The 288,358-nt window shown below is 42.2% G+C and overlaps 6 protein-coding genes across 10 annotated transcripts in view; 3 read left to right on the top strand and 3 right to left on the bottom strand.

Moving 5' to 3' along the window:
- Positions 1-46,882: 46,882 nt before the first annotated feature.
- LOC310879218 (mediator of RNA polymerase II transcription subunit 13-like) lies at positions 46,883-188,425 on the bottom strand. Of its 4 annotated transcripts, none has more exons than XM_083793718.1 (31): positions 186,887-188,425; positions 163,843-164,080; positions 114,471-114,555; positions 102,584-102,667; positions 80,297-80,442; positions 79,203-79,421; positions 76,420-76,587; positions 73,492-73,651; positions 73,256-73,360; positions 71,185-71,841; positions 70,210-70,423; positions 69,482-69,560; positions 67,970-68,091; positions 67,387-67,483; positions 66,620-66,843; positions 66,265-66,443; positions 65,161-66,086; positions 64,274-64,453; positions 62,357-62,586; positions 61,587-61,785; positions 61,121-61,409; positions 60,151-60,406; positions 58,959-59,147; positions 57,718-57,947; positions 57,074-57,216; positions 56,242-56,400; positions 55,749-55,913; positions 53,502-53,665; positions 51,733-51,897; positions 48,972-49,087; positions 46,883-48,792 (listed from the first exon to the last, which is right to left on the bottom strand). In XM_083793718.1, the coding sequence occupies exons 1-31, from the start codon at positions 186,956-186,958 to the stop codon at positions 48,660-48,662; spliced, it is 6,393 nt and encodes a 2,130-aa protein (XP_083649844.1). In that variant the 5' UTR covers positions 186,959-188,425; the 3' UTR covers positions 46,883-48,659. The 4 variants fall into 4 exon arrangements, with proteins under 4 accessions (XP_083649844.1, XP_083649845.1, XP_083649846.1 ...); XM_083793719.1 differs by having other exon boundaries at positions 66,620-66,840; XM_083793720.1 differs by lacking the exons at positions 114,471-114,555; positions 186,887-188,425 and having other exon boundaries at positions 163,843-163,930.
- An 18,959-nt stretch (positions 188,426-207,384) lies between these two features.
- mtfp1 (mitochondrial fission process 1) lies at positions 207,385-221,621 on the bottom strand. 2 transcript variants are annotated; one of them, XM_083792949.1, is made up of 5 exons: positions 221,483-221,621; positions 218,412-218,539; positions 216,325-216,557; positions 210,897-210,983; positions 207,385-209,733 (listed from the first exon to the last, which is right to left on the bottom strand). In XM_083792949.1, the coding sequence occupies exons 1-4, from the start codon at positions 221,550-221,552 to the stop codon at positions 210,917-210,919; spliced, it is 498 nt and encodes a 165-aa protein (XP_083649075.1). In that variant the 5' UTR covers positions 221,553-221,621; the 3' UTR covers positions 207,385-209,733; positions 210,897-210,916. The 2 variants fall into 2 exon arrangements, with proteins under 2 accessions (XP_083649075.1, XP_083649074.1); XM_083792948.1 differs by having other exon boundaries at positions 207,385-210,983.
- A 6,435-nt stretch (positions 221,622-228,056) lies between these two features.
- lman2la (lectin, mannose-binding 2-like a) lies at positions 228,057-234,096 on the top strand. The gene is made up of 9 exons (XM_083794313.1): positions 228,057-228,243; positions 228,955-229,073; positions 230,142-230,259; positions 230,345-230,427; positions 230,861-230,893; positions 231,940-232,101; positions 232,387-232,501; positions 233,463-233,585; positions 233,927-234,096. The coding sequence occupies exons 1-9, from the start codon at positions 228,120-228,122 to the stop codon at positions 234,070-234,072; spliced, it is 1,023 nt and encodes a 340-aa protein (XP_083650439.1). The 5' UTR covers positions 228,057-228,119; the 3' UTR covers positions 234,073-234,096.
- A 3,411-nt stretch (positions 234,097-237,507) lies between these two features.
- Positions 237,508-248,719, bottom strand: wbp1 (WW domain binding protein 1). Its single transcript, XM_083793668.1, has 4 exons — positions 248,456-248,719; positions 247,071-247,173; positions 245,570-245,737; positions 237,508-244,768 (listed from the first exon to the last, which is right to left on the bottom strand). The coding sequence occupies exons 1-4, from the start codon at positions 248,516-248,518 to the stop codon at positions 244,239-244,241; spliced, it is 864 nt and encodes a 287-aa protein (XP_083649794.1). The 5' UTR covers positions 248,519-248,719; the 3' UTR covers positions 237,508-244,238.
- Positions 248,720-251,743: 3,024 nt separating this feature from the next.
- On the top strand, positions 251,744-256,577 carry LOC310879453 (ADP-ribosylation factor-like protein 3). Its single transcript, XM_083794161.1, has 6 exons — positions 251,744-251,754; positions 253,659-253,799; positions 254,754-254,870; positions 255,005-255,055; positions 255,388-255,573; positions 256,381-256,577. The coding sequence occupies exons 2-6, from the start codon at positions 253,671-253,673 to the stop codon at positions 256,426-256,428; spliced, it is 531 nt and encodes a 176-aa protein (XP_083650287.1). The 5' UTR covers positions 251,744-251,754; positions 253,659-253,670; the 3' UTR covers positions 256,429-256,577.
- Positions 256,578-280,471: 23,894 nt separating this feature from the next.
- Positions 280,472-288,358, top strand: part of pax8 (paired box 8) — a gene marked incomplete at both ends in the record, with an annotated part of 10,494 nt that continues 2,607 nt past the window's right edge. Inside the window, 9 exons of the mRNA XM_083793054.1 lie at positions 280,472-280,541; positions 281,472-281,637; positions 282,292-282,489; positions 282,780-282,856; positions 283,003-283,128; positions 284,334-284,512; positions 285,363-285,483; positions 286,270-286,500; positions 286,957-287,055. Of these exons, the coding sequence (XP_083649180.1) occupies positions 280,472-280,541; positions 281,472-281,637; positions 282,292-282,489; positions 282,780-282,856; positions 283,003-283,128; positions 284,334-284,512; positions 285,363-285,483; positions 286,270-286,500; positions 286,957-287,055 (1,267 nt within the window). The remainder of the gene's footprint in view (positions 280,542-281,471; positions 281,638-282,291; positions 282,490-282,779; positions 282,857-283,002; positions 283,129-284,333; positions 284,513-285,362; positions 285,484-286,269; positions 286,501-286,956; positions 287,056-288,358) is intronic.

Genomic DNA, 288,358 nt, shown 5'->3' with positions numbered 1-288,358 from the left:
AGGAAATTAATCCCAATGCATTTTTCCCATAGACATTTCACAAAGTATTTAAAGACCTTTTAAGCGTCGTACGAAGCCAACTCGAGTCGTGACAAATCATGACAACAATATTTTGGACTAAACAAATAATTACAAAGAAGAAAAACAAAGTGTACCTGCCGTTTTTTTCTTTTTAATTCTTTGTTTGGCCCGAAAACATTGTGTTGTCATGATTTGTCACAACAAGAGTTGGCTTTGTCCGCGGCGTAAACGTCTTTAAATAAATACTTTCTGAAAAGTCTGAGGGAAATGAACGGGATTTATTTTCCTGGTCTCTCGAGGGGGCGGGAATGTGACGCTCTATAGTATGCGCTCTATAGTATGCCGTGGTGCAACCCAACGGAGTTGCAGCACTTACTTCACACGGGTGATTTTCATGATTTTGGAGGATTTGAAAAGATGAATCACGAAAAAAGGGCATACTATAGTCCATGGTTTCAGACTGCATGACGTTTTTCATGATTTTGCAGGATTTGAGAACAAGATGAAAATAATGGACCTGTAAATTACAACAAAACAAAAGGCACTGGTGTGGTACTCCTGGTTTACCAGAACGGGGTTCAAGTCCCTGCAGTGCTCTGCTCAATTTGTTGTATTTACATGGTTTATTAAAATGTTCTGCTCATTGTGGCCTTTTCATAGATGATAACCCCAAGGTTCTCTACTGTGTTTGTACGCCCTACAGTTAGGTTCCCAAGTCTATTCATTCCATATGATTTCTGTTCACTAGACCCAGAACAAAATGAGAACGTCTTTTAGTTTGAGAAATTTCACACGTATATTTCTTCTGCAAAAATTGGTGATGAAGTGATGTTTTATGAGCAACACAAAACTGACTCATCATAGTTGGTTTGGGAACTTTATAAATTTAGAGATACTTGAATGTGTTCTTATATTATCACTTTACCCAAATACAGCTCAATGTGTTCTTATCTTATCACCACTTTACCCAAATACAGCTATAGTCCATGGTCTCGGAGGGCATACTATCATGCATGTCGTTTTTCCAGATTTCGGAGGATTTGAAAAAGCGAAAATCACGGAAAAGCGAAAGGCTATAGTCCATGGTCTCGGAGAGCATACTATAGTCTTATGAAGGTCATCTATACTAGTCAAGGTCATTGATACTGGTGAAGGTCATTTACCAGTCTTATGAAGGTCATTTATACTGCTCAAGGTCATTGAGTGGCGCGCTATAGTGAGCGATTCTTCATGGTTGAGGATTTGAAAAAAAGGTGAAAATGGCCCATCGTCTTTTTTTCAAATCCTCAAAAATGATGAAAAACGATATGGGCTATAGCCCATGGTCCAAAATGATGAAAAACGAGGATAAAAAAAAGGACGAAAATCACGACAATGGGCAAAACTTGAAAACTTGAAAAAGTCGAAATTCACTCCGAGACCATGGGCTTTAGCCCATCGTCTCGGAGTGATTTTCGTCTTTTTTTCAAATGATGAAAAACGGCATGCTATAGTATGCCGTACAATAAAAAAACGAGGATATATATATATTTTTTTAATTCAAAAACCGATGGGCTATATCCCATCGTTTTTTTCATTTTTTCATTTTTTTCAAATCCTCAAAAATGATGAAAAACAGCGTGCTATAGTATGCCGTACGATATGGGCTATAGCCCATGATGAAAAACGAGGATTTTTTTTTCAAAAATTCAAAAAACGATGGGCTATAACCCATCATTTTTTTCATTTTTTTCAAATCATAAAAAATGATGAAAAACGGTGTGCTATAGTATGCCTTACGATATGGCCTATAGCCCATGGTCCAAAATGATGAAAAACGAGGATAAAAAATATATATCAAATTTTCAAAAAACGATGGGCTATAACCCATCGTTTTTTTCATTTTTTCAAATCCTCAAAAATGATGAAAAACGGCGTGCTATAGTATGCCGTACGATATGGGCCACGATATGGTCAAAAATGATGAAAAACGAGGATTTTCTTTTAAAAAATTCAAAAAACGATGGGCTATAACCCATCGTTTTTTTCATTTTTTTCAAATCCTCAAAAATGATGAAAAACGGCATGCTATAGTATGCCGTACAATATGGGCTATAGCGCATGGTAAAAAAATATGAAAAACGAGGATAAAAAATAATAATCAAAAATTCAAAAAACGATGGGCACAGCACACATCGTTTTTTTTTCATTTTTTCATTTTTTTCAAATCCTCAAAAATTATGAAAAACGGCGTGTTATAGTTTGCCGTAAGATATGGGCTATAGCCCATGGTCCAAAATGATGAAAAACAAGGATACTTTTTTTCTTTTTTTTTTTCAAAAAACGATGGGCTATAACGAAACGCTTTTTAAATTTCTTAATTTTTTTCAAATCCTCAAAAATGATGAGAAACGGCGTGCTATAGTAGGCTATGTTGTACGATATGGGCTATAGCCCATGATCCAAAATGATGAAATACGAGGATAATCTTTTTTTTCAAATATTCAAAAAACGCTGGGCTATAACCCATCGTTTTTTTCATTTTTTCATTTCTTTCAAATCCTCAAAGCTAAGTGGCCCAGTGGATAAATCACAAGATATCTGTAGAGTTCCTTGTAGAATTGTGCTAGTTCAAACCCAACACACTCAGTAGGAAGGTGCTGGTTTTTGACCTGCCATTCATTCTGATTGACAGATTCCTTGGCCAATCAGATCGGTCCGCCTTCAGCCAATCCTAGGGCTCCTTACATTGTCTCCTCCAATCAAACCCGGACCACTTCCTTGTTTACAACTGGATCAAATACTCTCACCTGTTTTAGATTTATAGTGATTCTTCAACTTAATTTTCTTAATTTTCACAGTTTTGGACGTTTTATTAATATAATTGATCATTCTAGATCACTGCTAGATCCGTAACAATCTTCTCTTATGGGGTTCGGGTTAGGGTTAGGGTTAGGTTCAGGTTCAGGTTCCACGGGTTAATAAAGTGTAAATGTGGGGGTCCTTGACAAGAAAAGGTTTATGAACCACTGTTGCAGAGGGACTATAGAATAGATAGATGTTGATAGTATAGAAGTAAGTTAGTTACTTTGACAGTGTACAAATGGAACCGGTTTTCAGCAGGTCAAATGAGGTACAGAAAACCGTATGACTCCCAGGCTGATCTCACTGGGGGAAAACTGTATGAGTTTATTTGTTTAAGAACTAACAATCAAATGAAAAATATATATTCTGGATGTGACACTTACAAGCTGAATTAGCGCAGTTGGTAGAGCATTAGATGGAAGATCTAAAGGTCCCTGGTTCAATCCAGGCTTTCGGCAGTTGAAATGAGGTACAGAAAATCCTATGACTCTTTGGCTGATCTCACTGGGTGAAAAACTTTATGAGTTGTTTTGTTTAAGAAGTAACAAGTAACAGTCAATGTAAAAATAAATACTGGATGTGATACTTGCAAGCCGTAATAGCTCAGTTGGGAGAGCGTTAGACTGTAGATCTGAAGGTTCCTGGTTCAAACCTGAGATTCGGCAGTTGAAATGAGGTTCAGACAACCGTATGACTCTCACTGGGGGATGAACTGTATGAGTGTATGTTTAAGAACTAACAATACATTGAAAAATACATTCTGGATGTGTCACTTACAAGCAAACAAACAAAAAAGCAGTGTGAATTGTCTGGAACCAGTGGCTCGGTGTGTTAGAACGCTGCCACATGACCCGACTCATATCTTTACCTTCAAGACCGATTTCAGAAGAAGAAAACAAACAAAAAAGCTGTGTAGTAGTATCCAGCAGTTAGCTCAGTCTGATGAGAGGCTGTACTTGGGAGCCACAGGTCCAGGGTTCAAATCCCACATTAGTCATAACTGTGACACTTTGCTTTGCACACTGATTTCCAGAAGGACAACTTTAAAGCAGCCCAGAAATTCACCATGATTGTGTGCCTCAGTGGCCCAGCGCATAAGTCAAATGATATCCGTTGTATACCTAGTAGAAGTGTGCCGGTTCTAACCAGACTCATATCTTTACCGTAAAGACCGATTTCAGAAGAAGAAAACAAACAAAAAAGCTTTGTAGTAGTATCCAGCAGTTAGCTCAGTCTGATGAGAGGCTGTCCTTGGGAGCCACAGGTCCAGGGTTCAAATCCCACATTAGTCATAACTTTGACACTTTGCTTTGCACACTGATTTCCAGAAGGACAACTTTAAAGCAGCCCAGAAATTCACCATGATTGTGTGCCTCAGTGGCCCAGCGGATAAGTCAAATGATATCCGTGGTATACCTAGTAGAAGTGTGCTGGTTCAAACACGACTCATATCTTTAACTTCAAGACCGATTTCAGAAGAAGAAAACAAACAAAAATGCTTTGTAGTAGTATCCAGCAATTAGCTCAGTCTGATGAGAGGCTGTCCTTGGGAGCCACAGGTCCAAGGTTCAAATCCCACATTAGTCATAACTGTGATGCTTTGCTTTGCACACTGATTTCTAGAAGGACAACTTTAAAGAAGCCCAGAAATTCACCATGATTGTGTGCCTCAGTGGCCCAGCGGATTAGTCAAATGATATCCGTAGTATACCTAGTAGAAGTGTGCCGGTTCAAACCCGACATACTCCTAGTAGGCGGTGATGGTTCAAATCACTCACATTCCATTCCATGTTCAAGTCCTGTTCCTCCTACAGCTCAATGCTGCAGTAATTTGAACTTTTCAAGGCTTGAATAAAAAATAAAAACTCAAAAGCACCAGGAGACATCTGCTGAATGCCCCAAGGTGCCTTGTGGGGCGGCAGTGGCTCAGGGGTAGAGTGCCTGGATGGTTAACCGTAAGGTTGCCAGTTCAAACCCGGGCTCCCCCAGAGTTACTGTCAAAGTGTCCTTGAGCAAGACACTGAACCCCTAATTGCTCCCGATGTGCTAGTTGGTGCCTTGCATGGTTTCCGCTGCCATCGGTGTATGAATGGGTGAATGTAATGCACAATCTCTGTAAAGCACCTTGGATAAAGGCGCGTAGCGCCTTTATCCAAGGTGCTTTACAGAGATTGTGCATGCACCATTTACCATCTATGTTAAATTGGACATTTTCATGGTAAAAGGTTAGCTGGACAGGGTTCTTTCAGACATAAGCCCCAACCATTACATCTCAGGAAACAGGGGGAGAGAGCACCGTCTCCCGATGGTCCTCCAGCACCTTGATGTCATGACATGGGACTTGAACCTGCCAACTGTCTGTAGCAGAGGCAACGGGTCAAGCGCTCCACACCATTGAGCCAAGGCACCTTTGGGCAATCAGTAGATGTCTCCTGGTGCTTTTGAGTTTTTATTTTTTATTCAAGCCTTGAAAAGTTCAAATTACTGCAGCATTGAGCTGTAGGAGGAACAGGACTTGAACATGGAATGTCTGTACTGAAAGCCTGATGATTAGACCACTGCACCATCAGTCAGACACTCTCAGGCAAAGTCTCCTGGTAATTTTGAAGTGATCTTTTGTGCGTTAGCCTTCAGTAAAGTTTAAATAACACAGACTCATATTAATCAGATGTTTCTTAGCGCTGTTGTTGAGGTCTTCTTTTGTATGATAGTGTAACAGCCGGGAATCGAACCCTGGTCTCCCACGTGGAAAGCCAACATCTTAACCACTACGACAATTAGAGTTTTGAGGTAGGCAGGCTGAGGCTGTGAGCCACTGCTAGAATAGCAGTAAATGAAGCTCAATAACTAGCATTACACTTTAGGAAGTGTGGGATTTGAACAACTCTCTGTGCTGAATAGCCCCTACTACACCATCACTCAGTAACATCTGCCTCTTTGTACTGTTGAAGCGATCATTTGTATGTTAGCCTTCAGATAGTAAAGTTGAAAGAATCAAGAGTTGAACATAGACTCACGTTCATCAGAGTGTAACACCCAGTAATCGAACACAGGTCCCCTGCACTGAAGGCCAACATCTTAACCACTAAGCCAAAGCAACTGCCTATGGCTGAGCCATAGGCAGTTGCTTTTTTCATTTTTTCATTTTTTTCAAATCCTCAAAAATGATGAAAAACGGCGTGCTATAGTATGCCGTACGATATGGGCTATAGCCCATTGTCCAAAATGATAAAAAACGAGGATACATTTTTTTTATCAAAAATTAAAAAAACGATGGGCTATAACCCATCGTTTTTTCATTTTTTCACTTTTTTTCAAATCCTCAAAAATGATGAAAAACGCCGTGCTATAGTATGCCGTACGATGTGGGCTATAGCCCATGGTCCAAAATGATGAAAAACGAGGATAAAAAAAAGAATTCAAAAATTCAAAAAACGATGGGCTATAACCCATCGTTTTTTGAATTTTTTCATTTTTTTCAAATCCTCAAAAATGATGAAAAACGGCGTGCTATCGTATGATCGTATGGGCTATAGCCCATGGTCCAAAATGATGACGTTCTCTCTACCGCAACATACTTAAAAGTATAGCGGTGTATGAGAATGGGTGTTGCGGAGGATGAGAAACATTAACATTGTGCTATAGGAGCAATGGGACTTGAACATAGAATGTCCGTACAGAGAGACTGATCATTAGACCATTGCACCATCAGTCAGACACACAGTGAACATCTCCTGGTAATTGTGTGTGTTAGCCCTCAGTTGGTAAAGTTGAAACACTCCAGCATTATAAAGCTATAGGAGAACAGGGATTTGAACATTTAGAGATGTATTAACTGAAGGCTCACAGCCTCAGCCTGATAACCTCAAAAGTCTCATATCTCCCCTGAGCCATAGGCAGTTGCTTTGGCTTAGTGGTTAAGATGTTGGCCTTCAGTGCAGGGGACCTGTGTTCGATTCCTGGGTGTTACACTCTGATGAACGTGAGTCTATGTTCAACTCTTGATTCTTTCAACTTTACTATCTGAAGGCTAACATACAAAAGATCGCTTCAACAGTACAAAGAGGCAGATGTTACTGAGTGATGTTGTAGTAGGGGCTATTCAGCACAGAGAGTTCATGTTCAAATCCCACTCTTCCTAAAGTTTAATGCTAGTTATTGAGCTTCATTTACTGCTATTCTAGCAGTGGCTCACAGCCTCAGCCTGACTACCTCAAAACTCTAATTGTCGTAGTGGTTAAGATGTTGGCTTTCCACGTGGGAGACCAGGGTTCGATTCCCGGCTATTACACTATCATACAAAAGAAGACCTCAACAACAGCGCTAAGAAACATCTGATTAATATGAGTCTGTGTTATTTAAACTTTACTGAAGGCTAACGCACAAAAGATCACTTCAAAATTACCAGGAGACTTTGCCTGAGAGTGTCTGACTGATGGTGCAGTGGTCTAATCATCAGGCTTTCAGTACAGACATTCCATGTTCAAGTCCTGTTCCTCCTACAGCTCAATGCTGCAGTAATTTGAACTTTTCAAGGCTTGAATAAAAAATAAAAACTCAAAAGCACCAGGAGACATCTGCTGAATGCCCCAAGGTGCCTTGTGGGGCGGCAGTGGCTCAGGGGTAGAGTGCCTGGATGGTAACCGTAAGGTTGCCAGTTCAAACCCGGGCTCCCCCAGAGTTACTGTCAAAGTGTCCTTGAGCAAGACACTGAACCCCTAATTGCTCCCGATGTGCTAGTTGGTGCCTTGCATGGTTTCCGCTGCCATCGGTGTATGAATGGGTGAATGTAATGCACAATCTCTGTAAAGCACCTTGGATAAAGGCGCGTAGCGCCTTTATCCAAGGTGCTTTACAGAGATTGTGCATGCACCATTTACCATTTATGTTAAATTGGACATTTTCATGGTAAAAGGTTAGCTGGACAGGGTTCTTTCAGACATAAGCCCCAACCATTACATCTCAGGAAACAGGGGGAGAGAGCACCATCTCCCGATGGTCCTCCAGCACCTTGATGTCATGACATGGGACTTGAACCTGCCAACTGTCTGTAGCAGAGGCAACGGGTCAAGCGCTCCACACCATTGAGCCAAGGCACCTTTGGGCAATCAGTAGATGTCTCCTGGTGCTTTTGAGTTTTTCTTTTTTATTCAAGCCTTGAAAAGTTCAAATTACTGCAGCATTGAGCTGTAGGAGGAACAGGACTTGAACATGGAATGTCTGTACTGAAAGCCTGATGATTAGACCACTGCACCATCAGTCAGACACTCTCAGGCAAAGTCTCCTGGTAATTTTGAAGTGATCTTTTGTGCGTTAGCCTTCAGTAAAGTTTAAATAACACAGACTCATATTAATCAGATGTTTCTTAGCGCTGTTGTTGAGGTCTTCTTTTGTATGATAGTGTAACAGCCGGGAATCGAACCCTGGTCTCCCACGTGGAAAGCCAACATCTTAACCACTACGACAATTAGAGTTTTGAGGTAGGCAGGCTGAGGCTGTGAGCCACTGCTAGAATAGCAGTAAATGAAGCTCAATAACTAGCATTACACTTTAGGAAGTGTGGGATTTGAACAACTCTCTGTGCTGAATAGCCCCTACTACACCATCACTCAGTAACATCTGCCTCTTTGTACTGTTGAAGCGATCATTTGTATGTTAGCCTTCAGATAGTAAAGTTGAAAGAATCAAGAGTTGAACATAGACTCACGTTCATCAGAGTGTAACACCCAGTAATCGAACACAGGTCCCCTGCACTGAAGGCCAACATCTTAACCACTAAGCCAAAGCAACTGCCTATGGCTGAGCCATAGGCAGTTGCTTTTTTCATTTTTTCATTTTTTTCAAATCCTCAAAAATGATGAAAAACGGCGTGCTATAGTATGCCGTACGATATGGGCTATAGCCCATTGTCCAAAATGATAAAAAACGAGGATACATTTTTTTTATCAAAAATTAAAAAAACGATGGGCTATAACCCATCGTTTTTTCATTTTTTCACTTTTTTTCAAATCCTCAAAAATGATGAAAAACGCCGTGCTATAGTATGCCGTACGATGTGGGCTATAGCCCATGGTCCAAAATGATGAAAAACGAGGATAAAAAAATTAATTCAAAAATTCAAAAAACGATGGGCTATAACCCATCGTTTTTTGAATTTTTTCATTTTTTTCAAATCCTCAAAAATGATGAAAAACGGCGTGCTATCGTATGATCGTATGGGCTATAGCCCATGGTCCAAAATGATGACGTTCTCTCTACCGCAACATACTTAAAAGTATAGCGGTGTATGAGAATGGGTGTTGCGGAGGATGAGAAACATTAACATTGTGCTATAGGAGCAATGGGACTTGAACATAGAATGTCCGTACAGAGAGACTGATCATTAGACCATTGCACCATCAGTCAGACACACAGTGAACATCTCCTGGTAATTGTGTGTGTTAGCCCTCAGTTGGTAAAGTTGAAACACTCCAGCATTATAAAGCTATAGGAGAACAGGGATTTGAACATTTAGAGATGTATTAACTGAAGGCTCACAGCCTCAGCCTGATAACCTCAAAAGTCTCATATCTCCCCTGAGCCATAGGCAGTTGCTTTGGCTTAGTGGTTAAGATGTTGGCCTTCAGTGCAGGGGACCTGTGTTCGATTCCTGGGTGTTACACTCTGATGAACGTGAGTCTATGTTCAACTCTTGATTCTTTCAACTTTACTATCTGAAGGCTAACATACAAAAGATCGCTTCAACAGTACAAAGAGGCAGATGTTACTGAGTGATGTTGTAGTAGGGGCTATTCAGCACAGAGAGTTCATGTTCAAATCCCACTCTTCCTAAAGTTTAATGCTAGTTATTGAGCTTCATTTACTGCTATTCTAGCAGTGGCTCACAGCCTCAGCCTGACTACCTCAAAACTCTAATTGTCGTAGTGGTTAAGATGTTGGCTTTCCACGTGGGAGACCAGGGTTCGATTCCCGGCTATTACACTATCATACAAAAGAAGACCTCAACAACAGCGCTAAGAAACATCTGATTAATATGAGTCTGTGTTATTTAAACTTTACTGAAGGCTAACGCACAAAAGATCACTTCAAAATTACCAGGAGACTTTGCCTGAGAGTGTCTGACTGATGGTGCAGTGGTCTAATCATCAGGCTTTCAGTACAGACATTCCATGTTCAAGTCCTGTTCCTCCTACAGCTCAATGCTGCAGTAATTTGAACTTTTCAAGGCTTGAATAAAAAATAAAAACTCAAAAGCACCAGGAGACATCTGCTGAATGCCCCAAGGTGCCTTGTGGGGCGGCAGTGGCTCAGGGGTAGAGTGCCTGGATGGTAACCGTAAGGTTGCCAGTTCAAACCCGGGCTCCCCCAGAGTTACTGTCAAAGTGTCCTTGAGCAAGACACTGAACCCCTAATTGCTCCCGATGTGCTAGTTGGTGCCTTGCATGGTTTCCGCTGCCATCGGTGTATGAATGGGTGAATGTAATGCACAATCTCTGTAAAGCACCTTGGATAAAGGCGCGTAGCGCCTTTATCCAAGGTGCTTTACAGAGATTGTGCATGCACCATTTACCATTTATGTTAAATTGGACATTTTCATGGTAAAAGGTTAGCTGGACAGGGTTCTTTCAGACATAAGCCCCAACCATTACATCTCAGGAAACAGGGGGAGAGAGCACCATCTCCCGATGGTCCTCCAGCACCTTGATGTCATGACATGGGACTTGAACCTGCCAACTGTCTGTAGCAGAGGCAACGGGTCAAGCGCTCCACACCATTGAGCCAAGGCACCTTTGGGCAATCAGTAGATGTCTCCTGGTGCTTTTGAGTTTTTCTTTTTTATTCAAGCCTTGAAAAGTTCAAATTACTGCAGCATTGAGCTGTAGGAGGAACAGGACTTGAACATGGAATGTCTGTACTGAAAGCCTGATGATTAGACCACTGCACCATCAGTCAGACACTCTCAGGCAAAGTCTCCTGGTAATTTTGAAGTGATCTTTTGTGCGTTAGCCTTCAGTAAAGTTTAAATAACACAGACTCATATTAATCAGATGTTTCTTAGCGCTGTTGTTGAGGTCTTCTTTTGTATGATAGTGTAACAGCCGGGAATCGAACCCTGGTCTCCCACGTGGAAAGCCAACATCTTAACCACTACGACAATTAGAGTTTTGAGGTAGGCAGGCTGAGGCTGTGAGCCACTGCTAGAATAGCAGTAAATGAAGCTCAATAACTAGCATTACACTTTAGGAAGTGTGGGATTTGAACAACTCTCTGTGCTGAATAGCCCCTACTACACCATCACTCAGTAACATCTGCCTCTTTGTACTGTTGAAGCGATCATTTGTATGTTAGCCTTCAGATAGTAAAGTTGAAAGAATCAAGAGTTGAACATAGACTCACGTTCATCAGAGTGTAACACCCAGTAATCGAACACAGGTCCCCTGCACTGAAGGCCAACATCTTAACCACTAAGCCAAAGCAACTGCCTATGGCTGAGCCATAGGCAGTTGCTTTTTTCATTTTTTCATTTTTTTCAAATCCTCAAAAATGATGAAAAACGGCGTGCTATAGTATGCCGTACGATATGGGCTATAGCCCATTGTCCAAAATGATAAAAAACGAGGATACATTTTTTTTATCAAAAATTAAAAAAACGATGGGCTATAACCCATAGTTTTTTTCATTTTTTCACTTTTTTTCAAATCCTCAAAAATGATGAAAAACGCCGTGCTATAGTATGCCGTACGATGTGGGCTATAGCCCATGGTCCAAAATGATGAAAAACGAGGATAAAAAAATTAATTCAAAAATTCAAAAAACGATGGGCTATAACCCATCGTTTTTTGAATTTTTTCATTTTTTTCAAATCCTCAAAAATGATGAAAAACGGCGTGCTATCGTATGATCGTATGGGCTATAGCCCATGGTCCAAAATGATGACGTTCTCTCTACCGCAACATACTTAAAAGTATAGCGGTGTATGAGAATGGGTGTTGCGGAGGATGAGAAACATTAACATTGTGCTATAGGAGCAATGGGACTTGAACATAGAATGTCCGTACAGAGAGACTGATCATTAGACCATTGCACCATCAGTCAGACACACAGTGAACATCTCCTGGTAATTGTGTGTGTTAGCCCTCAGTTGGTAAAGTTGAAACACTCCAGCATTATAAAGCTATAGGAGAACAGGGATTTGAACATTTAGAGATGTATTAACTGAAGGCTCACAGCCTCAGCCTGATAACCTCAAAAGTCTCATATCTCCCCTGAGCCATAGGCAGTTGCTTTGGCTTAGTGGTTAAGATGTTGGCCTTCAGTGCAGGGGACCTGTGTTCGATTCCTGGGTGTTACACTCTGATGAACGTGAGTCTATGTTCAACTCTTGATTCTTTCAACTTTACTATCTGAAGGCTAACATACAAAAGATCGCTTCAACAGTACAAAGAGGCAGATGTTACTGAGTGATGTTGTAGTAGGGGCTATTCAGCACAGAGAGTTCATGTTCAAATCCCACTCTTCCTAAAGTTTAATGCTAGTTATTGAGCTTCATTTACTGCTATTCTAGCAGTGGCTCACAGCCTCAGCCTGACTACCTCAAAACTCTAATTGTCGTAGTGGTTAAGATGTTGGCTTTCCACGTGGGAGACCAGGGTTCGATTCCCGGCTATTACACTATCATACAAAAGAAGACCTCAACAACAGCGCTAAGAAACATCTGATTAATATGAGTCTGTGTTATTTAAACTTTACTGAAGGCTAACGCACAAAAGATCACTTCAAAATTACCAGGAGACTTTGCCTGAGAGTGTCTGACTGATGGTGCAGTGGTCTAATCATCAGGCTTTCAGTACAGACATTCCATGTTCAAGTCCTGTTCCTCCTACAGCTCAATGCTGCAGTAATTTGAACTTTTCAAGGCTTGAATAAAAAATAAAAACTCAAAAGCACCAGGAGACATCTGCTGAATGCCCCAAGGTGCCTTGTGGGGCGGCAGTGGCTCAGGGGTAGAGTGCCTGGATGGTAACCGTAAGGTTGCCAGTTCAAACCCGGGCTCCCCCAGAGTTACTGTCAAAGTGTCCTTGAGCAAGACACTGAACCCCTAATTGCTCCCGATGTGCTAGTTGGTGCCTTGCATGGTTTCCGCTGCCATCGGTGTATGAATGGGTGAATGTAATGCACAATCTCTGTAAAGCACCTTGGATAAAGGCGCGTAGCGCCTTTATCCAAGGTGCTTTACAGAGATTGTGCATGCACCATTTACCATTTATGTTAAATTGGACATTTTCATGGTAAAAGGTTAGCTGGACAGGGTTCTTTCAGACATAAGCCCCAACCATTACATCTCAGGAAACAGGGGGAGAGAGCACCGTCTCCCGATGGTCCTCCAGCACCTTGATGTCATGACATGGGACTTGAACCTGCCAACTGTCTGTAGCAGAGGCAACGGGTCAAGCGCTCCACACCATTGAGCCAAGGCACCTTTGGGCAATCAGTAGATGTCTCCTGGTGCTTTTGAGTTTTTATTTTTTATTCAAGCCTTGAAAAGTTCAAATTACTGCAGCATTGAGCTGTAGGAGGAACAGGACTTGAACATGGAATGTCTGTACTGAAAGCCTGATGATTAGACCACTGCACCATCAGTCAGACACTCTCAGGCAAAGTCTCCTGGTAATTTTGAAGTGATCTTTTGTGCGTTAGCCTTCAGTAAAGTTTAAATAACACAGACTCATATTAATCAGATGTTTCTTAGCGCTGTTGTTGAGGTCTTCTTTTGTATGATAGTGTAACAGCCGGGAATCGAACCCTGGTCTCCCACGTGGAAAGCCAACATCTTAACCACTACGACAATTAGAGTTTTGAGGTAGGAAGGCTGAGGCTGTGAGCCACTGCTAGAATAGCAGTAAATGAAGCTCAATAGCTAGCATTACACTTTAGGAAGTGTGGGATTTGAACAACTCTCTGTGCTGAATTGTACTGTTGAAGCGATCATTTGTATGTTAGCCTTCAGATAGTAAAGTTGAAAGAATCAAGAGTTGAACATAGACTCACGTTCATCAGAGTGTAACACCCAGTAATCGAACACAGGTCCCCTGCACTGAAGGCCAACATCTTAACCACTAAGCCAAAGCAACTGCCTATGGCTGAGCCATAGGCAGTTGCTTTTTTCATTTTTTCATTTTTTTCAAATCCTCAAAAATGATGAAAAACGGCGTGCTATAGTATACCGTACGATATGGGCTATAGCCCATGGTCCAAAATGATGAAAAACGAGGATAAAAAAAAGAATTCAAAAATTCAAAAAACGATGGGCTATAACCCATCGATTTTTTCATTTTTTCCAAATCCTCAAAAATGATGAAAAACGGCGTGCTATCGTATGATCGTATGGGCTATAGCCCATGGTCCAAAATGATGACGTTCTCTCTACCGCAACATACTTAAAAGTATAGCGGTGTATGAGAATGGGTGTTGCGGAGGATGAGAAACATTAACATTGTGCTATAGGAGCAATGGGACTTGAACATAGAATGTCCGTACAGAGAGACTGATCATTAGACCATTGCACCATCAGTCAGACACACAGTGAACATCTCCTGGTAATTGTGTGTGTTAGCCCTCAGTTGGTAAAGTTGAAACACTCCAGCATTATAAAGCTATAGGAGAACAGGGATTTGAACATTTAGAGATGTATTAACTGAAGGCTCACAGCCTCAGCCTGATAACCTCAAAAGTCTCATATCTCCCCTGAGCCATAGGCAGTTGCTTTGGCTTAGTGGTTAAGATGTTGGCCTTCAGTGCAGGGGACCTGTGTTCGATTCCTGGGTGTTACACTCTGATGAACGTGAGTCTATGTTCAACTCTTGATTCTTTCAACTTTACTATCTGAAGGCTAACATACAAAAGATCGCTTCAACAGTACAAAGAGGCAGATGTTACTGAGTGATGTTGTAGTAGGGGCTATTCAGCACAGAGAGTTCATGTTCAAATCCCACTCTTCCTAAAGTTTAATGCTAGTTATTGAGCTTCATTTACTGCTATTCTAGCAGTGGCTCACAGCCTCAGCCTGACTACCTCAAAACTCTAATTGTCGTAGTGGTTAAGATGTTGGCTTTCCACGTGGGAGACCAGGGTTCGATTCCCGGCTATTACACTATCATACAAAAGAAGACCTCAACAACAGCGCTAAGAAACATCTGATTAATATGAGTCTGTGTTATTTAAACTTTACTGAAGGCTAACGCACAAAAGATCACTTCAAAATTACCAGGAGACTTTGCCTGAGAGTGTCTGACTGATGGTGCAGTGGTCTAATCATCAGGCTTTCAGTACAGACATTCCATGTTCAAGTCCTGTTCCTCCTACAGCTCAATGCTGCAGTAATTTGAACTTTTCAAGGCTTGAATAAAAAATAAAAACTCAAAAGCACCAGGAGACATCTGCTGAATGCCCCAAGGTGCCTTGTGGGGCGGCAGTGGCTCAGGGGTAGAGTGCCTGGATGGTAACCGTAAGGTTGCCAGTTCAAACCCGGGCTCCCCCAGAGTTACTGTCAAAGTGTCCTTGAGCAAGACACTGAACCCCTAATTGCTCCCGATGTGCTAGTTGGTGCCTTGCATGGTTTCCGCTGCCATCGGTGTATGAATGGGTGAATGTAATGCACAATCTCTGTAAAGCACCTTGGATAAAGGCGCGTAGCGCCTTTATCCAAGGTGCTTTACAGAGATTGTGCATGCACCATTTACCATTTATGTTAAATTGGACATTTTCATGGTAAAAGGTTAGCTGGACAGGGTTCTTTCAGACATAAGCCCCAACCATTACATCTCAGGAAACAGGGGGAGAGAGCACCATCTCCCGATGGTCCTCCAGCACCTTGATGTCATGACATGGGACTTGAACCTGCCAACTGTCTGTAGCAGAGGCAACGGGTCAAGCGCTCCACACCATTGAGCCAAGGCACCTTTGGGCAATCAGTAGATGTCTCCTGGTGCTTTTGAGTTTTTCTTTTTTATTCAAGCCTTGAAAAGTTCAAATTACTGCAGCATTGAGCTGTAGGAGGAACAGGACTTGAACATGGAATGTCTGTACTGAAAGCCTGATGATTAGACCACTGCACCATCAGTCAGACACTCTCAGGCAAAGTCTCCTGGTAATTTTGAAGTGATCTTTTGTGCGTTAGCCTTCAGTAAAGTTTAAATAACACAGACTCATATTAATCAGATGTTTCTTAGCGCTGTTGTTGAGGTCTTCTTTTGTATGATAGTGTAACAGCCGGGAATCGAACCCTGGTCTCCCACGTGGAAAGCCAACATCTTAACCACTACGACAATTAGAGTTTTGAGGTAGGCAGGCTGAGGCTGTGAGCCACTGCTAGAATAGCAGTAAATGAAGCTCAATAACTAGCATTACACTTTAGGAAGTGTGGGATTTGAACAACTCTCTGTGCTGAATAGCCCCTACTACACCATCACTCAGTAACATCTGCCTCTTTGTACTGTTGAAGCGATCATTTGTATGTTAGCCTTCAGATAGTAAAGTTGAAAGAATCAAGAGTTGAACATAGACTCACGTTCATCAGAGTGTAACACCCAGTAATCGAACACAGGTCCCCTGCACTGAAGGCCAACATCTTAACCACTAAGCCAAAGCAACTGCCTATGGCTGAGCCATAGGCAGTTGCTTTTTTCATTTTTTCATTTTTTTCAAATCCTCAAAAATGATGAAAAACGGCGTGCTATAGTATGCCGTACGATATGGGCTATAGCCCATTGTCCAAAATGATAAAAAACGAGGATACATTTTTTTTATCAAAAATTAAAAAAACGATGGGCTATAACCCATCGTTTTTTTCATTTTTTCACTTTTTTTCAAATCCTCAAAAATGATGAAAAACGCCGTGCTATAGTATGCCGTACGATGTGGGCTATAGCCCATGGTCCAAAATGATGAAAAACGAGGATAAAAAAAAGAATTCAAAAATTCAAAAAACGATGGGCTATAACCCATCGTTTTTTGAATTTTTTCATTTTTTTCAAATCCTCAAAAATGATGAAAAACGGCGTGCTATCGTATGATCGTATGGGCTATAGCCCATGGTCCAAAATGATGACGTTCTCTCTACCGCAACATACTTAAAAGTATAGCGGTGTATGAGAATGGGTGTTGCGGAGGATGAGAAACATTAACATTGTGCTATAGGAGCAATGGGACTTGAACATAGAATGTCCGTACAGAGAGACTGATCATTAGACCATTGCACCATCAGTCAGACACACAGTGAACATCTCCTGGTAATTGTGTGTGTTAGCCCTCAGTTGGTAAAGTTGAAACACTCCAGCATTATAAAGCTATAGGAGAACAGGGATTTGAACATTTAGAGATGTATTAACTGAAGGCTCACAGCCTCAGCCTGATAACCTCAAAAGTCTCATATCTCCCCTGAGCCATAGGCAGTTGCTTTGGCTTAGTGGTTAAGATGTTGGCCTTCAGTGCAGGGGACCTGTGTTCGATTCCTGGGTGTTACACTCTGATGAACGTGAGTCTATGTTCAACTCTTGATTCTTTCAACTTTACTATCTGAAGGCTAACATACAAAAGATCGCTTCAACAGTACAAAGAGGCAGATGTTACTGAGTGATGTTGTAGTAGGGGCTATTCAGCACAGAGAGTTCATGTTCAAATCCCACTCTTCCTAAAGTTTAATGCTAGTTATTGAGCTTCATTTACTGCTATTCTAGCAGTGGCTCACAGCCTCAGCCTGACTACCTCAAAACTCTAATTGTCGTAGTGGTTAAGATGTTGGCTTTCCACGTGGGAGACCAGGGTTCGATTCCCGGCTATTACACTATCATACAAAAGAAGACCTCAACAACAGCGCTAAGAAACATCTGATTAATATGAGTCTGTGTTATTTAAACTTTACTGAAGGCTAACGCACAAAAGATCACTTCAAAATTACCAGGAGACTTTGCCTGAGAGTGTCTGACTGATGGTGCAGTGGTCTAATCATCAGGCTTTCAGTACAGACATTCCATGTTCAAGTCCTGTTCCTCCTACAGCTCAATGCTGCAGTAATTTGAACTTTTCAAGGCTTGAATAAAAAATAAAAACTCAAAAGCACCAGGAGACATCTGCTGAATGCCCCAAGGTGCCTTGTGGGGCGGCAGTGGCTCAGGGGTAGAGTGCCTGGATGGTAACCGTAAGGTTGCCAGTTCAAACCCGGGCTCCCCCAGAGTTACTGTCAAAGTGTCCTTGAGCAAGACACTGAACCCCTAATTGCTCCCGATGTGCTAGTTGGTGCCTTGCATGGTTTCCGCTGCCATCAGTGTATGAATGGGTGAATGTAATGCACAATCTCTGTAAAGCACCTTGGATAAAGGCGCGTAGCGCCTTTATCCAAGGTGCTTTACAGAGATTGTGCATGCACCATTTACCATTTATGTTAAATTGGACATTTTCATGGTAAAAGGTTAGCTGGACAGGGTTCTTTCAGACATAAGCCCCAACCATTACATCTCAGGAAACAGGGGGAGAGAGCACCGTCTCCCGATGGTCCTCCAGCACCTTGATGTCATGACATGGGACTTGAACCTGCCAACTGTCTGTAGCAGAGGCAACGGGTCAAGCGCTCCACACCATTGAGCCAAGGCACCTTTGGGCAATCAGTAGATGTCTCCTGGTGCTTTTGAGTTTTTATTTTTTATTCAAGCCTTGAAAAGTTCAAATTACTGCAGCATTGAGCTGTAGGAGGAACAGGACTTGAACATGGAATGTCTGTACTGAAAGCCTGATGATTAGACCACTGCACCATCAGTCAGACACTCTCAGGCAAAGTCTCCTGGTAATTTTGAAGTGATCTTTTGTGCGTTAGCCTTCAGTAAAGTTTAAATAACACAGACTCATATTAATCAGATGTTTCTTAGCACTGTTGTTGAGGTCTTCTTTTGTATGATAGTGTAACAGCCGGGAATCGAACCCTGGTCTCCCACGTGGAAAGCCAACATCTTAACCACTACGACAATTAGAGTTTTGAGGTAGGCAGGCTGAGGCTGTGAGCCACTGCTAGAATAGCAGTAAATGAAGCTCAATAACTAGCATTACACTTTAGGAAGTGTGGGATTTGAACAACTCTCTGTGCTGAATAGCCCCTACTACACCATCACTCAGTAACATCTGCCTCTTTGTACTGTTGAAGCGATCATTTGTATGTTAGCCTTCAGATAGTAAAGTTGAAAGAATCAAGAGTTGAACATAGACTCACGTTCATCAGAGTGTAACACCCAGTAATCGAACACAGGTCCCCTGCACTGAAGGCCAACATCTTAACCACTAAGCCAAAGCAACTGCCTATGGCTGAGCCATAGGCAGTTGCTTTTTTCATTTTTTCATTTTTTTCAAATCCTCAAAAATGATGAAAAACGGCGTGCTATAGTATGCCGTACGATATGGGCTATAGCCCATTGTCCAAAATGATAAAAAACGAGGATACATTTTTTTTATCAAGAATTAAAAAAACGATGGGCTATAACCCATCGTTTTTTTCATTTTTTCACTTTTTTCAAATCCTCAAAAATGATGAAAAACGCCGTGCTATAGTATGCCGTACGATGTGGGCTATAGCCCATGGTCCAAAATGATGAAAAACGAGGATAAAAATAATAATTCAAAAATTCAAAAAACGATGGGCTATAACCCATCGTTTTTTTCATTTTTTCATTTTTTTCAAATCCTCAAAAATGATGAAAAACGGCGTGCTATCGTATGATCGTATGGGCTATAGCCCATGGTCCAAAATGATGACGTTCTCTCTACCGCAACATACTTAAAAGTATAGCGGTGTATGAGAATGGGTGTTGCGGAGGATGAGAAACATTAACATTGTGCTATAGGAGCAATGGGACTTGAACATAGAATGTCCGTACAGAGAGACTGATCATTAGACCATTGCACCATCAGTCAGACACACAGTGAACATCTCCTGGTAATTGTGTGTGTTAGCCCTCAGTTGGTAAAGTTGAAACACTCCAGCATTATAAAGCTATAGGAGAACAGGGATTTGAACATTTAGAGATGTATTAACTGAAGGCTCACAGCCTCAGCCTGATAACCTCAAAAGTCTCATATCTCCCCTGAGCCATAGGCAGTTGCTTTGGCTTAGTGGTTAAGATGTTGGCCTTCAGTGCAGGGGACCTGTGTTCGATTCCTGGGTGTTACACTCTGATGAACGTGAGTCTATGTTCAACTCTTGATTCTTTCAACTTTACTATCTGAAGGCTAACATACAAAAGATCGCTTCAACAGTACAAAGAGGCAGATGTTACTGAGTGATGTTGTAGTATGGGCTATTCAGCACAGAGAGTTCATGTTCAAATCCCACTCTTCCTAAAGTTTAATGCTAGTTATTGAGCTTCATTTACTGCTATTCTAGCAGTGGCTCACAGCCTCAGCCTGACTACCTCAAAACTCTAATTGTCGTAGTGGTTAAGATGTTGGCTTTCCACGTGGGAGACCAGGGTTCGATTCCCGGCTATTACACTATCATACAAAAGAAGACCTCAACAACAGCGCTAAGAAACATCTGATTAATATGAGTCTGTGTTATTTAAACTTTACTGAAGGCTAACGCACAAAAGATCACTTCAAAATTACCAGGAGACTTTGCCTGAGAGTGTCTGACTGATGGTGCAGTGGTCTAATCATCAGGCTTTCAGTACAGACATTCCATGTTCAAGTCCTGTTCCTCCTACAGCTCAATGCTGCAGTAATTTGAACTTTTCAAGGCTTGAATAAAAAATTATAACTCAAAAGCACCAGGAGACATCTGCTGAATGCCCCAAGGTGCCTTGTGGGGCGGCAGTGGCTCAGGGGTAGAGTGCCTGGATGGTAACCGTAAGGTTGCCAGTTCAAACCCGGGCTCCCCCAGAGTTACTGTCAAAGTGTCCTTGAGCAAGACACTGAACCCCTAATTGCTCCCGATGTGCTAGTTGGTGCCTTGCATGGTTTCCGCTGCCATCGGTGTATGAATGGGTGAATGTAATGCACAATCTCTGTAAAGCACCTTGGATAAAGGCGCGTAGCGCCTTTATCCAAGGTGCTTTACAGAGATTGTGCATGCACCATTTACCATTTATGTTAAATTGGACATTTTCATGGTAAAAGGTTAGCTGGACAGGGTTCTTTCAGACATAAGCCCCAACCATTACATCTCAGGAAACAGGGGGAGAGAGCACCGTCTCCCGATGGTCCTCCAGCACCTTGATGTCATGACATGGGACTTGAACCTGCCAACTGTCTGTAGCAGAGGCAACGGGTCAAGCGCTCCACACCATTGAGCCAAGGCACCTTTGGGCAATCAGTAGATGTCTCCTGGTGCTTTTGAGTTTTTATTTTTTATTCAAGCCTTGAAAAGTTCAAATTACTGCAGCATTGAGCTGTAGGAGGAACAGGACTTGAACATGGAATGTCTGTACTGAAAGCCTGATGATTAGACCACTGCACCATCAGTCAGACACTCTCAGGCAAAGTCTCCTGGTAATTTTGAAGTGATCTTTTGTGCGTTAGCCTTCAGTAAAGTTTAAATAACACAGACTCACATTAATCAGATGTTTCTTAGCGCTGTTGTTGAGGTCTTCTTTTGTATGATAGTGTAACAGCCGGGAATCGAACCCTGGTCTCCCACGTGGAAAGCCAACATCTTAACCACTACGACAATTAGAGTTTTGAGGTAGGCAGGCTGAGGCTGTGAGCCACTGCTAGAATAGCAGTAAATGAAGCTCAATAACTAGAATTACACTTTAGGAAGTGTGGGATTTGAACAACTCTCTGTGCTGAATAGCCCCTACTACACCATCACTCAGTAACATCTGCCTCTTTGTACTGTTGAAGCGATCATTTGTATGTTAGCCTTCAGATAGTAAAGTTGAAAGAATCAAGAGTTGAACATAGACTCATGTTCATCAGAGTGTAACACCCAGTAATCGAACACAGGTCCCCTGCACTGAAGGCCAACATCTTAACCACTAAGCCAAAGCAACTGCCTATGGCTGAGCCATAGGCAGTTGCTTTTTTCATTTTTTCATTTTTTTCAAATCCTCAAAAATGATGAAAAACGGCGTGCTATAGTATGCCGTACGATATGGGCTATAGCCCATTGTCCAAAATGATAAAAAACGAGGATACATTTTTTTTATCAAAAATTAAAAAAACGATGGGCTATAACCCATCGTTTTTTTCATTTTTTCACTTTTTTCAAATCCTCAAAAATGATGAAAAACGCCGTGCTATAGTATGCCGTACGATGTGGGCTATAGCCCATGGTCCAAAATGATGAAAAACGAGGATAAAAAAATTAATTCAAAAATTCAAAAAACGATGGGCTATAACCCATCGTTTTTTTTCATTTTTTCATTTTTTTCAAATCCTCAAAAATGATGAAAAACGGCGTGCTATCGTATGATCGTATGGGCTATAGCCCATGGTCCAAAATGATGACGTTCTCTCTACCGCAACATACTTAAAAGTATAGCGGTGTATGAGAATGGGTGTTGCGGAGGATGAGAAACATTAACATTGTGCTATAGGAGCAATGGGACTTGAACATAGAATGTCCGTACAGAGAGACTGATCATTAGACCATTGCACCATCAGTCAGACACACAGTGAACATCTCCTGGTAATTGTGTGTGTTAGCCCTCAGTTGGTAAAGTTGAAACACTCCAGCATTATAAAGCTATAGGAGAACAGGGATTTGAACATTTAGAGATGTATTAACTGAAGGCTCACAGCCTCAGCCTGATAACCTCAAAAGTCTCATATCTCCCCTGAGCCATAGGCAGTTGCTTTGGCTTAGTGGTTAAGATGTTGGCCTTCAGTGCAGGGGACCTGTGTTCGATTCCTGGGTGTTACACTCTGATGAACGTGAGTCTATGTTCAACTCTTGATTCTTTCAACTTTACTATCTGAAGGCTAACATACAAAAGATCGCTTCAACAGTACAAAGAGGCAGATGTTACTGAGTGATGTTGTAGTAGGGGCTATTCAGCACAGAGAGTTCATGTTCAAATCCCACTCTTCCTAAAGTTTAATGCTAGTTATTGAGCTTCATTTACTGCTATTCTAGCAGTGGCTCACAGCCTCAGCCTGACTACCTCAAAACTCTAATTGTCGTAGTGGTTAAGATGTTGGCTTTCCACGTGGGAGACCAGGGTTCGATTCCCGGCTATTACACTATCATACAAAAGAAGACCTCAACAACAGCGCTAAGAAACATCTGATTAATATGAGTCTGTGTTATTTAAACTTTACTGAAGGCTAACGCACAAAAGATCACTTCAAAATTACCAGGAGACTTTGCCTGAGAGTGTCTGACTGATGGTGCAGTGGTCTAATCATCAGGCTTTCAGTACAGACATTCCATGTTCAAGTCCTGTTCCTCCTACAGCTCAATGCTGCAGTAATTTGAACTTTTCAAGGCTTGAATGAAAAATAAAAACTCAAAAGCACCAGGAGACATCTGCTGAATGCCCCAAGGTGCCTTGTGGGGCGGCAGTGGCTCAGGGGTAGAGTGCCTGGATGGTAACCGTAAGGTTGCCAGTTCAAACCCGGGCTCCCCCAGAGTTACTGTCAAAGTGTCCTTGAGCAAGACACTGAACCCCTAATTGCTCCCGATGTGCTAGTTGGTGCCTTGCATGGTTTCCGCTGCCATCGGTGTATGAATGGGTGAATGTAATGCACAATCTCTGTAAAGCACCTTGGATAAAGGCGCTACGCGCCTTTATCCAAGGTGCTTTACAGAGATTGTGCATGCACCATTCACCATTTATGTTAAATTGGACATTTTCATGGTAAAAGGTTAGCTGGACAGGGTTCTTTCAGACATAAGCCCCAACCATTACATCTCAGGAAACAGGGGGAGAGAGCACCGTCTCCCGATGGTCCTCCAGCACCTTGATGTCATGACATGGGACTTGAACCTGCCAACTGTCTGTAGCAGAGGCAACGGGTCAAGCACTCCACACCATTGAGCCAAGGCACCTTTGGGCAATCAGTAGATGTCTCCTGGTGCTTTTGAGTTTTTATTTTTTATTCAAGCCTTGAAAAGTTCAAATTACTGCAGCATTGAGCTGTAGGAGGAACAGGACTTGAACATGGAATGTCTGTACTGAAAGCCTGATGATTAGACCACTGCACCATCAGTCAGACACTCTCAGGCAAAGTCTCCTGGTAATTTTGAAGTGATCTTTTGTGCGTTAGCCTTCAGTAAAGTTTAAATAACACAGACTCATATTAATCAGATGTTTCTTAGCACTGTTGTTGAGGTCTTCTTTTGTATGATAGTGTAACAGCCGGGAATCGAACCCTGGTCTCCCACGTGGAAAGCCAACATCTTAACCACTACGACAATTAGAGTTTTGAGGTAGGCAGGCTGAGGCTGTGAGCCACTGCTAGAATAGCAGTAAATGAAGCTCAATAACTAGCATTACACTTTAGGAAGTGTGGGATTTGAACAACTCTCTGTGCTGAATAGCCCCTACTACACCATCACTCAGTAACATCTGCCTCTTTGTACTGTTGAAGCGATCATTTGTATGTTAGCCTTCAGATAGTAAAGTTGAAAGAATCAAGAGTTGAACATAGACTCACGTTCATCAGAGTGTAACACCCAGTAATCGAACACAGGTCCCCTGCACTGAAGGCCAACATCTTAACCACTAAGCCAAAGCAACTGCCTATGGCTGAGCCATAGGCAGTTGCTTTTTTCATTTTTTCATTTTTTTCAAATCCTCAAAAATGATGAAAAACGGCGTGCTATAGTATGCCGTACGATATGGGCTATAGCCCATTGTCCAAAATGATAAAAAACGAGGATAATTTTTTTTTATCAAGAATTAAAAAAACGATGGGCTATAACCCATCGTTTTTTTCATTTTTTCACTTTTTTCAAATCCTCAAAAATGATGAAAAACGCCGTGCTATAGTATGCCGTACGATGTGGGCTATAGCCCATGGTCCAAAATGATGAAAAACGAGGATAAAAATAATAATTCAAAAATTCAAAAAACGATGGGCTATAACCCATCGTTTTTTTCATTTTTTCATTTTTTTCAAATCCTCAAAAATGATGAAAAACGGCGTGCTATCGTATGATCGTATGGGCTATAGCCCATGGTCCAAAATGATGACGTTCTCTCTACCGCAACATACTTAAAAGTATAGCGGTGTATGAGAATGGGTGTTGCGGAGGATGAGAAACATTAACATTGTGCTATAGGAGCAATGGGACTTGAACATAGAATGTCCGTACAGAGAGACTGATCATTAGACCATTGCACCATCAGTCAGACACACAGTGAACATCTCCTGGTAATTGTGTGTGTTAGCCCTCAGTTGGTAAAGTTGAAACACTCCAGCATTATAAAGCTATAGGAGAACAGGGATTTGAACATTTAGAGATGTATTAACTGAAGGCTCACAGCCTCAGCCTGATAACCTCAAAAGTCTCATATCTCCCCTGAGCCATAGGCAGTTGCTTTGGCTTAGTGGTTAAGATGTTGGCCTTCAGTGCAGGGGACCTGTGTTCGATTCCTGGGTGTTACACTCTGATGAACGTGAGTCTATGTTCAACTCTTGATTCTTTCAACTTTACTATCTGAAGGCTAACATACAAAAGATCGCTTCAACAGTACAAAGAGGCAGATGTTACTGAGTGATGTTGTAGTAGGGGCTATTCAGCACAGAGAGTTCATGTTCAAATCCCACTCTTCCTAAAGTTTAATGCTAGTTATTGAGCTTCATTTACTGCTATTCTAGCAGTGGCTCACAGCCTCAGCCTGACTACCTCAAAACTCTAATTGTCGTAGTGGTTAAGATGTTGGCTTTCCACGTGGGAGACCAGGGTTCGATTCCCGGCTATTACACTATCATACAAAAGAAGACCTCAACAACAGCGCTAAGAAACATCTGATTAATATGAGTCTGTGTTATTTAAACTTTACTGAAGGCTAACGCACAAAAGATCACTTCAAAATTACCAGGAGACTTTGCCTGAGAGTGTCTGACTGATGGTGCAGTGGTCTAATCATCAGGCTTTCAGTACAGACATTCCATGTTCAAGTCCTGTTCCTCCTACAGCTCAATGCTGCAGTAATTTGAACTTTTCAAGGCTTGAATAAAAAATAAAAACTCAAAAGCACCAGGAGACATCTGCTGAATGCCCCAAGGTGCCTTGTGGGGCGGCAGTGGCTCAGGGGTAGAGTGCCTGGATGGAAACCGTAAGGTTGCCAGTTCAAACCCGGGCTCCCCCAGAGTTACTGTCAAAGTGTCCTTGAGCAAGACACTGAACCCCTAATTGCTCCCGATGTGCTAGTTGGTGCCTTGCATGGTTTCCACTGCCATCGGTGTATGAATGGGTGAATGTAATGCACAATCTCTGTAAAGCACCTTGGATAAAGGCGCGTAGCGCCTTTATCCAAGGTGCTTTACAGAGATTGTGCATGCACCATTCACCATTTATGTTAAATTGGACATTTTCATGGTAAAAGGTTAGCTGGACAGGGTTCTTTCAGACATAAGCCCCAACCATTACATCTCAGGAAACAGGGGGAGAGAGCACCGTCTCCCGATGGTCCTCCAGCACCTTGATGTCATGACATGGGACTTGAACCTGCCAACTGTCTGTAGCAGAGGCAACGGGTCAAGCACTCCACACCATTGAGCCAAGGCACCTTTGGGCAATCAGTAGATGTCTCCTGGTGCTTTTGAGTTTTTATTTTTTATTCAAGCCTTGAAAAGTTCAAATTACTGCAGCATTGAGCTGTAGGAGGAACAGGACTTGAACATGGAATGTCTGTACTGAAAGCCTGATGATTAGACCACTGCACCATCAGTCAGACACTCTCAGGCAAAGTCTCCTGGTAATTTTGAAGTGATCTTTTGTGCGTTAGCCTTCAGTAAAGTTTAAATAACACAGACTCATATTAATCAGATGTTTCTTAGCACTGTTGTTGAGGTCTTCTTTTGTATGATAGTGTAACAGCCGGGAATCGAACCCTGGTCTCCCACGTGGAAAGCCAACATCTTAACCACTACGACAATTAGAGTTTTGAGGTAGGCAGGCTGAGGCTGTGAGCCACTGCTAGAATAGCAGTAAATGAAGCTCAATAACTAGCATTACACTTTAGGAAGTGTGGGATTTGAACAACTCTCTGTGCTGAATAGCCCCTACTACACCATCACTCAGTAACATCTGCCTCTTTGTACTGTTGAAGCGATCATTTGTATGTTAGCCTTCAGATAGTAAAGTTGAAAGAATCAAGAGTTGAACATAGACTCACGTTCATCAGAGTGTAACACCCAGTAATCGAACACAGGTCCCCTGCACTGAAGGCCAACATCTTAACCACTAAGCCAAAGCAACTGCCTATGGCTGAGCCATAGGCAGTTGCTTTTTTCATTTTTTCATTTTTTTCAAATCCTCAAAAATGATGAAAAACGGCGTGCTATAGTATGCCGTACGATATGGGCTATAGCCCATTGTCCAAAATGATAAAAAACGAGGATACATTTTTTTTATCAAGAATTAAAAAAACGATGGGCTATAACCCATCGTTTTTTTCATTTTTTCACTTTTTTTCAAATCCTCAAAAATGATGAAAAACGCCGTGCTATAGTATGCCGTACGATGTGGGCTATAGCCCATGGTCCAAAATGATGAAAAACGAGGATAAAAATAATAATTCAAAAATTCAAAAAACGATGGGCTATAACCCATCGTTTTTTTCATTTTTTCATTTTTTTCAAATCCTCAAAAATGATGAAAAACGGCGTGCTATCATATGATCGTATGGGCTATAGCCCATGGTCCAAAATGATGACGTTCTCTCTACCGCAACATACTTAAAAGTATAGCGGTGTATGAGAATGGGTGTTGCGGAGGATGAGAAACATTAACATTGTGCTATAGGAGCAATGGGACTTGAACATAGAATGTCCGTACAGAGAGACTGATCATTAGACCATTGCACCATCAGTCAGACACACAGTGAACATCTCCTGGTAATTGTGTGTGTTAGCCCTCAGTTGGTAAAGTTGAAACACTCCAGCATTATAAAGCTATAGGAGAACAGGGATTTGAACATTTAGAGATGTATTAACTGAAGGCTCACAGCCTCAGCCTGATAACCTCAAAAGTCTCATATCTCCCCTGAGCCATAGGCAGTTGCTTTGGCTTAGTGGTTAAGATGTTGGCCTTCAGTGCAGGGGACCTGTGTTCGATTCCTGGGTGTTACACTCTGATGAACGTGAGTCTATGTTCAACTCTTGATTCTTTCAACTTTACTATCTGAAGGCTAACATACAAAAGATCGCTTCAACAGTACAAAGAGGCAGATGTTACTGAGTGATGTTGTAGTAGGGGCTATTCAGCACAGAGAGTTCATGTTCAAATCCCACTCTTCCTAAAGTTTAATGCTAGTTATTGAGCTTCATTTACTGCTATTCTAGCAGTGGCTCACAGCCTCAGCCTGACTACCTCAAAACTCTAATTGTCGTAGTGGTTAAGATGTTGGCTTTCCACGTGGGAGACCAGGGTTCGATTCCCGGCTATTACACTATCATACAAAAGAAGACCTCAACAACAGCGCTAAGAAACATCTGATTAATATGAGTCTGTGTTATTTAAACTTTACTGAAGGCTAACGCACAAAAGATCACTTCAAAATTACCAGGAGACTTTGCCTGAGAGTGTCTGACTGATGGTGCAGTGGTCTAATCATCAGGCTTTCAGTACAGACATTCCATGTTCAAGTCCTGTTCCTCCTACAGCTCAATGCTGCAGTAATTTGAACTTTTCAAGGCTTGAATAAAAAATAAAAACTCAAAAGCACCAGGAGACATCTGCTGAATGCCCCAAGGTGCCTTGTGGGGCGGCAGTGGCTCAGGGGTAGAGTGCCTGGATGGTAACCGTAAGGTTGCCAGTTCAAACCCGGGCTCCCCCAGAGTTACTGTCAAAGTGTCCTTGAGCAAGACACTGAACCCCTAATTGCTCCCAATGTGCTAGTTGGTGCCTTGCATGGTTTCCGCTGCCATCGGTGTATGAATGGGTGAATGTAATGCACAATCTCTGTAAAGCACCTTGGATAAAGGCGCGTAGCGCCTTTATCCAAGGTGCTTTACAGAGATTGTGCATGCACCATTTACCATTTATGTTAAATTGGACATTTTCATGGTAAAAGGTTAGCTGGACAGGGTTCTTTCAGACATAAGCCCCAACCATTACATCTCAGGAAACAGGGGGAGAGAGCACCATCTCCCGATGGTCCTCCAGCACCTTGATGTCATGACATGGGACTTGAACCTGCCAACTGTCTGTAGCAGAGGCAACGGGTCAAGCGCTCCACACCATTGAGCCAAGGCACCTTTGGGCAATCAGTAGATGTCTCCTGGTGCTTTTGAGTTTTTATTTTTTATTCAAGCCTTGAAAAGTTCAAATTACTGCAGCATTGAGCTGTAGGAGGAACAGGACTTGAACATGGAATGTCTGTACTGAAAGCCTGATGATTAGACCACTGCACCATCAGTCAGACACTCTCAGGCAAAGTCTCCTGGTAATTTTGAAGTGATCTTTTGTGCGTTAGCCTTCAGTAAAGTTTAAATAACACAGACTCATATTAATCAGATGTTTCTTAGCGCTGTTGTTGAGGTCTTCTTTTGTATGATAGTGTAACAGCCGGGAATCGAACCCTGGTCTCCCACGTGGAAAGCCAACATCTTAACCACTACGACAATTAGAGTTTTGAGGTAGGCAGGCTGAGGCTGTGAGCCACTGCTAGAATAGCAGTAAATGAAGCTCAATAACTAGCATTACACTTTAGGAAGTGTGGGATTTGAACAACTCTCTGTGCTGAATAGCCCCTACTACACCATCACTCAGTAACATCTGCCTCTTTGTACTGTTGAAGCGATTATTTGTATGTTAGCCTTCAGATAGTAAAGTTGAAAGAATCAAGAGTTGAACATAGACTCACGTTCATCAGAGTGTAACACCCAGTAATCGAACACAGGTCCCCTGCACTGAAGGCCAACATCTTAACCACTAAGCCAAAGCAACTGCCTATGGCTGAGCCATAGGCAGTTGCTTTTTTCATTTTTTCATTTTTTTCAAATCCTCAAAAATGATGAAAAACGCCGTGCTATAGTATGCCGTACGATGTGGGCTATAGCCCATGGTCCAAAATGATGAAAAACGAGGATAAAAAAAATAATTCAAAAATTCAAAAAACGATGGGCTATAACCCATCGTTTTTTTCATTTTTTCATTTTTTTCAAATCCTCAAAAATGATGAAAAACGGCATGCTATCGTATGATCGTATGGGCTATAGCCCATGGTCCAAAATGATGACGTTCTCTCTACCGCAACATACTTAAAAGTATAGCGGTGTATGAGAATGGGTGTTGCGGAGGATGAGAAACATTAACATTGTGCTATAGGAGCAATGGGACTTGAACATAGAATGTCCGTACAGAGAGACTGATCATTAGACCATTGCACCATCAGTCAGACACACAGTGAACATCTCCTGGTAATTGTGTGTGTTAGCCCTCAGTTGGTAAAGTTGAAACACTCCAGCATTATAAAGCTATAGGAGAACAGGGATTTGAACATTTAGAGATGTATTAACTGAAGGCTCACAGCCTCAGCCTGATAACCTCAAAAGTCTCATATCTCCCCTGAGCCATAGGCAGTTGCTTTGGCTTAGTGGTTAAGATGTTGGCCTTCAGTGCAGGGGACCTGTGTTCGATTCCTGGGTGTTACACTCTGATGAACGTGAGTCTATGTTCAACTCTTGATTCTTTCAACTTTACTATCTGAAGGCTAACATACAAAAGATCGCTTCAACAGTACAAAGAGGCAGATGTTACTGAGTGATGTTGTAGTAGGGGCTATTCAGCACAGAGAGTTCATGTTCAAATCCCACTCTTCCTAAAGTTTAATGCTAGTTATTGAGCTTCATTTACTGCTATTCTAGCAGTGGCTCACAGCCTCAGCCTGACTACCTCAAAACTCTAATTGTCGTAGTGGTTAAGATGTTGGCTTTCCACGTGGGAGACCAGGGTTCGATTCCCGGCTATTACACTATCATACAAAAGAAGACCTCAACAACAGCGCTAAGAAACATCTGATTAATATGAGTCTGTGTTATTTAAACTTTACTGAAGGCTAACGCACAAAAGATCACTTCAAAATTACCAGGAGACTTTGCCTGAGAGTGTCTGACTGATGGTGCAGTGGTCTAATCATCAGGCTTTCAGTACAGACATTCCATGTTCAAGTCCTGTTCCTCCTACAGCTCAATGCTGCAGTAATTTGAACTTTTCAAGGCTTGAATAAAAAATAAAAACTCAAAAGCACCAGGAGACATCTGCTGAATGCCCCAAGGTGCCTTGTGGGGCGGCAGTGGCTCAGGGGTAGAGTGCCTGGATGGAAACCGTAAGGTTGCCAGTTCAAACCCGGGCTCCCCCAGAGTTACTGTCAAAGTGTCCTTGAGCAAGACACTGAACCCCTAATTGCTCCCGATGTGCTAGTTGGTGCCTTGCATGGTTTCCACTGCCATCGGTGTATGAATGGGTGAATGTAATGCACAATCTCTGTAAAGCACCTTGGATAAAGGCGCGTAGCGCCTTTATCCAAGGTGCTTTACAGAGATTGTGCATTCACCATTTATGTTAAATTGGACATTTTCATGGTAAAAGGTTAGCTGGACAGGGTTCTTTCAGACATAAGCCCCAACCATTACATCTCAGGAAACAGGGGGAGAGAGCACCGTCTCCCGATGGTCCTCCAGCACCTTGATGTCATGACATGGGACTTGAACCTGCCAACTGTCTGTAGCAGAGGCAACGGGTCAAGCACTCCACACCATTGAGCCAAGGCACCTTTGGGCAATCAGTAGATGTCTCCTGGTGCTTTTGAGTTTTTATTTTTTATTCAAGCCTTGAAAAGTTCAAATTACTGCAGCATTGAGCTGTAGGAGGAACAGGACTTGAACATGGAATGTCTGTACTGAAAGCCTGATGATTAGACCACTGCACCATCAGTCAGACACTCTCAGGCAAAGTCTCCTGGTAATTTTGAAGTGATCTTTTGTGCGTTAGCCTTCAGTAAAGTTTAAATAACACAGACTCATATTAATCAGATGTTTCTTAGCACTGTTGTTGAGGTCTTCTTTTGTATGATAGTGTAACAGCCGGGAATCGAACCCTGGTCTCCCACGTGGAAAGCCAACATCTTAACCACTACGACAATTAGAGTTTTGAGGTAGGCAGGCTGAGGCTGTGAGCCACTGCTAGAATAGCAGTAAATGAAGCTCAATAACTAGCATTACACTTTAGGAAGTGTGGGATTTGAACAACTCTCTGTGCTGAATAGCCCCTACTACACCATCACTCAGTAACATCTGCCTCTTTGTACTGTTGAAGCGATCATTTGTATGTTAGCCTTCAGATAGTAAAGTTGAAAGAATCAAGAGTTGAACATAGACTCACGTTCATCAGAGTGTAACACCCAGTAATCGAACACAGGTCCCCTGCACTGAAGGCCAACATCTTAACCACTAAGCCAAAGCAACTGCCTATGGCTGAGCCATAGGCAGTTGCTTTTTTCATTTTTTCATTTTTTTCAAATCCTCAAAAATGATGAAAAACGGCGTGCTATAGTATGCCGTACGATATGGGCTATAGCCCATTGTCCAAAATGATAAAAAACGAGGATACATTTTTTTTATCAAGAATAAAAAAAACGATGGGCTATAACCCATCGTTTTTTTCATTTTTTCACTTTTTTTCAAATCCTCAAAAATGATGAAAAACGCCGTGCTATAGTATGCCGTACGATGTGGGCTATAGCCCATGGTCCAAAATGATGAAAAACGAGGATAAAAATAATAATTCAAAAATTCAAAAAACGATGGGCTATAACCCATCGTTTTTTTCATTTTTTCATTTTTTTCAAATCCTCAAAAATGATGAAAAACGGCGTGCTATAGTATGCCGTACGATATGGGCTATAGCCCATTGTCCAAAATGATAAAAAACGAGGATACATTTTTTTTATCAAGAATTAAAAAAACGATGGGCTATAACCCATCGTTTTTTTCATTTTTTCACTTTTTTTCAAATCCTCAAAAATGATGAAAAACGCCGTGCTATAGTATGCCGTACGATGTGGGCTATAGCCCATGGTCCAAAATGATGAAAAACGAGGATAAAAATAATAATTCAAAAATTCAAAAAACGATGGGCTATAACCCATCGTTTTTTTCATTTTTTCATTTTTTTCAAATCCTCAAAAATGATGAAAAACGGCGTGCTATCGTATGATCGTATGGGCTATAGCCCATGGTCCAAAATGATGACGTTCTCTCTACCGCAACATACTTAAAAGTATAGCGGTGTATGAGAATGGGTGTTGCGGAGGATGAGAAACATTAACATTGTGCTATAGGAGCAATGGGACTTGAACATAGAATGTCCGTACAGAGAGACTGATCATTAGACCATTGCACCATCAGTCAGACACACAGTGAACATCTCCTGGTAATTGTGTGTGTTAGCCCTCAGTTGGTAAAGTTGAAACACTCCAGCATTATAAAGCTATAGGAGAACAGGGATTTGAACATTTAGAGATGTATTAACTGAAGGCTCACAGCCTCAGCCTGATAACCTCAAAAGTCTCATATCTCCCCTGAGCCATAGGCAGTTGCTTTGGCTTAGTGGTTAAGATGTTGGCCTTCAGTGCAGGGGACCTGTGTTCGATTCCTGGGTGTTACACTCTGATGAACGTGAGTCTATGTTCAACTCTTGATTCTTTCAACTTTACTATCTGAAGGCTAACATACAAAAGATCGCTTCAACAGTACAAAGAGGCAGATGTTACTGAGTGATGTTGTAGTAGGGGCTATTCAGCACAGAGAGTTCATGTTCAAATCCCACTCTTCCTAAAGTTTAATGCTAGTTATTGAGCTTCATTTACTGCTATTCTAGCAGTGGCTCACAGCCTCAGCCTGACTACCTCAAAACTCTAATTGTCGTAGTGGTTAAGATGTTGGCTTTCCACGTGGGAGACCAGGGTTCGATTCCCGGCTATTACACTATCATACAAAAGAAGACCTCAACAACAGCGCTAAGAAACATCTGATTAATATGAGTCTGTGTTATTTAAACTTTACTGAAGGCTAACGCACAAAAGATCACTTCAAAATTACCAGGAGACTTTGCCTGAGAGTGTCTGACTGATGGTGCAGTGGTCTAATCATCAGGCTTTCAGTACAGACATTCCATGTTCAAGTCCTGTTCCTCCTACAGCTCAATGCTGCAGTAATTTGAACTTTTCAAGGCTTGAATAAAAAATAAAAACTCAAAAGCACCAGGAGACATCTGCTGAATGCCCCAAGGTGCCTTGTGGGGCGGCAGTGGCTCAGGGGTAGAGTGCCTGGATGGTAACCGTAAGGTTGCCAGTTCAAACCCGGGCTCCCCCAGAGTTACTGTCAAAGTGTCCTTGAGCAAGACACTGAACCCCTAATTGCTCCCAATGTGCTAGTTGGTGCCTTGCATGGTTTCCGCTGCCATCGGTGTATGAATGGGTGAATGTAATGCACAATCTCTGTAAAGCACCTTGGATAAAGGCGCGTAGCGCCTTTATCCAAGGTGCTTTACAGAGATTGTGCATGCACCATTTACCATTTATGTTAAATTGGACATTTTCATGGTAAAAGGTTAGCTGGACAGGGTTCTTTCAGACATAAGCCCCAACCATTACATCTCAGGAAACAGGGGGAGAGAGCACCATCTCCCGATGGTCCTCCAGCACCTTGATGTCATGACATGGGACTTGAACCTGCCAACTGTCTGTAGCAGAGGCAACGGGTCAAGCGCTCCACACCATTGAGCCAAGGCACCTTTGGGCAATCAGTAGATGTCTCCTGGTGCTTTTGAGTTTTTATTTTTTATTCAAGCCTTGAAAAGTTCAAATTACTGCAGCATTGAGCTGTAGGAGGAACAGGACTTGAACATGGAATGTCTGTACTGAAAGCCTGATGATTAGACCACTGCACCATCAGTCAGACACTCTCAGGCAAAGTCTCCTGGTAATTTTGAAGTGATCTTTTGTGCGTTAGCCTTCAGTAAAGTTTAAATAACACAGACTCATATTAATCAGATGTTTCTTAGCGCTGTTGTTGAGGTCTTCTTTTGTATGATAGTGTAACAGCCGGGAATCGAACCCTGGTCTCCCACGTGGAAAGCCAACATCTTAACCACTACGACAATTAGAGTTTTGAGGTAGGCAGGCTGAGGCTGTGAGCCACTGCTAGAATAGCAGTAAATGAAGCTCAATAACTAGCATTACACTTTAGGAAGTGTGGGATTTGAACAACTCTCTGTGCTGAATAGCCCCTACTACACCATCACTCAGTAACATCTGCCTCTTTGTACTGTTGAAGCGATCATTTGTATGTTAGCCTTCAGATAGTAAAGTTGAAAGAATCAAGAGTTGAACATAGACTCACGTTCATCAGAGTGTAACACCCAGTAATCGAACACAGGTCCCCTGCACTGAAGGCCAACATCTTAACCACTAAGCCAAAGCAACTGCCTATGGCTGAGCCATAGGCAGTTGCTTTTTTCATTTTTTCATTTTTTTCAAATCCTCAAAAATGATGAAAAACGGCGTGCTATAGTATGCCGTACGATATGGGCTATAGCCCATTGTCCAAAATGATAAAAAACGAGGATACATTTTTTTTATCAAAAATTAAAAAAACGATGGGCTATAACCCATCGTTTTTTTCATTTTTTCACTTTTTTTCAAATCCTCAAAAATGATGAAAAACGCCGTGCTATAGTATGCCGTACGATGTGGGCTATAGCCCATGGTCCAAAATGATGAAAAACGAGGATAAAAAAAATAATTCAAAAATTCAAAAAACGATGGGCTATAACCCATCGTTTTTTTCATTTTTTCATTTTTTTCAAATCCTCAAAAATGATGAAAAACGGCGTGCTATCGTATGATCGTATGGGCTATAGCCCATGGTCCAAAATGATGACGTTCTCTCTACCGCAACATACTTAAAAGTATAGCGGTGTATGAGAATGGGTGTTGCGGAGGATGAGAAACATTAACATTGTGCTATAGGAGCAATGGGACTTGAACATAGAATGTCCGTACAGAGAGACTGATCATTAGACCATTGCACCATCAGTCAGACACACAGTGAACATCTCCTGGTAATTGTGTGTGTTAGCCCTCAGTTGGTAAAGTTGAAACACTCCAGCATTATAAAGCTATAGGAGAACAGGGATTTGAACATTTAGAGATGTATTAACTGAAGGCTCACAGCCTCAGCCTGATAACCTCAAAAGTCTCATATCTCCCCTGAGCCATAGGCAGTTGCTTTGGCTTAGTGGTTAAGATGTTGGCCTTCAGTGCAGGGGACCTGTGTTCGATTCCTGGGTGTTACACTCTGATGAACGTGAGTCTATGTTCAACTCTTGATTCTTTCAACTTTACTATCTGAAGGCTAACATACAAAAGATCGCTTCAACAGTACAAAGAGGCAGATGTTACTGAGTGATGTTGTAGTAGGGGCTATTCAGCACAGAGAGTTCATGTTCAAATCCCACTCTTCCTAAAGTTTAATGCTAGTTATTGAGCTTCATTTACTGCTATTCTAGCAGTGGCTCACAGCCTCAGCCTGACTACCTCAAAACTCTAATTGTCGTAGTGGTTAAGATGTTGGCTTTCCACGTGGGAGACCAGGGTTCGATTCCCGGCTATTACACTATCATACAAAAGAAGACCTCAACAACAGCGCTAAGAAACATCTGATTAATATGAGTCTGTGTTATTTAAACTTTACTGAAGGCTAACGCACAAAAGATCACTTCAAAATTACCAGGAGACTTTGCCTGAGAGTGTCTGACTGATGGTGCAGTGGTCTAATCATCAGGCTTTCAGTACAGACATTCCATGTTCAAGTCCTGTTCCTCCTACAGCTCAATGCTGCAGTAATTTGAACTTTTCAAGGCTTGAATAAAAAATAAAAACTCAAAAGCACCAGGAGACATCTGCTGAATGCCCCAAGGTGCCTTGTGGGGCGGCAGTGGCTCAGGGGTAGAGTGCCTGGATGGAAACCGTAAGGTTGCCAGTTCAAACCCGGGCTCCCCCAGAGTTACTGTCAAAGTGTCCTTGAGCAAGACACTGAACCCCTAATTGCTCCCGATGTGCTAGTTGGTGCCTTGCATGGTTTCCACTGCCATCGGTGTATGAATGGGTGAATGTAATGCACAATCTCTGTAAAGCACCTTGGATAAAGGCGCGTAGCGCCTTTATCCAAGGTGCTTTACAGAGATTGTGCATGCACCATTCACCATTTATGTTAAATTGGACATTTTCATGGTAAAAGGTTAGCTGGACAGGGTTCTTTCAGACATAAGCCCCAACCATTACATCTCAGGAAACAGGGGGAGAGAGCAAAGTGTCACAGTTATGACTAATGTGGGATTTGAACCCTGGACCTGTGGCTCCCAAGTACAGCCTCTCATCAGACTGAGCTAACTGCTGGATACTACTACACAGCTTTTTTGTTTGTTTTCTTCTTCTGAAATCGGTCTTGAAGTTAAAGATATGAGTCAGGTTTGAACCAGCACACTTCTACTAGGTATACCACGGATATCATTTGACTTATCCGCTGGGCCACTGAGGCACACAATCATAGTGAATTTCTGGGCTGCTTTAAAGTTGTCCTTCTGGAAATCAGTGTGCAAAGCAAAGTGTCACAGTTATGACTAATGTGGGATTTGAACCCTGGACCTGTGGCTCCCAAGTACAGCCTCTCATCAGACTGAGCTAACTGCTGGATACTACTACACAGCTTTTTTGTTTGTTTTCTTCTTCTGAAATCGGTCTTGAAGGTAAATATATGAGTCGGGTTTGAACCGGCACACTTCTACTAGGTATACTACGGATATCATTTGACTTATCCGCTAGGCCACTGAGGCACACAATCATGGTGAATTTCTGGGCTTCTTTAAAGTTGTCCTTCTAGAAATCAGTGTGCAAAGCAAAGCGTCACAGTTATGACTAATGTGGGATTTGAACCCTGGACCTGTGGGTCCCAAGGACAGCCTCTCATCAGACTGAGCTAACTGCTGGATACTACTACAAAGCTTTTTTGTTTGTTTTCTTCTTCTGAAATCGGTCTTGAAGTTAAAGATATGAGTCGGGTTTGAACCAGCACACTTCTACTAGGTATACCACGGATATCATTTGACTTATCCGCTGGGCCACTGAGGCACACAATCATAGTGAATTTCTGGGCTGCTTTAAAGTTGTCCTTCTGGAAATCAGTGTGCAAAGCAAAGTGTCACAGTTATGACTAATGTGGGATTTGAACCCTGGACCTGTGGCTCCCAAGTACAGCCTCTCATCAGACTGAGCTAACTGCTGGATACTACTCCACAGCTTTTTTGTTTGTTTTCTTCTTCTGAAATCGGTCTTTAAGGTAAAGATATGAGTCGGGTTTGAACCGGCACACTTCTACTAGGTATACTACGGATATCATTTTACTTATCCGCTAGGCCACTGAGGCACACAATCATGGTGAATTTCTGGGCTTCTTTAAAGTTGTCCATCTAGAAATCAGTGTGCAAAGCAATGCGTCACAGTTATGACTAATGTGGGATTTGAACCCTGGACCTGTGGCTCCCAAGGACAGCCTCTCATCAGACTGAGCTAACTGCTGGATACTACTACAAAGCTTTTTTGTTTGTTTTCTTCTTCTGAAATCGGTCTTGAAGTTAAAGATATGAGTCGGGTTTGAACCAGCACACTTCTACTAGGTATACCACGGATATCATTTGACTTATCCGCTGGGCCACTGAGGCACACAAGCATGGTGATTTTCTGGGCTGCTTTAAAGTTGTCCTTCTGGAAATCAGTGTGCAAAGCAAAGTGTCACAGTTATGACTAATGTGGGATTTGAACACTGGACCTGTGGCTCCCAAGTACAGCCTCTCATCAGACTGAGCTAACTGCTGGATACTACTAGACAGCTTTTTTGTTTGTTTTCTTCTTCTGAAATCGGTCTTGAAGGTAAAGATATGAGTCAGGTCATGTGGCAGCGTTCTAACACACTGAGCCACTGGTTCCAGACAATTCACACTGCTTTTTTGTTTGTTTGCTTGTAAGTGACACATCCAGAATGTATTTTTCAATGTATTGTTAGTTCTTAAACATAAACTACAGTTCATCCCCCAGTAAGATCAGCTTGAGAGTCATACGGTTGTCTGAACCTCATTTCAACTGCCGAATCTCAGGTTTGAACCAGGAACCTTCAGATCTACAGTCTAACGCTCTCCCAACTGAGCTATTACGGCTTGCAAGTATCACATCCAGTATTTATTTTTACATTGACTGTTACTTGTTACTTCTTAAACAAAACAACTCATAAAGTTTTTCACCCAGTGAGATCAGCCTAAGAGTCATAGGATTTTCTGTACCTCATTTCAACTGCCAAAAGCCTGGATTGAACCAGGGACCTTTAGATCTTCCATCTAATGCTCTACCAACTGCGCTAATTCAGCTTGTAAGTGTCACATCCAGAATATATATTTTTCATTTGATTGTTAGTTCTTAAACAAATAAACTCATACAGTTTTCCCCCAGTGAGATCAGCCTGGGAGTCATACGGTTTTCTGTACCTCATTTGACCTGCTGAAAACCGGTTCCATTTGTACACTGTCAAAGTAACTAACTTAATATATCAACATCTATCTATTCTATAGTCCCTCTGCAACAGTGGTTCATAAACCTTTTCTTGTCAAGGACCCCCACATTTACACTTTATTAACCCGTGGAACCTGAACCTGAACCTAACCCTAACCCTAACCCGAACCCCATAAGAGAAGATTGTTACGGATCTAGCAGTGATCTAGAATGATCAATTATATTAATAAAATGTACAAAACTGTGAAAATTAAGAAAATTAAGTTGAAGAATCACTATAAATCTAAAACAGGTCAGAGTATTTGATCCAGTTGTAAACAAGGAAGTGGTCCGGGGTTTGATTGGAGGAGACAATGTAAGGAGCCCTAGGATTGGCTGAAGGCAGACCGATCTGATTGGCCAAGGAATCTGTCAATCAGAATGATTGGCAGGTCAAAAACCAGCACCTTCCTACTGAGTGTGTTGGCTAGCACAATTCTACAAGGAACTCTACAGATATCTTGTGATTTATCCACTGGGCCACTTTCACCTAGAAACTCCATTCACACTTTTTATTATTCAGCTTACTGTGGAGACACATGCTGGAACGTTTTACTTTGAAATGTTTTGTAGTTTCTGAGTTAAACGCCCAATGCATTCTCTATGGCAATAGCACAAACCTTTGCATGCTACTAGTCCTACATACTTAAACCTACCAACCCCATTCTAGCCTACTTAGGTTCATCTTACGGCGGACATGTTTGCCTGAAAAGGAATCTTTGAAAGGTGTCATAGTTTTAGAAATATAGTGCTTTCAAATTTGAGACTTTTAACATGGGGCTCAATGGCAGATTTTGGCACGTCAAAAAATCACTTTCACCTAGAAACTCCATTCACACTTTTTATTATTCAGCTTACTGTGGAGACACATGCTGGAACGTTTTACTTTGAAATGTTTTGTAGTTTCTGAGTTATTTAACTTAAACGCCCAATGCATTCTCTATGGCAATAGCACAAACTTTGGCATGCTACTAGTCCTACATACTTAAACCTACCAACCCCATTCTAGCCTACTTAGGTTCATCTTACGGTGGACATGTTTGCCTGAAAAGGAATCTTTGAAAGGTGTCATAGTTTTACAAATATAGTGCTTTCAAATTTGAGACTTTTAACATGGGGCTCAATGGCAGATTTTGGCACGTCAAAAAATCACTTTCACCTAGAAACTCCATTCACACTTTTTATTATTCAGCTTACTGTGGAGACACATGCTGGAACGTTTTACTTTGAAATCTTTTGTAGTTTCTGAGTTATTTAACTTAAACGCCCAATGCATTCTCTATGGCAATAGCACAAACTTTGGCATGCTACTAGTCCTACATACTTAAACCTACCAACCCCATTCTAGCCTATTTAGGTTCATCTTACGGTGGACATGTTTGCCTGAAAAGGAATCTTTGAAAGGTGTCATAGTTTTAGAAATATAGTGCTTTCAAATTTGAGACTTTTAACATGGGGCTCAATGGCAGATTTTGGCACGTCAAAAAATCACTTTCACCTAGAAACTCCATTCACACTTTTTATTATTCAGCTTACTGTGGAGACACATGCTGGAACTTTTTACTTTGAAATGTTTTGTAGTTTCTGAGTTATTTAACTTAAACGCCCAATGCATTCTCTATGGCAATAGCACAAACTTTGGCATGCTACTAGTCCTACATACTTAAACCTACCAACCCCATTCTAGCCTACTTAGGTTCATCTTACTGTGGACATGTTGACATCACAATGTTGATCCCACTAAGTATTCTATGGATATTATCTGATTTATCCACCGGGCCACTTAACGGCACACAGTGCTACCTACTCTAGGTGATGTTCAGCACCATCCCACTAAGTATTCTATGAATATTATCTGATTTATCCAACGGGCCACTTAATGGCACACAGTCATACCTACTCTAGGTGATGGTGATTTGAACCAGCACCATTCTATGTCGGGTTTGAACCTGCAGACTAGGTATACTATGGATATTATCTGATTTATCCACCAGGGCTCTTAACTGCACACACTCCTACCTACTCAGCATCCTACTAGGAGTATGTGGCCGGCATACTTCTACTAGGATATGGATATGGACAGTGTCGGTGATCTATGGATATCAATTATCCACTGTCTGTGATTTGAGTTTGTCGGGGTTTGAACCGGCACGCTTCTATTAGGTATACTACGGATATCATTTGACTTACCCGTTGGGCCACTGAGTCACACAATCATGGGGAATTTCTGTGCTGCTTTAAAGTTGTCCTTCTGAAAGTCAGTGTGCAAAGCAAAGTGTCACAGAGCCACATGACTAATGTGGGATTTGAACCCTGGACCTGTGGATCAGGATCACTGTGATCACTGTGGCAGCATTCGGCGGCGGTGGCTCAGGGGTAGAGTGCCTGGATGGTAACCGTAAGGTTGCCAGTTCGAACCCGGGCTCCCCCAGAGTTACTGTCGAAGTGTCCTTGAGCAAGACACTGAACCCCTAATTGCTCCCGATGTGCTAGTTGGTCCCTTGCATGGTTTCCGCTGCCATCGGTGTATGAATGTGTGTGTGAATGGGTGAATGTAATGCACAATCTCTGTAAAGCGCCTTGGATAAAGGCGCTATATAAATGCACCATTTATTTACCATTTAATTATAAAAGCAGGAATACCTCATTCTGAGGTATTCTCTAACATTTTGTCATTTAGGTTGAAAGTGGTTAAAGGCCATCTATATGTCTTAATTCCCAGATGGCCCCTTTGGTGTGGCACCACTGCTCACGAATCCAGCTTTAGCACCTGTCATCTTAAACCACACCAAGCCAAAAGCAAGATCTCCAAAAGCCCCAAACCCTAAACCCTGATTATTGGATCAAGGTCCCTTTGGTCTCCAGCCATGGTAGATGATGATGACCCTGACCTCTGCCACCCACATACCCAGCAGAGTCTCTCTGACCCTGAGCTGACCCAGGCTGAAGTCTCAGGAATCAAGACCTACCACATTGCCCGACCAGTGGTGAGGCCCCATCCAACACCTCACGCACAACCCCCCCCCCTCTCTCTCTCTCTCTCTCTTTCTTTCTCTCTCTCTCTCTCTCTCTCTCTCTCTCACACAGAGTGCAGTGAGAGGCTACAACCCCCAGCTGCCTGCACTTCAGAGAGAGGGGGCATGTCAAAACAGCACATGGCTCTGCCCTGCAAACGTAACGCCTGGAAGTGGAGCGCTCTAAAGCGCCATCTGGAGTGACAGCATGGCTGCAGTCTGGCTCCAAACACACCTCTGTTCTCCCTGGGTTCTTCTTTGTGGATAAGAGTGTTGTGTACAGTCAAAAGTCATGCTAGCTCCAAAGAAAAGGCAGTGCTGAGGCAGCTATTCCAACCAGTAGGTGTGTCTTTCAGTGTTTTGTTAGATCACTGGTCTATAACAGAAATCACATTTTGAAATTCTGACATTCTTTATGATTAAGGGAATTGCCTTTCACCTCATCATTGTCGCTAACAAGGTTATAAATCTGAAATTCTGCAAATGTTCATACAATTTGAAAAGGAAATAGAAGTATCTACAGTATATTTATTTTCTGTTTCAGTCCAGGTTGTGGCTCACAGTTTGGCTCACAGTTTTCCTACTATACTTCTCCAATAATTGCTTCTTTTTAAAGGGCAGAGGGATAGCATTAAGTCAGCCACTTAGCCCTCATTAGATGGCTTTGTTGAGCAACCTTGTCCTCTCTTGTGGCCAAATGCTTGCAGAAAGGAGAGATAAAATGGCATTGACTGCTAATTGTGTTTGCGCTAACAGACACTTTGTCAAACCAGACCATTGGCTTCTTTGTCCAGTCTGGGGCCATTTGGCTGCAGCAGTGTACTGGGCAAGCCAGATAGCAGGTGAATGGCCATGCTCGTAATAGGCCATCTGTGGAGAATGCACGGCAGTCAATTAAGAGTCCACTTCCTCCAGTTGCAACGGCCATTAGACAATGCCACCACAAGTGACTCTTCAGAGGTTGTCTTTTCAATGACCAGTAGCTTTCACTTCATTCACTTCCTCCAGCAACCCAATGCCTCAAAGATTGACTTTTTGTTTAGATTTGTTGTCCGCTAGCCTTTTCTCTGGATGGTTCCATTTAAATTCAGATTTTTCTGAAGTAGGTGCTTTTATTTGACCCTGATGCTCAAATGGACATCGTCAGTTTCCCCATGTTCTCACACTTTGACCTTCCTGAAACTGTAGCACAATCATTTTAGGCCACATTTCTTGTGCACTCGTGTCACTGCTTCCCTCATAAACAGAGTGCAACCCTTACCATCTCTCAGCTCAGCAGGAAATCCTTTAGAATGGCATACACACTCAATGTGTGCACCTTGAAAACAGCTGCTCCCTTCAAATTAATATTCTATTTAATTCACCCAGTATGCATGCGACACACAAGCACACACACGCACCGCGCGCGCACACACACACACACACACACACACACACACACACACACACACACACACACACACACACACACACGTGGAGCACCCTCTCATTGAATATTTGTACAAAGTGTCACAATCAGCGGCTTGTCCTGTTAATCAAATATCTGAGGCGCTGCTGTGCCCCGAAGCTTCCAGAAGTCTTCATCTTATCAACGCATGACCTCTTAAGGATGTGACTCATATCCTACACAAGATTATTTTGATATGGCACACAATTGTCTTTCATAAACAATGGCTTACTGCCAGTAATTTAACACTGCGTGTCATCGGTTCTGCAAGAGTATAAGATAAGGTGAGAGGACAGGCCAAGTGTTAAACTCACCTAAAATAACTTAAACACTCTGTGTGAGCTAACTCTGTATCCACCTTCATAATGTATTGGCATGGTATATGCATTGTGAAAACAGGCTAGCATATGGAACAGTAGAGATGCAGGCTTGGAGATAGTTTGATACCATCTGTCATGTTTATATTCTGCTTCAGTGACTTATAGGCGGTAAACATCACTCCTGTTTATATATCTAGATATTGTTCCATCTCTAACTATTCATTCATTGTATTTCTGCAGACAGCCTTTACTGATGACTATCTAAGACAAGTCCCATGCAAAGCCTACAGTAGATTGCTGTAGGCACTAATACTCACTTGAATAAGGATAAAATCAGAAATTCCCCTTTAGAAGTTCATGCCACTATAATCTAAACTAAACAGGCCTCAGTTATCTGACATTTTAATTTGTCTTTCATGATGTAAACCTGATGTAAACAGATTAGACTCAGAATGCCACACCATATATCTGTCATTGTATGTACTTTATTAGGTGGTGTCACTACTAATTTACTGACCATGATCATTCGTCGCAGTCCCGCCCCCTGCGAGGGCAGATCTTTCCATAGACGTTTCAAAATGTATTTATTTAAAGACCTTTAAGCCTCGGACAAAGCCAACAGCCGAGTTGACAAATCATGACAATAAAATAAAATAAAAATGTGGGGCCGAACAAATTAGAAACAAGAAAAACACGTTTTTTTCTTTCTAATTATTTGTTCGGCCCAATATATTACAATATTTTGTTTATTGTCGTGATACTTTTGTCAACTCGGCTGTTGGCTTTGTCCAAGGCTTAAAGGTCTTTAAATAAATACTTTTTGAAACGTCTATGAGAAAATTGAATGGGAAATTCTCTTCTGGTGCCCTTGTCGTTCTGAAAGGGGGCGGAACTGCGACACTCCATACTGGCCATGATTCTGACCCGATACTGACCACGATACTTACGTGATACTTACATGATACCGACCGACCATGAAACTAACATGATACTGATCATGATGCTGACATGAATCATGATACTAATCATAATACTGACCTAATACTGACCATGATACTAACATGTTACGTGATACTGACCATGATACTGCCTGTACAGTAAGTCTGTTTGTGATCAAACAAACCCCTAAATGCATATTCTGATAGTAATCGTTGATATAATGTAATTTAGATGTTCAATAACAGAGGCCTCCTTACCTCTCTGTCTCTTTAGTAAAGAGAAAATAAATGTTCCTTAAAAGGACTCCTCCTCCTTCCTTGTCTCAGTCATGCTCTGTGTTCAGGTCATCCACCTCCCCAACACCACCCAGGCGGCAGGCACCACCAGGTTGGCCTCATCTCCTGAAGAGCCCCCTGCCTTTAACAGGCAAGAATCTGAACACAGTTAGAAATTAAGTGTAGCCTCGGGCGTGAGGACACTCACAATGCAACGCACTGTGAGCTTGTAGATCGGCTATTTTCAAATGGCCAAAATGTATATAGGGTTGAAGTGGTTTAAAATCGCCAAAGTAAATAGTAACTAAAGTTTTTAAATAATTGTAGTGAAGTAAAAGTAAAAGTTTTGGCTCCGAGATGTAGTAGAAGTAGAAGTAAAAGTACTGGAAATTGGAAATGCTCAAGTAAAGTACAAATACCTCAAAATTGTACTTAAGTACATTACTTAAGTATATATATATATGTATATATATTGTTTTACATTTCTGTAAAATCTTTACATTTTTAGGTCTTTACAGCAAGTAGCCTACTTCAGCACATTAATATTTGACCAGGTGTACAGTATTTATACTGGCTGAGTACTTTGTCCACCACTGGTCTTATGTATGTTCTGTTACATTTTGTCTTTTGTGAGTATTGTCTGTTACAGTTCAGAACAAAGATTGCATTTAGATGAACATGCTGATGTGTTTACTATGGCATGGAGGAGTCCTACCGTACTGGATATGTCACACGCTTAATTTATGCTATTGTACGATGGTGCCGGAATGAGCAGATCTGCAAGCTCACGACGCATTTCGGACACACGCGTTGCGAGCTTGTAGATCTGCTATTTCTGTCGCAAGATACCGTCGTTAAGACTTTAGTCTAAATTGGTCTTCAGATTCCAATATGGACAACAGATGTTGGAAGCTAATGATGTCACTCACAGCTCTGCGCGATGACAGCCTCACTGTGGTAACAAGCTTATCACCCTCCTTTGAATCATTGAATTACTGTAGTACAAACCGCACAGTCACACACCATAACCCAATTTCATTTGTGAGGCTGATGGTTGTAGCAGGCACACACAGCCAGATAACATATAGTATTGCATATTTATATAAAAGATCTTGAAGCAGAAAATATGAATGTAAAGGGACAAAGGCACCAGGACAAAGGCCTATAGGAAGAACCAATTTACCAAAAGAAAAGTAATTGTAGCTTTACCTGTAGAAAAGAGATCACTGAAGACATGATCATTTTGACAAGTTTTAATAATTTACTAAAAAAAACAAGTGTAAAAGTCACAGATTTCTAAGTTGAATCTGTTCGATATTTAAACTGATGGCAGATGTAACTTTTTTTTCTTTTTTCTTTTTTTTGCAAACTCACCTTTCGCCTGTATGAGTACTATGTACTTGGCAATTTACCTCTGTGGTAATTTGAGTGAAACTTTGTATACTGTATATTTTAAAAAACCAACAGCAAAAATACTTTTGTAGGAATCACTTGAAAGTAAACCGAACAGCATGAAATGTACAGCTTTAAGAAATTCCAAAAAACACAGCTGAAAAGTGTATATACAAACATGCTACCAATTGTACAAATAGCAGACTGCGTAGTGAAGGTCAAGAAACAGGCTTGTCTGATGGTTGGCTTGACATCATTTGGGAAGGCCAATGAAATAAAGCATGTTTCTTAATTATGCAACAACTTTGCAATATTCAAATATTATAGTAATCTATTGCCTATTTCAAGTTTATTTGGCAGGATGAGAAACATTGTATAAATATATGTCTCCTGCATCAATAGGTTTATTAACTTAAACTCATTAAATAAAAAGCTAAGATACCATTTTCAGTACTCATAGAAAATAATAAACAAAACAAAAATATGTAGAACTAAAATAATGTAAAACAATGTCTGGAAAAAAAGGTTTTATATTGTGTTCACTTTTTAAGAGATGGTTTTATCCGTCACCATCTCCTATATCTGCCGCTTGAAAGAGGTAATATATATTTATTTACATTTATATGACATGATATACTTTATATAAATATGGCATCTTCACAATTTCCTTAAAATGACAATTCAATGTATTTCTTATCCCATGAGAATTGCTAGTAAATTGGGAGAAAAAAACCTTTCCAATTTTCTTTCTTTTTCTTTTTAAATATTAAAAAATAAGTCTCAATTCTTTGCAAATGCAAGTCTTACATTATAAACATTTATGCATGAACTGGTCAAATATTCATTGCGTTTATATCTACAACAATACAATTGTCACTTTGGAAAGTGAGTAAAAAGTGCCATAATTAACTGCTCTCCCTTTGGATGAAATCATGACCTTTGCCTATATCCGGAGCAAAGGTTATAATCTCAGTACTAAACTGCAAGTCCTTAAAACCTCAGTTTTTTTACAAACATAAACAAACATCATTGATGTAACAAAGCAATATGTTGCTGCAGTCAAGTCATTTTGCTGGTTGTGCAGTATATTGACTAAAGGGGTCTTAGACACACGTCTCTTTTCACAGGTGAAGGTGAGAATAATCCTCTACGAGACCCTTTAAAATGTCATCCAAGCAGGCTTAAATGCCCTTAATAAGTGCCTCCGTGTGGATGATGATATTTTAAAGTAACGCTATATCAGACAAAAGTGATATGTCATTATAAACGGCATACTAAAATAGCTCCAACTGTACAATGTTGCAGAAAGGACGTGTTTAGAAGATACAAATTGCACTGGGTGTGGCCGTTCTTCTGGCTGATTAAGTTTTAAAACATCATCTTGTACATAGGCATATTACTCCCCCTGACGTTGGTTGGAAAGCCTAACCCATAGGCCCTGTCCCGTCTTTGGCCACTAATATTCCAAATCCACTCTCGACAACAAAGGGGTCTCTGCCGCTCTCTGGTGCCCAGAAAAAGGAAGTGTAGGCACACCGTAGATGGTTAGCAGTCAATTACACAAGGTTGCCATTAGCCCCCATGTATAGCTACAGCATATTCAGGATGGCATTGTACATCTGCGTAAGCACAGCCAAGTGGACGGGCAGGCAGGACCTACGGTCTTGTGTAGCAGGGGTACATGTCAGCCAGGAGAGGGCGTTGTACTGCTCCAACACATATCTGTGGGTTGGAATAGCGTGAAAACAAAAAAAAAGATAAAGAAACACAGCACTAATAAAAGTAAATATCTCTGTCAACTCTCTTCTGTTAAAGTAGGGATGCCAGGTTCAAAGCGGTTAAAGAGAAAGATGGGAACATTGTGACGTTACATAATTAACAGTAACAGCATGTGTCCTGACCTGAGTACATCAGAGGTGGTTTTGGAGTCCAGAGGATGAGGATGTGGGGTTCTCTTGTTCTTTTCTGTCAGCATCTCCTCTGACTGGGTAATGGAGATATGGTGGTGAAGTGAGGCCTGGAGAGAGGAAACGGCAGCAGTAAATGTACTGTACAATCTAGACACTGGCTCAGAAGGTTCAAGAACCTGAAGGTTCCTGGTGCGATGCTCGAGTCCTCCTGGCTCCTCCTGTGTCCTTGGGCAAATAAACTGAAACCCTGAATGCTCCTGATGAACAGCTTTGTATGGTTGCCTCCACTGTTGCCATTGGTGCGTGAAATGGGTCAATTTGACAGTTTCAACTGTCAATGTTATTGGAGGAGGCATGTGGTTTTCACATGCCTGGCATGGCAATATCTGGTCAGCTGTTTACAGTTACACCATTTGGAAGTGGTGGGTTCACAGCAATAATTGAAGATACAAATCATGTTTTGTTTTTTGTTTTTATGTTTGTTTTGTCGGCTAGCTAGCTGGCTGAGTAACAGATGTTATTCTGATAGTTTATAGTTTGTCATTACAAAGGGGATGTTCACAAAGGTTGGAACTTTCAGGGCAGCTGTGTTACTGTTTACAGCCTGAGATGTCTACATACTGTGCCGACTCAAGTTGGCAACTTGACACCTGTGTAATAAATCAAGCAGCAGAGCAACTGGGGGGTACTACTTTTTGATCATTAAGGACACTGTGACTAGAACTGAAAGAACAGTGCTTTTTTTGCTCACATTCACTGATGTTCAACCTGCTGGAGCCTGTGGTTATTTGAAAACTGCATTAAAACTGAGACTACTGATTTCATCATCTTACTATTTTATTCTATAGTATGAGGCTTTTCTTTCTTTCCCTTTCTTCTTTTTTGTTTTCCATAAAAGAAAGAAATGTATACCATATCATAATGTTTGTATAGCAATTTATAACCGGTTCTCAAAAAAAAAAACGTCATCTCATAGGACATACCATGGTGCGTGCTTTCCCTCTCAAAATGCCCGGATGGCACTGTTCTTTTTTACACTCAAAATGACAACGTTGCTCACCTAAATTAGCAGATCTACAGTACAAGCTCACAATGCATTGCAATTCGACATGTCATGAGCTTGTAGATCAGTTACATCAGGACAAAGCATAAACAGAGATGGATGAAACTGAGACACCACAACCTGTCCTGGAGTCATGTCCAGTATCTGTGTCATGTGGCTGCTCTGGCCCTTAGGAGACCAGCGGCTGTCCTGAGTCATTAATCCAAATGGGGGAAGTGACCATACATGAGCACAGATTGTGGCCCATTCTTTCGCTCCATGCTCATTGCTCACAGAAGTAAAGATTGGACCGATTCTTGAATCTTCACAAGCCACCTGTGCTCCGAACATTCTGACGCTAAAATGGGTTTTCTCAGACAGACCTGACAACAAACAATGCCTATGCGACATTCACATGGGGTCCAGAAGTGTATACCATTTCGTACCACTGGCATCTGGCAAGGCTTGGAATCTTTAGTAAAGTATGAATCAGGCTTCACTTTCCCTTACGCATGCAGTATTTTCCAGTGGTGTACTGTAAAGTAACTAAGTACATTTACTCAAGTACTGTACGTAACACATGAATTGCTTCCGACTGAATATTCCGTCATTTAAAATCCAACAGTTGTCTGCTTCTGACGGAATACTCCATAAATTAATGTTATTTATCGATAATGAAACGGTTACACTGAAAATCAACATTCAACACTGACCCGGTTGCTATAGGCAACGCCTTCGTCACCCCCAGCACCAGGATTTTTACGCACGGCCTCATTACATAGAGCTCCAGTCAAAGTAGAATCTTCTTTGCCTCGTATCTTTGAAACTACGAGCGCTGTCCGTGGTTTTGGTCATCCATCCGATGTTCGGTGTGATTTGTGATTTTTTTATCGCATGGCTCCGGACATATTACTGTTTCTGGCAAAAGATAAACAGTGTGAGCTACTGCTGACACAAGCCGCTTCTTACAATGGTGGTCTGCGAGCGAGTGACCCAGATGTGATCATGTGAAATCCTGGTAATCTGCCCTGTTCTGCGTGGCAGAATCTAACTGGCCTCTGGCGCCACCCTGTGGCAGTCAATTTAGAAGATTTTCTTTTATTTCAAAATGTCAGTACTTGTACTTCTACTCCCCTACTGCACTAACCTCGGTACCCAGGCTTTCATTTTCATTCGGCTCAAAAATGAATTCCTGAGGAAACGCAATGGAAACTTTGGCATATGAAGCCCACTTCCTTGTATTTCGCTAACCAATAACAGTGCAGAGGGGCATCGCTCCAAATTTGTTGACGTTTGTGTTCTCTGCTGTTTTCTACCTGGGAGGGGGGCAGGTGCTCAGATCAGTGAACCAATAGGATCCACAATTACACAATGAATTGATAACTTTAGTTACTAGTTACTTTGTAGATTGTGATTATTATTACAAAACAAACATACATTAACCACTTCAGCCCTAAATGCATTTCAGCCATTTGAAAATAGCCAATCTACAAGCTCACAATGCGAGTGAACTTGTACATCTGCTATTTTCAAAAGATTTTTATACATTTGAAAACTTGTGAAATGGGACATTCTGCACAATCAATACTTTAAGTACATTTTGATACCAATACTTTTACTCATGTAGAATTCTGAAAATGAGTATTTCTACATTGCCGTATTGATATTATGACATTTGAGTACTTTCTCCACCACAGGTATTTCCCATACCTTGAGGAAAAGTGGACACTGGCTCTGTGCCTGTGGGCAGGAGGCCCAGAACCAGTGAGGTAGTCCCTCTGCCTGTGCTGTGGAGACATAATAGCCCAACGCCAGCGGCTGCTGCTTGAGTTCCTCTGGTGGATTGTCCCGGGACAGCAAGCGCTCACCCTGGCTCTGGATACACAGGGGGAACGAAAGGGTAGCATTTTTTTATTAGCACCTTATTTCATAATGCCATCCGTAGTCATTTTCAATAGCAGGCGGCAATAGTCCAGTTAGGAGAATGTGTTCCATAACATTTGATTACTAGAGATTATTAATATTATTATATGCTTTTTTTTCTTTAGCTAATCCTTTTGATGTAGAGCAATTTATAATGTCTGAACAGGCAAAGATTCTGTGCTTTGAATAGCCTGAGGGTCAGAGCCCTGAACAAGGTCAAACGGCCAGGTCAAACACCTTCCGTCTGTAAACACCCCTTTTTGCTGACAACAGAGCACACAGTCTTTATTGTTATATATATTCAGATTATCCTGTTTGCTAAAGTATTCTCCCATAATATTCTGTAGTCTGTACACTCTCCATTGCTACTCAAGGTTGTATCTTTACTTGTCAGCTTTTTAAGCATTTGGTGTTCTGACCATGAGGAAACGAATGCCTACTTATATAACTTCCACACCTGGATTGATTGGATGTCAGTGCCTCACCCTGACTGAGCCTTTTGACACCTGTAATATGCCCATATTATCTCTTGTTGTTATCACAGACACAATCTGAAGTGAAGTGCATGTCACACGAACATTCCGCTGCTGCTTGCACTGTGACAAATAAACTCTTTGAATCTCAGTGAGCCTAGTAGTGCAGTGGCGTGCACAGACATTTAGAGGGGCAGGTGCTCAAGTGAAAAAAAGGGCACCTTGTGCAGCGCATTTTGGGGCGGGATCCCATTTTGGTGCTTTAGCTATTGAAAAATAGCAGATCTACAAGCTCATAGCGCGCCACCGAGTGGCGCGCTACGAGCTTGTAGGTCTGCTATTTTTTTATTATTATCGAAGAACCACTGACATAGAAACATAGCTTTAGATTGTGGGGGCCTAAATAATATAGTAGAAGCGTTTTTTTTTATCAAGATTGGATCAATGTCACTGCATGGTCCACACACTACAAATTAAGGAAAAAAAAGAAAACGTTTTATTTATTTTTTAAGAGCAAAATTGCCAAAAGGGCAGGGGTGCTCTAGCACCCCCTAGTGTCTATCTGTGCACGCCACTGTAGTAGTGGCTCCCAACTTACTGTACAGCCAAGTCACATGACCTACTTTTGACACAATGAGGCTTGGGGAATGCTACGCATTGTGCTATTTTGAGTGATAAGCTTGTGGGCATGTCAAATTTTCTCTTTGCTCTAAATTTTCATTTGCTACACAGCATGAAACTGTAGGCTGATTTCTCTCCAATGCAGTGGTTCCTAAACTTTTCAGGTTGAAACCCAAAAGAGAGATTAGAAGATTATAGCGGGACCGGGACCCAAACTAGTGAAAATAGCCGATCAACAAATTAGTTTGTAGATCTGCTATTTTCACTGCTATTTTCACTACTTTCACTAGTAGAGTTTGTTTGTTTTAACATTTATTTATTTGAAAAACTTAAATTATATATTTAAAAAGTAAGAAAATAAATTGGGATTTTTACTCGGGGTGTGACATGTAAAAATGTGTCTGTGACCCACACATGGGTCCCGAGTACCCACTGTTTGGGAAACAGTGCCCAGGGACTCACCCTGGTGTTCTGGAAGTTGGATCCCATCCCCATGCCAGAGGGCGAGCCGGGGGAGGGGACAGGGGAAGTGTTGGGCGAGGGATGGAGGTTCCCTGTGATCAACATCATGTCATGTCCAATGTCGTTCTCCAGTTCATCAGGGAAAGGCAGATCAAACATGTCGTCTGAAAGACAAAAGTGGTTAGAGTTATTCAAGAAGTTCTGGATGTCGTCAACACAGTTCCCCATAATTCAATGTTCAGAAAGGTGGGTTCAGAGTTCAGTCCCTTCAAAGACCATCAGTTCAAATTGCATATAAAGAACAAGGGTTACCTACAGCTACTGTAACTTGAATCAATTCAAATCCCCAGCCTGGGAGATAGCAGGTCAAAATGAAAATGGAATTTACCATTGCAGTTAAAAGTAATACTTTTGGAATGTGATTATTTCCGTTGAGTCAAGTTGATTCTCAAGATGAGCAAGATACATTGAAACATTAATTTGCCAGACTCAAACTCTGATTCTCCATTCTATTTCATCCATCCATCCATCTTCAACCGCTTATCCGTAGTCGGGTCGCGGGGGCAACAGCTCCACCAGAGTGCTCCAGACTTCCCTAACCAGAGCAACATTAGTGACTTCCTCCTGGGGGATTCCGAGACGTTCCAAGGCCAGTGAGTCGATGTGTGACATGTGACTGAACTTCTCACCCTATCTCTAAGGGAGATAGCCAGCCACCCGTCGAAGAAAACTCATTTCGGCCGCTTATATTCTTGTAAATATATGTGCCTCCATTCCTCTCACCACATAAACAAGTAAAATTCCATCTGACCAAAATACATTTCTACTCCCGCCTTCACCTTCACAGCACGCTATGCAAATAACTGGGGTCAATGCCCACATGAAGCACCAAGGGGAAAAACACAAACATATTGGAATCTGTCATGGATCCCACCATCACACTAAACCACCACACTAACCCTGCTGGTTTAGTTTAAGCAAAAGACCCACTGAGAAAGTATAGCATTACCACAACCACACTGGAACTCGCCATTTATAGTCCATAGAAGTACTTCTCCTCACAATTTTGCAGCCATAGTGAAACAGCTGAAAAGTATCCTTTTCATCCTTACTCAACGACACTGAGAATGAGTTTGATTACTCAGTGTAATTTCGATAATAAATAAAACTTGAATGAATGAATCCTGTAGTGTAGTGTATTCACCTACAGTACAGTACAGATCTGTAGTTGTTTTATACACTAATCACTGAGTCCGCTCATCTCTTCACACTGAGAATTCCAGAGCTTTGGTTAAATCTATCAAAAGTAAAGCAACCAACAATCTGTTATAAACATAAAAAAACGACCCATGCAACAAAACTGTTGGTAGAGAAAGCAGAAGACTTCTACACGTCCAACTCTGGGAAGAATCGATCCGAAGATGTGTGCACTTGAAAGCCAGGGTCTCTTCAGTTTCTCTCAGACAAGACACCCACACTTTGCCCATTACACACAATACTCAAAAATGTTCCAGTGACTGGTTTCTTTTCCATTTGTCCGATACCTGATACTAAGACTTTTGCAGATCGACAAGACAAGACGTCTTCATGGAAGATGGAAAGTTGTCTACCAACCATCACATAAATAAACTGAATTCAATCTGACCACTTATCTTCTAAACAACTACAGTACAGTATGATCAGAGACAGCAGTGCCCCCCCCCCCCATAAATTTATAATAGCCAATTATTTTTACGCCTTATTTCTCTCATTTCAGTGCCAATTAACCGTCATGGCAATCCGATGTGTTGCCACTGATATTGTCCCCTACAGAGCGTTGCAGTCCCGCCCCCTACCAGGGCCCAGGAAATGATTCTCCGTTCATTTTCCTCATAGACTTTTCAAAAAGTATTTATTTAAAGACATTTTAAGCGTCGTACAAAGCCAACTCTTGTCGTGACAAATCATGACAACAAAATAATTAGAAAGAAGAAAGAAACGGCAGGTTACAACACTTTTTTTGTAGTTATTTGTTTGGTCCAAAATATTGTATTTATTGTCATGATTTGTCACAACTCCAGTTGGCTTTGTCCGCGGCGTCCCCAGCAACACCCCCCAGGTGTCGTCGAGGGCATTCCAGGAGTTCCCCAGCAAAGGAACAGTTTAATATTTTATATTTCAGCAATTCGAACAATATCCCATCTACACCTCGCAGACATGAACATGTGTGAGAGAACCAACAGGCTACCGAATGATTATGATTCTTACCAGCGTTGTCCTCTGTGGGGTAGGAACTGGCAGCCAGTTGAGTGGTGGCAGAGGTTGGGAAGACCAGGATGTGAGTACACGATGCGTCCTGGGGTGTGTTCAGTTGGGACGTCTGCAGGTTGAGAGCTGTGCTGCGACCAAACACTGATCCCATGGTCACTGCATCTGGATTCACCAAGGAATTGTATCAAAAATAAATTCAATAACATAACTTAGGTAATTTCACCACCACTATCAACCTAGTGCCTCTATTTTGGGCATGTCATTGTAGGTGAAACGTTTCAGAAATCTTTAAAAAATATATTTTCTTTTATCAAGCTTATTATGCAATGCATTGTAACTTAAGCATGTAGCAATTATTGCTGCACAACAACGCATGAAGAAATAGGGCTTATACGTGTTCTATAGTTCCAGTACCTTTGCATTTATACATGATGTATGCTATGAATATGAAATTATGATCATCTATTATGAACACCAGCAGTGTACTGACCAGGCATGACCACAAAGGAGCCCTGCGGCTCCATGGCCACCAGGCAGGCACTGAGGATGGACGGAGTGTCCGCAGACGAGATCCCACACATGCGACACGTGTCCCTCAGCTGACGGCTGATGGACAGGAGCGAATGCTCCCCGAGGAGGGAGCTCCAGTCTGGCAGAGAGAGAGGGAGAGAGAAAGATAGACAAGGTCAGATCAATGCAGTGAAACTGTACTCTTACAGATCCTAGATCTAGTGGTGCTGAAAGCCTGAAACTATGGTTGAAACACTGAAAAATAGAAAGAAAGGTAAGCAGTGAGCAACACTATAGGCTGTGCAATAACAAATGTTTGTCTTTCTCTTAATTATTCCGGAGAAGGGTAACAGGCGCCTGATTCATACTTAGTTGCTCACCGGTTTGTCACAGCAACAACAGATTTGCTTGACCACAAATGGCAATAATCTAATTTAGAAATCATGTTGTTTAGACATGTTGCTAGATTTGGTGTTTACCTGGTATCCTAGTTACTTTGTAGCACTACATTGTTTTCTTTGCCCTCTGTTTACTTTAGCATTTAACTCGTGGTTTGTTGACTAGGCTTCATTGCATTTACTCTGATCTTACAACTTGTAAGTCTCCTCTGGACGAGAGAGTCTGATAAATGCCTGAATTGTAGTAAATGTAACTTTACAACAGAAGACCCAAGGTTATTCAGACAGTTTTATAAATGATGGCCCATTAGGGAAACACAAGTCTAGTTAACAATAATTGTTTCACCTACTTAATCCTAATAAACTCCAAAGTCTATGAAGCACAATGCTGGTTTTCAACTGACAGTCCCTCACCTTTCAATTCACCATGTCCCAACCTTCCCAGTCGACCAATTACAATCCTCCAGGGCAGTGATGTCATTTGGATGATCCCCACACACCATTCCCATAACTTCTGTAGGCCCATCTTCCTGGCGGACACCTTGGGCCGCCGTGCTCTGATGACAAGTGCAAATAAACATTGAAATGAGATACATGGTAATGCAAATGCAATGCAAATTAATGGAAGGATCCTTGTCCCAATCAAATACACCCATGTTGTGAACTTGTGACAGATGTCATGTATGTTTGAGGGGCCCCTCCTATGTCAGCTATGAGGGTTTGTGCAAACACAAACATTGAATGCCATTGACGTATGGCCAGTTTTGAGTGTTTGTGCAAACACACACATTGTGTAAACACAAACATTGAAGACAAAAGTGAGGATGCAAATTGTGATTGGCCGGAATGAGATGATGTATGATGACGTATGATGATAAGAGCGACCCTCAGTTCACACAGGTGTGATTCTTTTAATTCATATTATTTTTGGATAAATAAAAAAAAACGTCTATTTTCCTAGACTAAACTGTTCAAGAGGAGAGCGGTGTACACAAACGACATGTTACAGACCATTATTATGATGCAGCATGGACGAGCAGCACGGATAAGTAGCCTACCTGTTGGGTACGTCAATGTTGATAACACTGGTCTCCAAGAGCTCCCCCTGCTGGTCAGTGCAGGACACCAGGATCCATCGCTGGTCCAGAGACAGACAGTAGCCCACAAACAACACGTTGTACTTGGGTGGAATCTCTGGCCACACCTCTCCTGCTTCTGGCTGCTTTAGGTTGGGACGGGTGGGGCCCAGGATGAACGGCGGACAGTACAGCTGCAGGGGACTGGGATGCTGAAAGGAAAGGAGAGACGGGTGCATGTGTTTGGTTCCGACGCGCTAACAGTCCTACTACAGTCATGAGCCCGACACCCTACCCAAAACCCAACCCTAAGCCTAACCTCACAGGAAGCCACATGTCGGGAGCCATGGGTTAGTTTTAACCCGCCACGGGTTAGTTTTAACCCACCACAGGTTAGTTTTAACCCATTCTGACCTGAGATCAGATTCATACGAGGTTTCCGCCGGACACACACTGGCCTGATTAACCCATTCTGACCTGAGATCAGATTCAAAAAAAAATGTCAGTCGTTCTTCGATTTTTCAAAAATAGCAGACCTACAAGCTCGTATCGCGCCACTCGGTGGCGCGATATGAGCTTGTAGACCTGCTATTTTAAAATAGCTAAAGCATAACATGATGCCGACACCAAAATGGGTGCCTGGGTTAACCCAGCCTCGGGTTAGTTCTGTAACCGACAACGCATGTCGGGAGCGACAGTGTTGTCGGACGTAATGCCTGTGAGACTGTTAGTAGCAGAGAGATAATGCGTATGCATGTGTATTGTGTATCTTTGTCTTTAAAGCTGCATGCAATATCCCTATGTTTCATTGTCTATCCGTGATTCAAACTTGGGTCTCCTGCATAGGAGACTACATTTCTACTACACTGTCAACAAGAAGTCCCCACTTGTCCTAGCCTCGCGGCTCTCATAGCCAGCCTTCAATCTGCCTTTGCATTTGCAATGCATATTGCCCCAGGCAGATTAAGTCTGGTGTTGGTCGTGAGACTACGCTTTTCCAGGAGTAATATTGCGCCTATGAGTTTGAGATAGTACTACTTGTCAACCAGTAAGTGTCCTACCTGACACCAGGGTCTACATTTCTCAATGAAAAGACTAAATAAATTAAAGTGAGTTCCGGATTGTAGCTTTAAATGCGCATAGGCACAAGCTCTCTACACTAAAGATACTTTATTCCTGGTTTAGTATACATTCAGCCAAACATTAATTTACTGGCTCTTTACCTCTGGACCCTTAAGCACCGAGTTGACAGAGGACACAGGCCCAAAGCCTGTCAGAGACTTGATGTTTGTCTGTGTGGACAGAAGGCGTCTGCACTGGGAATAGCAGGAGAAGGCCAGGGACCGAAGGTGCTGCAGGTACAGATGACTCTCTCCACTGGCTGGCTGGAGCAGGTAGTGACACGGTACCACCTGGGGACGGTAAAGAGGAAAGAATGGATCTAGACTAGAGAGAATGTTTATCATTTTTAACCCATTTGACCTCAAAAAATGTCTTCTACATCCTGACAGTTTTCTGAAAAAGCCATGTTTCTATGTCAGTCGTTCTTCGATTTTTCAAAAAATAGCAGACCTACAAGCTCATAGCGCGCCACTCGGTGGCGCGCTATGAGCTTGTAGACCTGCTATTTTTCAATAGCTAAAGCATAACATGATGGTAACACCAAAAGGGGTTCAGACAGTAGGTGCTAAAAGATGATAGCACTACAATCAAGTCATGATTGTCAAGTTATAGTACTAGTATGAATCCCAACCATGTCATATTTTCATTTTGAACATACTCAGTCAAATAAAATGTGTGACATAATGGTGCAATTTGGGGGGTTAAGAGGGGGGGGGGGGTAATGCAAAACTGAAATCTTTGCTTCTGGGGGACGCTGGAACAAAATACTGAAATACATATCATTGTGGGGGTCCTAGACATGGAAAAAGTTCAACAACTGATATAGCAACTTAAGTTTTTTCCGAAGACATTGATAGAATCGACCTCAGGTCTTAATGGGTTCAAATAATTAATTAAACATAATATCGGCTTTCACAATTTGTAAATGGTGTATTTGCCAGGAAATATTCAACGCTTACGTTTAAAATATGTAAATGATTTACGTATCACAGAGCAGTTGCTTTAACCCATTCTGAACGGGAACCCATTTTGGTGTTAGCATCATGTTATGCTTTAGCTATTGAAAAATTGCAGATCTACAAGCTCATAGCGCGCCACCGAGTGGCGCGCTACGAGCTTGCAGGTCTGCTATTTTTGAAAAATCGAAGAACGACTGATTTAAAAAAAAAAAATCTGATCTCAGGTCAGAATGGGTTAATCAGACCAGTGTGTGTGTCCAGCGGAAACCTCGTATGAATCTGATCTCAGGTCAGAATGGGTAAAAATGCGGCGCATACATAGAACTCTTCTCACCTGCAGGACCAGGGCTGGTCTCATGCTCTCAGGCAGTGTCTGCAGCATCTCTGTGTAGCAGCGCAGCAGACCCAGGAGCCAAATGCTTCCTGTCTCCACCTCCTCCCCGTCGTCCTCCTCGCCTCCGCCATCTGCTCCGTCAGAGCAGAGGAACGGGTCTACTATGTAGATAACGATGGCTGGTATGAGAGTATGGCTGTCCACTGAGTCAGCCAGCGTGGGGACGCCAATGCCAACTCTGGCTTGCTCTGCCATGCTGCATATAGGAGATAACAACATAAACACAAATCAATCATTGACGTGACACAAGGGATAACGCTGTACAGTAAGTACTAAATAACAACAGTAACAACAACAATAATAATAATAATAATAATGATAATAATGTATTCCACATTCCTATGTGTTTGGGATATTTTGCAAATACTGTGCATTTGAAAATACATGAAATTTGTCCTCTGCATTTACCCATCCTAACTATTAGAAGAAGTTTATTTACATGAAGTATTTTGACATTTATTTATGGCTGGTTGAAGAGTGAACGGCCCACACAGCATCAGGGCCTTCCTTTCAACAGCACGTACGATTTCCCCTCCAACGGGTAATGCAAACCACGCCCCCATTATTGTGATTTTCAGGGTCACACAACAAAGGCAGTCATGCCGACAGCGATAGGCCTGGAGACTCGTGAGGTGCAACCCCAGCAAGCCGTCAGACAGGCAGCGAGGACCCTCGCAGAGTTAGGCTAGCTAACATAAGAGGGCTAGCCACTGTATACAGCGTACTGTAAACAGACTGGCTACAACCACACGCACATGCCTTCTAGGCTTCTACCCAGGCAAAGAACAGTGTAGCCAATATAAACAATCGGTGTGTGTGCTTTGCACATTTTGTCAGAGGGAATAGCATACATGTGTGTCAACATGTTAGTTTAGCAATGGACAATGTTCCTGGAGTTGATGTGACTTACAGTTCAAGGTCTTCTGCTGGTGTAGTGGCACTAGGAGGCCCTTTAGACTCATTGGTCCCTCCTTGGGCGGTATCTCCTGGCTGCCCCGAGGCAGCTCCAGTTGGGGTTGGAGTGTTTCCTGAGGTGTGGGCCCCCGGAGCCACCTCTCCATCAGGGCCCCCGAGGCTAGGGGCCCCCGGGAGCTGGCCAGAAGACGCAGGCTGGGTCGACGACGCGGAGGCTGGCGGAGGCTGTGGCTTGGGGGGCAACAATAGACTGTTGTCCAGATGCAGGGCTGACAACTGGGGAGCTGTGATCATAACAAAAAAAGGAACCATTTTTCAATTTATAGGACAGAATAAAACACAAGATAATAGAATAGTATAAAATAACCCTTGCACTGTAGCGTGCAGATCATTAAAAATGTACCAAATGAACATTTTTAAACTAATTTCCATAACCCCAGATTCCAGATCGAGCGTCTCACCTAGCTGCTGCCTGCAGGTGTAAGCATAGAGCTTGAGTTTGTTGAGGTTGTCTGTGTGCTGCTGTCCGGCCCAGGGTCCAGTGAACCACTGGTCCACATGCTGCTCCTCTAGCGAGTCTGCTTCCACCACCTCGCCCACGTGGACCAGCCCGTCTCTGGACACCTTAGCCAGAGGACGGTGCTTCCCCAGGTGACACGTCTGCAAGTGGCAAAAAAACACAAACAAACACAAGCCAGAGTTCATGTATTTCTTCTGTATAACATCTGAGACATTTGAGTCATCAGAGGAAAATGTATTTGCAATTTTTGGTGGCATAATGTGAACACTAATGGTCAAAATGTGTCAAATTTATTTTAATCCATTTAGGCCTGACGTCGAAATTTATAAAATGTCTTCTAAATCCTGACCGTTTTCTGTCAGGATTTGCACCACATTTTCACGATTTTTCAAAAATAGCAGACCTACAAGCTCGTAGCGCGCCACTCGGTGGTGCGCTATGAGCTTGTAGATCTGCTATTTTTCAATAGCTAAAGCATAACATAATGTTTAAAACACCAAAAGGGGTTCCCGTACAGAATGGGTTAATCTAAATTTGGTTCAATTTGTACCCACTCAGAATTGAATAAACACTGAGGATTTTACTATGTAGATTGGAGTCCCAGAGATTGAAAAAATGGGTGTGAAGTGGTGGTCCGTGGCATATCCAAGTAATGTAGGTGTCCTTGAAATGAAAAAGTTTGAGAATCATAAAATAAATGAGGCATAATACCTCATAGACGGCACTTAGTTCCTGGAAGAATGCCTTGGCCCCAGCCAGCAGAGAGGGGCAGTTGGGACAGAGCACCAGGTAGGCCACATCCCTCTGGCCACCATAAGGCTCCAGCAGCAGCTTCTCCCAGAAGGGCAACGCAAAGGGGGACAGAGCCATGAAGTCTCGCTCACGGTCATAACCCAGCAACAGTGGAGGGATGGGAAGGGGCTCTGGAGACTCCTCCGAACCTTGAAGAAAGAGAGGTGAGAAATAGGACATGGTTAGTGGGCCGCAGTCTAATAAGATGGGCCACTTTAATATCAAGCAACCACCAGTGTCATTTTATAGTGGATCAAATATATTTTCTTGCATGCATACATAGTGCTGCTTTAATATCAGTGCAGGTGGCCAGGCAGACTCCAAGTATTCGATTTGATATAATTTATTGTCTCCACCAGGCCGAAGGCATGTGGGGAGAGTATGTTTTGCACTCCGTCCGTCCGTGTGTCCGTCCGTGTGTGTGTGTGTCCGTCCGTTAGTAGCTAATCTCGGCCACCGTTAACCCGGTCGATGCCAAATTTTGCACACACACTCCCTGGATGCCAACGATGAACCTCTGCCCCAAACTTTCCAGAACGGCCTGTTATAGCGCCACAAGGAGGCCGCTTTGTGCAAAACAACTTTTTGCACAGTACACCTACAGATTTTGTCCAAACATCACGCAAATTGGTACACAGTCTCTCTACAGCCATTCAACGAAACCGGTCTTTCAGATTTCTCAGACTCCATCCTGATTGGTTAAGATTGGCTTCCAAAGTTCACAGGAGTGCTCAGTTTCAAACAAAATGCTGCAAATCATGAACACATCGCGTGATTTCCTTTAAATTGTGCACCCACATTCCCACTAGGCCCAGGACGAAATGCCACATGAACAATTTCAACTCAGCCTCAAGGTGGCGCTATAACTGGCCGAAAAGTGTTTTTACCTCTAACTGCACGAATCTGTGGATCACTTTGTATGCCAACTCCCTAGAGGCCAAGGAAAAACCTTTGTCTGGAATTTTTCACATCTGCTCTTTATAGCGCCACCAGGAGGCCCACATATGTAAAACACATTTTCTATTATTACTCCTTCAGATTTTATCCAAATTTCACGCAAATCGGTACACATGATCTCCATAGTCATGTGATCAACACAGGTTTGTTTGATTTCTCATATTCCATCCTGATTGGCCACGATTGGCTCCTACAGTTTTCAGGAGTAGCAAATGGCCACAACTCGGCAGCGTCCGATTGCGATGAAACTGTGCACGCATATTCCCACTAGGCTGAGGAAGAATCCTGGTGGAGACCTGTGCCGATTGGCACTTTATCTAGTTATCTTATCTTATTTATCCTTATCTTGCTACTGGTCTCGTCTAGCCAGACGATCACAGATGTCTGCCTACTCATAAGTCCAGGGAAATCTAAATTTATTGACGTGATATTGTTATTTTCAACATTTCAGAGTGTTTTCCACCCAACTTTAGTCCATTCGTTAAAATTGGATGTCACCAGACAAAATATAATTTGGTAGAGATCTCTGATCCTCTGGCTACATACTTATCTTGTGTCTCTCTCTGTGATAGGAGAAGGATATCAAATGGAACACAACCACCCTAAAGACTAATCATAGTGTATACTCCTGCACTATACCTGCATCGAGTGACCTTGGTACATAGAATTTGATCTATTGAAGATTCTGACCTTCAAATGTACAACATTTTTGTTTTGATTGTACTGCTGTATTGTTGTATTGTTCTTTCTGCTTTGGCAATGTAAACGTATGTTTTCTCATGCCAATAAAGCCCTTTGAATTGAATTGAATTGTCTCTCTCTATCTAGTTACAGTAGATCTTAAGGCCGTTAAGTGAACCGGTGAGGGATATGACTCACCATACGAGCCTCTCCCTGCCATCTTGTGGAACTGCTGCCATGTGAGTGGTCCTTGCACGTGTTGGATGTTGTCCCATGTCCTTCCTGTTCTCTTCTTTTGAATGGCGTCCTGCAGGAACGGCTGCAGCGAAAGCAGCATGCGCACCACATCCTGCGACGACAGCATGCTCATGTCCATCACTGCAGAGGGGAACACAAACGCACACGCACACACACACACACACACGCGCACGCACGCACGCATGCACGCACGCACGCACACGCACACACACACACACACACACACACACACACACACACACACACACACACACACACACACACACACACACACACACACACACACACACACACACACACACACACGGACAAAGCACACATCAATACACAATTTTGACGTCACACAACAGGCCATAACTAACAAAAAGACATGACATTATTTTTAAAACCCCAATCAATAAAAAAGAAATACTGGAATATCAAGAATGTTAAGTTAAATTTGATCATAAGAAAACATGCTCTTTCATTGTAAAGATTTGTATTGAAGTGAGTGATTACAAATGCCAGATCTATACTCTACTTCTACTCACTAACACTATCACAATCTCAATGGAATGTTTAATTCAATGTCATATAGATAAATAAATCCCACCTTCCCACCTTCCAAAGCATGCTTTGATTTTCTTATCTGGCACGTGAATTTAGTATTTCTATACCCAAGTCTAGTATCTGAAGACATTGTCATGTGCCAATAATAGCAGATCTATAAGCTCACAACACATCGCAGTGCGCCACATTCTGAGCTTTTAGATCTGCTATTATTCGACGCACGACGCCGTCGCACAGCAGCGGAGTGAAACATTTGGCACGAATCACACGCTCCTTACCATTCGTGTGGGGCCAGGAGTGAAGCGCAGTGCTCCTCACAACGGCTGGATCCACCTTCCCTCCGGCAGGGTTATCCACATACTGAAGGCCCTGCTCCAGAGCATTATAACACTCCACACAGGCGTCGCTCCCGTCGGCCCACTGCTTGTCGGCCATCCAGCTCTGGAGCAGCGCGCCCTTGTGGCCGCGGCAGGAACACGGCGGGGGGAGGTGAAGCGACGCCAAGGACGAGATGGGCTGGGAGCACTGCTCCTGGAGGAGGACCATGACCGACGGCGGGATGGGGGGTCCGTCCTGTGGCCGCTTGGCCTTCGGGTCGCCCATGGGGGGGTCCCGCTGGCACAGGGCCAGCCTCCTCTCGGCCGCCCTGCCCACCTCGGAGCCCCGTCCGAAGATGTCCAGCTCGTCCTCCAGGAAGAGCCCCGTGCCGTGGGCCAGCCGCCGGTTGACGATGGCGCTGAAGCCGCACATGCACCGGTACTGATCCTCACAGGTGGAGTCCGGGATGTAAACGCCGACGTCTGCCCCTTTGACGTTCATGTTGCAGGCACAGATGCAGCAGCTGTCAAAGTTGCGGTCCTTGAAGACGTTGAGAACGGAGTCGGAGAGGAGGAGGGCCGCGTACAGGCTGTGGGCCTCCGGGAGCGGGGGTCCCGGCCGGGCTAGGGGGTCCACTGAGCTAAGAGGCAGGCTGGTGGAAGGGGTCGAGGCCGGAGAGCTTAGTTCAGTACCGTCCTGCTTCACCGAGCCCTGCCCAGAGCCCGCTGTGTTCATACCCCGTGGAGTGCGAGGGGTGCGCGGGGTTGGCACGGAGAAACGAGGGGTGGCGGGAGATGGGAGGATGCCACCCGTGGTGCCCACTGACGCAGTGTTGGCGCTCATCTGGGCATATTCCTGGTCCAGGGTGTTGACACTGGGGACATTACTGTAGGATAGATGCATACAGACCCACAAAAAAGGACACACAAGAAATGATAGTCAGACAGCAAAAAGCTTCATTAAAAGCTTCATACAAAGCAAGTAGTTTTCGAATAATTTTTCATGAAACACCCTGCGTTTCTGGGTCGGTCACAAAGGAGCAGCAAATACAACAAGTGACTCACGTGTAACCATCCCTGATGAAGGGCGCTTGCTGGAGGTGCATGACTGAGGTGTAGTGCTCCATTTTGGGTAGGAGGGACCAAGAAGGACGGTAGTAACACTGCTCTGGGATCTTGAGTGGTGGCAGACACTGGCTAGGCAGATTGCACAGTGGGGCAAACATGGAGGAACCCATTTGTGGCTGGAGAAAGGGCACAACATAGAGAATTGAGAATTAAGTAAATAAGTAAGTAAGCAAGGAAGTAACTGACTATACATTATTAGTGTACAAGAGTAAGTTGGTACAGGTATCAGATGTAACACTGTGGTTGAATCATTGATAATACTAGAGCATGTAAAATGTCACATCCACCTCACCTTTGTGTCTTCAGGTTTAGGGCTGGCCAGAGATTCCTCCATCTCCATCCTGTGTTCAGTGAAGTGGGTGTAAGCCATTAAGTGCCCCAGCTGGTGCTCGGACACACCTGGGGGCGCAGGGGGCTCCTGGCTGGGGATGTCCCGGTACGTCATGATGGGCGAGAAGGCTGGGTGCTGCTCCAGCGACGGAGGGGTTGGGAACATGCGCTGGAGGTCTGCTACTGCTGAAAGGAGAGAGAGGTGGAGAGACACAGGAAGAAAGACAGATTAGGGGTGGGGAGCATAGAGTATATATATCTATAGAGAAGACACCCGAGTTCTCCTCCCATCCACTTGCATTGAGTTGCTCAAAAGCGCATGAGGCGGATTCACTCCTCCTTCCGGGTAGGAACAGAGTGCATTCTGGGACGGATTGCAATGGTGAGTGGCCCCAAACACATGAACGCGCTGCCGTTGAACGCGCACGAGCGTCGTCCGTCGTGAACGTGTACAATGATAGTCAACGGACAGCGCGTTCATGTGTTTGGGGCCAGGCTGCAATACCTTCATTGGGCCACTATGTCCATTTCACCTCAGGGTTTCCTCTGGGTGCCTTCTCTATAAATATATATACTCTAAGGTGGGGAGACATAACTTGTAGTGGTTGTTCCAAGTTCCACAGATACTGCACTGGACGTAGATTACCATCACGACGATCACTTATGATCAAATATTTTAATACCTGCTCAATGTGGTTACACTGTGCTTATTAGTCGACGTGAACTCACTTGAAGGATAAGGTACTGCCACTCTCCCCTCTTTCCCAAGCGGACGGTCGTCTGTTGACACTGGAATCTTGGTAGAGTGCTGGTTGGGGTAGGTGGTCTGCATGAGAATCCAATTCAATCATCATTATTTAAGGACAGAATGCATTCCTGGGATGTTTAGAAAATAATACTTGGGAATAGCATTATCAAATGAGATAAGAGCTTTCCATGAAAATATTCTATATAATTAACCCATTCTGACCGGGCATCCATTTTGGTGTCAGCATCATGTCATGCTTTAGCCATTTAAAAATAGCAGATCTACAAGCTCATATCGCGCCACCGAGTGGCGCGATACGAGCTTGTAGGTCTGCTATTTTTGAAAAATCGAAGAGCGACTGACATTTTTTAGAATCTGATCTCAGGTCAGAATGGGTTCATCAGACCAGTGTGTGTCCAGTGGAAAACCTCGTATGAATCTGATCTCAGGTCAGAATGGGTTAAGCTCTTAATGTGTGCATACAGTACAGTATAATATGTACCGTGTGATTATCTACATATGAGACCAGAGTTGGGATCACATGCAACTATGTTGTTGTCTCACCCCTAATTCCTCTTCATCCTCATCAAAGATGTTATCCAGGTCAGAGATGTTGACCACCAGGTCTCTCTCTCTGGTCAGAGAAGGGTTGGCTTTGGTTGCTCCTTCATCTTGAGCTGCTTCATCTACAACACAGGTAGAAACAATGTTTTTAGAACACTGATGAAAGCATATACTGCACTATACTCATTAGCGCTAGAACACTAAACTTTTGTCAAACCATACTAAACCAAACCCCTGTATAATTTACCCATATGTAATATATTCCATAAAGAATATTTCTCATCGAAATATAATATTGAAGTACAGCAATCTATGGCAACTTGAGGAACTCTTCTTTAATATTTCATCATGACATTTCACAAAAGAACAGGGGCCCTATCATAGAGGGGCAAAATGGGTGAGAAATGTGGGTGTTATTTATATATTCCTAAAAGAAATTGAGCAGGGAACTTCTCCGTTGATCCACCCATTCCTGGAACATGTGAGAATAGTCCAGTGAGAAAGAATTCCCAATGTGAGTGTATGGGATTTTTCTCTATCACTCTATCACTAAACGCGGGTGAAATTCACCCTAACACTAGAACAAAACACGGATGTGGGCAGGGAAATAAACCTACCTTCTATGACTGAGCATCATGAAGGTACTAAAAGACACAGGCACCCACCTCAGACATCAGAAACATGATGATGTCACTGAGCATCATGAAGGTACTAAAAGACCCAGGCACCCACCTCAGACATCAGAAACATTATGAAAATTACTAAAAATACAACTGTCCGGGTGAAAATCACCCGGGTTTAGTGTTCTAAGGTTAACCCATTTAGGCCTGATGTCGAAATAAATAAAAAGTCTTCTGAAAGAATATATATTCAAAGATTTGTGCCACATTTTCACGATTTTTCAAAAATAGCAGACCTACAAGCTCGTAGCGCGCCACTCGGTGGCGCGCTACGAGCTTGTAGGTCTGCTATTTTTGACTACAAGAGCTAAAAGCTCTACAAGAGCTACAGAGCTACAAGCTATAGAGCTACAAGCTTGTAGTGCGCCACTCGGTGGCGCGCTATGAGCCAACCGATCTAGAACTAAGAGATGAGATGAAAGACGACTCATCCCTGCAGAGTTTGGTATTTTGCAGTGTGTGATTTGTCGGGAGGGATGGAGGGGCAGTTCCGGCAGGCCATTCGGCTGATTTGATTATTAACTAGAAAGGAGAGCTCTGCGCTGCCCTTATCTCTGCTAAGCAGGGCAGCCTATACCCAGAGGCCTGTGTAAGTCGCAGGTTGCAGCCATCATTCAGGACCCTAGAAGGCTGCAGAGGAAATAGTGTTTCTACAACATGTTGAGCCCTCCCCACACACACACACACACACACAGTCACACACACAGTCACACACACACACACACACACACACACACACACACACACACACACACACACACACACACACACACACACACACACTACCCTGGGTAATGGACATGATGACATTCCTTGACATTCCATGCCTAACCTATTTTGGGTGCCGAGCTGAAAATGGACATGGCATCTTTCCCATCAGTCAGTGCACCATTGCTGGTTATGTCTTCTCCCTGATGGATTAGAAGAAAAGAACACGTTTAGTTACATATTTCACAATGTTTACAAAACAACACCTGTAAAGAAAGGCCAGGATCAAGGTTACATCTCAATATCTTGATGGAAGCATGAGCTACATGGCACTTTACAATTTAGGAATTTAGTAGGCGCTCTTATCCAGTGATTTACAAGTGTGCCACTACTCAACAAACAATAAGGTACTAAATACTACGTAAGTAGTGTAAAGAAAACTAATGTATTTAGTGCTTCTAAAAAGCATCACACCAAGCATCGGTCTAAACAGCATGTTATCTTAAATAAGATTCTTAGCATTTGTGTCCAAGCTAAAAACAAATAAGTAATAATAATAATCTAAACACATGGACAAGTAATCGAAATCGATCTGAAGAGTATAACTTTTCATTTGTACTCCATCTATCAAAGCCGGCAACAAGAGTTTGAGGTGCAGTGGAGAGGTGAGTTTTCAGACTGTGGTGGAAAATAGGGAGTGAGTCTGCAGTTATAACTGCAAGGGGGAGGTCATGTCACAGCTTGGGAGCCTGGCAGGAGAAGATTCTAGGGCCAGGGTGTCAAGAAATCATGACCCAATAAAGACATTGAAATTGAAAGAGATCATAGCAAATACGTCATTGAATGTATTACCTTGTTCTTCTTGCTAGGGTCTCGCCCCAGGACCTTGAGCCTCTTGGATGTGGAGAATGTGTATTCGATATCTCCCTCCTTGAAGTCATAGGGGTCATCCCCGGGCTCTCGCAACCCCTCCACCCCTGGCTGCTGGAGAAGGCCCAGGGTATGGATGTGGTCCCTAATCCTCTCCTCTGAGAGCTTCAATCGCTTCTGTGTCTGCATGTATAGTCTGTAGGAGAGGAAAATGCACACGTACAGTAATTAGTGTGACGCAGAAGCAGGTTGTCTATAAGCTAAGGCAGCGGTTCTCAAGGACAAATATAATATAATATTTAGAACTCTATTCTAAGCACATGAAAATGAGTGCTCTAGTTGACGAATGATTTAATAGCCAGTACGATATATCCCCATCCATTGCATATTATTGTGCTTTTCATAGTGCATTGTTCATTTGTATCATATATATTCTGTCTTTGTTCTGGCTGCTTGATGCTATGTGAATAATTGTTAGAATTTCATTGTGAAGCGCTTTGTAACATTGGTTTAGAAAAGTGCTAGTGTACTGTATACTGTATAAACAATGCATTACTTATGTTGCCCTTGTTATCTTTATCTACGTGTAATATAAAGAGACTAAATATATCCTCTAAACACTCTTTTTTACTCCTTTACTAACTGGATCTATGAATTATCTAATATCCTCGTGCAATACCATCCCATTTATCATACTCATAATTATAGTTCCTAGTGTGTTTCTCAGTAAAGAAGAATTTCATGCTTTAAATGTCAGAAAACTGTAGAATATTATGTTTACTTGTTAGTAAGTTAATAGATAATAAAATAGATAATATTTACTCAAGGATAAGAACATAAAATAAAAATCTGCCACGTCCACACATCTACATTTAGTCCCCTGGGCCCTTCCTCCAAAGGACAAATCCCAAGGTTTTGAGAAACATCTCCCTGCCCGATGTCTCTACGCTTCCTCACCTTTTTAGTGCAGCTCCCTCAGTGCCTATCTCCATCTTTACTTCCCCTAATCTATCAATTGGAAGTTCTCCGGGCCTGAAGTCAGCCTTATCAGTCCTCGGGGTCCTGAAACCTCTCCACCACCTGGTCCCGCTATCCCTCGGACCCAGTGCAGCTGAGTAAAGTGCAGTCTCACTGGGCATCAACCCCAGTCCAGAAACTGCATCTGGACACTGGGGCATTTCCACATGGGGATCCAAGACGTCTGGGTCCTGCATCCGGGGATGTGGGCTGAGTGTGGGGGGAAGCGGGGAGACAGGGGAGTGGAGGAGGGACTCTGGAGCTTTCCTGTCTGCTGACAGGGGTTTGGGGTACTTGCAGTTGGGCATGGCGTGTAGAGACTCCAAGGGTGCTTCCAGAGCCCCAAGACCGCCAAGTCCTCCGGAGGATTCATGTTCCATGCATGGCTCCTGGGTGATGCAAAGGCGGTGGTGGAAAGGAGTCATGGCGGGCCTCTTAGACTGTTTATCGGACTTTTCCGACTTGTCACTGGTCTTGTGCTTTGGCAAGGAGGGAGGATATATGGAGACTCCGGAAGATTGACTGGCACTGGAGCCATTTGGAGTGTTGACAGAGGAAGAGGTGGTGGTGGTTGGGTTCTGCTTCTGCTGTTTTAACCTGCAATTACAACCAAGCAAAAAACAACAATACATTATGTACCGCAGCAGAGTCTGATCGAGTCTCTTTCAAGGTCATGTGCAAGTTGTCTTACTCGTGATAAATTATTTAATGTCGCACACAAGCAAAACAGTCTGCGTGTTTTGCGAGTCAGCATTTTTTCCCCCGCCTCGTAACAAAACATTAACTGCTAAAATGCACCTCTTGCTTCAATATCCATAGTAACAAGTGTCTCTGAATGTCTGTTTAATGTGTTAAAGACTAAAGTAAAAAACAACAAGGCTGTCCTTGAATTGTAACGCGTTCACATTATAAATTAACTCTTCTCTCATGGTACACGTTTATGAATGCTGTTTTTGTGTTTAGATTTTTATTATATTATGTTATGTGTCCAATTTTGAACCAGATTTTCTTTTTCCTTTTACCTTGTTGCTGTGGTCTGGATTAAGGGAAGCCTGTTTGTAAACTTGTAAGATGTATACATTGTGAGTAATTCTCAATGATCACACAAATATTGTTAATTGGTTGGAATGTGAAATAAAAATGTCAGCATGTAAGATTACACATTTTCAGAAATATGCTAATTTCAACTTGGAAATATTCTGCATGTCGTCTCGACTAACTGTCGGCAGCAGGGTTATAATTTAACCCATTTTGGGCAGGAACCCCTTTTGGTGTTAGCATTATGTTATGCTTTAGCTATTTTTGAAAAATGGAAGAACCACTGACATAGAAACATAGATTTTTCAGAAAACTGTCAGGATGTAGAAGACATTTTTAGAATCTGATCTCAGGTCAAAATGGGTTAAATTAATTTTCTCAAAAGTGTGACATGGTTAGCAGCATGTCTATCCACGTGTTAAACCACTGCTTCTCAACATCAGGTACGGGAACCTCCACCGGTCCAAATTAACCCTTACGGGTCTGTAACTCTTGAGTGTGTACACATTTGTACACTCTCAGGGTTAAATGAAAACAGAGGATTTCACAGTAGATTTTGGTCCCAGAGATTAACCCATTTTGGTGTTTCAAGCATTATGTTATACTTTAGCTATTGAAAAATAGCAGATCTACAAGCTCATAGCGCGGCACTCGGTGCTGCGCTATGAACTTGTAGGTCTGCTATTTTTGAAAAATCGTAAAAATGTGTCGCAAATCTTGAATGTTTTTAACTCGGGTCTAAATGGGTTAAAAACCAAAAACATTTAACACCGGAGTTATTCTTGAAACGGAAAGTGTTGACGATCGCTGTGCTAAACGTCTGGGGGCGTACAGTGGGAACACTACTCAACCTGGAGCAGCTGCAGGGGGCTCTTGTCACTGTGCTAAACGTCTGGGGGCGTACAGTGGGAACACTACTCAACCTGGAGCAGTGCTAAACGTCTGGGGGCGTACAGTGGGAACACTACTCAACCTGGAGCAGCTGCAGGGGGCTCTTGTTCCTGGGTCGCTGAAGTCCCACGTGGTCACGCCGTCGGGGACATCCTTCTTAGGCGTCACGCTGCTGGGCTGGCTCCATCTGGGAGAGCGAGAGCAGGCACGACCGGGGTGTTAATCATGTCACTGCACATTAACAGCAATAATGTCGTCCATTCATAAGTGCAAAAGATGTAATACAAACGAGCCTGAATGATTTATACGTGATCTTACTTGTGTTGAGGCTGGCTTAGATAACTCTGCCTCCAGGCTTGATGGATCAGCTGATTAGTCAGTTTCTTCTCAGAATGCTTTGGGCTGAGGTTGGGGACGGCCATGCTGTTGTCGTGTGTGGTGGGGACACTGGAGGCAGAGGTTACAAAGCCACTGTCCGCTGAAATGACGAGAGGATGCAGTAGATGACGTCAGTAGACAATAGGTTTTCTGCCTGAATCTACATCCTAAATAAAATATTGGCACTTGAGCTATCAGCGTGAGATTTTTCTTTTTTTTAATTATTATTATTATTAATTTATTTTTACATGTGAGGTGTTGTGAGCTTGTAGATCAGCTTTTTTCATTACTTTTGTGTGACACTCTTGCATGATAAAGTCGGACATTCATTTACGAAAGAAAAACTGTAAGTATATGAATTATGGAGATACAAGGTTTCTGCCCGACAGCAATGATATACAGTTAAATCACTTTCAACCTGGCTTCTCTATTTTGGGAAAATAGCAGATCGCAACAGCTTGTATTCAGCTTACTCCAAATTATGGCGTAAGCAGTTACATTTAGCTTGCCTTGTTTTTTTTTAATATTTTTCGGAAACTGAAATATTTAGTGGACAATATGTTTCTGTGTACAATACATACATTAATTTTGGATATATGCAAACAGCATTGCAACTTCTGGTAAAAAAGGCAGCAAGCAGCGTACGCTTGTTTAGATCTGCTGCGTTTTCCTTACTTGATTTGTTGGCAGTTTGTGTCAGTAGTCTTAATTGGTTTCAAGTTAATTTAGGGAGCTTAATTAATGTTGATCAAGTAACTAGGAGGTTTGCTAAACAGTTTCGCTGCGCTGTAAACCCCAATCATTCATCAAGGCCTACTTTCTCAGCGGAATGTTTTTACATTCCAAATTATAGTGCCTTTGTTCAAGATCTCATAACAGTCTTTGCAATCATGTGCACAATAACTGTAATTGTGCCATAAATACATTGTTGAACAAATATAGTGACTTGAATGTGAAGTCTGTCCTATTTTAATTATATTGTAAATGATGCAATGCCACTACCACTATGGCCTGATTGTATGTGTGTGCGTGTGTGCGTGCGTGCTGTGATGTTTCTATGTCAGTCGTTCTTCCATTTTTTTTTCCAAGGGGTTCCCGCCCAAAATGGGTTAAAGTAAATGTGCTCAGGATGGTCTAATTTCAAGTCTTTTACTCATTTTCTTATCAATGTTATATTCTTCAATATATTGGATTATTGAAGAACTTCTCAATAAGGAGGAGAGAAAATTAAGAGTTGAACGTTAATATAGATCAAGAGGAATTTGAGGAAGTCATGGAATTCAAATTTCTGGGTGTCATTCTTGACTCTCAACTCAAATATTACAAACACATCAGAAAGTTGAGCAAGACTCTAAAAACAAACCTGAACTGCTTTAGACTAACCAGACAATATATACCACTGCACACAGCCCGATTGTTTATGCATGCCATGATTTTTCCCCCATATCTCCTACTGTATTACTGTCTGGGGCCAGGCCTCACAGTCAGTCATCAAACATCACATCACTTTATAAACAAGCACTGGAAATAATGGATCAAAAACAATGAAATGGCATTTCATAATACTTACATAATACAACATTCTTAGTTTTGACAGTTTTATTAATATATCTTTCATTAATTAAGGTAATTGTCTCCACCAGGCCGAAGGCATGTGGGGAGAGTATGTTTTGCACTCCGTCCGTCCGTCCGTCCGTCCGTGTGTGTGTGTGTGTGTCCGTGTGTGTGTCCGTCCGTGACGAGCTAATCTCGGCCACCGTTAACCCGGTCGATGCCAAATTTTGCACACACACTCCCTGGATGCCAACGATGAACCTCTGCCCCAAACTTTCCAGAACGGCCTGTTATAGCGCCACCAGGAGGCCGCTTTGTGCAAAACAGGTTTTTGCACAGCACACCTACAGATTTTGTCCAAACATCACGCAAATTGGTACACAGTCTCTCTAGAGCCATTCAACCAAACCGGTCTTTCAGATTTCTCACACTCCATCCTGATTGGTTAAGATTGGCTTCCAAAGTTCACAGGAGTGCTCAGTTTCAAACAAAATGCTGCAAATCATGAACACATCGCGTGATTTCCGTGAAATTGTGCACCCACATTCCCACTAGGCCGAGGACAAAATGCCACATGAACAATTTCAACTCAGCCTCAAGGTGGCGCTATAACTGGCCAAAAAGTGTTTTTACCTCTAACTGCACGGATCTGTGGATAACCTGGTGGAGACCTGTGCCCAGAAGGGCACTTTTTCTAGTTTTCAAATGTGTTCATGATCTTGCCCCAGCGGTACTCTGTCCTCCGATAAAAGGACCAGATAGACCAACTAGTAGGATCACAAGGGGATCACTATGCGAACACTAATACAGTATGTTAGGCACATTTTAAAACTGTTTTGTACTTAGATTAGATGTATTAACCCATTTTGGGGGGGCACCCGTTTTGGTGTTTTAAACATTATGTTATAATTTAGCTATTGAAAAATAGCAGATCTACAAGCTCATAGCGCGCCACCGAGTGGCGCGCTACGAGCTTGTAGGTCTGCTATTTATGAAAAATCGTGAAAATGTGCCTAAAATTTTGAATATATTTTTTCAGAACAAACGTTTTTAACTCAAATCTTTGCTTCTGGGGAGGGTCCCTGGAACAACATACTTTCAGATGGGGGTCGGTGGCCAATTACAGATCATTTTTGGGGTCCTTGACATGAAATATTGAGTGATATAGGCCTAGAAACATAGGTATTTCAGAAGACATTTTTTTCAGGCCTGAATGGGTTAAAAGAATCAGGAAAAAAATCAGGAAAAAGGGGTACTTGAAGCCAAAAAGGTGTTGAGAACCTCTGATGTAGGCTACAGCATGTGAGTTGGTACCTGAGCAGGGTTGTTCAGGCGAGGTGGGGGGGGTGAGGGGCACACCGCAGTGGTGCAGTGAGTCTCTACTGAGGCCCTGAGAAGCAGCCGCTGGTGGAGGCTGCTGTACAGGGAGGTCCGCCTGGGCGATCAGCACAAAGGCTGCTGGGTAGGTCATCCTCACACCGCCTGGAAAGGTGGAGAAAGTTCCGTTTTACCAGTCAATTGTAAATGTAATGCAGTATTAATTAATTAATATCATTCAGTCACAGAGTAATATCCTCAGTGTAATTTATAATTAACCAATTCCGACCTGAGATCAGATTCTAAAAATGTCTGTTTGAAAGTGACTTTTTCCTGAAAAAGCTATGTTTCTATGTCAGTGGTTCTTCGATTTTTCAAAAATAGCAGACCTACAAGCTCGTAGCGCGCCACTCGGTGGCGCGCTATGAGCTTGTAGATCTGCTATTTTTCAATAGCTAAAGCATAACGTAATACTAACACCAAAACGGGTTCCCGCCCAAAATGGGTTAAGGGTCCATTTGGTTACATTTGTACAATGTTAACAGTAACACAGAGGACTTTGCAGCCGTGTTGATTTTTAGGACTAATACTAAGACAAAAAAAAAAGTTTGTCGGCTACCTTTTTTCACTGACTAAAACTAAATGAAAACTAAGCTATGACGACTAAAACTAAGACATATATATATAGATATTGACAACTTCGTCAACTAATAAAAACTAGGCTAAAATGTTAGGAAGGGACTAGTGGACAAGAGGTCCAGTATAAATACAAGTCGTAGACAAGTCATTTTACTTGGTTGTGTTGTGAGCTTGTAGATCTGCTATAAAATATTTTTTGGTCGACTAAATCAACTGTAGATTTAAGATTAAAATCTTATGATATTTAGTCGACTAAAACTAGACTAACACTAAAACATTCCAGATAAAATATGACTAAAACTAAATTAAGTTTTATTCCAAAGACTATGACTAAACTAAAATCAAAATCAAAATCAACGCTGCTTCACAGTGCACTCCTTTTTTCCCTGAGCTGTAAAAGAACATAACCTCCTGGTACGTTCGCTATAATGGCCCGACCTTTTATCCACGGATATGCTCACACGCTTATCAGCTCGTTATTCAGATAAAACACCCTCTCAAACGCCTCCTCACACACTCGCCCGCTATCGTTCCACGCGCCTCAGGCTACAGTACATACAGTAGGGGGATGTAGGCTTTCTTCTCAAGGTGTAAAAGGCACTGCTACTATTAGGCTTTGATTTCAATCAGGTCAATACCGTCAAAATCAATGCGCCGGGGTCAGACAGTCGATGGGATCTGATTACACAGAGCTGTGTATATCTCTCCCGTGGGCCTCACCTCTCCGTATCCTCTGCTCCCGTCTTCTCTACTGCTCTCCTTTCCCTCTGATCCACTCATCCCCTCCTTTACCCCCCCCCCCCTCCTCCCCGAGAGGCGTCAAAGGCCTCTGAAGAACACTGCAGCTGAAGCACACTTCAATAGCATCGCGTTCACAATTACCTGGTTCTCAGACTGCCTGAGAGCCTACAATGCAGACTGAGGGCTAAATCAATGCAGAGTTGTTTTTCTTGCGGTTTTCTCTCCCCGGTGTAGAATCACCAGAATCTAATGTGTTCTCTGGGTGTTCTTAAGCTGGAAGGACTTTCAGCGTGCTTTTATTGGGTACTGAGGCGGGAGAAGAGAATGACAGTGTGGAAGGCTTGCTGAGCTGAAACGCGTTGGCCACGTTTTTGCAGTGTCGCTCTGTATGAGGCTAGCCGTCCGTAAGAGGATTGGTCTGTCTGTGTGATTGTCTGGGTGATACTCTTGCAAACTTCTGGATCAATCAGCACCTCATTTTGTATGCTACCATTAAGTTAACTTTATACCTCAAAATGTATGTTTTCTGTATATTGTTTTAACTTTTATTGTATAGTGGAAGTCAATGGGGTTTGAAAACGTTGACCAAATTTGGAGTCATACTGTGCATATGTTACAGATGAGTCTGATGCCATAGACAGACGACTGACACTACTAGATGTTACAGATGAGTCTGATGCCATAGACAGACGACTGACACTACTAGATGTTACAGATGAGTCTGATGCCATAGACAGACGACTGACACTACTAGATGTTACAGATGAGTCTGATGCCATAGACAGACGACTGACACTACTAGATGTTACAGATGAGTCTGATGCCATAGACAGACGACTGACACTACTAGATGTTACAGATGAGTCTGATGCCATAGACAGACGACTGACATTACTAGCCGACACATGCAGTCTGAGATCCACATCAGATCAGTTCCCATGTGGATCTCGAAATCTACATGATTTGATTTTCCATAATTAATCTTTAACTATTAAGCCATGCTGGAATAAAGGCTTTAAAAAAATGTCACAGTGCATCTTGGATCCTTAATTAAGTTCTTCTGAAGTACTTTGCAATTGTTTTTTTCTGCAAAAGAGTCACTTCAATTCATCTAATGCTTATTAACATGAAGTAGTTTTTGGTCTAATTGTGTAATGTCGTCATGAATAACCATGTGGAGATTAATATTTCCTTGAAGGCGTTGAAGCTGCAGCTTATCTTGAAGTGTTAGCATTCATTGATGCAGGAAAATGGCTTAGAATACCAGCACACAGTAATGTCCTCTGAGTGTGTGCAAAATGTATAAATTGACTTCACTGTGCAAAAGCAGATTTATGCAATACAAAAACAGATATTCTTCCTGTTGCAACGTCAAGAAGCACGTTCCAGTTTTTCCATACCTACAATGACCTCCACCGCCACGTGACAGTGAGGGTCGTAGGCCTGCCCACCATCTGCTTTCTCCTTCTCCTTCTCCTTCTCCACATTTCCCTCTTTCTGGCAAAGCACCATGGGATAAAAGTAACTCCACTCCTCCATCAGCTTCCGAACCGCCGGGTCGCTCATCTTATAAGCCTGACCTGTCAGAGTGCCACTGAGACCGTAGGGACTCAGGATCACTGCGGGGACAGATGGACCACATGGACGAGACGGGGAACAGAAGGGACAGACAAACAGATTCAGAGATTACAGTGTACAGTATATCACAGATTGTAAGGGCTGTTCACACCAAGAACTACAACAGTAACTATTAATACACTACATAGTTCGGAAGGCACAGTCTATAACGACAACGACGTGGTGAACGATATCGCTGGGGTCACTTTCAGAGCAATTCCATGAACGACAGCGAATCAAAATCATCATGTTTGCTCACATCATTATGATTATCTTTATGGTTATGATTCTTGATGTGGACAGGAGGCCACTAGGATAGATTAAGCTAAAGCTGAAATCCAGGAATTGTCCCAGTTAGGACATAAAAGGTACGGAATGCAGCTTACACATTTGAACCCCCAGCATGCCTATTCTGGGATGGAACATTCGCCAAAAATAGCCAATCTGCGAGCTTGTGAGCTTGTAGATCGGCTATTTTTGGTGAAGAAATCTGGTGCGGACGGAGGAAAGCGTATAGTCAAAGTACAGTTGTGTGGTGTTTCTGCTTTCTCACCTGGTACTGGTGTAGTGGAGGTCTGTGCTGTCTCACCTGGTACTGGTGTAGTGGAGGTCTGTGCTGTCTCACCTGGTACTGGTGTAGTGGAGGTCTGTGCTGTCTCACCTTGAACTGGTGTAGTGGAGGTCTGTGCTGTCTCACCTTGTACTGGTGTAGTGGAGGTCTGTGCTGTCTCACCTTGTACTGGTGTAGCGGAGGTCTGTGCTGTCTCACCTGGTACTGGTGTAGTGGAGGTCTGTGCTGTCTCACCTTGTACTGGTGTAGTGGAGGTCTGTGCTGTCTCACCTGGTACTGGTGTAGTGGAGGTCTGTGCTGTCTCACCTTGTACTGGTGTAGTGGATGTCTGTGCAAGGCTGATGTGGTCCTCGGTGATGTGATAGGCTGGCTGGTGTTGGACGATCTCTACGCTGGTACACACATTGCTCTCCCCGTGGAGGAAGAAGGTGAAAGCACATGACAGATGCTCACTGTGGAGACGAGAAAGAACAATGAGTTAATTACCCGTCCACCCAGTATAGGAAGTTATTGTGGAGGTTTTGTGTACTGTATATATATAGGAGCCAGGACAGTGATTCTCAATCTTTTTCATACTTGATAAAATGTTTATCACCAATGTACAGTATGCTGCAAATATTTTAACTCAGATAGTGTATGGAATCAAATGGACATGGACGTAGTAAGGCTGGTTCAATTTATACAGAGTTACAGACACGTTAAGTGTCCACTTGGTTCCTAACTATCAACGATTTAGCCCCCTCAAGGACCCCTGGGGATCCCTCCTGGACCCCACATTCAGAACCAGTGTTATAGGCTATACACTGTCACTGTACTGTAATAAAGTCAGTAAGCGATCCTGTAGAGAGAATGTGGCCTGACACTTTATGAAGCTGCAAATGTACCGCCGTCAAAATATCCCAGCATATACCTGTAACTACATTATGTATTAAATGTTTACCGTTACGAGATTCAGAGCATGCACGCTGCATTGATCGTTTGGCTGTAGAAATAGAATATGTATTCAACAGAACACATGCACGATGTGCCTGCAAAGTGCAACTGCTACTGTAAATGAGTCTCTAAATGTGCATTAAGGTCTCCTCATATAGCAGAGAGAATTAACTCAGGGTCATTCTTACTAAAAAGTCTTCCTTCATAAGCTTTACTTACATTGATCATTTTAGTCATTTTCCACATACTATAGCCCCCGTATTGCAGGTATAAATCCTCATTTGGACTTGAATGATCACGGTGGCATCATGTTTAGATACTGTAAACATCATACTCTTTATCACAAGTCCGAGACATAGCTCACCATGCACTCCTTATCACATAGGGGTAATCACAGGGCCATTATTGCAATCTATACATCGCTCGGTGGGCTGGACGCCATTAACTAGCCAGATTGCTTCATTGATGTACATTTTTAATCTATAAAGCCTCTTACTGCCGTGGTTTATGTATAACAGGCTGACAATAAAGTCAGCAGGTACTGTAATCTCTGTGTGATTTCCCCGCTGTCTGTGTAATATCCTCTCCTTGCCCTGAGGAAACGGAGCTTGTGTTTGAGCCATAATGGATCATCAAATTCAATACAGTGACCAATTCCACCAGCCACACATGGGCAGAATTAAACACAGCACCGGGGGGAGGGAGGGGAATAAATGAGATCATCCTGCAGGGCGACACTGACCACCGCGGCCAGCAGATGGCACTGATGGCACTGAGGTATGGGAGGAGGGGGATTTCTCTGTTTAAACAAAACATAAACATTCTTGAGAAAAAACACCACAGCAGGGTGTTCCAGGGGTCTTACACTCAACAAGTATATCAACACGCATGTATAGTGACGGAAGAAGTACTCATATTTATATATCTATACTATATATCTATACCACAATGTAGACATACACTGTAAAAGTCTGGTATTCAAAATGTACTTGAGTAAAAGTACAAAAGTACAATAGTTGTAGTGGAGTAAAAGTGCAATATTTGTGTCTGAGTGGAGTAGAAGTAATGGGAAATACTCCAGTAAAGTAACAATACCTCAAAATTGTACTTAAGTACAGTACTATGTACTACCACCGCACACATATACAGTACATATGCTTACACACAAAGTACAGCAACACATACACTCACACAAGTGTACACAGGCACGTAACGCACATACGCACATGAGCACACGCACACACATTTCAAGCAAAGTACTGTAGCTTTCACTGACCTACTCTTATAACTCTACTCCGTCATTTCAATAATTCACATTTCTACAGCACAAAAAAAAAGGTTTTCAGTGTCTTTCCCGTCCAACCCCGTCCTTGCTATACGTCATAAGGCCATATGAAGTTATATATAGCTCCTAGGGGTGCCTTTGGGGAAGATACGATAAGATAGGTCTTTATAGGATAGTTACTATTGTACAGAATAGTTGAAAGTACGACCCAGGCTACCCCACACACACACACACACACACACACACACACACACACACACACACACACACACACACACACACACACAGAGTTCCGCCATGGTCAAATGAAAAGCAAACTTTGTTTGCTGACGCTGTAGTGGCCTGCTCATAGTGCATCACTTCTACCTGAAGCTATTTGTACTAAGTTAATGGACGGGAGTTCAAGGTGCTTCAAACAGAAGAGCGTAATTACAGTGTTTTATTTTCCATGACTATAAGGTCTCTTCAAAACAGAATCTCTAGATTTAGTCAAAATAAACATCCACATCATGCCATATAAAGTGCTGGCTGGCTGGCTGGCTGGCTGGCTGGCTGGCTGGCTGCCTGCCTGCCTGCCTGCCTGCGTGCCTCTTCTTCCTCTCTGAGTGTGTGCCGTTGCTATGTTTTGGAGTGAGATGACTATCCAGTAGCACGCTGGCTGATTCTATTCATATTTCAGCAGTGTGGAGGACGTGAGCTGAAAGTGTAGTGCGCTGATGAGGCACCGCACATTGAAAAGAAACTAGCTTTGACTGCGATACTTATATTAACCACTTAAGTCCTAGTAAAGTAACACTTAGTTAGCCCAGGTCAACTTGGTCTTTGGTCTCTTTTTCCCCCTCTACACCAAATATATATATATATTTTTAAAGATTTCGTCTTTATTTATTATTTATTTATTTATAGGATAGTAGTCTGACAGAAAATGGGGAGAGAGATGGGGAGCGACACGCAGCTAAGGTCGTTGGGATCGGGATTCGAACCAGGTGCCTGGAACACTATACGTCAGTGGCCCAGGCCTATCTCTTGACCAGAATGTTCTGCAAATGCCTCAAACACCCCCCAAACACCCTCCCAAGTAGGGACGTTCGGGACGAGTCGGGTTCAAGTGATTAACTATTATTCTGAGCAGTTCAATGATGACAACACTGTCAACTGGGATAGCTTAGAATTAGATTGTGGAAGCTTCCGAAAGGTTATAATCTTTAACTAAGCCAATTAGTCTAAATATGACTATGTAATAATCAGCCCACTGGGTCCATTACATTGGTACAACTCTGGTTAAGGGCAATTACTTGTGAGTGGAGCCTGAGCAACAGCGTCATACTGTAGGGCAATGATACAATACAGCTGGAAGATTGATGTTCCCTGTCCTTTTACAAAGGGCATTTTCCTGCACAGTAAGCGGGTGTGAGTGTGTGGACACACTGGGCTCCCTGCATCCTTGCGGACATCTGTGCAGTCTCTGTGCACGTGTGTGTGTGTGTGTGTGTACATGTGTACATGTGTGCGTGCGTGCGTGCATGCATGCGTGCGTGCGTGCGTGCAAATGCAAACATGTGTGTATGTTTTTTGTGTGCATTCATGAGTGCATGCATGCGTGCAGGTGTACAATGTGCGTGTGTGTGTGTGTGTGTGTGTGTGTGTGTGTGTGTGTGTGTGTGTGTGTGTGTGTGTGTTCACGCGCGTGCACGCTGTGTGTGCTGGTCTGTATGAGTGGAAGTATTAATAAATGAAGAGGAGTGATGGTTGAGACTAGCCCCAGGGCTGACAGTACTAGAGAGAGAGGGAGATAGAGAGAGAGAGAGAGAGAGAGAGAGAGAGAGAGAGAGAGAGAGAGAGAGAGAGAGAGAGAGAGAGAGAGAGTGAGAGAGGGAGAGAGGTTGGAGGAGGAGGGAGGAGAGAGAGGGAGAGAAGAGGAGGAAGATGTGGGGATAGATAGAGGAGGAGAGAGAGAGGGGGTGGGTGAGGGGTGGGAGTGGAGAAGGGGCAATGGAGATAAGGGAGAGACAAAGAGAGAGGATGGGAGAAAGAAAGAGAAGGTGTGAAGGCAAGGTAGGAAGTAGAATCTATATCTACAGACAGACAGACAGACAGACTCACTCTTATTAAGAGAAAGATATTGAGAAAGACAAGCAGGGAAGAGAAGAGGAGAGATACAGTATAATGACGTACAGCGAGGTACATGAAGGTATATTTACAATTTAGACGCTATATCTAATATAAGACGCTCTTAATCCACATAATTATAGAAATAGTTAGATCCTGCGCGGCCAGGACTTAACACCCAGAGCGCACAGGACGGAGTTCTCCGCCCTATCAATTAGTAACGCCCAGCGCTCAAGACAGAGATTGATCAAAAGGACGGAGATTATTAGGCTGGGAGCGTATGTTGCACAACATTCGATGTGGCGCGACAGTGGGACGTCATCGAAAATGTTCCCCCCCCTGTTTAGCCGACGAGATGGAAAATCTTAAAACGTGAATAACTCTTGATCTAAAATCATTCCGTCCAATTCTAAGAAAATATTATGTGTCAGACGGCCCACCGCGGTCCGGTCGCTATAGTCGCGATAGAATTAATCATACCTCCTCCCGTTGTTGTCGATTGCCTCAAGAGTGTTTTGTCTACATCTAGCTACTTCAGCCACATCCGGGATAACATCCGGTCTGTCGCTAAATGTGCTCCGCTGCTATAAATGGCTGGGCGCTATGATTTAATGGATTAAATAACCCTGGGTGTTCGGGGTGTTAACTGGGAACAAGTATAGAGGGTATGCGCATGCATAAAGTGAATGGCAAATCGAGTGGCAAAGTGAGAGGCAAAGTGAGTTTAACATTGTTTAACGTTGTTTAATGCAATCAGATAGGACCTTTCTGTTTAGATGTAGGCCTATATGGGCTGTCAAGGCCAGAAAGCATTTTTTGTCCACTCGGTATAGTCAGTAGGCGTTCCCGCATAACTTCCAGGTTTGATGTTGTCACACACATATACCCTCTAGTGAGATACAATGAGGTACATTGAGGCATAGTGAGGTACATTGAGGCATAGTGAGATAAATTGAGGCATAGTGAGGTACATTGAGGCATAGTGAGGTACATTGAGGCATAGTGAGGTGCAGGGAGGCATAGTGAGTTATATTGAGGCATAGTGAGTTATATTGAGGCATAGTGAGTTACATTGAGGCATAGTGAGTTATATTGAGGCATAGTGAGGTGCAGGGAGGCATAGTGAGGTGCAGGGAGGCATAGTGAGGTACATTGAGGCATAGTGAGATACAATGAGCTACATTGAGGCATAGTGAGATGCAGGGAGGTACATTGAGGCATAGTGAGGTACATTGAGGCATAGTGAGGTATATTGAGGCATAGTGAGGTACATTGAGGCATAGTGAGGTACATTGAGGCATAGTGAGGTGCAGGGAGGCATAGTGAGTTACATTGAGGCATAGTGAGGTACATTGAGGCATAGTGAGGTACATTGAGGCATAGTGAGGTACATTGAGGCATAGTGAGGTACATTGAGGCATAGTGAGGTACATTGAGGCATAGTGAGGTACATTGAGGCATAGTGAGGTACATTGAGGCATAGTGAGGTGCAGGGAGGCATAGTGAGGTGCAGGGAGGCATAGTGCGGTACATTGAGGCATAGTGAGGTACATTGAGGCATAGTGAGATACAATGAGGTACATTGAGGCATAGTGAGATGCAGGGAGGTACATTGAGGCATAGTGAGTTACATTGAGGCATAGTGAGTTACATTGAGGCATAGTGAGGTACATTGAGGCATAGTGAGGTGCAGGGAGGCATAGTGAGGTGCAGGGAGGCATAGTGCGGTACATTGAGGCATAGTGAGGTACATTGAGGCATAGTGAGATACAATGAGGTACATTGAGGCATAGTGAGATGCAGGGAGGTACATTGAGGCATAGTGAGTTACATTGAGGCATAGTGAGGTGCAGGGAGGCATAGTGAGGTGCAGGGAGGCATAGTGAGGTGCAGGGAGGCATAGTGAGGTGCAGGGGGGCATAGTGAGGTGCAGGGAGGCATAGTGAGGTACATTGAGGCATAGTGAGGTGCAGGGAGGCATAGTGAGTTACATTGAGGCATAGTGAGGTACATTGAGGCATAGTGAGTTACATTGAGGCATAGTGAGGTGCAGGGAGGCATAGTGAGTTACATTGAGGCATAGTGAGGTGCAGGGAGGCATAGTGAGGTGCAGGGAGGCATAGTGAGTTACATTGAGGCATAGTGAGTTACATTGAGGCATAGTGAGGTGCAGGGAGGCATAGTGAGTTACATTGAGGCATAGTGAGGTGCAGGGAGGCATAGTGAGGTGCAGGGGGGCATAGTGAGGTGCAGGGAGGCATAGTGAGGTGCAGGGAGGCATAGTGAGTTACATTGAGGCATAGTGAGGTGCAGGGAGGCATAGTGAGTTACATTGAGGCATAGTGAGGTGCAGGGAGGCATAGTGAGGTGCAGGGAGGCATAGTGAGTTACATTGAGGCATAGTGAGGTGCAGGGAGGCATAGTGAGTTACATTGAGGCATAGTGAGGTGCAGGGAGGCATAGTGAGGTGCAGGGGGGCATAGTGAGGTACATTGAGGCATAGTGAGGTGCAGGGAGGCATAGTGAGGTGCAGGGAGGCATAGTGAGTTACATTGAGGCATAGTGAGTTACATTGAGGCATAGTGAGGTGCAGGGAGGCATAGTGAGGTGCAGGGAGGCATAGTGAGTTACATTGAGGCATAGTGAGTTACATTGAGGCATAGTGAGGTGCAGGGGGGCATAGTGAGGTGCAGGGAGGCATAGTGAGGTGCAGGGAGGCATATTGAGTTACATTGAGGCATAGTGAGGTGCAGGGAGGCATAGTGAGTTACATTGAGGCATAGTGAGGTGCAGGGAGGCATAGTGAGGTGCAGGGAGGCATAGTGAGTTACAGGGAGGCATAGTGAGGTGCAGGGAGGCATAGTGAGTTACAGGGAGGCATAGTGAGGTGCAGGGAGGCATAGTGAGTTACAGGGAGGCATAGTGAGGTGCAGGGAGGCATAGTGAGGTACATTGAGGCATAGTGAGGTACATTGAGGCATAGTGAGGTGCAGGGAGGCATAGTGAGGTGCAGGGAGGCATAGTGAGGTGCAGGGAGGCATAGTGAGGTGCAGGGAGGCATAGTGAGTTACAGGGAGGCATAGTGAGGTACATTGAGGCATAGTGAGGTGCAGGGAGGCATAGTGAGTTACATTGAGGCATAGTGAGGTGCAGGGAGGCATAGTGAGGTACATTGAGGCATAGTGAGTTACATTGAGGCATAGTGAGGTACATTGAGGCATAGTGAGGTGCAGGGAGGCATAGTGAGTTACATTGAGGCATAGTGAGGTGCAGGGAGGCATAGTGAGGTGCAGGGAGGCATAGTGAGTTACATTGAGGCATAGTGAGGTGCAGGGAGGCATAGTGAGGTGCAGGGAGGCATAGTGAGGTGCAGGGAGGCATAGTGAGGTACATTGAGGCATAGTGAGGTGCAGGGAGGCATAGTGAGGTGCAGGGAGGCATAGTGAGGTGCAGGGAGGCATAGTGAGGTACATTGAGGCATAGTGAGGTGCAGGGAGGCATAGTGAGGTGCAGGGAGGCATAGTGAGGTGCAGGGAGGCATAGTGAGGTGCAGGGAGGCATAGTGAGGTGCAGGGAGGCATAGTGAGGTACATTGAGGCATAGTGAGGTACATTGAGGCATAGTGAGATACATTGAGGCATAGTGAGTTACATTGAGGCATAGTGAGGTGCAGGGAGGCATAGTGAGGTACATTGAGGCATAGTGAGTTACATTGAGGCATAGTGAGGTACATTGAGGCATAGTGAGGTACATTGAGGCATAGTGAGTTACATTGAGGCATAGTGAGGTGCAGGGAGGCATAGTGAGGTGCAGGGAGGCATAGTGAGGTGCAGGGAGGCATAGTGAGGTGCAGGGAGGCATAGTGAGGTGCAGGGAGGCATAGTGAGTTACATTGAGGCATAGTGAGGTGCAGGGGGGCATAGTGAGGTGCAGGGAGGCATAGTGAGGTGCAGGGAGGCATAGTGAGGTACATTGAGGCATAGTGAGGTGCAGGGAGGCATAGTGAGGTGCAGGGAGGCATAGTGAGGTGCAATGAGGTAGAGGGAGGTTGCATGAAAACAAAATGATAGAATGGTGGAAGGGTGAATAATTCAGCATTACACACCCTGTGTTGAGATCACAGCCATCCTTAATGGATGACTACTGAAAGCAATTATTGCTTTTATGGTGATATCAATCAAGGGATGTGGGACTGGAGAGTGCCCCATGCACTGACACTCCATACACTGTCCAACCTGTGTGTGTGTGTGTGTGTGTGTGTGTGTGTGTGTGTGTGTGTGTGTGTGTGTGTGTGTGTGTGTGCGTGTGTGCGTCCGTGCGTGCGTGCATGCGTGCGTGTGCGTGCGTGCGTGCGTGCGCCGAGTCACAAGAGTCAGACTGTGGGTGCTCATAGTTTGAGTGTGCAAAGACATATGCTCACACGTACCTTTCCATTATACACAGGCATCAAGCGTATGTACTACTGCATGCTTGAACGGCATCAGAATAAACAGTTGCCTGGTGCATGAGATTCACTGATGTTTAAGACATGACAACATGTGTTACCACGTGTCATTCACGCCCCGCTGCTATGCTCTCAGGCAGCCAGTGGTGACTAGTCGGTCACTGGGGGGGTCTAGATAATATAGTCTGACATGCATAAGGGTCTACGTGCATGCACGCACGCACACACAAACACACCTTCGCTACATAATTATATTCATGCACACTTATCAACACACCAACATAATAAATATCATCATGCTCCCATGTCTAATGTAATGGAAAATAGAAAAGAAAGGTGAAAATGGAGCCATGCACGGGTTCTCTTTAGATATTGTAGCGTGAGAAAAGCCCAGAGACACGTGACAGAACAAAACGGACCGAGAAAACTGACAAACGGAACAAACAATGTGACAAATGGAACGAGAAGAAATGTAATTTCTTACAGACACCTCATGGTTCTGCTAATGCTTAGATTCCATTAGCCACAACCACATGCATACTAAACAGATATGATAGGGTTCTCTCCGTGCTAGCAGGAGAAGCTGAAACGCAGGAATCTGTGAGATGATCCTCCGGCTAATCTCTTCCATGCAGCACATGTCTCCCCTATAGTGAATTATCGTAATCCGTCTGGCTGTGTGATAATGATGCTTACTAAACAATTTGGAGGCCTGTCCCTCCTAAGGAGTACTACATGTACATTAAATGCACCAGCACACGCTCAGAAAGACACTATACAACAAACAAAAAACAATAGAAATAAGTGTCATAGTAGTGTCAATGTTTAACACAGAAATAGGCACAGTATACTATAGACTGACACCTATTGCACTCCTCAAATATTTTCACACACATACAGGAATATAAACAGATGTTACGTACATGCTCGCGCGCACGCACGCACGCACGCACGCACGCACGCACACACGCACACACACACACACACACACACACACACACACACACACACACACACACACACACACACACACACACACACACACACACACACACACACACACACACACACACACACACACACACACACACACACACACACACACACACACACACACACACACACACACACACACACACACACACACCCTATTAACACAGGGATAAGGAGAATGCAGTCAGCTTTGATGTATTATTCATTGGCCCCCAGTGGGTGGCCTTAGCCAGTATTGCTATCACAATGTTAGCCCTCAAACACTCCGGCAGCTATTTATATGGATTCACAATGAGTAGCTGCCACGCTCAAGGACACACTGTCGTTACTCTCTTCACAGGGATTAAGAAGCATAGAAGAATAACGCTGTCTATTCCAATTCTGCTTTTTGGATTTATTGTTAAATTACTGAAAAAATTACAATCCCCAGAAATGCAGTCAATGGAACCCGTGGGCCTTACAAACTCTGCCGAATGGAAAAGAATGAGCCATTGACTAGATACGTCAACATGAGAAGCCGATGACTTTTCCCTTTTTCATTTTTTAGCTATAATTGCTCCAAAAGAACAAGTCTGGTGTGCTGTTACCGAGATGTATCACCTGCATTCTATTGATCCATGTCTCTCTCTTTTCTCTCTTACTGACATGGCATTGAAAATCGAAAGGATTATGTACCTTTAAATATGTGTCCCTTTGCTTTTTGTTGGCCAGTAAATGGTCTTGTTAACCACATGGACCCCGGTCAATGAAGTATATAGGGTTTTAGTTAGCCTTAAACCTTGTAAACTAAGCGGTTAAACCTTGTAAACTAAGCGGTTAAAGAGGACCCGATGCTCATGCAGAATATCCCTTTACATTGCATTAATATCCCTAATATATCTACGACGGGGGACGCGTTCATGAGCTAAAACCATTTGAATGGTGGCATTTCTGAGCCATACAAATTTGGACTTGATAAAGCTCAAGTGCTTTATCACTTGAGCAATGCATTCTGTACGATCATGAATGATATGCACACAGAAAATGCTGGAAAATCCTTTCGAATGAGAATGAATCAGATTCCAGATTCCAGAACGTTCTGGGGAAACCTTGCTGCACTGTCAGACGCTCGTAAGCAAGAGCAAAAAGCGTGACAATACATCATAAAAAAGTAGTTATCATGAATCACACGTAAGCTAAGAACGTAACAGTGGAATATCTATATAATGAAACTATGCATATATACTTTATAGTGATATAAATGCTATAAGTCTAAGTCTGCATAAAATGCTACATAAGTATCTGTAAGACACACACACACACACACACACACACACACACACACACACACAGGTACGTGCACATTACCAGCTCCCTTCTGCTCTAACAAAGCTCACTCCTGAAATACTGACTCAATTACTGTGTGCCTTTAGTGCTGTCAGCCAGCCAGTCAAGCATTAATTTCATCAGCCTGTCAGCAACAGTCTTAACTGTCAGTCAGTATAAACTCGCAACAGGCAGTTAGTCGAGTTGGTCGGACAATCCTGCAATCAGTCACCCAGTCACTAAGCCAGGAAGACATTCAGTCAGCCTGTTAATTAGACACGTTTATACAGTGAGACAGTCACCACATCAGCTTAGTCATTAAAACTAAAAACATCCTCTAATTGATATCGTCTCCTTCCTTCCTTGATCATGAAATAAAAAGCATATGTCATGCAACATACATCCTCCATGATCAAAAGGATATCGAATGTATAGAATGTATAGAGTTCACGATGTGAACAAGTCTTTGAGTGAATGCGTGGGTGTACCTGCCACTCAAAGTGTGTGTGTGCGACTGTGCATGCGTGCGTTTTAACAAAATGTATCACATCAGGAAAGGGCACACATACATTATGCGACAAGTGGCCGGAAGTTCATCCACTCCCATAATATGGGGTGAAAACGGAAAGACTGTCCCGATGCGGCAAGCTGACGGAGCTGGTGAACTATCACCCGGGTGTGATAGGCACTAACCAATGGGATGACAGATACAGCATGAATAAAATAAAATAAAATAAAATAAAATAAAATAAAATAAAATAAAATAAAATAAAATAAAATAAAATAAAATAAAATAAAATAAAATAAAATAAAATAAAATAAAATAAAATAAAATAAAATAAAATAAAATAAAATAAAATAAAATAAAATATTTTTGAGCTGTGCACACCGCTCCAATGACTGGCCACGTGTGTCCCTATGTGTCTATGTCCCTAATATGTATGTCTGTTTGGTGTATGAACAGTACCACTAGGGTGACCTAGTCATACTGCATGACTATAACTTTTATTAATACTACCACTACAGAATATGCTCTAGTCTATTACTGTATAATCAACATGAAAAGCCTAGCTGGACCATATTGTGTAAAATGCTGAATTTGCGTGCGTGCGTGCGTGCGTGTCTACACACACACACAGTGACAGTATATATACATTGTAATCCTTATGTAGCTTGTCATGACCTTAAATTGTGGCCTGACATGCAATGTTCCGTTGACTAGGTCAGTGACTGCTAATATTTCAATGTTGTTGTTATCTCTGCAGCCATACTGTAGTTTGTAGTAGGAGGTTAAAGGAGAGGAGATATATCTATGAAATAGCATAACATACTATTCATAATTCACATTCTTCTGTGCATAGACAGAATCTGATTATGCACATAATTTGTACAGCGCATCTGGAAAATAAATATACAAACAAACACAGTATATATACAATACTGCTCACTCAATAAAACTAAAAAGACAAAAAATTGCTTGTCATTTAGGGAGGAGAGCTCATATAAAACTTGGCCTCAGTATCTGATCAATGTAGTCAGTGCAAATGAATGGGGGGAGGTAAGTGTACCTATAGAAATATGCCCAATGTATTACATTGAGCTGACTGAGGTTTAAGTCATGCATATATTGTAGTTGCAGAGGAAGATAGACTCCAATGGAATTATTCAGCTCTCTTTGGTAATACTTAATTTACTACCCCCTCCTACCGCTCTCCCTCTCTCCCTCTCCCTCCCTCTCTCTCCTTCTCCCTCCCTCTCTCTCCCTCTCCCTCCTTCTCCCTCCCTCTCTCTCCCTCTCCCTCTCCCTCCCTCTCTCTCTCTCTCTCTCTGCCCCCCTTTGGTGTCTGATGCAATCCGTTACCAACCCAGAGTGTTTCTCTCTTTCAGACACAAAGACACAGGCAGCGTGGCGCTTCAGAGAGGAGGATAGGAGGGGAGGAGAGGAGGGGAAGAGGTGGGTATCTCTTCTCCTAGATGTGCCAATCCTCCCCATGCCCAAGAGGCACAGAGCAGAGATAAACACCAGAGAAGTCTGACAAAGGCGCACGAGCCGGCATGGGTATGGGGGCACGCACGCGCACACGTGCACACACACACACACACACACACACACACACACACACACACACTCTGCAGTGCCCCCTATTGGACTAAAAGGCATGGGAATAGCACTGATTGGGTAGCGAAACAGAGAAGACAAAGGAAACGGCTGAAGCTGAAGGTCTCAGCTCACGTCTCACTGAGTGGAGTCCTGCGGTGTGGCATGAACACGCTGCCATCCTCTGGCCTCTGAGGACTGACCCTGTCACTCGCGCACCGCGGTCATCACACGGGCTCATGTGAAGACACTGTGTGGCGTTATGTGGTCATCACACGGGCTCATGTGAAGACACTGTGTGGTGTTATGTGGTCATCACACGGGCTCATGTGAAGACACTGTGTGGTGTTATGTGGTCATCACACGGGCTCATGTGAAGACACTGTGTGGCGTTATGTGGTCATCACACGGGCTCATGTGAAGACACTGTGTGGCGTTATGTGGTCATCACACGGGCTCATGTGAAGACACTGTGTGGCGTTATGTGGTCATCACACGGGCTCATGTGAAGACACTGTGTGGCGTTATGTGGCGCGAGCTGTGCTGCGTCGTGTTGTGCCGGTGTGCAGTGTGGTTAGTGCTGGCGTGTGTGTTGTTGGCGACAAGGAGAGAGAGAGAGCGAGAGAGAGAGAGAGAGAGAGCGCTTGCATGCTCTCATGCATCTGTGATGTGAAGAATTTTTATGTGTGTGGGAAGCTCATCATTTACATAAATTATGCTGTTCAACTGGCCCAGGTGTCCAAAAAGTGGATGTACAGTAGGCTAATAGAATATATACATGTATATATGTACAGCTACGGTATATAAAATGTAATAGGAATGTCTCTCCTTTTCCCTCCCATTCCAACCCCTTGAGCTGTGTGCTCAATAATTCACACGGAGAAGGAGTCTGGGGCAGAACAGCAGGGGGTCTACGAGCTGATGATGTTACTCAGACAAAGCTGTCAAACTCGAGCGGAATCAGGGACAATACAAACGGGTTGGAGACCCCCTTACACACACACACAGACTCTGTTGCTCATACAAAGACCCCCTTACACACACACACACACACACACACACACACACACACACACACACACACACACACACACACACACACACACACACACACACACACACACACACACACACACACACACACACACACTGACAAACAGAGACCCCTTTACATACACACAGACCAATTTACACACACACACAGACAGACATAGATCACTTTACACATACAGTACAGAGACCCCCTGGCGCACACATGATTTCAGACAATGTTTTTATGTGCGCGGGTCACTCACTTGCAAACCCCCAAGTTTGAACCTGGATAAGTCATGGGTCCTCTGGGAAACCCCTCTGTGTAAACCCACAACAGTTTGGATGACATATCGTGCACAAGCGTGTGTGCAAAAACTGCATGCCCAAACAAACGTTAAATGTATCGCCGCACATCACAGGTTTACAGGTTCAAAAACATGCATGAAATTCTTCCTACAAGCTCCCGTCGTCTGCCGTTTTAAGAAAGCGTATAGAGAAAGACAAACAGGGGGGAAAAAACAGTGCAGAGAGTAAGAATGACCTGTCACCTGAATTTCTTAAAGATGGAATGCCGTGATTTCCCTCCCCTAAAACATGTTTATCAGGTACTATGATTATACTAACTAGGAGAATAAATGTTAAAATTATGTTTTTATGTGGCCACATCCACCAGTTCATTAAAGGTGTAGGGAAACGGAAATGGTGGGCATTTTTATTTTGAAGTTTCAGACCGTTTCAGCTCGAAACACCGCTCTGAAGTTTCTGAACCAATCAGAGCGTCGCATCCCTTCAGGCGGTGGGACGGTATAGCTATGCATGGATTGTTTGTTTACAAGTCAGATAGTCGGCCAGCTGTACCAGTTTACTGTTACGTGGCTTATTTCTAGCCTATAATGTTTTCAGATACACATTTTAGCGTGATGATTAAGTTGAAACCGAGTAATAAGACTGTCTGGATGGTATCTTGAATGGGAATAAAAACGGAGGATTTCTGTAATCAGTAGCAGCTGTGCTGGACAGTGTTGGAAGGATGCGCAGATAATGGGGAATTAAACGGGTGAGCTTCATTTTTATTGGCTTTTATCAATGTGTATCTCTACACGTCATCACGCAGCACGTTTTAGTTTGGCATCCATTGTTCGGTATGATATGATGACCACGGATATGGTCTAAAAGTGTGCCTTTAAGTATGCCTGGTTTTCAGGTGGGTGGTGATGCACCTGAACTGAAAGCCGCACCCACAGCTGTTGTTGTATGATAATATACAGGGGGAGGGGTTAGGGCTAACATGGTGTATTTCGATTGGGCCTTTTGACTCAAAAGGCTTTCAGCTTTCAGGAAGAAACCAAAAATACACAGGGAAGACATATTTCAATATTCTAACCACATTAGAGCTGGGATACCCGACCAAAACCGGACCCGACGGGTCGGGCTATAGGGTCGGGGCTCATTACCATAATTAGTGGTCGGGATTCGGTTCGGGCCAGCCATGCTGTGATATATAGAAAATAAAGTGTAAATATGATTATGAATGAAAACGATCCGAAGTCTGTCTCTCTGTGTTTCCTGGTTAACCAGGACACGTGGTGCAGCGTGACAACGCACTGCAGGCAGCAGCACCGCTTGTTGTTGCCCATGTGAACCTCAGTCCCTACGATAATTCTCTAGGTCAGGAGTTACAAAATGAGCTTGGGACTGAGGTTACATATGGGGCGCAGCTGGAAGAACCACTGAAGAGAGAAGGACGGCGTTAGCCTAGGTTGAACTCACCCACGATGGATGTGATCATCTTCCTCCATGACAACATGTAAACCGCAAATGGTTGGATTAATATAAATAGTTTGATTTATTAGCTGTTAAACAGTGAACAGTTGAGTATGAGTAAATAACTCGATCCGTGCCCATGGACCATGGCAAATTAGGCTACCAATAATCGCCTGCCGCTGGCGCTGATTGTTTGATTGAATAGCACTTTAACAGTTTGCAACTTTGCACGAACAGTCCCAAAGTAGCCTACAGCTGCCCGCTGCCCCGCTCCACGCTGTGTGGATTAAATATTGCCAATGCAGAATTGCTGATGTCAAATCAATCATCAATGCTGGTAAGACTGCACAAGTGTTTTTGTGTGTGTGTGTGTGTGTGTGTGTGTGTGTGTGTGTGTGTGTGTGTGTGTGTGTGTGTGTGTGTGTGTGTGTGTGTGTGTGTTTGTTTGCTGTGAGCTTGTGCGGTGCGCTGTGTTATACTGTCAGCGTAGTAGTAGGCTGTAGATATAAAATGGTCCCATTTCATGGTAATTTACAAGACACAACAGTGTGGTATCTAAACGTAACAGTCAGGCAAGGCAAGCTGTACATTATAACAATAACATGCTTGCTGTCAGTGCCTTCCTCAAAGAAAAATGAAGGGGGGGGGGGGGGATTGGGGGAAGCATCGGTGTATATAATATATTAATAATTAAGGTCGGGCTCGTTTCGGTGTCGGGCCCGGGTCGAGCTGTATATAAAGTGGGTCCGATCCCAGCTCTAAACCACATCTGGGGGTCTATGAGGAGTAGGACGAAGGCTCCTACTCCTGGTGGGGGCTCCTCACTGGCTCCACACACGACAGCAGTGACAACACAGGAATGTGTGTGGGGAGGAATTAATTTGCATAATGACTAAATTGGGGAGAAAAAGGGGTAAAAAAAATAATTGGCTAATTACTAATTAGCATTGCTGTGTATGCTGAGGAACATAACATCAACATAATATCACTGAGCCTCTCCTCTGCAACAACATTGATGTAGATTTGGGGCATGCTCTCTGGCCTCCTATAGTCCACGATCAGGTCTTGTTGATGTTGAGAGCGAGGTTGCTGTGATGACAACAATTGGTCAAAGTCTGATCTGACCTCGTCCCTGCAGTCTCGCCGTCACTGACATCCCGGTCCACCACTGTCGTGCCACTCAGTATACTAGGAGTAGGGTAGAGAGAGGACTCAGTATACTAGGAGTAGGGTAGAGAGAGGACTCAGTATACTAGGAGTAGGGTAGAGAGAGGACTCAGTATACTAGGAGTAGGGTAGAGAGAGGACTCAGTATACTAGGAGTAGGGTAGAGAGAGGACTCAGCACACAGTATACTAGGAGTAGGGTAGAGAGAGGATTCAGTATACTAGATGTAGGGTAGAGAGAGGACTCAGCACACAGTATACTAGGAGTAGGGTAGAGAGAGGATTCAGTATACTAGATGTAGGGTAGAGAGAGGACTCAGCACACAGTATACTAGGAGTAGGGTAGAGAGAGGATTCAGTATACTAGATGTAGGGTAGAGAGAGGACTCAGCACACAGTATACTAGGAGTAGGGTAGAGAGACGACTCAGCACGCAGACCTGATGTAATGTTGACCATGCTCACGATTTGACGGTGGCTCAGTCCGGTGGAAGTCCAGTATCCAGTTGCACTTGGTCGGGTCAAGCCTATTACAGTATAGTCTCTGAGCTGTGTGCGGCGCTTGGAGGGAACTATTGTGTTGAATGTTGAGCTGTAGTCCACACAGCATTCGTACACATCCATCCCCCTCATAAAGGTGAAAGAGGGGTCTGTGAAGACCCATGGTTAATACACGCACGCACGGTACTTTGTACAGAGTCGCGGTACAAAGGCACAAATTAAATCCGAAATGTGGATAGCAGAAAATCCACCAAGGACAGTGATTGTGGAATCCGATTTATGGAGGTTTGAAAATCCTCCTTTCAACTGGTTTGCACTGAGATTATATTTGCAATCCCATAGTTGGAACGGTGGGGCGTTGCTATAGGAACCGGACAAGATGTTAAAAGCTTCCGTAGGCCTCAACCATTATATAGACGGAGTATACGTTGGGTTGGGGTATGTATATATACAGACCTGGGATATGACGCCACCTAGCGTCGACGTCTGTATATATACGTAAGTAGCATGTGTGAAACTAGAGGTTTTTCACGATTCTGAATCCATTCCGAGCATTAGTTTTGCACGAAAATCACTTCTTGGCCTAAAAACGTCCATAGCTGTCATCACAAATGTGATGAGGTCAGCACATTTGGGCACATTTGGTTAAGTGGCTATGGCCGAATTTAGTGCAAAACTAATGCTTGGAATGGATTCAGAATCCTGAAAAAACCCTAGTTTGACATCTCACATGCTACTTAAAGTATGAACGTATGAAATGTTGCCTTATATTGGTTGTCTATGGTGTGGTATACAAAAATGGCCATAACTATTTTTCGCGATGTTTCCGGCAGAGCAGACCTCTCATTCTGTGGACCTTAATGACCAAATGAATAGAAAAAACACAAATAAAAAGTATATGTGATGACATCACAGGTTAATCTCTATTCCTTGAGCTTTTGGGCCTGTGGCTCCCCGGCTATTATAGTTCCAAGGGAAGTCAAAGAGGGTCAACCCCTCTGTCTTAACAGGAAGACAAGGGAGAGGTCTCATCGTGTCAGATAGACTATTTTTGACAAAGGTTGAAAGAAAGAAAGAAAGAAAGAAAGAAAGAAAGAAAGAAAGAAAGAAAGAAAGAAAGAAAGAAAGAAAGAAAGAAAGACCCACACCTCCCTGTCTGTCTGTGTGTGTCTGTCTGGAGCTAATTTTGCAAATCACTTGAGCAATGCATGACTGCCAGCTTTCTTGTGCAAGCTGCCAATAATAGACCAATATAGCGCAGCGATAGTACAGGTAGGCATGGTAGGCAGGAGGTATACATGCATTCAGCCTCACCTCCACATTCACATTTGCTAACAAGTTAATTCATACACACACCCATGACAGCCAGACGGTCTCTCAACATTCAACAAGCTAAAACAAACACCCTCAATCTAATGGTTCATTCAGGAAGTCTTTTTAAGCAGAACACTGTTCACTTCATGTTCAGCATTGGTCACAGCTCTGTTCCTGCAGCTGTCTGTGTTCAAACTCCTTCCTAGTCCCCAGCCAGCCTCCTCCTCTGTATGATTCTGTGGATTGTATGATGTTATATCTTTGTATCTTAATTTATGCCTTTGAAGGGCTCAATATTTAAATGTTTACGTTTCTGTGGGTTGTATGTTAATCTGTGTATGAACTTATGCCCTTGACGCGTTTGATATTAATGCAATAACGCTGTATCTTTTGCACTGCTTCTGGGGGGTTTGTGATCTCAGATTCTGTGTCATGCTTGCACAGACAATCTGTATCACAGGAGCAGAGTCACACCGCCAAACTGAATGCACTAGCATTGCAATAAATGGTTAAAATGGTCCATCCTGAGTGTCTAAGTGTCTAAAAGTGTCTAACTGAAATAATCATATCTACATGATACTTTTACTCGTGGAAAAGGAAGAGGTTGACTCTGGTTGAGGAAGGAGAAAACTGACCAGACGGAAGAGCAGACAGACTTTCGCTTTAACGTAGTTGTGGATAAGTTATTTTTCATTCTTTCTTTTTTTCCCCCGATATTATTTTAGTCGTCCGAAAGACAGACTTTTGAGGATAGCAAATCCAGTATATATAGTCACAGACAGAAATAGCACACACACACACACACACACACACACACACACACACACACACACACACACACACACACACACCTACACGCATTCACCTATACGTTTGATATTGGTACCACTTCAAATAGAGCACAACATTTTAGTCAAGTATAGTAAAGTTTAGTAGTTTTGGAGCCAAACTCATCCTCAATACACTTCCTATGTGCGACACAGTCATACACTCTCAGTCAGTTCCCTACAAATGTCTGCGGACAGAAATTGAACAGCATAACATGATATTACTAAGGCACGCAGATAAGTAAGTTAAGTAGCTTATATTGATTCATACAGATATCGCTACACAGCAAAATCCAAAGTGATTATTTAACTCTGAGGATGTAACATTTTCAGTGTTAAATTAACACTGTGTATGTTACATTCCTCATGATTTGCCTTCATGGTTCAATTCAGATAAAATCTCCAGACAGAGATTACAAAACTGTAACTAAATGGTTTTAATGTGGTCTGATAACAGTTGTCTGATATTAACTGTATTAAAAAAAATCCTTGAATTATTTATTTGTGGTTTCTCTCGCTAATTGGTTCCCTTGAAGCTGTCAGTCTGTATTTTCACTGTTTAATTAATGCTGTGTCAGCGTGAGACATGAACCATCAAATAAAATACTGTGAGACCATAGACATAGACAGAATGTATCTAGAACTGACATTCCTATAGGGTGCAAGAGTTAATCGAACTAATCAATTTAATAAATTATGAAAACCAACCGGTAAATTTAATCAAATAATTGACAAACAATTGATCCAATTATGTCATCCAAGTAATTTGTCATTCTAAGTTGAAAAATTATCATTTTTATTTGATTGATATTATATAAATAATAATAATAATTAGAAGAAAGTGTTTATTGGATATTTAATTAATTTAAAAAGTAATCAATAGAATAATGTATGTGATGATGTTCGTAAGTTGCAGCCCTAATTATATTCATAGGAACACTTCATCAGTGTCAAACACGGAAGTGGAAGCTATCAATCTATCTATAGGTACTTCTGGAGGACTTTTTGACTGGGATATCAGTCCAACATTCAGATGTCCTGAATCTCTGCTCATTAGGATAATCCCAGTCTCCCAGAACCTTTTGATCATTGGCCCTATTGACAGCCAATGAGATGCTGCAATTCATTTCCATGCTCTGGGCGTGGAGGAACACAAATCAATAGATAGGTCACCAGTCACCACATTTGGCAGCAATTGGCACAACACTCGTGTGCCATTCACACCTAAAGTCTGCTAAAAAGGGCCCGATCAACAACCAAATTGTTACATGCTTTGTGTTCACACAATCTTGCATTAAACAACCAAAATGTGTATACAAATGACACGCGGCCATACAGGCCATTCAGAACATTTCTAGGGAAAATCACACCATTGCCACAGAGACAACAAAGGAGCAACAGCAGCTTCAATTTAAAACAGTTATGAAAACAGTGGAAACAGTAGGAGCATCTCAATTAGCCCTTCACTAAGTCCCTCCCCAACCCATCCTTGTCCAATAGGCACGTTAGCAGCGAAGAAAGCTTAACCTGCATAGCAACCGTTGCTAAACTATTTGGATTGGCATGGGACAATCGCCTTTTGGGGTGGGATTTAGTGAAGGACTCATTAGGCCTACATGTGTTCATCACGGCTGCTTACACAAAATAATATAGCCATAAACTCACACACACACAGTTCAAGATTTTGCTTATGACTAGCATCGAAGGCCAAATCAATCAACTACATCTCATGGAATGTTAAAGGTCTCGCTCTCAACAGCCCAGATAAGCATCGGAAAAGGCTTCATGCATTTAATAAGAACCAGGTTATCCCGCCCGGTCTAATGGCATTACTTCACTGGAGATGCTTTCACTATTATATGCATAGAAACAAGTGTCATCAGGTCTCCCAGCAAGGTAGGTGGCTGTGAGCACAGAAGTAGGTACAGTACTTACATTATATGATATGACCTATACCTACAGTACGGTACACCTCTATGTCTATGAGAACCGCGATGGCTAGCAACAAGTTGAGCTGCTGCCATCGTGTCCATACTCTGCCTAGCCTGTCACAATCACCTTTTTCATACAGCCTGACACACACGCACACGCACACGCACACACACACACACACACACACACACACACACACACACACACACACACACACACACACACACACACACACACACACACACACACACACACACACACACAGCGCTGTGAGACCTTCACTCAGCTCTATAGTCTCACACTTCACCACCATTCACTGCCTTGACTTTCAATAGTTGTCATGCTTGGCCAGTCTGGCAGCTCCGCACATGCTCACGTGCACGCACACACACGCGCGCGCGCCAGCGGGAGTCATGTCACTCGCAGCCAGAGGTGTCATCGGCATATCCAGGAGAGAAGATGAAGCTGACAACACATGGAAGCCTTTCTCACACACACACACGCACACGCGCACACACACACACACACACACACACACACACACGCACACGCACACGCACACACACACACACACACACACGCACACACACACACACACACACGCACACACAGAATCCTTTCTGCCAAATGTATACATATCCTTATAGACAAACACAAACAGCCTGCACGGATAAGAGAAGAACAATGCCTTCACATTCTGCACAACTTTATTCATTATAGAAGAATAACACTGGAGATGAGCATGACTGTGTTATTAATATTTATGTGTGTGCGTGTGCGTGTGCGTGTGCGTGTGCGTGTGTGTGTGTGTGTGTGTGTGTGTGTGTGTGTGTGTGTGTGTGTGCGTGCGTGCGTGCGTGCGTGCATGGTGGACAGGGTACTACTACTTACGTGGTGCGCAGGGACTTTTCTTCCAGCTCGTGAGGTTTGAAGAACCATTTCCCGATTCTTACAAAGTCCTTATCCATCAGACACCTGAGAAAAGTGTACAGAAAACAGAGAATGAAGACCACAAGGAATGTTGTTCCCAGCACACCATGCGTATCGAAGGCTTTTAATTCTCTTGTTAGGTGGAGCCAATCAAATAACAATATACAAATAAATAAGCTGTATAATATAGAGCACCGAAGTCTGACGTCAATATCGGTAGAGGGCACAAGTCCACGGGTTCATGTACTTTATATTTGCATTGTAATCCCCATAGGAGGATTTTAGATCGCCTCACATAAGAACTGTGTTTGAAAGATAAACATGCAATCCCGGCCGTTTCACTCATATGGATATGAAGAATCAACTGGGGTGTTCACATAAGCCTGAGTAGACGATAAAATGGCCAACGGTTAAAAAAGAAGAAGAAAGAAAAACGCATGGCTCAATGCCTTGGAGGCAAAGCATTTTTTTCTAGTTAGATGGAGGATAACGTGGGGTCAAAGGGTTGTATTTAGTCTCTGTATTAGTCATGGATGTGTTTAGGTCACGACATAATTTAGAACAATCAGAGCATCGTCTCCCATTCCCCTTAAGAGCCAGGTGTACCTGCTCCTGGTGCATTGTTATTTCGGCAGGTTGGAGGAGACGCAGGCGGATTTCTGCTGAGGAAACGGATCTGCAGTCAAGAGACTTGCACGAACTGAAAGCGTGCGACCATCTACGTGAGCAACATTAATAATGTGTCTGAAGATGTCAGGAGATCTGGGGGGGGGGGGGGGGGGGGGTTGGAGATAAAAGCCTCCAACTCACAGAAAACCTTAAGCAGAAAGGAGAGGTGGACCACATAACCTATGAAGTGCTGTGAACTTGTTGATCTGCAATTTATGAATAGAAATCTAAAATGACACATACGCTTTCCCGGTTTTGATGGATTCAAGTAGTATGACAGGTGCTCTGTGCGATGGAACCCCAAATGTCATAAGAACTGTATGTTGAGCACTGCAGAAACACAAAATTTAAATGTATTTATTTTTTAACCCTGTACAGTAGTGGCAAACCACTAACTACACTTTAGAAACAAGACCCAAAACAACACAATCACCAATATTTACAAGCGACTTACAGGAAAAACAAGCCCAAAGTCGCTTATAATAATAAGCAGACTTCTCCTCTGCTTGGCCAGGCTCAGCAGACAAGACAACCTCCAGTATATAGTCTCGACATTTTTGGTGCAACTTCCTCACCCAAGATGCTCCTCATGCTATAAAAGCAGTTATTCGCCAAATGCCAGGCAGCCTTGCCTTCCATTTCCCATGGCCACTGCTCTCATTCAACATTAATAACACAACAGCCAGCTTGTCTTTTCCTGTCTGGGAGTAGACATTACATCCAACCAGCCTCTCACAGACCTACAACAATCCCGTAATAACATTAAATAAATAATGTTCCAAATAGATTTGATGAACAACAAAACACAATGTGTCTGTGCGTGCGTGCGTGCGTGCATGCTTGTGTGATTCATTTCATTTATTTAATATGTTGTTCTGAAATAAGGTCAAACGTTATCACATGAATCATGTGAAATTGCAAGCCAGGTATCTGGTTCCTCAGCCATGCTGTACTCATTTAATGTCCCAAGGCATGCAAAACAGCCACAGCAGCAATATTCACTGGCCAGTGAGCCCTCTAGATACAGTGAATGATGCCCGGCATCATTGTCCTTACAGCCTGCTTTAGATACAGTGAATGATGCCTGGCATCATTGTCCTTACAGCCTGCTTGAGAAACTCCTATCAGGTGAAGATTATAATGCTGCTTTTTTTCTTCCCCCAAATCTGCTTGTTGTGGCGTCGGTAGCTGTAAATATCTGTGTCACGTTCCCCCCCTTACTAAAATCACACCGCTGACTCCAGAGAAAAGATGCCAAAGTAATTTTGTCCTGTCCATCCCATAGACTGTAAAAAATATGGACAAAGCGTTCCCCGCGACTTTATGGTCATTTATTTTATAAATGGGACCATAATCTTCCAAAAAGAATATTATGACATTAGAAATGAGACTTTAAACTAGTGACTGGAAGCAGAAAGTATTCATGACCATGTTTATTAAGGTAATACAGTCTAGGTGAACTTGGGCCCAAATACATGGACTTCTATGGGGCTATGGGTTTTTTTGGGTCCAGTGACAGCGCCACAACAGGCCATTATATGAACTTTCAGGAGTTTCAGGCTTCACAAAATATCTGTCTGTCTGACTGCCCCCCTGGTCCATCCTCACTGCTCTAGTGAATTATAAGACATTTGTCATCTCTCAACCAACCGTCCGCCAAGGATATTCTATAAATAAACACTGTACCACTTACTGGAGTAGCACTCTCACACCTTGTGCATCATCCCACATCGTTACTGGGGTCTATATTGGAAAGCACCAGTTAACGATGTGATGTCCCCCATTTCACGACATAATGCTGACCTGCTCACCAGCTCCGTAAGTTCCTCCTTAGATGATACTACAGTATTTATTTGTCCTCTGAACCCAGCTCCCTCATCTCCATGCTGCACACGATAGGCTACTCACCAGCCTCCTACACTTTACACCAACTAGAAAGTTGTGCTCAGTAGAGTGAAAATCACTGCCATTGCTCTAACTAACTCCATCCATCTTTCTGTCTGCCTGTCTGGGGCATATAGGTTGACATTGTTTTGGAGTTCGAAACGTCATAGTATTGAGGGGCAAGGACTGTCATTACATCGTTGTTGGGGTGTAAACAGAGTGACAAATATTTGAACGGTAATCCCATTGAACAGTATAGTGTGGCATGTTGCCATCACTATAGGACAAACATGGGGTTACAACATTATACCCGAATACACTGCAATAATGTGTCCCAGCTCTTATCTGAGTATCCCACGCATAATAGTGGACTGATTTGTCTCAGCTTGGACTGAGTTCGAGTGTGTGTGTGTGTGTGTGTGTGTGTGTGTGTGTGTGTGTGTGCGTGTGTGTGTGTGTGTGAGTGCGTACGTGCCTGTGTTTGGGGGGGGGGGGGGGGGGGGTACACATACTGTACATTGAGGTGTAAGTGTGAAATGAAGGAGAGATTGAATTTTTAACGTTCCAGTGTTGAGAGTTATAAGGGAAGCAAGCTTCAAGGTAATAGGAAGGTTAATTCAGTCTGCCCCCTATGATGATCATTGATGCTTAACTTAATCGAGAACAAATATGTGCTGCTTCATTTAACAGATGGGCTTTGCTATGACTCAGAAAGGAGTGCTGCTTGAGCCACCGATTCAGAAGTCAAGATTATAATTTAATTTAGAGCTATAGGCAGTTAGTAGATGTTTTTTTTTTCTTCTAAGGTAAGGCAATTTAAGGCCTTTAGTACCTTTACACACTGGGGCTTGACAAATAAATGAAATGCTCACCGGCGAATATTTCGCATCCAAATGATTCAAAATAGTTGATGCCTAATTCATACAGGTTGCCTTTATTTATTCACAGTGCAGAATCCCAAATGACACACCACCATATATGGCCATCAGTCCGTCACACCATATATGAAGATAACGACACTGACCTCATCAAACCCTGGATAGCCATACATGGAGAAGACTGGATCATCACCTAGATCTGCATATATGGAGCCGGCCAGCAACTCTACATCTGACCTCAAACCTCAAACAATTAGATCTCCATATATGGAGCTGACCTGTTCTGACATTCCATATGTTGATGGTTCCCCACCCGTCCTTCCTCTTCGATGTCTCCCTTTTGACTGATATCTGTCCATTCAAACTCTAGACAGTCCCGACCCCAAAGTTATTAGTGTAGCCACGCCCGGCAGCCGGCGAGTCAACAGGCCCGAAAATGAAGGCCCGGCCCTAGCTGGGCCCACATCAAACCTTGTACACTCAAGTCACAGGTGCCAAAGCGCCAGCGCTCGCCCAGCAGTCTGCCGTCACCCAGGCGGATGCGTGCACAAGGGCGAGGTCGCTTCTCACCTTCAGGGCGTCTTACTGGTAATGTATGTCCTGTGTACGTATGACACAAACAACTCAGGTAGACCTAAGCTGCAAATTATCCAAAATCCTAGTAATTCATTTGACTGCTCATGTGCGGAGTTATAGAATAGAAGAAAAAAAAGTTCAATAAAATATTTATTGCATGCAGTGAAATAAAACTAATTGTGAGAAATAAATCTGAATTCTATTATGTTTTGTTTTGCAATAAATTGATTCTAGAGTAATTTCTTTCCGTAATGACTTCACTTACGACGGAAGTGGAACCGCGGCGATCTTCCTACCTACCAAGTAGTTAACTTGGCAAGAAAGGTTAACTTGGATATCTAAAAATTCCTGAAGCATCCTTCTAATTCTTCCATAACACAACAACTATAGGCTTACAAGAGCCGCCAGAGCCCAGCTACCAGCAGCACCTGTCGGAAACAAAAACGACAACGAGCATCGCTGCTACAGGGCCCCCAGCAGTGCAGCCACCGCCGGCAGAACAACCACCGTGCCCGGGCAGTTCGGACCCAACAACCCCGGGGCAAGGGAAGTTTTCTGCCATGAAAACAATTCAAAATTTGCTGCGGTCGACAAATGGGAGATACAAGGTTTTCCTCGCTTGCCATTCTGGACATTGAAGATGATACAACAGCAAAGCTGTCACCTGAGAAGATTGTGGAAATAATGGACGCAAAAAAGGCGTTTTCCTCAGCTGTAGCCTACTGTACTGTAACGTGTGTGCGGCTGCGACTGCAAGCTCTGTGCTTGTGCGCTGAGTGCATCATTTGGAACAGTGGCATGTGCTACAGTCGTGTGTGCTGCTCAGCTGAGTGCACTCACGTGTTTATTAGTTGAAAAAACAAATATTTTATGTATGACAGATAGTGCCTGCCTCTCTGACTGTAGCTGTTTTGAGAAGCTGTATTATAGTATATAATAATGAGAGATAATAATCAGAGTCTTGCACAGTAATTTGTATTTTATTAATAAACAAAGTCTAGTGGAACAGCAATACTACTTGTGGTCTTTCTTTTCCATAGTATTTTTTAGTTTCTGTCTTTCTGGTACACTTGAAAATCAAAAAAGAACACAGAAGCAACGAGGCTGCTGCATTTAAACATCGGCTAAATGATTGACTAGTACACTTCACCTTGAGAGAATAAGGTACTTGAAAAACAAAGAGAGACAATTTGATAAGGTTTGGCTGCCCCTCGTCCTTAATGGACAGGATACCACTGATGTGGTTGACTGTAGGCTATATCATCATTTCAGATGTTGTTTTCCATGACTATTTCATCATCTTACTATTTTATTCTATGCGGTGTCACTGAGGGTGGGAGGGATTGAGGGTTAATCTTTTTGTTTGTTTTTTCTTTCATTTCTTCTTTTAGTTTTTCATAAAAAGGGAAAAAAATGTATACTGTACCAATTATATAATTATTTATAACCTGTTCTTAATGAAAACTTTTGACAAAATTTGACAAAACAAAAAAATCTAAAATAATAATGGTAGCTGTAGTGAACCCATTTTGACCTGAGATCAGATATCTAAAAATGTCTTCTATGTCTTCGATTTTTCTAAAATAGCAGACCTACAAGTTCATAGTGCGCCACTCGGTGGCGTGCTATGAGCTTGTAGATCTGCTATTTTTCAATAGCAAAAGCATAACATAATGCTAACACCAAAAGGGATTCCCGCCCAAAATGGGTTAACAGAGCAGGGAAGCCGGTGGCCACATAACAAACACCACATCACATCACCGAGCAGTGCACCCGCTGACTACTAAGAGTATCAGCTACTAAGAGCACTCATGTATGGGCTACTGTATGGGCAGTCGCCACTCCTCACGGTCAAGCATGACTAGCAGCACACACCTCCGCTGCAGGGGCTCCAAGCAACCACCGTCCCCTGCCGTCATGCCTCGAAAGCAGAATGCCAGCTAGAGGAGGTGCCATGCTATACCCTGCTAATATGGAGATGGACTTTTCAGAAAACAAACCTCGTTCAAGTTCAGATGGTGGCTCAACTTAACGGTTGGTCAAACAGTGAGTGGATATTAACGAACCTCCGCCCAGAGGAATGGATGAGCTGCGCTCAGTGCGCTGCTCTCACGGCTATACTTTGGAAGAAGTTATTTGGCCGGCCTCCACTCCTGGATGAAGCCAGAGAACAACCGTCTGCCAGGATGAGGGGAGTCAAAGAGAGCTTGGGGACTTACGCCGCTGACCCACGCTTACGCTGTATCTCGCATTCTTGTGCCCCATCCAAGAGGAGTTGGCCCTGCATGCTTTTATGCATGGACGCCGGCCTGAGCGTCTCAGAGAGCATCATGTGCATCTGTTCGACACTCTGCAATGCAGAATGGACCATGCCCATACTAGTGCATGTACCGCCAACCGGGCGTCAGCGTGAGAGTGGGATTTAGTGGGAGCTCTAAAACATCGTCCACGCTTGTGTCAAGTTATAGATTGTGTGTGTGTGTGTGTGTGTGTGTGTGTGTGTGTGTGTCTGTGTGCGTGTGCGTACTGTACGTGCGTGTGTTGGTAGCATCTGATGTGCGTTCCTCGCAGCACGACCAATCAAACAGATAAATTCAAACGATCTCTCCGGGGGATCTCTCTAGAAACAGTCAGAAAGTGTATGCACGCACGCACGCACGCACACGCACACGCACACGCACACACACACACACACACACACACACACACACACACACACACACACACACACACACACACACACACACACACTTTGTTTCCTATGAAGTTTGTATTCATAGTGTCATAGAAAATTTTTGGATGGTTGCCCAAAGTTGCCATTGGGGAAACTCTGCACTGAACGCTATGGCGCAAATGCAACGATGATGTGTAATAGCTCTTATTTAGGTTCCGTAGAATCCATTTCTGTCTGATGTTGTTATATTTTTTTTTTTTTCATGTCAATCTCACCTGGCAAGAAGGTGAATTAATCCTTTTGTCGTTTCGTGAACCTAGAAATGTTCTTTACTGTGAGGTTTTTTCAACTATCAAACCGTTACAAAACGCCATGTAACCAAGCCGGTGTGCTGGAACCAGCACAGTACTATAATGTAATCGTGCATCCCGGTCAGATGCATATTATATATATTATATCATTCCTCAGCTGCATCGTAAAACTGATACTAGGATCCGCACTCATGTGGTTGTACACTGTAGCACAGCGGGCTGACAGGCAACTTCAATGATAAGTCTTGAGTGAGGGCCTTTCAGGGTGTATCTCTTGAAGTTGTTTCTGCCAACTGGCCCAAAGACAGTTTTACAGAGAGAGCAGTAAACTACCTGGCCACTGCTCATCTCCATCCTACTGGCTGACACGGTCGCTAGACAACTTCATTCTTCCTATACTTCTCACACGCCAGTTTGAATGTGCAGAGAAAGAAGGTGACATTAAACTTGTCACCTTCTTTCTCATGGAGCACATGATGAAGTACCGCTACCTTGCGGGCCATGTGCACTACAGTGCACTCGATATCTCTAACCCGGTACCTGCCGAGTGAGGATGCATGTGCTCCATGCCATAGAGGCTAAGCCAGATCTTGTCTCTCGATCGGCACCATGATGATTTCTGGAACACTGCCTCTGCTAGTCTGCTCACCAGTTTGGGGAGCAGACTGCCATAAAGATCAGGTAAGACACTTTCATGGGCATTGAAACACTGTAACGCACATAAAACAGTAGAGCAGAGGATGTGTGTCACTGTACACTGAATTGCAGTTTGCGCCGTCACTGAATCATAACTGTTTTACTCTGATAGGCTGCTTTCTGCTGTACATTTTCCAGGGTAGATTATCTAGCCATGCCGCAGACCTCCCAACAGCGGTTCAGTAGAACACTGACAATTATGCTAATATTCCTTATGATACCATTGAAAATTGCATATTATACAGTAATATTAACTTAGGGGTGGGGCGATTCACTTACCTCCGATTCGATACGATACGATATTGATACCTACAGTAGGGTGCCGATTCGATTTATATTGCGATTCGATTCGATATTGCGATTTATTGCGAGTTACTTTGCTTTTTTTATACTACATTTGAAAACAATTATAAACAATATAAACCATGAAAAGTTGAATCATACACTTCAAGATAATGTCAGTCTTACTGTCATAAAAAAAGAAGAAAAAATATCAAGACAAAACTAACCTAAAATAAAATAAAATAAATCACGATTCGAACTTCTTTAATCCTGGTCTCTAGACTGCTTTTCAGGGAAACTGGAGTACATCTGTCAGAACTTTGGATAAATGGAGAGGTCAGCAACGAGTCACATAATAAATAACCAACGGAAAATGATTTACAAGCATCGTGATACTGAGATTTTGGAGATGAGGGGAAAAGATGTGCTCCCAAACAACATACATGAAGTAGATGCTAATTTAATGCAGCAAACAACAAAAAACAAGTAAAATGAGAGCCGAGTTTGTTTCAAAAGTAAAAGAACTAACTGGGGTTATGAATCAAGATATTGATAGGTGAGAGCACAGGCTAATCTACCTGATCATTTATGTAATTATGATATAAACCAGTAAGACGCCTGAGGGCGAGAAGGCACTGGCCATATGGAGCGTGTCTTGAGTGTACTGGGTGCGATGAGGTCAGATCAATATATGGAATATCAGAACAGGTCAGCTCCATATATGGAGATCTAAGGGTGGCAACGGGGGCAGTGTCTTGAATGTACAGGGTTTGATGACGGCCCAGGTAGGGCCGGGCCTTAATCTCCTCGCCTGTTGAGAACTTTATTTGTGCTGTCGGGCACGACTGCACAAATAACTTTGGGGCAGGCCCGTCTAGAGTTTAAATGGACAGGTCGAAGAGGAAGGATGGATGGGGAAGGATCATGTCAATAGAAGGGTTAATATCCCTGATGATGTCATGGTGATGTCACGAGACCTAGGCACAATACATGGGGGGCTTTACGCATGTATGGAGATGATGATGTCATAGTGATGTCAGATCATGTCACGAGACCAGGGCACAATATGGGGGCTTTCCCCATGTATGGGAATTTTAATATCATCCTTGATGATGTCATAGTGATGCCACGAGACCTGGGCACAATATTGTGAGTAACGATTGTCAGTGACAGACGTGACAAAAACGCAAGGTTTCATAGTAATCTGCGACCTTATAGAGACCCCCCACCACCACCACCACCAACAACAACCCCGCCATTGCTTTGTACTTTTGAAATATCTGAACAATTATATGTGTATGCATATTAACTTTGTCAATGAGCTTGACTTGCATGATGTACAGTAGGAGCTGTTCAGACAGCACTGTGTGTAGTGTGTAGGTGGCTCAGCAGCCATGCTGTCCATGGTTCTGAAACATAGCGGAGGACACAGACAGACAGACAGACAGACAGACAGACAGACAGACAGACAGACAGACAGACAGACAGACAGACAGACAGACAGACAGACAGACAGACAGACAGACAGACGTATCATCCATAGCATGGATACTAAAGCCCCTCAAAGCTGGAGCTGATTTTGGATTGTGTATTAATTGTGAATGAAAGATATAGTTGTGCGTGTTCGCCACTCGGGTGGTCATTTAGCCAAACAACACAAAGTAATGCTCTACAAAAACACAGTAACTTTAGATGACAAGTAACACTTGGGACTATGCTGCACTGCATATTCCCAGGCGTTACTTACTTGTCATCTAGGCTTAACATTGTCATCTAAAGGCTTAACATTGTCAAAAGGAGATGATCTGAAAACTGTGACAGAGCAGAGTTGGCCGATATTACTGAAGTGTAACTGATGGGTTCAAATAACTACAAAATACAAAATATGCTACTGGCTGTCCGTCTAAATGTATTTTGGTCTCCTGATTTACTGGGTTTACTAAAGGTTTAAGATTATTTTTAAAGGTAATAGCCTTCATGCTTTTACACTGATGATGGTGGTCCTTTATCCTGGTTGATTTTAACTGACACATGGATACAGAAGAATATCGATCAGTAACTATGGACTAAATGTAGATATTATTCAGTACCACTACCTGCAAGCATGAACAGTGTGGGTGCGGCCTCCAGTCATTACATTCTGTATTAATGAACAATAAAACACATTGAAGTCAACACTCAATGGAAATTGTATTCATTAAGTCAACCGTCTGACATTAGGAAAAAGAAACACAATGGCTCTGCTATCGTATAAACAGTGTGAAATTATCCGTTACACTATACAACTGTGATATACATTCTTAAGATGTTCTAGCAGCCCAGCCACTCCAACCGGAGTGAGTGGTTTCAACTAGTGGCACCGAATTTCATAGGCCAGTAGTTTAGGTGAAACAACACAGTCTCCGGTAGGTTTGTCTCTATGGCAGGACCGTGTACACATGTCATCAGGTCATTACAGGCGACGAACGCTAGATAAAACCAAACAAACAAACAGCAGCAGCAGCATTACAATGGCTTAGCCTAATCCTACACAAATACAAAACTGTACAGCATAAACTTAAAGGAGAATTCCATGCTAGAATGCTTTCTTATCTTTCTTACCTTTCTTTGTAGTTGTTACGTCCCCACCAAAGAGGTCCAGGTGTTTTTTGTGCAAAAACTCCTTATTGGCTATTTTCCCTACCATAAGCCCTCAATGAATTGCATTGCATTGAATGGAAATTGAATGGGGCTATGGGGTGTTATGCTAATTTGCTTATTTCTATCAAAATAAGTAGTAAAGTGTGCCGCTTGGGATATTATTTACATTATGAAGAGAGGATATATACAAAGAAATTATAATTTTGAGCGATGGAAATAAGCGAATTAGCACAACACCCCATAGCCCCATTCAATTCAATGCAATTCATTTAGGGCTTATGGTAGGGGAAATAGCCAATAAGGAGCTTTTGCACAAAATAACACCTGGACCTCTTTGGTGGGGACGTAACAACTACAAATAAAGGTAAGAAAGCCTTTTAGTATGGAATTCTCCTTTAACTTTTACAATGTGTTTGGGTATCAAGTTACCATCCATCCAACTCTGTTCTAACATCTTCAAGGTGAGATACAGTAGGTTTATGGCACTTATCCCCAACTTAATTGTAATTATGAATTGAACTGATATCCATAGTTGATTGGCAAATCTTTATACAACAGTAAAGGGAAATAGTTATTGTATATCTCTGCTGTCGGGAAAAAACCAACTCAAAAATGTTCATTTTTCAGTAAATGGAAAATCTTTTTTTTTTCAGGAAATTAAGAAAACAAAGCAATACTGCCTCATCAAAGTTGGTGTTGTGACTTTATATATTGTCAATTACTACGTGATGGAGTTAGTCGCTTTAGCAGACAGTTTGAGGGTCCAATGGAGTTAAGAGGTTTTGTCCCAAGTGCTTTTTACTACTTTACATTGGTTAAATATTATATATAACACACAGCCGTAAATGCTGTTCAATTCATGCAAAAAAGAAAACAAAAGAAAAATCTAAAATTGAGTTAGGAGGTTTCCTCCCGACAGCAACGATAAGTATTTCATGTATGGTGATATATTCAAATGATTAAGAACAATGGAAATGTGTATGCCGATATTTCTTTGTTTTCTGAGAAACGTCAAATATTTATTCAAATATTACCAAACAAATATGTTGCTATATACTGTACATAGCAACAACTACCCCTGAAGGGGTTCCTGTCTTGAAAGGTAAAAACCCCAACAGGGGTTCCCGTCCTAAATGGGTTCAAATCAATTTTGCTGCATTTACACAGTAAAATGCTGTGTTTTAATATACTACAGTGTAATGCGGAGTTACATTGTGTTATAATTATTTATCTTTTACCTTTCCAGCAAGTTGTGGATGGCCTTGAAGAGGAGGGTCCTGCATTCATAAGACAGCCCACATTCCCAAAGTCCCTCCTCAGCCACTGGAACACAGAGAGAGAAATAAAACAAAATCAATATTACAATGTACATGATGCAGGTTGAGATTTGATTAATTATCCGCCTCCACTGTTGTTGCAATCAATGTACGTATAGCAACAGAGTCCGACAGCAATTACTTCACACAGAAAACAAGTTTTGGCATGCATGCCAGCCAGCTTTCAGATGATACACAACCCATGGTTTTGGCACATTGACTGTACCTACTGTACCTACAGCAGTCCTTTACAACTTTTTCATGTTGAGAGGAGCACACCAATGGGCAAGTCAAAATCTCAAGGCACAGCTGTTGTCAGAGGAAAAAGAGTTGATCTTCAAGCTCACAACGCATCCCATCATCGTGATGCGTAGTGAGCTTATACGTAGATTGGCTACATTAACATTAGCAAAATTAAAAACAAAAGAGGGATGCCAGATTCTACGATATAGGAGTTGCCTCTGTATTGGAAAATTAGATCAAAGTGCTGATATATTCAATTCAAGGATAATTCAAGGTTGATAATTCAACTGAAATTATTACAACCTTTTGTATATATTGCAATATTTGTCAAAAACTCTCAAGACACACCTGTGTCTCTGGACACACCTGGACAGCACACCACTGTGTCTCAAGACACACCTGGACACACCTGGAGAGCACACCAGTGTGTCTCAAAGACACACCTGGACAGCACACCAGTGTGTCTCAAAGACACACCTGGACACAGCTGGACAGCACACCACTGTGTCTCAAGACACACCTGGACACACCTGGATAGCACACCAGTGTGTCTCAAAGACACAGCTGGACAGCACACCAGTGTGTCTCAAAGACGCACCTGGACAGCACACCAGTGTGTCTCAAAGACACACCTGGACAGCACACCAGTGTGTCTCAAAGACGCACCTGGACAGCACACCAGTGTGTCTCAAAGACACAGCTGGACAGCACACCAGTGTGTCTCAAAGACGCACCTGGACAGCACACCAGTGTGTCTCAAAGACGCACCTGGACAGCACACCAGTGTGTCTCAAAGACACACCTGGACAGCACACCAGTGTGTCTCAAAGACACACCTGGACAGCACACCAGTGTGTCTCAAAGACACACCTGGACAGCACACCAGTGTGTCTCAAAGACACACCTGGACAGCACACCAGTGTGTCTCAAAGACGCACCTGGACAGCACACCAGTGTGTCTCAAAGACACACCTGGACAGCACACCAGTGTGTCTCAAAGACACACCTGGACAGCACACCAGTGTGTCTCAAAGACGCACCTGGACAGCACACCAGTGTGTCTCAAAGACGCACCTGGACAGCACACCAGTGTGTCTCAAAGACGCACCTGGACAGCACACCACTGTGTCTCAAAGACACCGTTTGGGAACCACTGATCTATAGTATACATAAAGGAACACTTCACCTATTTTCAAGCTATTGTAATAGATGAATGGTCCTCACTAATATTTACTATTGTTTCTGTTGGTACTGTGTCTCTATGCTGCATGTCACTATGACTCAGACATAACCATAAACAAACCTGATATGCTCGTACATAGACGTGCGTGTGTGTTTGCGTGCGTGCGTACAGTGGGTGCACTGTACAGCTGTCAGGTTAGCTGCAGCAACAGCCCAGTCAAATCCCATGCAGCTGTCAACCTCAGTTAGCTAACTTAGAGAGAGAGAGAGAGAGAGAGAGAGAGAGAGAGAGAGAGAGAGAGAGAGAGAGAGAGAGAGGGGAGAGGGGTCAGATTGACAGTGCTTAGTCCCAGTTTCTGACATGTCAGCAGCCACTTTAAATATGACCTACTGTATGTGGTGTGTGTGTGTGTGTGTGTGTGTGTGTGTGTGTGTGTGTGTGTGTGTGTGTGTGTGTGTGTGTGTGTGTGTGTGTGTGTGTGTGAGTGACACACACACACACACACACACAGCCTGGTTTAACAGTGTTGCTCTTTGTTGGCTGCCATACCTGCGGGGTTGTTGGTAGAAGTGGAAGGATTGTGGGTGGGTGTTGTGTTTGCTTATAGGGTGGAGGCAAGCACAACAAGCATCACCCATATACACAGAGAAAGAAGGAAGGAGAGAGAGAGAGAGAGAGAGAGAGAGAGAGAGGTAGTGACAAATTGCCTGGGGGATGGGTGGCATTGGACCGGTAGAGGTTAATCTCTCCTCCTCCTCCTCTCATTCCCCTGTTTCTTCCCCCCCTTTTTTTGGGGGGGGGGGGGAGATTTTTTTTCTCTTTCTTTGTTCATTCCTCCCTCCTGTTTTGTTTATGTTTTTTTTTTTTTCACACCACCAGAGTGAATGAGATTTCCTTACTCGCCAGAATTCCCCTGTAGCCATGGCAACGCTGGCGGTGAGAACATGGCGCCCCAGTATTCAATTTCCCCGCTGCTCCTTCCCTCCCTCTCCCTCTCTCCCGCCTCTCCACCCTCACCCTTCTTCCTCTGTTCTTTTTTACTTCCAACACCCTCAGCCCCTCTCGCTGCCCCTCCCTCTCTCCCTCTCTTACTCCTGCTTCAGGGCTCAGACAGGAAGCTAGTTCTAGCCAGCAATTCTACACACACACACACACACACACACACACACAGAGAGAGAGAGAGAGAGAGAGAGAGAGAGAGAGAGAGAGAGAGAGAGAGAATGAGATAAGGAGAGAGAAACAGGGAGATGGGGAGAGAGAAATGAGACAGGGGAGAGGGTGCGCGTGAGGGGTGGCGAGAGTGAGAGAGAGAGGGAGAGAGAGCAGGAGAGGACACCACGAGCAGAATGCCAAGTCTCTAGCAAATCCAGCTCATTAGCTCTCTCTTGCTCACTGTCTGTGTCTTCCACTCTTCCTCCCTAATCCCCTTTTTCTACTCTGCCAATTCACTATTTATCTTTATTTACTCCCCCCCTATCCTCCACAACAACTACCTTCATGACCTTTCTTGCCCCCAAATTGAGTCACCTTGCCAGTGGCTAAGTAAGGGCTTGTTTACTGCATTTGTTGAACTGATTTTCCAAACCGAAAATAATTTCTCAGTTGACGATGGAGTATATATTACCCTAAATGTCAAATTCACACCAACAGCTTTAAACATGTAAAGCATCCACGTCATGTCACCCTTGTGCGTACGGCGAGACCATTGGTTCTCAACCAGTGGGTCGGAACCCAGATGACAATGAAGAGATGATTTATGGACTTAAAAAATAAAGAAATAAATAAGTCTATTACTGTATAGCAACTATATAGCAACAGACTATACTATAAAAACTGGGCAAACTTTGGCCAAATTGTCAAATAATATAAGAAAGACAAAGAAATTGTAGAACTGTAGAACTCAGTCAATAAAGAATTGATCAAATGCCTCAACTTGATTGAATGTCTCAATTCCATGTGCTTGGGCGGGGGTCCCCAGTACAAATATGATTATTTTGGGGGGGGGTCACGGCCAGAAAAGGTTGAGAAGCACTGGCCTAGACCACGTCTAGTTCAGACCAAAGCGAGCTTCTGTGTTTGGTTGCCGCTTTATCTCACCACAAACCTCAGCGAAACAGTTGAACTTCAACTTTCCCAGATCATATGATTTATTTTTTTTACTCTACACACCAAATATCTTCGTACAACAATATTGCCGATTCCCTTGCGACGCGTAGATTTTAGGTCAAACGTTTGACACCAGAATGGGAACGCTAGGGTTCATGTGGTTAATACTGGCCATGGTGAAAACTCTGTGCGAAGGGCCCACACCTCCTACCCTTCCTCTGACCCTGCTGGTACTTCCAGCCAAAAGCCACAACTGGCCCCTTCATCCCGAGGGAAAACACATTAAGAAAACAAAACCGATAGCATCAAGTCGTCCCGCTACCAAATGTTCCTCCGTTTACTCAGGTTCTCAATTTCATTTCCTCCATGAGACTATGCAGCTCCTGCGAGAGCAGGTATCAAGTGATAAGCTTTGAGATTTTGCAACTCTCGACAGCAGAAATGGCGATTATTTATTTAGCCATCTACTGGCCCCCAAACATAAAAATCAAAGAAAACACACACACACACACACACACGAAACACATTAGGCTATTGTTTAGATTGTAGTCACTGAGGAATGATATCACTGCACCTTATCAAGACGAGGTGTGACAATTCCCTCTTGACACACACACACACACACACACACACACACACAGACACAGACACAGAGACACACACACACAGACACACACACACACACACACACACACACACACACACACACACACACACACACACACACACACACACACACACACACACACACACACACAATCTGATAAATTGAACTAAGTCTGTACTGTAACTACACTGTTAGTAATTGAACTGCACATGAATGGAGTGCATCATTCTCACTCTGAAGTTATGTCTTTTACAGTTATGTCTTATAATTACATTAAAAGTAAATATTTTTGTCATAATCACTGTAACGTAATAATAATAGCCTAATTGTTAGCTATAAAATGCACAAAATCTTAGCATCTCTCCATCTCGCAAAAACAATTAGGCTTTTTAATTATATAGATGAATTGTGAGAAACTGCTCTGTGTGTGTGTGTGTGTGTGTGTGTGTGTGTGTGTGTGTGTGTGTGTGTGTGTGTGTGTGTGTGTGTGTGTGTGTGTGTGTGTGTGTGTGTGTGTGTGTGTGTGTGTGCGCGCGCACGTGCGTGTGTGCAAAGCGTGTGAAGTGTAGGTGTCGGTGAGTTTATATGTGTGACTGTGTACATTGCGGTGGCAAACAGAAAACACATGTTTATTTCATACAATATTGTGTCCCGCCCCTCCCTACCCACAATGCTGCCACCCCAGTCCCCAAACACAAACAGGCTGTGATGGAATTGGGTCGCTGTGCTACTACACAGTGCAATACTGACTTCATTAAAATGTGACGTAAAAACCCACCTGGAAATGTTTCTTTGTTTCGTTTTATTTTGTATTTCTTTAAAAAAATTCACTCAAGAGTTAAATAAGAGTCATGATTTTACGAATGTATGTAATCTCCTGTTTATCCTTTGGTCTTTCCTTACACACCATTGTCCTTCTTTGTCTGTCTGTCTGTCTGTCTGTCCCCTCCTCCCTCTCTCTCTGCCCCCCCCCTGTCATTTTTCACTGTCCAGTGATATTGGCCAGGCACCACTAGAGGGAGTGTCCACTCACCACTATTACAATGTTGACACCTTAAGATATTGATCAGAGAGAGAGACGGGAGGTGAGGGGGGGGGGGGGGGATGGGATGGGATAGGGTTAGAGGAACAGAGGTGCACTTCTTCTTATTGCCCCCCCTCCCCTCTCTCTCTCTCTCTCTCATTTGTGGTGGATCAATAACAGCAGGTTTGGTCTCTGCCAGTGTCCCTGCAATGTGGAGGTGATGAGATTCTGTCCCTCTCTCTGTGTGTCCATTGAATCCCGCCACTTTATTAATGACCACCTCAGTCACACGCGCCTGTGCGTGCGTGCGTGCGTGCGTACGTGCGTGCGTGCGTGCGTGCGTGCGTGCTCTCACACGTGTGCAATGTGCATGCATTCTGGGTACAATACTTTAGATTATGAGAACGCGAATCAAGACAATGACAATAAAGGGGTGACAGAAAGTCAAATGAAGAAGATCAGGAGAAAGAGTGTGTCTGAGAGTGAGAGAGAGTATAAGAGAGAGAGAGATGCTGATATATTCTGGGTAGGTGTGTCAGTGTGAGACCCCTTATTCACTAATGGGCCGACAACGCCATTAGAGCAGATTACCAGGGGGGCTAATGGACCAGCACACTGTGTGTATGGATGTGTGTAGTTCGTGTGTGTGTGTGTGTGTGTGTGTGTGTGTGCGTGTGTGCGTGCGTACGTGCGTGCGTGCGTGCGTGCGTGCGTGCGTGCGTGCGTGCGTGCGTGCGTGCGTGCGTGCGTGCTCATTGTCCCACATTGGGACAATGAGCACCAGGTGTGTAATGATCTCCCTTCACAGCAGCACATGAGCAAAACCTATGCTTTGCAAATGACTGCACAACTAAAGGTGCATGACTGCAAATGTACCAGTAGAATGTATTATGCACGCTTACAGTACGGGATCATTGTTGGATCATTACAGCAAGTCAAGTAATAAAGAATAAATAAATAAACAAACAAATAAATACAATTATTTTGATCATGCATTCAGTTACATTCATTTGAGCAGATAAACACTCATGTTTATCTGTCTTCATCTTCATCTATTGTTGAATGAACAACTTTTATTTTGCCTTGTATGTGTAAATGAACACCATTAAGTTAAACACAATTCATGTTTAACTTAACACTTAATACTGAATACATGATTTGATATTGATTCATTATGCGCCCAGAAAATGCATAAATTGCATCATTTGATTGCCGATTATGAATACATTATTAATAATAAGTAACAAATTGTTTACAAATTATTTCTAAATACACCCATTACAAACAAATCTCATCAATCTTTTCAAGCACCAGAAACCTCTGGGCATTTAATTTGGAGACAGATGCACAGACCTCTATACTATTGGACATTTGTATGAATTAAGCATTAGAACTTTAACTTTACCACGCACTGTATCAGGTGGATACCGAGATGGAATACTACCGTTTTATTCAAGGAGCATCTGTGTGTGCTGTGCGTGTGCGTGCGTTCGTGTGTGTGTGCGTGCGTTCCTTGCCCCCTGATGACCATGCCTGTGTTAGCTGAGGTTGTAAAAATATGATGGAGCTTTGTAATAGATGTCAGCTTGGTCTCTAGGATTATAAAAGGATTCGAACCTTTTAACCCCACTGCTGTGAAGATCGTTGTGCAGTTGTCTGAGCGTCAGCGTGTGTGTGTGTGTGTGTGTGTTGTATATTATGTTAGCACATACATACAGTGTGTCCTACAGTAACAGAGCTGTAGTAGAGCTCTTGTTTATACACATGGTTCCGTTTGTAATCCACTTGTTTTCTTAACCACTTAAAGGGCAAGAGCACTTTGGCAGAGATTTGGGTTGTGTAGTTACATACCTTGCCATGATGTAACTCCAAATGTGGACAAGAAATCAAAAATAATTGCTCCAGTGATTAGAAATTGATAATTCAAAATATGCTCCTCGCCTGGTCTGAATCCACGGATCCAGATCTTCAAATAGTAAAATCAACAGGAGATTAACATTTATATATATATATATAAAAAATAAAAAATAAAAACAGTATGAGTTTTGGTGAATGATGTTCTAATCTATATTGTCTGAATCAACTTTGTTTGTGTTTGTTTACTCACTAAAAGAGTGGCTTTGAGAGCTGTTTCAGCGTGCAAGTCAATGAGGAGCATGGATTTATCAAACATCAGTCTACAGTAAAACCCAAAAGGCAATCTGGGAACCCATCTGCAAAAGCTGCTGAGTTCATGCATTAGGCCTAATGCATGAATTCAGCAACTCAACTTGACCAAAGTACTCACATGTACTCATATGTTATTTAAGTAAAAGCATCAATATTACCATGTATAAATACTGTTACAAGTAAAAAGTGTAAAAATGTAATTAAAAAAAGAATAATACTTGAGTACAAAGTATTGTCATTAAAATGTACTTAAAGTACCAAATTTAAAAGTATTCATTATGCAGAATGTCTCATTTCAAGTTTTCAAATGTATGAAAATATCTACAAGATCGGCTATTTTCAAATGGCAGAAATGTATATTTCTGAAGTGGTTAATGCACATTTTGTAATAATAACAAAGTAACTAGTAAATAAAGTTATCAGATAAATACAGTACAGTATAGTGGAGTAGAAGTACAATATTTGGATCCGAGATGTAGTGGAGTAGAAGTAAAAGTAGGCCTATCGGAAATAGGAAATACTCAATATTCCCACTGGCAATAAAAATGCATGACCAGGGGGGGGGGGGGGGGGGGGATATCAAAAACAGAAGCATGGATCTCCCCCCGCCCCATATTCCCCCAGTAAAACGGCCCGTTTAGTCACGAAGGGCCATATGTCGTCCCCCAATTCTGCCGGGGCAAAATCCAACACTTGGCTTTTTAATTTGCCTGCAGGAATTAACAAAGGATTTTACATCCACTGAACCCTTTCCCCCGGCGTACTGAGTAAAGACACCGTCTTGATGTCCTTATCTTTTAATTCTCTCGTTCCCAAATCTCCCCTCAGCTGTGCAACAGACTTAAATGGTAACTGCACTGCATTTTGTACAGTGAGTCTAGTCTTCTGGCCACTCACCACAAAGCACTTCACAATGTATGCCTCGCATTCACACCGTACATTTACACACTGGCAAATACAAGCCCAAAAGAAGTGACTAGGTCGCATGATCACACCCAATAATATGAGTTAAGCTTTCTGACTACACTAATCTTGTATGGGGCTCCCTGGCACAAAATATTTTCAGATGGATTCTGTGGAAATACAGATTAATTCCTTGACATGAAAACATTTGAGAATCACTGGTTTAAACAACATTAGGAAGCAAGCCCAAATAAGCAACTCTTTAGAAACCAGGCCAAACGAAACGCATCCCGCAAACACCAATATTTACGAGCGACATTACAGAAAAAACAAGCCCAAAGTCTCTACTTGGCAACACTGCACTGAAGCCCTCACTGTCAGTGTCTTGCATGGATTACACACATAATGACATCATCAATACAGAACATATAACTGTTTGACTGTCTACCCTTACCTCAGTATCGACTGGGAAGCATTAAGCGAAGTAAGACCTATTGCAATTGTGAAATAGCAAAGGAAAATAGATGCCGAAAGAACAACAGAAGGCTTGCATGACAGAAAGAGGTTCTTTCAGAGCCAAGCTGCCTATAAGAAGGTCTCTCTCCGTGTGTATGTGTGACGTGTGTATCATAAACGTCCAAAATCCAGTGTGTGTGTGTGTGTGTGTGTGTGTCCATCCGTGTGTCCGTGTCTTTACTGCTGTGTAAAATATCCAGGTTTCATGAAAATGTAGCAGTGTCCTGCCCACATTTCCGACGACGTCCTGCCAACCATGTCATTCAGCCAACTAATACGAAGGTCAATGAGTTGTTTTATGGCAGTCAGCGGTGAAGTGGGCATGAAATGAGCTGGATGAAGAAAGAGGATGCACTCAATTGAAGAATAATCATATTCTTTAAATATTTGTTTTATGGATAAGCCCACTGTGATGCTGCATCTAGGAGGTTGGCATTCTATGATATGTTGTTTTCTCTTGTGTTTTATCCACACATACTAGTTCTCTAATGCAGTGTTTCCCAAATATCCCATTCTGACCTGAGATCAGATTCATACGAGGTTTCCACTGGACACACACTGGTCTGATTAAACCCATTCTGACCTGAGATCAGATTAAAAAAATGTCAGTCGTTCTTCGATTTTTCAAAAATAGCAGACCTACAAGCTCGTATCGCGCCACTCGGTGGCGCGATATGAGCTTGTAGATCTGCTATTTTTCAATAGATAAAGCATAACATGATGCTAACACCAAAATGGGTGCCCGGTCAGAATGGGATATAGGATAAGATTTTTCGATAGGTTTGCGAGAAAATATTGTTATATTCTTTCTTTTTTTTCACCAAAAAACACATGTGCAGGTTGGTGCCTTGCATGGTTTCCTCCGCCATCGGTGTATGAATGTGTGACCATGTTAATGGGTTGAGCACAAACTATGTATAGTGCTTTGGATAAAAGCGCTATATAATTTACCATTTACACATTGTGAGCGCGTGTAGATCACCATTTCCACTATTTTGGAAAAAGCTTTAACTTAAAGAACGTTTTTTTCCATTTTCAACCTATCTTCATAATTATAATTGGTCCTCACTAATGCTCATTTATTTATAATTGGTACCATATTTGTCGACCCCGTCTGTGTCTCAGAGGAGGCTGTGGACAGTTCAGACACCTGCCCAAGAGTGACAAAATCGATGCTGGGGAGTCAAAGCTAATAGGAAATGCAGACTTTCTAGTTCTGGAAAGTTAGCATGCTATAATGCAATTTCTCGCGTTAATAAAAATGTTTGTGTGTGTTTGGGGAAAAAAGAAACCCTGCCTAATGATGATTTCACTGGTAGGCGGTTTTCTGAAGTGTCCTCAACCGAGTGGATCGAGTGTGAAAGAAATAGTCTGATTTTATCATGAGCAGTTATTCATTCCTAGTGTATTTTTTGCAAGTTTGTGTCCCAGGGAGACACCACATTTTTCTTTTGGGTCTCAAGCTGAAATGGTTTGGTAAGCCCTGGTCTAATGAATCAAGACCAACTCTCTCTACCCAATTACAAATTCCATGGGATATTCAGCCCACCTGGGATAAGTGACATGAATTATTATTTAAGACACCACAGATGGGCTGTCATACTCCAGGCGACAAATGGCCTGAGAGCACAGAGCAATGCAGTATTTGCAGCAAAATAGTGAGATGTTAATGCTTTCATCTGTTTGATGATGAACGAGAGATTGTCAAAGGGCACCTCTAAAAACAATTACTGCTGGAGCAGTGATTACGTTTGCTTAAGAGGAAACGTCTTCTAAATACCATTGTTCTGAAGTGAGATCAATAATAGGGTGGCAAAACATACCCTCTATCACACAGTGTTTGGTGCCATTACCTCCTGTGTACTGCAGAGTATAAACAATCCCATGGGCTATAAGCAATAGCGCGTCTTCTCCAAGGCGTGGCTCTTGGAGTTCCTCATCATAAAGCCCTGCATAGGCTTACTCTATAAGTCTATAATGTGTCCTTATTGGTGGGGAACTGTATTGGACCAGGCCCAATAACTTCACCACTGAATTACTGCACAGCCAACTCTTTATAGCAGTGGTTCCCAAAGTGGAGCCCAGGGATCTCTAGGAGTCCTTGAGGGAGTTCCAGGGGGTCCCCAGCTAAATGACAGTTTGGAACCAAATGGACCCTTATGGGTCCATTTGGTTCCATTTGTACACTCTCAGAGTTAAATTAACATTGATTATTAAATGGGGGTCCGTAGCCTGTTGCATATCAAACTGGGGGTGAAAATGGTTGAGAATCACTGCTAGGGTCGTAATAATCTTCTCTTATGGGGGTCCCTGCCATACCTTTTCAAAGGGGGGGTTCGCAGGCTAATTAGTGTCAATTTGGGGGTCCTTGACGTGAAGAAGTTTGGGAACCACTGCTTTATAGTATTATAACTATGCCACATAGCAGACATACATTATGTACAGTATGTCAGCTAACTAGCTTTTCAGTGACCTCACTGACCTGCATGGGAAGGTTTAAGTAATAAAGTTAAACATGCTACACCAGCACATGCTGTTCTTCACCAGAACATGCTGTCCTTTCTCTTTTATGCACCCCCACTCTCTCTCCCCCTTATACATGTTCTCATGTAACCCACTCCCCACACAACACACAGGAAAAAGAACTGCTACTGCCATCATTAAAGCCTGATTTAATGTGTCATGCACCTAACATAGCAGATCTACACAACCTGCTGCGTGCTTGCAGATCCGCTAATTTCGGTGTGTGACCCCTGCACACAAGAAAGTATAACTCAAGCTTAGATGTTAATGGCTTGTCCCCCAGTTGCAGCAGAGTTTGTTTTCTCAAAAGTCCTCAGGTGCAGTACTTTCTGTTTTGTGACCCACTGTCTTTGCCTGGCTCTCTGGGTTTTTCTCTTACCGTCCAGACCATAGCACAGCAAGCTCTTCTCTACAGCGCAGGAAAAGCTTTCACGAGGCTCTCTTAGCACCTCAGCTTCTGTGATAACCATCGATATAGAACAGCAGGCCAGTGTTGTTTTTGTCGACTAAAACTAAGACGAAAAATGTTCGTCGACTACCTTTTTTCACTGACGAAAACTAAATGGAAACTAAATGAAAACTAAGCTACGACGACTAAAACTAAGACTAAATATATCGACAATTTCGTCATGAAATAAAAACGAGACTAAAATCTTATAAAGGGACTAGTGGACAAGAGATCCAGTATAAGTCATTTTACACATGGTTGCATGCTGAAAATAGCCGATCTACAAGCTCACAACGCGTCGTCGCTTCAACGCGTTGTGAGCTTGTAGATCGGCTATTTTCAGCAAGTATAAAATCTGCCATAAGATGGCATCAAGGCCTGCCAAAACACATTTTAGTCGACTAAATCACCTGTAGATTTAAATCGACTAAAATTAAAAAACTAAATGACATTTAGTCGACTAAAACTAGACTAAGAGTAATACATTCCAGGTGACAAAAATGCGACTAAAACTAAGTGAAAACTATTCAAGAGACTATGACTAAAACTAAAATAGAAATTTGCTGCCAAAAACAACACTGCAGCAGGCCCAGGCCCAAAAAATAGCACCGCCTCCTTCCCTGGCTCTGTTTCTCTCAGTAGAAGTTAGACAGCAAATCTGATGTGATTGTCAGGGGGGCTTTGTTCGAAACAAGAATACCCCCCCCCCCCCAAGGATATACTGTACTGTTGTACATTCGCTTAAATGTACAGCAGTACAAACGGAGTGCAAAACATACTCTCTCCCCATGCCTTCGGCCTGGTGGAGACAACAATAAAAAAAAGATGCTCACAATGCGGAGCCGCTATTTTGACCAGTGGTCTGATGTGTTCATCCACCCATTGACAGTAAACTTGACACTACCACTGACCACGTTTCTAAAGCTGGTTTGTGAAGAAGGCAAGAGGCCATTGGATTCCATTGAATTGCCGCGGGACTTGCTTGAGATGGGTAATCCAACACTACCAATATTATTTTTAAGACCCTGAAGTGATGTTGCATTTTAATGTGTGGAAGAATAATTTGGGTCTATTTAAAAATGGTAACTTTGGTAACTACATGAGTGAGTCGGCAGTGGCATGTACTGATTTCAGTCTGCTCCTTTAAACATTTGGACTATGTTTCCGTTCCAATGAAAACAGCAGGTTTTAAGAACACTTGGTGGTGATGGCTAACTGTTGAATTTAGTTTTCAGTTTTGCAGCGCAGACAACATCTTTTGAATGCGACGACCTAAAAACAACATCATCCATCTCCTAACTCGCTCTATCAGCTCATCTAATGATGGCAATAATACATAAAGGAAAGTAGACATGCTCCCTTTCCTTCAAAAGAAAAAAAACAACAGCAAGTTTGCCAAATAGGTGATGTCAGGGGAAGAGAGATGGGGAGAGTAAAGATGGAGAAAGCGGGTGGTGGGGCAGGGGGGGGTACTCTTTGGATCCATAGGCAGGAGCCTTCACAGAACAAAGAAATCCCAGTACCCTCCCATTGTTGGAGAAATGTAAATACTCTCTCTCTCGCACATACACACACACACACACATATCATTATACGTATATAATGACATACATATGCAAACATATTCACATACAAACACACAACACAGTGCATATGTCTGCAAGCAGCGTATACATACTGCATGTACACAGAGAGATGAAGGGCAGGCATAGAGAGAGCCAGTGAGATGGACAGAAGCATTAACGGCAGTGACAGCGAGGAGGGGGGGGGGGGGGGGGGGGTGGAGTGGGGGAAATCTGGAGTCAATTAGAAGAATGAGTCGGAGCACTTGCATACTTCTGGGGGTGAGTCAGGCAGAGGAGGGAACCAGTGAGAGAGAGAGAGAGTGTGTGTGTGTGTGTGTGTGTGTGTGTGTGTGTGTGTGTGTGTGTGTGTGTGTGTGTGTGTGTGTGTGTGTGTGTGTGTGTGTGTGTGTGTGTGTGTGTGCACAAAGCCATGAGTATGTACTTGCGTCACACGCAAATGGATGAATATGGCTGCAAGCCTACACACATGTGCAAACGCATGGGGGGATCGATCAATCCAGGCTCGTCTGTCTGTCTGTATTCTATCAACCATCTCTCCCATGTTTTTATATGTGTTTAGCATCACTTTGGTCCAAGGGGAATCATGTTGCAGCTAGTCCATCCACACCCCTTCTGAGCTGGGGTCAAAGCAGAGGGTAAGAAGGGGGCGGCTGGCACCCTTCCAGGCCGTGTCAACACAACAAGGCCCCGGTGCGGTGGCCCTGATGGCCGCTTTTAACTTCTGACATTCCCACACAGCAGAATCCGGGGTGTTAAAGTAATTCAACTTTGAAAGTGTAATAAAAAGGACCAGTGGTGGTACTCAACCCCAGTACTTGAGTCAAAGTATGCTGGGGAGTACTCCTGGTCAGATATTACTCAACTAATGTACAAGTGAAGGATGTTCTGTCAAATGTGTACTTGAGTTAAAGTATGCAGAAGAAAGAAATATGACATGACTTTGCCATTTCACAATCCACTGCATTTTCATCAAAACCTATAGATTTCAACTATACTGACCAATAAAGTTAAATCTGGAGTGTTAAGTCAAAGTGTAAACAAAATCAGACCTGTCTGATAACATAGGGACATACATACATAAGGATGGACATACGTAGGGAGGGACGGACATTTATGTTCCATGGAGTGGCCGCACCACTCAAAAAAGTGTTACAGTACATGTTTAAGTCAGCCATCAGGGCCAGCACTAGTGCCCTATGTTACTACAGTATGTGTAAAACATAAGTTTAAAATTAAATAGGCAGCATCTGATTTATTGTTCCAAAACTTTGTACGTACAAGGAGGACATCTCTCACCAGATAAGAGAACTCAGCTCCCCTCATGCTGTTTAGGCATTCAAATATATTGAATTATGTTTTACCCTTGACGGATAGCCGTGATATTTGCCAGCTAGGTAATCGATCAAATGACAACATACTGTACATCATGCTGGGTATCAGGACAACATCCATATTTGCCAGTGTGACATAATGAGGCATCTATGTCATGACTTGCAGAGCTATCAGTTCTGCCCATGACGCTATTCTATAAAGCGTTTTTATGGCATGGCTCTGAAGCGTTCTGTCTACAACACCGTTTCCCAAACAGTGGGTCGCGGGTAAATATCCTTTTGTTTTCGTTTCCCACATTAAAATGGGAGCTCGGGGAGATGCCACAAGCTAAACAGTTTGGGAACCACTAATGTACAATTTATAATTTAGGCATTTAGCAGAGTTACAGTAAGCAAGATAAACACGAGGTAATACATCAAATGCATAGAAATATTTATCTTTATTTAAACGGTATATAATATCCTTATTGCGGCACACACTGCCGCTGAAACACTCATCCATGCCTTCATCACATCCAGACTCGACTACTGCAATAGCCTCCTGTTTGGCGTCACGACCAAGGTTCTCAAAAAACGACAGTATGTTTAAAACTCTGCCACCCGCCTGTTCACCATGCAGAATCCGATCCAGGGACCACATCACATCACCCCTGTCCTCCGTGAACTCCACTGGCTCCCTGTCAAGTACAGAATTAACTTCAAAATACTCACCATCACATACAAAGCCCTCTGCAATCTGCCCCCCCCCCCCCCCCCCCCCCCCGCTACCTCTCTGAACTCATCGAACGCCACTCGCTCCCTCAGGTCAAGCACTGCCAACCAACTGGAACCCCACAAGTCGAACAAGCGAACCTGGGGTGACAGGGCCTTCACAGTGGCCGCCCCCTCACTGTGGAACTCACTTCCACCTCACATCAGAGCTGTCCCCACCTTCGAAATGTTCAAAAGCACACTCAAAACCCACCCTTTCAGACTTGCCTTCCCTACATAATGCCCCCCCTCTTCTTGTTAGTCTACCTTAGTTTCTAGGTTTTAGCCTTTTTAACTGTTTTAACCTAGTTTATTTTTCTAATATAACCGCTTTATTATTTTGTTCTGTAAAGCGACTTTGAGTACCTTGAAAAGCGCTATATAAATTGTATGTAGTTCAATGTAACCATACAGCAGACACTTTTACATAATTTTATGATCAGAGCCTATATATAAAATAAATGTGAAAAAGGAGGTACTTTCTTCAGTTTCTTGGCCTATTGGCAGTGTACAAGAAATGTGGTGCTGATTGGTCCGGCTTGCAAGATTAGTCCCTGGAGAAACACACAAACAAACAGACCCCCCTTGCAGAGCCACTTCACACACAGCTACAGCTGATATGTCTGTGCAATTCTCTGAGGAGTCACACACTCCACATGTGAGGAGGGATCAGTTTCACAAGCACAGCTGTACTGCAAACACACACACACTCACACTCACACTCACACACACACACGTGCAGCAAAGGCAAAAAAATGGTGTGTGTAGGCCTCTAGTATCCAGGAGTGTAAAATGATCCTAGTTTGGGGACATGGGGAGAACATGCAAACTCCACACAGAAAGGCCCTTTCGCCAACCCCACCTAGGGTATGGGCGCTGATGACACGGAGGAGAGAACACACATCCAGTGCCAACAGCGTCCCCGGCGGGAATCGAACCAGGGACCTTCTAGCTGTGAGGCAACAGCCGGAAAAATTAAAATAAATAATATAATCTCCAGAGCCATGTAAAACCTACATGTTAATGTCTATATGCAAGATTGATACTATTGTAAATATTACATCCACCTAAGTGCTGTACAACGAGCATACTCAAGAGAACCTTGCGTATATATTTAATACGAGTATACTCGTATACTATTATACTACTTTGTTGCAGCACAGCTATATACAGTTAAGTATTTCACGCAGGCATATTTGAAAATGTCAGATGTATGTATGTGTACAAAAACTATATAAAAGAGCAGATGGAAAATAAGTGAAGCCAAGGAAGCCAACAAATGCACACTATAGTGGAAGTTCATAAGGTAGTCTAGTGGTTCAGAATATCCCATTTTTCAATAGCGTTGACCTCTGTGTTAAGCCATAGACACTCTAACAGCTCATTAGAAATGAATGGGTCTTGAGAGGTGGGAGGCAGCGAGACTTAGTGGGATTCCACACACAGGCCTCCCGAGAGAGAGAGAGAGAGAGAGAGAGAGAGAGAGAGAGAGAGAGAGAGAGAGAGAGAGAGAGAGAAAACATATTGAGAAAAGCCTGATATATTGTCATATGACGTGTTGCGCGTCGAAAATAGCTGATCTTCAAGTTCACGTCGCGTCATCATGACACACATTTCCAATGGATGGTCTGACCGACCAGGACAAAGACAAGAACAGGAAGAGACAGAGATGAACACCAGAAAGAGAGAGCAAGAGATAAGAGTGAAAAGAGAACATAATAACAGACAGAGCGACTACACATATAAGCCCTGGAGTAAGTAAAGAGAGATGGAGAGAGAGATATCCTCTCGGGTCAGCCACGACTAGCTCTGCTCTCTTTCAGTCATTCCAATGCCATGGATGTCCAGTGGTGCTGCTGGCCCATAGACTGCTCTCACACACCCACCACATATTATTGGCATTTTTGTCTCCATCAGGCCGAAAGCATGGGGAGTGTGCAAAACAATTTTTTTGGACAGTACACCTACAGACTTTGTCCAAACATCACGCAAATTGGTACACAGTCTCTCTAGAGCCATTCAACAAAACGGGTCATCCAGATCTTTTCAGACTCCATCCTGATTGGCTAATATTGGCTTCCAAAGTTCTCAAGAGTGCTCAGTTTCAAACAAAATGCCGCAAATCATGCACAAATCGTGTGATTTCCGTGAAATTGTGCACGCACATTCCCACTAGGCCGAGGAAGAAATGCCACTGGAATATTTTCAACTCAGCCTCATGGTGGCGCTATAACTGGCCGAAAAGTGTTTTTACCTCTAACTGCACGGATCTGTGTAAAACGTTATATGCACCTCCCTAGAGGCCAAGGACAAACCTTTGCCTGGAATTTTTCACATCTGCCCTTTATAGCGCCACCAGGAGGCTGACATATTATGTAAAACACATTTTCTAATATTACTTTATCCAAATTTCACACAAATCGGTACACATGCTCTCCATAGTCATGTGATCAAGACAGGTTTGTTTGATTTCTCATAATCCATCCTGATTGGCTATACAATTGGCTTCTAAAGTTTTCAGGAATAGCCCGCTTTGTACCCGTTTTGTACAAATTGCCACAACTCCTCAACGCAGTGTCCGATTGCGGTGAAACTGTGCATGCATATTCTCACTAGGCTGAGGAAGAAATGCCACTTGACAGTTTTCAAATCAGCATCATGGTGGCGCTACAACAGGCCAAGTCGCGACACACACACACACACACACACACACACACACACACACGCACACACAACATGTTTATAATCTTAAACATTTTGCCACACATCACACACACTCCTGTCCTCCTGGTGGAGACCTGTGCCCAGAAGGGCACTTTTTCTAGTTTAGTCTGCTTACCCTGAAGTACATTCCAACTCATATCAGCTAGAATACATCATGATCTATGCCAGATGTTTGGGTCCAATGTCCAATTTTGTCACCATCGATTACCAATGTTTGGACTGATATATCGTCAAAAGGTTTAAAAATCCATTCAAATCCATTCCAAACACTTAACTTAGAAGGAAACAAATAAATACAAATACATGTTTTGATAGATGTTTGTTAATGAAGTATGAAAGTTCAATATGTAACACTTTTTAAACGCTATTTTAAATTAACAACAAAACAACTTTTCAAAACCTATTCAAAACATTTCAGAAAATAGCATAACCATCAATGATTCCTACGGTACCTTAATTTCAGACTTGAGGCTGGTATCCAGCATTAACAATTAGCTAGATGTCAAATAAATATGTTATGCAAATCAACGGAGTTAGATTTTTTTTACTTCGCCACAAATCCAGTTAACAGACACACACACACGTGCAGCAAAGGCAAAATAGTGTGTGTGTGTGTGTGTGTGTGTGTGTGTGTGTGTGTGTGTGTGTGTGTGTGTGTGTGTGTGTGTGTGTGTGTGTGTGTGTGTGTGTGTGTGTGTGTGTGTGTGTGTGTGTGTGTGTGTGTGTGTGTGTGTGTGTGTGTGTGTGTGTGTGTGTGTGTGTGTGTGTGTGGGTGTGTGTGTGTGTGTGTGTGTCTCTAGTATCCAGGAGTGTAAAATTATCCTAATTACTTTATTTATCCACAAACAATTGTACTGCATATGAAGGAATAGCTGGCTATTGTGGAAACATTGATCGGGCGGATATTGCAACAAAATCACCATTTCTATGCTGGTGATAAAAGCGCCAGGGGAAAAAAATCAATTGAGCTGTTGTATTCACTTTATACAGCCTAGGAGGTCTAGCAAGCTGGAAATATCAACGGCAGCCAGTGCATTCTCATAAAGGGGCTTGTAAGAAACAAGCAAGTTCTCCCTTACACGTCAATAATCCAAAATATCAGTAATCGGTGGTTCTCCAAAATCAGGATTGGCACCGCCCCATCGTCAGGCTCTAGCCCATTCTGAACGGGCACCCATTTTGGTGTTAGCATCGTGTTGTGCTTTAGCTATTGAAAAATAGCAGATCTACAAGCTCATATCGCGCCACCGAGTGGCGCGATACGAGCTTGTAGGTCTGCTATTTTTGAAAAATCGAAGAACGACTGACATTTTTAGAATCTGATCTCAGGTCAGAATGGGTTCGTCAGACCAGTGTGTGTCCAGTGGAAACCTCGTATGAATCTGATCTCAGGTCAGAATGGGCTAGAGACTCTGTGACACAGAAATGTAGCGTTTTATATTGAGATCTACACTAGCTAGAAATGCTTAGTATGTTCTTACTGGAGCTCATTATTAGACATGTCACAGCCATGTGACTTGAGGTGCCGCCGAGTTTCACTTCATTGTTTATTGGACTCTCAGACCTGACATGACCTGACTCAGTGTCATGACATGCCACTGTTCCAATCAGTGATGTAAATACGTTGTCAATGTAATGGGTCCTCCCAGGACCCAGGGGTGGTCTTTTAGATGGGTCCCAGGGACATCTTATGAGTCCATATACTTCAACAATGTTACAAGAGTACAGTGCTGAGTACAGTATATTCCAGGGCTCCCAGAGGGTGACGTGATTGCATCCTTTCTCAATTTAGGATGCAGGCTATTTGCATCATGCAACATTAAAATAATTATAATAATAATAAAACCTTGAATGGCGAGAACAAGCCCATTCCACTTTGTCAATTCAAATTAAACATGAAAACACGCAGCACGAAACCCACAAAAAGCATTCTTTCGACTCCCAAGAACTGCAAAGAAAGGAAACAGGTACAAATGGATATACATTAACAATGTGTCCCTATTGGGTAAGATCACTTATTTTTAGGAATTAGATGTGTTCCAAGTTAGCACCAGATTGGCAATCTCCCCTGGATGCAAAGTACAGAGAGAGAGAAAATAGAACAACAGAGAACACACTGTACTGTAAACAGCAGCCCTCCACACGCACGCACACACACACACACACACACACACACACACACGCACACACTTTGCCTGTCACATTGGTACTAACTCTCTCCTCCACTCCCTCCCTCTTGCAGTTTGACCCCCCCTAAACTCTCCACCCCATGTTTCCACATGTGGCCCCTCCCATACTTGTAGATTATTCTAACTCTAATTCACGCTCTCATTTTCTTCTCTCTCTCTCTTTTGCTCAGTCACTCTTTCTCTCCTAAACCTCTCAGTCCCCCTCTCTATGCCTTCTCTCTCTTGCACACATGCGCGCGCGCACACACACACACACACAAAGCCCTCATTCTTTCAGTTTGTGGCTTTTCTTTCAAAGCCGAAAGCTTGTGGAGGGGAAACGTACATTCCCTCTCTGTGCAGCTGGGAAACTTCTCCCCCCTTTACCTCATCTCTCACACACACACACACACACACACACACACACACACACACACACACACACACACACACACACACACACACACACACACACACACACACACACACACACACACACACACACACACACACACACCCACACACACACACACACACACAGTACAGGGTCAGGAGGTCACAGGCCACGCCCATGCAACCCACAGGAGAAGTAGAGGGGAGGGGAGGAAATCAGGGATTCTCCGTTACTTCTCGCTAATTTACAGACAAATAAACATGACTAAGACTATTTTCCTTCAGCCTGCACCCTCCTTCCCTACTGCTTCATTCATACAATCAGACTGTCTCCTCACACTCTATTTCTTCCCTTGTGTATCTGGCCCCATCTCTCAAGACAGACGCATGCTTCCAAGCAAGGGCATTTGTTGGAAGCAAAACAACAACACTATTGTTGCTACAACATTCAACTTTTTTTGCAACTTGAGCGACTGTATTTTGCCGTCCCATCAGTCAGAAATTGGCATAGTTCAGGAAGAATAAAGCCTTTCTCCACACACCTGAATGGACGAGTCCCACATGGACAGTGAAGTGACCAATCAATCACTGACAACAATGGCCATTGTGTCTGTGCCGGCTGAGCAAGTTATAAAAGTTAGAATTTTGTGCACAGACAGCGTCCTGGAATATATGCCAAATGTTCACTGAACAGAAAGAGCAGATGTTTTCTCTGAACAAACTTCTTTTCAAAGCACGAATCCAATGTCACACGCGCGCTCTCTCTCTCTCTCTCTCTCTCTCTCTCTGAGTTACTACAACCCCATCTCCAGTGGTGGAAAGTAAATACATTTACTTAAGTACAGTACAGTACTACAATTTTGACTTAATTGTACGTTACTTGAGTATTTTCAATTTCTAATACTTTTACTTCTACTCCACTGTCTACATCTCAGAGGCAAATATTATAATTTGAAAACTTTAGTTACTTAATTGTTTGTAGATTGATAATTACAAATCATGAATTAATCACTTCAGCCCTATATACATTTCGGGCATTTGAAAATGTGCTATTTTCAAAATATTTGTATACAAAACTTGAAACGAGATATTCTGCACAATGAGTACTTTCTACGTTTGTTACTTTTTGGTTTGGTACATGTTAAACACTTTTGTACTTTCACTCGAGTACATTTTGAATTCCGGACTTTTACTTGTAACGGAGTAGTTCTACATTGCAGTGTTGATACTTTTACTTAAAGTAAAACATTTGAGTACTTTTTTCCACCACTGCTTGTTCTTCTTCCCTCTCTTCCAGTTCCTCCATCCTGCCCCTCCTCCCACCCTTGCCTCACTCTGGCTTCTTTTTCTTCTTTTTTTTGCCATCACAGAATCGGCGTTTTCCACATGTGACTCACTTTTTCACCAGCTAGAGCCAGACCGTAGAAGATCGCCTCTTCCCCCACCCCACCCCCCGTGCGACTAGCATTCCTTCAGGGGGCTCTCATAACCTCTGCAGGTTCTCCTCTTTCTATACACCGCTGCTCTCTATTGTGACATATGTCAGCCACGACCTACTTCCTAACGTGGGGCGAAAATTGGAAGGGGCTGATTATTATTCATTCTTTTCTGCTCTGCTTCTGTGGCGCAGAGAGAAAGGGAGCGTGTTCCTTCGTCAACCCCTCAAGTATGGAACAACAACAACAACAGCAAGAGAGAGATGGGAGTGATTTGCCCTGATTGGGAAATGATATCAGAACCCTCCATCCCAGGGAAGTGCGAGGATAGCCTGCGGTCAATTATACCACCTCAACCACTACAGCAGCATCCAGCATCCAGATGGCATTCACATCTTTTTTCACCCTTTTTCTACTTTATACATACTGTAGTGTTTCATATTTTTGGATGATGTGTTTTGTTTTCGTGCTATTTTTATGCTATGTTGATTAATTGAATACGTAGGATCACAATGGAAACAAGTCCTCAGGTCTGACTATACCTTGTGTTGTTTACATTTCTGTCTAATAAAGTATTCAGTCAGTCAATCCATATTCTGGGGGAAATTTACAAGCTCACAATTCGTCCCAATGGGTCGCATACTCAACTTGCATTGTGAGTTTGTAGATCGGCTATTTTTGACAAAGAGATATGGTGTAGTAGGGAGAAGAAAAATATGGTCAAAGTACAGTTGTAACTCAAGACTGAATCTCTATGACTAGAGTAGAGGGTTTAACAAACTTTAAGTGGTTACCACCTGATGCAACGTTAGTTGTGAGTGTCCCACATCGAAAATAGCTGATGTACAAGCTCAGCTTTTGCCAGGACACACTGTCAACGGAGCATGAATTAGTCTCATAACAACATCACAGTAAGAGAAAGAAATAGAGCCCTGAACATGATGAAGAGCAGGAGGAAGGCTAAACAGAGCCTGGAAAGAGAAAGGAGGAGGAGGAGGAGGAGGAGGAGGGAGGAAGCAGAGGGAGGTGGTATTGAGTCACTGCTGGAAGAGGCAACCATGAATGCCAAGTAAAACTTGTTGACACAGAAAAAACTGAGCTTGGAAGTGATTTTTCAGCAGGGTTTTGGCCCTTTATGAAACTCAGATTAGTAGACGCAGCTTGTCCACACAGCAAAGATCCCCAGTGTTGATTTAACTGTGAGAGTGTAAGAATTTACCTTTATGGGTCCATTTTTGAAACTCTTTAGAGTTAAATGGACACCGAGGATTAATGTGCACCAGCTCTTTTCTGCTAAGGGGGTCTCATCAAGACTTGGAGGATTAACGAAAGGTTAAAACAGGAGTGCCTACTCTTTTTGTCTCTCAAGTACTTTAATTTCCTTTCTTTCTGAACTTGATAAGTACTGCCCTTGTAAAATCATATCATTGTAGCTAGAGACAAATGAAAAATAGATACATTTACTATTGTATGCTGTATGTTCAGTAACAAGACAGGGTCTAATAGCGCCGTGGATCTTGGACTTCATGTTATGACATTAGTCATCTTTCTATGGTGTCTATGATGAATACATCTTAAAGAAGGGAAAAGGAGATCTGCTCAAACTTAAAGGAGTAGTTCACCTACAAAATGACTTATTTTCTGTCAATTACACACCCCATGAAGCCTTGAATTCATGGAGATTGTTTTTGACAATAGTTTAAGACAATAATTTGATGACCTACTGGCCGATGACCAATCATCAAATTATTACTTAGGAATTCAACAAAAAACTAAAGAAAACTCTCAATGCATTCAAGGCTTCATGGAGTGTGTAATTGATAGAAAATAAGAAATTGTTTCGAGTGAACCAAAAAGAAAACAGGCAGCTTGGGACACCCACAAAACAGTGATGTTCCAAGCAAAAGCACCTCTTCGGACTAAACTATACAGGCATACACGTCATCTTAACAAATCTATATACTTTGTAGGTCACATGATTGTCACCCGAGGATCCCAGGGTGTCCGAACCATAATAAGAGAAAAATACAAATCAATACGTACAGTGCACAAACTATATTAAAAAATCTATGTAGCTCCCAGTATGAAAACAAAACAGCCCTCTACAGTGTATAGATAGAGGTCCTTAAGGACCGGTTCAGAAAACGGGCTTAAGAGCAAGCCAACCGATTTTTACAAACACGTCTCAAAGTGAATGTCTTAACAGAACATACCAAAGGAACCTGATAGGAATTGTCTGTGGTGTTCAATCCTCACCAGTTGGAAGACACATCCAGGCTATCAGCTAAGACAAAACGTGCCTAATGGCAGTGTGCACACTGCACAAGAAATGTGGCAAGGCATTTTGCAATTCAAGCCCTGGACAGACACAGACAGAACCATTGCTAGGCAGCTAACCTACAGAGCCACAAGCACACGGTAAAAGAGAGAGTACACCACAACATAACAAGTACATAACAACAGACATAACAATCTTCAGTAGTTGGTTGCTTGATTTAACAACAAATATTTAAAGAAACCCCTGAAATTACCTTTAGACATTGACTGAAGCGCGTTGTATTTTACACCTCCACAGTAATATTTCATTCACTTATTTTTTGTTGCTGCAGTTGACCCCAATTGGCCAATAGGGTGCTTGTCTTGTTAACCTTTCTCATCTTTCATCCAATTCCTATGCTAAATATTCAACTCTTTATGACTGCAAGTGATACCATTATTAAAAACCTTTCATACAAAATGATTTTGTGGAAGAAATAAGCTCAATCGTCCAACATTATCGGGTCAGAAACAGGATATCCTGTCTGCTTATTCCCGGGGACAACATTCAACATGTGTCCAGACAAGATTGGCGTGTTATGTTTATACAACCCGTTTCAAATGACTCAGAGGAAACCTCAAATCCCAGCATGGTTATATGCAGTATGTACGGTTACAGTATGTGCTGTGTGCATTATGTTGGATATAAGACACGTCATGCGCATGCACGCGCACACACACACGCTCGCGCGCGCCACACACACACACACACACACACACAGCAAAGAGTAAGGAAAGGTTGACTTTCACCTTGCTAACCTCTCACCTTTACAATGCTGGTCGGATTGCTTAGATTAAGTTTATTAGTTGATGATTGGCAGGTCAAAATTCAGTTATATCAGTTGATGATTAGCAGGTAAAGATACATTTGATATATCAGTTCATGATTGGCAAGTAAAGGTTCCGTTTTCTTAACAGGAGTGAAGTGCCAGGGAAGGAAAATTGTTAACAGCCAGTATCGCTGTCCCGTCATTATCTCATTCACTGAATCATTGGGTCATAAACTATATTTAGACTATTAAGTATTGTAGTGAGATCATTAAGGCAAAGGGTCTGTGGAGAAAAACATCTTCAAAGATGGAGGACAAAAATGACAGATTTATACAGTATGGGGAAGGATAAAGGGGAGACGTGTCCTAGTTGTGAATGTACCATGAATGTGATACAGAACATGGCTAAAATAGATTTTTGCTAAATTGTTTTAATAGAGCACATGTTTAGATCACAGCTTATTGTTTAGATTTGACCCATTCGAGTACACAACTACACATCTCTAAAATATAGACAAACATGAACTAATCTGACATCAATCTTATCTAAATCGATACCCATTTGTAAACAAAACCATATTTTGTTACAGACATGACCTGATGGTAAAAACTGGTAAACATTCTGTCAGAACTAAACAACCACGACAAAGAACTATCCAAAATGACATTCAAATGCACTTCTCCCTATTAACCATTAACCTGCTTTTCACATAAATCTACGTGAATTGGATTAATCTGGCCCAGCGCAAATCCCATAGATTTACGCAAATTGGTCTTTTATAGTGCTTTTGATCAATCGCGTCGAGATGCTACTCACATTAGCATTGGGTTGCTAGCTGGTGTTGTCAACAAATACTGGAGTGCGCCATCTTGGATTGCGCACGCACCCGTGCCCGTTCTGTTTCTTTCAATTGCTTTTATCTCCAATTCCTTGTCCCAGATGGCATTTCTGGTCAAAACAAGGTTTATTCCATGGCCCAAAGCAGACGCTGTGATCACCGGCACGGTAGCCCTTTCTCTGCTCTTATCGTCAGACCAGTATTGATATGCGACAGTTCAACACACACTATTATTATGTCATCATAACATTTTTGTCCCTTCAAAATAAGGGTTGACCGGGGGGAAATCCTGGCATCCCTGCTTTGTCACTGTGTGCTGCACCATGAGCTTGTAGAATGCTACATTTGAAAAATATTGAAAATGTGTGCAAATCTTTGAAGATATATACAGTATATACACACACTTTTTTTAAAACCTCTAATATTTGCTTCTAGGGGTTCCTGGCTGGAACTAAATATTTTGAGATGGGGGTCCATGGCCAAATATATATCATTTTGACATGAAAAAGTTTGATACCGCTGCAACATATACGTTTTTAAGGTGACATTTGGACAGGTCAATTGTGTGTGTGTGTGTGTGTGTGTATAGTACATAGACCCCCAGACATCCTCCCCAACAGATCCACTGCTATAATGACCTCATCCCAAGCTGTATTTCTGAAGCAGGTGGCTGGTGTTGAAGACGGACCCGTCTCCACATGCAAGATTATGAGTTCACGGCCAGACGTGGACAGGTGGAGGCAGAGGTTAGCACTCCTCCTGTGCTACACACACACACACACACACACACTCTCTCTCTCTCTCTCTCTCTCTCTCTCAGACACACATATATTTGGCAGTCATTATTTCACAGGACAATTACCTCATGACCTCTGCCAGCCCACACACACATTTGGCCGCACACACACGCACACGCACACGCACACGCACACGCACACACACACACACACACACACCCTCACACACACACACACACACACACACACACACACACACACACACGTTTTCATAACAAGAGCTTCAAGTAATGTCCAATTTATTTCACCTCAATTCTTGTTAATTCCGTTATCTGATTATTTTCTTATAAGTAATGTTGGCCTAATCCACTTGTTGGCACCAGATCTTTGTTCTACCAGTGAATCATTGCACTGATAACAGTTGTACTTTCATGGCTTTTTCAATTTCCCACTATCTCAGTTTGCTCTCATTTATGGTCGAAATTGCTAAGAGAACATAAATATACCAGATAAACCCTGGAGCAGTAATGTTTTAGAGTAACATAATGAAAGACGCATGTTTTGTGGACAAGTTGGGACCTGCTCATTCAATTCCACAAGCATAAAATGAAACTTAACAGGTCAAGAAAAACACTTGACTTGACTGAAGTGCGGTGTTTGCTTTAAGCACACAGCATGCATACATTTGTTCTGAGATGGTATGGAAGTTACAACTCCTATAGCCATGACTGTCTATACAGACAAACACATTTCATTGCATCCTGAGATTAAAGAACTCTCATCTCACAATGTACCTTAATATGCTGCACTTGCCATGCAGAACTGGGTGAATGTCCCTCCCCCTCCTCTAGCGTTCACCTTGACCACATGCTGTTCAGATGGCAGTGCAGGAGCACCGCTGATGGTGTTCAATGTCATCCATCAGACCGTGGCCTTCAGCAGAACAGCGCTGGAGGAGCTCCCAACTAGTTACTAGTGCACCCACACACCACACAACAAATCCATCATCTAGGCTAATATACTGTTCTCCCGGCGTTTGAACGAGGGCACTTTCTATGTGCTATAAAAGCCATTACACAATGTTTTAACGATATAACGACATTTTTAAATTCTAGGTGTCTAGCGCTGATGCTCTAATTTGCGAGGTGTTCACAACAAACGATATTGATTGCCTGTGCCAGAGACGGTGCTCTGATCTGATTTAAATTCATGTGTTTCGAGAATGATTCAATAATTATAAGGGAAAAGGAGCAAAAAACCCAGAACAAGAGGCAGTGAGCACGCTTTCTAATAACGGTAGAAGTTGGGATTACCTCGGCTGTCCTTAACGAAATAAAATAAAAAGGTTTTCTAAATCATGACAATTTTCGGAAAGATTTGAGGCACATTTTAACGATAAAAAAAAAATAGCAGATCTACAAGCTCATAGCGCGCCACCGAGTGGCGCGCTATGAGCTTGTAGATCTGCTATTTTTCAATAGCTAAATTATAACATAATGTATGTAACGACCAAAAGGGGTTCCCGCTCAAAATGGGTTAAAAAGTTGGGAAGGTCATTTCTCATTTGGGGAGACGGAGGGACTAGAGTTGAGGCCAGGCAACGCGACAGCCAGGTCACCGCAGGGGAGGAAGAGTTTAGTAATAGCACATTGTCATTGCAGCACACAGGCTGGTGTTTTGGGCTGGACTATGTGCCCGTTGGTACGAGGATGGAGCTCCTTTGTATGCCAGGCCAGCCAAAGTAACTGCGAGGTAGTGATGCGCCGACACAACCACTGGAGGCAGAGGGATAAGAGCATTTGAGGTGACAGACTATATAAACTGGGCTGTCTGTAGCATTGTGGAGTAGAGGCTCAAGAGTTCCTCAGAAGCACGCAGTCAATATATAGAGGGTTTCAGTTATCCTGAGGGGAAATGACTAGGGCTTGGAAGAGGAACTGAGAACATGATGACGGCAGATGTTTTAATGTGCACACACCTACAAAATCAGGCTGTGACTACACAACATGCATTATACTTAAGAGTAGGGCCTCATATAACAGCTAGTTGTCTAGCAGGATTTTGTGAGGGGGAGGGGTACCAACGGTTAAAGACAGACATCCCTGATGCCTTGCTTTGTAGTGAATTAAGTGAGTCAGGAGAGACAATGCACAAGTGATCAGACACAGTGATCCTTATTCCGGGGTTCTACTTAGTCGTGCTGAGTGTACAGCGGTGCCAAAAATAACAGATTTACAACAAGCAAATTTTTCAGCTCAGGGTTTGTAGATTTGTTATTTTCGGCCCCAGGACACTGTTGTATGATGCAGTATAAATGAGGCACAGTGTATTCTGGGGAAACCGTCAATTTGCAGCATCTAAGATACATAGTACAAACCGGAGTGTTTCTTTGTTTAACAATGACCATTACAGGTCTATTGTTAAACTCTCTGAGTTAAATGAACACTCCAGATTTGTCGGGAGTGTTCTTTAGTGACAGAAAAGACTGCAGTATATATCAGTAAGTAAAATGACACAACTTAAAGCCAGAACGCTTAGGGTCCATCAGACTACAGTTTTGTTTTGCTTTTTACATAATTCTCACAAGATAGCGTGGAGACGGTAAACCAAGAGTGAGAGATATTCGATCGACACCTTCAAGTGTTCTGGGGAGAAGGGAAGAAAAGAAAGGAGGAGGAGGGAGCAACCAGAAAGAAACTGAAACATATAGAATGTGACAACCTGAAAACAGCACATAAAGGACAGCAGCAGTGAGGGAATTTGCTGGTGAAAAAGCATCCCTGTTTGGATGGCGCTTGTAGTTTCCATGTGTGTGCGTGCTGCGTGCACCACACGCACATGCCTCTGTGTGTGTGTGTGAGAGTGTGTGTGTGTGTGCACGCGTGGGTGTTTAGTAATGTAGAATTGTTTCCAGTAAACCATTCAGAAGTCTCACCTTTGTAACTGTCACATCCACACCTGTGTGTGTGTGTGTGTGTGTGTGTGTGTGTGTGTGTGTGTGTGTGTGTGTGTGTGTGTGTGTGTGTGTGTGAGTTTGAGACTTATATCCAATATAACATTCTCTCTGGTCATGTCTATTCACCATCACAGATGCACCGTGTTTCCTCCAAGGCCAACGCCAACTGCACTCAGTTCGTACTGTATGTTTTCAGTCAGTTCCCACTGCAATCCCATAAGGCATTGTATAAGTCATATTATGACTGATACAAGGCAGGAATATAGGCCAATGCCATCTGGCTTTAAGACCCAAGGGAACGTTAGCACAGATTGTGTTACATAGGGCACGATGTTTAAATACTCAGGTTCTTTAACATTGAAACAAAGACAATGGCATGCAGACAAAGTGAAGAACAAGGAAGTGAGCAAAAGGATGTGCATGTACCTGATAGTATCTGAAATAATATTTGTTTTCAGTTACCGCCAGTCAACATACCTTTGTACAGTAACACTTTCTATGAAGCCTGTCTCTAATGCACTATAAATATTACACTAAGTCCATGAATAACCAGCAATATGATATTTGAATTTCTGAGTCAGTATAAAATGCCAACAGGTAAGTGTTGTCATTATTGTTATAAATCATAGTAATTATGAGTGAATATAACTGTAATTATAGTGTAATAAGCAGATTATAATACAAATGTTTGTTATATTGTTGTTATAAAGCATTATGAGTAGGCTATTTATAAGTGCTTAACTATACAGTATTATAAGCAGATTATAATGCATTATAGACACCGACTTCACAGAAAGTATGACCAGATCCTTTCTTTGAAATCTATCATGAAACATTATTAACTCTTTTCCTGCGGTGGCGGCAGAAGGTAGTTAACCCATTCTGACCCGAGATCAGATTCATACGAGGTTTCCACTGGACACACACTGGTCTGATTGACCCATTCTGACCTGAGATCAGATTCTAGAAATGTCAATCGCTCTTCGATTTAAAAAAAATAGCAGACCTACAAGCTCGTATCGCGCCACTCGGTGGCGCGATATGAGCTTGTAGGTCTGCTATTTTTCAATAGCTAAAGCATAACATGATGCTGACACCAAAATGGGTGCCCGTTCAGAATGGGTTAAACCCTGCCAGGGCTTTTTCTGTATATTTAGGTAGTTTCATTTCCGCTTTACCGGCATGGAGACCGCCATTGTAAAGATCAGCTAATTAGCTCACGCCGTTTACCTTTCGCCAGGCACAAAGAATCCTGGTGCTGGGGGTGACGGAAGCATTGCCTAGCAACCGGGCCAATGTTAAAAGGTGATTCTCGGCTAAACGGTTTCGTATTTCGGGGAAAGCTTTACAGTGCGTTTTAACAGCGAGCGACAGCCAGACGAATTTTCCGGAAGTGCATTGTTTGTCTATGGGACCCGTCGACTGCGATAGCAGGCGAACAGGCGATGATCGAAAAGTGGGCGGAGCAACGTCGCCCGAAAAGATACAAATAATTCAACTTTTCGGGCGATAACGGGCGATGTGTTCGGCCGATGGTCGCCCGCTGTTAAAACAGCGTACCTAAATATTGTTAGGTACGTACAAATACGTTCGTACTTAGCAGTAAAAGAAGGTCGACCAATTGGTAGAGCAATTACGTTAAGTTAAGTCACTATTCACTATCCTATGGCTAGGACATGTACTGAGGATGGAGCAGGACTGCATCACAAAGGTGGCTTTAAGATGGACACCACCAGGAAAAAGAAAACCTGGGAGGCCCAAGACCACCTGGCGCAGAACTGTGACGCAGGAGCTGGAACAGATGAACCTGTCCTGGGGAGAGGCGCAACATGCTGCCAGGGATCGAATGAAATGGAGAGTGCTCATTGAAGCCTTATGTCCCATTGGGGACGAAGAGGAGTAAGTAAGTAAGTAAGTCACTATTCTCAGCCTGATTGAGTCATTTCTACCATTTGGTTGAGGTGTTTTGCAAAAACATATCTGCTAGATGGCAGTGTGGCTTCACACACCATGCTTTGTATTGCCACAGTTTCAAACGTAAGATCATTTATTTCGCTTATTATCATCTCAGAGATGTTACTGAACATGGAACTTATGTAACTTGATACAATAAAAAATCATTTGGTACAAGTAGTGCAAGTTTATTTTCTTCGTCGTAAAATGATTCATTCTGATCTGCATGTAAACAGAAAGAAAGATCTATATAGGTGGCGCCTGCTGTAACTTCTTTGTCGAGCTTGGGCGGCCAATCGTGGCACAGACAATGCCTGCACTGAGAATCAACCAATCAACAAACAGCCTGTCGGAGTGGACCAATAGCAGCCAGCTGCAGCCTCGCCAAAAGCCAATCACAACGAAGCCAGTTAGAGAAAAACGAGGGGGCTGCCCACCTCCCGCAGCAACAAAACAGAGAAGACAAATAAAAATAAAGTTTGATTCACACTGTCAGCTTGTTCTTTTGTCATTCTCTAGCATGTCTGATGATCTTTGTGTTTTTAACCCATTCTGACCGGGCACCCATTTTGGTGTCGGCATCATGTTATGCTTTAGCTATTTAAAAATAGCAGATCTACAAGCTCATATCGCGCCACCGAGTGGCGCGATACGAGCTTGTAGGTCTGCTATTTTTGAAAAATCGAAGAGCGACTGACATTTTTTAGAATCTGATCTCAGGTCAGAATGGGTTCATCAGACCAGTGTGTGTCCGGCGGAAACCTTGTATGAATCTGATCTCAGGTCAGAATGGGTTAAACCTGACCCACACGACACGTCCAAGACAATCGGTTGAGTTGGCTGTTCAATGTTCATTGCAACGAGGAAGTCAATATGTGATTAGTTTTAGGCTACTGTCTTTTTGTTGTCATTGCATCGCTTTGATTACGTTAATCAATACTAATACTTATTATTAGTCCAGTTGAGAACGGCGAGGAAGTGATAAGTCATGATCCATGTGTCATGTGGCTATATTTTATTAATTGTTTCCTAGTCAAGGGTTGCATTTACTCATTTAGTCTTAAAGAAAGAGAATGTCACATTGATTTACACAATATGATTACATTGCTTAATGATGGTTTCAAAACAGCAGAGCAGTCTATGCAACAGAGCTAAAGTTAATAAATTATAAAATTGCTGACTGATGACTGTTAAAAAATAATCACCTGGGGAATAAATACAGCAAAGAACCCATGAATGGACACTGGACAGTAAAGTCAAGAGCAAGCTCTTCTGAAATGACAATAATGACGGTTATGTGTCATCAGAAGTATATGATTTATAGTGTTACCAGCTGGCATTATATACTGTATAGCCTAGGCTACAAGACAAGTCAAGCATTATAGGCTGTAATGTTTTGATCAATTCACATCAATAATACCGGGTGAAAGAAATAAGTCACATATTGTACAATAGCCTAGGAATTAATATAGGTTATATTTAATGGTTTGCACTGCAATGACAATGATCTGAAAAATGAATGTAAATCTATGTTTGCCGTCGCGCCCGTCGCGGAGCACGCACAAATACATTTTGGTAGCCAAGACCACTGACACTTTACTAAGGCATATCTCGCTCATTTCTTAAGCGATTCTTAAAATCTGGTGTTGTCAGCCAAGACTGTATTGTCTTCCAATCTAACGATATAGTCACATTACGCACAGGTACGCACAGAGGCTGCTGTGTCTTCCTGTCCTGTCATTTTGACAAGGAGTGAGAGAGAGAGCATAGATTAGATTAGATATAGGCTATATTAAAAGCCTTTTATATATGTGATAGGTGACCTCACATAATGTGCGAGTCAGAGCTAACGTTACTCAATGACCATTTGCCGTCTGATTGATATCACAGCAATCAACTACATTTGAATAACAAAACGTAGGCTATTGGACAATATTTAGTTGCTTGTCAGAAAGTGTGAGAGAAAGATTAGGTGCCTTTATCTCATGTCAATTTTAGCATGGTATAGGCCTACTCTTATACATATAGCATCTGTCATTCAGATACAATAACGTCAGGGTAGGCTACAGACTACAGTAGGTTACAGCCAGGTTCAACCAAGTTGTGGCTCTAACTGGAGTCGATCCCGTTCAGACAATGCTCGTGGGTTTCTGTGATTGGCCAAGCGTTGATTTTCTGGTGTCGGGACCTCGACAAATGAGCTATACCCTAAGAACTACACAATGCTTGAATGACTTGTTAAAATAGTGTAGTGTAGTCCATTGATTGTGTATTACCATTCATAAAACAATTCATGTATTTGTATTTTCTGTATGAGTTTGTATTATGATCAGTTTTATTTCATTCATGTATTTATTTAATTTGCTGTCCATATGGGTATTATTAATGGCCATTATTATTGATTTTTGATTTTTCCCTATTTCATTCCACTGTGAAAAACTGAAAATCAATAAATACATTTAGAAAACTACAATAGCAAAATTGTACTCTGCTTTTCAGATATCGTCGGGTGGAAACCTTGTATTTCCAAAACATTTCCTTTTTGTCTCCACCAGGCCGAAGGCATGGGGAGAGAGTATGTTTTGCACTCCGTCTGTGTGTGTGTCCGTCCGTCCGTCCGTCCGTCCGTCCGTCCGTCCGTCCGTCCGTCCGTCCGTCCTTCCTTCCTTCCTTCCTTCCTTCCTTCCGTCCGTTACCAGTTAATCTCCGCCACCGTTGGCCCGATCCATGCCAAACTTTGCACACACACTCCCTGGATGCCAACGACGAACCTCTGCCCCAAATATTCTGCCTGTTATAGTGCCCATCTTCCATCCTGATTGGCTAATATTGGCTTCCAAAGCTCACATAATTGGTCCGTTTAAAAAAATAGCCACAAATCACAAACATAGTGTGCAATGTCTGTGAAATTATACACGCACATTTCCACTAGGCAGAGGACGACATGCCACAATTCTTTCCCAAATCAGCCTCATGGTGGCGCTATAACAGGCCAATTCCTGTTTTTAGCTATAACTGCATTGCTAGTTAGTCGGACAGAATTCATCCAAATCTCACACAAATCGGTACACATGATCTCTGTAGTCATGTGGTCAAGACGAGTCTGTTGGATTTCTCAGATTCTACACTGATTGGCTAACATTCCTTCCAACGTTTTCAGGAGTGGCCTGTTTCGTTCAAAATGCTGCACATGTCCTGCTCATCCAGAATTCTATCCTCAGAGATGCTCTGAGTGATCTGGCTCTGCATTTCCTCCAATGAAGAAAATTGTTGCAAAAAACAAACAAAAAAACATGTTTATATTACTCCTAAACATTTTGCCAAACATCTCACACAGTCCTATCCTCCTGGTTTATTATTGTCTCCACCAGGCCAAAGGCATGGGGAGAGAGTATGTTTTGCACTCTATTCGTCTGTGTGTGTGTGTGTATGTGTACGTGTGTGTGTGGGTGTGTGTGTGTGTGTGTGTGTGTGTGTGTGTGTGTGTGTGTCCTTCCGTCCGTCACCAGCTAATCTCCGGCACCATTGGCCTGATCCATGCCAAACTTTGCACACACACTCTCTAGATGCCAACGAACCTCTGCCCCAAGTTTTCCAGAACGGCCTGTTATAGCGCCACCAGGAGGCCTATTACTCCTTCAGATTTTGTCCAAAAATCCAGCAAATCGTTACACAGTATCTTTATAGTCATGTGCTCAAGACGGATCTGATATTTCATATTCCATCCTAATTGGCTAACATTGGCTTTCAAAGTTTGCAGGATTGGCCCGTTTTGAACAAAAAGCCTCAAATCATGAACGCAGCATGCAATTTACGTGAAATCTTTCACACACTTTCCTACTAGGCTGAGGAATATATCCCACCCTTTTCACATTGGCCTGTTATAGCGTGGATAGGTGGATTTCTCCAAAACATTTTTTTGGAACAAAATGCCTCAAATCATCCAAAGGCATAAGAACAAATGGTACCCTTTTCACATTGGCCTATTATAGCGCCACCAGGAGGCCACAACCTGACCTGCCCTGGTGCCTGTGTCCCGAAGGGCCCTTTTTTAGTTACACATGTTTTTATGAAAACAGACGATCCACAAGCTCACAACACTCCACACAGCGACGCATTATGAACTTCTTCTATTTTCTATTTACACTTGATGAAGTAGGGCATTAATAACTTACATAAAAAAGTTGAAATATGGAGATACAAGGTTTCTGCCCGACAGCAACGATAATATGCATGCCTCGGCTCGCAGTAGTCTTTGTGAACCAAATATTGATATACAGGCACAGGGGAGGTCAGTCAAGCCTACTCTGGCACTTTAGATGCCATCAAATGGACCATTTGATATCAATGAGAATGGGGTCAGTTACCATGACAACTATGGCGGGAAAGACACATCTCTATCCTATTTGGATAGTAAGGGTGCATTGCAAGACAGTACTGTGGTCTAAGTTCAGTTAAAATATATATTGGGTTAAAGTACTAGGATATCTGACTTTCCTAATTCCCTTTCACATTACAGTCAACACTGTATGACTTCAAAACTGTCTGCATCAGAGATCAAACTCTTGCTCGCTCTATCTCGAGACACATGCTTCAAACATAGAAAGAGACACAGCTGGTATGGCTTAGATCTACTAAATATTTCATCAACTAACAAAGATTAATCATTGCAATGAGTTTGTGAATTATTTCTGCAGGTCCCAAGAGTTGTCATCGCGTTCACTTTTTGCCACTATGTACAGTATACTGACTGAGTGAATAATATGCAGTGATCAGAATGCTGCTGCTATGTTACTGAATTAATCCATATTAATGAACAATCCATCAATAACTAGAAAAAGTGCCCCTCGGGGCACAGGTCTCCACCAGGGCAGGTCAGGTTGTGGCCTCCTGGTGGTGCTATAATAGGCCAATGTGAAAAGGGTGCCATTTGTTCTTATGCCTTTGGATGATTTTAGGCATTTTGTTCCAAAAAAATGTTTTGGAGAAATCCACCTATCCACGCTATAACAGGCCAATGTGAAAAGGGTGGGATATATTCCTCAGCCTAGTAGGAAAGTGCGTGAAAGATTTCATGTAAATTGCACACTGCGTTCATGATTTGAGGCTTTTTGTTAAAAATGGGCCAGTCCTGGAAACTTTGAAAGACAATGTTAGCCAATTAGGATGGAATATGAAATATCGGACAGATCGTGAGCACATGACTATAGAGATACTGTGTAACGATTTGCGGGATTTTTGGACAAAATCTGGAGGGGTAATAGCAAAAAATGTGTTTTACAAAAGTCGGCCTCCTGGTGGCGCTTTGACAGGCCGTTCAGGAAAATTTGGAGCAGAGGTTCATTGTTGGCATCTAGGGAGTGTGTGTGCAAAATTTGGCATGGATCTTGCCAACGGTGCCGGAGATTAGCTGGTAACGGATGGACGCACACGGACACACACACACACACACACACACACACACACACACACACACACACACACACGGACGGAGTGCAAAACATACTCTCTCCCCATGACTTCGGCCTGGTGGAGACAATAACATTGCAATGCTGTAACACTATTTACATTATTATTGTCTCCACCAGGCCGAATGCATGGGGGGAGAGTATGTTTTGCACTCCGTCCGTCCGTGTGTCCGTCCGTCCGTGTGTGTGTCCGTGAGCAGCTAATCTCCGGCACCGTTAACCCGGTCGACGCCAAATTTTGCACACACACTCCCTGGATGCCAACGATGAACCAAATTTCCAGAACGGCCTGTTATAGCGCCACCAGGAGGCCTTTGTCCAAACATCACGCAAATTGGTACACAGTCTCTCTAGAGACATTCAACGAAACCGGTCTTTCAGATTTCTCAGACTCCATCCTGATTGGTTAAGATTGGCTTCCAAAGTTCACAGGAGTGCTCAGTTTCAAACAAAATGCTGCAAATCATGAACACATCGCGTGATTTCCGTGAAATTGTGCACCCACATTCCCACTAGGCCTAGGACAAAATGCCACATGAACAATTTCAACTCAGCCTCAAGGTTGCGCTATAACTGGCCGAAAAGTGTTTTTACCTCTAACTGCACGGATCTGTGGATAACTTTGTATGCCAACTCCCTAGTATTATTTACTTTTGTTGCCCTTTTATCCAACCACCAGATGAAGGCAAGCTGCAATGTCCTACATTCCTATCCTGGTGGAGACCTGTGCCCAGAAGGGCACTTTTTCTAGTTGTACTTGCAACTGCTGCATTGAAGAATCCCATAAAAGTTCTCTTTAACAATGAAAAACAATGGAAATTGTTCATTGACTTTTGCATTCTTTAGTTTACATTTTAAAAGGTGGTGATGTTAACGCAAATCGTAACCAAACATTCAATCAGTACAGATCAAGTGGTTGGAAAGTAACATGCAATCTGTTGGCTTACAAATGAACATGAGTTAATGAAATAATAACAAGCTGGCCAATAATAATTTACAGTCCACTGTTGCATCAGAAAAACGAAGCAAGCAGACCGCTAGAGTTACAGTATGTGTTACATAACTGTGCCCCCCATTCAACTTCAGGGCCCCTTAAGTCTGCACCAGTGGTATGCTTACCTCTATATTCAATACTTTGAGTTACTGTAAATGCCTCAGCATTGATAACAAAGAACAACAATGGATCCAGTTGAAGCAGGGGCTTAAATTGCCTATTAAAACCCCATACACTAAGTTTCAATATACATCATTAAAACCCCATACACTACGTTTCAATATCCATCATTAAAACCCCATACACTACGTTTCAATATCCATCATTAAAACCCCATACACTACGTTTCAATATCCATCATTAAGACCCCATACACTACGTTTCAATATCCATCATTAAAACCCCATACACTACGTTTCAATATCCATCATTAAAACCCCATACACTACGGTTCAATATCCATCATTAAGACCCCATACACTACGTTTCAATATCCATCATTAAAACCCCATACACTACGTTTCAATATCCATCATTAAGACCCCATACACTACGTTTCAATATCCATCATTAAAACCCCATACACTACGTTTCAATATCCATCATTAAAACCCCATACACTACGGTTCAATATCCATCATTAAAACCCCATACACTACGGTTCAATATCCATCATTAAGACCCCATACACTACGGTTCAATATCCATCATTAAAACCCCATACACTACGGTTCAATATCCATCATTAAGACCCCATACACTACGGTTCAATATCCATCATTAGACCCCATACACTACGGTTCAATATCCATCATTAAGACCCCATACACTACGGTTCAATATCCATCATTAAAACCCCATACACTACGGTTCAATATCCATCATTAAGACCCCATACACTACGGTTCAATATCCATCATTAAAACCCCATACACTACGGTTCAATATCCATCATTAAGACCCCATACACTACGGTTCAATATCCATCATTAAAACCCCATACACTACGGTTCAATATCCATCATTAAAACCCCATACACTACGGTTCAATATCCATCATTAAGACCCCATACACTACGGTTCAATATCCATCATTAAGACCCCATACACTACGGTTCAATATCCATCATTAAAACCCCATACACTACGGTTCAATATCCATCATTTCCATATCCATCAATCTGACTATCACAGATGAGGCTTACATATTGTAGATGAAATACCAGTTAGTAGTACACACACGCTTTCATCAAAATCACCCACAAACGCACAAGCCAAGTCATCACGGAACTGACGCGTGATGTAATCCAATGCAATAAAACAGCTTACTAACCAATAGAATTCCTTTGTTTACTTCCTGAATCTCGGGCCAATCAAAACATCCCCGGCTTTCCAAAAAATGTCCCCACCTCTTTTCCCTTGTGTTGTGGGAAGCTGTGCTATTCATAAGATAAGAATACCATCAGTAGGGACAGCAAGCCAAATGTTCTAGCCTCCAAAGGGTTTCAGCGAATTATACGATTTTCTCTTCACTTCATTATACTCCTATGCCATTATATTTAAAGGGCCATTTCGAGGGCCACATATTTACGAGGCACACACAAATAAAACACCCTGCCTACTTTTATACTACTCCATTTATAGAAAACCAAAGACAAAGTCCAACCGAATACTGTTTTCCTGTTGTCCCCATCCATGTTATAGACTAGAGAAACCCCCACTCTTCCTTGTCACAAAGTTTGGACACCCCTGTTATAAGTCCCCCCCACCCCCACACGCCAATACAATGTCAGCATGTGCCTTTGTCCTCTCAAGTTCTATTCAGGTCCCTTCTCAACCTTTGGCTCCCCCATACCACCCCGCATCTTCACCAGCCAGCTGCACTCAACTCCCTGTGAGGAGGGGAGACGATGAACCAGTTGAACAGTCCAGGTTTGGGAACTTATCTTGTGTGTGTGTGTGTGTGTGTGTGTGTGTGTGTGTGTGTGTGTGTGTGTGTGTGTGTGTGTGTGTGTGTGTGTGTGTGTGTGTGTGTGTGTGTGTGTGTGTGTGTGTGTGTGTGTGTGTGTGTGTGTGTGTGTGTGTGTGTGTGTGTGTGTGTGTGTGTGTGTGTGTGTGTGTGTGTGTGCAAGTGTGGCATTGAGTTCCCAATAAATCATTCCAAACTAGCATCACCTCTGTAACTGTCACATACTCCTAAACCCTGCCATTTTATTTTCTCCCACGCTTTATCTGACAAGCTGAACACGCCTCCTCATCCTCAACACACACATACATATGCAGAGGCAATGTACACTATAGTGGACCTGGATCTATGGTGGTAGCCTGTGCAACATGAGAGAAAGGGAGAGTTTAATGGCCAAGTACATATCGTACTGGTAATTTGTTCTCTGCATTGAACTCATCCTAACAATTAGGAGCAGTGGTCAGCTATTGAGCAACGTTTGGGTTAATCGACATGATACAAAATAAGTAGTACGGTAACAATAATTCCAAATATGATATATTAAACGTAACACCTGCATCACTGCCACGGGGCAGTGAAAATGGGTCGTTACTTCACCTCACAAAATGTATAAACATACAGTATTCTCTTTGTTACACACTCATGCTAATGTGGAAGAGATGCCACTTCACTTTAATTAACACTATGCTCTCTCACATCCATAGTCGTCAGGTCTTAATAGTAATTACTCCAGACAGAGCACATGGTAACAGCAGGTGTAATTGTGAGGTTTTGTAGGGGAAGTAAAGAAGCCATATTATCATAATTGTATGCAAAATGAGTGCTCGCATGCATCTGTTATCTTGTAAGATATCTCTTCTCTAGAGTTCACCCACACTGAGGCAATATTTGTCACACAGGTCATGCTAAATTAATGGTGATAACAATGCCTGTCTAATAAGTGAAATTTACATAAATCAGATTTCATCTTGAGATTGTCCAGTCATTCCATTAATATTATGGATCTAATAGTTAGGTGCAATCCTTTATCTGCAATTCCCAAAATAATATTGAAAATGCTCCTATCCTGGTGGAGACCTGTGCCCGAGGAGCACTTTTTCTAGTTTAGACACACACACGCACGCTAAACTAAATTTGTTGTATGGAACATAGCCTCGAATTGCACCTTTCTTTTTTCCCCTCTTTTTTTTGCGGCTTTCGCCTTTATTTTATATTTTTTATAGTGGTACAGACAGTAGGCTGACAGGAAATGGGGGAGAGAGATGGGGGAGTGACATGCAGTAAAGGCTGTCGGGATCGGGGGTCGAACCCACTGCACACTGCCAGACTCGGGCTGCCGGCCAAGGTGCCTGGACCGCAGAGCCACGGCCCAGGCCCGAATTGCACCTTTCTAAACTAAATCTTGCTTTATGTACCGGTATATATGGAACATAAGCTTTACCTTTGCTACTACAGGGAAAACATGCACATGTACATATGTTACTCTTTTTTACTCGTTTGCTTGTTCTTGCACTCATCGTGCAAAATACTTCCTCACTTTGTGTATATGCAGGGCCGGATTTACCATTGGGCTATGATGGGCAATCCAATTCAAGTGAGATTTGTTTTTAGTTATTGTATATTTAGTTGTATTATGGTTAAAACATTGAGAGCTTCTGCTCTGCTGTGTGCACTGCAGACAGTGTCTAAATCCCACCATGCACAGCGACGTCCGTCTGTCAGTCAGTCAGTCAGTCAGTCAGTCAGTCAGTCAGTCAGTCAGTCAGTCAGTCAGTCAGTCTCTCTCTCCAACAATTAAACCAAAATACCCCTATTTTAGCACAGTTCCCATTTTTTGTAGTTTAAATCTAAATTCATGGACTCAGGTGTATGATATTTTCACCCTGTCAGGTAAATAGCAAATGCTGGAGGTGCATCACTATTTTAATTTTGCCGGTATTTCATCATTTTAATTATAACAAAAACTCAATGTTGCTATCTGATAGTAACTTGAAGCAGCGGCTACACTTTGTTTAAATTGGTGCATCAAAAAGGGGTATGTTGGGAAATACACTCTGAGAGCGCTATAAACTTGCAGTTTGCAATTCTGAGAGTTGCAAGGCACACACTGACCAGTCCCAGGGAAAAGCCCTAGGAGAGGAGGAAGGCATTGTGAAATGTGCTTGTTTGGTACTCTCAAGATGTGTGCTAGCTGAAGCAGCTTCTTGTTACTATCAGCTCATGCCAATCATGCTAAAGACAACATTGTGGCATGGCCATGGGTCAGAAAAACCAGGAACCAGGAACCAACTAGCCTGAGCTAACGTGTTTCTGGTCTAGAGGGGCGGGTCGCGGCTGAGATTTGCGCACGCCCTGATTGGATCTCATCGATCTGTCCGTCACCCCCGGCCCCTCCTCTCCCCCCTAGTGCAGCACTACGTCACATCAATTGGAGCGACGCCCACCCGGAACGGTTGACTCCCACTTTTAGACCAGAGCGGCCAATGCGTTCCTCCAGGCTTTCAATTTTTGCACCAACAAAAATGAAAACCTGGTACCGAGGCTAGGAACCAACTACAAACCACAAAATGTAAGCTGTTGGGTAAAATATAATAGATTTAGTAAGACTATACATTAGCACAGGATTTCAATTATAAAATACTGCATTTATAATTTCAATGTATATCTGATCAATATATCTGACCATTCATTTATGCATACAGCATGTGTCAGATACCAGCTCCAGCTGAGTCCTCCCACATCGATTAAAATGTTGCAATTTGGATCAGCTGCCTAGTCCACACATCACAGCTTTACTTCTTTCATATGTTCACTTCAACCTGCTGTGTATAGGAAAACAAATGTGAAATACCTACAAATGTGTATGTATGTTTTGCAGGTCTCTGTCTAATGTACACATCTGACATCTCTAATTAAGCAATTAAAAAAAGCCAATCATTGCTACAGTACATTCAATCAAGTATCAAGCTGCAATATTTGTATTTACAACATACTGCAACTAAAAGTCTTTAACCCATTCTGACCGGGCACCCATTTTGGTGTCAGCATCATGTTATGCTTTAGCTATTTAAAAATAGCAGATCTACAAGCTCATATCGCGCCACCGAGTGGCGCGATACGAGCTTGTAGGTCTGCTATTTTTTGAAAAATCAAAGAACGACTGACATTTTTAGAATCTGATCTCAGGTCAGAATGGGTTAATCAGACCAGTGTGTGTCCGGCGGAAACCTCGTGTGAATCTGATCTCAGGTCAGAATGGGTTAAATAGTTGATCCTACAGTAATAATTTAAAGTCAACCAACCACCCACATCCTGCTTGGCACAATGTCACACCATTAATTAAGATGATGATAACTAACTGCAAGTTTTCTTTGTAAGCAGGTAGCCTACTGTGATGTTTTGTTGTGTTGATTAACTTTATTTGGAAAATATGAATGTAGTGCTACTCGGCTTGCCTTCTGGCCTGATGGCAACAGCAATAGCAGCACTGTGCGTATAACTACATTCAGAATGTGCAAAGAAAAAGTAAATTTAAACTCTTTAATGAGTCATACAGCCCATGACAAGTTAGTTCATGGACAGCACTCCCCCCTGTTTACTTGACCCATGACCTGGCTCTGATGAGAACTAACAGGTCATGTCGAAGGCAGCTGATTTAAAATAATTGTGAATAAAAAAATAAAGAAATGTGCCCAGTATGGCTTTAGTCATCTCTCATTAGCCTACACTCCATGTGTAGACCAATGTATATATTATATTGGCCAAAAGGGGATCTGGTACCTGAAGCACCTAATAGACAAATTGCCACTTTGGTGAAGGCCTGCTCTACTGAGCACATTTTCTAGTTTTAGAATGGAGTTCAAAATGTCACTGTCAACTATTAACCTTTTAGGGTGCTGCAGCGTTTAGCCCCAAATTACATATCAGACCTTAACATACCCATATGAGCCACAACAGAGTCTGGGGTCCCCTGGCGCAGACTCTTTAGTTGTTCCAAGGACTCCGCTTATTACAAATTGGTGACCGAGCAATTGCTGTCAGGGCTCTGAGGCTTTGGAATAGCCTGCCAGTGAGCTCAGGAGAGCCAATTCACTATAATCTATTAAAGCGCTTTTTATACACACCTGTACATGAGAGCTGTTTTTGTAACCGTTTATATATTTAATCATTTAGGCTGTCCCCCCCACCTCCATTATGACAGTAATATCTTTGTTTTACATATTTTATTATATATTATCTTTTTATTTCCCACCTCTGGTCTTTTACGATATATGGTATAATTTGATTGGACTTTATATAGCCTCAGTGTACTTTTATATTCATTTCATTTTCTGAATATAATGCTTTAACCAGGCGCTTAACACAGCTTTACGAAGAGCATTTACACAAAGTAGTTCTTAAATATCGCCTGCTCCGTTTGAATTGACATTCAAGACATCTTTCATAGGTCAATGAAAAGTGAACGTGTTCACATTGCTTCATCCACCTATCGTATTATTCAATATTTCTCTCCTCTACTGTGATGGTCTGAAAATACGAGGAAAGCCACTGTATAAGTCAATCCCTCTTGTGTTTCTAACACACGCTCGCTTGTCCAGGCATAGTCAATAAACTAGGGTTCTCTGCACATGTGCAGCAAGATAATGCAAATGTTTCTATAAATAGGGATAATACTGCTGACAGTGCCACTCTTTCAGGTGAGAAATCTCAGGGTAAGACAAACATACTCTAATACATAGATACACATACACAGACGAAGTTCACACATTCACACGTACTGAAGTACAAACGCTGAGCAAAACTGATGTGAGTGAATGGATGAATGAATGAATTAATTGGTGAGAACTGCAGCTTCACTGCAGTGATTGTCGTGAAGCAGTATATAAGAACTGATACACAACAGAGCCTCAGATACACACACACCACTTAATAGAAGATCAAAACAACACGATACTATACACAACCGAATGCAATTCACACATGAAACTAATCTATATCACTGAACTGTTCATATCTAACCCATTCTGAACGGGCACCCATTTTGGTGTCAGCATCATGTTGTGCTTTAGCTATTGAAAAATAGCAGATCTACAAGCTCATATCGCGCCACCGAGTGGCGCGATACGAGCTTGTAGGTCTGCTATTTTTTGAAAAATCGAAGAGCGACTGACATTTCTAGAATCTGATCTCAGGTCAGCATGGGTTAATCAGACCAGTGTGTGTCCAGCGGAAACCTCGTATGAATCTGATCTCAGGTCAGAATGGGCTAAAATGCACAAGTTGCCGCTACATTGCATTATACAGAATATAACCCCCGCGTTAACGGTGTGTGTCCAGTATACACACTGTACATCCTTGCGTGCCTGTGACCAGTGTTGTTTTTGGCAGGCATTTTTTAGATTTAGTCAGTCTTAGTCTTTTGGACGAAATGCTTATTAGTTTTAGTCACTCTTAGTCATTTGGACAAGATGCTTAATTAGTCTTAGTCATTTCTATCCTTGATAGTTTTAGTCTAGTTTTAGTCCTAAGGGTTTTAGTCAGTTTTAGTCTGCATTGGCATTGGAATCAAGTATGGTACAGGTACACACACACCTGCAGTATGGTACGCACACACACACACACACACACACACACACACACACCTGCAGTATGGTACAGGCACACACACCTGCAGTATGGTACGCACACACACACCTGCAGTATGGTACAGGTACACACACACCTGCAGTATGGTACGCACACACACACCTGCAGTATGGTACAGGCACACACACACCTGCAGTATGGTACGCACACACACACCTGCAGTATGGTACGCACACACACACCTGCAGTATGGTACAGGCACACACACACACACACACACACACACACACACACCTGCAGTATGGTACAGGCACACACACACCTGCAGTATGGTACAGGTACACACACACACACCTGCAGTATGGTACAGGTACACACACACACACCTGCAGTATGGTACAGGCACACACACACCTGCAGTATGGTACAGGCACACACACACACACACACACACACACACACACACACACACACACCTGCAGTATGGTACAGGCACACACACACACACACACACACACACACACCTGCAGTATGGTACAGGCACACACACACACACACACACACACACACACACACACCTGCAGTATGGTACAGGCACACACACACACACACACACACCTGCAGTATGGTACAGGCACACACACACACACACACCTGCAGTATGGTACAGGTACACACACACACACACACACACACACACACACACCTGCAGTATGGTACAGGCACACACACACCTGCAGTATGGTACAGGTACACACACACCTGCAGTATGGTACAGGCACACACACACACACACACACACACACACACACACACACACCTGCAGTATGGTACAGGCACACACACACACACACACACACACACACACCTGCAGTATGGTACAGGCACACACACACCTGCAGTATGGTACAGGCACACACACACACACACACACACACACACCTGCAGTATGGTACAGGCACACACACCTGCAGTATGGTACAGGCACACACACACACACACACACACACACACACACACACACACACACACACACACACACACACACACACACACACACCTGCAGTATGGTACAGGCACACACACACACACACACACACACCTGCAGTATGGTACAGGCACACACACACACACACACCTGCAGTATGGTACAGGCACACACACACACACACACCTGCAGTATGGTACAGGCACACACACACACACACACCTGCAGTATGGTACAGGCACACACACACCTGCAGTATGGTACAGGCACACACACACACACACACACACACACACACACCTGCAGTATGGTACAGGTACACACACACCTGCAGTATGGTACAGGCACACACACACACACACACACACACACACACACACCTGCAGTATGGTACAGGCACACACACACACACACACACCTGCAGTATGGTACAGGCACACACACACACCTGCAGTATGGTACAGGTACACACACACCTGCAGTATGGTACAGGCACACACACACACACACACACACACACACACACCTGCAGTATGGTACAGGTACACACACACCTGCAGTATGGTACAGGCACACACACACACACACACACACACACACACACACCTGCAGTATGGTACAGGTACACACACACCTGCAGTATGGTACAGGCACACACACACACACACACACACACACACACACACACACACACATGCAGTATGGTACAGGCACACACACACACACACACACACACACCTGCAGTATGGTACAGGCACACACACACCTGCAGTATGGTACAGGTACACACACACACACACACACACACACACACACACACACACACCTACAAAACACTACACTTAAGGTAAAACAATCAGAGTGGCTCATTGTGGTGCAAACATTAAACTTAGACAGCCCAAGTCAGCTGCAAAGTGCAAATTAAGTGTACTGTAAACACCGAAGCCCCATAAAGCCAGACAAAGAAAAAAAAGAACGCCACTTTAATGCATGGCCAGCGCAACGGCACGCGCCGTCAGTGGTTCAGTGTGTTTGTGTGGGAGTGAGAACGTTCAATGGACTTATCGCCGAAATAAAGGATTTATGTAGCTCACGTTAGACTGTTAATGTACCATTTCCATATCATTCTAATGGATTCCATTTCCAGTGGTGGTGAGTAGCTCCCCGTTTCCTCTGAAGTGAAGCTATGTCCAAGACCCCAAGTATCGTCCCCGTTCGGTGTCCAAAAGAACAAACATAGCCTACAAAGTTTACAAACCATCCACGCACCTGCTCATGGCGTGTCTCGACAGCTTAGAGATCTGTTATTTTAAATCGGGCACATATAACGAGGAGCGCCGCCGCGCCGAGGGACGGCGATTATAATACTAATAATTTTGTAAATCAAATAGCCTGTAGCCTGCAGTGGACTGTAATATTGCGTGGTCATCATACAGACATACACTACAGAATGATATGGATCGGTTGGTGACAATATGACGTTGATTAGGCCTAATGATTAGGTTATTCATCGCAGCCAGCTGGGTTTAACGAGATGGCTCAGTGCAACTGTTTTCGTCATGTTGCAGTCTATCGTGTGATAATCTGATTGATTTATAAAACATTTAGCATATGAACTGAAGCTCATTTGGTGCGCCGCAAACCAGAGGCCAGCCAGCGGTATAAACATTAAACAACCACCCCACCGTTCACTTCTCATATGCATGCATGTAAGCCAGGTGATGGGCGTGACCAACATCCACATCTCGTCATCGTCATCAAACAGAGCTGATTTAGCTCATCAGCGTCAGTCTTGTCCCGAATTATTTTAGTGTCGTTCGTCAACGTCACATCTTAGTCCTGGAAAAAGGGGCGTTGACGTCGTCATTTACGTTATCGTCATGCATGACGAAAACAACACTGCCTGTGTCGATGTCATGTGCCAAAATGTGAGATTGAAAAGGTCACAACGCAACAAGCCTGTGTAGACCTGCTATTGTCAGGGCATGACACTGCCACGTAACTATGTTAGTTAGTTAGTATGTTAGTAGGGTAGTTAGTTAGTTAGTTTTAATTTGTCTTCAGTATCAAACAACAGTAAAAACAAACAGCAACACACTTACACAATTATCTTCATGGCAAAAATGTAGGACAACAGTGGCAAATAACAAATCTAGCAAGACATGGTATCATTTAGTGCCTTAATGGCATTAGGAATGGGAAGGTTTTATAGGAAGGTTTTAAAAAAGATCATGATGCTCAGGCAACACAAATAACAATGACAAATTCAATGTTTTACACTTCCAGAGTTAAATTAACACCATGCACTCCCCAGTCCTCAGTGAACTCATTTAGATTAGATTACTCAGTTCTACACCAGGAAAACAGAAACACAAAAATGCCATCCTTAATCTACTGTACTTAGTACTTAAATAATCATTATACAAAAACAAGTGCATAAATGCTATCCTCAACTATAAAACACATGTTCTGCATGTACAGATTAGCAGACAATGCAGAATCCCATTCATAGCGCTTTCTCTCTCTCTCTCTCTCTCTCTCTCCCCCTCTCTCTCTCTCTCTCTCTCTCTCTCTCTCTCTCTCTCTCTCTCTCTCTCTCTCTCTCTCTCACCTTCCAGCTCATGATGAATGACATCAGAGAGATTGGGCTCCTCGCCCCACCAGAAGATCCAGAGCTCCTTGGCATCCGGCTTGACTTTGCGGCGCCACACACACAGCAGGTTGGCCTGAATGCAGCGCATGAAGCTACGCAGCACGGGGTCATCCTGGGCCGGTGCCGAGATCACCGGCCCATACTCCCCCCCGCCGCGGAAGCTGTAGCATCGCCATTTAATGCCCGTCAACTCCGCCTGGAAGAGAGGAGAGGAGAGATGATTATGATAATCCAAATTATGCTCTGAGCCTTTGACAGTCTGCAGGATTACCCAGAAAAGTGATGGCTTATTACATTACAGTTGTGAGTTTTCGTTTTGTTTTCAAGTCATCCTTGCATAAATTGATTGAGTTCAGTGATCCATTCAGTCCATATACTTGTTTAGTCATCTTATTTCCAAAGTTGTTCTTCAGACACAAAGAAGATCCAGGTCAACTGAGGTTTACTCATTCACTGCCACGCATGCGCAGTCTAATGGCGTTCCCTTCCATTTTGTTATCTATACGGTAGATATAAGAGAGTTAATAATTGGTGAGGATTAATAATAACCCCCAAAACGCGTCAAAAATGTCATATGCAATGAATGAGTTGTTAATGCTAGCAAGATATCTACATTGTGGCAGATTACCCTGTCACTGACTCATTTTACAAATGATATAGACTGTTTCCTGTGTTCTCCTCTAAATTGTGTTTAGTATGTAGAATTGGGTTCACAACACTGGGTTTAAGTCACCTTTATTGTTTGTTTGGAAAATGTTTGACATGCCTTACCACAGTGCTTCCTGGTTCTGACCAGTGGGAAAGGACCCGATTGAAGCATCAGGCTGCCTTTTATAATGCCTGACTGACTCCATTGTAGGGAGCATGCTTCGTCCAACCCTCCTGATCAGACAAACTATAGGTTTTGTATAGCCTATATATTAATTATTATGGATAAATATTGTGTGTAATGTGTAACGCTATAAATGTGATTGTGAAATGTAAGATTATTGCCTCTGGACATGGGAATAGACTGGTAATTGTGGAATCAATTAAAGTTGGTACGGTCCAGTGGGAGGGGCCTAGCCTATTTAAGAGGGGGACCTGCTACACCCCAGCAGTTGAGGTAGGGCTGTAGTGGAGCAAGGACCAACCGATCCATCAGATATCCATCAGATATATATATATAGTGTTGCTGTGCTGTTTTGTTGAGACGCCATGCTTGCCACGGGACACCGAAGGTGAATAAAAACAGTTTGTTTTTGCATAAAAGGAATACGACTTACATTCTTAGTATTTTGCTCTTTGAGTGTTTTTGGAGTACTTTGAGAGCTGTTTCAAGTGCCTTTTTGGCCCTTTTCACTTAAGGACGAAGTGTGACATACATTTTGCATGATTTCTTTCTGCAGTCAGATATATGATTTCTTTAAATTGCAGAAGAGGTCATCCATGCCGTATCGTTTCCAAAAAGTAAAAGGTATAGAAGGGAAGCTACAGATGATAAACTTAGGACGGGTACGTAAAATATTTAGACAGGGGTGAAACAACCGCTTATTAAGTAAGCCAGTTAGCCTTATAGTCGAATGTCAAATTTGACATTCGACCAGGGGAGGCCTTCTGTACCTTTTACTCTTTGGAAACTATACTGCAAAAAGGGTTTTCGCCACTGTTTTTGGACAGAGCTAAGAGCATAGAGTGAGTTTCCAAACGGAGATGAGGATCAATGGTGTTAACAATGTGTGGATGTGTGTGATCAATAGTGTGCGATGTTGTAGAGTGTGTCAACATAACTGAAAACAAACTGAGGGGAACCAAAAGGGTGCTGTCATCTGAGAGAGAGGGAGAGAGAGAGGGTTAGAATGGCCATCAGCCCATATCGCCCACTAGCACAGGGGTTTATTTTGGTCCGTGGATCACTGGTGCTCCGTGGAAGTACTACATCCCTGACCATTCACTAATGTAGGATTTGTTGATTTTTTTTTTAATGTCTTTCCACTAGTTGAGAAACAGTGAAATGAATGACTTGGTGACCTATGATGACCGTCCATTTACTGACAATTGCGAGGTCAAGAAATTCAACAGAACAAGCGAGTTAGAATCTTAAGAGGGGGAAGTGCACCGGATCTGGTTGGGTCATTATTATTAGAAGATTATTAGTAGTTAATGGACCATTGGTTGAGAAACAGTGGGATGTATACACCTGGGATGCATTGCATAGCAAGTGTTACTAAAGCACTAATCTTATCCCATATCCCCACCCAACACAACAGTGGTCCCCAGGTTGATTCTAAGTCAGGGTGGTGGTGATCCCTCGTTCACAATCAGTTGAAAACCCCTGCACTAGCACCATGGGAGCACACAGCTGGACCTGATCTTTAATTATGAAGCCAGGGGCACGGTCGGTAGTGCTGTTGCCTCACATAGAGTATTAAAAGGATAGAGACTGAACTGGCGCGAAGCTCCGCCCCCTCCGCTATTCATGTCAGTGGAAGTTGCTCAGTGGCGTTTTGAAGCACCCGGAAGGCTGCCGGAAGGACCGTCTATTTCCGCATTTTTTCGCTGATTCAGCATTTGGGCACCAAATTTTGGTGCCCAAATGCGGAAGTGCAGCTGGGCTTTAACATTGAGCGCTCGGTTGCACGGGGTTTCCTCGTCAAGAATCCACGGGTCCGCCTGCAGTCCTTCCTCTTACCACTAGGGCCCAGCGCTTAAACATTGGAGTGCCTAGCTGGCCCCTTGTTGCCTCACAGCTAAGGTCCTGGGTTCGATTCCCGCTGGGGAAGCTGTGGGCACTGGGAGTTCTCTCCCCCACGTCATCAGTGCCCATACCCGAGGCGGAGTTGGCGAAAGGGCCTTTCTGTGTGGAGTTTGCATGTTCTCCCCGTGTCCCCTAGGGTAGGTAGTACCCCCACAAAAAACATGCAGTAATCCTGGTCTCTAAACTACCTCCCCCTGGCCAGCCGGGGGCGCCTGATGGAGGGGAAAGGAACTGGTCGGAATAACGTGTTCCTTCCACGCACTATGTCCGGCCGGGGAAACTCTACCATGTCAGTTGAAAAGAAGCAGCTTGGACTCCTCATGCATAGAAGGAAGCATGAGGTCACTCAGCTGCCCCCCCAGGTTGGCAGAGGAAGTGTAGCACCCAGGATTGCATTAGATAATTGACACTGGGTGAAAAAATTGGTTGAAAAATCATCGGATAAAACATTTAAAAATAATAATAATAATTATGAAGCCGAATGAACTCAAGGTACTCGCCACCAGATTGGAGGAGGTAGCGAGAGCATATGCCACAGAGATAAGTGAAGAGACTGGAGGAGGTAGCGAGAGCATATGCCACAGAGATAAGTGAAGAGGAAAGCCAGATCCTGGTCAACAGCCACCACAACCATCTAACAACAACCAACATCACAATGAACGAGCAAACACTGGAGGAAGTAAAGAGGATTTCAAATATCTCTGGTCCTTTGTGAGGGACGATGACAGCTCTGGCATAGCAACATCAGCCATGACAAGACTAGCCAGAGTATCTCGTTCATTGAAGGTTAGACTCTACTAGACACTTGTACTGTCTCCACTGTACTATATTGCTCTGAGAACTAGACACTCACAGCAGACACTGACCGCAGGATACAGTCCTTTGAAAACAAGTGCTACAGAAGGATGCTACATATATCATATAAAGAACACCGGACAAATTAAATAGTTAGACCACCCATGCTGGAGAACAGGAGCCTCTACTTGCAACAGTAAAACGTACCAAACTGACCTGGTCATGTCACAAGACATAGGCCTACATCCCTGTAGTGTAGAGCATCCTACAGGGGACAGTAGAGGGAAAGCGAAGAAGGGGCAGGCAGAGAAAGTCCTGGATGGACAACATCAAGGCATGGACGGACTGAGTGCAGCATCCAAATCCTGCTTCGCACAGCAGAAGATCGACAGTGCTGGAGTCACATTGGGAGCACAAGCCAGGGGCTCTCAATGCACCTAATTGAAGCCCTTGCTTTAGCCTAGTTTAAGGGGCCTGTGACACAGACAGAGAAGAATACACAGAACACAACACAGGCTCTTTAGGCCAGGTCAAAGGTGCTGTGACAATTATTAGGCCTACTCCAATTATAGAAATCAAATGTATGATATTCCACATGAAAAGGCACAGACGTGTATACTTGCTAGTCACTACTTTTCTGTTAAAATTCACTAATATGAAACGATAGAGGCATAGATAGGCATAGAATGCATAGACCCATAACTTGATTTCATCCTTGTTATCAGTTACCTCTTTAGCATGACAATGATGCACCCAACAGTATTTGCGGTGTGCTTGTGTTTCACATGAAACGGAGCTATACACAATGCTAATTCAATCAATAACTGCACAGAGGTTGTTGAATTATGTTATCCTTTCACCAGCTTCCTGTTTACATGGCTAGGAAATGTGTGTGAATGGAAAGTGATCACATTTACCGTCCAACTCTCCACCATGCAGTTATAACCCTATTAAAAGCTACAATCCGTAAGTTTAATGTCCTCTACCGACGGAGAGACATAACTGCAACTGTAACACCCGGTATTCAAACCTGACTGGTCTCCCACACGAGAAACCAAAAATCTATCTCTCACCCAAGAGGGAATCCCTGCTTGGCCAGGAGAAATTGAACTGTACTGTACTACGACAACAGGGTCTAGATTCTCAAAGAGTATAGGAAGACCACCTCCAACCACTGCAGATGTGCTAGAGTCTAACACATCGTATTAACATACACTATATCATACAGACAGATTGGCTAAAATAACATTTCATTCACTCAGTTAAGTCCAGGATTGCAGCTTTAAATGCTGCTTTCACTGGATTCTGCTATGGTAGAGAGAGAGACAGAAACAAATTGTGGAAGCCAGACATAAAAGATGACCATGAGTAAAATATAGGGCCTAAACTAAAGAGAGAGATGGGACAGAAATATAGACATGGCTACCCATAGTGAGAGAGAGAGAGAGACAGACAGAGAGATGTAGAAGAGAGAAATAAGGAAGAGAAACGATGTCAGGGTCAATGGCTGGAGCCCAGCCCAGCAACTGACATCTTCTCTATTTCATCTAATGGAATGAAAGGCGTTTATGTTGCCTATCAGGGTCTATGGAGCTGCTGTGTGGGAGTGGGGGTGGGCTTTGGAGACACATTGCCACCATACAACCTTGTCAAACAGGACATTTGTTCAATCTATCGATGGGCGAGTAAATCGGGCAATGCTCTCTTCCACCAACGCAGGAGGAATATAAACAGATACGAATTCACACCAAGGACAAGCAGATAGATTTCCCAGACAACCTGCCATCTGGTTGAACAGAATATTTAAGTCATGTACAGTTAAAGTTCATTTCTATCAATAGCCTGTCAACAAGTAAGAGGAGCAGTTGCTAATGGTCTAATGTAATGAAATATGGACAATTATGGAAAAACAGCAGGCCATATACTTTGCATGTACTGTATGATTTCCTGTGTGCCTGTGGGTGTTGCATAGATAGACAACATGGAAAGGATATAGTTGTGTGTACCATATATCATATTCTGCAGTTTGTGTGATTCAGTCAGTTAGGTGGTTGCTTAGATTCTCACTTTGAATTTTGAATAATCGTATGATTATTACTATACAAATGGTTCTCCTCCCATGGATTTACCATAGGAGAGAGAGAGAGAGAAAGCGAGGGAAAGAGTTCTTTGTATATTCATTCAGTGATGCCGTAAGGCCCTAGGACAGAGAGGCAGATTATTTTGCATACGAAAAACAGATGATAAAGATTTAAAATGAGCACACACTTCTCTCTGACCTCTTGCAAACCTACTCCAAAATCACTGTTATTCTTTTTCATGTATTTTATGTGTGAAAAACATTCTGACCAATAAAACATTGCATCAGACTTTGTGTGGAAGGGCCTCGAGGAGGAGCACAGCAGCACCCAAAAGTCCTGTTGAATATGACTATGATTTGGCAGGCCGAAGGGAGAGACCTCTCTTGGAGTGCCACACTGCCATGTTCACCCAGCTGTGAGGGCCATACTTGGCACTCTGGACTTGGCCCCATGCCACAGTACACCAACTTGGAGATAATAATACTGTCTGTCCCATTGGAGCCGGGTGGAAAAACAAGGTTAGGTGTGGACATCAGGGGCACCTTGTAGAAAAATAGATGTGTCTTTGTGGTGAAGAAGTGGAAGTTCCGTGGGCTTGATGACGAGGGAATGTCCTTCGCTGTGTGTGTGTGTGTGTGTGTGTGTGTGTGTGTGTGTGTGTGTGTGTGTGTGTGTGTGTGTGTGTGTGTGTGTGTGTGTGTGTGTGTGTGTGGTGTGTGTGCGCGCGAGTGCGCCAGTGGGTCCTGTCCAAGCAGGACCCAAACTCCTGCCAACATGTGACCATGCGCCTGAGTGGGAGGCTGTAGTCTTCTGCAGCTGCTACACATTAAAATCCCGGCATTCATTTAACTCCAAAGAGTGTACAAATGGAACCAAATCCATGAAATTGGAGTTAAATTACACTAAGGATTTTACTGCATAGTGTGTGTCTGTGTGTCTGCAAGCGTATGCTCTGTGCTCCATGAGCTGTAGCATGTGTGCATGTGTGAGTACGTAGACATTATGCATAAAATGTAGTGAACGCATGCGCATACACAATGCAGCACCGTATAGTGCAAGTCCATGTATGTGTGATTACGTACGTACTGTACTTGTGCCGTTGGAACGGACCCAGAGAAAATGCACTCTGTAATTACAAGCGCATCCCTCCTGTAATGATAGTGTGCGTAATGGGAGATATAAACATCGGCACATCGATAAGCCCGGCTCTAAAATTAGCCATGACGAGGTCAAGGATGCTATTTCTCCCAAAGCAAAGGGGAAGACATCTGTTTGTGCTGCCCAGTCACTCCGTGTCAATGTCACAACCGCCACCAAGGGTTTCTTCTGTTGCTGAATCAGCAGCGCATAGGAGGAGAGAGACGTTTTTCCCCCATACAGGCACATTTTCTTGTACTTGTACTGTATATTACAAAGGAAAGGGAGGCACAGGGGACCCCCGGGGACCAGAAACATTTCTGGGGGGGAATTGCTTTTACAGCTTCACCCAGCTGATGGCTGCTCAGATGGCTCTCACAAGGGAGAGCTGTTGCGGATTAAGAGTCTTTCTGATGCACACTTCGACATGTAGACCGGGTAGAGCCGAGGGTCAAACCGACAATCTTCTGATTCCCAAGCGGCATCTCTACCCACTCAGCCACCTCCACCATGTAAATATAATATACTGTATGTTATATTATTAAACAGTTCTGGTCATTTGATTGGAAAAGGGGCATTTCATCAGTGCTTATACTGTAATAACGACAGAATTTTCTACTGTTAGCTAGTACGTACCCTGTACATTAGCCTATATGTTGCTTAGCAACATTTTTGTCGAAAGAGTCCTGAAGGAATTACATTTGTTGGCAGAGCTGAATAAATTAAAAAGTAATGAACAAAACGGTCTCAAAAAGCAATGGAACATGGTGTTTGTATGGCTAAAGCTTGGATTATACTTTGTCATACGATGGTGCCACGTGCCGTAGCAGATCTGCTATTGTAGATCTGCTATTTGTAGATCTGCTATTTTTGTAGTATAAAATAAGCATAAGGTTACACTTCCTCCACAGCCCTTCTAAGAAAGGTGGCCTTCTGTTTGTTGACTAGTCTCAAGTTACCATATCACCTACCATACCAACAATACAGATCCAATGTTCAGGATACAACTGTTACACACTAGCATTTGGTACAATTTAGGCATTTAGCCGTCTATGTTTTTATCGAGAGCGACTTACAATTGAGAGATCAGAGTAAGCAGTAAGCATGAAAACACAACAAACAACAAGGTAAATATAACATAAGTAGAGTGCAAAGAGAACAATGAATGCTTCAAAGGAACTAGATTAATAGGTAATAAACCTGATCAAAAGTAGCATTTCATCAAGCTACTGGTATCTAAATATAATGTTCTTAACATCTGTGTCAAGAAAAAACTAATCTAAAGTAGAAAAAGTGCTCCTCGGGGCACAGGTCTCCACCAGGATAGGAGCGTTTTTGTGGCATTCCCTCCTCAGCGTAGTGGGAATATGCGCGCATTGCAGCAAAACGGGCAACTCCTGAAAACGTATAGAATATGAGAAATCAAACATAGCACTACCATAACAAAGGTTGATATTTAAATTTCCACGTGGCATTTTTTCCTTGGCCTAGTGGGAATGTGCATGAAAGATTTCCCTCGAATCCCTCTGCGTTCATAATTTTGTTCAAAACGGACCAATCTTGCAAACTTTGGAAGGCAATCTTAGCCAATGGGGATATGGGGAAGCGGACAGGTCCGTGATGATCACATGACTATAGAGATGGTGTATAGGCCTATACCGATTTGCGTGATGTTTGGATAAAATACAAGTGTACGTGTGTGTGTGTGTGTGTGTGTGTGTGTGTGTGTGTGTGTGTGTGTGTGTGTGTGCAAACACAGCACATTCATGTGCATATGTACTCGGGTGCATCCTTGTGAGTATGTATGTATTATGTAAATTGTCGTGTTTTGTGGCGAGTGCTTGCGGTTTATGACGAGCAACATGGAATGGGGGGAGAGAGGGGAGCTGATTAAAATCTATCCGTATTATGCAGCATGTCGGTAGGTAATAATGACAGCTACGTTTACGTAATATTTCATCAGCTGTAGATAGTGGAGGAATCATTACGGTTGGCAACAGGCTGCCTCTCTCAAACACCTGCACCTCCAACCACGTCAAAGAAAAATGTTTTGGTTTGTTTCATCGTCAATAAAGCCAGCAGCGCTTTCTCTGCCAGGTCCCTAAATGGAAAGATTGCCTGGGTTCAATTTCGGAACAACTATACCGGCTGCCGTTATGTCAAATCAGGGCTGTGAGTGACCCTCCTCACACCTCTATCATCTCTGTTTTCTGCTTCAATCTCCTCTCATCTCCTATTCAGTGGCATGGCTGCATATCGTATCATACACGCAGTGATAGGCAGTATAGCCACAAGTCTCTCTCTCTCTCTCTCTCTAGACAGGCAAAGTTAGCAATTTATTTAAGCAGGAAAGAAAAAATGGATGGAGGGCTGACTGTTTAGTAGTTTCTAAGAATTTAGTTAAAGCAAGAGTATTGTTTGAGTATACATTTTATGAAAGTGAAAGTCTATGAAGTTGTGCTTTTTTTCTGTAAATGATCTGGGAGTCACTTTTGTAGATGACTTGCTGTGAAGAAAAGGGAAAAAGGCAATGTGGCATATTGTAGTTTGTAACTGATGGTTTTAAAGAATGTAAACAACTTAAGGAATAAAAGAGTTGTAAAAACTCTCTCTCTTTCTCTCTCTAAATTGAGACCAGACAGAGGCTAACCGTTTCCATAGGATTTTCTTTCCGTCTAGCGTACGGACGTCAAAGATCTGTGCTTGTTGAATACCTCTAAAAGGAGCTCTATTCAGGAGATGACAAGCATAATGAGGGGGAATGAGAAGTCTTTTCAAAACAGGTTCCTGATATTTTGTAATTTTTTTCTCGATTAAGAATGAGCTGAAAGAATGACCTTGGAAACACTGACATGCTCACCAAAAGGTCAGCCAACACACTCACAGACATGCCATCAAAAGGCAAACGGCGAGAAATATTAGGTGATCTCTTCAAATGTGTCAGAAGCAGATAAATTTTTATTGTATCAGCTTAATATTAACACTCTAGATTTTTTACTTTTTGCGCGAGCACACACACACACACACACGCACACACACACACACTTTCTTTCTTCAATGCTAATACTTTGCTAAAGTCTTGTATAGACTGTTCATAATGTACTGTAGGGGCAAGTACTAAAGTCTGGGAGGAAAACACACATGACTCATGTTTTACCTTTGAGGTCAACTCACCACAGGGGGAAAAAGACAAGAATCTGGAGAAGGAAAAATAAATGTAGCATCAATTCCAGCATCCCAAGACCAAATGGATTGTTTGTGTTATAACTCTGTCGACTGTCTTTCCATGTGCGCTCACACACTCTCTCTCACTCACACACACACACACACACACACACACACACCCACACACACACACACACACACACACACACACACACACACACACACACACACACTTACTTTACAACAGGCCTGGACAGAGAGAGGGCATGCATTGACACGGTCATGCATGACAACAAATTAGGAGACATGACTATGCTAGCAACTAGCGAAAGTTCATTTATGCACAGAACTGACAGCTGGAACAGCCATAAATAAGACCCTGATTCTCAATCAGTGCATTATGTGTGTCTAACATTTGTGTGTCTTTAGTGGTTCTCTAACAATCTGACAGTTAAAGGGTCTGCTTGACTCATTCCATTAAGGATACACACAAGGTTCAAACAAGTTTTGAGGGGCACTAGCTAAATGGTGCATTTATATAGCACCTTTATCCAAGGCAGCTTTGCATGTTTGTGCATTACATTCACACGCACACACACACACACACACACACACACACACACAAACACAAACACGCTCAAGGACACTTCGACCCGAACTCTGGGGGAGCCCGGGATCGAACTGGGAACCTCTATGGACTTTTTATGTTTGCTTTTGTACATCCCCGTGATGTACAAAAGCAAACAAAGGCAGCTGAAGGCGCCTCTCACGTCACACGAGTGTGATTCTTTTATCAGAGAAAACAATGGCTTCACGCTAACTTGCCAGGAATAGAAAGCTGTCTCGTTTGAGACACAGACAGAGTAGACAGAAATGGTACCATATTATAATGAGAATTAGTGAGGACCAATTATTTGAAGATAGGTTGAAATTGGTGAAGTCGTCCTCTAAAAAGGTTGAGGATCACTATGGTTATCTCAGTTAAAGAGCCTGCTTGAGGTTGTGAAAAGTCAATCCATCAAGGATACACTTCATAGACTCTTTAGAATCACAGCCTGACTTGAGTGGCTGAGTTAGCCTCTGAGTGGGGAATAGGTGCCGAGTGCTCTATCAAAGCTGACAGTTAGTTTATAAGAATATAGAGTGAGAGAGATGCCACTTCTTTAGGAAACTCATAACAATGTAAGAGCCCCATAGTCTGACGAAGAAGAGCACTCTAGGCAATTGAGAGAGAGCTTGTATCAGCAGCTTTACCTATCCTGGCAACAGTCACATCACTGTGGCATAGCAATCTCAATTCTCATCATATCACCTCAGACTCTTGACAAGCTGGCAATATGTGGTTTGTTCAGACAACTAGAGATGGCTGATTCATCAAGATGACTCTATCTTCATCAGCCACTTTAATAGCCACTTATTAAGCCCTATTTGTTGTATTGTGGTGTCATGTGGCTAGATCTACAAGCTGTACTGAGATGAAATGCGTTGTGAGGTTGTAGATATGCTATTTCCAAACTTTTTGTCAATTTCTGTGTCCAAGATGATAGAGACGTCATTAAGTGCAAATTAAACATCAAAGAACGGTTTACAAATATAAGGAATTCAGAATGAAATGCATTTTGGCAAGGAATAGAAGCCTTGAAGCAATTTAAAAGACAAAGAAAAAAACTGGAACAAAGGCAAACAGAGCATTTGCATAAAAGGTTTTTGTAATAATATTAACTTCTTTAAAAGGTGTTTTAATCTGTGTGAGGTATTGTATAGTGAAAAATGTACATGAAGCACTGGCATGGCCAAAGCCAGCATGCCTGAGTGTCTGTGCCTCTCAATTGAGTCAGACGTCACCAGATCGCAAGAAGCCAATGACAGAAATCAGACCAGGCAATGACTCCCCAGTTCATCAATTAACCTGCTAAAATCAAATTAACCCACAAGGAAGTCTGCTCCCCCTGCTGGCATTTTACACCACAAACAGAGAGCAGTGCACATTACAGGACCTCTGAAAGGAGACGAGGCACACAAAAGCTCCTAACAGGTGTAGAAGAGGGCCTTTGGGGCTTCAGGCACTAAACAGACGCTTTTCCTCTCTCCTGCCGCCACCTTTACTCGGCCCTACAAAAGAAGCGCCCGTCATTTGATCAGTGTTCCGCTGTATAATCCGGCCCTGGGAGGCAAGCAAGCCAAGCGACCTAATTAGAGCAGCACAAGTCTCCAGGGCTGAGTGACGGATGGACCTGCCAATCACACCACGGAAAGCCACCATCAAGCGATGACTTCTCACCTGACACAAAGAGAGCTGGGCGGGACGCAACAGCATCAGAAGACCAATGATGACGGGGAGACGTCCTGTACAGTGGTGATGCTTCATCTGACAGACTGCGCTGACAACAGCCCCAGTGCAAGCAACAGCAAATAAAAACACAAAGCTGCAGTGTCAGGGTGCTTTTTAAGCACGGGCGACAAGCAAAACCAGTGGCCCTTCTTAGCCTGAATTATTAACGTGCAAATAAATAAACCAGACTCTCCTTTAGCAGTGTGTCTCCTGTGCAACTTAATTAACTGTGACAGGCCAGTGAGTGAGACAGAAAGAGAGAGACAAAGAGAGAGGGAGAGAGAGAGAGAAAGACACACACACACACACAGAGAGAGAGAGAGAGAGAGAGAGAGAGAGAGAGAGAGAGAGAAATTACACACAAGACAGAGGGTGAAGTAAAAACAGTTGCTAGGCAACATACAACATCTGTAGGACTTCAGCAACGTATTCAGTTTGAGATTTCAGTCTCCAGGGTTACAGAGAAAAGATAACATTTCAAGCAGTTTAGGGGTCCTTTACCATTGACTATAAATTAGAAGACACCCTGTCTGTATTTCTTTGCTCCTCTGCCCAGAACAACACTTTCATTTGTGCAGTTCCTCACAGCTGGAATTGATTGAAAGTTCAATTTGAACAGGAGATACCATCTAGCACAGGATACGTACTACAGGAAAGTCCCAGCATTACCAGAAGCAAAGCATTAATATTGTGGCATAGGATTACTGTGAGTGAGTTTCTTTAGCAAGAGAATAATTTGACTTCATTCAAAGATGATTCACTGGGTTATTTGTACAATTAGTGCAGCAAGAAGGCCTACATTGCCTAGAAGTAGTTAATGATGTTAAAACTGAACTGAAACTGGGTGAATTGAGAAAGACCAATAAAATATATCTAATTTGCCTTGTTGTATCCTGTGCTCATTTGTTTCTACTACCAAAAGGCAATTTGGTTTATTCACATTTCTACAGCATAGTTTCTTTATTAAACACTTACATGGTTTTGTTAAATATATACCGTTGTAAATGCCATTAAAACTTTTGTTCATAATAGCTTCACAACACTATCACATTGCATTCTGCAACTCGCTGGCAATATTAACTAAGAATGATAAGTTATCATTCTTAGTTAATATTGCCAGCGAGTTGCAACTTTCTAGTTATCATTGATTACTAGAAAGCTGCATACGTTAGCCCAGCAAAGGTGGCCAGGCCAATCCGACACAGGCTTTAACCTGGGCAACATCTTGATGTTTCAACCTGCTAGTATCCATCTGGATCCTTCCTCGTCTAATCTGTTGTTTGCTTACCAAGTGGGAGTGTTTGGGAATCTGAGCGGCAACACTTATTATAGCTCTGCACACTTATAGTCCTACCTATAACAATTTCCACATAATCACAATCCCAACCCAAGTAGCTGCCCTCTAGTCCAGTGGATCTCAAAAAATGTAAGGCCCAAACTGATTTGTGTTTGGCCAGTGTGTGTGTGTGTGTGTGTGTGTGTGTGTGTGTCCATATTGACCAGCCCTGCATATGAACCTGCATCCCTGCTCTAACCACAAGTTCGACTTTCACTGGTGGGGTTAGAGAAGGTAATCTCTATATCAACACTAGTGAGTCTCAATATAATAATAATAGATCCCAAGCCAGGGCTGAGATTGAGCGGTACAAATTTTCATTAGCATCTGTTAAAGCGTGGGTGTCTTGCTAATTCCAGATGAGAGAGAGCATGCTTTGTGGTGGTGCAGAGAAAATCAATGCACCGCAAACGGGCGCAAATAAACAATCTGGACTCAGTGTGTTTGTTCTAATCAAGAGCCTGTCTGATTTGTTGGGATAATCTCTTGATGAAACATGACCACATGATAATTAGAATTTGCAGACAGTAGACAACATTAGTGTCCTTTATCCCAATTGTCTGGTGGATCTTAAAAAAAGCTAAAAGAAAAACAATTTACAAAATAATCAAATTGACTGTACTATAAATCTGGTTAACAGATATTAGCAGAAGATATTAGCCCAGTTACAGGTGATATATTTTTCTTTGTCAAGATGACTTGAGTCAATAAAGCAGTTTACAAACTATTATTATGGAGAAAACAGAGGAGGAAATAATTATTTAACTAATTCGTTAATTTCGCCACACAGTGTGAAATGCTAATGCTCCTCGAAAAACAGAGCCTTTCAGACCATTGATGGAACTGCAACCTTCAGGATCGCTGCACACTTAACTCTATATTTGAATGTTTGGCCGTCTCTAACACAGCTGGCCTAAAAAGGGTCATGGTGTGACTTCAGAGTCTGATGTCAATATCTGCATTCCAATCGCTACCAATATTGACACTCATCCAATCTTTAACATTTTTTTAGAAGGGAAGGTGTGTGGTATTACTCAACGGAGATAAAACAGTAGCAGCAGGAGAAACAATGTCACTGAGCCAGCTGGGGTCTTTCTGCTAAAGATAACGAGCACATCCCTGTCGGAATCCGGTTAGAAAACGAGATGATGCATTTCGAGGGGTATAAGTAATTACTGAACATTTTGCAATAAATATACATCACCACACTCTGCATCTTCCTGAAAATAACAGGACAATAGTGGATTGAGTTAATACATATCATCAATCTTATCTATCTATCCTTTTCTCCATCCAGTGACCTGACTTCCCACTTAGCTATCTTAACTTACTGTCTCTAACTATCAGGAGCTCCTCACTAGCTGCTGCCCATTCATTTCTGCCAATCCCCCCTATCCCACTCTGCCTGCTGTCGCCCTGTATGCAGGCAGGAACACCAGTGGGGGCTAAGAATAGAACACAGCTGGCACTGCAGGGCTTACATATTTCACACTCAAGCCACCATGCTCCAAAATACACCTCCCCATCACGTCTGGTTCCCAGCTCCTGGACCAGAACATGGTGGTTCCCTGCCTCCGTAGTCGTCTTTGAACCGCTCTTCACCTTAGTGGCAGGGTTCTGACAGAATCACTGCTCATGAGATCTGTGACCAAATCAGCCAGCGATAATAAGAGGAGGGCTGTAGCAAGTGAGAAAGCAAGACAGAGAGGAGTATTTTACCACCACGCTGACCTCATCACCCACTGGTCACCACCATCGTCACCCTATTCACCCGTCCACCCTGCACCCACAACTGGTGTACCTTATCCCATACCATTATACCAATTCTCGCTTTTATGGAGCATTGTGTTCGTTTCATAAAAGTGTATGCACCCTATAGACACATTCCGAGACGGGTCCCCTGGTCGCAGCGAACGTATTTCCTGTAGGTAGAGACGACATACTGTATCTGCGGTGTAAACAGGCAGGTCGTCTACTACATTGAATGGTAGAGTGACTGATGATAGTCTGATGTTAGTCTGCTCAAACGTTTGTCTTTGTAAAGTTAGTGTTGGTAAAAAATAGGTAAAAGAGTAAATTCTGAGCAGACTAACATCAGTCACCCTGCCATTCAATGTAATGGAAGAACTGCCTGTTTACACCGCAGATATGTCGTCTCCGCCTACAGGAAATACGTTCGCTGCGACCAGGGGACCCGTCTCTGAATGTGTCTACATTGTGTCTTAAAGTGAGGTCTGGCAGTTACGGGGATCCCGTGCTCAAAATCTTTTTAAATGGGGGTCTATTGCGTATCAATATGGGGGGTCTTGACATGGACAGTTTTCAAATCCACTCGACTACTATCTGGTTCATAAAATTCAGGTGCCACTCCTAAAGAATGCCACATGGGGCAGGGGGCCACTGCCGGGTCAAGCCCTGTTGCGATGACAAGGGATTCCTGTGACAGCGGCAGATTAGCAGTCAGTGTTGGGGAGTATTAAGCTACATGTAGCTGAGCTACGTAGCTTAGCTACATTTTGCTGTAGCTTGTGGTATTTTAGCTACATTCATATTTGTGTACCTCGTCAAGTAGCTCAGCTACTTTTTGGGTCATTTTTTGTAGCTTAGCTACTCAAGTTACAAGCTACAATTTTGGGCAATAACATGAAAGAAATATATTAATTTTGACCATTGGTTGCTGTGTTAATTCTTGTACTAGAACCCCCTTTGAAAAATCAAGGACTGTTCCTTTTTCTGATTGCTTTGAGGGCGTATCAGCACTTGACAAGCCAACAGCTGCCTCTAATTGGCCTCTGATTGGCCCTGGTATCACAGGGTGGGAGGGGTCTCCCAGAGGGGAGCAGGGGTCTCTCAGAGGGGAGCAGGGGGAGGAGGGGTCTCCCAGAGGGGAGCAGGGGGAGGAGGGGTCTCCCAGAGGGGAGCAGGGTGGGGGGTCTCCCAGAGGGGAGCAGGGTGAGGAGGGGTCTCCCAGAGGGGAGCAGGGTGGGGGGGTCTCCCAGAGGGGAGCAGGGTGAGGAGGGGTCTCCCAGAGGGGAGCAGGGTGAGGAGGGGTCTCCCAGAGGGGAGGAGGGGTCTCCCAGAGGGGAGCAGGGTGAGGAGGGGTCTCCCAGAGGAGAGCAGGGTGGGAGGGGTCTCCCAGAGGGGAGCAGGGTGGGAGGAGGGGTCTCCCAGAGGGGAGCAGGGTGAGGAGGGGTCTCCCAGAGGGAAGCAGGGGTCTCCCACAGGGGAGCAGTGTGAGGAGGGGTCTCCCAGAGGGGAGCAGGGTGAGGAGGGGTCTCCCAGAGGGGAGCAGGGGGAGGAGGGGTCTCCCAGAGGGGAGCAGGGTGGGAGGGGTCTCCCAGAGGGGAGCAGGCTGGGAGGGGTCTCCCAGAGGGGAGCAGGGTGGGAGGGGTCTCCCAGAGGGGAGCAGGGGGAGGAGGGGTCTCCCCGAGGGGAGCAGGGTGGGAGGGGTCTCCCAGAGGGGAGGAGGGGTCTCCCAGAGGGGAGGGGTCTCCCAGAGGGGAGGAGGGGTCTCCCGGATGTACATTCTCAATTTAACGCTGAAAAATAAAAAGTAGCTGAGCTACTTTGAGCTACTTTTTCCATGTAGCTGTAGCTTTACAAGCTACATCTCTCCAGGGGTAGCTATGTAGCTTGATCAAGCTACTGCCATGGTGAGCTACTTGTAGCTTTACAAGCTACGCTTTCAAAGTAACTTGCCCAACACTGTTAGCAGTAAGCACCACACACTGACTCAAGGTGAAACTGGCACTGGCAGACTGGCTGTCTAGCTGTGTGCAGAAGAGAGAGAGAGAGCCAAAGCATGAGCCACTGAGCCAGGGGTAGAGAATGGACTGTCTACTATCACCCAGTCAGAGAAGCAAGCAGATGGAGCAGCACCACAGGGCACACAACAGTGTGGCCTTGGATTCCTGGATTGATTGACTCCTCGCCTAAAGGCTAGTTCATAAAATAAGCATTCTCACCTGAGATTCAGACAAATATGTTACATTATTTCCATGTTGTCGTGACTCGTGTCTGGGTTTCTTTGTGTGCTCCCTCTCTGTCTGTCTGTCTCTCCCTCTATCTGTGCAGGCACCTCCTGTGATCATTCACTTTATCTACTGTCAATCAACCTGTTATCTATTCCTCCACCATTTGTGCTTTCCCTTCCAATTTGCTGGTCCTGCTTCTCTCACTCCACCTCCACCAATCTGCAACTGCCCACTCTATCTCATCCACTTCACCTGCTCCATTTGTAGTGATGTGTTTTATGCCAAAAGAAAAGACATAAAATACACTGTGTGTATATGAAAAATGTAGCAGTCTGCAGGGACCTTAACTTTCAAAGTGAAACTTTGAGTAAACTTAAGCCCTAACCACACCAAAGGGTCACCATGCAACTCCTTGGGTCCAAACGGTTGCAAGGAGTTAATGCTAAAAACCGTCTCGACCCTTTGGTGTGGTCTGGGCCATTGAATTCCATGCGTTGAATCACTAGGGACGACGCGCGTCAACATGCAACAGGACATATCACACCGCAGGGACAACTCTAAAACCGTCCCGACCCTTTGATGTAGTTAGGGCTTATTTAGAGATTCTGCTACCTTTCTGTTACATTTTGTGTATGCCCGACCCTCGGACACTTAAGACAGAGGCCTCTAAACATAGCGCAGCACATGGGAGGGCTTTTGTTTTACAGTGTTTTACAAAATAGGAAAGAGGTGGTTGCCCCATGGGGGGTAGACTTTTGTCCGACATACCATAGGACCGAGTCCAGATTAAGGTTAGCAAACATGTGTTAAGGTTGGCGACCGGATTAAGGTTGGCGAACATGCGCTGCTCCGTTCTTGTGGTTATGGTTAGGTTAGGGTTTGAGGTCGGTTGTTGTTGTCGGACCAATAGTATGTCGGTCCAAAAGCCTGCACCGTCTGCACCCACCTGCATATATTTTGGACACTGGATAGAGTAGTTACTAGTTAGATAGGCAGGCTTCTGTTTTTAACTATGTTAGTAGCCATGGCCCGATTTCTACTTAGCTGCATGTCGCCAGTGTAACAATATCGCCGTATTGTGAGCTTAGATCAGCTGTTTCATCTGTGTTCATCTTCAGATGTGTCTACATACTGTACAGTACACTGACCGTAGCCTACACGTTACAATCTCACCAATATGTGTCACATTAAAACATATGGCATATGATCTGGTGTATATCATATCTTTTCCCCAAACCATGCTGGCATGCTGCCCTATACTGAATAATAAAGCAGAAATGGATGGAAAATAGCCTAATACATTATTATTTTTTAAAGACACCTATCCTGATTACCTGCTTCTTACAAGCTAGGGACACTCACCTGCAGTAAATCTGGAGACTGCTACTTAATGGTATCCCCCCCGCCCCATCTCTTGGCTCTTTATTTCCATGCCAGACAGCAGTGTCATTATTATACATGGGAGATCTCCATTGGAATACAGTTTGGCTAATGAGCACCTCTTAGCTGATCACATTAGACCTGCACTTGAGGACACTTAATTACCAGTGTTGCACTCCAAGCAGCTCTGTCTAGGGGACAGGAGAAGTCCTTTAATTAAGGCCTCTGAATTCTACCTATGTTTGTACAAGCCTGTATCCCTCGGAGTGTGTGTGAGAGTATATTAGAGCTTCAAATGTTTGACTCAAAACTGTTTGAGTGCGCAAGCATGTGTTTCCAGTCATGCTTATATGTATCATATTTATCTTTTAAGAATGTGTTTTTCTATGTGCATGTGTGAAAGAGCTAGTTAATTTGTGTGATAATGACAGCCTCGTGTAAATATGTGTTTATGTCGTTTTTCTTCTATGTGGATCACAGACACTACACACACACACACACACACACACACACACACACACACACGCACACACTGACTGAAGCTTCCTGTGTTATGAGTCTCTGTGTGCACCTTTCATTTAATTCCAGCAGTGACTCGGCCATGAGTCAGAGTGAAGAACCCAGTCCAAATATAAATACTCTCTCTCTCCATGTCTCTCTCTCATTATTTTCACCTCTAATTCTTCGCCTTTTTCTCCTTCACTCTCTAGTGGCTCCTTCTCTAAAATGGACTGAGGCTGTAAGGCTGTGGCTAACATAAATCATTCAGTCATAATGTTTTTTTGTTTTTTTTGTTTTTTTTTCCTAAAATGAAAACAGATTGTCCGCTTTGGTCAAATTCTCTGTTTGTTTGCTCTCTCAAGCGTTAGAAAGAAAACTTCAAATAAGACAACATATCTCCTTTCATCATTTCACCACCTCACCAATTATTTTCTCCTTTTTTCCCAGTAGTAGCTTTTTCTTGTCAGAACTGACTCTTGAGTGAGTGCATGACTGTATTACAGTATGCGTCTAATAATGTCCTTCTGTCTGGGCCTTATACTTTGTTTAGAGTTTTTATTGATGAAAGTTTTAATAACAGTCAATAAATCAGGCTGAGAGGCAAGGTTTGTGCACACTGGAATGTTGTTCAACAAGCTATCAGAACAGAGCTTTCATAGGTTTGCCATGGGCCACTTACATAGGAGCATAGTCAACATGACCCTGAGAGAACAAGGTGTGATGAAATTCCACCTCAGTAACTGGATTCTCAGGTTACAGCAAGTGTCACTCATGGAATTGTAATTGTGAAAATGACAAGCGGCTCTACACCATTAAAAGGCGATAAATACCATTATTATTGTCAAATATTGCTCTGACACTCTTGTCCTTTATTGGATCAATAGTATAGAGATGAATTAAATTCGACAGCCATTCTACTAGCATACTATAGTTCTCCTATGAGCTTAACGCACAAAGCTCTCTGATCTTTTACATCAGGATGCAGTATGCATCTCTGTTTCTCGTCTCCCTTATTCTCTCACGCTCATATCTATTAAACAGAACGCAGGTTTGTCATTATTCTTTTCCGACTCTGACTTTTCTAGAAGCCCTCCGACAGAGTAACCACTGTGCCACTAACCAGTCATAAATATTCACAACGAGAAAGCTGACGGATGTTCTTTTAGATGGATGCTCACACAGGGCGAGCGTGATGGTCAACACCGCAGGGAGGAAAACAAGACACCTTCCAGGAGGGAAAAACATTCAGCTCAGAAAGTCAATAAATATGTAGGCTACTGTAATCACTGTTTAGAACATGGATCACAGCATGTTAGCCAGAGAGACCTTTTGGAAGTTTAATACAGTAATTCTGGTGAATATCGTCGTTTGTACCTATGTCCAAAACCGTTATTCTTCAGGAAAAGGAGTGGGGTGGGGGGGACGGTGACAGTCTTCTAATCTAATGCTTCCAATGTAGTTATTTAGTCACAAGCTCTTGTTAATATTTTCCAATGGTTAAATATTTATCAAATGCACGAAGACATGAGAAAAAGATTTACAAGCTCACAACACGCTGATCACAGCCAGCCTGACACCTTATGTATGAACTTGTAGATCTGCTACTTGTGCATGACACTATAGTAGGCTACAATAATGTATAAAATATGGCATTCATTTATTTATTTTAGATAGCAGGGTGCTCTTACATCATCATACATCATCACATTCCGGCCAATCACTTTTGGTGTCCTGACTTTGTAAGCCCTCAGCCAATCAAATCACCTCTATGGGGTACACACAAACAAACAAAGCTGGGCGCTAGCTAGCGCCCCTCAAAAACATGACAGGATTAAATAGGGAGATGTTCTGCCCGACAGCGACTTTGTACATTATCCTAGTGCTTTTATTTATTTACTCAAGATGCCCCTGCAAGCTGTATTCCAGGGAATCAATCAATTAAATTGAAGTCTATATGGGAATGAAATTTAATTTAGGGGCTTCAGTCCTCGTCATATGTTGTCATGTTTCTTGTTGCTCACTTCCCTGTTTCTTTTCAGCATCAAAACTAACAAAACACTGACAGCGGGCAGCCTGTACACATTCTCCTTCAAATAATACATCTTAGAGATGTTTTCAATGGTGTGGGATACACCGCCTGCAAGGGTAATTCCCTTCTCGCGCCAGCTCAGTGAAATGACTCACCTGCCACCTTTCCAATCAAAAAATGAATGTGTACCTATATAGCTGGGTTGACAGAGCTTCACTGTAAATGGTGTAATGTCACAGGGGCTTGCTGCTGCTGCTAGTGAACAAGGCAGTCTGCATCACCTAAAAAGCTCTCAGGACGCCTGTGTTGTTGTGGTTCTCAGCCCCATGCCTAGGCTCAATCCACCACATGCCTTTCCACTTGGCTGCCTGTTGTAGTAAGACTGTTAACTCAGTCAGCGCAAGGTTTCCCTCACCAAAAACAAACACTATACAGCAAGGAGGTTGTGGATGCCGACTCATGCCAAGCTACACAGTGAAAGTTTTAAGTGTCCATTTCACTGTACAAATGTAATCAAATTGGGTCAATTTGCTGGTCCAATTTGGTTACATCAATTACTAATTGATAAATGAACACTGAGGATTTTACTGTGTAGCCTACCTTAAAACACTGAATTTATCAAGATGACATTTGATGGAAAGTTTGCTTCATTGGAATATCAGATAAGCTTGAGTTTAGATGTGCCATTGTTTCAGGAAATTATTCTCAAATGTCCTTTCTCAGTAAGACATTGTTTCATTCCCTATAGCCAGGTCTAGGTGTTGGATAAATTGCATTTGAATGCCTCTCAGTTCAAATTAATACCACTTGTATTGCTCTCTAATGTTTCAAGTTATAATCTGATACCAGTGTTGTGTTGGGAGTCTTGGGACTATGCACATTGCGTGATGAAATTACTAAATTATTTGCAGAAGATCAGGAAATGCCTCTATTTTTTCCCTGTGACTAGAGAAATATTTGACAGAGGCAGCAAGCCTTCTTTCCAAGTTAGTTGCTTAGCAATTCAGCAGAGTTCCAGATTGGGGTGAAATAAGAAGGGGAGGAGAAACCTGGCAAACAGTGGACTTGGAAAGGAAAATAGTGTTGTCTCTGTTGTCTATAAAGGCAGAGCATATGCAAACACGTGACTATATAAATGTGTTTATGTAATTTAGTAATTTGTCCATCTTAAATAGACTGTAGGCATTACATCATCTAAGTAGACTATAGCTATCTATTATCATATAGCTACTACAAAACACATTGTGAGGCTTGTTTAAAACGGCACTTTATTAAGCCGCTGCCTCTGTGTGTGTGTGTGTGTGTGAGCTGTTATCATAGTTAAAATGTTAATACTATACTTTTGCCGGACCACTGGCCCGTGTTAATGACTGCCTAATAACGGCACCGGCAACTGGTTCACCTTTGTACAGCGGGCACACATCTAAGCGTGGCTCCCGTGCAGGGTCCTGTGACTTGTCACAAACGACTGTCTCATCTCTCATGTGTCTATTACAAACACGGAATATATATGTCACTACGTGTGTATACTGTACCAGAGAGAAGAGGTTAGAGTGGCAGTCTTCAAGGCTTGCCCCGTTAGCCACCCAATTGGCTGCTGTAGTCATAATCGTCCGTCGTTAGGGTCCTCAGTGCAGGGCATGTCGAAATCGTAGATCGGTATCAATACCGAGCAAGGGTGGCGAATAGGTTCCCTTACAAGTCTGCCACACCACAGCCAAAACAAGAACACAAGACGTCAATCTATAGGGATAGACAGGCAGCTAACCTCAACAAGAGGTCCAAATAATAGAAATGGGACGCTCGGGGCGAGGAAAGGGCGTATTCAAAAAAATAAGTGCAGAATGCATCAATACAGCCCCGATATGCTCTTGGTCTGGCTAATGTTCCGCGGCTGTAAATCCAAGCGTGTAGCCTACGCGGATCAGAACATTGTTACAATCCAGGTCAGGCAATTCCGAACCCGATCATTGTCAAAGGCGGAGGACATGGAAAGTGTATCCATTTCATTCCACGCAAGGAAATGTCAGCCCGTCTCCATATCCAAGTCTTGCGCCGATACTTTAATGATTAAATAAGCATAATCCAAAGGAAAAATCGATATATCCCGTTACCCTTCTCCAGCGGAAGAATTACATAAAATGTGCGAATAGTCCAAGATCGAACTCGAGAAAACGCCGATTTAGTTAAACGTTCACGCGGACACAGCAGAACAATAAATAGGAAAACTTTGAGTTGAGAAATGGCATGCAAAGATACGTGATTCCGTCCGTCTGTCTGTCTGTCTGCTCCACAAACTGATGCACCACTTGTGATAGTTTTCGAGAATTGCACGAGCTATTTATAGCTTTCTTTCTTACCAGCACCGTTCCCGTCACAATGTAGCTAGTCTTCCTCACGCAGACACACAACAGAACAGAACAGGCAACCTAAGAGCTGGAATGTTTAATCCATGTTGCTCTTGGAAGAAAGAAAAAGAAACAGACCGCAGAGAGAAGACAAAAACCCACAAATATATCCTTTCTCTTTCACAAGCCAGACAGGCGCAAACTCGACGGGGATCTTAGCACGAATCGATCATTGATTGTTTCATCAAACGCGAAATAGTAGTTCTCACTCCATCACCAGGAAAACAGCAGCAGGGCTTGAAAAAAATCCTTCCTTCCTTTCTGTTTGATATCATTACGAAATATCCTCTCCGGTCTCCCCGCATTACAACAACCAGAACAGAAGTTGTGTTTATACCTTCGAGGCAGCTAGTATTAATTATTATTGTTAAATAATGTAAATACAGCTTCGTGAATCCGCGCAGAAACGGTGAGTCCTTTTCTCGTGACGATAATTAAATAAATGTTGCACGCTGGCTCCATGGGTCATACGTTATCTCCGTTTTTAAAAGAACCACCGTGAACTATAAAACCATCCGGAGTCATGAGATGAAGTGATCATCTCCTCGAACTAAAACAAAAAACCTCGGCTCGGAGACGTGCGGGCATTCCACAGGAATCCAGTATGAATAGGCTACATGCGTTGTTTAACTCTGATCCTTTAATGTCACGTTCGTTCATAACTGAGCTTATGCGTGCATGTAGCCTTAAGTATGTGTGTCTTTCTCACTGTCAGTATAGCCTTGATTTTCGTCGTGCGGCTGTGTCGCGCTCCCGAAAACAGCCGATCTGCAAGCCCACGGCGCCTCGTCGTGAATTTGCAGATCGGCTATTTTCGGGCGAGCGACACCATCGTACGGCGGGGTGTATGCATTGAGCACACTTTTGTGTCTGTGTAGTAGCCCATTTCGCGCACTATTCGCCAGCCGACCACACACACACACACACGCGCGCGCATATTGCAATGTAATATGGCGGTGACGGTCGGTCGCCAGTCAAGTCTAGGGGAAGACTCGTTTTCCTATTTGGCCAAATTAGTGCTCACGTGATCAAAATCAGGGATTACAGTACTGTACACTGTTGTTTAGAATCTTTGATGCGACGCTAGAGGCGCCGCGCGCGCACACACACGTGCACACACAGAGAGAGAGAGAGAGAGAGTAGTGCACACTGACAGTCAGCTGTTATAGAAGCACCTAGGAATGGATTCCCTCAGTTTAGTTTAGTTCTGTTCCATTGTTAATACACATGGCAGCGCGAGCTGCTTCATTGTTGCAGCAACAATCAATGAAAGTGCTTGAATTAAGAGGAGTTGTTCCTTTTCTCTCCCTAATGATTATTGCTGCTGTTTGCCATTGCTGCATGCGTCTGATGCGTGCATGGTGTCACAGTTCTTTGTGCCATAGCCATGGTTATATTATATATTGTTAGAAGTGATCTGACAACAAGTGATGTCATAATAGAGAATAGAGGAGGTCATATAGTGATTTATTTGACAGGCAATTCCTGTCATTGTTTGCATTCTTGCATACTTATCTGTATTCATTCATGGCATAAAAACATTTCACAGTTATGTATTTCTACTAGGCTATATTATAATATTAGGATCACACATATTTTCTTATTTTTATAGGGCAGTTTAAATAAGACATTTACACTATAATGACAAGCTCAAAATACAGACTTGTTGCACGAGGTTGTTAACCACTTTAACCCTATCCTATCCCAGGGGTCTATATTTGGCCCCCTCCATTTTCCTTCTATACTTTGTCGAAAATAGTCAATCTACAAGCGACCTTGCAAGCTTGTAGATCAGCTGCTTAAGGTTATTATTGCTGGGAGGATCAGTGCCAATCCAGCAGATAACTTCATGTGCATTCCTGGACAAGTGCTATACGTAATGGCTAAATTTAAATGTGTGCATGTACACTCCTTCAATCCTTAGGTGACCTTTTCCTGTCATACAGCATGCTAACTTGTGAGCAAACATTTCAAAATAAAAGCTATATATTTAGTTAACTGAAAATGTAAGATGTTGTACATGCCAGCTTGTTGGCATAGCGCAAGTCTGTTATTCAGTTTAGCAATCTATTCATGTATTCCAGACAGACAGACATATTCCAGTCAGACAGAACTACAGTATGTTGCGGGCGGCCACTGCCAGAGAAAAAATATACAGAATACACAATACATGATGTGAATAAATTAGCAACCATGAAGGATATATAGAATATACATTGATGCAGCAGAACGATGACTTAAGTATATACATACATATAATGCAATAAGTATGTGGGTGGCCATGTCTCAGGAAGCAGATGTGTTGATGTGACCTTGAGCAAGACACTGAACCCCAATTACTCCCTGGGCACTGTCCACTGGTTGACCAATGCTCCTAATAGGAAGGAAGGCAACTATAGACAGACAGACAGTGTCTTACCCGATCCACATTGCCAGTGTATTAACTACTCACACTTGTCCTCAGTTGTTCATCAGTCCTGCATTCCTACTCCCTCCTTTCCTTCACCAGGCCACTCAACATTCCTCTCACCTGTCCCTTCATTTTCTCTCCTTGTAATCATCCAATCAAATTCAGTCATTTTATAGCACCGTTTCAGTCCTCCTCCGGCAATACTGTGTATCTAGCCTCCCCTCAGTTCTGTCTGGTTGTTTTTTTAGGGGCGCTATGCCCAGTTTTGTGTGTGCGCGTATACACGTGTACCCCATAGCGATGATTTGATTGGCTGAGCCCCATAATTGAGGATAAAAAGTGAGGATAGGAAAATTGAGGACTCCAAAAGTGATTGGCCGGATTGTGGTTATGTAGGATGATAAGAGCGCCCCTCACTTACTCACATACGGGTGTGATTTTTACTACTACACTGACTTGTGTTGATGAAATCTATTTTTCCTTGACAACTGTTTTGAATCCTGCCTATATGGACTATGTCATAAAGACAGATCCATACATGTTTGCAGGACCACCCATTCTGACCTGAGATCAGATTCTAAACATGTCTTCTACATCATGACAGTTTTCTGAAAAAGCTATGTTTCTGTCAGTCGTTCTTCGATTTTTCAAAAATAGCAGATCTACAAGGTCATAGCAGATCTGCTATTTTTAAATAGCTAAAGCATAACGTAATGCTAACACCAAAAGGGGTTCCCGCCTAAAATGGGATAATATGCGTAATTGCATAATAATTTAAATAAGCGTTACAATTATTTTGGCCAAAATCACATCAAATTAAATCAAATGTCAATTCAGAACGGCAGGTCTTAATATTATCTACTTATTCTACTAGCTCAGCGCTTTCTCGTCAAAACTTCTAGGAGTTTTAATTTTACTGTAAACTTGTTCATGCTGCAACCTGCTAAATACTTGTATCGTTCCTACTTATATCAATTCAGTTGTATAGACACAGACATATTCATATGGCATTTCCAAATACAAATATAATGTGAAGATGAGCAACCTACCAGCATCTCATGGATTTGCTGGCACCTGTCTCTCCAAACCTGGTGCAGCGCTCTCCTGGCATCTTCGCTGTCTGCTGGCATCCTTTTGGCTAGGGTAGGATTTTCTTTGCAATGCTGTGGTTGTTGGTTTGCTCTTTGTTATGAAAAAAATCACACCCGTGTGAACTGAGTGGTGCAACTCCCCTCTTCCACCCTTCCCCCCTACTGGTACTAATTATCATACTCGTGCTCACAGTCACATAGTTGGGTGAACACGGACATTGCTGTTCCTTGGAGTGGTTGCACCACTCAAAAACTTCATAAACTTCATAAATGACCTATGCTCCCCCATAAGAGCAAAAGCGTTAAAACACTAATAACAGTTCTAAGCACTAGTCAATCTCATGACTCACCCACTGTATTTGGAGATATACTGTACATTACAGACATATCCTAGGACCAGTTTCAAGCTGTTATTCATAGTGCTATTCATTATGTCAGTAACCCTGTTTCGGTAAATATGTATAAACATTTGGTCAAATTGTACACCAACTCATGATTTTATTTTGTACACTTACAGGTATGTGGTTAAATGCAACAGAGTTGATAGACTGAAGTACTATCCACTTAAATAAATCTATTCCAATATGCCACACATTCCCCCTCACTGGGATTTAGTTGGTTTGATCTATATGAGAAGAGAAAGATGCATTACTGTAATGATTAAAGCTAATGCCTTTGTCTAGACTACGTATCTGTTTATGCTTGTTAGGGTTGGAGTGTGTCTGCGTGTGCACGTGTCCTATGGGGGGTGAACATATTGCGTGCATGTATGCATGCATGTGCGTGTGTGTGAGATAAATGGTTAAAACGTTGTTTGGATTGGGTGACAGTACCGTATTTATGTGATTGTGTGGTTGTGTGGGTGGGTGCAACATTCAGCCTCAATTCATATACAGTAATTTAGATAGTAGGATAGTACTTTATAGAACAGTGGGGAACCACCCTTTTTTGACTAACCAGGTGACCGTATTGCAAGTTGCAACGGGCTATTGAGGTGATCGATTGAGTGGAACAAAAACATTATTAGCCATTATTGTTATCGTGCAAAAAAGCTTCTTCCTGAGATAGTCAGAATTGATCTTTAATACCTATAATATAATAGGTTTTATTGTTAAATGATTGGCTTATTATATCATTGTTATTCTAATTGGCAGCTTATAGCACTGTGTTTTTCTCACGCTGTGTTTTGTTGTGGTTTGTATGCACTTTGTAAACTTGTTTTTAAAAAGTGCTATAGGATATAAATACAGTTTATCATTATTATTGTTATTAATTATTATTGTCTCCACCAGGCCGAAGGCATGGGGAGAGAGTATGTTTTGCACTCCGTCCGTGTGTCCGTCTTTCCGTCCGTCCTTCCATGCTAAACTGTGCAAACACGGCCTGTTATAGCGCCACCATGAGGCCGATTTAGGAAAAACACATTTCTGTAGATAACTCGTACACATTTTATCCCTCACACAATTCGGTATACACTATCTCCATAGTCAGGTGATGTTGAGGAAATGCGATCAACACGGATATGAACAATTTCCCATCTTCCATCCTGATTGGCTAAGATTGGCTTCCAAAGCTCACATGATTGGTCTGCTTCGAACAAAATGCCACAAATCACAAACACAGTGTCCAATTTCCATGAAATTATACACACACATTTCCACTAGGCCGAGGACGACATGCCACTAATTTCTTTCCAAAATCAGCCTCACGGTGGTGCTATAAAAGGCCAATTCCTGTTTTTACCTATAACTGCATCGATCAATATACAACTTATGTATGCGCACTCCCTAGAGGCCATGGAAAAACATTTCCCCTGCATCCCTCCACATCTGCCGGTGTGAAACATTGAACACAACATTTGAAGAGCCAATTGAGCTTGAGATTCTAGAACCTTAGTCGAAAGAGTCTGGACAGTCCTGAAGATAATAAGAGTTTAGCCTCTGACAACTGGACCTGCGGCAGACAATGGATTTCAACTGGACTCTCGAAGGCTGCAGTGCCCTTTATCCCGCAGGCTAGTTTACTCGTGTCGTACTGGTGAGGTCACATGTAAGTATCCGAGGTGACATATCCGAACAGATCCATCTTGATCACTTGACTATAGAGATATTGTATACCGATTACTGTGTAACTCGGGAGTAATATAAAAAATAATCACACCTGTGTGAAGTGAGGGACGCTCTTATCATCGTACATCATCATCATCTCATGAACTGAATTTGTGATTGGTTAGCAGATTTCCTTGTCTACATATGACGTAAATGTTCCCTTCATTGTCAATCGCATTTAATGTTTGTGTCATATTTGAGGCACATATGACAAACATGAAATAAAAAAATAAAAACATTTGGAGGTAAATGGTAATGCATGACGGTGTAGAAATGTACCATTTTACACAAGGAGTTTAAAATTAACAGTTCCTTACTTTCTAACTAAGGATTTCACTGCTCCAGTAAAGTCCCGAGATGTTCCAAAAATATTAAAAAAGTAGCTTTATTGCAAAGAGCAACAATCCTGTATTGTATTTTACTTGAATAGTTTAACTTTTAGAGACAAGACTTTCATAAAGCTTTGAGCATTTTAAAAGACCTTTCTTCAAAGATGCACAAGTCTGTCTTGTGTACGTGGCACAGTATAAAAACTGAAATTAGTATAAACTATATACTATAAACCTTCATTTAATAGTGTAGGAGGAAGTAATTTGATTTATTGTGGGTTTCAAATGCCTTTATTAAATTATCCGCCTGTGTTAATTAACTAGGTCTAGGATATGATAAGCATTATTGAGAAGATCACAGCTACATGTTCAGAGACATTGATAGGTGTTTATCATTCATGCCCAGAGGAATGTATTTATTTTGGGAGACAGACTTTTGGGAACAGTAGCCTTGCGCTATCTTCATTAGTGATTGATGGATCACTGTGTAGTGAGTTAACACACAGTATAGCAGAGCTTCTCCTCTCCTCATGGCTGCAATACCTCTCTGGCATTTCCTGGAGCGCAGGGCGTCTGGCTGAGAAGAATAGATGGTCTGCATTATAATGAACACGGGCTGACACCGCCTCATCCATCATTCCACCCAGGAAAATTATAGCTGGGCTAACCAGAGCTAGAGAGAGAGAGGGGAGGGGGGGGGGGGGGGGGGGGGGGTAGACTGTAGAGAGAGAGGGGGAAGAGAGAGAGAGAGACACACACTCTACTAAAACACCAGAGAGGCTACAGGTTTCTGGCTTTTCTCAGACTGTCGTCGACTCATTGTTTTGTCATATCATAGGAAGACCTGCATAGTGCAGCAGTGGGTTGGCACTTGGGCTATTGTCTATTTGTCATGCTCTCTCTCTGTCTGTCTTTCCCCTGCCTGTCTATCCATGTGTATTGGGGATGCTTCTTCTGTGGGTCGGTCTGCCTGCCCACCTGCGTGCTGTATGTCTCCCACTCTATTTGTCTGTGTGTTTGTTCTCAGTGCTTGCCTGTATATCTCTCATATTACATGCCTACCTATTTCTCTTATCAGTTTGATGGTCTGCCAATCTCTCAGCCAGTCTATCAATACACGATTGTTTATACTTGTATGTGTGCCTGTACTGTAAACTGTCTTTCATATGCTAATGTATACAGTATTTTTGACAGACTATGTATCCAACTGCTTATCTGTGTTGTTTTTCATTTCTGTCTACTTGTTTGTCTTTCAGTTCTCATATTCTGTATTCCAACTGCCGTCCAAAGCCATATTTATGATGTCCTGCAACGACCATTTTTGGCAAGTGCCAAACGGCACAAAGTTAATTATTTGATGGCGTTGCGCCGAAGGGGCCAGCCATCTAGAACAGGGTTTGTCCGTATCCCTTTCCCCACATAAGTAGACCAATCACAGCTCTGCTCACACCGTCGAGAACACAGAGAACCACTACGCCAATCACAGCACACAGCTCTCTTTACACAACATTGGTGATGTGAAGGCATATGCATATCAGTGTAGCCCAATGTAAAAGGATGAAGAAATACAAGTCTCACTAAGACTCACTACAGTAAGACGTAAGAAATTGACATGACATTTTAAGAGGTTATTATATGCAGGGAGGTTTAAGGCAATTAGCTAGCAACTGATCATTAGTGTCTGAAATTGTTTGATTGCACAAAGCCATGCCATTATTAGAATATTTCTTTCCATAGGATTCTTTAAATGTATAGTCTCTAGCCCTATTATATATTCGTTCTATCATTATTTATTTGATTCAGATCATCAGTCTATTTGCTCTTTTAATCCCTGTTGGAACAGTCTAATGGAGGCATGATGGCGTGCACGATCTCTTCCAAAACAAGAAAAACTCAGTCCTTTGAGGAGCACGGCACCAAAAATAACTCTTCCTGCGTTTTCCTTCTCTAAAAACCTATAGTCCATCTCCCTGAAATATCGAACCAATTTTGTCTCTAAAAATATTCCCGCTCACCTCCCTCCAGTAAAAACAAGACCCATTTTGTTCTTGCCATTACAATACCAATATGTTTTACAAAATCCTTTTTACAAATAATTGTGTGCATTTAGTTTCCATCAAATTAGGGCATGCCAATATAGCCACAAAGATGCTTCAAACTTAAAACCCACTCGACAGTCCAAGATGATAGGCTATACCCTACATCTTGATCATTTGTTTTGCCTGTCCTCCTTTTGTGAGCCTAGAGCTGTTGCATCTTTGCACTGTGGCACCGCTACTAATTAGCGTGATGCATGTTTCTGTGTTAGTAAATAATGTAGTCAACCAGCCAAGGTCCTCTTTCCCCTTGGTATGAGTCCATTGTGCCCAATATAAGTAATCATGATCTGGCATTATTTTACAGCATATGGTTGGTCTGCCTTACGTGATTTTATGTGCTTTCTAGCTTTGTCTCTGGTTTCTGAAACACAATTTAATGATATAAAATAGAATTACTCCTTCTGTGATTTAGAGAGGGCTTTTGTTAAAGTGTTATGGATTTTACAGTCAACCACATGTTTGGATGGTTTTAACATGGTAAGTAGATGAAAGTGTGTGTGTGCGTGCGTGTATGTTGTTGGTAAAGCATGCTCATATGTGCCTTGGCAATGGCATGATCCGCTGAGGTGCTGTGAAGAAGCTGTCATTTATCATGGTATTCATAATCTTTCTTCATTGAATTCATGATAAACAGATGTCTTAACATGACTAGAATGGCAAGAGATGATTAGAGATGAGATCTGATCTCATAACACAAATCAGACGTTATCAGAGATTATGACGAGCTGTGAAAATCACTGATCCACTTACATAAAGAGCACTGTGCTCCGAGTTTATCCTGTTACATTGTAAGACTATATATGTTACTGTATATTATTACGAAGTTGCTACAACATACAGACACAAGCTACAGGTGATACACTTCATAGAATACATACAACATGCATATTTTGAAGACCTTTGTAAATACCATCTCCAAAACTATATCCTTAAAGGGTTTAGGGTTAGTTCAGATTTTTGGACTTAAAGCTGTAGGAAATACTTGCCATTAATATAGTGGTTGCAAATATATTAGTTGATTGCCCGAGTCCCGTGGTGAGAGTTCTGGTCCGGTTTTGATGAATATTAAGTAGTTTGCGTCATTTCGTGGGGGTCTGGGGGCCATGCATTAAAATTTATTTAATCCACAAAACTAGCGTTTTGTTCAATTTAGAAGTAAAACCGTGGCTAAGTGGCTAAATGAGGTAGACTCTTGAGGTTAGAGATTGCAAATTAAATAATTGTATTTATTTATTTACTTAATAAGCTTAATGTGGGAACTCCATTGTGTTCTACATCTTCCGTTTCACTAAAGCAACATTATACTCATCATGACATCCATTAAGGCCCATACCAGTACAGTGTGGACAGTACATGTATAATGTGCTACTTACTTGGGAGGGCTGAGTTCACTCCAAGCCTTTAAATATTGACTAAGATTAGACAACTCCATATTTTTCCCTTTAATCCTTGTTAGACAGGCAGCAGGCCACAATCTGTCTCCCCAGGCTAGGTGGAGGTCTTTAAAATTCTGAACCCAAATGTGAAAATTAAGTCCCGTTTATTGTATAAAGGTCAGCCAGACTTAAAAAAGAAATGTAGATGGGTGTGCTTGTTGAGCCAAACATGTTTTCTCTATGAATTCATAGAGAAAGTAATTGTTTTGTCTGAATGTTGTATATGTATGTTTTCTTTTCTTCTTCACAGCAGCAACACTATATTGGACACTGAAAATATGGTTTGAATTGCATTCCATCATATGAACATACATGAACAGTCCAAGCAGCTATTTCAAACCAGGAGGTACAATCATATAGCCTGCATTGAGTGAGGCGCTTTCATGTACTGTAGAAAGATTATCACAGATAAGATATACACAACTTTGTTGCAGGCGGTGTTGCGCACCAAAAATAGCCGATCTACAAGCTCACAATGCGTCACACCACAAATCACTGTGAGCTTGTAGGTCTGATGTTTCCAATGCTCGACACCGCACAACTAGCATAGATACGATACGGTTATAGTGCGCCTTAAGTGACCAGGCGGCATTTCCAGTTGGCTGCACCCTCTGGTGCCACCTGAACAGAATTCAGCAGAAGCCTCCCAGCTCTTCATACATAATGTATGGCTGATGGTCTGCTCAGTTTTCATGTTCAGCTAACTCATTTCACAAAGCGAGAGCACTGCCAGCATACAGAGCACACAGCTTCTATCACACTGTTCATGGTCAAATCAAGAATCAACACTGTCACTTCACTGCTGAAAGCCACTGGGTTACGCTTTCTCCTTAATGGAAATGGTTGTACTTGTATGGTAATTAAACTATCAACAGAAAACCATGTATTGACTTGTTCCCCTTCAGTTATTTTCTAGTAACCTCTAAGGACATGTATTAGGCTAACATGTATCGATCCGCATGTATCTGAATTATTACCAGTAGCACTTTGTCTATATTTAGGTCCTTCATGTAGCATATGTTGCAGGATAGTTAATAATGCAATCCATTTTCATCTTGTATACACTGAAGTCTTTGAGCAGTGTAGCCCAGCTGCAGAAAATGGCTGTATGCTTGCAACATGGATAAATGTGTCTACTGTAGTGTTTATTTTAACCTTTCCATTTCTTTGCGTTGAAATTGTCTTTTTAGTCTACTGTGCAAATGAAGTACGGTAACCAGAGTAGCCAACACAGTAAAATCTTTAACACTGGATTTTGCTGTGTTGACTGACCATTCATATTTGCTTTGTTTTATCATGTCAGGTCAGATACAGAAACCTACTTTGGTGAATGATCAATGACAAACCTTTGTTCTTGTGTTTTAACTTTCACCACCCTCACTATTGCTTTTGTGATTTGATGTATCCATGCTGCCAGAGAAAATCACTCTAATCTAAACAGCCTTCCCAGTTTCCCCAAAATGTAGCCTTTAGTTGACCTCAATAAATCGACCGGAAAGCGTAAAACACCTCAATTATTGCCCCTAATGTGACCCATCTACAATTTTTTATAAAAAGGGCTGTCTGTGCTGTGCTCTGTGTGTGTGTGTGTGTGTGTGTGTGTGTGTGTGTGTGTGTGTGTGTGTGTGTGTGTGTGTGTGTGTGTGTGTGTGTGTGTGTGTGTGTGTGCGTGTGCTTGTGTTCTTGCTAAGTGCAGGTCAAGAAGTGGAGAATAAAAGTCAAGTGTATATATTTAGACAAAGACAGCAATGGAGAAAGAGAGTAAAGAACATGTGCAGCAAGCAACACAAACAACTCCAGATATTGTATGACTGTAATGACTGTTACGTATGATTCATGATGACTCTTTTTATGTATTTGATGTATTACCATGTTTTTTTTCTTGCTTACTGTTACTGTTGTAATTGTTCTGGATTAAGAGCGTCTGCTAAATGCCTACATTGTAATCAGTAATGTGTGTATCATGAAAGAACGATTTAAATTTGTGATTTATAAACTGAGATTGTGATAACAAAGACTGTATGGCAATATTTCCCAGCAGAGGGAAATTCAGTTATTATAGCGGCAGTTACAAGTTACAACTGATGATTTATGATCTATGTATCATAAAAGTGGATACATGAAACTATCAAACACAGTGTACAGTCAATACAACTATTCAGAATTTATAATCTGCCCTCAAATGTGTACAGTACTCGGTATCCAGTATCCATCCATGCAGCATAATCAGTAATATATAGCAGTGCATTCGTGAATGTAATACCATGTAAATATATCCATCCAGTAGTGGTCTAGTGCAGTGATTCTGATATGCTCATATGCATTCAGGCCACAAATAATAAATAAAAAAATCTCTGGTTCCCCAATTGACACTGTAAAATAGTGATAATTTAACTGTGTCCAAATGGAACCAAATGGACCCATTTGTACTCTGTCAGAGTTAGAGACCTGTTAAGGGTTCATTCAGTTCCTAACGCTGGAACCCCCTTAAGAATCCCTGGTGGGTCCATGGACACCCGTTTGAGAACCTGTGGTTTAGTATATTCACAATCATTAATAAACAACAGAACACAGTACAGTGCAAGTGCCTATACATTATACAAGTGCCCCTGTACATCGAGCTGTGCTCAATGTACTGTATTCTCACACACACACACACACACACACACACACACACACACACACACACACACACACACACACACACCAGGATTAAGAGTGTTTGCTAAATGCCTAAATTGGAAATTGTATTGTGTCCACTATTCAGCCTCCATTTTCCCTGGTTGAGGGGCAAAGTGATCCATATCAGCATAATACGGCACTATGCACTGAACTTGTCACCGCAAGTGACCTTGCTGCTGTCATGTGCGTGACTGCGTGTGCATGCATTCGGGCGTGCGTGAGAGAGACAGGCACATATTCAGAGTTGGGGGGGTATAAAAGATGAAAAACCTATAATAATTGATCAGCCCCTCTATCTTCCTAAGCCAAGGGAACACTGTTGTGCGACAAAGTAAAATTACAAAATATTATTTTAAACCTGCTTCTCGATTATTCGATTGTTGAAAAACATTATTGATAGAATAATTGCTAAGAAATCAATTGATAGTTACTTTCGGCAGAGATACAGAGGGTGGTAGGATCTACTAATTAACAAGTGAGTAAACTCTGGCAATGATAGACATCTATGCCCGTTTAAACATAAAATAAAATAGATGTCTACATTTAACAAAATTCAGTCAGTGGAAAGCCCCCTTCCCTCTGCACATTATGTCCAGAATACAGTCAAGACTGATACATCTGATAGAAATGCTGATTCCCTTGGCAGCACAGAGTTAGAGTAAAAGATAATTGTTCACCCATTTGAAGAGAGAAACCTACGAATCAAATTAGCATTGTTACATTGAACAAGTCAGGAAAGAATTAGCATGGAATCGATTCCATGAGCTGAGGGAGGCCAGGAACCGGGAGACAATGGGCCACTAATGGTCCTGTCAGAGATATTCAGCACAAACCAAACTTCTGGCCAGATATTATGGTCTCATATTTAGTGTTCCGTTTATTGTGCTGGGCTCACTGTTCCATAAGAAGACACAGTAAATGAGGCATAGGTTTATACTTCTTTGTATGACGCGGTGCACGCCAAAAATAGATCTGTGTTGTGTTGTAAGATTGCAGATCTGCTATTTTCTTGAAAGGAATAAGCTTTCATAAACTGTTGCACTGAATACAATAAAAATGAACCGTACACCGATGCACTGAAAGCCATGAGACTAAAAAGCAAAGATTGTATCCGGAGCGATTTGGGTAGCATCAATTTGTAGGGAGTTGTGCATTAGTCATTACATTTGATGAAGGGAATTTTCCTTGTAGTACTCTACTCAGGTTACACCGGCATTCTGAAGCCCGCTATTCTGAATGGCACTCCGTCCCTCTCTACTCAGAACCAAGAAAATATGAAGTTGGCATCCCATGCTCAAAATAGTAGATCTACCAGCTAAATCCACTTGAGTTCGTTCAAAGCTCAGGTCTGTTTTACTCATTATTAGAGAATGCTCCATTTACGTCATAGACATTTTATTGTAGATATAATTACTTTTTAAAAATACAATTCTGTTTCGTTACAATTTGTTTTATGCAGCTACTCATTTTTGGTGCAAGGAACACAAGTTTCCATGTGTAAAGAGAATAACTCACTTTCTCCAAAACCAATTTTCTCCTAAACTGACTATAATACTGTATTCAAATACAATATTGCTTTCTGCACCATTCAAATAGCTTCCCTTTTATACATGGCACTTGAGAATTCACACTTACTGACACTACATTCAATTGTAAATACATGCAATGAAAGATGTAACACAAGGTGTAGAAATATTGTGTGACAAATATTTAGGGTTATTTTTGCTGGGATTCATGCCTTTGATTTTGATATCACTCCTTTTGGTCACTCATTTTCCATCACCGCTGGGGGTATGTTTTATCCCTGCATCTGAATTCTCTCTCTCCCCCTCTCCCTCTCTCTCTCTCTGGAAATGTAGACTGTCTGATTTCTATATTTGATCATATCACAATTAAACACTTTAATTAATCAAAACAAACTGTGCAAATGGTTATACTCCTCCTGGTCTATACTATGCGAAGGATTGATCAACATTTGGTTGTTGTCATTGGGGGTTATGGGAATGCAAGCTATAGACGGACTGAAAATTCTTGGAAAAGACAGAGGGAGAAGAGGGAGGTCTTTTGACCACTTGTGGCCTTCAGAACCCGAGCACAAATCAAAGAGGGACGTGGCAATCAGAGTGACAGATGAACAATGCTCCCATTTTCCCACCCCCTGTGAACAGGCCCATCCATCACGAGAGGAGAGATTAATTCAATTCATCAGCTCTTTGTCTCCTTGGGCCCCTAATGCTTCATTTATGCTCCATCGTATGACAGTGTCGCTCACTGAAAATAGCCGATATACAAATTCATAACGCATTGCAAATGTGACTCGTGAGCTTGTATATCAGAAATTTTTCGGTAAGTAAGTATACATCAGGCTTAATGACAGCTGATATATTGCTCAAGGCAGACTTGCAGTATGTTTGTTGATTTAATCAGGGCTGCCAATCTTGACAATGAATTAAAACGTAATTCTTTAGAAGTATACAGGTCTTCCAAACTTTCTTGCCAATTGTGGCATAATTCCAATCAAGATAAATTGCTACGAGAGGAAAATCTTTGCTGAAGGCAAAAAACATGAACATAAACGGTGGTTTCGAAAGAGGGAGGTTTAGTGATAGGACGGGGTTGGCAGTTACAGAGGAAAATACATGACCTGATGAATTTTCCTGGCAAATGCAAGTTCTTACAACTTCTTCACAATATAGTGTAGGCCTAGGTATGTCCCAGAATATCAACAATGCTCCTAGTAACCTAGTAATCTAACTGTAGTATTTATTCTCTATATCCCCATCCAAGTGAAGGTATGAAAGCCCCCTAAAAGTTACTGGCTAAAAGCCACATACTATATATTACGAGTCAATATCATGTTGGAAATTTAAAAGCATCATTTTACTAAGCAAATATCAATGCTAGTGCAGACCTCTAGTGGCGATGACATGCAACTGACTGCAGGACCTTACTGAGATTCTTGGTAGGTCAGAATAATGGCTTAAAAGAATGTTACTTTTAAATCTTCTACATTACTTGTGGAAATAGTTATAAAAGAACAGCATGAAAAATGGGTTGAGAAACTTTACAGAGATAATTTACTTTATAGAGAGAGTATATGGCCTCGTTTTATTGATACCGATATGATTTGTGTATAAATGTTTGATTTGGCAAAGAAAATGAATGTAAAAAATGTATTAACGCCGGTAATAAAGATTTGGACAAATTATAAACACTTGTTGAGTGACACGTCACACCTTTTCAGCAAAGTATAAAATTGGCCTAATTTAAGCATGGCTGTGATTCAGTCTTTGATTGATTGATTGACAAATCAAAGGCCACAATCCCAGTGTGGAAGGGTCGCTGCCCGCACAGAATACAAAACTCTGATGCTGGCATTCAAAGCAACCAAAGGTATGGCTCCCCCATATCTTACAAGTATGATTGAACCCTACAAACCCTCCCGCGCACTCAGATCAGCCAACGCAGGGAAACTGGAAGTACCCTCACTAAAAACGCCGGGACAACGCTCCACACGTCCCAAACTCTTCTCCCTTCTGGCTCCAAAACTGTGGAATGCACTTCCCATTGCAGTCAGAACTGCAGCATCACTCCCAATCTTCCACCGTAGCCTGAAAACCCACCTTTTCAGACTCCACCATGGCCCATAGCACTTACCCTAACCCCTTAGATAGAATTTCTGTTGGCCTAGATAGCATTTGACTTAGACTTATAGCATGTTATGTAGACAGCACTATAATTGTATTGTATATAGTCATAGCACGCCATAGTACATATGTATAGCATAGTAGTGAATATGTATAGTTTATTATGTATAGTGTATGTATAGTTTCATCATATAGATATTCCACTGTTACCTTCTTAGCTTACGCATGTTTCATGATAAATGCTTTTATGTGATGTATTCCCATGCTTTTGTTCTTGCCTAAATGTAAGTCGCTCTGGATTAAGAGCGTCTGCTAAATGCCTAAATTGTAAATTGTAAATTGTAAGATAATCATTTTCATTCATATTAAATCAAAAAAGTTAATCAAAATGTATATTCTACCCTGTTCCTTTCAGAACATATGGATCCAAAGAGGAAGTTGACAGTGGCAAACCATGCTATTCTTATTCCTCTTTCTACAGAGACTGCTTATTGTCTCCACCAGGCCGAAGGCATGGGGGGAGAGTATGTTTTGTTGTCTCCACCAGGCCGAAGGCATGGGGGGAGAGTATGTTTTGCACTCCGTCCGTCCGTCCGTGTGTCCGTCCGTCCGTGTGTGTGTGTGTGTGTGTGTGTGTGTGTGTGTGTCCGTGAGCAGCTAATCTCGGCCACCGTTAACCCGGTCGATGCCAAATTTTGCACATTTTGCCCCAAACTTTCCAGAACGGCCTGTTATAGCGCCACCAGGAGGCCGCTTTGTGCAAAACAAGTTTTTACACAGTACAACTACAGATTTTGTCCAAACATCACGCAAATTGGTACACAGTCTCTCTAGAGCCATTCAACGAAACCGGTCTTTCAGATTTCTCAGACTCCATCCTGATTTACTTTTGTTGCCCTTTTATCCAACCACCAGATGAAGGCAAGCTGCAATGTCCTACATTCCTATCCTGGTGGAGACCTGTGCCCAGAAGGGCACTTTTTCTAGTTAATGTATTTGTACTGTGGACAATTCTGGATGTAGTGGAGGATGTAGTGTTGAGCCCCTTATAATAATAATAAATTATTATATATAAATATAAATACAATTTATATTGTGCTTTTCAAGGTACTCAAGTCGCTTTACAGAACAAAACTAGAAAAAGTGCCCTTCTGGGCACAGGTCTCCACCAGGATAGGAATGTAGGACATTGCAGCTTGCCTTCATCTGGTGGTTGGATAAAAGGGCAACAAAAGTAAATTATCCACAGATCCGTGCAGTTAGAGGTAAAAAACACTTTTCGGCCAGTTATAGCGCCACCTTGAGGCTGAGTTGAAATTGTTCATGTGGCATTTCTTCCTCGGCCTAGTGGGAATGTGCGTGCACAATTTCACGGAAATCACGCGATGTGTTCATGATTTGCAGCATTTTGTTTGAAACTGAGCACTCCTGTGAACTTTGGAAGCCAATCTTAAAGGACAACTTTAGTTTTTTTCAACCAAGGTTCATGTTTTAGGATGTCATTAAAGAATGTAAAAGATGAGTGTTCATTTTCTTTCATTTGCTGCTGCATTCGAGCATGGGGCTAAATATGTATTTTTTTTACCACATTTTATGGTGATTTATTTTTTTATTATTTACTATAGTCCTAATAAACCCCAGGAAATTACATATGGCCACAGCAGATCACAGGATCTACTGAATGTGAAGGTAGCCTACTGGGGGAAGGCTTATACTGTGTGTATAGGCTCAATATGTCAGTTTGTCACTTTCAGTAGATCCTGTGATATTTTGTGGCCAGATGTAATTTCTTGGGGTTTATTAGGACTATAGTAAATAATAAAATAATAAATCGCCATAATATTTTGTAAAAGAAATACATATTTAGCCCCATGCTCGAATGCCCCTGCCCCCCTGTCAGAAACTGCTAAAATCCCTAAAACGAAAGAAAGCAGCAAATGAAAGAAAATTAACACACACCTTTTAGTTTCTCTAATAACATCCTAAAACATGAACCTTGGTTGAAAAAAACTAAAGTTGTCCTTTAACCAATCAGGATGGAGTCTGAGAAATCTGAAAGACCCGTTTCGTTGAATGGCTCTAGAGAGACTGTGTACCAATTTGCGCGATGTTTGGACAAAATCTGTAGGTGTACTGTGCAAAAACTTGTTTTGCACAAAGCGGCCTCCTGGTGGCGCTATAACAGGCCGTTCTGGAATTCTGGATTTTGGGGCAGAGGTTCATCGTTGGCATCCAGGGAGTGTGTGTGCAAAATTTGGCATCGACCGGGTTAACGGTGCCGGAGATTAGCTGCTCACGGACACACACACACACACACGGACGGACGGACGGACGGACGGAGTGCAAAACATACTCTCCCCCCATGCCTTCGGCCTGGTGGAGACAATAAAAACAATTGTATTAGATTTTTTTTCTAATACAATTGTTTTTATTGTCTCCACCAGGGGGGGGGGGGGATTTATGTAGGGAAAGCAAGTCGAAAAAGTGGAGCAGTGTCATTAAAAAGATACAAAACACACCATTACTTTGCTGTACAACGGTGTCGCACAGCGTTCTTTGTCACTGCAGGCAGCTGGCGTAGCCGTCTGGGCACCTAGGCTGGTAATCCAGCCTGACAGCGTGCCATGGGTTCAACTGTCCCGATCTTGACGACCTTTGCTGTGTCACCACCCATCTCTCTCCCCATCTCCTGTCAGACTATACTGTAAAAAAGGCAAAAAGGGGGGCACGGTGGCAGTCGGTAGTGCCGTCGCCTCACAGCTAGAAGGTCCTGGGTTCGATTCCCGCTGGGGACTCCCCTCGGTTCTCCCAGTGTCCCCTAGGGTTGGTACCCTCACAAAAAACACGCAGTAATCCTGGTCTCTAAATTACCTCCCCCTGGTCAGCCGGGGCGCCTGATGGAGGGGAAAGGAACTGGTCGGAATAACGTGTTCCTTCCACGCACTATGTCCGGCCGGGGAAACTCTCCACCGTCAGGTGAAAAGAAGCAGCTAGGACTCCTCATGCCGCTGCCCCCCCCCCCCCAGGTTGGCAGAGGAAGTGTAGCGCCCAGGATTACATGATTAGATCATTGACACTGGGTGAAAAAATGGGTTGCAAAAATCGTGGGATAAAAATTTATAAAAAGCCCCCCAAAAAAGAGAATACATTCAACATAAGCCTATACGCATTATCAAAACTGCCTTTATGTAGGTCAATGCACTTCATCAATAGAATTGGTGTCAGCCATATGATATAACCCTAAAACTGAATCAAGATGAATTACTGCCACTTGACTCTCTAATCTCTTCAATGTAATTGGCTTTGACTACTGGCTATTCACTAGATATCCATTCTGCTAGAGTGATATCTCCTCTCCCTGTGCTGGAAAGGGACAAATAAATGCTGGGTGTGCTCAAAAAGAAAGCGACACACTTTTCAGTTAGTTTGCACTCCAACTCAAGTCCAACTCAAGACTGTTGTAGACTTTACTTACTATATCCAATAAAAGCAAATATTGCTCTGTGTGTGTGTGTGTGTGTGTGTGTGTGTGTGGAGAGTACTGGACATCTGTTCAATTAAAACTATTACTCCATAAACAATTACTCAAGTAAAAATACCATTTGAGAAATATACTCAATTGAGAAATTTGTTCTTGGAGGGGGTGGGGGCAGTCTCACCAACACATTCACAATGCTCAACTTCTGTTGTAGTCTCGATTTGACAGAAAGCTCACACAGAAAGCGCTGCAACATTTCACAGACAATTCACAGCGAGAGAGCTTCGCGACACAATATAGACACCCGTCTATATTATAGTGTAAAGGATTTGAAATTCCCAAAAATAACTGTTACAATTCTTTATTTTATTTCAATATAGATTTATAGATGTTTTTTCCCTTTTTTGACAGTGTTTAACAAACATTTCAGAAGGAGGGTAGCTGAACAATAGCTTCCCATTACATTAGAGCTTTAACACCCCACAGCATATCATGTTCACATTTCAAAATTCTTTAGTCCCAAAAGTCTAGTCCCATTCAGGGAACTAAAAACATTAAATAAAGCGTTTTTGAAGGTTTATGGCAAATAATGTAACACACTAATAAAATTATGATTTGTGACAAAATAACAAAGTTCCCTTTTCCAGCATGCAGGCAATGGAAAACCTGAAATGTGCACAATCCTTTGAGTGGAGAATAACAAGTAAACCTTATCCAGCAGCGTTTAACAAAAGATTACTTGAAACCATTATGGAAAATGGTGTAGGAGGTAAACAAATATTGGCAATATCAATAGTTCCTAACTCATGCTACTTGAGTTAAAGGGGCCTAAAAAATAAGATTTCCCTTAATCCTAGACCTGCTTTTACAGTATGTGAACACATTGGTGCATCCCTTTAATTTGCAGGTCTGGTTTGTACTGTAGAATATGACTCGTCTCCCTTGCATAGTGCAGTAAAAAATACAGTATAATGTACAGTACTTGTTTATGCTCTAAGAATAGCCTTATCAAAAACAGTCTAATTAGACTGTTTTTGATAAGGCTATTCTTAGAGCATGATATTAGACTAATATAATAATATTATTATTATTTTGTTTTTATCATTCAAGATTCTCTGCACAGGCAATATTCCATGAACTTTGGGCGGCAGCAAGTGTTGTGATGAGACTACTTTAGAAACACACCGTTTACGATTTAGAAACACACTTAAATGTACAAAGGTGCAATGAGATCTTGCAAAGATGGTCTAGTATTTTTGCCCATACATTCTGTAGACGCACGTACCCTGAGCTGGCTTGATATTAAATCCCTTCTGTGTGTCTACCCTACACTTTCTTTTTTACAAATATTTGAACATTTTCTTTACAATATTTTGGAAAACAACTGGCCTATAATTACATGCCCAAATCAGTTAATTGGTCACTTGGTGACCATTGTTCAACTGAGTAAACCATGCATAGTTGTACGCTGAAATTCAAACGTAATATTACCACATAGTGGAGTCAAAACATCCAACCAAGACATTGCACAAATACTTTGGAGCTCAGTGTAAAATAATAAGCAATGCTATAATAATTATTAATAGTACTAATGTAACATTCACTTTCAACATGTATTGTTCACCTAATTGTACACCATTACTAATAGAGTGCTGTGAAATAATGCAAACCTCAATAAAAAAAAAAGCAAAGTTCCGGGAATATTCAATGCGAAAGCTTTCCATGGGAATTTATGGGAATTAACAAACAATAATGGAAATATAGGGGTTTGTTGAGGTTGTAGATAAAACTCCATTAATTAACTTGACCATTACTTTGTAAAATAAATCCATTCATTTGTCAAACACATACAATGTGGCATGTGGCGAGTTATCGAGCCAGCAATTTAACGAATGTACTTTAGAATTACAAGTCAATAATACAAGCTGTATGGAAACATTATGGATTTAAAGTGAAAAGAAATGAAAGGAAACTAAAGACATGTTCTACAATAAAGATGTACTCATGAAAACAGATCCATAAAAACTCCTCAATTAGCATGCTCAAACAAGCTGCAGCTAGCTAGCAAATGGTGGTGTTAACAAGCTATAAACGGAGTGCTTTGCTTTTGGATACTGGGCCATATCTTGCGGCACCCCTTAACCCTTATCCCTGAACTTATTTGCCATCTTCTACTATTTAAAAAAACCCTTTTAAAATAGTTCAAATAGCTGATCTACAAGCTCACAACGTATAGATATAGATCGGCTAGTTAACCATCATAATAGGTATAAAAATGTATGTACTCCAGTAATATAAACAATACGTTCTTGAAATAATATATGTAGTCGTTTGGTTCAGACAGTGCTGGCTCAGACAGACAGTGACCTATTGTTATTGTATAGTGAATAGTGATCTATTGTTGGTGTGGGCTGTACAGTGCACATGTGATAGCAGAATGCACTGTGCACGTAGAGGGATAAGTAATATTACTGAATTCCTATTTAATGTGAATGCTGGCAAATGATCAGTTCATGTGATGGTAGAGTGAGCTGCTGAATGCAGGGCATGGTTGTATAATTCAAATAAAAAGGCATACTTTTAACCAAAACAATTACCACAAGACCCCCTCCACACAAACAGTAGGCTCATTAATAAAAAGGTGTGATTATGAAACTGCGTGTGTAATTTTCCAAAATTCCAGAGCTTAACTTCCTTGGAAATTCTCGCCACAACACGGACACAACATAGAACAAAACAATGCAAAAGTGAATTAGACGATCCTCTTAAATCCTCTGGTCCAAAAGTGACATTTGGAGGCAGAAATGAAACAAGTAAAATATAGAAATTAAACAACAATGTGAACCAGGTCAAAAATAAAGTAGGTTGGATTGAGTGTATGCTCAACTTCAACCTATCATTACAGCACCTCAGGATATTGCTAAGGAACACAGCAAGTGTGAGTTTCACTGAATCTCTCTGGTGGAGGTATGGGCATTAATGCCAACCGAAAATAGCCGATCTACAAATTTGTAGATTTGCCATTTGAGGCTTTTCAGGCTTAAGGTGAGGCTCTAGAGGTCAGCAAACTGGTTGACATGCCAGTGAGAGCAACCATTGAAGGCATGTTCCTTACAGAATATGTATGTCATGACGCATAATGTGTTAGATATCGTCGATGCCAGGCCGAAACCTTCTATGTTGAAATTTAAAACATTGAATTAAATGTAGTTACTACTAGTACTTAGTCAGAAGCTCTTGCCAATACTTTTCATTGGTTCAGTATTCATAAAACCCACAGATACAATTAACCACTTTCCTGTTGTGTGCTTGACCTCTTGTAGATTGACTATTTTTTGCTACAGTACTTGTGTGACACGTACTATTACGAAGTACATTACCTTACGAAAAAACTAAACTAATTTTGAGACATGATGTTCCTGCCCAACAGCAACAATATGTGACAATAAAATCTCTTGAATCTCTTGAATTTTTGGCCATTTCCACTTCCATTTTGTATACTTCTACATTTTAAATATTCTTACCTTCTTTATAAATTATTTTCTGAAAGCAAACCTAGGTTGCCCTGACCAGAGGTTCTGTTCCCCTGTGATTATTTCAAGAAGCAGAATTTCATTCATTTTACCCTTTGAGATATTGTCATAGCATAACTATGAGCTTTTGTTATTACAAAATAAAACTCCATGACTGCAAGATGTTCCTTGGAGACAGTATTGGAGTACATTTCTTAGTAGGTAATTAATTACAACCCTGCTTAGTGAAATACACCTCTGCTGTATATCATTGTGCTTACGGTGGTGATTAATAAGCGCAGTTCCAAGGGAACAGGATGGGATTCCTTCTTGGGAACAACTGACCTCTAATGGATGGTCCCTCCTTAATCCTGCTTCTCATCCCCACCATAGACTTTCCTAAGGCTTGAGTCCAGCAGGTAATCCACTGACCTATAGAAAATAGAGAGGGAACAAAATATTTTAGAAGGAAAAAAAACAGCCTCAGAAACAACAATGGATCATTGCACTACTTATGTGTAAATAGCAATAACTACAATCCATTTGGGTCATTTTACGGAAAGACTGTGAAAACGCTTTATTATTGGGTTGTGACATCAATTGGAAGTCTCCTCCAATAATAACAGATGTTTTGGTGAATTAGACAGAAGACAACCTAAGGTTCCACTGTGAATTCTGATGATCCAAAAACACAATCTTCCAACAGATTGTTAAAACCCTGCAGGTGTCTAGCAATAAGGGAAGCAACCAGCTGTCGATGTATTCAGGCAATCGCTGCCGTTTATTGCTTAGCAGTCAATTTAACAGAAATTACAAGCTGTCAGCTCAACAGTTAAACACAAAACGACTGAAATGGGAAGCTTTCTGATACTGAACGATATTCAATTCAAGTACAAATATAACCAAACAGAAAAGGAGGGACTCTCTGTCTCTGGTCGATAATTAAATATGAAAATAGCCAACATAATAGATAGACAGAATCCACTAATAAAAAGGAGTGAAGGAAAAGGTCGCTAAATCAACAAACAAAACAGAACTCACTACCTAAACCAGAAGCACCCCACTAACTCACTACAGCTGCTGAAAGGAAAAAATAAAACCCTAGCTGTCTGCTCTACCTCTGTGTATGCTAAGATAAATGACACATGACAAAGGAATGGAACACAGCTGTACAAGTCCTCAAACTGCTATAAACAAGCACCTCAAACAAGTTAAAATTGATTTACAACATAAAACGACCCAAGTTAACATCAGAGCTAACTATCACACTATAGGGAGGAAGCTAGGGAAGATTGGAGCATACTGTCGGTTTAGTGGGAAGTCTAGAGCATTCCCTCCAAACAAGCAGATAATATGTAGGCCAGGACTAATTGACTGAGAAGTAGACTGCACCATAGAACCAGGAGATGTAAATACAAAAAGAAAGCTACTTGAAGTCGGACACCACCCTACAAAAAAAGAACTCAACTGTGTATCACATATTGTACACGTGACAAATACCTATCTTATGCCAACGTGAAGAAAGACACTCGTTTGCATTTTCTGCTGTGCAAGAGTAAGATTAGATAATTACATCAAGTCAGCCCATTCTTGAGTAACTGTGACACAAGAAGTGCATCTCTTTCCTACTGTAGGTTTACTTTATACTCCCTGGCAGTGTAGAGATAAGGCTTAATAAGTGATTATTTTTTAACCTGGGCTGGCCTAGCATGTCGCGGGGACGAGTCCCGACGACCTTTGCTGTGTGTCTCCCCCCCCCCACCACCACCATCTCTCTCCTGTTTCCTGTCAACCTATTGTGACCAATAAAAGGCAAAAAGCCCCCAAAAATCATTAAAAGAAAATAAATTTTTGTTTTTATATTTTTTTAACCGGTGCAGTTAGTTGTGTCACTTTTCACATTTCACATTTGGTTTTAGAGGTTATGGTTAGGAAATTTGGTCTAGGATATTGCATTGCATACTGGTTGCATACACAAATGCACAAAGGTAAAGCTCTCCAAAGATCTTTTATCATTTCTGTAAAAGTCTGCTTCCTCCATTCTAGCCAGCTACACATTATGTGCATATTTTTATGAGCGTATCTGGAAGATTGCAAAGTGGTTTTGACGATTGCAACGTTGTTTTTGGACTGAAACGTAGAGGAATGGTATTGTGGAACTGTGACTTATTGTGAAATGGCAGGAGGAATAGAACAAAACATACTGTATCTGAACCACATGGGCCACTTCCACGTCAGTAGTTAGATTAGTTCTCCTCGTCACTGTGTTCCAGAAATGGGAGGGTGCACAGTAACGTGCAGATATCAACCAAAAGAAAAGGTGTTTGGGGTTATGAAAACATGCTCACCTAGAGACACAGCTAATTAACCCAATTTGTGCCCAAGACGTCTCCATGATGTCCCAAGAATTATAATGTAGGACGTGTGCGAGTGTGCACACACGGACGGCTGAAAAGCAGCTGGACAAAATTTAAACGTACCTCTAGAAGCGACCGTAGTGGACACTTTTTCATGACTGGCTGCCTCTAAGCCAATGGGAGACTTATCTGTGATGTTAGTAGATCAAGAGGTCTTGTTTCCACTCTGACCCTGCACACCCAGGCCACAGTCTTTTTGCCCCGCTTCCCTCAGGTCACTAAAGACTATGAAGGCCCGACAGCCCGACAGCTTTTTCCCCACGGCTATCCGGCTCCTCAACGCTGGCTGGTGTCCCTCCCTGACCGCCTTCTATCCTCCCTCCATCCCCACTCAAGAGTGGAATGGACTGACTTGTGCTCTGAACTGACCTGAACACTTGAACTCTCTGCATTTTATATTTATTCACTATTCATGTTGTTTTTGCACTGTCTTGTCCCGTTTTTTATAATGTTTGTAACTGCACTCTGCTGTCCACCAAACCAAATTCCTAACATGTTTACATGTCATGGCCAACTTAGATCCTGATTGGAGCTGGGACACAGTGTGGTCTAATGTTATGTTTTCTTATAGAAATCCTGATCAACAGATTAATCAAAATTTAGTTCACCAAACATATTTGAAACCCCTGCAGGTTGTTTGTTTTTATGTTTCTTATTTTATTTATCTTTTCTTGCATATATATATATATATATATACACAAACGGATGTTCAAACAGATCAGCTTGTGGGAATCGCTAGTGCAATGATGACAGATCGTTCTCCCCTGCAGGATTCACATCCTCGTACCCAGCCAAATGTGTTCGATGCCCACAATAAAGTCCAGGAATTATTGTCCTATCACAAACAAACAGAAAAGGTGTCATAGCTATAATAATTAAAACCAATTTAAATAACAAAACATTACACAATGACATTGCATAACATATAATGAAAATTAAATAAAAATGGCTTATCTGACAGATGAGTTATTCGAATCATAGCAGTGCTTTATGATTATACAGTATCACAGCAATCAGATGATTGATTGATGATTTGAGCTACCCATTTTATAATACACAATAAACCCTGGCTGGTTGTTCAGAAGTTACCTTTAAGGTCTGATGTGCATTTCTAACTACATCATTAATCCCTGTGTCCCTACTTTCACACACACACACACACACACACACACACACACACACACACACACACACACACACACACACACACACACACACACACACACACACACACACACACACACACACACACACACACACACACACACACACACACACACACACACAGTCAGGATATGTCTAAGCAGTGCCGTTTGTCAAAACTGTGTTCAAGAAAGCGTTACTGCTCACATAATGTAGCACTATTCACCGCCATTATTTACTTTCTTCAATCAATTATTCATTCATTGTGATGAATGAGGTGCCAATTACTACGATCTCAAACACCCATCACTATCAAATACTGTATATTAGAACAGACAACAACATCAATCTTAAAAACAAAACAAAAGAATACTTGGCAGTGTCTGAGTACTAAACATGTTGATCACTATGTGCCAAAATAAATACTGTACGCTCTAATAGTTTACTTGATCCCATTACATTAGTTAACTGATATGTTATTTCACTATTTTATTATACTGCTTCAGGCATGTACAGAAGCTCAGCCGGCTGCCAAATTACTGTCAGCCTCACATCCAGCACTTCTCTCCCAAGACCAACGACCAGAGGGAGTTCAACTAACCATGTGTAACCCAGATTTTGCTCAAACAAGGGGTTAAATTAATTTAGCTCCTATGCCACTAAAATGTGGAACACCATACGAACAGCCATTAAGAAATGTGAATCCCTAGACTCCTTCAAAACCGCTCTCAAAGAGCACTTACGGGCGGCTGCTATTCGAAACTGGCCCCTGTAAAAAAGTTAAAGTTCCCCCCTCCTCCATACTGTACACGTTTTTCCCTTTTTTGAGCGGTGCACAGCTTAGTGTGTAGGTGTGTTTGAGCACAGAATGTGATGATTTATTCGATTGACTGACCATTATACATCATCATCATGATGAAAGGCATCACTCACTTCACACAGGTGTGATTTGTTAACTGTATATATGATGATTTCATTTTTTCATTTTTCATTTCAAGTGTATATTATTTGTATGTCTTTAAATGTTCGGATGAATTGAAAATGGAGGACCCTGATGTAAACAAGTCTTAGTGCTTTTTCTGGTTTTATCCCTAAAAAATACAATCAATCAATCAATCCCTTTAGGTTGGCTGGTATTTACTGACCATTGGCTGACTAGAATTTCAGATGGCTGTTTAAATATTGATGGCCACCTTGTTATTTATTTATTTAATTTGTATTAGTCTATTAAATAAATAAAAAGATAATTCAATATACAATATAATAATATGTATAAGAAGATAAAATGTCAGTGAATATGCCTTTAAAGTGCGTGGTTTCCTGAATACATAAGACTACCTAAAACCCTCATGCAATACACAGCTTCAACAATCTCACAGTGACGCGCAAGACCAATAGAATTATTAATTATAATTAAGGATGTGACCAACATAAAACTGGAGCAATAAATGATCACATCACATCAGTGGATTTAATTTAACAGCAAACAATTAAGGAGCACTGCAATAAGCCAAGCAGACACTCATATCATAGCTCAAAGTATATACCACACACGTTACCAAATGACAAATCATCATCAATGAGTTGCACTGACTGAGTAGCTAAAATCTGTAATAGTCCTGGACTTCCAAGCCGACGTGGAAATCGTTTCTGTTGGGAGAAAACCTCATAAGCCTATGTCCAAAACTGTTACTTTTAAGGATTCAAATTCAAGAATAGCAGATCGACAAACTCAAAGCGCGTCGCTTCATGCCTTGTTTCAAGCTTGTAGATCTGCTGTTTTTGATGCTTTGGTGTGATCAAGTTGAAAGACCTTTGCTCTCAAGTGCTGGCGGTAACTTTTTTGTCATCATGAAATAATAAACATAATATTAACAAAAAAACAAAAACAGCTGAATATGTACGGAAAGAACAAGATGGAAATACTGAAACTACTCCAACCTTCCACTTTTGTAGTCACTAGATAATTGTAATACAGTTCTAATACTGTAAACTGTAATTAAAATAGGTTAGTTACAGCACAGCACAGCAGGTGTATGTCTATGATGGTTTGAGACCTTGTCTTACTTTGGGTAAGCTGTGTATGCACAGAGCTGCCATTCTGAGCATAGATTTGATCCAAAAACACTAACACAGCACCCCAAATTGTACTGTTTGCAAGACAAGCACCATCCAGCACGTATAAAGCCACATAAATAATAATTAATTCATACCTGTCTATGGGAGAGATGATGAAGGGGATCGTGGAGAGGCCTATAGCCGTCGTCGTCCACTTGCGAACGGGCAGTGGCCACCGGGTAGTTCTGCCCAGGAGGTAAAGCGAGGCCGCACACACACGGTTGATTGTGAAGCCAGGAATGGCTACAGAGGCCAGGGACTGCCACACAAATGTGTCCACCACTGCTACTGCTACCCGTGTCGTCTTCCCTGGGTTGTCACCATGAGCCTGGGGTCAGAGGGGTCAACAGAGTAAGTGTTATAAATATAGAAGCTTATCTTTCAACAAACAAAATAATATTTTCTATCTTGTTGGTGGTGCAATAGCATTATCATACAGACAGACATACAGCAAGACTTATATTATACTAACTTTAGATCTACTTACTGACTTTTGAACACAGTGGTAGCATTATTACTTGCGCAAGCAGAGCACGCAAGTAATATTTCCGCCCGGTCCGTATGCACCGTCCCAGCCAACCCGCCACTTTGGATGCGTATGCAAATGAAACGGCAAATTTGTGCCTGATTTGCTGGGACCAGATTACATACATGACCATATTTCTTACGTCATCATTGAGAGCTAGTCATACATATACTATATATATAATATGTAAAATAAAATAGCAAATTGTGCCTGATTTGCTGGGACCAGAGTACATGGTGTGTATATGTATGAAATTTTCTGTTTTATTTGCATACGCATCAAAAGTGGCGGGTTGGCTGGGACGGTTTTTGGCGCAAAGTAACCACAGTATACCGCTAATCAATTTACAAATTACATATATATAGTATATGTATGACGTAAGAAATATGGTCATGTATGTAATCTGGTCCCAGCAAATCAGACACAATTTGCTGTTTTATTTGCATACGCATCAAAAGTGGCGGGTTGGCTGGGACGGTTTTTGGCGCAAAGTAACCACAGTATACCGCTAATCAACTTTCAAATTAAATATATATATAGTATATGTATAACTAGTTCTCAATGATGACGTAAGAAATATGTGGATTGGCCCAGGCCGTAGCGTAACGGTCTGGGCACCGGACTGGTGATCCAGTCGCGGTGTGCCGCGGGTTCGACTCCCGGACCCGACACGGCCTTTACCGCATGTCATCCCCCCATCTCTCTCCCGTTTCCTGTCAGCCTACTTTCTATCCCTTAAAAAATCAATAAAGGCGTAAGCCGCAAAAGAATATCTTTAAAAAAAAAAAAAAAAAAAAGAAATATGTGGATTAAAGGACCCAATGCCAGAGTGTAATTGGTTTTCGATGGTGACGTAATGACGATATGTTTTAGTGTTGGGAGGATTAAAGGTAATGCTCCTGTGTATACATGTATGTAATCTGGCACCACTGCCGTATCAGGCACAATTTGCTGGGACGGTGCATACGCATAAAAAGTGGCGGGTTGGCTGGGACGGACAAATTACATATACATATAGATAGTATATGTATATGTAATTGGTTGACAGTTTGTAGCGGTCGAAAGTACTTGCGCACTCTGCTTGCGCACTAGTTGGCCATTTATGGCCTACTAGTGTGCAACAAGCAAGTATGCACTCGACAGAGTGCAGTTCTAGTTGTCCATGTATTTATTTTTAACTGTCTTTATTGCCAACACACAAGTTATACTACACAACACGCTGAAGAAAGTCATTACACATTATATTAGTGAATGAACCTGGGCAATTAAAGGTCTTTCAAACTGTGACAGTTTTCCCTTCTCTGCACCTACAATGGTTGTTATCTCCTTTGTGCATACCTTCGACAGCCATGGAGACATTGTAACTAAACTATTGCTTTGTTCTGTTTCCATTTTGCCACCATTCTTTTCAGAGACACTACTATTGTAACAATTTCAGTTTCACTTCCACTATGTCATTTGTTGCCTTAAGTGTAGCTTGGTCGTAGCACAAATATTCAATCTGCTTAACTGTAATCTATGAATCATGTTCAGTCAAATTGTTTTGGCAGAATTTACCTCGGAACTACAACTTCATTCTAAATATTAACATGTTAGTTACATTTTTACAGATAGGATTTGAAGGTCTATGTAGACAAAATATTCCAAAGATCTTACCACAGCAGCTTTCTTCCCTTTGTCGAAAGCATCAGCAGAAACGTAGGCAGTGGCCACAGCATAGCTGGCCCATACCATGCTCACTGGTACCAGGGCACGGAACGCCTCCCCCACCTCATTGGCATATCCTGTGTGGGTAACAATACAGATACAATAGCTACTTTATTTCTTTTAGATAAATCTACATATTATATTCAGCCTACTTTGAGTGTAACTACTACTATTGAATTTCTTGTTTAATTTACATGGACCTGAAATCCAGAACTTTTTCTAGTGAATAAAGTGTTAGTTTATGTGTGGTAGAGTGAGCATGTATATAACAAAATGAGAAAAAGAGGTTGCGCATCAGCAATGTTTTTTTTTGGATGTGCTACCTTTTTTTTTTTAAATGTATATAACACCCAGTAAGACGCCTAGTCGCATGCACGCATCTGGGCAAGAGCTGGCACTTTGGAATGGGGGGGTCAGATCAACAATGAACATCCGCCTGGGTGACAGCAGACTGCTGGGCGAGTGCTGGCGCTTTGGCATAGGGGTCAGATCAACATAATGGAATGAATTCTGTACTGGACATATGGAGCGTGTCTTGAGTGTACAGGGTTTGATGAGGTCAGATCAACATATGGAATGTCAGAACAGGTCAGCCCATACAGTATATGGAGATCTAAGAGTGGCAGCAGGGGCAGTGTCTTGAGTGTACAGGGTTTGATGAGGGCCCCGGTAGGGCCGGGCCTACATTTTCTGGCCTGTTGAGAACTCTAGTTTTTGCCGGCTGCTAGGCGCGGCTGCACTAATAACTTTAGGGCAGCCGGGCAGGCCCATCTGGAGTTTAAATGGACAGGATCAGTCAAAGAGACATCGAAGAGGAAGGATGGATGGGGAAGGATCAACATATGGAATGTCAGAACAGTTCAGCTCCATATATGGAGATCTAAGGGTTTGAGGTCAAATGTGGAGTTGCTGGCCAATATTGATGACATCAGGGATCTCCGTCACGTGATGTCACAAGGCATGAGTGACTGACTGACGGGAAATGCACAATTTTATAGTAAATGCATAGGAGGGGGCAGAGGCCCTCACAAAAAGTACATTTCATACAGTGCATGATTGGAAGACACTACCTGTATTTGTCTCCAAGTTCTTAAAACTCCTATCATGATTTAGATTTTCTTTAAGTCATATTTAGATCTGCATACTATTACTGTACATGGGCTCCAGTGGCTCTAGAGGTGCAGTGTCCCGGTCAAAGTGTCCTTGAGTAAGGCACTGACGGTAATATGCCTTGCATGGCTGCCTCTGCCATCAGAGAGTGAATAGGTGAAAGTATGAATGCAATGCATATCTTGTCAAATGCTTGAAAGGTGCTATTATAAGTGCAGACAATTACTAAATTAGTATTTAAAAGAAGCTTTTGAATGACCCGCGACCAATCATTGCCTTTATTCTATTGAGCAGGTCTAGCGCTATTTTGTATATTGCATATATCATCCTGACACATGATGCAGTTGACCTTCACTTCTACTAACAAAAAATATCTATGTGTCTGGCAGATAAATATGCACTGTCCAATCTACCAGGGTTGAATGACTAAAATGCCCTTGGTCTGTCATTAAAGCATTCCAGGAGCCACTAGTGCCCCACGTGGCCATGCATCAAAGTAAATAAATAATGAATTGTGAATGAATGGTCAAATTAACTCAGTTGTATTATTTTGGTTAGAGTCATTCTTAAAGGACTGCTCTGGCAGTGACCATGGGTTGGTTGTCTGTCATAAAGCCTGCACATGAACTGTTAAGATAAGTCCTCTGTCAAATTATGTTAATTAATGCTGTATTCATTCACATGATCCTTATCAACTGCTGCTCAGGTGCATGTAAAACTGTGTCTAAAATAATAAATACAAGATTATCTCCAGTGAGGCAAATTCAGGCAATACATTATTATCTGACTCAAGCTGTACTCAGTGAGTAGCCTACTCAAACATGACAGCTCTATCATCTATTTTTACAGCTGACCAGCTCTATATTTAGGCACAACAGCAGTTTGTGAAATAAAATTACCCTGGACCTTTGGACCAGGGTCATTTTCCAGTCAGTGACCATCACATCTATTCTTATTTACAGAAAATAATAAATGCACTTAAAACAAGTAAGTGACAAAATGCAATATCCCCACCCCAAAACTCCAATACACTTACTACCTAACATCATACTAAATGTAATCCAAAGAGTCATTCTGGCGCAACACACGGATATGCCGACCTAAAGTTTAGGTCTTAAGGGAGTTAAGGCCTCGACAGAGTCCGTTTTGCAACAACAAAAAAGCACATAACAGTAAAGTACAGTTGAATACAAGGTCTGCTAAACTTTTGATGTGAACAAGCCATTTCTTCTGGATGTCCTCCTATGTTTAGCCTAAACTTTAGACATCCAGAAGAACCATTTCTTCTTTAGGCTAAACATAGGAGGACATCCAGAAGAAATGGCTTGTCACATGATTCACATCAAAAGTTTACAGGTGTAAAGAAGTTTTAACATTTTTCAATCTGATCATTACCGCAGTCAGTCAGCATGACCTACTGATTGTGTAAATTGTACACCAACAGTCAGCACAACATCCAAGTGAATACTTAAAACAAGCTTTTATTGGTATTTTTGGTTTGACAAAAGTCCTCAAACATTAGCTCGCGAGTAATCACTAAGATTGGTATGTTGTGTTATGTGTATGAATATATCCGGGGCGTTTCTTTTACGATTGAATGACTAACGCTAAATAAATCATAACCCCGGAACACGCTCTTACTTAACTTCCTATACCTTATATAATAAGTAATAACCATATAGTTGGTTGGTTTACTGTCAACGCAGATACAGAGCGAGTCCTGCTTCAACTTGTCATACGCGTGAAGATATTCTAAAAAAGACCAAAAGGTGTCCTTGAACAGCCCCAGCAGCTGTCTTTGGACTGGGTTTTCCAACTATGCTAACTAGCTAGCGAGCATATGCACTATGGTTTGTATCTATTAAACCTGGGAGGCCACACATTATGTTAAAATAACCTCAGTAACGTACCTAAAAAGCGAACCCATGTGTCGCGATAAATGTCTACAGCTTGGCTCGGTTTCTCTTCAGTCGGATCCATGCTTTCTCGTCAGTGACCACAACACATCCCCCGTTGCTGCTTCGCTGCTGTGCCGAGTTTGAGTTTCGGCAGGGGGCGGGGTCTGTCAGGGTGACTGCAGCCCTAGTATTAAGCTCCCTGGCCTGTTGAGCAACAAAACCACACAAGGCGGCAGTGTAGTGCACGTTTTGGTTTCTCGAGATTAATTATGTTGAATTGATTGATTGATTGATTGATTGATTGATTGATTGATTGATTGATTGATTGATTGATTGATTGATTGATTGATTGATTGATTGATTGATTGAATACTTTATTAGCAGTTTGCAAAAACAAACTGAGGAAAGTACAGTTCAACACAAACCCAGGAAAACAAGGCACGGCTTCCGCTTGTTTCCATTGGGGTCCTCTATACTCAAATTTAATTAATCGTTCAATTCATTCAGAAAGTGTAATGCAGTTACAGCAACTGTATTACTACAAAACAGTATATGTTACTTTATTTTTACAGCATTTTGTAATTTTGACAATTTCTACCGTATATTATATTGCATTGTACTCTATCTACACCAGAGGTTGCCAACTACTGGTACTACTAGAGTACCATGGTGGTGGTAACAGTAGTACACAGAGTAGTCACCCAAAAAAGGAGAAAAAGACAGAAGTGTAATGAAATATTTAAAACCTGTCCATCCGTCTGTCCGTCAGTCGGTCACGCCTCCCTCGATATATAGTTGTCAGTCCATCACGCCTTGTGACATCGCAAGGTGTGATGAACTCTGGATACATGGAGAAGACTGGGTCATCACCTAGATCTGCATATATGGAGGCGGCCAGCAACTCTACATCTGACCTCAAACCCTTAGATCTCCATAATTGGAGCTGACCTGTTCTGACATTCCATATGTTGATCCTTCCCCATCCCTTCTTCCTCTTCGATGTCTCCCTTTTGACTGATACCTGTCCCTTCAAACTCTAGACGGGCCCGCCTCAAAGCCAAACCGCCAGCGATCGCCCAACAGTCTGCTGTCACCCAGGAGGAAGCGTGCACTCCGTGCACAAGGGCGAGGTCACTACCGGTAGTTCTTCTGACCAAGCAATTGGTTGAAATAGGCTATCCAGCCGTGCTGAAATGAGCATGACAGCACACAGCCATTAATAGAAGATTTGAGAACATTAGAAATATCCTGTTATTATTGCGAATGCAATGAGCACTAACTATGAGACCCTGCAGATCATGTCTGTGTGTGTGTCTGTCTGTCCCGCTGTGACACCACCCGCCCGCCACCACCCACCCGCCACCAGAGGAGGTATTTTCGGAGGTGGTACTTCAGTATAAAAAGGTTGGGAACCAGTGCTCTACACCAGGCTCTACACAAGTAAGACGTGCAAACGCGGGAAGCGAACGCAGCTCGTAAATTGCAATAACAACAATTAGAATTTTTAGTTAGTAATTTTTTTAAGTTTTCTACTGTGTGTGTGTGTGTGTGTGTGTGTGTGTGTGTGTGTGTGTGTGTGTGTGTGTGTGTGTGTGTGTGTGTGTGTGTGTGTGTGTGTGTGTGTGTGTGTGTGTGTGTGTGTGTGTGTGTGTGTGTGTGTGTGTGTGTGTGTGTGTGTGTGTGCTACAGCTGCGCCCTCTGGTGGCGGGCGGGTGGTGTCACAGCGGGACAGACAGACACACAGACAGACAGACACACACACAGACATGATCTGCAGGGTCTCATAGTTAGTGCTCACAATACATAATTGGCATTAATTGCACTACACCACAAGCACATATGAGCTAAATAACTTGAGTTGACACAGGGACACCACTTCCTTTGAAGATGTCAACAGATTTCTTATATTTTGATACATTTTTACCTTTCCTCCTTGACCTTGCAGGTCTGAACAGATTATCTTGGATTCTGGTGATGTCATAACTTTAAGATAGATTTATTTATTTCTGTGTCATGCACCAAAGGTGCCCAGCCCACGTGGACTTACAGGACACAACACAACATATAAATCATTGCAACGTTGCATATAGGTGTACAATATAAAATAAAACCAAAACTCTGTTTTTCAAACTCCATTTCAAACATTCTGTCTTTAGCCTCCGCCCCTCACATCATACGAGTGTGAATTTTGCCAGGTGCTTGAAAAGCGCCTGACTACATGTTCACCTGCCTCTAATATTGACCGTAGACACTTTTTCATGATTAACTGCCTCTAAGCCAATGGGAGACTTACCCATAAAACCCATAGTCTGAATGGCACACAAACCCCATACTCTGGACGCCGCAACGTGAAGCCCTGAGCTGAGGCAAAGGCTGCGGCACACAAACTGATTATAGATGTTCATAAACGAGAGCTTTCTGCACCTGGCAGTTATGACTGCATGAGTCATTCTTGTTTATTCTTCCTGTGAGGTGTTGGGGTACACAGCCGGATGTAGGTCTCCTATCTATTACTATACAGTGATATTCCCTTATATGGGGTTACGGGCATCACATCATTATGACATTTCTCACAACCTCCTATAACTCACCTGCCTTCTGACAATGCAAATGTATTAATAGTTACAATGGGTAGTCACTATCAGTATCGGTGTAAGTCACTGAAGGAAGCGGAAAATAATTACAGTCTACCCTCTGGTTGGGAAATAAAAATGGACCCACGGTCAAGATGGCCATACTTTGTAGATCATAATAATCGCACCACAACCTGGAATGACCCAAGGCAAAACGTGTTATTCCAACACCAACAGCCATTCCAACAGTCCCCACCATCCCAACCATTCAATCAGCCACAGTCTCCACTGCAGCAACACTTCCAGCAGCCCCGGCAACGTGAAAAGACATTTAGACATCAACAAGAGTTCCAGCAATCAGAGCAGCACCTATCAGTGGACATCACAGACCAAATGCCTCCTAAAACAGATACCCAAGACTCAGAAACTGTTCCACCAGACGTTCCACTCCCAACTGGTAAGGTCGAAGGTGAACCAAAGGCTCAGTGCTCAACTCACCCAGGCTTGGCAAAAGTGCAGGAAACTTTAGAAAGAGTTGCCAAACTGGAACAGAAGGTGAAATGTTTTGAGGGGAAGAAGAATGATAAGAAATACTTGCAATTGGAGGGACTGTTAACCGAGGAGCTTTTAGTGCTGGACTCCGTAGACCCAAAGGGGCATGTGGGTGTGTATCAGGCGAGGGGTGATGGAGTCCGTCGCGTGCAGACCATACTGGAGATCCTGGAGCAAATTGGATGAGAACCGAGTCCCTGCAAGACTAGTGAAGAGTGACAGCCCTAGAGGTATAGCAGACACATGACAATGTGAATTGTCTAGGAGGTGCCCAGTATGATCACCAAGGAAAATGTAGAGATGGCAAGAGAGATAATAGGAAAGAGAGAGCAAAAGAAAGCAAAGAAAGTTGTTTTAACTTTCGGTTGAATGTGTTCAACAGTAGGCCTATTGTTTTTTCCAATTCCTGGCATTCAACCAGTACTGTAAAACGTAAGTGATGGCAGAGCCCCGTACAGTTACTCTACTGGCAACAAATGTGATTAAATATATTAAATATAACTTTATTCATTCTTTTTATGCCTTGTTCTCTTTTGTTGGCTGAGACAACTAGAAATGCACTCTGTCGAGGTGCCAACTTGCGCCTTTGCACACAAGTAGGCCATACATGGCCTACTTGTGCGCAAGCAGAGCGAGCAAGTACTGCTACTAACTGTCTATTACAACTGATGTTCTAAATCCTTTAGACTCAAGTCGTTATTGACCTTATACCAACCTTGAAACGTACCTTAGCCATCAATAGCCAATTAGTTAGTTATGTCATCAAGAATGGTGGTCCCTTATTGGTGGACAACACCGACATACCCAGCAGTTACTTGCGTGCTCTGCTTGCGCAAGTAATAACCGTATAACCACATTTCAGTCAGACAACTCTTAGAAGGTATTAGATGTCCAGGCGCATGCCACATATAGGCTCTGGTCTGACAGTGTGTCGTGTGTTTGAGTCCCGTTCATGACAACCTTTGCTGCATGTCTTTCCCTCTCTCTCTCCCTCTTTCCTGTCAGTCTTCACTCGTGATTTTTAGATAAGATATATATGCCAAATAAAGCTACAGGGAATTAATTAATTAAGACCCCTGTGGGATCTAGAAACAGAGCCTACAGGTGGATGCTGGGGAGGAGGTGGGATTTGCAAAACTTCATGAGCAGCGAGGCAGAGGCAGCAGCGACGACCGCACAGCAGGAGAGAGAAGCCATGGTGAACAGGTAGGCAAAGCAGTTGAAATAAGCCGCTCTGATCAGGCAGAGAGTGCACGTGACTATAGTCACCTGAACAGGTATAGGCGCACTCACGAGTTGTCTGCCTGAATAGCTAAGCAGGCATCATGTAAATCAGGCTGCACATCATGTAATTGCCACTATTATTTCCTGCAGTAGGCTAATTATAGGCTACTGTTATTCATGATATGATGATTTAACTTTGATTGTATAATGGAAGTCGGCCGTTGGATACGGCTGAAGCCTTGTCCAAATGTGCGACAGTTAGCCAGACAAACCATAGTGGGCAAGGCACCTGCTGTGTTTACACTGGAGCCTGTTTTAGAGCCCAAAACAAAGGACATGTTCAAATAACATGACAATAACATCAAATATCCATCCCCATAAGTACACAGAGTATAAAGATACAATTTTATATAGGCTACATTGTGGGCTAATAATTACTACATAAATAATCAAAGGGCAGAATTTCTAGGGCTCAGGTGAGGTTAAGTACAGTGAGGTCAGTCGAGTTCTTCACTTATCTGCACAAGCTGTCTTTAGAATTTAGAGCCTGTTTGTACTAGAGCAAAATTTAGGAAATGTCAGATAACAGGACAACAATATAAAATATCCATCCACATTATGTAAGTAAATATTTCACAATGTGGGTTAATAATTAATAAAGTATCAATTATTATGTCATTACATTGTGCTTGTAACTTTTTCAGGATCACAAAAATATGATTATTGTTATCTCAAGGGGGAATGTTATCCTACTTTACCTCCAATAGAATAAAACACATTTTCTTGGACTGATGATAGGCCATATAGGTCCCTGTTTTTCACAGACTTATATTGGCTAGGTACTCAAAAGAGGGCAAGGGGCTGCCTTTAGACAACTCAGCCTGACAGATCTGACTGCACACACATTTCCAGTTGTTGATTGATTGATTGAACGAAAGCACAGGTCAATAAAAAAACTGCAATGAGGATAAAGCCACAAAAAGACTTGTTTAGCCTACATCAGGGTCCTCCATTGTCAATTTATCAGAACATTTAAAGACGTGCAAATATACACTGCCATGAATAAAAGGAAATCATCATATATACAGTTTAAGAAAGTAAAAAATCAGACCCGTCTGAAGTGGTACTGTACTGTACTGTACTGTACTGTACTGTACTGTACTGTACTGTACTGTACTGTACTGTACTGTACTGTACTGTACTGTACTGTACTGTACTGTACTGTACTGGTACTGTACTGTACTGTACTGTACTGTACAAGCCCTCCTCCCTGGCCAGACACTGACACTGACACCTGTGTCAGTGTCTGTGTGTTAGTCTGTGCAACAGTGACACTTGGTGGTGAACAAACGCTGTAACGCTAATTTCAGTCCCAGGGACCCAGGGACATAGCTGTAGGCTATATGAGTGGTTGCACCACTCAAAAGGTGGGGGGGGACTCTAACTTTTTTAGAGGGGCCAGTTTCGAATTGCAGCCACCCATACAGTAAGTGCTCTCTGTGACCCCTTTTCCACCGGTTGGTTCCCAATGGGAACCGGTTCAGTTCTTTTTGGTTTTTAGTCCATGAGCCAGAGCTCCATAATTGGTGGGCAAACTATACCCTATATTAAATTGTTTATAGGATCAATACAAGTAAATTAATACATGATAACCCTTCCACAGTAGTAGCTTTTTCATATTTTTGAGTATTGCATATTTTTCCTACATAATGCCTCATTTGCCTATTTAAAAATGTAAAATTTGTAATACAATAAATCATTGTCTTCGTGTAAGTACTCAATTGGTGAAGTTTAATGGTGATAACAATCTAATATAGGTATGGTTTTGCCCACTCAATTCATAATTAATGTTTCAATTTTGGAGCTCTGGCTCATGGACTAAGAACCAAAAAGAACTGAACCGGTTCCCATTGGGAACCAACCGGTGGAAAAGGGGCCTGTGAGAGCGGTTTAAGGAGACTATGGATTCACATTTCTTAACAGCTGTTGGTAGGGCGTTCCACATTTTAGTGGCATTTTTGGTTTTGCAGTACTTAGTAGCTGTAGACCAAAGGCAGTGCACACATTTTATTTTACAAGTAGACCCTGACCTTTTCAAATAACTTACTTAGTACATGTCAAGCCTATGTAACCCGATCCAACCCGGCATACAATATATTCACTGTCAGCCAATAGAAAAACACTGAAGATTTTGTAGGCGGAGTTTTACTGTACGATGGCCGCCGCCATTAGGCACAAATTACGAGGAGGAATAGGCTGCAGGATACAATCTCGTTTTATTTCTAAACGAGTCTGAGAGAATGAAATCATATCGGATATTAGCGTTTCTTGTTTGTGCTTTTGTTCGATGTTTTTCCAACGATGACCATCATGAAATGGAAGAATTCCTGAAGAGGGAATATTCGCTATCGAAGCCTTATCAAGGTATGACCATATAATACTAATATCCCAGGCTGCTATTTTAGGGACAAACCGATGTGAGCGAGGACGGGGTACATGTATTTGAGAAAGATGCATTGTACGATGTGCACGATGCGTTATTTGTTCTCATAATTTGCTCAGAATGTATTGAAAGCTTGAGATGCAGCATCGCTTTTTCGAGAGGTTTCTACAGTTACCTATGTTTTGTGTTCTGCTCATGTTTTTTCCCCACATTTGTTATTTTTGTAGGCTTACCAAAATAACAGAAATGTAAAGAAAAACACGAACAGCCTACATACATAAACATAAACATACATGATGCACCACAACAGCTTGCTCACCATCTCCCCCAGCTGTTACCACAGAAGAAAAGGGAACAAATTCTGGGTGGATAAATAGTTCGGGTTGTTTTCTCTTTGTTAATGTTGTTAACCCATTGACCCGTAACATTAATATATTCTAATGAAATGACTACTAACTCTGCCCTGCTTTGCGATTTAGACAGTAGTCCGTTTAGCCTAAAATTCCCTAAACCATGCAATCCTAAACCAGGCTCTTTATATGATCAGATTGATCACACGCACAATACATTGTTCGCTTCGAATGTGTGTTCAATCAAAAGGCGTCCAGTATTCCATTGTGTTTGTAAGCCCATTTAACTTCCCTCTCCTGATCGGTCTCTCTTTGTCATGATGGATGATGTTTTTTGTGTAGGTGTGGGATCCTCAGGCTCGTCTCATTGGGAACTGATGGGGGATGCTATGGTAACAACCGAGCAAGTGCGCCTGACGCAGGACATGCAAAGCCGGCAGGGGGCGGTATGGAGCCGTCTTGTGAGTATACTGTGAAGACCTTTAAGAAAATACTGAAACTACCTACCACACTTTGACTTATCCACAGCAAAGCTAGCAGAAATTAGTTAGTAGTAGTAGTAGTAGTAGTAGCTACCAACCTATGGCGTTTCCAGCATCTTTTAGCATATTGTGTTACAGAAAGAAAGAAAAACATCATTATCCATTGTCCCTTGACAGTTTGCAGGAGAATGAGCGCTTGGGCTTATGATGGTGAAAATATGTTAGAATAATAGAATGTGTTTACAGACCTTTATAAAGGATTTCACCTTATAAAGCAGGATAGAGTGCCTATATTTTTTAAGTGCGCTAGCCCCTCCGACTCCTGGCTTTGTGCATGCCTCCTGTGATGTCATGTGGCAGCCAAGTCTATGGACTTTTTACTTTGGCATAGTGGGTGCCCCCCAAAGGCGACCCTCACTTCACATGAGTGTGATTATTAATATAATTAGGGGTCAAGCTGTGTTTGAATAAGACACACACACACACACACATACTTGAGTGCATTTTAGCAAACAGGAAACATGCAGTGCAATATTAATATACCATAACATTGTCCATCTATGTGACGTATGCAGACAAAATAAATATACTACGAGTACCACCTCCATTGCTTTTGTGAAAGGGCCTCCGCTCTTCCTTGCCAGGCTAAACAGCAGAGCTCTACTCCCCTCTGCCCCCTCTCCGCCCCACTGCTATCAATGTCCAACCACCGACTGAGCTGTCTTGGTCGGCAAGTGACAGCTCCCTAAAACGGACAACCTGTCATGAGTGTAGGCGTATACAACACGGTGCCTACAGTATATACTACAACAGACCTTCGGCCACATATACTTACAGCAACACTTATCAATGGCGACGTTGCCCTGGCTCTAGTTGGCACTTGGCACACTGTTTGAGTGTTACTGGACTACAGCATATCAAGCTCTTCATTTTTAACCTGTATGAATCTAGAGAATAATTGTCACTGGTTACTGTTTCTGTCACAGTATCTATATTTAACTATCTCTATCTACCACAGTGTCTATATTTAACCATTTCTGTGTCCAGCCTTGCAACCTGAAGGACTGGGAGATGCAGGTTCACTTCAAGATTCATGGCAAAGGAAAGAAGAACCTCAATGGAGATGGATTGGCCATTTGGTATACCAAGGAACGCATGCAAAAAGGTCATTACAGTGTGACAAGGATTTCCTAATATGAAAAATATGATATTTATATAAAATACATCATATCTGAATATGTCATTTTCAGGCCCTGTATTTGGAAATAAGGACAATTTCACTGGCTTGGGTGTGTTTGTGGACACATATCCCAATGAAGAGAAGCACCTAGAGGTATGCAGCTCTAACACAACTCAGACCTCTTTTTAGTAAAAGTAAGTTGATGTGCAATTCACACCAACAGTGATAGACATTAGAGGCTGTACATGTACTTACTGTATATAAATGCAATATTTACAATAGCAGCTCCTTTATCATCCCTCAGTTTATGAAGAATCTTTTATCATGTTCTTTTATACAAGAAGCTAACTATTTGTTATTGGTACCTTGTGGTCGGAGTTATGTGGTTATCTTTCATTCTCTTAACCAGTTCTGCACCAATAGAGCTGTGTGTTAAAAAAAAGCCTCACATGTACAGATATGAAGCACACTAAATAATTTGAATGTTCCTGAGATGCTCTCTTAGAACACCAGTCGGCGCAAGCGTTCTATACAGAGATGTTTAAAGATCCTGTGTTTGTTCTTTTGTGCAATCCTACGGAGACAGGCGCAGAAGAAGAGATATACTCCCCGTACACAGGTATCATATTTTTAGAACACGCATAGTGTACGTTCCCCATGTTGACCGACCCTGCTTGTACACTTTCCATTAAATCCCTATGCATGCTGCCCTGTTCCCCTTCACTCCACACTCCACCTTGAACATTACTGTCTTAATTCTGACTTAAGCCTGATTTATACTTTGTTCAGTTGTGTACTGTGTAGTGCACCAAAAATAACAGATCTACAAGATCACAACGTGATGTGTTGTGAGCTTGTAGATCTGCTATCTTTGCTGTGTGACACCTGTGCGCAACCAAGTATAAACCAGGCATTAGGTGATGTGATTTCCACACTGTTTTATATTGCCTGCTGCTTGGTTGGTTACATCAGAATTGAACACATACAATGTATGAAACATGATTTACTTGCATGTATCCTACATTGCATATTATATTATATATATATTATATGGGTTAACTTATAGAAGACTAAAACTAAATGACAATCTCTTGAAGTAGCAAATTTAAGCCAAAACGGAGACATTTTTGGCAACAATGAATTGTCTCTCTGGTTAATTTAATTTAGTATTTAGTCTAGGCTTTTGGGTAACTAGTTGTACTTTTACTGAAAACCAAAGGCCAGCATCTGATGTTGATACATGCATTTTAACAACATAGATCAGGGACATTATTATTCATTAAAACCTTAAGCATTAGTTTTGTATTAATGCAATTTCACCATGAAACCACTATAAAAAATGTGTTTCTGTATGGTTTGGATTGTTGAATGCATTCATCAGGGTGGCTTTGATGCTTGAGGCACGTATTTGATTGATAAACTTCTTGTCAGTACACAAGAGTGAATATACTGACACGAGTGGAGTGTTATGGTATCTAAACAGCTGATGCGAACCTGCCCCCAGACCAGTATGAGATTCCCAATAGAATCTAGGTCTAAATGACACAATGAGAATTGAAAGACTTCTTGGTCGAGTTCAAAATTTTCAGTCAGTTCTGCTGGGAGGCAAAATGCTAAGGCCTAGTTTTAATCCAGACTATCTTTCTGCTTCCTATTAATCACAAGAGGATCTTCCCCTTTGTGCTGTCCATGGTGGGGAATGGCAGCATCAGTTACGACCACGAGCGTGATGGCCGGCCTACGGAGTTGGGTGGCTGTAATGCCATGGTGCGGAACCTCAATCACGACACGTTCCTATTCATCAGATATGTCCGCCGTAGGCTAACGGTAAGAAACATGCACCTGGTTAGATCTTAAAGATGCAATCTGTAAGATTTATGTCCTCCCTGGGATTCGATCCCAGGTCTCCTGCACACAAGACAAGATTTTCAACATTGTGCTAAGACCAATGGACTGCGTTTTAGAACCAGTAGTGTTTCTCAGTAGAAGAGCAGGGAGAACACCTCCAACCACTGCGTTAGATGTGGGGACTGCCCTTAAGTCTAGCTAGTGTGACTAGTGTATTGAGTTCAAATGAATGCAGAGTGAAAATACGAAGTTCATGTCATTCAGGTCATGATAGACATCGACGGCCAGCATGAATGGAGGGACTGCCTGGACATTCCTGGAGTGAAACTTCCCATGGGATACTACTTTGGAGCTTCGGCCGTCACTGGAGACCTCTCAGGTGAGGAGGACCCTCTATTTTGTCAGCTTATGTTGCATTGGAACTGAATCACTGAATCACAATGATGTGGTTGGTGTTCTTACTGACTGACCAAATGGGATCGTGCATAGATGCAGTCATGCACAAGAAATTACATATTTGTATATATATGTAAATATATACATATTTGGAGTGACCAAAAAAGGTCTACTGGTCAACGTAATTTAGAAAAAGTTGGTTTAGCCAAAACATTTGAGCTAACTCCATCTAATAAAGAATGAATGAGAGCAAATTGCAAAATAAGAGATGTTTTATGCCATAAAACATCATAAAATGGTATCTAAATAGCTGATGTAAACTCACTGACTTATCCCAGTAATGAGATTTACCCCAGTAGCATCTACCGTAGGACCAAATGATCAGGACTGTTGTTTTTTCCCGAATGTTATACACTTGATAATATTGATATCATAGGTAGAGTTCTCAACGGGCCTGGAAATGAAGGCCCGACCCTAACTGGTCCCTACTGGGCCGACCCGAGGCTCAGTTTTAGACATTGTCGCCCGTTTTTCTTTACATGGGCTAGGAAGGTTGAGTCGCGTCAAACTAGATACCCGAGTACACTCATTCACAAGTTTGCTTGTAGGCCAGTAGGATAAGGTGACTCATGAAACCTTTTCTGAGGTTGATAACAAGGTCATTAGATGTAAAGGGTTTAGGTTAACAAATAAAGGAAAGGAGCACACTCTAGTGTTGCAGGAATGCTGATCAAAATTTAAAGGATATAGTCACACATCTCGTAGCCGCAATACAATGAAAATTTTATATTTACATTACATACATTGTGTCTGTGTCCAAAGTTTAAAAAGAAAATAAATGTATACCCTATTCAGATTATTTTGTGCTATGAGTATGAACACATTCAGTAATATTACCATGCTATTTACACTTCTTCCCATGTGATATTGTTGTCTTCTGACAGATATCCATGATATTATTTCCCTGAAACTCTATCAGCTGACCGTGCTGCGGAGTAAAGAGGAGGAAGAGGAGGAAGAAGAAGAAATCACTATGCCCAGTGTTGATAACTTGGAGCTGCTAAGAGGTAAAACACACATGCAGTTAAAAACAATTCTCTCACTTTGATTTTGTTCTGCTCATATGTTTTTAAACCACTTCTGGTTTCCCTATAATTGGTCATTATAGGTGAACAAAAAAAATGCTCTACAAGCTCACAATGCGTCATATCGCGATGTGTTGTGTGTGTGTAGATCGACTATTTTCTCTACCCGTGTTATGACTTCAGTGGCTAAACACTTTTGCTACATCTGTCTTCTCAACTCCGGCCTTTATTCTTCTTCCTTGTTCTTTCTGGAAGAGCATCACCTTCCGTCTTTCCTTCCAACTCTTCTTCCCCCTCTTAACTGCTTCCCCATTCTATTCCAGCGGCTCTGCTGGGTGAAGAAGGGATGAGTGGTATAGCCATCTTCTTCGTCGTGCTCTTCTGCATGCTGGGCTGTTTCATGCTCGTCATATTAGGCCTGGTGGCCTACAGTCACTGGAATGAGAACCGACGCAAGCGTTTCTACTGAGAGCGAAGGGAATAGAGGGACGGCCCCACCCGCGTCCCACCCCGTCGCCATGACACCTCTGTGGACACAACTGCACTGAGACGAGACTGAGGTGAAAGCCAGTGTAACCCAATAGGTTGTTTTCTCAAGGACATCACCAAGTGACAGCAGTCAAGTGACTACTTCACCATGCTACAAAAGGCACATGAGCCTTGCCAACTGTAGTAATGAGATGTCTTGAGTTAAGACTAATTTATGCTCGTGTCTCACGTCGAAAATAGCAGACCTACAAGCTCATGATGCGTTAACTTGTGGTTGCGTCGCGTCGTGAGTTTTTAGGTCTGCTATTTTCAGTGCACACCACTGTCGTGCGACGAAGTATGAATCAGGCTTCAGAAGTTGTTCTTGGCTCCGGTCTGAAATGCCTACCAACCAGGCCTTACCATTTTTACTATTCTACTGTACATGCATGTACAGTAGGTTTTTAGTGATAAGGAGCTTAACTTGGTTATAGACACACATAAATGCTCCTTTTTTCCCTCTACACCAAATCTATATATCGAAAATAGCCAATGTAGTTGAGCTTGTAAATCTGCTATTTTTGCAAAATGCCCTAGGGATGCAAGGTATTTAATAACATGCACTGCAGCCAAAAACAAATTCAGTTGCTTGTGAATTTGTTAGAAAAGGCATCCTTGCCTTATAGCAATGGATACTTTAAATTCTGAAATACTTGAGTGTTAAGTCTGCTTGGTTTCCACTTTCAACCTGGCACCACAAGTTTTCAAAAATGTGCAAAGAATTTTCTAAAATAGCAGATCTACAAGTTCACAGCGCTATATTCTTTGTTTTGAATAGGGCTTACTATAGTGGTTCATTTGATTCAAAGCCTTTCCAAGTTGCAAGCTCATCCTTGGTTCTCCTTCTGTGTCAAACTGTAAACGCTGTAGTCACTGTAGTATGCATGAAGTTTGAAATGTTTTTTAATGAGTTGTGTAGCCAAGCACTGTTAAATATATATTTTTAAAGGTTGTTAATGAGAAATGTATGTTTGTGTGGAAAGGAAAGGCTTCTTATCCCATTATTGCATGAGCTGATGGGTAAATATTTGTTTGTTGCCTGTTAAATTTCAATGGCTTTTACCAAATGTTCACCTTTATTTAAAACCATTTGGTTTCTTCGTTGAAACTATGTCAGAATTGAATAGGAGGTATTATATATTTATGAAACGTATACAGATAATACATTTATATATTGAAGCCACTTTGTACTCTGGGACAGAAAACTGAGGGGAGCAATGATTTAAATTATTGTGTCATATTGATCATCATTGACTGTTCTTCTCCATTCCATAAGAAACCCTTGTTTTCTCCAGAGCTTTTATTGTGGAACTCATCCCTCCACAATTCAGACTCAGGTCTTAACTCCACCATGCGTCCCTCTTTTGGGTGTGTGAAATATTAAAAAAATATATTTATTTTATTTTATTCAAAAATAGGTCTACAAACTCACAACAAACCGTGGTGCTCACCCACTGTGTGCTCGCTATTTTACATCTATCTTGGCTAAACCTAGACTGCTACTCTCTTTCCAAACAGTAAATGTGGTATATATTTGCTGTTTTTATTTATTTACTGGTCACTTTAACAACCTCCACCCTGTATGGCATCATGTTCATACATTATATGCTGCCTTGTCATTGTGTCATTTTATTTGATTACAAATGTGTTCATCCTTTGACCTTTATGTACTACTGAGTGACCCTCATATAATGTCAGTTTGTTTACCATTTCTTATTGTACCCTGTAAGAATTTGCATTGCTCCCATTAAATATATTTCCCAGATATTTCAAGAACTAGGATAAAGAAATCTACATTGCTTGAGTCATAAAAAGATGAAACATTACATTTTTATGTTTACTGCCAAATAATGCATGCCTTCAAAATCTTCAGATGTTTGCATGCAGATTTTACAACTTAAAATTATTATTGGGAAATTATTATTGTCCGCCCGCTCTTAAGCCAATATTTGCGACCATAGGTCGCAGATTACTATGAAAATATTCAAAACCTGTCCGTCCGTCACTCGATTGGTCTGTCACGCCTCCATATATGGTTATCAGACCATCACGCCTCGTGACATCACGTCTCCATCAATGACTTGAGACAGTGTCCTGAATGCAATGTACAAAAGTATGCTGATGATGCAGTCATTTTCATCCATGGTAAGAGTGTTGATCTAATAACATCCAACCTTACAAGTGCACTGGACAAGGTCCAATTCTGGTTAAGTGCCAACTGCCTTCTGTTGAATGTAAAAATTTGAAAACAAAATTCAGGTATCTTGGTCATTTTGGACTCAAGCCTGGCATTAAAAAAACACATCAACTTCAATCTGAATTCTTTCTTTTTTTTTTTTTTTTTTAAGATTTTTTTTTCTGGCTTACGCCTTTTTATTGGTTTATGGAAGGGACAGACAGTAGGCTGACAGGAAACGGGAGAGAGATGTGGGAAGACATGCAGTAAAGGCCGTGTCGGGCTCGGGAGTCGAACCCGCGGCATACTGCGACTGGATTACCAGTCGGGTGCCCAGATGGTTTTTCTTATTTCTCTCAAATTTTCTCTTTTACTGTGTTGAAATGGACTATGTTTTTTATGCTGTCCTCTCATGTCTTGTTTTGTTTAGTGTTCGGGGACTACGGATGGAAAATAGCATCTCTGCTAAATCCGGTGTATTTACGCTACATTTTTATGTAATGTTCATTAATATACTCTGTCCCGTCCAAATAAACCAATAAAGTAAAGGAATCTCCATGAAGATCACGACACTGACCTCATCAAACCCTGGATAGCCATACATTGGAGAAGACTGGAGCACCTAGATCTGCATATATAGAGCCGGTCAGCAACTCTACATCTGACCTCAAACCCTTAGATCTCCATATTTGGAGTTGACCTGATCGTGATGTCATGAGGCGTGACCATATATGGAGGTGTGATGTCACGAGGCGTGACCATATATGGAGGCGTGATGTCACGAGGTGTGACCATATATGGAGGCGTGACTAACGGACGGGAGATGTTGGTTTTCATAGTAAATGTGACCTACAGTCGCAATCTGATCTCTGGTTCTCAACGTGTGGTCTGGGGGTCCTTGAGTGGGTCCCAAGATTGATAGTTAGGAACCAAATGGACCCTTGCAGTTCTGAGTACAGTTAAATTAACAGTGACATTTACAGTGTAGATAAGGGTTCCAGATATAGCTGAGATACATACATATATAGTATAAAATAGAGGTCCATGGCCTAATAATGCATATCAAACTGGGAAGTTAAAAGGGTTGAGAATTACTGTTCTAGATTAATATCTTATGCCACAGTCAGTGCAGTGGTAGTGGGTCTTTTAATATCTAAAATGCTTTAAAGTTCAAGAATGATGAAGGCAAGGAAGATGAGAAACTGTGCCAATGTTTGTTTTATTAAAAAAATAAAATACAAATGACCCAAGAGCACACAACAGACCTCTTTCACTAAACCAAAGCATTTTATCTATCACACAAGTGCGTGCATTTTTCTGATCTTTCATTCTACGTTTTTTGGCTTGATCTGGGTGATAAGAAAACAATAGAAAGACTGCATTTGCTGATGCCTGCTTATTTCTGAAACATGGATACCGGTATTTCACTTTGGCAAAAGAACAACAACAAACACAAAAATGTATCCATGCACAAATCACCAATGGCACCAATATTTGCTTGACATACTGTATCTTTAGCTTAGAAAAGGAAATGCAAGAGAAGTGTAGGTTACATGTTGCAAGACAAACAAACACAGTATCAATGTGTTATCAGTGATGTGCATTTCTTAACCACTTAAGTTGTATTGCAAAAATAGCCAGTATACAAGCTCACAACGCATAGATCTGCTATCATCACAGAGCTAACTAGATAAGCAATTTTGAATTGTTTTCACCTAGAATGACATGACCTGAAATAGGGATGCCAGGCTGAAGGTGATTAAAGATCAGAGTGCAACAAATCTTCAAACATCTGGGCATGGCTTATTGAGGTGTACCCAAAGTAATCCTGACAATTTAATATTCTAAATGGCCCAATGAAATACAAGTTGACTATGTTCCATACATAGGTGTTTTGATTCTCATGTATTTTTTATTTTATTTTTTTGAGTTTATGTTCATGACTACTGAGGCTTAAAAGGCAACATTTAAATATTCACTCAGTGAAAATGCCTCCAGAAGAAAAGCTGTATACAGACACCTAACACACCAGTTTAGTGCAACAAATACAGGATGGAAAAATTACCTGTTCACATATCCACAGGAAGCAAACAAAACAAAACAAAAAACAGATTAAATAGGAATTGTTCCAATAAAAGAAATATATTCAACACTCATTCAGCATAAACAACCTTACAGTGTGGCTTATCTATCCATAAATCAGAACAATTAACTAGCAGATTAGAATGCCTGCTAACTGTATTCACACCTACTATGCCACTGTCAGGATTAAACAATATACAAAAGAATAAATGAACTTGAATTACCTCTGAATGTAAGTCCCTCTCTGACACCTACCATTTACTGAGAGGTAAAAAAAACCAATACATTTGAAAAACATTTTCTTAAACAAATACATATTATGCAGATCAATCGAGATGGTTACAGTACAGTGCAGTACAGCCAGTACTGAGAATAATATTGCTTGTACTAATGACCACAGACAAATGACAGAAAGTGAGAAAGAGATTGCAGCATATATCAGTGGGTTTATGTTTTTGCATAGCATATTTGGGTACAGTACAATATATTACAGAAGTGCGTGATGAAGAAAAGAAAGAAAAGATGGGAAACAACACAATGAACATGTTGAGAACAAGGACTTAAAAATAACAGCACTGCTTCCTTAATATTGCCCTGAGAGTGGGTACAAAACTATAAAATATAAAAGAAAAAAACAATAAAAGAAAATAAATTGACATCCATTCACCTATTAATGGTACGCTAAGGATGGGCTTGGCAGTCAATATACTGTATGCATTTTTTATGATTATATTATAGATATTTTATCTACGGTATACAAGCAGATGAGCTTCATGCAGTTTTTTCCAGAGTGACACTTGCAGAGGCTAATCATCATAGGCTAATAATAATCTGTGACTTAGAAAAACAAATGATAGTACTCTGTAACCAAACTTGTGTCCAAGGGGGAGGTATAGCCCACAGGGATAAAACAGAGCAAAGCCAAAGGCTCTGTAATGATCACAAATCTTGACTTGAATGTAGAGGTTAAGGGAGGAATTACGACAGGGAAATCATCACGCACCTCTGCCAATATCGAACAGATTACAGAAACAAAAGGTCAAGATATGAGCCTATGAAGAAATATACAAGCAGCTATTATCAAATACTACTAGTATGGTAGGAACATAAAACAACGTCCAAATAAAGACAATGTTCAGTTAGAGAGGATCTCTGCAACTCTGCAGATGTATCACTGAATGAATGAATGGATGGATGTTTATCCACAACTGACTGAGATAGCCCTTAATCTAGGTAAACATGTGAAAGCCAGAGACAGACGCTGTTTGGCAATGGAAAAAATACAGGCCTCCCATCCACTCATTCAAAAAATAATTGATGTCCCATTATCCTCCCCTTTAACAACTTTATTAGAATACATATACAAATATGCCTAAATGCACCTTAGCAAAAAGGATATAAAACATTTTCTTTTGGAGTGCCCTTTCTTCCTCCAATCATTCAAAGCAAGACAACTAGTACAAAAAAGGACAAATAGCTAATTAATTGCCAATGTTTTCTTTTCCCTAATTCATATTATGTTTTTTTCCACTATGTTCACATCTCAAACATATTGACAAATCTTAATCATTTGAAAAATGTGTGCAAAACAAATGTCATCTCTGGATAAACCCAAACACAGCTTGCTAGCACACACTGCATTTTAAATGTCATAGAACACTCCCTCACACAGCAATACATTTAAGGTGAAGTCTCAAGACTTCAGAATCTGTGGAGATGTCAGTCGCTTTTGGTTTTCCCTGTGTAGGTTTACACTGTCTCCAAGTCCACAAGATTTACACTGGGTTTACACCGTCTCCAAGTCCACAAGACTTTCGAGCAAAGTCAGACAAACCCACTCACTCTCATGCTCCATTGCTCTAAACTTAAGCAATCATGAGTTATCTCTCAAATGGCATTACAGTTATCCCCCCCCCAAAGAAAATCAGTCCCTTATTACTCTTCAGTAGAGATAAAGAGCAAGCTAACCCTATCCTATTCTTCAGTGGAGATAAAGGACATGCTACCCAAATAAACCCTACTGTAAGGCATTTACACAGTACACATGTACTACACACAAGTAGCATTAACAGAGTATTTTTTACTCACAGAAGCGCTGGTTATTGTGCACCCGTCACCTCCATAACCAGCACATCTGTTCAAGTGACCCATCAAGGCAGCTTGTGTTGTATTTGTCAAAAACACGTTTCATGTTTTCTAGTGGATATGACATCAAGATCACAGCACAACAGATCTCCACAACACATAGAAAAGTGTTTCTCCATTTTGTGTATTGATATTATAAAAGAAATACCTGCAGTGCAGTACAAGATTCCAAACTTTCCCCTACTGTCCAAAATCACCCCAAATACAATTTCAATTGTTGCCAAGAGCATGCAGACAAACAATATTGTATTTATTATTATTATTTTCCCCAGTAGTTAAAAAAAATCGAATTAGATGGTTTGAGTAATGTGTACTGTATAGGATATATCATTTTAAAGCCTATATATAATTTCAGGAACTGCACTAATGGCAAGTACATTGTGTATTGCTACTACTGTACTGTCCAGCAACCTATTTGACTGACTTAGTTTACTTACATACGTTATCGTATGACAGATAGTTAGGGTTAATGTGATTAAGCCTATTTATTTAACATACCCGGTATACAGGTTGAATATTAAGCTTTTTTCCACCCTTAGACTATTTTGCTGAGTTTTCCCCAAAAAGCCTGTAGCACAATAGTGTGTTTGGCTCAAATAGTGGGTCAAAAATGATAACCACAAGAAGCACACTCCATACACGTAATTGCAGTCAGTGAGTTAGGCCATATACTGTACAGAGGTAAACATAGAGCTATACCGAGTACAGGGTCATGTGCTGTATGGAGGCCCAGAATTTCAAGCAATATTCCTGGCAGTGCGTTTTCAGTTTCAAGCATAATTAGTAGGCAGGCATGCAGTTATATTTCATACCCAATGCAAGTGTCAACCATCAAGTGGCCAACTGTTGCAATAATATGTCCACAATTGCTGAGCACGTGTCTACACTAGCGGTCATGACACTACTATTTTAACAGAGTAGCTCCTCGACCCAAGTCTTTGCACCATATGTTTACCTTGCAACTGACTGAAGGAAAGACCATTTTTGATGAATGACGGTTCCAACAAAATCGGTTTGATTTATACATCACTTAGTTACTTTCTTGTCTGATCTTACCAAAACAAAATAGGTTTTTACCTTACAATATATACAAAAAGATGTTGGGCCACGTCATGGTTCTCCAAGTAGTTCAATAGATTAGCTGTTAGCACATTACATGCACTACACGTACTGCCACACAAGAAAACACATGCTTGGCAACCAATTCAGGTCACACTCACACAGCAGCATACATGTGGTTATCACAACAGTTTGCAGCTGTGTTGCACTGCACTGCACAGCACCACCCCCACCCACCTCAACTCCAAAAAACACACCCTTCCCCCCACTCATGGAAAATACCATCATCACAGATCTCTGGCACTGTTGAGTGCTGTCAGGGACCACAGCAAGCCACAACACTGCTAGCTCACTTCCTGACACTACTGTCTGTAAAAGCACAGCATGTCTTGCAGAGTCATATGAAGATGAAACTCCTGGAGTCACAGCATCTATACCTATCTTTCAGTCCATTCCACCAGCCCTCAAACTCAGGAACTTAGTTATGTTGCAGCTGTAGCTTTGTGTCATTTTTGGGAAATAACACAAATACAGCAATCTGCCACAATTTCAATCATGAATAAGTGGTCAAAAGCCTGGTTAAGGATCTATATATTCCTCAGGAGTTAGATCACTTTGAAGACAATTATACTCCATATTGTCATCAAATCAGTTCACACCAGTGTACCTTCCAGCCGCCCCTTGTCAGGAACTTTGTTGTCAAAAAAGGACCATACCAGTACAGATAAATGTCTAATATAAACAGCTTGGGTCACATATCATACAAACAAACCATTTCCCAATGAATGGCTTTATTTTTAGATTCACTTTTTGTTTATATTTTCTCAAGTCATTACAGGTTACTGACTGTACTTGCCTGATTACAATGTTGACTAGACAACATTGTGTGGTAATTTTTTTTAAATGAACATCTGAATTTAATTTGTAAATTTTCTTTTCTCCAGGGAAGATTTTTTTGCTAGGCTGTGTCTGAAATCATTCACTTATATATTCACTACTCTCCACTCAATATATGGAGAGTGTTACATAGAGAGCATTTGTGAGCTTATCGTCCACTCCAGATAATACATGTGTGTCGCTGTTAATTATGGTATATACTGTTGTAGTCTAATAGGGTATAATAATTATATATACATATACAGACTATGGTGGTGAGAAGTGAATGATTCGGACACAGCCCTAGACTTCAAGACAATCTGCACTTTAAAATGCAACAGTAAAGTAACTTAAAAAAAATAAAATAAAATAACAGTGCCTTAAGGTTCCCTGTGTTCAATGACCTATCTCAAGAAAGTTTCAAGTTTCTGCAAGTTGATTTTCATACTGTACTGACATGAATAGCTTCCTCAGAAATCTAACAAATTGGGGTATGCTTTGGAAAATGGTCGGCAGTAATGTCAAGTAGACCATGAGAGCAGACCACCGGTATGGTCCTTTAATGTGATTAAAGCATTAATCAGAAAAGCACTAAAGCAGAAATCATTCATAATACATGGTGACAGTCTTCTGTTTTGACTATGTTTTGAACATTCCAAAACAGGGTAGGTATATGTGTAGCATGAGAAGCATAATTTCCTTCAAAATGCTGCTGAACCCACCACACACACACACACACACACACACACACAGTATTGTTACCCCATTAAATCATACATACACACATTCACTCACACATGACCACCGGGATTCTTTTTATAGACATCAACTTGCAGGCACAGCCATGGGATAATGTAACGGCAGGCTTTTGGGCTGCAGTTTGTTGCTGCCAGAGAGTGGATGCAACACTTGCTGTCCGTCTTTCGATACCACGTGTTGACCACAGAGCTGGGGTGGACACATAAGAGCTATTGAAAGGAATAACAGTAAGCAGGGAAGGAGGCCAAGAGTGTACTGAAACTGAGCAAAGGAGAGACCAAGACATCTCCTCTTTCACTTTCACACTCCACTGCTCCGCTCTCGCCCTCTCTGGATGCAAAGTTGCAAACAGTCCCAGACACCCTCAGAGCTGACATCACCATGCAGCTGTGTCCTGGATTACATACACACAGCAAACGGGGGAGGGGAGTTGTTGTTGACTGTGCTGGTATGCTATTAGCTGGCCCTCCAGCCAGAAGAGAAACGTCAGATGGGCAGTTGGTCAGAAGTGCTCGGACCAAGCAAAGAGAGAATAGAAAAGCAATGCTCAGGGAGAGCAGCAGGTAGGGAAACAGTTAATTATGCATTCAGTCACAATTACTAATTAGTCTCTTACCTAAACCTCCAGCGTGTCTCTTACTTAAGTTCTCCATTCCCATTCTAAAATGATCATTCTAGGTTTCCCCTCATTGCAAATACGCACAGAACTATCCACAGAAAGTAAAGAATTTATCAATCAGCTCAGCCACACAGCGGATCATCATCCTCCAATATGAACTGGATTTGTTATCATCATCACTTCAACGTCATTCATCTCTATACAACTGAAGCTAAACAGTCAACTTAATTTGAGGAGTCTTTGAAGGACATCTAATATCCTGACAATAGCTGCGATGGTGTGGATGATGAAAACAGCTCTCATATGTCACTCTATAAAGCATGAGGCCAGTAGCATCAGCAATTAGCCAGATCAGTTGGCTGGTTAGTGGGTTGGTAGCCTATGTAAGGGATCAGACCAAGTGGTCTCCAGTGCTGGTGTTGGGGGTGTGGCCGGGGTGCTCCTGAGTATGCGCTTTGTGCCTGAAGTTATGCTGCTGGCGTCCGGCACAGCAGTCCTTCCCAGCTCCCTGGCACACCTGCTGCTCCTCATCACTCTCCTCCTCGAGCCCTGAGCCCTCATCCACATCCAGCGTGCAGACACACACTTCGATCCCTGAGTCGCCCGTCACATGCCGGCGACGAGTAACAAGCTCCTCCTCCTCTGCTGCCGCCAGTGAAGCCTTCAGGTCCTCCTCTGCCCGACACCGTGTTTGTGTGGGTGTTGACATTGCTCCATGGTCTGCTGATGATCCCGACGGCTGAGGCTCTTCCGCCGGCTCCTCTTCCACCGACGCTTCCAGCACCAGGGCAGCTTGCGCCTGGCTAGATGCTGGAAGAACTGGGGCGGTCTCGGGGGGGATTTCAGAATAAGGTGGAGGAGGTGTTGGGGGGTGGCCAACCACCTCTTCATAGTCAGGGAGCTTGCAGTCATTCCAGAATCCTGAAAGTGAGAACATACTGATGGTTTGCCCTTTTTTTCACCTCTATAAAGCTAACTTTATGACATCGACATCCATCATCAAATCTTCATCTAACAAGGTTTGATCAAGGCCAGGGTCCCATAAAGTAGAGTTGTTCCAATATCAGTCCAATTCATTCATTCAATAATAGTAGCGGAAATACCTTCGATACAGCCTAAAATGCTTGACCAAGTATTGGCGAGTTTATGCAGCAATCTGATATAACGCACAATATTTTGATGATTTTTTGTTCTTTTTCCGGCCTTTCCTCCTTATATTAGTCCGTTAAAACCGGGAAAGCATCTGTATCATTTTAGATTTCAGCATTGGCTATTCAAAAATAGCAGATATACAAGAAGCTCACATCTGCTATTTTTGAACATTTTTTTAAAAGTCTTGAAAGAACTAGAATTTAGCATTTGTAGAATTCGACCTCAGGTCTTAATGGTTTAAGAAAGTGATAGTAAAGAAAATCCATCCATCCATCCAGGAAAGAGACAGGAAACTGTGTTAAAAATGCAGATCACTGGCTTTCAGGAGGCCAAACGGGAAGGTAAATTCCACTTATCCCCTTAGATCATCCCCCCCTACTCTGTACATAAAGTGTTTTATATTTTGTGATGATATTGGATTTTGGGTTATCCTTTTAGACCAAGTGTTTGAATACTCTGTTGCCATTTGCATTTCTGTCTAATAAAGGATTCAATCAATCAAACATATACTATTTATATATGATGAATTATGATTAATTATTAGTACAATGATACACAGACACTACTCACTTATGTTGAGCGGTGGGGGGGAAATGAAAGAACTGGAAGCTCCCTGGTAGGCCATTAAGCTGATCTCACGTTGACGCTGCTCCTGCTGCAGACGCATCTTGACCCTCCGGTGGCGGTAAGCACAGCAGCAGCTCAGCATGATGATCAGGGTCCACACCAGCCAGAACCCTATTGTGAACGGGTATAGTCATTCACTATAGCCCAAGCATTGTAAGCAGACATTAAACTATAGGTATATAACTAGTATATACTATAGGTATATTTTGGAGGTGTACACACAGCAACAACAAAAAACAATAGAAGATGTCGAATTCTGTCCGTTTTCCAAACTTGTATTTATTTTTTACCTCCGTTATAATTACCCTGTTTGGATTGCAATCTATACATCAAGGAAGCAAGCACGACTTAACTTGTCTCAATCTCTCTGAGCATTCTTTACAAAGAATCCCTAATACAGAAAACCAGCACCTTGAAGGCACTTCTAATGTATTACATAATTGGCATGGAATTCAATCTAGATAAAAACAAAGTGTCCAGTGCGTGGCTTGTTGCTCTTCCTTGTGAGTCAACACTAGCACTTTGTGGCTGTTTGCATTATGTCTTTAAAGGGGGACACTTTCCACAGCTTCGCATTTTTCACCACGCTTTCAAGTAATCAGTTTCACCATATCATAATAAATTATATTTTCTTTATTCTATGAAAATAGAGTCTTCTCGTCCCGCAATGATCACATATGTTACAACTCGTCTTTCAACTGGAACATACTCTGTCATATACAGTAGGTGGTCCAGAGGCTTAGATATGGACAGAGTTACGCAAACTGCGTTCACTTCACGGGGCCAGTCCAATGGCGGCTCTCCTACATAGACTACGCATTGAGTGTGGGGACAACCAACTGGGCCAAGTCCTGGACCGGAAGTAGACAGAAATGCATTGGCCTCAGGCAACAGTCCAGCTTTAATGATCTTAAATCCCTTCATTTTAAATTGTTTTGTAGTAATAGTACAACATAAACATTAAAGACTAGAGACTTTAGTTGTTACTGTACAATACTTTAAAATAGTTGTCATGTTGCACACATGCTTAAAATAGCTCTTGTTTGCGCCGCCCTCGTTGAAAACAATGTATTTCCAACTCCAGCTTGTCTCAGTTCAGGCTGCATGAACAGCGCTCAAGCGCTCGGTTTCTCCCAACTCCATATCGTAACTCTTCTATTAGATGGCTCTGAGGTGGTCAACATAATATTTAATTCACTAAGGAACCATTACGTAGTGTGTAGCTTTAACCACTGAATTTGGGGATATATATAAATGCAGTGCATCCACTGCGGTGGACAGCTTATAACACAGTGACTACAGACCTAAAACACTGAAATTAAATTCAGTGGTTAATTTTAACAAAATAAGAACAAATACAAAATAAGAAAATAAACCAATACTGGGAAATATAGATATTAGTTTGTTAATATGAATCGGGAACATAAGATGAAAGTGTACTTACACCAGAGCTCATAGTAGTAGGTGCAGCACTCTGTTTCCCCACAACAGTAGCCCATCTCACAGCGGTTCTGCTCATTGTTCACCCCAAAGCAGAACTCCTTTCCCTGGACACACAAAAATGCACAGTATTTTTCACAGTCAATCACATAAATCACAGGTTCTCAAATGTGGGCCAAATCAAACTGGGGATGCTTGAACTAATAGTTGAAAAAGAGTACAAATGGAGCCAAATCAAACTGGTATGCTCTGTGGGACAATAAGTTAATTTATATAGTTGTATCAATTGATTCACAAGATACAACTACAATATATATATATATATATATATATATATATATATATATATAATTCAATTGACATGGGTGAACTGTGGACAAAGTGGAAAAGGCACCGACAACCAACTTCAGTTGTTTTGTACTTGTTTGCTGTGTAGATTGTAATTTGTAGCCTACCTTGAGTGATATTTGTGTGTTCCGAATTCACGGTGGATTTAGCAACACAAATCCCAACTGTTCTCGGTATTGTTAAACTAACCTTACCGTTAGATTAGAACAGACAAGCATAAACAATAGCTACCTCACTGGGGACACGTACGTTGCCATTCAATTTGTTCCAAGTCAGCATTATGGGTTTTAACTTGACGCAAGGTCAATGGCGAGCATCGTCTGACCATTCATATTGTAGTTATTATGGCGACATGCATGGCAATAAACATAGTTATAAAGTTTGTATCCGGGTAAAAGTTATCATCAGCCTAACGATTCTGACAGACAAGCTAAATAAATGTTTTGGCTGCCCTGCCTACACAAACACCGGTTATGATTTAGCATTTAAAGCCCTTAATCGATTTAAATTATGGTAATAACTAAAATAATGGTGAAAGTTATACATATTTTATATACCGGTAATAATATCAAATAAGACTTATCTAATCGAGAATGACGTCACGCAAGTTTGGCAGTGAACCATCAGGGCAGCAGTATAGTTTCCTTCTTTGCCTTAATACATTTTTTTTTCTTTTACTTCTAGTCGCGCGACAAGTGTCGCTCGTCAAAGAATAACGGACTTTCGACACTGAAAAGTGTCGACGTGACCCACGTCGACACTTTTTTCGGTCGAAAACGCGTTATTCTTTCCATCGTGCGGAAAGGGTCGCGCGATGAAATAGCGATTATGAACGAGCCCCTTTGTGTCGGAAACCGACTCGGGACAATAGAAGGCCTGTTTCCCACTGACATCCACGGGCTCTATTAAAGCATGGACGCTCGGACCGCTCGCTCGGGAAAGAAATAGCCGATCTGCAAGCTCGCAACGCGTCGCGGACGCGACGCGTTGTGAGCTTGCAGATCGGCTATTTTTCCGTTAAATCAGGCCTCACTTCTTTACCTGCACCAGACACGTCCCGGTGCACAGCAGCCCTACAATGGATCCCAGTGTTTTCTGTGGCATCTTCCTGGGTTGTTTTGGCTCGTTGTCGACACGACGGGAAACATATAGCAGACGAATTGACAGTTGATTCCAGGTTGGTGTGTGTTTAGAGTCGAGCCTCCTCCTGGTCTCTCGTAGTTTGAACGGTTACAGTAGAGTAGCCTAGGCTACGTCCTCGACATGTTTTGTCTGTCTATCTCTCGTCTCTTGAAGACACGGATGTTTTTTCTCTCCAGCCAGTTGACTCGGTGTCAGTTGTTGCACCAGTCGCAGGAGGGCGCTATTGTGTAAGAAAAGAATGGTAATGGGCAATGGGCCTGGCCATATAGTAGCAGGCAGAAAAGGTGTACAATTAGAAGAAGTTCTACTTCTAACCATAGGTTCTGAATCAGAACATAGTTGGCAGGCACTACAACGAGCTATTTCTATACAAGTATTTATACGTAACCATAGACCAAAATACTAGTATGATTATCTTTTGGATATTATCAGATTTTTTCCTGTTGTGTATTCTGTACTATTGGCCTACATGTAAGTCAAACATTTATAAGTTCCTTTCCAGTTTGAGGTAGGTTGACATCCAAGTGTGATTTAATTAGTGAACTCAAGAAGAATCCTTAAAGGACCACTTCACCACTTTTCAACGTATCTTCATATAATAGGTCCTCATATAACAGCCCTCCTCCTACAGACTGAGTAGAAAAAAATTGCGCCATTGTTTCATGATTATTAGTGTGGACAGTGGACCTATTATAGATAGGTTAGGTTGAAAAGTGGTGAAGTGGTCCTTTAAGGCACTCAGTCAGTTGAGTTCACAAATAAAGCAAATGAACACGATTAGAGTGTTTGTGTTTCTTATCATTTTTAAATACATTTTTATTCACTGGGCTATTGCACATGATCAGATCAGATAGCAAAGCACCACTGCAGTTTCATTATGAAAATGTAGAAATTGATGTCAAGATAACTAATCTTGTGCTTATGAAACAAAATACCTTATGACCGTCTGAACTTTGTGACACACACACACACACACACACACACACACACACACACACACACACACACACACACACACACACACACGCACACACATGCCTCTGTAAGGAACGCCCAGGTGGTTATGTCTAATGGTGACGTCATGGAGAGGCTGTGCTTGAGCATGGATTGGAAGATGCTAATCCCTTTGATTCTACTTGAACCTGAACCGATTTGAACTGCAGCAACATTAGCTGAAGAAAACATGGTAAGTAGTTTTAACATGTAGCCTAGTGGCTAGTAGTATAAGTTTGGACAGAGATAATTGTGTTTATTGTTTTGTTTCTACATTGAAACGTAGGCTATTGTGTGTGTGTGTGTGTGTGTGTGTGTGTGTGTGTGTGTGTGTGTGTGTGTGTGTGTGTGTGTGTGTGTGTGTGTGTGTGTGTGTGTGTGTGTGTGTGTGAACAATATATGTACTGACAATTACATGGACTGTGGTTGAAAAACATTCAAACTCTGAGTGGGTATTTTCTAGTTTACTACAGTCTGCTACTGCAACAAATTTAGTATATGAAAAAAATTCACCCATCATAACATGAACTCTTTATTTTATTTGTTTTCCAAACAAGATGTGTTCATATAGTAGGCTATACAATGACATTTTTCATAAGAAAGCATAAAGACATTGTGCACAATGTGCAGGTGAGGTGAGAAACCCTGGAAGGGCTTAAGAGTATAGGCTACCACACCATTTCATTACGCATTTGTATTGATTGATTGATTGATTGAAACATTTATTTCAGTTTGTTGAATGGGTACAGTTCAAACTAACGTACAGGTCAATACAAAAACTGCCACTGAGGATATAAGCAGAAAAAGCACTTTAAAGACTTGTTTACATCAGGGTCCTCCATTTAACACACCCATTAAAGATTCACCTTAAAATGCACTTAAATGTCCCTTGAAGACATTTCTACCGTAGCTGATAATCAATAATATATAATACAGTAATTTAAAAGTTATGGTGTGTGCAAAATCAACCACACCACAGTCTTTCAAGCTAATTTCAGTCTCACATATATGGACACAAGCAACCTATCTTGTATGTAATTGTAAGCCATGACAAGCAGCACATATCTGGACACAAGCAACCTATCTTGTATGTAAGCCATGACAAGCAGCTAACAGCTAAATCTGCTCTGAGTGATTCTTGCTCTGGGGAAGCATTTAGCCTCCTGCACACAGTGCCTCGATCTGGCTCTTTCTAGAGCTGCCAATCCCTACCATACCTACACTGGTCTCATGTGATTGGTGGAGGCTGTCCTGCATGGTTCATTTCAGGCTGGTTATTTAATCAGTAGCTGGCAAAGCTTAGAGCTCTGTTTAAACACAGTGACAGCATGCTTACACAACTGGATTCTCTCTCTCTCTTTCGCAGTCTGGAGAGCAACACTGTAATAATAATAATCATCAGAATCAAGTTTATTGTCTCATCACATAATTACAGTTGTAAAACAGTGGGTGAAATTCTACATAGTTTTTGTTATTTCCATAAGAGAAAGGGAAGAAGAAGAAGAACGGGGCAAGGGGGAAGAGACGTCAAATTAAAACGGGACAAATTATCTACATATTTTACATAGTACCAGATATCTACAAGTACCTGAGGTAAGACATAAAGGTGTGTGAGCATATAGCAGCAGATATATACTGTACATGATATGCCATGGACGTTAGTTTAATGGTGTGAGAAAAAAAGGCTTAAATGGGATTACGGTGTGTCGACTGTATAGTCCACATATGGCAACTGTCCCTGGTATAAGCCACAGGTCCAAGAGGACAAATAAGACCAGTCTGACGACAGACGGTGATCAAACCTTGTTCAGCAGTCTGACGGTAGCCGGGTGGAAGCTGTTCATGAACCTAGTGGTGTAGTTGTCTGGCTACACAAGACTATGTTGCTCTTGATACTGCGGTAGGTCTCTCGTTGTAGGGGTTTGAATAGTTTTGGTTGGGGTGGTGCTTGTTCTTGATGATGCGCTGGCTTTGACTATACACCGCTTGTGTGTAGAACTTGTACAGTTCCTAGATCGTGGGGAGCTCGCCTCCCATTATGCGCTTTTACTGACCACACCACTCTCTGAGTCGCTGTGGGTTTTCCTTTTCTCAGGCAGTACAGTTTCCGTACCACAGCCTGATAGAACGCCTTCAACTGAGCTGTTGTAGTACAGCCGGACAGGGCCGGCAGGGCCCTACTCTGAACTTCTTCAGACGGCAAAGTCAGTACAGTCGCTGTTACGCTTTTTTCCTCACAGGTGGTGTGTCTCCCATTTGAGCTCCTCCTCGATGTGTACTTGTCGACATTGAGGTCGAGGTTGTTCTCCGTCACCAGAGTGCCAGTGAGTTGATCTCATCTGAGTCATCTCTATAGGCAGACTCGTCATTGTTGACAATCCGACGACTGTCGTGTCATCCGCGTACTTGATCCATGTGTTCTATTCTAAGCTCCATCTCGAAAGTGATGGAAAAAATAGTCTATGAACAGGTTGAAAAGTATCTTGCCACTAATAAATTGCTGTACGAGTTCCAATCTGGTTTCAGAACATCCCACTCCACTGACACATGCCTCCTCTATTTGAGCGACCACATCAAACACGAGGTGGACACTGGAAAATACTGCGGCATGGTCATGCTGGACCTCCAAAAGGCTTTTGACACCGTGAACCACTCCATACTGGTTAACAAGCTTAAAGCTATTGGTTTTGATAGCACATCAGTGAGCTGGATGCAATCCTACCTGGAGGGGAGAGAACAGATGGTGGAGGTGAACGGAACACTGTCCCCTCCCCTCCCAGTGAGCTGTGGCGTCCCACAAGGAAGCATACTAGGGCCTTTACTGTTCCTAATATATGTTAACGACATGACTTCAGCTTGTGACTGCAGCTTGTTCCTGTTCGCAGATGACTCAGCACTGCTGGTCTCGGACAGGAACAAACTGCAGGTTGAAAAGACCCTCAGCTCTGAACTCGGTAGAATCTGCACCTGGCTCGCTGATAACAAACTATCCTTACACCTGGGAAAAACTGAATCCATCCTCTTCGGATCAAATAGTAATCTCAGCAAGGCAGATGGCTTCTTGGTTAGAGTGGGTGACAATATTATCACACGAAAAGATCAAATTACCTACCTAGGTTCCATCCTGGAGGCCAATCTTTCCGGTGATAAGATGGCCACCAACGTAATCAAAAAAGTCAATCAAAGAACAAGATTCCTTTACAGGATCTCCTCACTGGTCAGCAAAAACACCTTGAAGACCTTAACAGGAGCCCTCGTACAAGGTTTCTTTGACTATGCATCCACCTCTTGGTACCACAGCACCTCAAAGGCCCTTAAAACAAGGCTCCAGACCTCCCAAAACAAACTGGTCAGGCTCCTACTTGGCCTCACCCCCCGAACCCACCTCACCCCTGCCCACTTTGACTGGCTGGGATGGCTTAGGGTCGACGACAGAGTACAGCATCTTGCAATGGGTCTGGTCCACAAGATTCGATACACCACCAAGATACCCATGTACCTGTCTAAATACTTCCTTAATGTAAACGAAGTCCACACCCACAACACCAGAGGGAGTGCAACAAACCATGTACAACCCAGATTCGGCACAAACAAGGGACTAAATTCTTTTCGCTCCTATGCCACCAAAATGTGGAACGCCCTACCAACAGTCATTAAGACATGTGAATCCCTTGACTCCTTCAAAACCGCTCTCAAAGGGCACCTACGGATGGCTGCAATTCGAAACTGGCCTCTGTAAAATCTGAATCCCCCCCCCCCACCCCATTTCCCCTCACTGTATATATATCTTTTCCCTTTTTGCTTCCTATATGATGAATTCCTGTTCTGTTCTTTAGCTACATAGAAGTGTCTATTTGTATGTCTCTAAATGTTTTGATGAATTGAACAATGTGGACCCTGTTGTAAACAAGTGTAATGCTTAATTGGGTCGTCCACTCACAGTTAACAGTCTTTGTATTGAGTTTGTGCTTAAAATGTACTGTAAATTCTACAAACTGTTAATAAATATTTCAATCAATCAATCAATGCATCTGTGTGTTCATGCCACATGTGTAAATGTATTTGTAACTGTTCAGGCATGTCTGTCTATGCATTGTCCCATTGGCAGGGTTTGCTGTCTATGATGCGGAGAATGAAGCCGAAAGAACAGGAAGTGAGGTTACTGTTGCTGGGACTGGACAATGCCGGCAAGACCACCCTGTTGAAACAGTTGGCAGCCGAAGATATTAGCCATATCTCTCCCACACAAGTACACAGCCACACACACACACGCACACACACACACACACACACACACACACACACACACACACACACACACACACTTCATGCTTATTCTTCAATATATGGCACAATAGTTTGGAATACTATAACTCGCTCATATTTCCTGGTGGTTTATACTTAAAATCCTACTCGTTTATAATGGTCTTAATGGTCTTGCACCTTATCTCCATGATTGTCTGCCTAGATATATCCCTAACCGCCCCCTCAGGTCCTCCACTGCTGACCTACTCGAACTCCCCAAAAAGGTGGCTAGTAAGAAATATGGCGAGGCAGCATTCTGATTTTATGGCCCAACAGCCTGGAATAAATTACCACTGCGGATCAGACAGGCACCCTCTATAGACATTTTTAAGACACAGCTTTAAGGTCATTACACACTGGCGAATTAGCGACGCGATGCGAATAAGCGATTTGAAAATGCGAAATATTGCATGTTGCAGTTCGCCTGCGAATCTCTGCAAAATACGACACCAGAGCGAACAAATAAAAGCGAAAACGGTCGCATTTTCGCACATTCGCCACTGATGTGGAAGCTTGCATGGACTTCAATTGGTTTTTTTTAAATGCGAATTATTCGCACGAATATATCGCATCGCTAATTCGCCAGTGTGTAATGACCTTAAGACTCACCTTTTTACTCTTGCTTTTAGTTGAGTTTTAAAATATCTGTTCTTATCTTTGTAACACTGCCTTTGCCTGATTTGACACTGCGTTATTGTCCTATTGTTTTAACTGCATGCCTGTTTTAATGCCGTGTTTTGCTTTTGTTTTTATTATCTTTTCTGCTCTGTAAAGCACTTTGAGCTACATTTATGTATGAAAGGTGCTATATAAATAAAGTTTATTATTATTATTATAACTCGCTCATATTTCAGGCCAGGTAATTGCATAACTGTGGCTCTATGTCGCCTCTCCTCAGGGGTTCCATATTAAGAGTGTTCAGTCCTCAGGCTTTAAGCTTAATGTCTGGGACATTGGAGGTCAGCGCAAAATCCGTCCCTACTGGAAGTATTATTTTGAGAACACAGATGTGCTGGTAGGTGCTATTTAGAAGTTCTTATACAATCAGTTATTGCAGTTAATTATTAATTTGTAACCTATAGTATAGCAATACAGTATAGTATAACAATGCACATATGTTGCCTGTGTCCATAACTGTGTTGTTTACAGATCTATGTAATTGACAGTGCAGACAGGAGACGGCTTGAAGAGACAAGACAGGTACAGTATGGAGTTCCAGTGGGAGTAACCAAATGGTCCCTTATGCTTATGGGTCTGTAACTCTGAGAAATGGAGCCTGGGCTGGGTCCATTCATTTGCTTCCATTTGTACACAATCAGAGTTAAATTATTAACACTGGATATCAAACTAGGGGGTCCTTGAAATGAGAAAGGTTGAGAACCACTTAGTCTAGCCATCCTTGAGAAAGACTGTTCTCTATGACAGATTGTGTAGTGTAACTGATTCGAATTTTCAGGTCATTAGTAATTTACACCATGAAAAGAATCCTTCCAGTCCTAGGAAATCCTTTCTTCTCTGTCTGGTCCTCACAGGAGCTGTTTGAGTTGCTCGAAGAGGACATGCTGGCTGGTGTACCGCTGTTGATCTTTGCCAACAAGCAGGACCTGCTTCCAGCTGCCTCCGCATCTGACCTAGCTGAGAGCCTAAACCTGCATACTATCAGGGACCGCATGTGGCAGATCCAGGCCTGCTCCTCGTTCACTGTTGAGGGAGTTCAGGTATATACACACAGTCACCAGCATGCACATATACAGTAACAATACACATACAAGTAAGGGAGGTACTGTATTTAGTTTATACTTTTTTGCAATTCTCTTTCTGGCCCATGTCTTGTCTGTGTCTGGGCTGAAACCTTGCCCTTGCCCTAATTTGGAGATCCCCAAACTGTCCCAAGTTGTTGTAGGCCTATGTAGATGCGTAGATGACTGACATCATAGATTGGCCTCAAAGTACTCTTAACAGTTACTACACTACTAGTATATAAAATGGAGGACAGTGTATTCGTAAGATTACTAAACTGCATCATTCTGTAAGCCATGTATATACCAATCTGTTGAACTCGATTTTAAGGATGCTGTAAAGAACACTCCTACGCAGAGGGTTAGACATTGCATCCAGGGTAGGGGATTGTGTCATTGTTGCTGCATTAGCAGCGCCTACTGTTTAGTTGTGGCATCTGTTCAATTGGGAGTGGAGCAGGTGAAGATAGTGTGAACCTCCAGAGGCGCGGAGCTCCTTGCGAGTCCAATTTTCTCGCACTAAAAAAGCAGACAAAGGAAATTTGAAAAGAAAGAAATACTGTCAGACGAATGATGGAAAATGTATTGGTGAATGCAACTGCAAATTTCTGTTCAGTTTTTCTTCTCAATTGACTGAAAAGTGAGAAAAGTGAGCCAAGACGTTTTGTGAACTTTTTCAGTTGAAAATATGTTATTTCTGTTTACACTGCAGAAATTAGGCATAAATCAGAGCTGTCTTTCGGGCTTTGAAGTGTTATGGTTGACGTGATGTGCTCTCTTTTTCAGGATGGCATGACATGGGTGTGCCAGAATATAAAGGTTCGGAAGAAATAGTGGAGAATGAACACTCACCCGCTCAAGAGATTCCAGTCTTTGCACTTTATTCATAATTTCTATCAAGGTTTAGTTAAAGTTAAATTTCAGGCAGTATATTGTCATTGCATTTGAAAAATATAGCCAGTATATCTAAATTCAATGCAATGCCTGTGCCTTGCCTAGAGTTTAAGATACCATATACAACAAAATGTATATATACTGTATAGAATAAAAAGATAAAGACGAAAATAGTATATCTGCCAGTAAACATTTGATGTTTAGTGTTAAAAACAATATTTTTAATGAACAGAATAATCTGTCCTATGTCACTTTTTGATTATGCCTGAAGAAGGTCAGTAGACCGAAAGCTTGCCAAAATAAACTGATTGTGCGCAGATCTGAGTGTGCGGAGCTTCCCTTTATTTTTCCTCAATGAACAGAATAATGAATTGGTCAGAGAAAATAATTCTACGAATAAAGTATAAAAATTCATAATATTCAGAAGGAAGTATAGTATATCCTGTATTGTACTAGGCTATATATTAGATTATTTAATTCAGTTGCCATTTCTATGTAAACTTTAACTTTTTATTTGATTTATTTTTTGTAATGTGGTCCTTGGTGGTAGAGTACAAGGGAATTGACTGAATCAGCAATCAACAAGTCCTGTGTTCTGTATGGACAAATCAGTCATTTCAATTAGTGTCTGTGCTTCTCTCTGATGGAAGCTAGAGGGCATCCTTGCTCCACTTGCTGCACACCCTAATGCCTGTCCTAAATGCTCTTTCACTGACTATGAAGTGTTAATTCTCCACAATGTTTAACTATGTCATAGATAGCAAATTAGACATTGTTTTGTACTTTATGTGACTCTGCTAGCCAGATAAACCTTTTTTTTTTAAATGTTTGATCTCTAAAGCTTATATCTCAGGTCATAAACAATGTAGCCAGTTCATTGTCACTTCAACATCTACCACATCTGCCACAGTCTTCTGTGATGGCAGCACTGCTTATGCCCACGGAATCTGTGATCTGCACTTTGTATAGAAAAGCCTTGTACCGTGAACAAAATGACTGAATGAATGAATTATCAGCACCATAATCTCTGAATTTCACACCTATGAACCTTGAATTCATTCACATTTTATGCATCAGAGTTCTTCCCTTAGCAAAGCAAATACCATGACAGAACCCAGCAGCCTTTTCCAAATACCCACACACACACAGCATGTGCCCCTCAATACACCTCTCTTGCATATACATTAAATTACAAAGAAATACCTCAGCCATTCAATTACTGAAGTTCTCACCTTGTTCACCATGATTTACCACCCAAGCAATTGCATTTCTTTCCTTTTTTTCCATTTCTATTTTGTCTTTTGCAGCAGACCCCACTAATCTGAACGGGCTGAGTGCTCTACTGTGGTCTTATAGGGCATTTACATACAAACCTTTTCCGGGAGTCTAATAGATCTCCAATACAATTTGCATTTATATAGCCCTCTTCATACCAACATGATTTGCCCTCTTTGCCCATGATAAAAACAAACCTCTTTGGCCTTGAGTCACAGTGCTTTGCTACAGCTGCTATGCTGTTAGTTTCGTGTGTGTGTGTGTGTGTTTGTGTGTGTGTGTGTGTGTGTGTGTGTGTGTGCGTGCACACGTGCGCACGCAAGCATGTGGCCCTCTCTCCATGTAAGGTTGGTTGATTTTAATATGCCAGAGTTGCTTGATCCTACGATGGAAGTTGACACAAGTGCAGAAAGCTTCAAATTGGACCTCGAAGTGATTCAGTTGTCAGCCAAGTATGAGTATGAGCTGCTTTACTGAAATGCAACAAGGATCTTATGTGTAGGCACTTTTTTTCTGCTGCATATTTGAATGTTGTTCGAATCTACAAGAAAAGAAAACTGAGGCAGTGGGTGTGTATTTGGCCGAAATGGATCTCGCTGGACAATGGACGATTAAATTATTCAGTATAAGAATAGGATGATGAACCATTTTCAGTTCTCTCGAATGCCGAAATTTACCTAAAATGTTAACAGCTGAGGTGTGTACAAAGAAAGAATTAATGAAAAAGGAAATGAAAATCGACCATGTGAGACAGGTAATAAAGTGCTCTCTCCCTTCCCCTTTGCAGAGCTTAATCATTAACATCTGATCTATGGAATAATCACTCAGCTAGTTTCATATAGGCAGATCAACTTTGTCCTGCTCAATATTTACTAACTGGATGTTAATCAGATGGCAAAGTGGGTATGCGCTTCCTACAATATTGGATTCTTCAAATAAAATAATGGTGAGAAGTAATCAGCCATTGTTACTCCTGGCGGCCCTACAGTGCTATCCTCTCAGTGAGGTGAGAGGCAGTCAGGCCTGCAAAGGGGCATAAATCATGGGAGTTTCCCAGCTCCTCACCCCGGCACATTGGCCTCCCACACAGGGGAAAGGAAGGGCAGAGACTGATTGACCTGCAATCGGCACAAACGGAGAGAGATCCTGTAACTTAATTAAAGTGTTGTGTGTGTCTCATGTTCTCTAACTACAGTTTAGTGTAGTCCATACAATCTATAGGCAGAAGTGATTGCAAGAGATTGAGAGAAAAATCTGTGTGTGTGTGTGTGTGTGTGTGTGTGTGTGTGTGTGTGTGTGTGTGTGTGTGTGTATATATATATGTATATATATATATATGTTTCTTAGTTTTTAGATAAGGGTAAACTGTCCTTTCATAATTACCTCTTAACCTTCTTTCCAAACTAAATCTATATCCTTGGTGAGGTGCTGTTACAGATGCATCACATCCTTCAAGCAGACACAGTTGCAGCAGTTGGGATGTTTGATTGGCTGCCATGGTATCCCTCCAGCCTCGTTCCCGGACCCATCCTTTATGATTAAGCAGATAAGTGTTGGTACTGGATGATAAAACAAACAAATGTCCACATTCCGCTCATATCCACTTTGATGGGTGGGTGTACTTCCCTCTCCAGGGCAGTTACTTCTCAAAGCTCCTTTACCATAACCCAAACTGGAGTCATTAAACAGGCAAGGGGGGACAGGGGACTGTAAAAAGGACACAGGGAGCTCCATCACTTGGAGTGTAGCAGCCTGGGTCTTGACAGAAGTTCACACCTCGGAATAGGTCAGTCCCAGAGCTCGGCGTGGGGTCGGCATGAAGGTAGGGGGTCTCTGGTCTTGTTTGATGCTGAGAGATTGCGGGGAGACACATAGCAGGGAAGGAGATAGACAATAGATGAGCAAAGGTCTGGTTACCACATTGGCCATTCCATAGGAAATATATATATGCCTACTTTAAATATTGCTATTTTTCCAAAAGAAAAGAAAAAAGAGCCTTGCCTCTTTAAATGAGTGTCTCAAAATGGGTAGGATGATGACAACTAATTTGACCAGGAGTAAACATTTCTATGTTTTCTCTCCAATTTCTCCTTACAGGCGCCATTAATGAGTTTGTCATTTGTGTTGCCATTGTTATGTAACGAGCAGTTGCTGAAAAATGTTCTCTTCCGCTCCCATCTCCATCTCTCTCTCCATCTCTCTTTCTCTCTTACATAAACACACAAATACAACTATTCCTTTCTTAAATGAGCGTGATTCTACAGAAACAGAAACATGCATGGGTAAACTCTGTGGACTATATATAATCCCATGAATCTGTAATCTAAGGAGAATAATATTACCTCGCTGTAAAGGCAAGATTATGTTTGTAGATCTACAATTTTCCCTGACACGGTCGTACGACAAAGTAAAACCAGGCGTTAGAGTTCATACTCTTGACCCCTCGCTGACTCTTGAACTCTGTCTGGACTGCACTGATGTCACATGGGGCAAACTGAGAAAGAAACAGCACCTTCCATCATTCAAAATATCCACAGACACCTTTCCCTATTGATTGATTGCCCTTATCTTTTGACAGATATCTTCCAATTCTCTTTCCTTCCCACACGCACACACACTTGCGCACACGCACATGCACGTACGTACATGCGCACACACACACACACACACACACACACGTCTCTCCCTAGTTCTCATAATTTGACTTTTTATCACCTTTCTAAGAAAGAGAGAGCCAGCGTCATCTGTCATTACTGCACCCAGTGACAGCTCCTCACACATGCATGGATTTTTACATTTGACTCAATCCAGGGCTTACTTTTCTGTAACCGATTCAATATTCCTCAAATGAGCCAGGCGATATATACACATGCCACAGCAGATGGGATGATCTATAGCATAACCTTAATAGATTTCCTAGGGTTGAAAGCCTGGCTACTTTGGGGGAAAATACATAATTTGTGCAATAAAAACATAATTATGCTTTTGATTAGCTTGATAATTTATGTCATTCTCATTTTCTTGGGCATGCATGGCAAAAGAAGTGTGTTTCTGCGTGCGCAAATGCGCGCGTGTGTGTGTGTGTGTGTGTGTGTGCGTGCGTGCGTGCACACGCAACCCGCACGCACATATTAATTTTCATCACTGATAAAATTTATGTTACTTTCAGGCTAGAAGTTATAAGGGGAAGGTAGACCTACACTATATGTATAATAATGATAATACAGAATAGCCATTCAAATTGTACATGTATAGCTTAGCAAGTACATTTGGCAATATTCCTGGTTTGATTCTGGCTGAATACATGTGTTGCAGGTCTGCCCCCACTACATGAAATAAAATCCTATAATTAACTCTAACCTAAAATAAACAAACAAATTAGGAAAAGTGTGATCAATAAATAATTTGAGGGAATCATTCTTGAACTCTCTAGGGCATCTCTAATAATAATAATAACTAGAAAAAGTGCCCTTCCGGGCACAGGTCTCCACCAGGTTATCCACAGATCCGTGCAGTTAGAGGTAAAAGCACTTTTTGGCCAGTTATAGCGCCACCTTGAGGCTGAGTTGAAATTGTTCATGTGGCATTTCGTCCTCGGCCTAGTGGGAATGTGGGTGCACAATTTCACGGAAATCACGCGATGTGTTCATGATTTGCAGCATTTTGTTTGAAACTGAGCACTCCTGTGAACTTTGGAAGCCAATCTTAACCAATCAGGATGGAGTCTGATAAATCTGAAAGACCCGTTTCGTTGAATGGCTCTAGAGAGACTGTGTAGCAATTTGCGTGATGTTTGGACAAAATCTGTAGGTGTACTGTGCAAAAACGTGTTTTGCACAAAGCGGCCTCCTGGTGGCGCTATAACAGGCCGTTCTGGAAAGTTTGGGGCAGAGGTTCATGGTTGGCATCCAGGGAGTGTGTGTGCAAAATATGGCATTGAAAAACTTGTTTTGCACAAAGCGGCCTCCTGGTGGCGCTATAACAGGCCGTTCTGGAAAGTTTGGGGCAGAGGTTCATGGTTGGCATCCAGGGAGTGTGTGTGCAAAATATGGCATCGACCGGGTTAACGGTGGCCGAGATTAGCTGTTCACGGACACACGGACACACGGACGGACGGACGGACGGACGGACGGACGGAGTGCAAAACATACTCTCTCCCCATGCCTTCGGCCTGGTGGAGACAATAATATTAATAATGAATATTCATTGTTCAAATATGTTCACATCATATTATGTATTTCAGCAGATGTGTGCACTGTGCAGCACAGCCTTGTATCTGTGCACTGTATTCTATTGTTCTTCCTACAAGCGAGAAAGGCAGGGCCATTCAGGAAAAGGGAAATGTGTTTGTGTTTTGTTGTATGGTTAAATCTTCTTACCTTTTATGGCCTGCATTTGAGCTCTGCAAGTGCCTGCGTGTGTGTGTGTGTGTGTGTGTGTGTGTGTGTGTGTGTGTGTGTGTGTGTGTGTGTGTGTGTGTGTGTGTGTGTGCATGCGCTCGCGCACGAGAAAGAGGGCAAAAGAGAGGGACAGAAAGAGACTATTCTCAATTTCCTTCTAAAAAGAAAATTCATTTGCAGTTGCTAATGTAATGTCATCGTTGTGTTTACTGAGCGTGGATGATGTATAGGGGATGTTGCATTGAGTGAGACTGCTTAATGATGCATAGAATTAAGTCTGCGGCTTTCAGCTGAGCTCCCCTCTCTCATATACCTCCTCCCCTTCTCGCTTCCACTCTCCCTCTCGTCTCTCTCTCCCTCTTTCGTATCCCCCCTCCTCTCTCTCTGTTTAATTCTGCAGCACCTCCACCACCAGCTCGCTTTCCCTCTTTCTCTCTCTTCTCGTTCCCCTTTTTTCTCTTCTTGTTCTCTCTCTCTCTCTTTCTGATGCAGGCTGTCTTGGACTGGTGGACACACATTGCTCTGTGCTCCGTTGCCTGACTCCATCAATCACTACAGGGGGAAAGTGTAGAGGGAGAGACGCCTAATTTATAGTCCTTCGTACAATGGTAGCGCAGAAAATAGGCAATCTACAAGCTCACAACGTGCTGCAGATGCAATGTTGTGAGCTTGTAGATCGTCTATTTTCTGCGCCTCGACACTGACATACCACAGAGAATAAATTAGGCAAGAGAGAAAAAGAACAAAAAGAGACATGGCAAAGAAAATTAAAAATAATAATAAGTGGTATGAAAAATAGGCTACACATTGTGTGTAGACACAGTGGAGGATAAATAGTCGAATCTGGGAGGAAAGAAAGCAAATAATTTGGAGGAACGCGTCTAGTAATTAATGTTCCACTATGCGTGATAGCAATTCCAATAGATGCGTTTTCCTAATATTGCATGAATTCTGTGAACAGAAATGCTGCCTTATTTGGCTCTATGGTCATAATTGTGTCTGGGTTGGGAATGGTGGCGTTGAGGATGGTGATGGTGATGATAATGATGATTATGATGATTATGATGAGGGTGATTATATTGCTTATGTTAATTGTGTTGGTGTTATGGTTATTACCAATGTGAAATGACTAACTGAGTGAGATAGCTCAGCAGGACTGCAGCTGTGATGGGTTACTAAATGTAGCATAGATTGTTCCTATACGATAATAAGTATGAGACTCCCGTAACTCATCCTTACTATAAGGCCAAACAATAGTCTGCACCTGAAACATGCAAACCTGCATTGTACGTGTTAATTTAACTCCAGAGAAGTGCGCTTCCTTGATTCATCTGCATTGCACTTGAAATCACAGCACAGTTGCTTAGAATTCAAGATTGTCACAATATATGTCATCATTCAGTCTATGTTCAACAAAATACAAAAAAAGGTCAAATACATTGTGGTCCCAATGCGGACACAAAAACACACCAGCTTAATGATTTACTGTGAGAATGCCACAGCATATAGGGTCCCATCAAATACATATCAACGCTGTTGTCTGTATAGGTTTGTGTACACACACAAATACGAGCTGACATCTGTGACAGTATACAGACAAAGCTGGGTGAGTTTCATTTCTCTTTAACAGGACTGACTCTAGCTTATATTTCTGATTCAGATATTTTATTTTATTTATTTATTAGAGATGCATGGACACACTAAATTGGCATCGAACGGCATCACAACATTTTACTCAATGAATTCAGATTTTGCCAATAGAAAAGCAAGGGCACAGAACGTTTTAAGTTTGTAAGCAGATAGGCGAATATGATTGTTTTCAGCAGAAATAGCTATTCTACAATCTCTCAAAGTGTGATGTATGTTGTGAGCATGTAGATCAGCAGTGTAAGTGTTAGATATGGTGTGAAGGTCAATAAGTAGAGTTAAAGTGGTTACAACAGCTCCATTTTTTCAAGAACGTTTTCCAAAGCTATGGTACACTAAAACAATTACACAAATTACTTATACTTATATAGCCTTATACTTATACTTATATATACTTATATAGCCTACACAAGTTGAACACTAGAGGAACAAAGAGAGTGTCTGGGGTTGTTTGGGACCTTTTGAATGTAGGGGACAAAGTGGGACAGATGTGAGCAGTAGCCAACTAGCCATATGAGTCTAAAGCCCAAACCACACCAAAGGGTCAAGTTGGGACAGAACAGTTGAAGGCAAACACACCAATGCAACTTATTGAGTTGCAATGAGTTGCATTGGTGTGGTCTACCTTAAAAAACATTTTGTCCCAACCCGACCCTTTGGTGTGGCTTGGGTTTAAAAGTGTACATTTAACATGGGTCAATTTCTGCCTTCTCGCCAGAAACACAAAGCCAAATGTGTATTTATGACCTCCATGTGTGCATCACTACTTCCCACAACATCACCTATTTAGAGAGACAGAGAGAGAGAGAGAGAGAGTAACTGGTACATCTGCAGGGGCAGCCATAGCTGAGTGCATCGGTGGCAGTTGGACCTTCAGCTCACCCGTTCTGTGTGTCTATCGAAGAGTCGTCGTCCCCCCCCCCCCCCCCCCCCCCGCTCATACAAAGTCATCTGAGGTTGAGCAGATATCTGCTGGATGAAGCAGTTAATGCAAAAGCAATGTCCATTCCCCCCTTGTAGACCAGGGGGAATGAAGACACAACTAGAAAAAGTGCCCTTCCGGGCACAGGTCTCCACCAGGTTATCCACAGATCCGTGCAGTTAGAGGTAAAAGCACTTTTTGGCCAGTTATAGCGCCACCTTGAGGCTGAGTTGAAATTGTTCATGTGGCATTTCGTCCTCGGCCTAGTGGGAATGTGGGTGCACAATTTCACGGAAATCACGCGATGTGTTCATGATTTGCAGCATTTTGTTTGAAACTGAGCACTCCTGTGAACTTTGGAAGCCAATCTTAACCAATCAGGATGGAGTCTGATAAATCTGAAAGACCCGTTTCGTTGAATGGCTCTAGAGAGACTGTGTAGCAATTTGCGTGATGTTTGGACAAAATCTGTAGGTGTACTGTGCAAAAACGTGTTTTGCACAAAGCGGCCTCCTGGTGGCGCTATAACAGGCCGTTCTGGAAAGTTTGGGGCAGAGGTTCATGGTTGGCATCCAGGGAGTGTGTGTGCAAAATATGGCATTGAAAAACTTGTTTTGCACAAAGCGGCCTCCTGGTGGCGCTATAACAGGCCGTTCTGGAAAGTTTGGGGCAGAGGTTCATGGTTGGCATCCAGGGAGTGTGTGTGCAAAATATGGCATCGACCGGGTTAACGGTGGCCGAGATTAGCTGTTCACGGACACACGGACACACGGACGGACGGACGGACGGACGGACGGACGGAGTGCAAAACATACTCTCTCCCCATGCCTTCGGCCTGGTGGAGACAATTACAGATGAAGACACCATTATACAGTAACATTTTGTAAAATGAAAACTTTTCCTGTGCATAATAGGCCTTTATTTCAATAATAGGACTATGATCAATTACAGTATTTAAGTACTTGTTGCAGTCCTCTGACATATGTGACCTCCAGCAAACCAAGTCATATCTGTTGGAGGTCAGATACGTCAGGCAGGAGTTTGTTTGTCAAGTGACATGCAAAACCATTCCAGTGACTGATGCTGTTTGTTTGCTTGTTGATTCTGCTGTTATTCTCTCACATCATACTCCCCTCCTCCCCCTTCACGTCTCCCCACCCCTCTCTCTCTCTCTTTCCCTCTCTTTCTCTCTCCCTCACTCTCTCTCTCTCTCTCACTCCATTGCTCCGTTGTGATCCAGCTGTCCACCCCATTCATCATTCCGCCACACTCCCCCGTGCAGAATTATTATTTCTTTGATGTGTTACTAGTTGAAAACAAATCCATTTTGCTGCCCATCAATTTATCATTTGGAATGGGGGAGTCACACTCGAGTTGTAGGGGCAGCCACATTTTCCCATTCCAACTGCACCGGTACTCTGCACAAGTGTGTGCATGCGCATGCCTGCGTTTGTGCCTGCGTGTGTGCTTCTGCACACGCTTGGGTTTGTGAGGGAGGGTGTGTGCATGGGCAAAGATGAGTCAGTCTTGTTTGGATGTGTGGTGGTTAGTGTGTGTGTGTGTGTGTGTGTGTGTGTGTGTGTGTGTGTGTGTGTGTGTGTGTGTGTGTGTGTGTGTGTGTGTGTGTGTGTGTGTGTGTGTGTGTGTGTGTGTGTCTGTGTGTGTGTGTGTGTGTGTGTGTGTGTGTGTGTGTGTGTGTGTGTGTGTGTGTGTGTGTGAGGGTGTGTGTGTGTGTGTGTGTGTGTAGTCAGCAGGTGCAATGCGTGTGGTCTGCTTCCATCAGAAGTGCTCAGAGGAGCAGGTTGAAAGAACTGATGGGGGACAAACAGTGGTAAATGGAAGGGATACGAGCAAATAGAGTGAGGAATGGCACAGAAAAGAGATGAGTGAAGCCTGATTCATATACCTATATCCTATACTTCATTGCTCGCTAAATATAACAGATTTTCATCACGCTGCTAGCTTGAAGATCCATTATTTTCAGTGAGCGACACAGCAGTGAGCTTGTAGATCTGCTATTTCCGGGGTGTGCAGTCCGACAAAGTATAAATCAGGCTTTAGGCTTCAGAGAAAAGGAGCAGGAGAGAGAAAGAGAGAGAGAGGGCTTCCCTCCTCTTTCGTTCACCCTCCCTCACACCTAACGTCTGTGATAATTTATCACTCCTCCTAGCTTGGCTGACAAACTATTTGCAGGAAAATGAGTTTTTCCGCCACGGATTTGTCCTCTGGGAATGGAAAGGGGAGCTGCTGTGTTTTTATTCTGTCACTCACTCACGCATGTGCGTGTGCGCGCACGCACACACACACACGAGCGCGCGCACGTAGTGTACATACACAGACAAATACACAATACACACACATACAGATGTATACTTGTGCGCACACAGATTGAGGTCTCCAGTATTTATGAGTGGGGGTGGTGTGGGTGGGTAGGGCGTTAAGATAAATGAGGTAAATTAATAGAGTCACTGAGGGGAAAGAGCTGCTTCCGCTCCAGCAGATCTGCTACTGGGAGGAGGAGCGGACACCTCGCTCTCTTTCTCTCTCTCTCTCTCCGTACATCTCTCTTTTACCTCTCTTTTTTATCACTTTACCTCTCTCTCTCTCATTATCTATCTCTTTACCCCTTCACTCTTTCTTTATCTCTCTCTGCCCATATACCCCTCTCTTTACCGCCCCCACTCTCTCTCTCTCTCTCTCTTTATGTTGATGTCTCTTTACCTCTGTTTATATATCTCTACCTGTCTTTACTCTCTTTTTTTTTTTTTTTTTTTTACCTCTCGCTCATTTCTTTTCTCTACCTCTTTAACTCTCTGTTACCTTCCTGTCCCCCCCCCCCTCTCTCTCTCTCTCTCTCTCTCTCTCTCTCTCTCTCTCTCTCTCTCTCTCTCTACCTCCTTCACCTGCCAGGCCATCCTTGTTACATTTCCATCCCGTCCTCTCCTCTCTCCACTCCCGATCATCCCCCCCCCACCACAATGATAAATGTAACACTCAGACAAACAGCGGGGAGAGCCGTGCAGCATAATGTCAGCTTAGATCAACACTGGAGCAAAAGCAAATATCACAACATCTGCACTGCATTTCGCTCACTGTGTGTGTGTGTGTGTGTGTCTGTGTGTGTGTGTGTGTGTGTGTGTGTGTGTGTGTGTGTGTGTGTGTGTGTGTGTGTGTGTGTGTGTGTGTGTGTGTGTGTGCGTGCGCGCGCACGTGTGTTTGTGTGCGTGCCATAATTGCTAAGTTTGAGCTGGGTCACTGCATTTCAACCCCATCAACAAAGATATTGACAATGTGCTTGATGGAGAATTACATCACAGTAAAGACCTAATTACATTGTTATTACCCTGGGCTATCAGTAATCATCAAATGACGTGTCTACGGGACATCTCAGCAGTAAATTTACAGAGGCACTCTGTTCATGCACTCTCTCTCTCCCTTTCTCATTCATACTTTCTCGCTCTATATATACATCTGTCTTTCTACATAGGACTCTGACTCAATAAGCTCAGGGCTAATTACTCTATCAAGCTCATTCCTTTTTTGACGATGATCTGACGACAAAACATGTTGGACAGAACATAGGGGAATTGTTTCATGATTAACAAACACTGAATAAACAGTGATAGGCTACTGTATATATAAATGAAGTATCAAGATTTAAATATGAGTTCATGACATTTTTGCATGTGCAAGTGCAATTTACATCAAGCCACACCACTGTCAAATGAGTTCTTTAAAGAAATTATGGAGGTAATTGACTTCTAGACTTATTTCCAGTAAGTGAGAAAAATGTGTTAGTTCAGTTCCGACCTGCCCCATCCTAAGCCACAGGTGAGTCTTAACCGGCCACATAGTCGACTATGTGGGATGTCGACTAATGCGGGCCCACCGACTGGAGTCGACCAGGGCTCTATTTGCTACTTGTTTTGCCTACACAAATCTATTGGCCAGAATACGTAGGGACGCCAGCATGTGGTTAAGAACACACCAGTAATGGAGTTTGAATCATAGTGGTCAGTCGAGTGGTGCAGAGTTAACATTTTAAGTTCTTAGTATTCACCAGTGTGGAAAAATGTACACAGGATAATAATCAGACACAGGTGAACACAACTGACAATCAACACAGGAATAGGCCAGGGGACTAACATCACAGGTGGAGATAACAAATCAATAAAAACAAGCTGATACTAAAACCTCAACCTTTTGCAATGTAACTGGATTATGTTGTAAAATGTTAAAATAGATATTTTTTTTATCAATCTATACGATACACTATCAGTCTGGAATAAGTGATTCATCTGAACAAGAGTTCCCATGAGGCAGCTAAACTTTGTATTATAACTGGCCACCAACTTACTCACTCCCCGTGATGTCAGTCTCCAAGGAAACCAAGTCTGATTGACAAGCACAAAGACAACATCTCTGTGTGTGTGTGTGTGTGTGTGTGTGTGTGTGTGTGTGTGTGTGTGTGTGTGTGTGTGTGTGTGTGTGTGTGTGTGTGTGTGTGTGTGTGTGTGTGTGTGTGTGTGTGTGTGTGTGTGTGTGTGCCAACATGCAGTTTTTAGGCCCTGCATTTTCAATTGCATCCATCATAATAATAACATATGACAAGAGATATATGGTAAGACTCCTTGTGCAGTGCAATCGATATAGAAAGGATTATCCTTCTATCATAACAGATACATGGGTGGTAGAAAAGACTCTGTCATGACAGATATAGCTAGTATAAAGAACTCTCCTTCTGATATGACATAGGTTGATAGTAAAAAAACAGAAATAGTAGAAAAGTGTATCCTTCTATCTATCATGACATGACAAGTAGAAAAGACTCTCCTTCTGTTTGTGAGTCCAACTTGCAGGTTGAACTAAACACTTCTAAATGCTATACGTGGGGCAGTGCCCTCTTTTACTAATGGCTATTACAGCCTGTATGCCATTGTGGGCCATACAATGGCCATCATGCTGAGATCTTGTGAGGAGCTTGCTGGCAACAGTTATTAGCCACCGAGAAACTCAGGGGGAGCTCAGCCAACAGAAGAACAAGAAGATTTGGGGTTCTAGGGGTGCCAGCAGGAGGGAGGACCAGAGAACAGGGTACGGGGTCAGAGGGCAAAGCCGAAACGGAAATGGGAGGCAGAAGGGGAACAATGGATGGGGCAGGTCTGGGACAGACAAAGCTGGAGGGAGGGTGGACAGTGCACAAAACACAGGAAGATGTTCAGAAAAAGATGTAGGGGCAAAATAGAGGGTCGCCGAAACAGATGGCAAAAGCTGGTTGGAGAAAAAGGTGAAGAACAGGGAGGCGGAATCGACTATTAACAACACATGGATCATGAAAGTAATCGTGACAACTTCAGTGTGAATACATCATTCACATAATGGCAACATATGGCTAATACTAAGAAAAACGCAATACTTGCATCCAGCTGGGTGTTCAATGCGGGAAGTGATTGCAGAACTCAGCATACAGTATAGGTCAAAGTGTTTAACACACCTCAAAGATGTCACTTTTTATAACTTTTACATACCATGTGGATTCAAACCACTCTCCAAACAGTTATATGCTAACCGGAAGGCTCGCCTTAAAACACACTCACCCTCATCTTTTCTTCTTCTTGCATTTGTTTTACTGAGGACTTAGGCTTAATACGTTCAGGGTTAGGCATAGTTTTACTGAGGTTAAGTTTAGGAATATAGGCTTAGGTTTTGGCACTGTTTTTCTGAGGTTAAGGTTATAGGAATAAGGTTAGTTAGGTTTAGTTTAGGCATATAGTTTAATTAGGTTACGTTTAGGAATACCATGCAGGCACCTTATAGAGACCTATACCGCTCTGCCGGATTAAAGCCTGCAGGTGACTTTGTTTTGAGACGAGCATTCTGGTATTATATTGTCCCACCATGCAGATTGGTTAAAATAACATTTTATCCATTCTTTCAGTGTCGGATTTCAGCTTTAAAGAGGGTCTAGTCAAACTCTCAAAGGGATGTGCTATGTCAGTGATTCTCCAAGTGAGGTGCACTGCAGTGAAGAGCACTCTGGGCTGAAGGCTCCTCAACAAAGATTAATTTGACAATTATTTCAATTAGGCTATACAAATGTAAACAGAGATTAGCACAACATATGACAAAAAAAACAAGAATGCATTATTTCAAAAGAATGATTGGCGTTGTGAAAAGAGAAGTGCATGGACTAATGGAATCATCAATACTGAGGTGTTTTCTCAAGCCATTATGGCCTAATTATCTGTCTCATTTCGAATCGCTGACCACAAAGAGACAAGCGTGCGGGTAGATTTATAAAAGTTGTCATTAAGTGGGCTTTTCCTCGCGTGCCCATTCATCTTATTGGGCGTGTGGAGCGACAAGAGGGGCCACGTGGAGCGAGAGAGGAGAGGCGATGCATCACTCTGGGAAGGAACACGCACAGCGAGTAGGTATAATCAGTGAATCACACACCGAGCCACACTTTCCCTGCAACACACACACCTCTGCAGGAGTGAGAATACTGACGCAAGAAAAAAAATAGTATATAGTCCGTGATATGATCCATCATCCATGCAGAAAATAGAACTATGCACCCAAGCATCATGCATGCATGCGTGTGTGCATGTGCACGAAAATGTATATGGGCTCTGGGATAACCTGTCCTCAAATGAAACTAAATTAATCTAATCCCTAACGAGTAACAAACGTGTTAACTGTTGTGTTTCAGGCCCAGTATGAAACAGCCGCGGGTGTGTATTTTTTCCGGCCCTGCGCAGTGTTGGGCCTATATTCGCTGTTTTATCGACGAGGTGATGCTGGCAAAGAGCACATCGCTGCTCTTCAAGGCTAATAGGCCTCACATTACCATTAGATTAGCCTACCTGTGCTGTGACAATTTGAAGTGATCAGATGATTTCAATGTAATATAATTGTTGGAAGCTGTTTGTTTGTCTGACCTTTTAACCTGGCCTCGTCGTGGCACCTGTCGCGTCACCACTGGCCTGGGGATCTGATGAACCGTCAACAAGACAAGACACACCGACGAAGAACCAAAACAACACAAACACCAAGACAGCGAAAATGGAGATCTGCTTCAATAGTTCAATCACGTTGTTTCAACTTCACTTTGAAATTATGTATCCATTCATCTATTAATGTGAGCTATTGTTGCGTTATATGTGAGTGCTGTATAGGCTATGGCTGTTTCTTTCTTTGATGGGCCCAATAAACATATTTTGAAAGTAAACTTTCTTAACTGTTTAGTGTTTAAAATATAATCTTATAAAATGAGAAAAATTGCTGATAGACATATAGGCCTCATGCTTACTTTATAATAAGGATGTTGTTTTTGTTAGTTTATTTTATTTTTAATTAGCCTAATTATCCCTTAACTTTGTGTGCGTAATTTGGCTTGTAAATGTAAGGGTTAAGGATATGTCATTGTGATTGGAGTCGGCATTTAGTTTTCATGATAACCCTCTGATCAATGCACGCAAATTAAGTGACGCAAATCATATAGAAAGCTAAATGGGTTGGGTTTTTTTACCTTGCGGCTGAATCAGTTGATGAGGATGAAGAAAAATACACCAGAAGTTGTTGGATCGACGTGCACGCTATAGTAGCTACAATAACCTTGACAGATCCAGGGTGTGCCCACAATTAGTCCACAATCTCATGGGCCTGCATGTCGCGTGTCGTGACAGAAATGTGTAATAGCTTAATGAGGTCATTATCACAAGTTTTCAAACTGAAAAATTGTAAAAAATAAAATAAAATAAAAAATCCTCATCAGTAGTCAAATACTAATAGTATCGTATTATCGGATGGTTTAGTGAAGTGAAGTCGTTAGCAGCACTTGTCATGAAGGTCAAAATTATTGAGAAACGGACAAGTTTCAACAGGTATGGCTATATAAATTATGGCGTATACGTGTGGATATTGTATAACCTCTTGAGCGATATATGAACATTGCCCCTTGGCAACAAGACCCGTAATTTAACACTTATATGTCACATTGTTATTGTGATGATAGATAGCAATCTGCAGGGAGTTTTAATCCCTTGTTAAACTCTTGACAACCTCTCTTGTCTCTCTGTCCCCCGCCATCGGGCAAATGTCATGCTTCCATCTATAAGGTTAGGATTCCCTTAGTCTTTTGATAGATTATGTATTTGAAAACACGTGCCCCATTGTCCCGTAGCACGGTATAAGCACAGTAAGCGCACTGATGTAGTGCAGCTCTTATTTAGATTGTAATGTAGTATAGCTTGTGTTGGTAAAAGATGAAGAATGAAGGACATCGAGATAAGAAAGTTTACTTTAACGGTGTGATCATATAGCTCATAGAGATTCATAGGATGGTTTTCTCTTTGTAAAGGGATCCTAGCTACAACCACTGAATCTATTTTGGTATAATACAATTCAAACCTGTCGCCATATACTGACCTGTAAGTTAAAGTCAGACAAACATGAAGGCTATGTCTCTTGTCAAATTAAGTCAAAATAGGTTGATGCCACATCATAAGAGCCCCCCCATGTCATAAATGGTTGGATGAACCAATTTATGACAAATGAACCAATTTAACTTTAATGGTTGTTTGTTTTACACGCTTTATCAACACTGTCAGAACTCGAGGGGACGTGTCACACTGACAACCTGTTGGATTTCACAGGGTGGTCATTTTTTTTTTTTTTTACATTTAAAAGGGCAAAACTCTGTCCTGGAAATGTATGAATATACGCACAAATGTCTTTGACAACATCAAAACAGCTCAAAGATAAGCAGCATGCATAAGCTATGCATGTTGGGCATGTCTTTGCCTTCCTTTCGCTATTCCAGTGATTGTATAGGGTATGTTATTAATTATGCATTTGATCAGGCTCATCATTTTAACGCTGATAGGCCCATGCATACATTGGAAGAATTTAGATTAATTCTGTTCACGAGTTAGAAATATTGTGTTATAATGGATTCATATACACTCACTATTGGGTTAATTGTTACTGTTGGGTTTTATTTTTTGCTTTGTTTATACCATGACCAGAAAAATAAAACGCATCACTTGATCCAAATTAACGCGATGGCTTTCTTTCACTTTAATAAAAGGGGACAAAAATATAGATAGAATCTTTAAATAAATAATTAAAAGCAATTTACGGGAAAGTATCCTGACCCGTTTGTTTTTTAACGACGAATATATATATAGGCAAATGATAATGGATAAATACGAAACTTGTGGGAAAGCTAATTGTAAAAGTTATACACCCTCTTCTATTACATATACGTGTCATACGTATATTGAACCCTGGCTTTAGCGTTTCCATGCAGGGTTCAATAGACATTGAACAACAGTGACTGTCTGACCTGCATAGGATAAAAGCATTATGTCAGCAGAAGACATGCAGTCCAATTTGCCCCCCCCCCCCCCCCCCCCCGTGAAACAAAGCCTTTTTATAGGAGAATAAACAGGAGAGATTGATTATTATAGCTTTGTGTCATAGCGGGTCAGCATTATATGAATATCATAATTGAAACGAAACAACTGATGGGCCCCATAATATTTTAATGATAAAATACACTTGCGCGTAAAAGTATAAATTGCGTTTTCACTTATTTGGGTTATATAGGCTGCAGTCTCGTGCTGTATATCAGTGTCGTGTGACTCGTGGTCGTCGATCGTGTTCATCTTTTTTGTGCTTTCATAAAAATAAGTGTCACATGGTTAAAATGTCATTCTAATAAACTTTCTTATGAAAATTGCTCGTCTTTCAATTCAAACTAAGGGGGTCAGTCCCTGCCTATAGCTACCTGTCAGCTAATAGACTATACTGACGGATTGCAGCAAATCACGTAACAAATTGCGTGTGAAAACGGTGCACTCCAAATGAACCTGAATCCACAGACCCTCGGAAATAGTGTCACACAACTTGTACACAATCTAATCAAAGTGGAGCTGTCGCTGGGGGTGAACGAAAACAAGCCGTCTCTTTGACGAGTGTTTCCGTAAACGTCGCGGCGGGTTTCGCCCAGTCAGTGTGGGTGGAATGCCATCAAAACACAGAATCAGTCAACCATGTGGCTTTTTGGGGACAGGTGACGCCCTCTTTTCGGAAAGACACACCTCATCCCTGCGTTTCCCTGCGCCCTCCTCCAAGCCCTCGTCCAATCGCCGCCCTCCGGTCTCTCCAGCCTGTGCTTCAGTTCAATAAAACCTCGCAGGGTATTGGCAGCGGCTCCTATAGACTGACTCCGTCTATTCTTTAGCTTGTGTTGAAAACACCTCGATCGTCTTGGACCTGCACGGCAATCCATCCACTGCATCCTGCAGGCGATTATATCGTCCCCAACTTCATTCTATTTGGATAATACCTGCTTCGGAAATTCAGCTTCACAGCAAAGGTAAATGTTATGCCCAATATGTAATAGCAATATATGTTGTATTTTTTGTGTGTCGTGTGTGTTGTACGAAATGCATGTGTACGAGACCGAGTTAGAAACTAAACGGGGAACAGGTTCATGCATTGCGAGCGAAATTGCAGGAGCACACTCAATGTAGATTGATTTCGAAAAATCGGACAGCAAATAGAGTGCATGGGCTAATCCTAAAATCGAAGGTCATTTTGCACATGACACGTATATGAAACAATACGCCATAATACGTTGGTCAATGCAAATTGATTTGCTTTGAAAGGTGGCAGACCATAAATGGAATATTACCTATAAATATAATCAGACTGAGTTAAGTTGTTTTCACAACAATGATTCACCTTATTCTTTTGCTGAGGGAAAAGTGAATTTCGGTCCAAACTAAAATTCTATGTATAAACGTCATATAAAAGTTTTCTTGGGATTGTTTGTCTACATATGACGAGTAGCCTAATATTAAAATTAAACACGTGGCATTTAGTTGAGAGAGACTAACTTGAGAGTGACAATTGTCTTTAGAATCCGATTTTTCTTTATGTTCCTATTCCGAAAGAGGCTCGGGGATGTCAAAATATATTGAGAAGCAAAGGCAAACATTTAATTTAATAACATCAGTAGGCTTATTTATCCGCGCAGGAAACGTGCCTGTGTCCAATATAGACGCCATAATCATTTAATATCACATGCTCACTTGAAATAACAGCGAGAATGAAAACAAATCGTATTCGGTATATGCATAGACGCTAACAAGTCTGCATCATTGAGGGGCAGCTTTACATTTCATGAAGCTATAACTGTATAACAACAAAGCCAAAAAGGACGGTATAATTAGTAGGTCATCAGGTGAAAGTTGCTTCCGGTAACTCTTGCATTGATTATAGAATTTCATTTGAGCTGTTTAGTTGCGTGTGAAATGTCAGAGTAGGCCTATAGGCTATTGTGGGTTGTACAGTTAGTACTATAGCCTATATTATCTTAACTAGCGGACCTATACTTCCATATACCTTCTTTCTTAAACATTGTTGTGGTAATCCAGATCTACCCATTTACGAGTTCTAAATTATTATTATTATTAGAGTCCCATAAGCCCAGGCATATTAATGTAGGCCTATAGCCTAGAAACATTGATAAATTGCAATAGGTTATATATACAGCGATTATTCAGATTCTGACTTTTTATTTCATTATCTCTAAAGGTAGCCTATGATTCTTTAAACAATGATGTCACAAGCATAATTTAAAATGTGTAAACTGATGCAGAGTAACAGAGTTGCACTTCTGTCAAGTTTAAACTTGATCTCCATGATGGACTTAAAAACGGATGCATGAATGCAGTTACACTTGTGATGTTGAACTTCATTATGTCTAAATGTGAGAAGATTTGCTTGCCATAACTATAATTATTGAATATTTAGAAAATTGTTTGAATATTTAACAATATATGGAATCTGAGATATTATAGGTACATTTTCCTACATCTCAACAGTAAAAGTTGAGTTGAGGGCAGCCTCCATGAGTATAGCCAAAAGGCCTTATTGTTAACAATAGCACTGGATATAAGGCAATACTATAGTGCTTTAAGCACTGTATAATGGCTTCAAATTGTGGTTGTTTTCATATTTCAATCAATTTGCTGATCATTTAACGAAATCAACAGAATCAACAACCCCAGAAATGAAGGGGTTAATTGATAGGTGATGTGTGTGTGTGTGTGTGTGTGTGTGTGTGTGTGTGTGTGTGTGTGTGGTTCATAAATCATATGCCTATATATTCAGGAGTAATGTCCTCCTTTTGGTCTGAAAAATACTTGCATGATAGAATATATAGCAGCTTGTTTGTGGGGGTTGGTCTTCCCTTTCTCTTTAAAAGGCCCTGCATGGTCTTGGTATATGGACTTAATCAAGCTATATGACAGACAGTGACGCCAAAAAAACATGTTTAATATATAATCTTGCAAATTCAGCAAATCTTTGCACACGTGTGCAGTCAAACTTGATTTCTTTATTCTGAGAACGACGCTTAAATGATGGTGCTAATTATTATTAATAATCATGATTTTATTTAAAGTTTTAACTTGTATAACCTATAGTTTTTTTAGTTTTTAAAGTCCATGGACTCCATGCATGGACTTTAAAAACAAAAAATATATATCTTGAGCACAGTTTACAAACAAGTGCAGTTTTGTCAATGAGTTGACTGACTGTATATGCATGCTGATAACTGATGATCTTTGTAAAGTAATGAGCACCTCCATAATCATGTAACAAATACAGATAGGACCAAATGCTCCCCTCTCTCTCTCTCTCTCTCTCTCTCTCTCTCTCTCCCACTAACACCAGTAAATGGCATAGAAACTATACGAATCCAAATACTAAATAAAGTGAAATATAGGATATTTATTGTCCAGTCCAAGATGAAACAAAGATTCTATACTGACCAGACAAACATGCTATCTAAAATTCCAGGTTGAGATAGACTATCAACGTGCACGTGTAGCCTTTAACTGGTTAATATATATGACATATATGACATATCTAATTGCCTATGAGACAGACATGTTATTAATCTTATTAAATTAATGTATGGCATCCTACCATCACACAATACAGTATCAAACGCAAAGCATATATAGGCTATCAATTTATCAGATCGATCTATCGCAATACCTCAATTAACAATAACAACAATATATACTTTTGCAGTAATTTGAAGTGGTGGTGCTCTCGGGAATACACTCATGCCAGAAAAGGCAACACGTGGACTAAAAACTCCTTGTTAAGTTGGACAAACTTGGACAGCATTACATTTGGCCAGGAGACCAAGGAGCCTCAGGGATATGTCCATAACGGGACGAGGTAAGTAAACAATAACTGATCATGTAGCCTCAGCCTCTATACTCTTCTCTCTCTCGCCTGTGAAAAGTTGAAACATAGCGCGGACAGCGGACTCAATTCAGTCAGGCTATAATCGTTGAAATCGGATATGGGATATCGTGTCGTCGTGAGCCAATAACGTGCAATCGTGCATGGTTTTTAAAATCATCGATTCCTTTTTTAAATTGCCAACTTTATAGTCAACAAGCAAGGCGTTGTCTGTAATAATCCATATACGTTTTCATTGAGCTATAGCATATACTGTACACTATTTAGCATTAATACAACTAACCCGGAAAGCGCCCGTTAAAACAATATTTTAATATGCAGGCAGTCCATTCAACATTTAATTTACCACGACCGTGCACATTAGCTCGAGGGACAAATTGCCTTGATTGAATAGTTTATTAGACATAAATGTAAAACAGCAACAGAGTCAAACACTTATTCAAAAGCACAAAAGTCCTTGCGGTCTTGTTTCTATTTGGCCCTATGCAATCAATTCATATAAAAATGTCGATTAAATGTTGATATATAGCCTTATATGCACCGACTCGTGGGTATTCCACGAAAACGAAAATATTTGCCTAAATGTATAAATTATAAACACCATCTCTTAGACCTACAACTTGAATAAAACAATAGATATATTTCAGTATAGCGTGGCCTCGTTGAATTTCAAATGTGCACTTTTGCAACAAAATAACATGTCAGTTTCACCGTTTGTGTATAAAGGCTTTGAAGTTAATTGCCTTGACATGATGTCAGATAAACGTTGGGGTCATCAGTGGTCATTAGCGCTTCAATTGCACCAGTGATGGAGTGCATGGTGGTGGTGCATGGGGGGCTTGTTTATGTTTCATACCGTCGGCATAAATTATGACTCCACCACGCACGACGCCCCAGCCTCGTCATTTTCTCTGAGTGTGCTATAGGATGCTTATATAGGTTATATATAGCTTTATATAGCTGAGCATGCACATTTACCGAAAGAAAAGCAACAATTAAGGATTGTATCGGCTATAGACTATAGGTCTACACTTCAGAGAAGATAAAATAAATTGTTGTTGTTTTTTCAGCTACACGTATATATAGGATATACTAGTCTATTGTGAGTAAATAATGCCATAAGAGTAGGCCTAAGACATGCAGGCTGCCCACGCCACATGGCATCAACACGCCAAACATTTTAGAATGTCTTGCAGGTGTGTTGTAATGAAACAGGCTATAGCACATTTTGACTGAGTTGAAGGGAAAGGCCTAGGTTTTATTTATGTATTCGTTTTAATTTTAAGAAATAACCACTCAACAGCACAGTATAGGCTAATTCGGGACATGCAGGCCTAGATTATTTTAACGAATTAGGAAGCGCGTCCCCCATTTTATCAGGTTTTATGAATGAACAAGCAGACTAGAAAACAATTAGTCTGGTTGTTTTTTATTCTCTTTATCTATCCCCCTCCCTCCCTGTCTGTCTGTCGCGCGCGTGCGTGTTTGCGCTGTTGTGAGCTGTTTTTTTTACGCGCGCGCGTACTATAGCCTACACAGTGCACGTGTGCGTGCGTTCTGTTCCCCTGGGCATTACTCCACTTTAATATCCTGCAGGTTGATGAAGCTTGGCGGGGAGATTTTTTGACACACTCCGCTAGCACCGTTAATAGCGCTCCCCTCCCAGCCTGGCCCGGCTCGGACCGCAAGCCGTTTGATGTGGAAATGAAAGCTGGGAAATAAGGGCTAAAGAAAGGAGCGAGGGGAAGCGAGGGACTCAAAAGGTTAAATTAAAAGCAATGGTATTCTTCTTAGAGTCACTGATGCAGTCCATACTCCATAGTCAGAAAAGGTACAGGCGGCCAATGACAAAACCGGTCCATGCAACTGTAGCCTGGCAGCCTGGCTACTTGGCTGCAATATGTTTACATGGAAAAGTCGAATTTACACGTGTTATATATAGGCTTTGACAGATCTATGGCTGGTCCCTGACATGATATGAAAAAATGCCATACTAAAAAAAGATGTCATAGAATGCAACCAGTTTTCAACCAAAATTGGCTAAATGCAACTCATGTATTTCGAAGCCCTGCTATAGAGATTCTCACAGGGAGGATACACCTTTTACCAAACACATATATAGAATGAAAACGATACACCTAATTATAGATGATCCAACAGGCGGATTTAGTAATACGCCTATCTATTTCGCCTAACGGAATAAATGTGACTTTATCTGCATCCTTTTCCTTGTTGTGCTCAAATGAACAGTATATATAGCCAAGGAAGGACTAAGCTACACATATGTTCTGTTTCATGCAGCCACTGACCATTCAAACGCTAAAGCGTAATTATCAACCGCATTTTAAAGTTTGGACCCAGACAAACAATGATGAACTCTCATGCGAGGAAACCCTCTGTGTTCAATAGGACAGTCCCAGGACTGAGGGGGGGCATCCATCCAAGGATGTGGAGGAGTTGCTCTGACCTGTCTACACCAAAGGCTGTCAAAATTCTAGCTAGATCCCACTTATTTGGTCAGTTGCCTATACTTTTATCTGTTTTAAACAAAGAAAAATACTTACACAGTATGACACCTTAACTCTGAATGTAACCACCATGTAACTATGAGTGGATAAAAATAACACGATTTATATGAAAAACATTATTTTTTTTACTGCCCGTTGAGATTGGATATCAACTTTAAAGTTATTAATGTTACTTTTAGCCTTTGCCTATATGTCTCGAGGTAATTCTATTTAATGTTATCATTTTCTTACAGTTTCTTGTTGTAAAATTCATTTAATTCATAGGAGCATACATGGTATCAGTAAGTATAGGGTATACAAAGTTACAGTAATTCAATTTAAGGACATAATTATAGGTTGTGAATCTTTTCTTTACTGGAGGTAAACAATGCAGAATCAGATTCTTGTGGAAGATTAAAACTATTATTTGTAGGCATATACTTTATAGGCAAACTTTCTTGTAACAAAATGTTTCATATGCCTCAATGACTTATAGTTACTTTGTAGCGTCACTATTAATTTCAATTTATTTTGTCCTATCAGTGCTACATCATCAACTGTTAATCAGTAAGCAAAAGTTATATTTATCACATAGATAATAAACCGTTTAAGTGTGTGTGTGTGTGTGTGTGTGTGTGCGTGTGTGTGTGTGTGTGTGCGCTCGTGCGTGCTCGCATGCACGCTGAGTGCACTCTGCACACGTGCAGAGTGTGGGGGTGTGTGAATGTTGCATATGCGTTTGTATGCGTGCATGCACATCTGTGAGGGTTCTGTGTGTGCATGCTACAACTGCCAACATGCACATGCACGTGTGTGTGCATGTGCGTGTGTGTGTGTGTGTGTTTGTGTGTGCGGATGCGTGTGTGTGCGTGGTAGATGCAGGGGCAGGGGCTCAGGTTCCATGACATTTATGTGTGTTCATCCCCCTATCTCCCCCAGGTCATGGGGGTCTTAACCAACTAGGTGGAATGTTTGTGAATGGACGACCACTTCCGGAGGTGATCCGGCAGCGCATCGTGGACATGGCCCACCAGGGCGTTCGGCCCTGTGACATCTCTCGTCAGCTCCGAGTCAGTCACGGCTGTGTCAGCAAGATTCTGGGACGGTAAGGACAGCACGCACCTTTAACTCAGCTGTGTATGACTATAACTCAGTCATACGCAGCACAATTCTCAGTGTTAATTTAACCCGCAGGAGTTGAAATGTATACCCATATTTTATGATATTCAGTGGATACATTCTTTGTACACTGAAGGGAACAATTAGGACAGCAGGCACTCTCCCTCGCTTATGTTGAACCAATGCAGGGATTTGACCAATGCGTCAGACCATGTGTCAGACGTCTGGCGAGGACATGACAATATACGCCGGCATGTATGCAACAACGCTGAGCCGTGTTTCAGCAACATGGGAAGCTGAGACTTGCGGCCCCATGTCGAGACAATCCTATATTTCTAAGTCGAGCACTGTGTTCAAATTGAAGTACATTATTATAGTTCCATCTTGTCAGTATATGCGCAACTCCAATCGAAGGGCAGAGAGTCGTTATTACACCGCTCAATATAGGCAATCGCTCGACATGGGTACTCGCTCGTCCTGGCATGCCTCATGGGGCTAAAGTCCACTTTCTGACAGCATTCCTGCATGCATTGAAATGTCGATATTCAATGTTGGTGGTTTGCAGAGATGTACAATGGCAATCTTTTAATTTGTTGGCAAACTCACTGAACCCTTTCCTACCTTGCACTCGTCCCCACAGGTACTATGAGACTGGCAGCATCAAGCCTGGTGTGATCGGGGGCTCCAAGCCCAAGGTGGCCACTCCAAAGGTGGTGGACAAGATAGCAGAGTACAAGAGGCAGAACCCCACCATGTTCGCCTGGGAGATCAGGGATCGATTGCTGGCGGAAGGAGTCTGTGACAGTGACACTGTACCGAGTGTCAGCTCCATCAACAGGTGACAAAGATAAACCCACCCGATGCACAATAGAATCCTTCAGATGCAGCACAGTAAACTCCTCAGTGTTATGTTCGTGTACACTCAGAAATAATTATAAATTGATAGATTAACACTGAAGGACTTTACTGTGTGGCACTAACATTGGAGTTCAAAGTGAGATTGTAATCTTCTAAAATATGGGACAAAAGTAGGCATAATGTGATAATGTAGGTTGAGTGAATACAATAATAATCACGTGTGTGTCCCTATACTGAACATTACACTTTGATTATTTTATTTGGATCCAGAATAATTCGAACGAAGGTCCAGCAGCCATTCAATTTACCGATGGACAGCAAAGGCCTAAGTCCAGGACACACGCTCAGTAAGTCTCACAGATCAAGTTTAATTAATATTTCACAGGATTAGGCATGAGCACTAATGCCTACAATATATATTATTGATATTATTCGTATTAATAATGGTGATATTTACCCTCTCTTTTCTGTATGTCTCTTTGCCCCTCTTAAGTCCCCAGTTCAGCAGTGACCCCTCCCGAGTCACCACAGTCGGACTCATTAGGCTCTACTTACTCCATTAGTGGGCTGCTGGGTATCCCACAGGCCAACGCTGATGGCAAGAGGAGCCTTGATGATAGTAAGTATAGATTAACACTGAATGAATCATTACAGACACACACAGTGACTCTTAGCTTTTATGGTTTGGGGTGACTGTGGCTCAAGAGGTAGAGCAGGTCGTCCAATGATCCATGGGTCGGCGGTTCGAATCCCAGCTCCTCCTGTCTACATGTCGAAGTGTCCTTGGGCAAGACACTGAATCCCAAATTGCTCCCGATGTGCTGTTTGGTACCTTGCATGGCTTCCGCCGCAATCGGTGTGTGAATGGGTAATGCACAATCTATGTAAAGTGCCTTGGATAAAGGCGCTATATAAATGCACCATTTATGGTTTAGGACAGTGGTTCCCAAAATGGGGTCCGAGAACCCTCAGGGTTCCTTGAGTGGGTACCAAACGGACCCTTACAGTTCTTACTCTGAGAGTGTACACATGGAACCAAATGGACACACACTAGACCCAATGCATACACTCATGAAAGTTTGAGAACCACTGGTCTAGGGCAGCTATTATTCCTAGCTCTTTCATTTCAACGACCCGCAAGTTTAATATGCATTAGGTCACGGACTGCCATTTGATTCTATATATATATTTTTTTATCTCTGTGACCTGTACATCTGCAATGTAAAATGAGCCCTCAGTCCCTTTGGGATTCCCCAGCTCAAATTCACCTGTAAGTGTCCATATGGTTCCATTTGTATATACTCTCAGAGTTACAGACCACTTTGGTCCCATTTGGTTCCTAATTAGCATCCATTTAGTTGGGGACCAACTGAAACCCCCTAAAGGACCCCTGGGGGTTCACCAGATCCCACATTGAAAGGCAGAGGTCTAGGGGAATTGGCCTCCAGTACTACGAAGTGAAGCGATCTTGCACACACTTCGGTTTAAAGAAAACAGAGACAAGGCTAAATAATGCTGATTAATTACAATGTTGCTATTCTAGATGGGTTTTACACATGGGTTGTTTCCAAATATAGGCAATATTGCAATTTCCCCACATGATGTTCTCTCCCAGGTATATCGAATGCACACACATGTACAGCGCATGCTGTCAGCGGCGAGTTTCGCGTACAAACTCCTAGCCTATACTACATGTGGTTTTTGTCTAATTACTTGCAATTTCAATCTAATCTTCTTGTGATAAACCATGTCACTCTTTAATTCGGACTCTATTCCTTTCTTTCCACGTCCCTTCTTGTCCCGGAACTCCCCTTCTCTTCCCAGGTGATCAGGAGAGTTGTCGACACAGCGTTGACTCCCAGGGCAGCGGAGGCGTACCACGGAAGCAGCTGAGAGTGGATCACTTCCCCTCTGCCCCCCAGCGCCTGGACTGTGGCTTTGACCGTCATCACTATCCCCCAGAGTCTTTCAGCTCAGCCTCCTCCAGTAGCAAGACCGAACAAGTAAGACCAGTACTCAGCCCAGTGAACGAGTATACACTGACTCCACAGCGCGTATTCAGAGCGTCAAGCTGTGACTCCGCCCACCCCCGGGGGAAGTTGTGATTTGCTCTTGTTCACTGCAATGCAATTTGCTGCATTTCCAAAACAATATTGCGCAGAGTAGCGATTATCAAACGTATTTGCAATGCCATACGTTGAAAGATCTGTTGCCTGTGGACAAGGCACGCCACTGTACCTCCGCAAGTTAGATATTATCGGCATAGATGTTTGTCCGTATGTGATTAAGGATTGGACCAAGTTGCATTGGCAGCCATAGAAAATTCTTACTCCGGGCTAAAACCGGATGTGACATTTGTGGGCGTTCCCGTCTAGCTTGGTGTCGATGTATAGTACTGCAACACATCAAATACTGACACTCGGTCGGGACTGGACCCCGTAGTGATACTGGCTCAACGCACTGGTCACCCTTCTAGCGCCACATTCCGACGTTCAGTGTGGTCCAACAACCCATCTGAACAGAGCCTGTGCATTAGCATCCTCTATGCGTCCTTACCGTCCTAGGTCACAAACTATATCCATGAGAAAGCCCATTTCGAGCCATGAACTTTCTTCTGGGTGTGGGCCAAACTTGCAGTATCAGAGTTGGCCCTCTTGTCAACTTTTGCTTCAATCAGACAAAGCATAGCTCAGAGAATGATATGCTTGTTAATGGGTACAGTTCTTTATTAGTGTTTTCTTGTTCTAGAATGTATACAGTATATGCACGCACACACATGCACGCATGCACACGCACACACGCACACACGGACACTTGATCTACAAATAGCTAATCCCTTTGCATCATCCCCAGACTTTGTACCCTCTGTCCCTCATCAACGGCAACCTAGAAGAGACCAAGACTGGCCTGTCAGCATCAAACTCAGCCATTGGTCGGAATCTCTCGGCACACCAGGGCTACGCCATGGTGGCTGGTAAGCACTTAAATCATGACACTTCATTAACGGCCCCCCCCCCGGGCGTCTACACTAGGCCCAGTCCATTTTTCAAATCACTTTGCCAAAAATAAAAAGCTTATCGATCAGCTATTTTCGCCAAACTTTCACCCAAAAATAGTCAGTAGGTCGATGCGTGGTAGGATGGATGGACAGAAAGACAGTGGACAGTCAGACAGACATGCTGCAATAAAACACTTACTTGGCCCTCTACACAGGGGCGATAGTGTTGGTTAATGCTAAATGCTACCTTTTGACCCCACCGGGAATAGAACTATAAGGCCAAGTCCAATGTGCAGAGTCGTTTCATCAGCAACGTCTGCATATTTTTGTAACAGCGACAGGACACTGACATGATGAACATTATGTAACTGTTGTTTTAAGCCAGACATCAATGTTAGTGGTTTCAAGGCAACTATCAGAAAACTGAGGTTCAACACGCTGCATATAGGCTTCATCAGCTTGTTCTGCATGCTCTTGCGTTGTATTAAGTATTGATTAGCCTTATTATCACAAGATGCCCACAGCAGCATCCAAACAGTTTTAACAGACGTGGAAGACGTACATCATGTCTAGTCTATCCTCAACCTCTTGTTCAATTTTCAAAGCACACTGAAACAAATCTATAACCATTATAGAACAACCCTTCATTTTTGTTTGATTAATTTCAATCAGTCTCAGGTCATTGTGTTTGTATAGTTACATTCATTCATATCAGTTATCCCATTTCTTTTCCATTCCACCCACTGCCTGTGCCATCCCCAGACCACCTACCACTTTGTCTGAAACAGGAAATGTCTCCGGAAGTGACCAGCACAAGCCCCTCCCCAAACATGGCTGCCTCCAACTTGGCCTTTGCGGAGTTGCAGGCATTACAGAGTCCTGTCTCTGTCAGTAGCACCTGCAACGGCTCCAACCATTTCCCCCATGCCTTCAACTCATTCTCCCATCATGCACCTGTGTATGGCCAGTTCAGCAGCCAGTCATTCATTGCAGGTAATAGAGACACCCATTTCATTCATTTACTTATTTTAAATATGCTATTGTTAATGGTAATTCACCCTCCATTCACTTTCATAAAACATTATAGTCCACATAATCACCAATGTATGCATTCGTTTTTAAGGGAATTTCTGAAAGCTTATGTTAGCCAATTTCAACCTGGCTTCCCTATATTGGGCATGGCAGGTATACGTATTTCAAACATTTTCACCTCCATTCACTTTCAATGAGTTGAAATTGTGGGCTTTGTAGATCAGCTATTGTCGTTATTAGTCGTATAAAATGAAACATATAGGGTAAGGTTTAAGTGGGGGACCAGAGAAAAAATAATTGTTGAATGTCAACAATGTTGACATTCAACAATCGTTTTTAAGTCATTTTGAGGACTTAAAATCAGACAATGACTTCATCACTGGCAAATATCAAAGTTGAAGGTGTGTGTGTTTTTAGGTCGTGACATGGTGAGCTCCACTCTGCCAGGCTACCCACCTCACATCCCCTCTGGCCAGCCTGGTTATACCTCCTCTGCAATCACTGGCATGGTAGCAGGTACAATACACTGACACAAGCACAAGTATAGATGCTTACACAAACAGAAGAAGAAGAGGAAATGTGAAATTGAGTACTCCATGTGGACAACTGACAACTTCTAATAATGCACAGACATGCAATACATAGAACAATGTGTTGTGAGTCTGTGACTGATCCTAAAATAAAAGAGCTGTATACAATACAACGAGGAAGAATGTAAAGGGATGAAGCGAGTAAGAAATCGAAAGAGAGAAGGAGAGTGGCTGGGAGGGAGGCTTGCAGATTAACAGGGAGACTGAGTGGGTTAATGAGTTGCCTGGCTATGCTGGCGAAACGTGTGTGTGTGTGTGTGTGTGTGTGTGTGTGTGTGTGTGTGTGTGTGTGTGTGTGTGTGTGTGTGTGTGCGTGCTTCTGGGCCCAGGGGGTATAGGGAACAGGCTGAGGGTTCCGCCTAGCTGCCTGCACCCCCACGCAGAGCCCTCTGACCACACATTGCCATGGGAACCGGGGGGCCCATGAGAAGGAGGTGGGGGCATGGTATGGGTATTGGTTTGGGGGAGGGGGGGACGTTAAGGGTGGCACAGGGGGCTAGGTATTAAGAGAGTTTGGTGTGTATATATGTGCCCCATGCGTGCACCTGTGTGCATTTACATGTGTGCCTGTGCGACTATGCCTGTGTATGTAGGGTGCGGTGTGCCGTTTTTATATGAAGTCTGTCCTTCGAAGCGCGAAATGAGAGGGTCTGATTTATTATTTTTCTGGTGGTCTCGCCATGAGGAAGCGTTCATACACAATTACTCACAGGAAGGAGGGAGTCAGGCAGGCAGAGCCCATGGATTCAATCCAGCCAACATAATTACCAATTAGATATCGGAATATATATAAAAAGGAGAAGAAATAAAGATTGAGCATGAAAAACTAATACAGGAAGTGTGGCATGGAGAGGAAAGGAGAGTTGGAAGACATTTTGAAGGAGTGAAAGGCGGATTATAGGAGGAGCTAAGTGCTGAACAGAGGACATGGCGGCTAGCCACATACACGCACCATTGGGCCGAGGGATTTCACCCCCAGCCATCCACCTGCACCGTAGATTAATGGTTTACAGGCTGCTCTAACTGTCACTGAGTTATGAGCTTAAACTGAGCAGATGCTGGCGTACAGACAAACAAACGAAGGAACGCTAAAGAGCTCTTGGAGTCTTGGACAATGGCATTGTCTCAGAAGCGTCCCTATTCTTGCCATTTTATAATAGGCGAACATTTTGTAAAAATAGGCCAAAAAGTTTCTTTAAAAATAAAAACGTCTTTTAAGTCTCCTCGCA

Source organism: Protomyctophum parallelum (assembly GCF_964188405.1).
Source record: "Protomyctophum parallelum genome assembly, chromosome: 21".
Taxonomy (NCBI): Eukaryota; Metazoa; Chordata; class Actinopteri; order Myctophiformes; family Myctophidae; genus Protomyctophum; species Protomyctophum parallelum.
Note: the sequence above shows the minus strand (reverse complement) of the source record. Positions and strands in the feature narration are given on the sequence as shown.

Coding starts and splice junctions, on each gene's coding strand:
- LOC310879218 (XM_083793718.1), bottom strand. CDS start 186,958: ATGACTACAGCAGCCAATTGGGTGGCTAACGGGGCAAGCCTTGAAGAC. Junction 80,443..102,583: donor GAAAAGTCCCTGCGCACCAC/GTAAGTAGTAGT, acceptor TCGTCTCCACAG/TGAGCATCTGTCATGTGCTT. Junction 67,484..67,969: donor AGGATGAAGAGGAATTAGGG/GTGAGACAACAA, acceptor ATTCTCATGCAG/ACCACCTACCCCAACCAGCA.
- mtfp1 (XM_083792948.1), bottom strand. CDS start 221,552: ATGGATCCGACTGAAGAGAAACCGAGCCAAGCTGTAGACATTTATCGC. Junction 218,540..221,482: donor CACATGGGTTCGCTTTTTAG/GTACGTTACTGA, acceptor TTACCCACACAG/GATATGCCAATGAGGTGGGG. Junction 216,558..218,411: donor AAGGGAAGAAAGCTGCTGTG/GTAAGATCTTTG, acceptor CTCTGACCCCAG/GCTCATGGTGACAACCCAGG.
- lman2la (XM_083794313.1), top strand. CDS start 228,120: ATGAAATCATATCGGATATTAGCGTTTCTTGTTTGTGCTTTTGTTCGA. Junction 232,102..232,386: donor ATGTCCGCCGTAGGCTAACG/GTAAGAAACATG, acceptor CATGTCATTCAG/GTCATGATAGACATCGACGG. Junction 232,502..233,462: donor CGTCACTGGAGACCTCTCAG/GTGAGGAGGACC, acceptor GTCTTCTGACAG/ATATCCATGATATTATTTCC.
- wbp1 (XM_083793668.1), bottom strand. CDS start 248,518: ATGCCACAGAAAACACTGGGATCCATTGTAGGGCTGCTGTGCACCGGG. Junction 245,738..247,070: donor CTACTACTATGAGCTCTGGT/GTAAGTACACTT, acceptor CGTTCACAATAG/GGTTCTGGCTGGTGTGGACC. Junction 244,769..245,569: donor CCCCCCACCGCTCAACATAA/GTGAGTAGTGTC, acceptor TCTCACTTTCAG/GATTCTGGAATGACTGCAAG.
- LOC310879453 (XM_083794161.1), top strand. CDS start 253,671: ATGATGCGGAGAATGAAGCCGAAAGAACAGGAAGTGAGGTTACTGTTG. Junction 254,871..255,004: donor TTGAGAACACAGATGTGCTG/GTAGGTGCTATT, acceptor TGTTGTTTACAG/ATCTATGTAATTGACAGTGC. Junction 255,056..255,387: donor GGCTTGAAGAGACAAGACAG/GTACAGTATGGA, acceptor TGGTCCTCACAG/GAGCTGTTTGAGTTGCTCGA.